Source organism: Bubalus kerabau, chromosome 3 (genome assembly GCF_029407905.1).
Source record: "Bubalus kerabau isolate K-KA32 ecotype Philippines breed swamp buffalo chromosome 3, PCC_UOA_SB_1v2, whole genome shotgun sequence".
Classification (NCBI taxonomy): domain Eukaryota; kingdom Metazoa; phylum Chordata; class Mammalia; order Artiodactyla; family Bovidae; genus Bubalus; species Bubalus kerabau.
The window spans coordinates 60,434,142-60,722,499 of NC_073626.1; the positions used below are offsets into that span (position 1 = coordinate 60,434,142).

The 288,358-nt window shown below is 38.7% G+C and overlaps 1 protein-coding gene, 2 long non-coding RNA genes, 1 other non-coding gene and 1 pseudogene across 6 annotated transcripts; 4 read left to right on the top strand and 1 right to left on the bottom strand.

Annotated features, from left to right (window-relative positions):
- Positions 1-16,960: 16,960 nt before the first annotated feature.
- Positions 16,961-40,512, top strand: LOC129647671 (uncharacterized). Of its 2 annotated transcripts, XR_008712421.1 has the most exons (5): positions 16,961-17,098; positions 35,240-35,306; positions 38,322-38,433; positions 39,553-39,593; positions 40,304-40,512. It is a non-coding gene; the product is annotated as an uncharacterized LOC129647671 (long non-coding RNA). The 2 variants fall into 2 exon arrangements; XR_008712422.1 differs by lacking the exon at positions 35,240-35,306.
- TRNAC-GCA (transfer RNA cysteine (anticodon GCA)) lies at positions 24,715-24,786 on the top strand. Its single transcript has one exon. It is a non-coding gene; the product is annotated as a tRNA-Cys (tRNA).
- Positions 40,513-50,989: 10,477 nt separating the features above from the next.
- On the top strand, positions 50,990-57,604 carry LOC129647267 (lysine-specific demethylase 3A-like; annotated as a pseudogene).
- A 30,469-nt stretch (positions 57,605-88,073) lies between these two features.
- Positions 88,074-123,838, bottom strand: WDR75 (WD repeat domain 75). Of its 2 annotated transcripts, none has more exons than XM_055571967.1 (21): positions 123,646-123,838; positions 116,943-117,072; positions 116,117-116,182; positions 115,170-115,260; positions 112,912-113,036; positions 109,453-109,523; positions 106,029-106,148; positions 105,472-105,560; positions 101,414-101,572; positions 100,481-100,540; positions 100,275-100,390; positions 98,502-98,677; positions 97,198-97,355; positions 96,543-96,723; positions 95,451-95,545; positions 94,196-94,291; positions 93,431-93,600; positions 92,870-92,929; positions 90,054-90,203; positions 89,617-89,708; positions 88,074-89,334 (listed from the first exon to the last, which is right to left on the bottom strand). In XM_055571967.1, the coding sequence occupies exons 1-21, from the start codon at positions 123,804-123,806 to the stop codon at positions 89,127-89,129; spliced, it is 2,574 nt and encodes an 857-aa protein (XP_055427942.1). In that variant the 5' UTR covers positions 123,807-123,838; the 3' UTR covers positions 88,074-89,126. The 2 variants fall into 2 exon arrangements, with proteins under 2 accessions (XP_055427942.1, XP_055427944.1); XM_055571969.1 differs by lacking the exon at positions 123,646-123,838 and adding an exon at positions 122,873-123,023.
- Positions 123,212-215,675, top strand: LOC129646166 (uncharacterized). The gene is made up of 7 exons (XR_008711733.1): positions 123,212-123,445; positions 160,172-160,291; positions 191,999-192,180; positions 206,281-206,392; positions 213,453-213,572; positions 214,191-214,244; positions 215,107-215,675. It is a non-coding gene; the product is annotated as an uncharacterized LOC129646166 (long non-coding RNA).
- Positions 215,676-288,358: the final 72,683 nt, after the last annotated feature.

A 288,358-nucleotide genomic window follows, 5' to 3' on the forward strand; every position in this document is an offset into this window, starting at 1 on the left:
TGGAAGTTAAGAGATAAAAATGTTTCAAGTAAAAAGTAGTGATCAACTGTGCCAAAGATAAGTAAAATGAGATGAGGACTATGACTCATCATTGGTTTGAGAATTTTGGCAGTTACTGGAGATCTTGAAAAGGACTATTACCATGGGACCGTGGAGGGAAAAACTTTGATTGGACTGGGTGCAGGGTAAAGAGTAGGGTGGGATGAAGATGTTGGAGGAAGTTTAAAGGTAACAACAACAACAAAAAAAGAGGCAGGTGAGCCAGAGGCTCTTTGGAAGAAGGTAATGGGCTGTATTAAAAGATGCTTACTCCTTGGAAGGAAAGTTATGACCAACCTAGATAGCATATTCAAAAGCAGAGACATTACTTTGCCAACAAATGTCCATCTAGTCGAGGCTATGGTTTTTCCAGTGGTCATGTACGGATGTGAGAGTTGGACTGTGAAGAAAGCTGAGCACTGAAGAATTGATGCTTTTGAACTGTGGTGTTGGAGAAGACTCTTGAGAGTCCCTTGGACTGCAAGGAGGTCCAACCAGTCCATCCTAAAGGAGATCAGTCCTGGGTGTTCATTGGAAAGACTGATGCTGGAGCTGAAACTCCAGTACTTTGGCCACCTCTTTCGAAGAATTGCCTCATTGGAAAAGACTGATGCTGGGAGGGATTGGGGGCAGGTGGAGAAGGGGACAACAGAGGATGAGATGGCTGGATGGCATCACCGACTCGATGTATATGAGTCTGGGTGAACTCCGGGAGTTGGTGATGGACAGGGAGGCCTCGTGTGCTATGATTCATGGGGTCGTAAAGAGTCGGACACGGCTGAGTGACTGAACTGAACTGAACTGAATGGGTTGTATAGTCTGATGACAAAGGATTTCAAAGGTGGAGCCTGGAAGTTTCGAGGCAGGAATCAGGAGTGAGAGAGAAAAAGACTTAGAAGAGAATCGAGGACACATTTCCTACCTCCATACCCAGAGAGATAGAAGAACCACCACCAGAGAGGGCTATGGGGAAAGCAGATTCCTCAAGGGAGTGGGAGATTTGGGGTAGAACACAAAGGCGATAGGAACATCATGGAAATTTTGAGGATATTGAGGATTTTTTAAGTATATATATTTATTCATTTCAAGCTGGATTTAGAAAAGGCAGAGGAACCAGAGATCAAATTGATTCATTGGTTCATCAAAAAAGCAAGAGAGTTCCAGAAAAACATCTACTTCTGCTTTACTGACTATGCCAAAGCCTTTGACTGTGTGGATCACAACAAAATGTAGAAATTTCCTCAAGAGATGGGAATACCAGACCACCTTACCTGCCTCCTGAGAAATCTGTATGCAAGTCAAGAAGCAACAGTTAGAACTGGACATGGAACAACAGATTGGTTCCAAATCGGGAAAGGAGTATATCAAGGCTGTATATTGTCGCCCTGCCTATTAAACTTATATGTAGAGCACATCATGAGAAATGCTGGACTGGATGAAGCAGAAGCTGGAATCAAGACTTCCGGGAGAAATATCAATAACCTCAGATATGCCGATGATACCACCCTTATGGCAGAAAGTGAAGAGGAACTAAAAAGCCTGTTGATGAAAGTGAAAGAGGAGAGTGAAAAAGTTGGCTTAAAGCTCAACATTCAGGAAACTAAGATGATGACATCTGGTCCCATCAATTCATGGCAGATAGATCGGGAAATAATGGAAACAGTGACAGAGTTTACTTTACAGGTCTCCAAAATCACTGCAGATGGTGACTGCAGCCATGAAAGTAAAAGACAGTTACTCCTTGGAAGAAAAGTTATAACCAACCTAGACAGCATATTAAAAAGCAGAGACATTACTTTGCCAACAAATGTCCATCTAGTCAAAGCTATGGTTTTTCCAGTGGTCATGTATGGATGTGAGAGTTGGACTATAAAGAAAGCTGAGCACTAAAGAATTTGCTTTTGAAATGTGGTGTTGGAGAAAACTCTTGAGAGTCCCTTGGACAACAATGAGATCCAACCAGTCCATTCTGAAGGAGATCAGCCCTGGGATTTCTTTGGAAGGACTGGTGCTAAAGCTGAAACTCCAGTACTTTGGCCACCTCATGCGAAGAGTTGACTCATTGGAAAAGACTGATACTGGGAGGGATTGGGGGCAGGAGGAGAAGGGGACGACAGAGGATGAGACGGCTGGATGGCATCACCGACTCAATGGACGTGAGTCTGAGTGAACTCCGGGAGTTGGTGATGGACAGGGAGGCCTGGCGTGCTGCGATTCATGGGGTCACAAAGAGTCGGACACGACTGAGCGACTGAACTGAACTGAACTGGGAAGAAGCTGTGGAGCGCCCTCTTTTCTCCTGCCACTAAGGACAAAGCACGAGGGAAGGCTGTCCGATGGGGAGGATAGGTGGTCCTGGGCCACCATTAGGTAAGTAATGAATGGTACTTTCATGAGTGTGAATATTGACTCAATGCCTGTCTCCCCCATTAGATGCTAAACTACATGAAGGCAGGCAGCTGTTTTTGTTTTTAGTCTTTTATATCCTCTGGTTCCTTTTATATGGAGTGCTTGGTATATAATAGAAGTTCTTGGTATATAATAAAAGAATTGAAGCTTTTAATTGACAGAAAAGTCATTATGAGCAATGTAATGAGGCTGCTAAAAGAACAAGATGATTTTCAAAGAGGATAGGGTGATCATTTCCCTCCTGGAGAGAGAGATCATTTATTGGACTATATGACATATTCCACTCATTTCTTGCTGCAACACTATAAGAAGGGTGTAGTAAGCTGCTTTGAAAAGTTGGAGCAGTGTCTTAGGCCATTTTTGCTGCCAGAAAAAGAGAAAACAGTGTGATCTCAAACTACCTCCAAGTACTGAGGGATTTATTGTAAATATATTTGTAGAAATAAGGTAATACAAATTTCATGGAAACATAGGAATGGCACTCTAACTGGTCCTCATGGAGGCGAAACACACTTGGGAATTGAGTTATTTTGTGGCTTCCTCAGTGTGAAAGACTGAGCCAACTCTCCATCATAACAGTGACTCAGCTTTTTGACTGCTTGTACTACTCTTATCAACACCAATCAACTGTTACCAATCAAGACAATAACCCTGTCTTTTTTTTTCTACTTCATACAAGCCCAGAGTTTCTGCTTATTCATTGTTTCTACTTCATTACCCAGAGATGACACCACCCTTATGACAGAAAGCGAAGAACTAAAGAGCCTCTTGATGAAAGTGAAAGAGGACAGTGAAAAGTTGGCTTAAAACTCAACATTCAGAAAATTAAGATCATGGCATCTGGTCCCATCACTTCATGGCAAATAGATGGGGAAACAATGGAAACGGTGACAGATTTTATTTTTTTGGGTTCCAAAATCCCTGCAGATGGTGACTGCAGCCATGAAATTCAAAGATGCTTGCTCCTTGGAAGAAAAGTTATGACCAACCTAGACAGCATATTAAAAAGCAGAAACATTACTTTACAAAAAAAGGTCTGTCTAGCCAAGGCTATGGTTTTTCCAGTGGTCATGTATGGATATGAGAGTTGGACTATAAAGAAAGCTGAGCACCGAAGAATTGATGCTTTTGAACTGTGGTGTTGGAGAAAACTCTTGAGAGTCCCTTGGACTGCAAGGAGATCCAACCAGTCCATCCTAAAGGAAATCAGTCCTGAATATTCACTGGAAGGACTGATGCTGAAGCTGAAACTCCAATACTTTGGCCACTTGATGCGAAGAACTGACTCGTTGGAAAAGACCCTGATGCTGGGAAAGATTAAAGGAGGGAGGAGAAGGGGACAACAGAGGATGCGATGGTTGGACATGAGTTTGAGTAAAATCCGGGAGTTGGTGATGGACAGGAAGCCTGGCGTGCGGCGGTCCATAGGGTCACAAAGAGGTGGACACGACTGAGCAACTGAACTGAACTGACCCTGAACCTCTTAGGCTGGTCTTCCTATCTTCCCCATCATATCTGTCGATACATTCAGTAACCGCTTTGTACCCTTCTCTCAATATTTCAAGTTCCCCACGTTATTTTCAGTGTCTGTGACTTTAAGAAGATGCTTCTCACCTGTTTTCTGTCTTCCCAGAGCAGTTACAGTTCACAGTTTCTGATTTGATAGCAGCTGACTCATCATTCCCCTCTCTAAAACCCTCGAAAAAAGCAGTTAGACATGGGAGCATCCTTTTTCATATCAGTCTCTCCTTTCAGACTTCATTTAAATCTCTCAAGGTGTCCACGAAGATCTCAATATTTCCTTTTAGGAAATTTTTCTCATTCTCCAGGATAATTAGCCTATTTTCTTTAAATTGTTTTCCTTCCAATTTTATTGAGATATTGACATACAGCACTGTATATTTAAGGTGTACAGCACAACGATTTGGCTTATATATATCATGAAATGATTAACACTGCAGGATAGTGAGGACTCATCATCTCAGATAGATTCAAAAGAAAAGAGAAATTTAAAAAATATTTTTTCCTTGTGATAAAAACTCAGGATTTACACTCATTTTGTTTCCAGTCTTCTTCTCTTCCTGTTTTGATAATAAGATGTAAACATGTTCCTATTTGATTTCCTAAACAAGTCTGACTTCTAGAGGCAGAGAATGTCATGCATGATTTTTTCATTGCCTTCTTAGCTTTAGGATTTGTCTTGATTTTGTTCTAGTATTTCTCTACTTCAACTCAAGATCTATATGTATATCTAAAGGACTTATTGGACAGCACCAGCTTAGTGCCCTATGGGAAGTTCACAGGAACTTATTTCACTTAGCATAATGTCCTCAAGATTCATTACTATTACCGCATATTTTAGAATTTCCTTCTTTTTAAAGGCTAGATAAAATTCTGTTGTATATTTATACCACATTTTCTTGTCCATTCCTCTGTGGACAGGCATTTAGGTTGTTTCCACGCCTTGGCTATTACGAGTAGAGCTGCAGCAAACACGGGAGTGCTAATGTGTCTTTGAGATTCTGATTTCACATACCGCATGATTCCACTTACATGACAGATTGAAATAGTAACATTCACAAACTGAAAGAGTGAATTTAGTGATTGCCAGGGACTAGAGAGAAGAGGAGATGGGAAATTACTATTCAACAAGCATAAAGTTTCCGCTGAGCAAGATGATATAAGTTCTAGGACAACACTGTACAAATAAGTCAACAATATTGTATGTCACATTAAAAAATTGTTATGAGCTGAATCATGTTCTAAGTATTCTTAACACAATAAAAATAAAAATCTAAATATAAATACAAACAAATCTTCCCCTTAATATCCTTCCATGTTTCTACTTCAGCTAAATTTACCACCACCTACCCAGGAGCTAAAGGTCCCTGGCCCTCAGTCTACATATTTTATTAGTTAGCTGATCTTAAATACTTCACAAATATGCCTCTTCTCCTCCATTCCCATTGCCAGTGCTCCAGTTCAGGTTCCCATCACCACTCACATGAACCAATATAGTGACTTCTCACTAGAAATCCTATATTCACTCTTCACTCCATCCAATCCTTTCCCAACCTCCACCCGAGTAAAGATGATCTTTCTAGAGTTTAAATCTATGTATTCACTCCCTGGATTAATAGCTTTCAATGGGTATCTATGACCCTCTGGGTAAAGTTAAAAAGCTTCTATCATGGCATATGAATCCCTTCATGAATTAGTCTCTGCTGCCTTCTCTGGTCTCATTTCCCCCATCCTGTTCCATTCCATTGTACCATCATTCCATTAAGAACAAACTATTAGCAGATACACAAATTTGCCAGGTTCTTTCATATCTCCCTATATCGGTAGTATTGTTACAACTGCCATTTTCCCCTTTTCTCTGGCAAAGTCCCGTTTTTCTACTTTGACAACTCATGGATGTTTCCTTCCTCTGCCTTAGATGTTGATGAGCCCCTTTTAATTCCTTGCTTAGCTCTTTCGTTACACTTGTTACACTGTAGTACAGTGACTAGTTTTCATGTCTATTTCTGTATGAAACCGAGAGTGCCTGAGGGCAAGTTCTGTGTCTTATTATCCTTGTGTCTCCTGTATCTAGCAGAGCATCTGACCCATTCGAGGTCCTCCGTGAATAGTTGAAAAGTAAATGAGACTCCTCTGTATTTCCTAATTTCTTCCTATCAGAATTTCTTAAACAGTAAAAGGAAGAGGGGGTTATAGACAAATTCATATAGATTGGGAAAGGTGAAAAGAGCTGACGTGATAGGGTATGACTTTAGCAAATAAAATACTTGTGAGGCTCAAGATTACCAGCATGAAAAGAGCTTAGTCTGCCTTTGTTTTCATCTGGCTGTTTCAACAGGAAGTGTGCATGTTACCAAATGCCCTGAAGAGAGAAGTTAGCAAATTTCAGGGAAGGAAAGAAGTGGCAATGAAACATGGTTCAAAATCCTCATGTACCCCCTGCCTGGGGCTCGTTGTCAGGACCCCTGCAGTCTTCATCAGGAGCCGGGGTGCACCCAGTCATGTGAAGGTGAAAGAACTAGTGCCATGGCTACTTTAAGCAAATCTTAAGCTTTCTTCCTTAAAGAAAAGTGCTTACTCCTCCTGTCTTACTATTTACATTGGAATGAATGCACAATAATTTTCAGGCAACAGCTGTTAATAATTACAGAGAAAGCATTTTATGGCTGCCTAGCTAGACCATTTTTATGTTTGAGACGATGATGTGTGGGTGGACAGCTTCTTTCTCTACTTCACCAGTTTTACTTTTCTCACCTTTGCTTACATTTATTTCTATCCCAGACACCACACCTGTCCTACTAACCCATGACATGACCCTTTCTTGTTAACTAAAAGCTCCACCAAGTCAATTCAGACTCTGATCTTTGGTCTCTGAGCTGTTGACTAGTCTGTCATCGGTTGTCCAGGACACAGCAAGTCAGTCTGAAATCTGGAAAATAAAGCACAGCCTATAGAATAGCATATTTTCTTCCTTTTTCAGATTCTCTGGAGAGTCATGAGAATAAATTGGGTGGGGACATGTCGTTAAATGGACTCAACTTGTATGTGTGCTGGTGTGCCCTGTATTATTTTCAGAAGGAATAAAGAAAATGTTTAGGTGCCACATTTGGTGAGGCAAAATATTAAGCATGTCCATATACTTTAACTTATTCAAGCTTCATAAGAAATCAGTAAGGCATTATTTTCATGTTTTGTAGCTATAGAAAAAAGTTAACTCAAGTCACATAGCAAGTAAATGGCAGAACAGGGATATGAACCTAGACTGGTTTCTGTCAAAACCCATGCCTCTTGCAATATATATAGCAAGCTGTGAGTTCATCGTTATTTACACCAGGAAGAAAGGTATCTGGAGATGTGGCTACCATATCCTCAGCCCTTGTGTCTGTCTTATTTCTCAACCTTTAGTTAATTGTTCATCATCAGAAAATGCCATCTCCCCTGACACCTTGGCATTTGACAGCCAGTCTTCTGCCCCTTTCATTTTCTGGTTACTTCAGACTTTAACTCCAAGAAGAAAGGAATGTTTAATAGTGTCATGCATGGGTGCATACTCAGTCTCTCAGTCATGTTGAACTCTTTGCAACCCCATGGATGGTAGCCTGCCAGGCTCCTCTCTCCATGGAATTTTGCAGGCAAGAATGATGGAGTGGGTAGCCATATCTTCCTCCAGGGGATCATCCCAACCCAGGGATCGAACCTGAATCTCTTGCATCTCTTGCATTGGCAGGCAGATTCTTTACCCCTGAGCCACTTGAGAACCCCTCAATAGTGTCATAGTGTCAGATAACAGAACTTAGATTCGCTGTAGGCTCTCCTCCTTCTTAAAGGCATGAATTTGGATAAATGATCAAGCTCCTCAGGACTCAGTTCCCTTATATGTATAATAAGTAGATTGGATGAGTCTAAGTTTGCTCCCTGCTTAGTTAATGTTTAACCCTAATTGTGAGTTCATGAAATTTTCACATTAGGATGTAAATATTATTTAAACTCTAATTCAAGGAAACTAAAAATAAAAGCTCTCATTGAGGAAATCGAGGCTCTGGGAGACTGAGTAAATTGTCCAAGGGCCCAGAACTAATAGGTGGTTGATCTTAAATCTGAATCAATCTTTTTCTTAATTTTTAAATGTAAATTTTATTTTTTTTATTTTTTAACTGGAGTATAATTACTTTTACAATGTTGTGTCGGTTTCTGCTGTACAATGAAGTGAACCAGCTATGCATGTGGGGGTGATCAGTCAGTAAGCCAAGTCCGGCTCTTTGGAACCACATAGGCTGTAGCCCGCCAGGCCCCTTTTTCCATGGGATTTTCCAGGCAAGAATACTGGAGTGGGTTGCAGATGCAACCTGCATCTGTTATGTCTCCTGCATTGGCAGGCAGGTTCTTCACCACTAACACCACCTGGGAGGCCCAAATCAGTTATATGTATACATATATCTGGGCTTCCCCGGTGGCTCAGATAGTAAAGAATCTGCCTGAAATGCAGGAGACCAGGATTCAATCCCTGGGTTGAAAAGATCCCCTGGAGAAGGCAAAGGCAACCCACTCCAGTATTATTGCCTGGGAAATCCCTTGGACAGAGGAGCCTGCTTGCTACACTCCATAGGGTCACCAAGAGTCAGACACCACTGAGCGACTAACACATATACATATATCCCCTCCCTTTGGAACCTCCCTCCCAAACCCCACCCCATCCCACCCAGCTAGGTCATCACACAGCACCAAGCTGAACTCCCTGTATTATACAGCAGGTTCCCACCAGCTACCTATTTTGTACATGGTAGTGTATATATGGGGCTTCCCTGGTGGTTCCACCGGTAAAGAACGTGCCTGCAATGCAGGAGACCCGAGCTTGATCCCTGGGTCAGGAAGATCCTCTGGAGGAGGGAATAGCTACCCACTCCACTATTCTTGCCTGGAGAATTCCACGGACAGAGGAGCCTGGCAGACTACAGTCCTTGGAGTCACAAAGAGTCAGACACAACTGGGCAACTGACTCTCAGTGCATGTATGTCAGCCTAATCTCCCAGTTTTTCCTGCCCTTCCCCTCCCCTCCACACATCTGTTTTCTGTGTCTGCATCTCTCAAATCAAATCTTAACAGAGCACACAAATTCTTCATGAGCTTGGCCTGTCTACCTCTCTAGACCTAACTCTCACACTCTGCTTTATATTCTAGTAGCTGATGCGCATGTAGATGCTCTGAGCAAATCATGGACAGGATGTACACAGAATTTAACTTGTCTTCCACCTCTCTGGGCCCTTGTTGATGTTCATATATTTCCTCTGCGATGCATCTTTACTTCCTCTCACCACTGGGCTAATTCCTATTTGTTCTTCTACAGTTTAGTTCATGGGTCTTCTCTCTTACAGAAATTTTTTCAAATATTCTGGTTAGGGTAAATGCCCTCCTTCCTTGCTCTCACAGCGCAGCATGCAAACTTTCATCTTCAAATTTACTGCATTTAAAAAAAAATGTATGAGTTATTCTGTGTCCTCCATAAGCTTTTGGCAAGAATGCACCTTGTCCTGTTCATCTTTGTGCTCAATAAATATTACTTGAGCTCAACTGAATGGAGTGATGCCAATCACCGGACTTTGCCCTTGCATTTCTGAGTTATTTTCGGAATATGATTATATTTACACTCTCACATTGTGGATGGGGAAGTGAAGGCTATGTAACTGAGAACAGAACCTCAAAATTCTGCTTATGATCAGGCTTCTAAGAAGAGTAATTATGTGCACATTTTCCTAATGCCTTCACTTCCCTTTCATAGCTCCATTCTCTCCAATCTACCATAACTCTAGCTGTCCTGGCTAAGATCTCAATGGTGACCCCATACAAAATCCTCCCCTTACTTGACTTCCTGTGTGATCACTTTCTCTATCTGAAATTCTCTTTTTCTTGGCTTCTGTAATACACAACTTAGTGTAACACACACACAGTCTACTGTTTTTTCTACCCCATCATGACAACCTTTTTCTTTCACCTTTGGTAGAGCTTCCTCCTCTGCTTAGCAACTGGAGCTTTTCAAAGATCAGTCTTGGAGCCTATTTATTTCTTACCTTACATTCTTTTCCCATGAGTGCTCATTCACTTCCACAGCTTATAAATAATACTGTGTATTCACCATGACTCGGAGGTTGCCTTCTCCAACACAGATCTCACTTGTAAGCTACAAAACTGTACGTACATTTATTTGCTATCTCCTCTTGGTTACGTGTCCTGCATTTTATCCCTTAAACCTATTCTTCATTTAATATTTTCAGTCTTCGCATCTCCCATGCTTCAAGTTGCTCATGACAGAAACACCGATATTACCTTTGACTATTATGTCCTTGGTAAGAATCTTGTGCCTTCCAGATGAGTCTTGAGTCTGGTTGCATCTCCATGTGCCCACAGCTACCCTGTCTCAGCTGTCACCATCTTTTACCTAGACCACAGCAGTAGCCTCCCCAACTGGACCTTTACTCTTATCCGCACCTGCCATAATCATGCTTTTCTCATCGCTTCTAATTCTTTTTACTTACAGACACCTAGAGTCATCTTTTAAAAATAAAATTTTAATTATAGCGTATTCCTACACTTTACAGTATTTACCATTTATCTTAGGATAAAATAGAAAATCCTTGAGACAGTTTATAAGGCGTTGTACAATCTGGCTCTCACCTTTCCATTTATCAAAAAAGCTCCATTTTGGCTTTAATCACAATCATAACTATCTTGTTATTCATGTGTTCCTGTGTTCATTTTTTTTTTTAAATTATGTCCTTCCACCTTAGAAAGTAAACTCTATGAGATCAGTGTCCACGTCTGTGCTGCTGTTTAGCAAATCACAGAAACCCAGAACAATTCTTGGTGTGTAGAAGACAGACAAAAAATATGTAGTGAATAAAGGAAGGAATAAAATAATTAATGAAACTTTATTGTGCATTGAGAATAGGTCATCCTTTAGGGTTGGAGAAGGAAATGGCAACCCACTCCAGTGTTCTTGCCTGGAGAATCCCAGGGATGGGGGTGCCTGGTGGGCTGTGGTCTATGGGGTCGCAAAGAGTTGGACACGACTGAAATGACTTAGCAGCAGCAGCAGCATCCTTTAGGGGCCCCCTTCTGGAAAATTCTTCCAGTTCAAGAATCCTTAAAAAGTCTTATTTTTAAGAATTAAATCCAGCCACATCATATCCCAAGATACTCACTTTTCTACCATTTGTATATTCATATGTAAAATTCAACTATGTGCCAAACACAGAGGTAATAGAGTAGAAGGACAGCAAGGTACAGTGAGAAGAAAAGAAGAAAAAGGTTATATGAAGCTAGTTGTTTTAATGCTCAGAACAAATATTTACTAATTTGAATATCAGTGCTCTGGGATATTTCTCTGACATTTGAAAGATGATTGCTGTGGCCACTGCTTGAAGAAGGTGTTCTGTCCAACTTTTTATGTATGTGGTCTATGATGTTTGGGTTCTGATGCTTTTTCAGTCTGCATATGCTGTTAGGAGCATTGATACTGCTGCTGAATGTTAGTCCATTTTTTTCTGTGATGATTCAACAAAGCTAATCCAATCCTTTTGGGAAACTGTGGTCATGTTTCTCTTTTTCTTCAGCTTTTTTTTTTTTAAATGATGGAAGCTTTAGTCTAATATTGTAAGGAATCTGATCGGTATTTTTGTTAGGCCAGTTGTTTCCTCATGCCCAAGGCAGTGTGGCCTTGTGGAATTTGGCTTAAAAATGGAGTGTTTGTGTTTCCTTACTTGCTCAGTTGTGTCCGACTCTTTGCGACCCATTGGAATGTAGCCCACCAGGCTCATCTCTACATGGAATTTTTCAGGCAAGAATACTGGAGTGATTGCCATTTCCTCCTCCAGGAGATCTTCCCAACCCAGGGACTGAACCCGCGTCTCCTGTGCCTCCTGCATTGTAGTCAGATTCTTTCCCCTGCTGAGCCATCAGGGAATCCCCCCTACAAACAGACAGCCAATATAAGTAGTGGACTAAATTCCATATTGGTCATTATTTATCCAATCATCACTGATTTTTCTTCATTATGGGTAATCCTAAGCAGGAGATTGCATGATTAGCTCATATCATCGTGAGTCAGCATTTTCAGTGAGTGTATACTGTTGAACTATTGAAAGAAAGAGAATGCCCAGAGTGGTGATAAGAGTTGGGATAAAATCAAGGCATACATATCTTACTAAAAATCTTTATGTCAAAAATGTTAGAACTGTCAGGAATTCACAGGACTCGGTTCTTATTTGTACACGGTTGTTTCTTCTCCCCAAAGAGATATCCCAGTACGTGGGTCTTCAAATTAGTAGATATGAAAATGATAGGTGTGAAAAACTGAGGCCTGGTGTGCTGCGATTCATGGGGTCGCAAAGAGTTGGACACGACTGAGCGACTGATTTGATCTGATCTGATAATTTCATTTATTTTTTATTACTAAATCTTTTGCTCCCAGGAAATCAGCACAGTTTTCTCCTGTATGTATGAAAATTTATGATTTTTGCACAGCACTGGTTTTTATTGTACTGAGAACATCAAGTGAGAAGTTGACTCCCTTGAACTTCCATAAATATTGTGGGTTTTTGTAGGTTGAACAAAATGTGTCGTATTAAAATATTGCAAATTCCTAGACTGAAATCTAAGGCAAAGGTCAAATCACTTCTTTTTTTTTTTTTTTTTTTTGCTGACTCTGTGAATTTCTATTTAAACACAATGCTGATCCTGCCCAGGATGCTCATTTACATGTTTCTTGATATTAACATCTTTACTTAAGTTTTATTTAACCCATTAGAAGGGTTTCTGGGTGGGGGGTGGGCGGGTATTAGGATACCATAGCAGTATAACATATTTTAAATGTTTTTCAGAATCCCTATTTAGTATTACTTAAATGAGAAAACAAACATGATAACTAAAATATTCACTGACAGAGATGGTCTACATTTAATTACATCTTCTAGATAAACTTCAAAGTGCTGCTGTTCTTTGAACTTAAGCCTGCATTATTGAAATCTCTGTAAAATAAAAATTTCCCTTTTCCTATATTGGGTGGGTAATTTCGAGCAGATCTTTATTTCACAGCTAAGCTCCTGCTGCTGCCGAGTCGCTTCAGTCGTGTCCCACTCTGTGCGACCCCATAGACGGCAGCCCACCAGGCTCCCCCGTCCCTGGGATTCTCCAGGCAAGAACACTGGAGTGGGCTGCCATTTCCTTCTCCAATGCATGAAAGTGAAAAAAAGCGAAGCCGCTCAGTCATGTCCAACTCGCAGCGACCCCAGGGACTGCAGCCTACGAGGCTGCTCTGTCCATGGGATTCTCCAGGCAGGAGCACTGGAGTGCGCGCCATCGCCTTCGTCATCCGAAAACCCCTGACCCGCGTTCTACGTCGTGGGCGTGTGTGTAAATGGATCCCTCGGTGATGCACAGCCCCACGCTACTCTTTCTGCCTCCCTCAGGCTGACCTGAGAACTCCGGTGTGCAAAACCACGTTCCATGGAAAGAAACCTATGTTTTTATTTTATTTTATTTCTTTACATTTCCCAGTGTCTGTCTTGACAGCTTACCCACAGTGGGTGGAGGGGGAAAGCACAGCTCCCAAGGTTGGCCCAGGGGCAGCTGCCACAAACCTTCTTTTTTCCTGCCCTTCTGTGGCACTTGTGCCAAAACGGCTCAAGATAAAAGGCATTTTCAGTTTCTAGTGTATTTTTCCCTGGTGGTTAAGGAATGAAAATTTAGAAAGGAGAAACCACTGCAGGAGACCGCCACTGCTGAAAAGGCTGAGCAGGGAAGGTTCTGAGGAGCAGCCCTTTAAGGCGCCTGAGACAAAAGGGCGCAGCTGGGAGGACCCCGTGGACAGAGTCCAAGTGGAAACAGTTCTCTCAGGCTGAGAAACTCCAAAGGTGAGGGAAAGGAGGAGAACCGGTCCAGGGGAGAGAAGGGGATTAACTGGAAAGCTTGACCTGATACTCTGCGTCTTCCTGGGGAAGACGCTTCCTGTGAAGAGATGGTCATCAGAAGTGAAGAACACGGCTGAGGAGACGGCAGGGAGCTGCTGAAGCTCAAAGGCTGAGTGTTGATGGAGAAAGAAAAGCAGAAGACAAGGAGGATGCTAAGGGCCTTGCAATGGGTAGCAGGACGCCATGACTTAGTAATAATAGCTCATAAGCAGGAGAGGCACCATAGTTCATATTTAAGAAAAAGAATATAAAATGCCCAATACAGAGTATGTACAAAAATAAGTAGAATGAAGAAAAAAGTCACAGCAAATGATAACTTACTTTTGCTATGTGACCAAAACACACAACCGTGAGAACCTACTGCCAGGGCTTCTTTTAAGGCTTGGAAAAACCCTTGCAAGAGAAGCAATTACAGCTTAAAACTTCACTAGATTTATGGAAAACCCACCTCTGGTCATAAAGGGTATAGATGCCACTAGAGCAAAGATCTGGCCAGCCCACTCTCAGCATCTCAAAGAAGCTTGCATCAAAGCAGATGTTGGATCCCTTTATAACACTGCCTCAAACTGTTCAAAATATACTCAGAGAAGCTCTAATTTCTGATTTTTTACAAGCCTCAAGTAAGAACATGTATATGAAAGCACTTTGAAAACTTGTAAATTACTCCCCAAATACTACTAAGTGCTTTTTTCTGAACAATCTCAATTATTTACCAAATTTATCTAAGACTTCAGAGAACCTTTTTATTTTTACCCTGTATAAACTCCTTATAAGTTTATTTTATAATTACTATGCAGTATTTAATTTTTTCTTAGAACATTGTTCTTTCAGCTTTTATGCTCCATATTTGAGAAAATAATATTGTTTTAATTACTCTTAAAAAATGATTCTCTATCAGCTTTCATTTTTTTAGACTGAAGTTCTAATCTTGGCTTTCACCTTCTATTGGTAACTCCTTAATTCTCTTGAAAATGTACAGTTCTCATCTTTGTAGTTTTCCAAGGTTGATTCTTGTGTTTCTTAAGTACTTGGCCAGAACTGAAGCCAGTGTAGAATGGAAAAAAGTGTTATAGTTTTAGAAATTGTGTGTGTGTGTTTCCAATTTCCTTGATATGTATGCCTAGGATTTGCTCAGCCATTGGCAAAATTAGGCAGATTTTTTTTCTCAGTTGGATATATCCTTTTGACTCCCATTTAATAGTAGTTAGTTGGGATCATAGGAGAAATTTGATCAGAATAATCCAAGATACAGAGGACATTTGGAAGAATAGGCAAGGGCATTCAAAGTACTAGGGAGAATTGATGCACAAGGCAAACAGAAGTTGATAGAAGTGGGACTACAATCTGAAAGAAGCACTTGAGAGCCCATAGCTGGGAAATTCAGGTCACAGAACACCAGGAGCACTGGTTAATTGACAAGATAAGAAGTTATGGTCCTAGAGAAAAAGCAGGAAGTTATGACACCAGGTTGATATAGTGGAGGTGGACCTGTACCTTGTAATTAGGTCCAAAGATTTTTCATGTGATGAGTGGCCGGTGTGCGACTGATGTCAGGATGATCAACTAGGATCATGTGAAGTAGAGATTAGAGGAGTAGTTCCCACCCCTGTTTGCGCATCACAGGAAACTGCAGAGTTTTAAAACACATCGATGCCCTCGGCCCGCGAGCCAGTTGAATCAGAATCTGGGGGTGGACCTAGGCACTGGCAGGCTTTGAAAAATTATCAGTTGATTCTTACATACATTCAGAATTGAAAGCTGGAGTGGAGCAGTGGTTCTAAACTGAAGTTTTTATGTTTTCTAAGTTTTCTAGGTTTTTATAATTCTACGGGTCGAGGTAATCTCACGCCTTTTGGAACATTTTGGGGTGAGATCTAGGCCTCACGAGTTTTTTTTTTTTTTAATTCCCTAAGTGTTTCCAAAGTTTAGGAACCTTTGGAATAGAAGCATTGTGTCCTGTGACCCACCATGCATCACCACTAGAGTGAAAGGATATTTTGTGGCAGCCCTTGTATGTTAATATCATACTTCCGGCCTTAATGTTTAAGACACAGAAAGGAATCCAGATACTGCTGTTTGTCTTGGTTCTGATGCTTTAGCCCATCCATCTAATTTAACAAAATTAGAATAAAATGATTTTTGAGAACTAGAGAAGTGACTTTCATGTATGGGAAATAAGAGGCCCAGAAAGGACAGAAGAATTGCTTGTTATCACTTGTGTAGTTAAAGACAGAGTGGGATCCTCTGACTCAATTCTTTTCCAATCTTCTTTCACAATGCTGGCTATATTAAAGCTCTTAGTTTTGAAATGACAAACATTAGAAGTGATATTATTTAATTTCTAAAATCTACAAAGTACTTGGACAGGGTCAATGTCAACTTGTACTCAGAATGCTAGAACACTACGAGGTATCCTTGAAGCTTGAAAAAACTCATTTAAAAACAAGTAAATTAAACCATTAAAAAAAAAACAACCCTAATACACAACATGGCATTTGTAAACTTGCTTTTTGGCATTTGTAAACTTGCTGGTGTGAGAATTCTTCACACCAAAGAGATAGCCTCTAGGCAGCTACTCTGTTTTATTTAGGAAAACTGTAGTTGGAGGGACTTTAGACCTGGGAAAATACTTGGGTTTCCTGAGGCCACATTCTAAGATGTAAAAGGAAGTTTTGCAATTGGTACCTAGACCCTCAATCATGTGGTTCTCATGTGTTTTCATATCCTCTGAGTTGGTTAGTCTAAGTCCTGAACTAACCCAACACTGAAGAAATGAAACAAAAGCAGGTTTCTTGAGGGATAAAGTTAATGGCATATGATTATATTCTGTTTGTTGAAACGTGCACACTTCCCTGTGTATTCACAGAATCAAGTCCCAGTATATGATCTTCGCAGAAAAATGTAGGGGGCACTTCCCACCTCACAGGGTGATTATCCTGTCACTGGGGTTTTATCTCCAGCTATTTCCTGTCTAAGATCTTTGCCAGCGCTGTGGTGATCAAGACTAGAGCTGACTTGAAGAAGGCATAGTGAATAGATTAGATCACAGAGCCAGGGTTCAGGAAGGTCTCCATGGGCTAAATGAATGACCACAATCTAAGCCGATGTAATTCAGTGGCAAGAGAAGAACACAAGCCCTTTCTTGAACATGGTTCACAGCATGGAGGGTTAAGAGTGCTCTCTCACTTACAGCATTTGAAGGGCTGTTATTGAAGAGGATTTCTAACCTTGAGGTTCACAGACCATTATATGCCTTCAGAGGGCTGCTTGTCAGCCTTTTTGTGTATGGCTATAGTCTGTATTTTTTTTTTTCTGGGGATAGGGTCTATATAGTTCATTAAATTCTCAAAATAAAAACAAATAAACAGACTTAATACTTATAATTGCAAAAAACAAAAAGAAGTCACAGGCAGATTTTTTTCTTTTTCAATATGAGAAAAGACATTTCTCAGTTAAAGCTGTCCAAGATGGAATGTGCTAGCATGGGAGGTTTCAAATTTCCAGACTGCTTGGCCAGAGTATCATAGAGGAGATTTAAGCAACAGATGAGTAGTCGAAATGTGCTTTTTACATTTCTGCAAAACAAACAATGTTGTACATGGAAAGAATGCTTGCTTCCAACTAATGTGAATGCTGGTGGAATTAGGGAGTCTCGGGGTCAAGGCCCTCAACCACAGAGGCTGTGCAGGAATTGTAAGGGGGTGCCTCTTCTTGGCAGATCCTGGGTCACAGATTGTTAGACCAAAAGTCGCCCTTGTGGTTTTGTTTTGCCTTTAGGTCTAGAGGGAGGACTCACTCTATGATGAGTTCCTTTATGCTATCTGATAGACAAATAACCCACAAATTTTTGTAGGGAAGTAGGTTGAGAAAGAGGTAGAAGTGGGTAGAGAAATAAAACCACTTTTGCACAGTGGTTAAGAGCAGGGCCTGTAAATGTCCCCCCTGCCTGCATATTTGCTGGCCAGCGTGGGACGCTGGAGCAGTCAGGGAGCTTCTCTGTGCTTTGGTTTTTCACGTGTGGAATGAAAATGTCAGTAGTACCTACGTTATAGGTTATAGAATCAAACAAACACAAAAAGTCACGTGAAGAATGAAAAACCCTGATAATAAAAAATGGGCTATATGATTGTTGTCATTTCTAGCTACTGGTGGAAGATGCTTGAATTCTATTACAAACTCATTTATCCACTGTGTGATGTAAGGAAAATTCCTTACCTCTCTGATTTTATGTTTGCCAACCATAAAATGGTGATTACACTTACATTAGACAAATTAAATACTGCCCTTAAAAACTAAGAGATTCAAAGGATTCTGACCGATCTTTGTTTTGAGGTTTTTAAATTTATTTTGCTGCACTGGGTCTTGGTTGAGGCATGCGGGATCTTCCCCCCTCGTCGTGGCATGTGTGAACTTTAGTTGTAGTGTGTGGGATCTAGTTCCCTAAACAGTCCAGAGTCTTAGCCACTGGACTGCCAGGGAAGTCCCTCTGAAAGATCTTTCTTAGGAAGCAGAATTCAACAATAATTTTAAAAGTTTAGGTTTGCATTAGTGTTTTAATTCTTAATTTTGAGGCAATGGTCTAGATTAGGTTTTTAAATCATCAGCAAGGTATACTGATCTGCCTTATCACCAAGCTTTGTTAGAGCCTCACCTATGTTTTGAATCTGCTGTCTGTAGAACTCCACCCAAAACTTTTAATATGAAACACCTGAGAGAGATTTTTTTTTGTGTATCTTTTTTGAGATTACTGTATCTTTTGAGGTTACTGCCTCAAGTAACCTAAGGGCTTCACAGTAATTCCTGATTTGGCCCCCAGCCAGCGCTAGGATTCCCAGAGCCAGAGAAGAACTCTGCCTTCCAAGCACTCAGATCCTTGGACGCCTCTTAATAGATGACAGACTCCTCTCCTGGGATGTTTTCACAACAGGGAGCATCCCAGCCAACTGGCTAGGGAGGTTGGTCATGCTTTGCAGTCTATTTATAAAGTTTTATTTTTGTCTTAAAATGAGGCCTTGTGTATATGTATTTAATGTGTAAGAATGCATAATCTTTAATTAGTAACTGATGGAGCTTCATATGAAAGGTAATGGGTTTTTGCTTTTAAATCGAGCTTCAAAAGCGGCAATCTAGCTTCAAATGATGCATGTGAGAAAGCATGCATCAGGACAGGCCATTGCTTTGGCCTCTACTACTTGAGGTTTGTGGTAACTGGCTAGACCAATTTGTGCATTTGCTAAGTCAGTCATTTTCTTTATAACGTAAATTAGTACCACACCTGAACATTTAAGAGGCGTAAAAGAACTGCTTTTAAATGCTTTTCATTATAGATAACCACTAACATGCTCATTATAATTTTTTTCTCAGCAGCTCATTTATTAGCCTAGCAAGAAATCCATTTACCAACATTGAATTAGCAATTGAAGAAATGTAATGAGAGAAAGCAAGTATCAGGGCTATCATGTTTTTTAGGTCGAACAGTTTCTCAAAGAGTTGAAAATACTAAGAGTGACATCAATCATCAACTTAAAGACAGGCAAATGATCTCGAGAGGTTTTTCTTGGCTCTTGATGTCAAAAGATGTTACCAGTACTAGTCAGCTGTTACCAGAGAAGCCAGTGATGAGTTTGAAGTGACTGAAGAATTACCTTCCATGACTTCTCTGTGTGGAACAAATATAGGTTAAAATGCTTTCAAGGATATGCTCATTATAATTCACTCTTAATTATTTATCACATCTTTTCTTGAGAGGAATCAGAGACTTAAAGTGTTGACAAGGCCAATCTTCAAATCTGAGTTCTTGGCATTCTTTGGAAAGAATGGTTTTTATTAGGTACTTATCTTCAGCCCAGGCTTCAGCTTTCCACCCAGTCTTCCATCTGCCATGTCCTGCTTGGCTGCTTTTTTAATATATTACTCATGTGAAATATTTAAGAGCTAGTCTATGCTGATTTGCAGATGTCAGATTTTCTTCAGGCTGTTTATCTCCTTCTGAAGTGTCTGGGAAATCTGCTTTCTAGCTGTTCTGTTGAGTTAAAAGTAAAACAATCAGGAAGGAGACAGTCTCTCACATGACTTTCCTTCATGACTAGAAAACATTTCTGGGACAACCAGCCACAGTCACTCCAGTCTGGAGCCATACAAGGAAGCATGCAGAGTCCTGACCCCCATCTCCTCTCTCACCCCGCAAGCTCACTGAGCCTTGGCTTCCTCTAGTATATATATATATATATATATATATATAGAACATTCCTTCTGAGAAGGGCTCCGTAGCTTAAAATTTTGCTCTTTGAACCTTTCCTTTCCCAAAGTGAAAGACCTGTTTAGAGAGCATTTATACAGCGTCTTACATTCAAGAGCAAAGGAACAAAGGATCACAAATTTTTTCAGTGTTGAAGTACTTTGAATTTAGGACTGAAGTCCAATCTTCTGATCACTATGAAGTCGGGGACAATGAGCCCCTCCCCTTTTCCTGTGCCCTTGAAAGTCTAGCCATACAGGTCCTCTAAGACATCACCACAGCTCTCAGAGGATTGTATCCCCAGGCCTTTGCCTGCCCTGGCTGGCCTCTGTCACACATGGGAAGGATCTTCAAGACCTTTTCTTTTAGGACCCAGCTCAGCACCACCTCCCCTATAAAACAGTCCTGTACCCTGATCTCACCAAGTTGTGGCTGCTGCTCCCCTCACTCTGCGTACTGTGTACTCTTCTTGCAAAGTCATCTTGCTTCATGCAGGTTCTTGACCCTGACTGGGTGCCTTTCAGGAGTATCACACCCAGTGTAGTGCCCTGATAGCTATATACATTCGCAGCACAAATAAGTCTGTAGCACTGAGAGAATTCTAAACATTGGACCATTTTATCAGAGATAAACAGAATTAATGCAGATTTCAGAAATTACAAATTTGGAGAGGTCAGTGCTAGCCAATTACTCTGAAACAGATGGAAGAGAAAGATTGTTTTAAATAAGATCAACCTATAGTAAAAATCTTAAACAATTATGTATATCAACAAATAACACATACCCAGTCAAAATTAATGCAAAATGTAAATAGGAAAGTTTTTTTTTGTTTGTTTAAGCAGATGTTGTTTCTTACTTTTAAGTAGAGAAAATATCTCATACTAGGTTTTAAAAATGCTGCCTGATGGTAAGTCTTCATTTTAACTCAGCTATGTGGCAGGAACTGTCAAGGCTTTTGAGAACTGCTCCTTTTGAAATACTACCTCTGATCTGATATTAAAGAAGCATTTTAGACTGACACTGGTGAAATAAATGTTTTTGTTTTCAGGAATTTCATAGGAATTAGAACAATATATACTTTAAATGGTAGAAGTAAGATAAACATAAGGTTATATTAATACACTAAGTAATTATGATCAAGGCTGATTAGAATTATTATACTACTTAAACCAATAAAACATTTAAATAGGAATGCAATTTTATTACACTTGGCCCTTGTACAACTTGCGGTTGGAAGCGCCAAGAGCCCCCAGGTTTTCTACTCTGCACAGTTGAAAACCCAAGTATAACTTGGCCCTTTATATAAGTGGTTCCTCCATAGCAATGGTTGGATATCTGCAGATACTACCAACCGTGAATTATGTAGTATTTACTGTGGTATTACTGTAGCATTTACTGTTGAAAAATATCCACATATAAGTGAACACTTACAATTCAAATTATTGTTCAAGGGTCAACTGTACTTTCAAATAGAGACAGGACCTGGATCTAGGTTAGCATGCATTCTAGTAGAGGTTGTTTTTAAGGAATATAGAAGAATGGTCAGCAAATCCATAGTTAGACAATGTGGCACTGATTCATCTCACCACAGAAATGTTTCCATTGGCATATATTCAATCCAAACTTCAACACAATTTGTCCATTCAAGTAAACGTAAGTTTTGAAATTGTGTTTACTCTTCTTGCTTCTTGAAAGATGTGCAAAACGAAAGTTTACAACTAGGTCACTTCTAAACTACACCAAATTTTCAGTAAAAGAAAAGATTGAATTAATGAGAAACTGAACATTTTAAAAGTTGAATGTGTATGGTGGGGGAGAGGTACTCAGAAACGTTATTTACCATTTCATTTACAAATGCAAGTCAATTTTAAATGATTTTTAATCCATATAGAGAGAGAGATGGGCGTGTTAGGATACAGAATTTTAATTCCAAAAGAAAATATTCAAAATTACAAGTTCTGATCAGTGACTCAGCAAATCACAAAGTCTTTCCACGTTGTCAGCATTTCTGTCACACGATTCTTTGTTTTGCAGTTCTCGGGAGTGATCTCTGAGACTTGTGACAGCCTTAAGAACCTGGCACATTGACCTGAGACAATGTGAAATAAAAATGAAATATTCTCCAATCATGTGATGCTTGGACTAAAAATAACACATGTGCATTTTCCAGTTCTGAATTCAGTAGATGGCACAACATGGGTCGAGTTTGAGAAAAATAGGTGAGGGGGAAGGAAAGGAAAGGAAAGTGAAGTATTCTCCCGGAGAAGGAAAAGTAACTGGAGGGTGGAGAGGGTAAAGGTACAAAGAAGCTTTTATTTTGTTTCACAGTTTGGTTTTGAAACCCTTGCTTTCTCTTGAGTGTAGTTTATTTTAGACAGTACAATCTCTCCGCACCTCAAATCTGGCTAGTCTGGTTTCCCATCTTCAATGTCATTTTACTAGAAAGAGGGGTTGATTTTAAGAGCCATGGTGGGCAGGAAGCTTGCTGACCTGGGTCCTGTTGGGAAAATTAAGGAATTTATGGTGAGTCCACCCTCCCTCTGAGCGCTTAGTGCTTCCAGATATTCTTTCTTTTCTTTCTTATTTAAAAAGTTTCATTTCTTTTTCTTCATTGGGATGGTCCCAGTTATTTTCAAACCTTCTGAAACTCTTTATCCTACTCATCTTCTCATTCTAGGTATATGACTTTATCTCTTAAGTCACAGATACAATAAAGCCCATTTATTTCCCTTTCCTACCTTACAGCATGAATAACTTCACCCACCACTCCCTCTGCTCTTTCTGTCTCCCTAAGGGAATCCTTTCTCTCTCTTTTATGACTTTGTTCCGTCGGTTATTGTTGGCTCTTTTAGAGCCATAAAGGACTTTACAGAATCGCCCCTTGTTTCTGCCTCTGCCTCAAACTAGAGTCATCCCTTGGTATCTGTGGGGGATTGGTTCCAAGATCCTCCGAAGACGCACAAATCCACAGATGCTCAAGTCCCTTATCTAACATATAACCTAACACACATACTCCTGTATGCTTTAAATCATCTCTTGAATACTTATAATACCTAATACAATGTAAATGCTGTGTAAATAGTTGCTGTGTGCAGCAAATTCAGTTTTGCTTTCTGTAACTTTCTGGAATTCTTTCCCAACATTTTCTATCCAAGCTTGATAGAATCCACACATGAGGAACTCCCAAATATGGAGGGCCAACTGTTCTGCTTTATCTTCTTCCTTTTGACACCAAAATGTGTATAAGATTTGGCTATATTTTCTCTCTTTGACTTCCTGATCTCTTTTTGCAAATTGACTTCTATCACCACAACCCCTGAAAAAATATGCTGGTTAGGATTGCTAATACCTTTATTACTGACAGGTCCAGAACCTGTTTCCAGGCCTTGCCTTCCTTGACTTCTTTGTAGCAGTTACACTATTGATCATTTTTTCTTGATTTCTACAATGTTACCTTTTCTTAATTCTCTTCTTACCTGTTCTATGGTTCTCTATGGCTCCTTCTCAATTTCTTTCATTCTTTCTGTTTATTCACCCAGGATTAATTTGGAATTGCTTATTCACATTCATGTTCTCTCTCTGAGATAGTCGTTTCATGCATTCCCACCCTGTCAACAATTACCACTGTGCCATCAACTGCCAATATCACATTATTTCTCCTACATTGCCTCTTCTTTTGAGCTCCATTTAGGCATTAGTGACAGTAGCATTGACCTCTATGTGACTATAGACAATTTATACAAGTTCCTGAACTTCTGTTTTTTTCCCAGCTTTAACATGTTGCTATAAGATTAAATAATACAACATTTATTGTCATGTTCTGGGATAACAAAGGTCAATGAATATTATTTTTTATTATTTACGCTTTGTTGAAAGAGTTAAAGGTGAGAAACAATTTATGTATTACCTACTTATGTAGCTATCTTCATAAGCTTCTTGAGATAAACATCTGTGTCTTATAATAATGTGTACAGCCAGGCATCTCTGCTTGGCACAGATGTGTCGTGGAGGAAGTTGGAATAGAAGATGTCAAAGAGGGGAAACACCATATCTGCTTACAGATGAACTAATATTGTGGAATAAATAGGGAGTATGACTGCCTGTGACAAACATGATGATTAGCAAAAATGAGGAAACAGAACTAGTCTCAAACTAAGCATTCAAAATGCTGAGTATTGTTCCATTTCAGTTCAGTCGCTCAGTCATATCCAACTCTTTGCAACCTATGGACAACAGCATGCCAGGCTTCCTGTCCATCACCAGCTCTCAGAGCTTATTGATCCATTTAAATACCAGCATATTCCAAATAAGAAGACATTGCCTTGCATCTTGTGCTGATGAATTAGTGTTTTCTTTAAATTTATGAATTTAGAAGTATTAATAGGTAGCAAATTATGTATTGTTCATCATATAAATAGTGCAGACTGAATTATGTTGAAGATATGATTTTCTCAGTGTTTTGTTACACTGAACCTCAAGCATTATAAAAGTTAATTTATTCATTGATTTAACAAATCTCTTTTGCATATTGCTCTGTGACAGGCTTCCCTGGTGGCTCAGATGGTAAAGTGTCTGCCTGCAATGCAGGAGACCCAGGTTCGATCCCTGGGTCGGGAAGATCCCCGGGAGAAGGAAATGGCAACCCTCTCCAGTATTCTTGCCTGGAAAATCCCATGGTCGAAGAGGCCTGGTAGGTTATAGTCCACGGGGTCGCAAAGAGTCGGACACAACTGAGCGGCTTCACTTCACTGTGCCAGGCATGGATGTATGATGGTATAGAATATTACAATACACAGATGCTGCCTCAAGAAGCTTAAAAATATAAATACGTAATGAGACAGAACATGTTATAGACATGTGCAACAGGTAAGAATGGAGATCATTTCACTCAAGACAATAAGCAGAACAACCCATGACTAGAGCTTGCCTTCCTTGGCCAAATGGCAGTAACAACTCAGGAAGGCTGATGAGTTACCTATCCCAGACATCTCTCTCTCTGGGTCAGTATCTCAAGAGAGCCTATGACTTCTGTGGAAACAATATAGAGACTCCTCAAAAAATAAAGAACAGTACTACCATATGGTCTGACTATTCCACTTCTGGATATTTATCCAAAGGATGTAAAAATGGTCACTTGAAAAAATACATACACCCCTATGTTCATCCCAGCATTCTTTATTATAACTCAGATATGGAAAAAACCTAAGTGCCCACCAATGGATGATAGAACAAAGAATTGTTGTTTAGTCACTGAGTCATGTCCAACTCTTTTGCGACCCCAAGGACTGTAACCTGCCAGGCTCTTCTGTCCATGGGATTCCCCAGGCAAGAATACTGGAGAGAGTTTCCATTTCCTTCTTCAGGGGATCTTCCCCACCCAAGGATGGAACCCTCATCTCCTGCATTGACAGGTAGATTCTTCACCACTGAGCCACCAGGAAAGCCCAGGATAGAGAATAGTGGAATATGTATACAATGGAATAACACTGGCCATAAAAAGAGAGAAATCTTGCCATTTTCAACAACATGGATGAAATTCAAAGTTTCATGATAAATGAAACAAGTAAGAGAAAGACAAATATCATATGATTTAACTTATATGTGGAATATAACAAACAAACAACAAAATAAATGAATAAACCAAACCAGATAAACATGTAGATAATGAGAACAGAGTAACGATTACTAGAGAAGAAGGGACAGGGAAGAGGGCAAAAGGAGTAAAGGGGGTCAACTGCTTGGTGTTGGATATAAGCTAGTTTTTTGCATGGTGAACACACTGCTTACAGAAGTAGAAACATAATGTTATACACGTGAAACTTACATAATGGCATAAGCCAATCTTATCTCAACTTAAAAAAATCTGTGGCTCAACTCAAGACTAGAATCTGCCATATTTTCTTCCTCCTTACCAGCAACACTTCTCTTTTCTGTATCTTGTTCCCACAGGACTGACCTCTCTACCAAACCATTCCCACCCCACACCTAATTGCACTGTACTGAGTCTTGATCTAGGCATGTCCCAGAATCTCAGAAGCCTGGAGAGTTTTCAGACCTGGTTTGATCTCAGGTCTCAAGTCAGTCTTCGAATAGTTGAAGACATTGACTAGGATTAAAGTATTTGCTTGGGCAGTTGTCTTGATTAATGATAAAACCATTTGAAAGATAATCTGGATTTTAGATATTAGAGGCTGAAATGGTTATTATTTCTTTCATTCTTAAAAGGTTTAAGAATAAAATGATATCTTCAAATGTTTGATTAAATGAATCTTATTAATTAGGTGCAATAAATTCAAGAAAAAAAATGGGGAAAAATTAGTATTTTACTCTTCAGGTATTGAACCTTCTGGAATAGTTGAAACTTATTCTTATATAGAAATCTGACTTAAAAATGAGTCAGCACTCCTTGTATTCTGGTCAGGACTTACTGTTGAACTGAACCTTGTCTTATGAGGAAAGAGCCAGTGTTTACTTCCTTCTCAAAGGAACTGACTACAGTGTTTCTATTTTGGTAAGACACATAAACAGGTTTCAATGAGAGCAAAAAAAGCAAAGCATAGCATGGTTGGTGATTTAACAAAAATGGGGATGGCCGTGGTCAGGGGAAAAACAATTCAGATCCACTTCCACTGACTCTCAAAGATCTTGCTTTTAAAGTTGTCTGAAGAAGGAAAATTAGGATGTTTTTGAAAATTCACTCGATTTGAAGCTTATGGTAGAATCGCAGCAAAAGTGACTGATAGGGAGTACTGAGGTAATGATCCAGTATTTGGTCAGACTTTACCTTCCAGATAACATTCTCTGCCGAATTTGAAGTTTCTGTACTTCGGACTACACACAGTCATAGTCAATATTTTCAAGAATAAAGGATGAGATGGCTTTTCAAGTACCTTTCTTTGAAGCCTGAATGCTTAGTCTGTGACCATGATACTGTATTTGCTGTCTGAGCTTTTTTTTCCCCCCTCATTTTAGGAAATTAATCTACCAAGGCAGCCCCATCTTACTTCTCACTGTCAAAACAGGTAAAGCTCAGCTGCGAGACTGTGAGATATAGGGATATGGGGAGAGGCAACATCAGCGTAGGCTTCCCCTGTTCACAAGAGTGTGAATATAACTAATATAACAATCTAAATGCACTGCATTTGAAGAGATTTATTGGAAAATTACAGTTCGATGGCTCATTCATTGAACCAATATGAATTGACCATTTACTATGTTGACACGGCCTCTGACCTCACAAAGTTTGTAGTCTAATGGTAGAGACCATCAAGTTAACAGACATAACCAGGAAACACCTTGGAAAAGTGAAACACATGTAATTTTAATTCCCATTATATCATAATACTGTGTAGCTCCCCACCATGCATGTACACAGATAGACCATATGATCCAAACTTGGGCTAAGGACGTAGTGTTATAAGGAGGAATAAAAGCTGGGGCTAAATAGTGTCAGACAAAAGCACAAATAAGTGCGAATCCCAGTAAGAGCATTCGAGGAACCGAAACAAGTTCAGCATGACTGAAGCGAGAAAGGAAGTGGTAAAAGATGAGGATGGAGAAGTTGGCAGAAGCTAGATTATGTAAGGCCAGATAAGCACTGTTACCACGCGTTTGGTGTATTTGATGAATTGAAAGGAGAGCACTATGATTGGAACCATCTAAGTGCTACAGTTAAAATTAGTTAATAGTTAAAATTATAGTATAAATTAGAATTATCAGTATAAGCAGTGACCGCTTTGAACATTAGAATTCAATAAATTGATCCAGCTTGGGGAACTATGAAATAGCCAAGGATGTTCTTATGATCTGATTTGGATTAGTGTCTTGGGTGAGTATAAAAAATGAAATGGAATTTAGGTGTTTGTTCAAATTGTCTTCATACTGAATTGGATATAGAGAAGTGATGGACTCTACACAGCAGCCCCTGGGTGGACATTCATGAATATTCGTGGGCTTATTTGCAACAAGAGTAGGCTTAGTCTCTGGTTCCAAAAAGAGCAGGAGAAAATCTGTGAAGCAGCTCTGAGTATTCTCCTCTCTCCCTAATTAGGGGCACCTCTCTGGAGGCAGAGGAATGAGCATTCATTTAAGAGGCTCTGAGTGTAACCCCTGAAAGAGCTGTAGGCCCCATAATGGGGTTGAAGGTAGAGTAAGACAGGCCTATGCAGCACTGCGCAAGGTAGTTATTATTTAACCCATGTGGGTCAGAGGCATCCAGAGAGCTAGTCTGTAGTATGTACCTAAGGAAGAGTGCTATGGGTCAAAAAAAAAAAGTCAGGATCCAAAAGTCAAGAAGGAATCTAAGAGTCCAGGAACAAGATGAAGAGGAGTTTAAAGTACAGTAGTGAAGGGTTCTTGTTCAGTCACTAAGCTGTGTCTGACTCTTTGTGACCCCATGGGCTGCTGCACAACAGGCTTCCCTGTCCTTCACCATCACCCGGAGTTTGCTCAAACTCATTAGATGGTTGGATGGCATCACCAACTCAATGGACATGAGTCTGAGCAAATTCCAGGAGACGGTGAAGGACAGGGAAGCCTGGCATGCTAGATCTAGCCCAGAGGGTCACAAAGAGTTGGACACGACTTAGTGACTGAACAACAACAATGACATGTCCACTGAGTTGGTGGTGCCATCCAACCTTCTCATCCTCTGCTGCCCTCTTCTCCTCCTGCCCTCAATCTTTCCCAGCATCAGGATCTTTTCTAATGAGTTGGCTTTTCGCATCAGTGGCCAGAGTATTGGAGCTGGGGTCCAGGCCTGGACTTTTTGCAATGAGCAGAGTAACGATGCTTGGCTTCTCCTTTATCGGGCATTGATTGTATCTGCAGAAATCAGTCAGTCTCAGTTCAGACACAGGGTCATGGTAGACATGTACACAAGTGAGAACACTGATAACACTGCTAATAGGATGGTCATCACTGATTGGAACTACAACCTGCAAAAGCAATCATCAAGAAAATTCGTAGTAAACCAGAGAAGTGCCTGTGATCACACATCTGGAACTGCTGACGTTGGGAACTAACAGAGAAACCAAGGAAAGCTACAGCTGAGAGCCCCAGGGGGAGATGGCCCCTGGAAGGGCCAGGTTGGGAGGCCACATGGCTTGGTGGTCTCTCTCCAGCTTTCTCTGAAATTCCAGAGGAAGTCACTTTTGATAGATAAGAGAGGGGTAGAGACGGAAATAAATTGGGACAAAGAGACCGCCAGCCTGGACCAGCTGGTACACGGTGATAGTGTGTTCTGGGCTTCCGGCAGAGGGTAAGAGAAAAGATGGTTACCTAGGCCTTTGCTTACACCTGAGCAGAAAATACATTTACATAAAAGTCATTCCTTCTATTCAGGACCAAAAACAATTTGAAGGAACTTCTGGCAGAGTAGGCTTTTTTCTTTTTAATGCCTACCATATGAGTTATACTTAGCGATTTGACTTTAGATACAGGAAACCTGTTTTTCTTAAATGAAGACAACTTATGAGTTGGTTAAAATAGGGAACTAAATATCCCTGAGTCTTAAGTTTTAAAATGAATGGAAACACAAATACATTAAGTAATCCTGCATGTGTCCTTTTGCTAGTTTTATTTCCATAGAGTACATTGTTTATCTTTTTGGAAAAAGAATTAAAATACATAATGCTTAAGTAGTATTATAGTGATGTTATTAACTGCAAGAATTAAATGAACTTCAGTTGGCTAAGATCTTTGATAAAATTTTAGTAAGTACAACCTTTAAGACAAATTATATTGAAAGTAAACAGGTATGAGGAAGAGAAAAATATCTCTAGTTAGGTAAAAGTAGTAAATGAGAACAAAGCTTAGATCTGAGTTTCTAGGTAGGACAGAAATAAATCATGTTAGATTCTATATTTCTTGTGATCTAATATAATTATACTTTTGTATTCAAAGGGACATTTCATTTTCTCCAATACTCTGAGAAAAATTTGTCACAGAAATTATTGCATTGGAGACATTTAATAATATGGTAGACAGTGCACTCAATTCATAGCTTGAGGAGATGCAGAAACAGTCTTCAGATGGTTATTTCTTATAATAAACCTTTCTAAAATAGAAAGGAAAATGTTAAGCTGTGCTGGGAAAGCATGTCTGTGTTGTGCTCAGTTGATGGGTTGTGTCCAACTCTTTGCGACCCTACGGTCTGTAGCCCACCAGGCTCCTCTCTGTCCGAGGAATTTTCCAGGCAAGAATACCGTGGTGGGTTACCATTCCCTACTTCAGGGGATCCTCCCAAGTCAGGGAGGAACGCGTGTCTCTTGTGTCTCCTGCACTGGCAGGCGGATTCTTTGCTACTACTGCCACCTGGGGAGCACCATATCTGTGTTGCTGCTGCTGCTGCTGCTAAGTCGCTTCAGTCGTGTCCGACTCTGTGCGACCCCATAGAGTAAGTTAAAAACGCATTTTTTAAAATGTGATCTGATTGCTGCAGTGATAAGCTGTTGAGAAGCTATGGTAAAGAGTTACCCCCTCAGGATTCAGATGAGCTTGTGAGAAAAAGAGCAGAGAAGAGGGTTCAAAACCAAACCTACTCCAAAATTGCAAGATTCTGAGTTATAAATGGAAAGGAGTTTCTTGTATAGTCACTGCATGGCTAAGAAGCAAGGTAAATTTTTTAGGCTATTACAGAGCTTTTGCAAACTCCCACCCACATGGAGGTTCCTACTTACATTTTCATAGAAATGGATTATGAAAAAAAAAAAAAAAGCTTTGGGAAAAATTAATAGTACTGGTTTTTGCACAGTAAATTGGCTCCTGATGTTATTTGAAAAGAATATAAAGTACTCATTGGCTATCTGAATAAAACCTACTTGAACTATCATTTTCCAGCCATCCTATTGACACAGCTGTCTTAACCTTCATGTGGCAAAGTGTGTGCTCACTAATATTCACTTCTCATCACCATTTTGCTTAGAGGAGTACCTCACAAAGAAAAGAAACTCATGTTGGTAAAAAACTGTGGTAAAGACTTTTTTGGACTTCCCTGCTGTCTCAGAAGTAAAGAATCCGTCTGCCAATGCAGAAGACACAAGAGATGAGAGTTCAATCCCTGGATCAGGAAGATCCTGTGGAGAATGAAATGGTAACCCACTTCAGTATTCTTGCCTGAGAAATCTCGTGAACAGAAGAGCCTGGCGGACTGCAGTCCACAGGGTCCTAAAGAGTCAGACACAACTTAGTGACTAAACAATACTTTTTTATTTAAAATTAATTGAGATATTAATAGCTATAGATTCACATGCAGTTGTAAGAGGTAAATATAGAGAGATCCTGTTTATACATTTCCCAGTTTCTCTTTGTGATAACATTTTGCACTCTAGTGTATCATCACAACCAGGACCAGGATAAAATCCACTAATTTTATTGAGCTGTCCCCAGTTTTACTTGTACTCACTTGTGTGTGTGCATGTGTGTTTAGTTGTATACAATTTTATCACATGTAGGTTTTCCTGTATCTGTCACCAGTCATGATACTGGATAAGTACCTTTCCCATTGCCCTTTAATAACCATATCTCCTCTTCTCCCCATCATACTTTTCACCCTATACCTCACCCCTGGCAACCACTAATCCATTCTGCATTTCCAAAATCTTGTCATTTAAAAAATATTATGTGAATGGAATCATATATGATGTAACCTTTAGGATTGATGTTTTTCAGTCAGCATGATTCTCTGAAGGTCCCTCTAAGTTGTTGCAAATATCAGTGAAAGTGAAAGTGTTAGTCACTCAGTCGTGTCTAACTCTGCGACCCCCTGGACTGTAGCTGGCCAGACTCCTCTGTCCTTGGAATTCTCCGGGCAAGAATACTGGAGTGGGTTGCCATTCCTTTCTCCAAGAGATCTTCCCAACCCAGGGATCGAACTTGGGTCTCGTGCATTGCAGGCACACAGACTCTTGACTGTTTGAGCCACCAGGGAAGCCCCTTGCAGATATCAATAGTTCATTTATTTTTATTGTTTAGTGGTGCCCATGGTGGGGATGTACCACAGTTTGTGTTGAAAGACATCTGTTTTAACTTTTTGGCTCTTACAAATAAAGCTGCAATGACGATTCATGTACAGCATTTGGTGTGGGCATATGTTTTAATTTCTCTAGGATAAATGCCCAAGAATGTATTTGCTGGGTTGAATAGTATTGTTTGTTTAGTTACATAAGAAACTGCCAGCTGTTTTCCAGGGCAGCTATACCTTTTCACTCCCTGCCAGCAATGTATGTGTGATCTACTTCCTGCACATCCTCACTAGCATTTGGTTGTTGCTAATTTTATTTTAGCGGTTCTGATAGGTGTAGTGCTATTTCATGGTCATTTTAGTCTGCATTTATCTGGTAGCTAATGATGTTCAATATCTTTTAATGTGCCTGAATACATGGGGTCGGGAAGAGTCGGACACGACTGAGCGACTGAACTGAACTGATACATCCATATAGCCTCATCAGTGAAACATCTGTTCACATCTTTTGTCCTGCTTTGTATTTTAAAGTGTACAGCTTTCTAACTTCAGTTGTTTTTAAATTGGAAAATACATTGATACCATATATGAGTTATTTGTCATTGTTTCATTTCAAACAGATGGCAACATATGTCCTACAGACATAATCCTTTTATTTGTACTCAAGAGTCACCTGAGTACACAGCAAAAGAAAAATAGCTTCCAGAACATTCTCAAAAAAATTTTTTTTAATTTTATCAATTATTGGTGATCCTTAGGGATTCTAACTGGGTTTCCCTGGTGGCTTGGATGGTGAAAAATATGCCTACAATGCAGGAGACCAAGATTTGATCCCTGGGTCAGGAAGATCCACTGGAGAAAGAAATGGCTACCCATTCCAGTATTCTTGCCTGGAGCATTCAATGTTCAGAGGAGCCTGGAGGGCTACAGTCCATGGGGTCACCAACAGCCAGACACATACACAGCGATTCTAATTATTTCAGTTAAATGGTTACTAAATTAGATCAGTAATGGAAAATAAATTTACTTTTTGACAAAAGTACATTTCGGTTGTAGAATATACTACACTGCCCATTGACATCTAGGTTTAGCTAGAAGAAAGCTTCCAAAAAGAAGTAGCAGAATCTAGAAGATGTTGAACCTGTGTTTGGGGGCCAGACTCAGCAGGCTTGCAAGACAAGTGCCGATTGCCAACCTGCGGTGTGTGGTTTATTATCAGTGAACGGCAGAGGAGAACTGCCAGTGGCAAGCGGCACTGGAATCTCATCTTGAGCAACCTCAGCACAGCACAGCATAACACCAGTGGCTGGGTGCTCAGTAGAAGTCTCTGTGCTGTGAGAGGATGAGGGGTGAGGAGTGATGACCGGGGTAGAGAAGATAATGACATGTGCCCTGAGCCCTGGGGCCATACCTGTCTAGGGCCCAACATACAGGAGACTTTCCAAGCCAGTGAAGACAGAGATGGATTAAATGGACTCACAAGAGGTGTTAGGAAGGAATAGGACATGGCTCTAAATAATTGTTTGGGAAAAGAAGTCTGAATGAGAGGAAAGCCCACACTTATATTGAGAAATATTACATCTTTCTTTCTTCCTTCTTCCAGTAACATATCATTGGAAGTTTCTTTTAGAAATCATAAATGTTGGTGTGGGACTTGTTGATAGTGGGTAGTGAGGAAATGAATAACCCATTTGTTTATTTATTTTGGAGACTATGTTTATCAGACTATCCACCCTCCTCTTCAAATACTCTCTAAGGACCAACAACATCCCAAATTTAGGGAAGAAAGAAATTCTAGACCAATAGAGTGAGTGACCAGCTGATGATTTGGGGGATGGACAAAAAGTCCCCCTATATTTCTCTATCTCCCCCCTCAGCTACCACACTCTTTACTTGTAGTTTTCATAACCAAATGTCTTAAACAACTTAGTTCCATTTCTTTATTTCCTCTCACTCTTTGGCTGACATTTGTTCCCATCTTGCCTCCAATATAGTTCTCGCTGACTTAATGCCCTCCATGTCACTAAACCAATGAGCATTTTTTCAGTCTTCACCTTACTAGACCACTCAGCAGCAACTTTCCCCCCTTCTGACTCTTAATGCCCCTCTTATCTTTCTACCTCTTGTTTTTAGACTTCTCCTCCTCTATTGAGACTTTAAAAGTTGGAGCCCCTCAAGGCTTACTCCTCAACCTTTTCTCTTAATCTACATCCACAGATATGGGATGGTACCCAGACCTCTTTAGAAACTAGCAAATTCTCTCCATTGAATCAAACTTGCCATGTTAATCAAACTTACTGTTTTTCACTTTTGCCTCTCAGCTCACCAATTCACTCCACAGTGTTATCTCAAGAAAGTAATATTGTCACGTCTCTGCTCTCAGATACAGACTGCTGCTGCTAAGTCACTTCAGTCATGTCCGACTCTGTGCGACCCCATAGACGGCAGCCCACCAGGCTCCCCCGTCCCTGGGATTCTTCAGGCAAGAACACTGAAGTGGGTTGCCATTTCCTTCTCCAATGCATGAAAGTGAAAAGTGAAAGTGAAGTCGCTCAGTCGTGTCAGACTCTTCGCAACTCCATGGACTGCAGCCTACCAGGCTCCTCTGTCCATGGGATTTTCCAGGCAAGAGTACTGGAGTGGGGTGCCATTACCTTCTCCAGGCTGGCTCCTGCTTATTTCTTTGACTTCCTCAGGTTCCAAGCTCCTTCAACACAGCCTCCTTCCAGCTGTTTCTGTCTCAAGAAAAGTCTTTGCTAAAACGTTTCTCTCTGCTACAATCCTCTCCATCCTGCCCCCAACTTCATCTCATTGTTGCTGTCATGTATTAGCCCAAATGTTATTTCCCCAGGAAAGCTTTCTGACAAGACCAAAATAAGTCTGCATTTCATATGCTTCAGAGCCACCTGAACTCTTAAAGACTTTTCACTATTTTAATGTATTTAGGTAATTAGTTGATTGATTTGTGTCTCTCTTACTGTTCTCTAAGTTCTAGAAGAACAGATGCCTTGGTTCTTAGCCCTCTCTGTATCTCCAGAGCCTAGTACAGAGTATGAATGAAGAAACCAACTCATCCTGGTCATTCAGGAATGTGTAAATTTCCCGCAGGTCCACAGACTGAGGCTTCCTTGCCCAGCCAAGGGCATGAGGATTCTGGGATTAATACACTGGCCTGGTAAGTCAGCATGAATTGTGACTATCTCATGCTCAATTGTGCCAAGTTCAGCTTCTAATGCTTTTCTTTTCTGATTATTTAAATAATTCCCAGAGGCCTTGCTCAGCTAGGAAGTTGTCTCAGATTTTATTTTTCAAATGTTTTAAAATGACATTTGTAGAGCATTTTATTATTTGTAAAATATATATATTTCCATTATGGCATTTGAATGTCCAGCCATCCTAAGAAGTAGCATATTATGTATTCTTAATGTCAGATGTCGAAAAATGAGGTTTAGAGGTTTTAAGGGACTAGCCCAAGGGACTGAGCAGGGACTTCATCCCAGATTTTGCAATGCCAAGTTTTGTCTTTTCCCAGCACTAGTAATTGCTCTTGGCTTCTCTTCACTTGGTCAAGTCTGAATTTGAACTTTTGTGGTTAACAAAACCACAAGAATGATGTAGCTTTCATCACAGTTACATATATGGCATATACAAAATATATCACAACAGACACACACACACACACATTCCTAATTTAGGAGAATACTTCCAGCTGTATCAGTCTTTCTTATACTTGAAGAGAGATATTTGATTTACAAAGACTTTAGATGTTCATTTCAGAATTCAACGTTTGTTAGTCTTAAATAGCCTATTAGCTACTACTGAAAAATGAAAAATATGGAAAAAAAAAAAGAATTGCAGAAAATTAAGTTCTTTGATTTTGGTTTACTAAGATTTTTTTTTTAACTCGACATTTTTATTTTTTTAATATAAATTTATTTATTTTAATTGGAGGCTAATTACTTTACAATATTGTATTTGTTTTGCCATACATCAACATGAATCCACCACGGGTGTACATGTGTTCCCCATCCTGAACTCCCTCCCACCTCCCTCCCTGTACCATCCCTCTGGGTCATCCCAGTGCACCTGCCCCAAGCATCCTGTATCTTGCATCAAACCTGGACTGGCGATTCGTTTTTTATATGATATTATACATGTTTCAATGCCATTCTCCCAAATCATCCCACCCTCTCCCTCTCCCACAGAGTCCAAAAGACTGTTCTATACATCTGTGTCTCTTTTGCTGTCTTGCATACAGGGTTATCATTACCATCTTTCTAAATTCCATATATATGCGTTAGTATACTGTATTGGTGTTTTTCTTTCTGGCTTACTTCACTCTGTATAATAGGCTCCAGTTTCATCCACCTCATTAGAACTGATTCAAATGTATTCTTTTTAATGGCTGAGTAATATTCTGTTGTGTATATGTACCACTGCTTTCTTATCCATTCATCTGCTGATGGGCATCTAGGTTGCTTCCATGTCCTGGCTATTATAAACAGTGCTGCGATGAACATTGGGGTACACGTGTCTCTTTCCCTTCTGGTTTCCTCAGTGTGTATGCCCAGCAGTGGGATTGCTGGGTCATAAGGCAGTTCTATTTCCAGTTTTTTAAGGAATCTCCACACTGTTCTCCATAGTGGCTGTACTAGTTTGCATTCCCATCAACAGTGTAAGAGGGTTCCCTTTTCTCCACACCCTCTCCAGCATTTATTGCTTGTAGACTTTTGGATAGCAGCCATTCTGACTGGCGTGAAATGGTACCTCATTGTGGTTTTGATTTGCATTTCTCTGATAATGAGTGATGTTGAGCATCTTTTCATGTGTTTGTTAGCCATCTGTATGTCTTCTTTGGAGAAATGTCTATTTAGGTCTTTGGCCCATGTTTTGATTGGGTCATTTGTTTTTCTGGAGTTGAGTTGCAGGAGTTGCTTGTATATTTTTGAGATTAGTTGTTTGTCAGTTGCTTCATTTGCTATTATTTTCTCTCATTCTGAAGGCTGTCTTTTCACCTTGCTTATAGTTTCCTTTGTTGTGCAGAAGCGGTTTACTAAGATTTTTATCAAGAGTGATTTCCCCTTAAAGCTAGCTTTCTGGTGACAGTTATTATCTAAATCTTGGCTATATAAATATTTCTTTAAAAGTCATATGTAAACTTAGGTCATCGTTCTAAAACCAATATGTTAATATGATTAACACATTCTCTGTGGGGTTTCAGAAAGAAAAAAAAAAAGATGTTAAAAGGATCATGCTCAATATACTTGTAAAGTACAGACACTTGTCCAGACAACATCCATCGTATTAATAAGATCCACCCCTAATTTGAAAATCATTTCCTTCCTTTTTCATGGCAAAGCACACATGGAAAGCTGGCAGGAGGTTATGGACCTGAGGGCTCCAGGAGCACCAGTCCACACCAAATCTCTCTGAAAGCAGAGAGGATTCATAAAAAAAAAGAAAAAGGCAGAACAAAAGAACAAACAAAAATCCTCCCAGCTCACTGGAAAAGAACATGACACTATTTTAAATATAATCACACTAACATAGAACCATTTGATTTTAGAAAAGTTAATCTGGGGAAATGTACGTCTTAGGATAGAGGAAGCCTGGTAGCTAATTCTGTGTGGCCAATTCTTTTCTAGTTTACAAAAATTACACCAAATCTTGGATGAAGGCATATCAAAGAGATTTTGCTTACCAGATATCTCAGATGAGGGAACGCCAGGCCCTGTGAGCTTCAACACTGCTTGCCAAACATTCTGTGCTATTGTGCAACTCAACATATTTTAAAAGATGGAATTTTAAATGATGTGTACTTACTGACAACAAGATATTTCTTCCTTAAAAAATCCTTGAACATTTTAGAATCTCATTTAGATTCTTTCTGAATGAATAGAGAAGAATCAAGCAAAAACCTTTGTATTTTTTGTATGGTTTTTTTCAGGCTTTGAAACATTGACTTCCATGCTCTAAAGTAAACAGTAATGCATTTCTGAAATGCATAATGTGATTTCAGATAGATGACGTAAAAATAGATTCACAAAATAAAGATTAATTCATTTACACTGAAATGGCATTTATAGACTCCCTAGCATTTATAATCACAGGAAAATGTACTATAACAAAATATATGGATTTGATTTGGTAAGCTGAAAAAAATGATTTCCTGTTTATATCCCGATGACAGTGGAATGCATTACCGAGAGGTGACCTGTTAATTCCACATTGAGGATGACTCTCCAGATATTGGTGACGCGCACAGTGCAAACAGTATCACTGACATTGCCTCAAATAAAAGTGTAAGTGCTTTTAAACTACTAATATTCTGCTGAAAGTTCTTCTCTAATCTAAGCATAAGATTAAGTTTTGTATTACTAAGAAAAGTCAGTAGTCTAAAATTTAGAAAGTTTTTGTGAATAGCAGCAGTTGGGAAAAAACTATAAAGAAGCAAGTGGGATGGTTTTAATTCAGAATCATATTAGAAAAGCCATTTGTCTCTGTTTTCTGTAAATTCCTTCTAGTCTAAAAAAAACTTGTCCTATAGTCAATGGTTTAGAGAAATCATGCTTTTAAATGAGATCTCTAAAAATATAGTCTGTTGTCTACATGGGAGAGTCTGTAAAGAGAATTTTCATTATAATGAGTCATTATTTTTAAAAGCCCCTATATATTCTTTGTGGTATCTGTATACCAAATGCGGAGAAGGCAATGGCACCCCACTCCAGTACCCTTGCCTGGAAAATCCCATGGACGGAGGAGCCTGGTAGGCTGCAGTCCATGGGGTCGCTAAGAGTCGGACACGACTGAGCGACTTCACTTTCACTTTTCACTTTCATGCATTGGAGAAGGAAATGGCAACCCACTCCAGTGTTCTTGCCTGGAGAATCCCAGGGATGGGGGAGCCTGGTGGGCTGCCATCTATGGGGTCGTAGAGAGTCGAACACTACTGAAGTGACTTAGCAGTAGCAGCAGCAGTATACCAAATGCTGAAAATAACTAGTTAAATTCCTTTGTTACTGATAAATTACCAAAAAGTTGAAAATGTTTAAACAAACGTTTTATTGTTTTTTTTAATTTTCCTCCTAGTTGAAAAATGGTCAAACATTAAGCAAATATGGGGTCAAATATAGTTTGACTTTGTTATTGTTTTTGTTCTTGTTGTTGTCATTTAACATCTCTTGTCACGATTGGCTCCATTGGAGATGCCCAGAAATGGATTCTTACTGAGTGAGATCACATGGTTGGATTGAAAAGTTTGTGTCCCATCTCCAGAGATGACAATGTGTGGCTTTATATGTGATACCAAATAGCAAGAATAGAATTGATTCTGTTTGATGGTAACCTGAAGTCTTCACTGGCAAAACATATTCAGAAATATGAAGTAGTATTTTAAAAGTTTATAATTCTTTTTGTTTCAGAATAAGCATGTGGGATTTAAGCCTGAAGCTTCTATGAGGAGGTAAGCTGCCTTCAAAGATCTTAGCCCTTTTTATATCTTTTATGTTTTTTCAGCAGAGAACTCATACTTGGTACTGCTACAAATTCATATTTGTTAGTTTGACACAATGTGTCTTCAATTCAACTAAGGAAAACTGTCCTTTAATGTTAATACTCTTTCCCTTTTTAGAGCATTCACCATCTATTGTAACATCTCAGTCTCAACAAGGTCGATTTATTTTCTAGGGAAATTTTCTCTTAGATGGCCACTGCTGATGGATTAATCCACTCACATGATCTGTGCTGGACTTCCCTGGTGGCTCAGGTGGTAAAGAATCTGCCTACAATGGGCGGAGCAGGGGGAGGACCTGGGTTTGATCCCTGGGTTGGGAAGATCTCTTAGAGAAAGGAGTGGCAATTCATTCCAGTATTCTTGCCTGGAGACTTCCACGGACAGAGGAGCCTGACGGGTTACACTCTGTGGGAACACAAAGAGTTGGGCATGACTGAACGACTAACACACATGATCTGTGCTAATGGATATTCTCGCAGGTAGGTAATTAGAAAGGTCTTTGACTTCCCTCAAATACCAGGTGCAGACCTTGCCTCTTGGACTGAGAAACCTTTCAGTGAGTCAGAGGAACAGGTTAATTGTGCTTAATCTTATGTAAACCAACTACTGGGAAATATTTGCTACTTATTCCATAATCATTCTCCCTGTTTCTCCATCAGCCTCCATATTCCACTCATGCAGCAAAGATCATCGAAGAGAGAAAACTCTACGACAGTGTTTACCTTCTGCTCAGCATGAGAATATTCGTCTTTGTGCAGTGAATGTGTCCACTTATAGGCAAACAAGCTAATATTCTGGAAAAAAAAAAAAAAAGAGTTGTATTAATGAGCCACTGTTCACACAATAAATTTTGTCTTTTCCTTACAAATAGGATGTGATTGACTTATTGACATTGGACTGGACACTAGAGCTTATTTGAGTTCATTGGTGATAGTGGATTTTCACAGAGCCATCCACCTTGCATGCCTCATTGCTGGTGACCTTATAGGCAATTTGAGACACACTTGGCAGAGGGTTAGGAATGTAAGTGCTACCTGGAATCTTTAGTCTTGTGCAAATGTGTTCTTGTTTTTGAGATGATGTAAACAGAGTCGGTGGAGAAGGCAATGGCATCCCACTCCAGTACTCTTGCCTGGAAAATCCCAGGGATGGAGGAGCCTGGTAGGCTGCAGTCCATGGCGTCGCTAAGAGTCGGGCATGACTGAGTGACTTCACTTTGACATTTCACTTTCATGCATTGGAGAAGGAAATGGCAACCCACTCCAGTGTTCTTGCCTGGAGAATCCCAGGGATGGGGGAGCCTGGTGGGCTGCCGTCTCTGGGGTCGCATAGAGTCGGACATGACTGAAGTGACTTAGCAGCAAACTGATAACACAGCAGCGACATCATTGTTGCTTTTAGAAAAATCTCATTTAACCACTTACAAATGAATCAGAACAAACCACACCTAACCAAATTGTGGGAACAGATGCTGCCTCTCATTGAAGGCACCCAGATAACTCTTTTATCGTCTCCATTTTTAATTTCTTTCCACATTCTTTTACTTCCATTTTGAGAAGTGGCAATGTTTAGAGAAGTCTTCTAAGTTTCTTTTTTGCTGTTGCCCTAATGCTCCCTACATATCTGCTGCTGACTTGAAATAAAAGCAAACGGTTTGTAGAATGACTTACCTTGGCTCACTTATTTAACTACTAGACAAAATCCTGTCTGAACTGTTCCCACTTGAATTTTGCCATGTTTTCATTAGTTTGATTACACACCATTTTTCAGAATAGTTGTTTATTGAAGACAAGAGTATCCCTGAGGACCAGAGATACTTCAAATACAGTGAGTGAACACTGAGATTGATGCCCAGCAATTCCTTCTGACTCTGCAGCCAGTGGTCATGCTTCCTATTGAAGTTAAGAGAAATTTTTGTTGCTAGTATCCCACATCAGGAACACAATAAAATCTTCCAGTACATGCCTTATCAGTGCTTACCCAATGGAATGGAAGTATAATTGAAAAGGGGGGCATCAGCATCACGGTTCAGGTAAATTATAGATTGAATCATTTTTTTGGCTTGGAAGCCCTACCACCATTTTCTAAACTGACACAAGAACATACTTTCCCATAGAAACAAACAGCCTAATGTACAAGCAAATGCTTTTAACAGGAAACTGAACGCACTACACAGAGACAAGGGAAGGTCAAATTAAACCCAATACACGAATAGACAATTTATACTGTGTATAGGGAAAATTTCACTTCAGAGATTGGGAGTGAGGAAATGCATTTTATAGGTTAGCAGAGTTGATCAGGATATAGTAATTCCAGATACACTTTGTGGAGAAAATGATAGGAATACTTTTTGAAGAGGTGACTGAGCTGTAATTCAGAAGAGTTTGGATTACTTTCCAAAGCTGCCCTGTCCAAAGATCCAGGTTCAAACTTGAAAAAAAAATCATTTTACTGACCTTGAACAATTAGCCAAAATGCCATGGCAAAACTGATATGACTCCTTGTTAAGAACCATGGAGTTTCCATGGTTTCTTCCAGTTCTTTAATCTGCATTTTTCTTAAAAAGATATTATTTTACTTATTTTTAATAATTTCCTCTTCTTTTTTTTTTAGTCAGGAAAGGTACTTCAGGAAGTGGCGCGGTAACAGACACACTATTCACCCATGGTCCTCTAATAGTATAGAAACTATTCTAGGCAATTTTATCCTCAAATCCTGGCAACAGAAACAAGCATGGAAGAACCACAGCACCCTCTAGCCTGCATGCCTTCATAGCCTGAGGCTGGGCTTTCTCCTACTGTAGGAAATCATTGAGCTTTGATAGTGGGAGATATTCTTCAAACAATATGTTTTCTTATCACTTGTTTATGTAACTTATAGACTTCAAAAGTGTTTCTCTCTCTTCAAGTTAAAGGAAACAATTTCTCATTTTAAGAAAATGAATTACACCACCCCCAAGACCTCTATTCCACTTATCTGATGTCCCTTGGCAGTTTTAATTTTTAAAACCTGATTTGTGGATATTTTGTCCCCACTGAGGGGCTTCCCTGGTGGCTCAAATGGTAAAGCATCTGCCTGCAATGCTGGAGACCTGGGTTCGATCCTTGGGTCAGGAAGATCCCCTGGAGAAGGAAACGGCAACCCACTCCATACTCTTACCTGGAAAATTCCATGGATAGAGGAGCCTGGTGGGCTACAGTCCATGAGGTCAAAAAGAGTAGGACACGACTGAGCAACTTCACTTTCTTTGTACACACTGAGGAGAGAATTTGACAGCAAAACTTCCTGATATATATGAAAACGTCACCGAGCATATTATGGTCATATATTTGGAAAAGTAAATGGACATGCATGCATATCATATTAGGTGAAACCATACTGCATTTCTGAAAACTTTAAACTGTGTTTGATCTACAAAAATGGTTTTTTTGTTTGGTTCACCTTGATACCTAAAAGGATAGAGAAACTAGGGAGAAAACCAGGAACTGGGAGACATATGAGAGGTAGGCTTACTTTTCTCCACACATTCTTTGAAATCCAAGGATATTTTTATCATACTCAAAAAATTAATATAGACATTTTAAAAAGAGAAATAAATGTGGTCATAAGTCTCAGATCAGTTCAGTTCAGTCACTCAGTCGTGTTCAACTCTTTGAAACCCCATGGACTGCAGCACACTGGGCTTCCCTGTCCATCACCAACTCCCACAGCTTACTCATACTCATGTCCATCGAGTCAGTGATGCCATCCAACCATCTCATCTTCTGTTGTCCCCTTCTCCTCCTGCCTTCAATCTTTCCCAGAATCAGGGTCTTTTCCAATGAGTCAGCTCTTCACATCAGGTGGTAAAAGTATTCGAGTTTCAGCTTCAACATCTGTCCTTCCAATGAACACCCAGGACTGATCTCCTTTAGGATGGACTGGTTGGATCTCCTTGCAATCCAAGGGACTCTTGAGTCTTCTCCAAAACCACAGTTCAAAAGCTTCAATTCGTGAGCGCTCAGCTTTTTTAATAGTCTAACTCTCACATCCATACATGACTACAGGAAAAACCATAGCTTTGACTACATGGACCTTTGTTGGCAAAGTAATGTCTCTACTTTTTAATATGCTGTCTAGGTTGGTCATATCTTTGTCTAGATTGACTTATTTTTTCCTCTTCCCCCACAGTGCCCATGCTCTTCTCTCCTATGCCAGAGGCTAAATTTTTTTTAAAAATTATTATATGTTATAGGTATACAATATAGTGATTCAAAAATTTTATAGTTACTATAAAATATTTGTTATATTCTTCTCTCTGTACAATATATCTTTGTAGCTTATTTTGTACCTAATAGTTAGTACCTCTTAATTCCGTACTCCTGTGTTGCCCCTGGGCTTCCCTGATAGCTCAGACAGTAAAGAATCTGACCGCAATGCAGGAGACCTGGGTTCGATCTCTGGGTTGGGAAGATTCCCTGGAGAAGGAAATGGCAACCCACTCCAGTGTTCTTGCGTGGAGAATTCCAGGGACAGAGGAGCCTGGCGGGCTCCAGTCCACAGGGTCGCAGTGAATGGGAAACAACTGAGTGACTAAGGACGCAGGCACATATTGCCCCTCCCTCCGTGCTCCTTACTGGTAACCACCCATTTGTTCTCTATGAGTCTATTTTTTTTAAATTACATTCACTAGTTATATTTTTTAGATACCGTGTATAAGTAATATTGTACAGTATCTGTTTACTAAGCTAGCTGATAATCTATTATTTTCAAACATTTGGCAAATCACTGTTAGCAATGCATCCTAAGGAAATTTACCATCTGATTACCAATATCAAATTATAAATATATACACACAAGAGTTTTTATCATTTTAGGATGGTGGAAAATTTAAACAACATAGATAGGAGCCTGTATAAGTAGAATACAATGCATTCTTCTATTGGAATACTATGTAGGCGTTGGTGGTGGTGTTTGCTTTCAGTATGTTTTGTAATTTTTTTCTTCTGATAACCAGACATGATGTACTGGTAAAAGGAAATGCTGTATTGGGCCTTTAGTAATACGGTGGTGAGGATGTGGTGTGGGGGGAAGGATTCTATAGCTCTGTGATTAGGGCTCAGTCTCTCAGTGAAGTTGTACCTCTGGACTGTGAACATCACAAGTGTTTCTCAGTTACGTGGGAGAGGATGGCTAGAGTGGGCTGGGGCTGGCTGGAGTATTTCCTTCCCCAGCCAGGTGAGTTAGGTTCTACTAACACTCCAAGGTCTCGGGGTCTGGTTAACTCTGTTTAACCTGAGGGCCGGCCTTGTTGCGAACGCGCTGACATATTTCAAAACAGGCCTCTTTCCTCGAGTCCTGCTGGAAACAGGAGAGGGTTTTTCTCCAAAGTTTACTATGCGAACCTGCTTGGGCGCCTGGAAACAAATCTCGCGATACTGCGGGGGCGCCCTCTGACTGGGCCCCTGAAGTTTTTCATTCTCAGCGCTGCCCACGGGAGCCTCCAGCAGTTCTTCGGTTACCGCCCCGCTTTCCTGCCCTGCAGCTGTTCCCCGAGGGGCTTTCTGGTCTGGTGAGTCGTGACTCTGTATTTGCCGTCTGCCTCTCCAGTCTTGGGGGCAGAAGTTTGCAGTGTGTCCTTCCCCTTTTTATGGATCCAAGAAGATTGTGGATTTTTCAGTATGTATAGCTTTTTACTTGTTGTTAGGTTGAAAGGGCTATGGCCAAGCTCTTTATTTAAATGCAAAGCAGCAAATGGCTTGAAATTTGTTTCTCTGTAAAGACACTGAGGTTCTTTCTAAAGAACATCAAAGGTTCAGTACAGCCATTTGCAACAACATGGATGGGCCTTGAGGGTATTTTACTAAGTGAAGTAAGTCAGAGAAATACTGTACTTATGTGGAATCTTTAAAAAAGATTTTTGTTGCTGATGATACATAGCACTGGGCCTTTATTTGGGTGCATTATTACTACCGAATCTAATTTTCCCAGGTCAGTTTGTGCATCTAGCTTTTTCAAGGAGATTGAATTTTTCCATTAATTTCACATTTTTATTGTGTACAGTTTTAGTGATTTTTCAGTTTTATTTGGACTGAGGCTTTCTTCTAAGAAAGTCTGCGTATTTCAGTTATCCTTTAATTGGTGTCCTATTATAATGAAGTGGGGTCCAGACCACACGGAGAGACAGAAGAAAGACGACGGGTGCACGAAAGCAGGTAGATGTGGCGGTGTGAAAATGAGAGGATGGCTACCTAACAGCTCCTATTTTAGTGGGGGAGGAAAAGAACATAAGCTTTTGGAGAAAGAAGAGTGTGTGATGTAGTTATTTTGGAGAGAGGTGAAGTCATCATATTAGCAAAGTGCGGAAGGACTGTTAAGTGTTCTTTTGAGATTTGTAGTCACGGATTTTAAGTGACACTAGCTTTGTATTTCCACCCCCACCCCCACCCCCCATTCCCCTACTAAGCTCAGGAGCATGGAAGACAGTTGACTTTCACCTGAGTTGGAGTTTCGCAAGGTGTTCCTGGCTGAGGGAGAAAGCATTACTCCCATAATTATGTCTTTTCTTCCTGGATTGTCAAACATTTATTCATTGATTTTTTCCCTTTGGTATAAAATATGTCCAGTACCTATCATCTTTAAATAATACCAACAAATATAAAACAATATACAAAGAAACAAAACCTTTCTTTTACCAATTCCTCTTAAAAAGGCCACGTTACCACCACATTTATCTGTTCCTTTCAACTTTTAACTTCTTAAAAGAATTTTCTATAGTCTGAGCTCCATTTTCTCACTTCACATTTTTCCTTAACCCAGTCTAATCAGGTCTCTCTCCCATCACTCCACCGAAATTGTGATTATCCCAGAGACAGTGACCACTACCATGCTGAATTAATAGTTCTCAGTCCTCATCTTACTTGACGTCTCAAGGCTTGACCACTTGAAACACTTTCTTCTCTCCAATGCCTGGATACCACACATCCCTCTTGCCAATTCCACCCTCATTTAACTGGCTGCTCCTTTGAGATCTCCTTTGCATATGTTTTAAATGTTGTAGATCACATTCTTGGGAATCACTTTATCTACTTTGCCTTTCTTAGGGAATCTCCTTTATTACTAAGGATTTAAATATTATTTATATTTCAGTCACCTCCGTAAATAGATTTTCCAGTCTTGGAAAATCCTTGCATTTCTAGATCTACTGTTGGCTATGATGTAGTGTTTTTTCTTGTACATTGATGAGTGTTGTAGGGTAAGGGAGTTAGAGAAGGCAAGGTTCAGAAAAAGGAGACCGGCACTTTACAAATGAGGCGAGATAACCACGATGGTGTGATCACTCACCTAGAGCCAGACATCCTGGAATGTGAAGTCAAGTGGGCCTTAGGAAGCATCACTACGAACAAAGCTAGTGGAGGTGATGGAATTGCCGTTGGGCTTTTTGAAATCCTGAAAGATGATTCTGTGAAAATGCTACACTCAATATGCCAGCAAATTTGGAAAACTCAGCAGTGGACACAGGACTGGAAAAGGTCAGTTTTCATTCCAATCCCAAAGAAAGCCAATGCCAAAGAATGCTCAAACTACCGCACAATTGCACTCATCTCACAGGCTAGAAAAGTAATGCTCAAAATTCTCCAAGCCAAGCTTCAGCAATACATGAACCATGAACTTCCTGATGTTCAAGTGGTTTTAGAAAAGGCAGAGGAACCAGAGATCAAATTGCCAACATCCGCTGGATCATAGAAAAAGCAAGAGAGTTCCAGAAAAACATCTATTTCTGCTTTATTGACTATGCCAAAGCTTTTGACTGTGTGGATCACAATAAACTGGAAAATTCTGAAAGAGATGGGAATAGCAGACCACCTGACCTGCCTCTAGAGAAACCTGTATGCAGGTCAGGAAGCAACAGTTAGAACTGGACATGGAACAACAGACTGGTTCCAAATAGGAAAAGGAGTATATCAAGGCTGTATATTGTCACCCTGCTGATTTAACTTATACGCAGAGTACATCATGAGAAAAGCTGGGCTGGAAGAAGCACAAGCTGAAATCAAGATTGCCGGGAGAAATATCAATCACCTCAGATATGCAGATGACACCACCCTTATGGCAAAAGGTGAAGAGGAACTAAAAAGCCTCTTGATGAAAGTGAAAGTAGAGAGTGAAAAAGTTGGCTTAAAGCTCAACATTCAGAAAACTGAGATCATGACATCTGGTCTCATCACTTCATGGGAAATAGATGGGGAAACAGTGGAAACAGTGTCAGACTTTATTTTTGGGGGCTCCAAAATCACTGCAGATGGTGATTGCAGCCATGAAATTAAAAGATGCTTACTCCTTGGAAGGAAAGTTATGACCAACCTAGACAGCATATTAAAAAGCAGAGACATTACTTTGCCAACAAAGGTCCATCTAGTCAAGGCTGTGGTTTTTCCAGTGGTCATGTATGGATGTGAGAGTTGGACTATAAAGAAAGCTGAGCGCCAAAGAGTTGATGCTTTTGAACTGTGGTGTTGGAGAAGACTCTTGAGAGTCCCTTGGACTGCAAGGAGGTCCAACCAGTCCATCCTAAAGGAGATCAGTCCTGGGTGTTCATTGGAAGGACTGATGCTGAAGCTGAAACTCCAATATTTTGGCCACCTCGTGCGAAGAGTTGACTTATTGGAAAAGACTCTGATGCTGGGAGGGATTGGGGGCAGGAGGAGAAGGGGACGACAGAGGATGAGATGGCTGGATGGCATCACTGACTCGATGGACATGAGATTGAGTGAACTCTGGGAGTTAGTGATGGACAGGGAGCCTGGTGTGTTGCAGTTCATGGGGTCGCAAATAGTTGGATACGACTGAGCGACTGAACTGAACTGAACTGAACCTTAAGTATATTAAGTGACAGTAACTCTTGAAATAAATAGTGTCTTTGGAAATAATGCTGAAAACATTTTGGTGTGCTGCAATTCATGGGGTCGCAAAGAGTCGGACATGACTGAGTGACTGAACTGAACTGAATGGAATGAGGTGAGAAGGGGCAGCAGTCAGATTAGTGAGCTGCTGCACTAATCCAAGAAAAGAGTAAGTATATATAGGCATATATGTGGAAATCTACTGTCTTAATGGGGCCTATTCTTCTCCAAGGTTTTTCAGGTTAGTTATCTCTTAAAAGGCTGGGGTAAGGAATTCTGGAGATTGGCCAGAGGCTGGGACCAGCTGGGAGCTGGGCGTAACCAACCTTAATGTCCATTTTTTTCTTCAGGTGAGAGACTCCTTTGTTTTGCATAGAATGGTGGGGAGGATCCAGAAGGGAGTTTTAACTCCAGGCTATTTTGAGCCTTGTATCTTTCCTTCAAGTGTAGTTTGTGAATATTTTATTTAGGAATTTTGCAACTGTATTTATCAATAAGGTTACCTTTAAAATTTTTTTCCCATGGGAATTAAACTCAATTTTTCAAAATATGCCCTATTTCATTTTATTGTCATTTTTAATAGTTGTGTGTATTTACTGATTTTGGGCTACACTGGGTCTTCACTGCTGTGTGCAGGCATTCTCTAGTTGTGGCAAGCAGGGATTACTCTCTAGTTGTGGTGTGCGGGCTTCTCACTGCGGTGGCTTCTCTTGTTGGTGAGCATGGGCTCTTGTGCACAGTCTCAAGAGTTGTGGCACAAGGGCTGAGTTGCTCCTTGGCCTATGGGATCTTCTGGGACCAGGGATCGAACCTATGACTCCTGCATTGTCAGGTGGATTCTTTACTACTGACCCACCAGAGAAGTCCCCAAATAAGCCCTATTAAAAAAATTATTCCATATTGAAACTATTAGTTTTAATAGAACTTTTCTTTCTCGAGACAATAATAAAAGAAACAAAGCATCTTATAAAATGTGGTCCTGAACAAGTCACTGTAAATGAATAAATGTATGTTTAACTTCCACTTCCTCCAGGCAGAGGCTGCTTTCTGTTTCTCTGCCTTGGAAACTATGTGAAAAACAATTCATAAGCAATTTTACAGAAGGGCTGCCAAAACCAAGCTCAAGCCAGTTGGACGTGGACACTTCTTAAAAGAATTTGGGGGAATCTGACCAAAGAATCCAAGTTCTATTTTTAGAACGAATACAAAGATCAAGTGGTTTCTGCCAAGCAGCAATGCCTCCTGAATCAGGCCCACCCTATGCTCACCTCTGCTAAGCTCCCAAATAAATCCTGATGCTTTCACTCCAGTGGAAGTGTTTTCTTTTCAGAGGTTCAGTGTCCAGGGAGCTCTTTATGTGACTGAGTGAACACAGGCGCCACGTGGGTGTTTAAGGATTGGAGTCAAAGTATTTTCCTAATACCAGCTAGAGAGAATCCAGCTGTCAGTGGCTCATTTCTGGTTTGTCCTACTTCCCTACCATGCATTTGCAGAACTAGGACCACAGACTTTGCTATATCATTATAAGACCATCTGATGCCCATACTAACTTATGATTCACATTCTGTGCCTGGAAACAACCCCTGTATTTAACCATAATTCCTACACAGAATCCACTGTTGCAATGTATTAAATACATGGTCACAAAACATTAATGGTCTGTAGAAGATCATAGTCTTTTAACCATAGTTATCACGTCTCACATTCACAGCCAGAATCCCCAAGGATTTTTTTTTTAATTGAACAAAACTAGCAATAATGTAAAAGATACATACACACACGTCTTACAGAATTGTGCATGGGGAAACTCCATTCGTTAAATGCCACTGAAGGTATATTTTGCTAAGTTGTTGCTCCAACTGTTTTGTTTGGAAAATCTATCCCAGTAGGGCATCACTGTTTATTGGGTGAACAGAAATGAGATCCTTGTTGCAACCAGAAAGTTTAAGTTCATCAAAAGGACCTATAGAAACACTTAAGTGTTCTCAGGATGTAGTAAAGTTGGAGTGAAATGTGAAACCAAACCAGCTGCAGAAAGTACATACCAGCCATCTCTTTGATGACTAGCCTGGTACCCAGATGTGCAAACAGCTTCAGGACACTTAATTTGTTGGCCTCCTCCCATCTCGTGGCCTAATCTCACAATGTGTGAATTTCACAAAAGATTCATACCATTCTGCTAATTAGCTGTAGAGGATTTGCTCATACCCTTCCCAAATATGATCTCTTTAGTCTTGTAAGAGATGCTTACACATTATTCCAACTTGTTGGACCATGGAGGAGGACTGATTGGTGTTCATCCAGGAGGAACCTGGAGAACCTAGATGCTGGGCATGCCGAAGAGGGAGATGACTTCCCAAAACTCAAGCTTTAAGAACAACTTCTGTATGACTCCAGTTCAGATAGTGACTGGTCTTGCTTGATGCTCTGAAAAATTTGCTCAGGCTGAAAGGTTCCCTGGATATGGCGCAGGGCCAGTCTGCTGCATTGTGGGTGGTGGGCTCTGGTCCTCAGCGCGGAGTCGGGGCCCTGGACCCAAAGTTCTGCAGCAGCAGGCGGGCGGCGGCGGGCAGCCCCACAGCTTTGGGGAATCAGGGCTTAGCAGCGCTGCCCGGGTGCCGACAAGTCGCCCCGCAGTTGTGTTGCCAGGTGGCTGGGGACCAGGAGCTGGAGTGACGGGCTGCCGCCCCACTTCTGACTCTTCAGTGGGACTGGCAGGCAAGAGGGCTCCAGAGGTGCCTCCAGCACCCGCATACGAGGTGATTTTAATAATTATGGCTAAAATGTAGTGTGATTAATTAGCAGTTGTAAAGTATTATGTGAACATCAAGCAGATAAAATAGTGGAATCAATGAAATCCAGTCTGTGAGATTTAAAGAAAAAGAAACGACAACTGTCATTTTATATTTTAATATCTTAGTTTATAATTTTGAAACACTTAAAAAATACCAGACCCACGACCCCAAGTGTTTTAAGTGTGCTCAGTTGTGTCCGACTCTTTGTGACCCCATGGACTGTAGCCCGCCAGGCTTCTGTGTCCATGGTATTCTCTGGGCAAGAATACTGAAGTGGTTTACCACTTCCTACTCCAGCAGATCTTTCCAACCCAGGGATCGAACCTGTGTCTCTTGCATCTCTTGCAATGGCAGGTGGATTCTTTACCAGTAGCGCCACCTGGCGCTTTTGAAGAGTTGATGCTTTTAAACTGTGGTGGAGAAGACTCTTGAGAGTCCCTTGGACTGCAAGGAGATCCAACCAGTCCATCCTAAAGGAGACCAGTCCTGGGTGTTCATTGGAAGGAATGATGCTGAAGCTGAAACTCCAATACTTTGGCCACCTGAGGCTAAGATCTGACTCATTAGAAAAGACCCTGATGCTGGGAAAGATTGAGGACAGGAGGAGAAGGGGACAACAGAGGATGAGATGGTTGGATGGCATCATGGACTCAATGGACATGAGTTTGGGTAAACTCGGGGAGTTGGTGATGGACAGGGAGGCCTGGCGTGCTGGGGTTCATGGGGTTGCAAAGAGTTGGACATGACTGAGCGACTGAACTAAACTGAGCACCACCTGGAAAGTCTGTGTTAAGTGTGAGGAACCCTTTTTAACATAAAGTAGTTAACAGGCCTTTATGCAATAAGTTTATAACTAGTATCTTTTAATGAGAAAATGCATCAGAAAAAGCTGTATTGATTTATTACTTTACTTGAAGAAATCAATATTCTGCTGGTCGTGGACTGTGCATGACAGGTGTGGTGAAAAGGTGAATTCTGGAGTCAAGTGGCTTGGTTTCTAATCCTGCTCCATCCGTTTCTCAGTTCAGTTCAGTCGCTCAGTCAGGTACCAACTCTTTAAGACACCATGGACTGCAGCACACCAGGCTTCCTTGTCCATCACCATCTCCCGGAGCTTACTCAAACTCATGTCCATCGAGTCGGTGATGCCATACAAGCATCTCATCCTCTGTTGTCCCCTTCTCCTGCCTTCAGTCCTTCCTAGCATCAGGGTCTTTTCCAATGAGTTAGTTCTTCACATCAGGTGAGTTTCAGCTTCAGGATCAGTCTTTCCAATGAATATTCAGGACTGATTTCCTTTAGGACTGACTGGTTGGATCTTCTTGCAGTCCAAGGGACTCTCAAGAGTTCTCCAACACCACAGTTCAAAAGCATCAATTCTTCAGTGCTCAGCTTTCTTTATAGTCCAACTCTCACATCCATACATGATGTGAGAACACTCCCTCTCACAAAGGTAACAAGGGTAACCTCTCAGGATCTCAGTTTATTCATACTTAAATTGTAGAATAATAGTACTTATCTCAAAGAGTAGGCATGATGGTTTATTGGAATATAACATGATAAGCTTTTAGAAGTATAACTGGCATAAAGTATATTGATTTAAAAAATAAAACACATTTGTCTTGGACTCAATTTTTTTTAGTTGACATGTAAAGTCCAGTGGGTTGGGAAACGTAGAGACTGAAATCTGAAGTCCTGGAGGTCAGGGACTGTGTTATTGGCCTGCATCCTCAGTCAACACCTGGTGAGTAATAGATGCCTGAGTGAATGAAATCAGAGGGATTTGGGCTTCGCTGGTAGTTTTGCCATGTGTGCACAGCTGCCTAAGTCCCCTGACCACTTAACTGTAAAGTGAAAAAGCTTCATAAATTTGTTGTGAAGATAAAGTGAGTTAATGCATTCGAAGTACTTAGTGTCATACCTGGCACCTCCTTCATCAGAGACACACAGGCTATTTGCAGGCAGTCAGACTGTGAAACTGAGAGTTTGAGTTGTGAAACAGTCTATGTCAGCCTATTCAACTATCCATCAGTGTTATAGCTGGAGACCCCTGCCCAGGAAAGCAGTCTGTAACTTTACTGTTTCCTTACTTTCCCCTCTTCCCTCTGCTAACTAAATCATAAAAAGAAGTTTCTAAAGCTTCTTTTGACTACTCTGGTGGGAAGACACTGTTGGATGCCTACCCAAGAGCCATTCCTTTCTTTCTCATTCCCCAGGTTGGTGGAATTAGGGGACAGATTGAATTTTTGTTCCCAATCCTTCATTCTGTCTCTCTAATAGAATTATACATCCGTTAATGCACCTTATGGCACATGACTTTCTAGCACTTTCCACTGGAATAGGCAGAGCATATGTTCTCGCCTAGTTTGTATTGGACTTGGCCAGGTGATTTGTCTGGCAAATGTAATGTTACTGGGCAGGACATGAGCAGATCCTCTAAATGTGTTTGTATAAATTTTACCTGGCTTCTTGCGCACCTATCATTTGCCATTAGAAGAATAAGCTATGTGGCCAGTAGTGCCAGAATAAGAAGATACATGGAGCAGACGTGAAAACACACAGCCTACATTCAAGTCCAGTTGATCCTAGTCAAACCCAGCAGAGTCACAAATGACCTGTGTGTGTTCGTCTCTGAGTCATGTGTGACTCTTTGTGACCTCATGGATTATAGCCCACCAGGCTCCTCTGTCCATAGGATTTCCCAGGCAAGAATACTGGAGTGGGTTGCCATTTCCTACTCCACACAAATGACCTACTTGCTCACAATTGAAACAAATTCTTGTTCTTGTAAACCACTAAGAATGTGGGATTGCTTGTTATCGAGCATTTTCACAGCAATAGCCAATTAATACAGGCAGCAGTCTGCCCAGCTCCAGGGGATGAATCATAATTGATCTAAGCTAATTCTGCTATCCTTTTCAATACAGTTGACTTCCAGATTCTCTTGGAGGTAGGAGTGTCCAAATGACCCAGACTGGCCAAAGAAATTTGCAAAGATGTTTACAGGGGACTTCTGGAAAAGCTTTTTCCTCCTTGATAAAAGGCATGGTAGGGACTGGAAGTGGTCTTTCCTCTTCTTCTTTGCTTGAAAATTCAGTGGGCATCTTGAGACCATAAATTGAAAGACACAAAGATGTAAAGCTAACAGCTAAGGATCAAAGTTGTGCATACATGTTCAGTTGTGTCCAACTCTTTGCGACCCCATGAACTGTAGCCTGCCAAGGTCCTCTGTCCATGGGATTCTCCAGGCAAGAATACTGGAGTGGGTTACCATGTCCTACTCCAGGGGATCTTTCTGACCCAGGGATCAAACCCACACCCTTGGTGTCTCCTGCATTAGCAGGTAGTTTCTTTACCTCTGCACCATCTGGGAAGCCACACAGCTAAGGATGATAGAGCAAATAAAGTCTAGGCTCTTGATGACATGGCTTAGTGGTTGACCAACATCCATGACCACCAATCTCTACATTCTTTATTTAGTTAGATTTTCTGCTTCCCAAGGCACTCCTGACCTAGTATACTTGAAATAATGTCAGTTTAGTCATCCTAGGCACTGTTTCTCTGAGGTGAGTGATGAAAGAGAAAAGGGAGCTGTATGATTACAAGTCTCCTCACACAGATTCTAGAAAACATTTTTTACTAGGTTATTAGAACCTTGCCTTTGTCAAAATGTTTCTAATAACAATGAAGTAGTTAGCTTATGGGTACCTGAAACCAAAAATGTTAGGGACTGATGTGGGTTTAGAAAAGTACATCTTGGCCACTGCTGCTGCTGCTAAGTTGCTTCAGTCATGTCCGACTCTGTGCAACCCCATAGACGGCAGCCCACCAGGCTTCCCCGTCCCTGGGATTCTCCAGGCAAGAACACTGGAGTGGGTTGCCAGTTCCTTCTCCAATGCATGAAAGTGAAAAGTCAAAGTGAAGTTGCTCAGTCGTGCCCGACTCTTAGCGACCCCATGGACTGCAGCCTACCAGGCTCCTCTGTCCATGGGATTTTCTAGGCAAAAGTACTGGAGTCGGATGCCATTGCCTTCTCCGGGCCACTGTTGGGGACATCTATATCAAATGGCAATTTCTGAAAAGGAAGCGAAGTCCACAGTGCAACCGTATAGTAAGAGCGTCTCGTGGAGGGTTGCTAGGAGTGAGCTGTCAAAGGTGTTCAGGAAATGTGTGATGTGTGTGATTCCACCATCTTCAGTTTGCACTGAGTGTATCCTCAGTGTGAATTTGGAGTTTGTGTGAATTGCTACTAGATGAAGGGGGAAGACTGCCAATGGGGTATTACCTGCAAGACTTTTTCTTGGTTGAGATGCATGAGGAGTTAAATACATGAACCAGGGAACTTGATGCCTACACAGATCATTCTTAGAAAAACCCTCTATGATGTTGAAGTCTGTTCATTTTGTAAGAGTAGTGGGGCAAATTGTCCTTGTTCATACAGGCAGTTTGAACTCTTTACAAAGCCAGTCTCAAAGGAAGACATAAAACAGAATGCCTTAGTCAGGGAAAAAAAAATTCTTGGTGCTATGCTCCTGCAGAATTTCTCAGTGTTGGAATGAGCATCTGTGAGGAGGGTTGCAGCCTCCAAGCCAGCTAGCCGCATGAAATCAGCCTGTCCAATTAGTGCTTCCCTTTTCAACTGGCTGTCAGATCTAACCAGCAGGCATGTCCACAGGGAGGGGAAAAAAGACATATAATGAACTTAAGAGCACTGTAAAAATCCTTGATGACATTTTTCCTTCTTTGGTAGAAAATGTCTTTCTCTGATTTATGTAAGAACTTCAAGGGCACAGGACATACCTGGCATTCTATGCTCTTTACTACTGGCCGTGGGAGTAATTGCTTTCAGTACTTGCAAGATCCCAATATTAAGAGCAATTGGAATGTGTTTAGAGAGTACTGGAAACAAGGGCAACCAGCCATCATAAACTGGACACTGAATTTTGGAAACCTGACTCCTTCAGCAAAGTGTTTGGTGACCAGGAAGTAGATCTACTAAATTGTAGGACTGTTCGAGTTGCTATAACAAAATACCATAGACTGGATAGAGCTTAAAAAAAAACCAAACATTTATTTCTCACAGTTCTGGAAGATGGGAAATTCAAGGTCAAGGTGCCAGTAGATTTGGTATCTGGTGAGGGTCCACCTCCTTGTTCATAGGTGGCTGTCTACATGTGTCCTCATGTGATGGAAGGGGGCGGTGGAGCTCTCTGGGGTCTCTTTTATAAAGACACTAATCCCATTCATGAGGGCTCTGCCTTCAAACCTAAGGCCCCACCTCCAAATACCGTCACACTTGGGGATTAGGTTTCAACATACACATTTTGGGAGGACACAAACATTCAGTCTATACCAAGGAACAATGAAATCGTCACAGAAGCCACAGTAGGATACTTCTGGAATGGATTTGAAGATTTTCCAAATCTCTTGGAAAATGAAAAAGAATTAATGATGTTGATACTTAACAACTGGCTATTGGGGAAGTTCAGAGATGCCATGTCATCCACGTTTGATGGTCAAACCACAGCCAGCATCCAGTTACTTGAGTGTGCAGGGTGAGCTGACGATTGAATTTTGTCTCTAGGCTGCCTAACTACTTTATTTGCTCAGACTGAGGTCCCATAATGGGGTCCATAATGCTTATGGATTAATTACTCTGGAAGATTAAAAATGTGGAGCAGTGCTTTACTGAGACATCAGATACGGCTAATGTTCTGGTCTATGTGGGAATTCTCAAAGGACAGTGTGACCAGGAAGTCCTTAAAGTTGTGCAAGATGGAAATTCTCAAGAACTCACAATAAAACAATTTATTGGAAGAGAAGCCAGGAACCTTCTGGCAAATATATGTTAATGAAGACATGAAGAAGACATGAAGATTCTTTAAAAAGGCATCAAAAGAGAATGTTCAAGAAAACCCTGCAACCATTATCCTATCAGTGATTAGAGCTGGTATTTAGATTGATCACTAAGAAAATATCTTCATAAAGAATATGGAATTCAAGGCTGGGCTATTATACAGTTTCTACAGTTCCTAGAGATGTGGCATTTATCCCAGGTGGAATTACATGCAAGGTTCATAACTTACATAGTCACATCAAAGTGTTTGAAGATTTTTTTCTCCAGAGCATGTTAATGCTTCTGGCTAACTCAGGAATTCTGGTATCTGTCACAAACTTATACTAATCATGAAGATAAATTAAGGTGAAGAATGTTATTTACCACAGAGTGAAAGATGCACTTGCTATACTGAAGACCAGAAAATCCAGTTTGGACAAACCCTAAGGGTCCCAGAGATGCCTTAACTCCTGCACAATGAAGATAAACCCTTCAGGCAGGATTCCCCTGGACCTTGAAAGTCATGTTACTTCATCCTTTTTAAAACCTACCCAACTCTTGAGGAATACATAGACCTACCCTGTCTAACATATTTCTAGTGTTTATAGACACTAAATGTATATATGTAACTTCTATTTAAAGAGCATGCATTCTTAAACTGTGACAAAGTTTTTACTAAGTACACTAAGTACTTAGTACAAAGCTTTTACTAAGCTGTAAAAACAAAACTTATCAGCCCGGGAGCACTATATTTGGATTGTGTTTTGCTTTGTGTCTGTCTGATTACTCCCTCCTCTGCCCTTGAGTGAAGAACAGTGAAGATGCAGTTCTCATTGTATCGCATAGGATTGGCATTATATAGCAGAAATCAAATAATTCTTGGAGTTAATCATCATTGTTTAACAAAGTTTTTTATTTAAATAAAGCTTTGATAATTTTAATGCTAAGCACTTGCATTAAAGTATTCATATAATTTAAAAAATTATACAGGATACCTTTGCTTAAAAAAAAGTGATGCAGCATTAGAACATGTAAGGCATAAGCTAAGGGAGTTACAAGGAGAAATAGATGAATCCATTATCATAATTGGAGATTTCAGTGTCCCTCTATCAGATTGGACAGACCCAGAAGGCAAAAAAGCAGTAAGGACATAGTTGACCTCAATCAGTTGAACCACAGTTGAACCATCAATCAACAGATATAATAACATCTACAGACTACTTCATCCAACAATAGTAAAATATACAAGGACTTCCCTGATGGTCCAGCGGTAAGACTGTGCTCCTAATGCAGGGATCCTGGGCCTGGTCAAGGAACTAGATCCCACATGCCACAACTAAAGATCCTGCATGTGGCAGTTAAGACCCAGCACAGCCAAAACAAACAAACAACAACAAAAAACCCCACAAAAAGCAAACAAACAAAAAAAAAACCCCATAAAATATGCATTCTTCTCAATCTCACAGGGAACATTCACCAAGACCACATTCTGGAATATACCTTAACAAATTTAAGAGAATAGAAATAATGAAATGTGTGCTCTTTGACTATGGTGGAATCGACTAGAAATCAAGAAAAAAAAAAAAGGTAATTGAAAATTTCCAAAATATGCTATGATTAGGCACCATTTCTAAATAACACGTTAGTCAAAGAAGATATCTCACAAGAATTTAAAAATACTTTCAACTGAATAAAAATTAAAATGCAACTTATTAAAATATGTGAGATACAGTGAAAGCAGTGCTTAGAGGAAAATTTATAGTATTGAATGTACATATTAGAAAAGAATAAATTTCTATAATCAATAATCTAAGTTTCTACCTGAGAAAACCAGAAAAAGAAGAGTGAATTAAATTAGTAAGCAGAAGAAAAGAAATAAAAATTAGAGCGGACATCAATGAAATTAAAAGAAGTTACTATGGAAAACTGGAGGTTTCTCAAAATATTAAAAATACAACTACCATATGATCTAGTAATTCCACTTCTGGATATTTATCTGAAGAAAACAAAAACACTAATTTGGAAAGACATATGCACACCTCTGTTCATTGCAGCATTATTTACAATAGCCAAGATATGGAAGCAACCTAAGTACCAGTTAATAGCATATATATATATAATTTATATAAATTATATATTTATATATTTTATATAATATAAATATATTTATATATTTTATAGAAATAATATATCAAAATATTATATATATATATATAAAATGTTGCTCAGCCATAAAAAAGAATAAAATCTTAACATTTGCAACAAAATGGATGGGCCCGAAGGCATATTATACTAAGTGAAATAAGTCAGACAGATAAAGACAAATACTGTATGATTTCACTTACATGTGGAATCTAAAAAACAAACATGGCAAAACAGAAAGAATCATACATACAGAGAACAAATAGGTGGTTGCTCGAGGAAAAAGGAGCGGGGAAATGGGAGAAATAGGTGAGGGAGATTAAGAGGCACAAACTTCCAGTTAGCAGATAAATGAGTCTTAGGTATGAAATGCACACTGTGGGGAATATAGTCAATAATAATGTCATATCTGTACAAGATGACGGATATTTACTAAACCTATTGTGATAATCATTTCATGATGTATGAAAGTAGAATCATTATGCAGTACACCTTAAATTTATACAGTGCTGGATGTCAATTATAGCTCCAAAAGATCCAAAAACAGAGCAAAAATAAATGAAATTAAAAACAGGAGATCAATAGAGAAAATCAGTAAAACCAAAAGCTGTTTCTTTGAAAATATGAATAAAATTGATAAGCGTCTAGCTAGGCTAAGAAAAAGAGCACACAAATTACTAACATCAGAAATGAAAGAAGAGACATCCCATGATCATTAAAGGGATAATCAAGGAATCCTATACAACTCTTTGCCCTTAAATTTGATAACCCAGGTGAAGTGGACCAATTTTTTGACAGACATATTCTGCTGAAACTCACACAAGAAATACAAAATCTGAATACACCTATATCTATTAAAGAAAGTGAATCAATAATTAATAAGCTTCCAAAATGGAAAGCACCAAGCTCAAATGAGTCAACTGGTGAATTCTACCAAACATTTAAGGAAGAAATTATACTAGTTGTTTATAATTTCTTTCAAAGGAGAAAAATAGTGGGAATATGAGGAAATACTTCCTAACTCATTCTATGAGGACAGCATTACCCCAATACCAAATCAGACAAGACATTATAGGAAAAGAAATTATGGACTGATGTCTGTCATGAACTGCTGCTGCTGCTGCTAAGTCGCTTCAGTCGTGTCCAACTCTGTGCAACCCCAGAGACGGCAGCCCACCAGACTCCCCTGTCCCTGGGATTCTCCAGGCAAGAACACTGGAGTGGGTTGCCATTTATGAACATGGATGTACAAATCCTAAAAAAAAAAAAAAAAAAGAAATGAGCAAATCAAATTCAATAACATACAGATGTGCCATAATATCCACAGGGATTTGTTCTGGGACCCACTGCAGATACCAAAATCTATGGATCTTCAAGTCCCTTGTATAAAATTCTGTAGCATCTGCAGATAACCTACATATATCTTTTTGTATATTTTAAATCATCTCTAGATTACTTATAATACCTAATACAATGTAAATGCCATGTAAATAGTTGTAAATATAGTGCAAATGCTAAGTAAAGAGTTGCTGATGCCCAGAAAATTCAAGTTTTGCTTTGGGGAACTTTATGTATTTTTTTCTAATATTTTTGATGCCAGGGTTGTTTGAATCTGTAGATATGAAACCCATGGATATGGAGGACCAACTATATAAATACTATATAAACTATATAAATATATATATACACCACCACCAAGTGGAATTTGTCCCACATATGCAAGACTGGTTCAACATTTAACTACTGACTAATATTACTCTGTCACTAAAAGAGAACAATCTAATGATCATATCAATAGATGGAAAAGCTTTTGACAAAATCCAATACTCATTCATGATAAAAACACTCAGTAAACTATGAGTAGGGGGACCTTCCCCAACTTGATAAAGAATATCTAAAAAAAACAACCAACCAAACCAATAAACAAAAAATACAGCTAACAGCATACTTAATGCTGAGAAAATTGATGCTTTCTCACTAAGATTAGATATAAGGTAAGGCTTATATCTGACCACTCCTTTTCAGCATCATAGAGCACTGTTATTCAACTTATAAGAGAATTCCTGAAACTCAACAGTAAGAAAATAGTTTGATTGAAAAATGAGTGAAAGACCTTAATAGACACCTCACAAAGAAGAAATACAGATGGCGAATATGCATGTGAAAAGAGGCTTCGCACCATAAGCCATCAGGGAAATGCAAATTAAAACAACAACAGCGTGTGATACCTCTGGACTCCTATTAGAATAGCCAAAATCCAGAACACTGACAACTTTAAGTGTTGCTTAGGATGTGGAACTTACTGGTGGGAATCCAAAACTACTTTGGAAGTCAGTTTGGTAGTTCCTTAGAAAACAAAACATTCTTTTACAATATAATCCAGCAAACACACTCCTTGGTATTTACCCACAAGAATTGAAAACTCACACAAAAACCTGCACGTAGATGTTTACAGTAGCCTTACTCATAAGTGCCAGATCGGAAGCAACAAAGATACCTTCAGAAGGTGGATGGTAAATAACCTGTGTGATAGCAAGACAATAGCATACTGTTCAGTGCTATAAAGGAATGAGCTATCAAGCTATTAAAAAACACAGGGGAAATGTAAATGCATATTACTAAGTGGAAGAAGATAATCGGCAAAGGCTGTATAATGTGATTCCATTTATGACACAAAACTATGTAGACAGTGAAAAGATAGGTGGTTGCCAGGAATTGTCGGGAGAGGAATTAAAAATAAAGTGATGTCATCTTAGATTATCGTGTACTCTACTATCCCACTTACTGCTGCCACTTTCCAGTTTTTAACTTATGCCATGTGATAATATTAGGACTTCAGTGAATTCTTCCACAGTTTCTTAAACTGGTCTAGTTTAAGAATTTTTAACATTTTCATGTCATCAGACCTTGGATGAGATATACTGTAACTATTGCATTAATTAACATTATGATATTATAAATATTATTGATTACTTACATAGAATTACATAGAATTCACTTTGTGAAAAGGATTCAGGTTTTATAATCAAAGATCTGAATCAGAATTTGATTTCTATTTTTCATTCATCACTTTGGGCAAGAAACTTCACTTCTTCTGGGCTATACTAATCACTCTTCTGACTGATTTTTATGGAGATGAATGAGCTGTTTTACGGGCATTGCATTTTGTGAACTGCAGAGGGGTGCGGATAGATAAGTTTCTATTAATAGTACAGGTCTTCAGGCACTCTGTGTGCAGTGACAGTGAGGTAGCAATTTTCATGTGGTTGATCTGAGGTAAAATATCTGGTTAGAATCTTTTCTTGCTATGTGACAGTTAGCCTGCCTGTATGTGATATTGATGTGTCTGCTCTGAAACTGTGTAAGCTGTAGTTTCTAGTCCCATTGGCCTGTAATAACTTGACCGCATGCACCATTGCAAATTAGGAACTGTATCTTACCTTTCCACAAAGTGTAAATTCAAAAGTTTATTGAACAAAATTAATTTTTTGAACATCAGAAATTTCTAGGCACTCCTTGGGTTAGAACATGGTGGGTGTTTACAGGAAGATAAAGGTTCCCTGGCTTTCATGGTGCCCTGCAAAAGAGTCCAAGCCTCTCAGCACTCTTCCTAGACCATGAGAATTAGATCTGGATCCACTTGTCTGGGTAATTGATTTGATCTGAAGTGATAATACAGTTTCTTTTATGTCCCTGAGAGAGCTGAATTGTTACAACACAGACTCGGTCCCTAGGTTGAGCCCCAGGGTGCTGGGATGACCAGTGGCCGTGCTAGCTCCTCTGGTTTGCAGTCCAGACCTTGGAGACGTCTCTAGTTCATAAATGGGGTTATGTGGCTCCTGGAGTTACTTTAGTCACATAAGAAGCAAGGACTCAGATGTACTTCTGAGACTATTTCAGGAAGGGAGGGGGACAGGTACTTCCCTTCCTTTTTATAAGCAAAAGAGAAAAACCACTGTTCGTCATCACTCCCTTACAGAGTGTCCAGCTACTTGTGTGAGACACTTGACCTGGCTCTTACTGCAATACCCTAGGTGGGGGGGGGGGGGTCAGTGTATTTCTTATATGAACACTGATCCAGAATACCTCATGTTAATATTCAGGATAAAATTGATAAAGATAAATATTGAAAACCTCAAATTTGCTGAGTTTCTAACCAAGCTCACTGATGGTAAAGATACCCCCTGGACTGTAGATGTCTCTTCATTCCTCCTTTTAAAACATGCTCCCCAGGTGGCGCTAGTGGTAAACAACCCACCTGCCAATGTAGGAGATATAAGAGACCTGGGTTTGATCCCTGGGTTGGGAAGATCCCCTGAAGGAGGGCGTGGCAACCCACTCCAGTATTCTTGCCTGGAGAATTCCATGGACAGAGGAGCCTGGAGGGCTACCCTCCATGGGGTTGCAAAGAGTTGGACAAGACTGAAGTGACTTAGCACACACAAACACACACATGCACGCATGGCTAGTAACTTTATTTAGGGAGAAACTTAAGGGTATGGGGCAGGGCGTAAGTAGAAGCTTACAGTGAGTGAGAAGTGAAAGGGTGGAGGACTAAAGGCCAGCCAGGACTTGGGGGAAGGGGTAGAAGACCCTACTTTCTCAGGGCACACTGTGACAGATTGAAGGAGACACAGGAACAGAGGTCAGAGGTCCTGGAGGTGAAGGCTCTTTGGTAACTTATCTGCTGAAGTTCTAGGAGTCTTCCCCCTGGATGGGAATGGGGTGTTCCAGAGATTGAGGGGAAGGTGGGTGTGTGTCCCTTCGGGTCCAGGGAGGCTCCTCCCCCAGTAGCAGCTGGTCCTCTCAGAGAGACTGTTTTGTCAGGACAGAAAGCTGCCTTTCGTGGTCCTCAGCTTCAGCTCTAGCACCAAGGGGAGGATGTGAGCAGGAGCTCCAACTTCCAGGGGGTGGAGGGGGGATGAAGATGTAGAAACCTCAGAGTATCACTTCTGGCTCCAACATCCAAAGATGGGAACACTGGCAGCAGAGCCCAGAGTGGGAGTCCGAGTCAACCTCAAAGCCGACAAGCATCACTATCTCTCTGATGACTTCAGTTGAATAAGAGAGGAAGTCTCCACTGTTCAGAGAGTCTTCAGTCTTCTATTCTCCTCAGAGATAATTCTTAGCGGGATGTTCAGAGGCTCCTGAAGAGTTAGAGGAAGGGGCAGAGCAAGGCACTATGTAAGGGCTGGAGCTCTTACACAGCAGCCTCTCACCTTCATTCAACAAAGGGTCAGAGGCTGGGATGGCCCAGCCCACAAGCTTGTCAATGTTGGGGATGATGTGGGCTCTCCAGCAGTTGGGGATTAGGGTCAGGACTGGGATGAAAAAGATAATCCCAGAGGCGAGGACCAGGAGGACTGTGGACTGCCTGTCTTCTACGAAGGTGTTATACCTGGCCCCGCTATACCTGGCAGATAAGCAGGCTCAGCAGAGCTACAAGGAAGATGGTGATGCAAAGGGGTGCGGGCAGCCTTGCACTGCCTCTGACTCCTGCTCTGTACATAGAGGACATCAATAGCCCCTCCCGTACCAGCTGGGTTGGCAATGATTCTGTTCCTGAGGCAGGTGGGCACCTTTCACAGGGGCAACATCCAAGCGTTCACCCAGCTGAGCAATGTCAGGACAATTGATGCTCTGGGTTTGGCAGTCCACCGAGGCTATGGTGAGGTTTGGAAGAGGTACAAAGGAGATCAAAGAGCCTCCAGTGGTACGGGCAGAAGTGGGGATTGCTAGACCATTGCACAACCATGGAGAAGGAATAGAGGCCCCAGCTGTGACCCAGCTTCACAAGAGGGAATACACCTCATACAGGAGGTGCTAAGTTTGCAGGAGACCCCAGAGTTGTGGTGAGGAAACCCACTTGCTGGCTTTGTAGTTCTTAAGAGAGCAGGTCCTGGAGCCAAATGGAGCTTAGTATCCACTCTTCCACTTACTAGTACTATGGACTTGGGCAAGTCAGCTCACTTTCCTGGATCTTCAGTTCAGTTTGGTTCAGTTCAGTCACTCAGTCATGCCCGACTCTTTGTGACCCCATGAATTGCAGCACACCAGGCCTCCCTATCCATCACCAACTCCCGGAGTTCACTCAGACTCACGTCCATCGAGTCAGTGATGCCATCCAGCCATCTCATCCTCTGTTGTCCCCTTCTCCTCCTGACCCCAATCCCTCCCAGCATCAGAGTCTTTTCCAATGAGTCAACTCTTTGCATGAGGTGGGCTAAGTACTGGAGTTTCAGCTTTAGCATCAGTCCTTCCAAAGAACACCCAGGACTGATCTCCTTTAGGATGGACTGGTTGGATCTCCTTGCAGTCCAAGGGACTCTCAAGAGTCTTCTCCAACACCACAGTTCAAAAGCATCAATTCTTCAGCGCTCAGCTTTCTTCACAGTCCAACTCTCACATCCATACATGACCACTGGAAAAACCATAGCCTTGACTAGATGGACCTTTTTTGGCAAAGTAATGTCTCTGCTTTGGAATATGCTATCTAGGTTGGTCATAACTTTCCTTCCAAGGAGTAAGCGTCTTTTAATTTCATGGCTGCAATCACCATCTGCAGTGATTTTGGAGCCCAAAAAAATAAAGTCTGTCACTGTTTCCCCATCTATTTCCCATGAAGTGATGGGACCAGATGCCATGATCTTAGTTTTCTGAATGTTGAGCTTTAAGCCAACTTTTTCACTCTCCTCTTTCACTTTCATCAAGAGGCTTTTTAGTTCCTCTTCACTTTCTGCCATAAGGGTGGTGTCATCTGCATATCTGAGGATATTGATATTTCTCCCGGCAATCTTGATTCCAGCTTGTGCTTCTTCCAGTCCAGCGTTTCTCATGATGTACTCTGCATATAAGTTAAATAAGCAGGGTGACAATATACAGCCTTGACATACTCCTTTTCCTATTTGGAACCAGCCTGTTGTTCCATGTCCAGTTCTAAGATCCTTAGTGTCCTACTCTGAAAGTCAGAGATAACAAGACTGCATTTTAACATGTAACTAACATGCCAAGGCATGGACTAAATGGCACGTGGTGAGCCCTAAGAAAATGCTAGGTATTCCCATGATTATACCTCTGAAGTCCCTAAGACAGAGAGGTGGAATTCTCGAGTGATTCGATGCTTTATGTTTGACCCTCCCTCTGCCATTCTGCACCCTGCACCCTCCCAACTCCATCAACATGCACATGCACACGTGTCTGGACTAGAGCACTGGGAGGGCAGGACCAGGAGTGTGTCTCTGTGGCTTGTACGGAGGTGTATTTGTTGAATTGTGACTCCTTTTAATTGTATAGAGAATTCTGCACACCATTTGTCTGTTAGTATATACAACAATGAATTATTGGTATCAACGCATGGGTGCTTAGGCCCTCAGTTGTGTCTGACTCTTTGTGATCGCACGGACTGCAGCCCTCCAGGCTCCTCTGTCCATGGGGATTCTCCAGGCAAGAATACTGGAGTGGGTTACCATGCCTCCTCCAGGGGATCTTCCCAACCCAGGGATCAAACCCAGATCTCCCACATTGTGGACAGATTCTTTACTGACTGAGCCACCAGGGAAGTCCAGGAACACTGGAGTGGGTAGCCTATCCCTTCTCTAGGGGATCATCCCAACCCAGGAATCGAACTGGGGTCTCCTGCATTGCAGGCAGATTCTTTACCAGTTGAGCTACCAGGAAAGCCCATCAGTGTATTACCATCTTAATTGCAGAAGATTTTATGTAGCATTCTTGTGATCAGGGACTCTCAGGGCTAGAAGGTATCTCAGTGATGACAGCCTTCTCCCGCCTCACTGATGAGTAAACAGATGCTTATGCAAGTTTAATATTTTGTCACTGCAAATCGTTTATTAAAACAAAGCAATGCACAGTGAAAAAATCCTATTAAACTTTTTAGTGGGAGTAGGATGTGACAAGGAAGGTATAGGGACGGATGGAGACAGCAGAGCCAGTTGTGACTGAGTTGAGGGTTGAGCTATGCTTTCTTTGCCCTCCAAGAGCTGCTCACAGGGGAGAGTCTATAGCATCCTGAATGGGAAGTACAGGTCTATAGTGATGGGCATATAGATTACTCCTGCTGGAGATCTTCCAAATGATGCAGAGATATTCAGGGGGGCTGAAGTTCCCATTAAAAGTTGGAAGTGTTAAAAGACTGAGGTAAAATGTAAAATAGTGATTTATTGTCCTTGGTTCAAGATATTCCCAATTATTGGGCATACCAATAAAGACGCACTTTCTGGTTAGTTTAGCTTCAATAGCCAATCATATCCCCATGATCCTTTATTTAAGTGACATGAACACATCAGTATACTTTGTGGTGTTTATTATTTCCTTTAAGTTGGCTTATATAGTCAATAGGATATTTTCTATCTAGGTTATGAACTGGAGGGATGGGAAGAGTTTTACACAGGTCGGATACACCAAAGGGAAAGAGTGGAATGGATTTAGGCATATTCAGTTAGCAGGAGTTCCAAAGATCTTCCAGGTTTCGGGACTAGAGATAAAACAGAAATGTAGACTGGATTATGTCACATAAGGGGAACCGTTTGACTTGGAGCGCTTAGTGCTCCTGCAAGAAAAATGGAAAAGGTTAAGTTCTCAGAAGTCAACTTGGAGGATGACATCTGGTCCTAATGCAGCAGAATAGGAGAGCAAGATAAATATCAAGGAGGCCAAAGGAGCAGAGAGTAAGGTGAATAAGCAAAGGGTGGTGTTATCAGAGCTGAAGCAAGATAAATTGTTTAAGAGGAAATGGTGGAAAGTCATGAGTTGTAAAACTCCAGGAGGACAGAATGAACTCGTTAATTAAGAGACTTACCAAGTGAAGAATCTCAGTGGTTCTGGAGACAAACTAAAGATAGCTGAACAGAGCTGCAAAGATTTGGTCCTGCAATAATAGAAACAGCAGAAGTAGAAAATTTATACAATTTTAAACTTTTTTTTTTGTATTTTCATCTTGAAAGCTTTCAACCTATGAAAAATTTGCAAGAAAAATACATCAAGTATCCACATTCTCTTTACTAGATTTATTATACAGTGGTTAACATTTTATTAGATTTGCCTCTATCACATACACACCTTTTTTTTTTTTTTTCCTGAACTGCTTACATTATCTGTGAATTTTTGTCTATATCACACTTCACGCCTGAATATTTCATCATCTTTTTCTCAAGAACAAGGGCATGGCTATGTGACAACAAATCACTTACCACTTTCAGGAACTGAAACATGGATGTAATTCCATGTCTAAACTTTGTATATATTCCAATTTCCCCAGGTGTTCCCAACATGTCCTTTGTATCTTTTTCTCCAGTTCAGGATCTGACCAAGGGGCAGACGTTGCATTTAGTTATGTCTGTTTTGAAAGTGAAAGTGTTAGTCGCTCAGTCGTGTCCAGCTCTTTGTTACCCCATGGTAGCCCACCAGGCTCTTCAGTCCATGGAATTCCCCAGGTGAGAATACTGGAGTGGGTAGCCATTCCCTTCTCCAGGGGATCTTACCCAGGTATCCCGCATTGCAGGCAGATTCTTTATCATTTGAGCTACGTCTGCTTCAGTCTCCTTTAATCTGCAGGAGCTCCCTGTCTTCTTTTCTTTCAAGACTGCTACTTTGGGGTCCTGAGTTCAGTTGTTCTGCAGAATCTCTGCCTGTTTTCTCATAATTGGATTTAGGTTAAACTGTTTTTGTAGGAGTACCACATAGGTGGCACGGTAGACTGGCAAGCTTTGCAGTAAGTCATGATGCATCACGAAGTCCTATAAGCCTGTTGTGATTCTGCGATTCTGCTTGCATCTGGAATATTTTGAAAAGAACAAGTGGGCCGATTCTTCGGTGAACCAGGGATGTGCTGACATTTGTGCTACACCTCCGTGACACAAGTTGGATTCATCTTAAAATCCTGCCTTACTCTGTGCTCCATATAGTATTTCAGGAATCAGAGGGCTGGCTGGCTTCTGTTACTGATTACCAGATCTTTTTATTCTAGAGCTTATACTTTGCACTTTTGTTTTCTTAAAGGAATGGATTTGAAAAACAGATACATTTGGCAATGTACATGTCAAGTGTTAACCTCAAGTTAGATGTATTCTTGATGTAATTTATCCTCCAAGTGAAACTGAAATCCTTTTGTTGTTCAAGGAAATACATTTTAAGTAGTGTGGCTAAATATACCAACTGGTTTGCTCAGGTTTTATACAAAAATTTGTATTTTCATGAAGAACTTATTCAGTTCAGTTCAGTCCAGTTCAGTCCCTCAGTCATGTCTGACTCTTTGCGACCCCATGGACTGCAGCACACCAGGCCTCCCTGTCCATCACCAACTCCCAGAGTTTACCCAAACTCATGTCCATTGAGTAGGTGATACCGTCCAACCATCTCATCCTCTGTCCTCTTCGCCTCCTGCCCTCAATCTTTCCCAGCATCAGGGTCTTTTCAAATGAGTCAGCTCTTCGCATCAGGTGGCCAAAGTATTGGAGTTTTATCTTCAGCATCAGTCCTTCCAATGAATATTAAGGACTGATTTCCTTTAGGATGGACTGGTTGGATTTCCTTGTAGGCCAAGGGACTCTCAAGAGTCTCCTCCAGCACCATAGTTCAAAAGCATCAATTCTTCGGCACTCAGCTTTCTTTTCAGTCCAGCTCTCACATTCATACATGACCACTGGAAAAACCATAGCCTTGACTAGATGGACCTTTGTTGGCAAAGTAATATCTCTGCTTTTTAATATGCTGTCTAGGTTGATCATAAATTTTCTTCCAAGGAGCAAGTGTCTTTTAATTTCATGGCTGCAGTCACCATCTGCAGTGATTTTGAAGCCCAAAAAATAAAGTCAGCCACTGTTTCCACTATTTCCCCATCTATTTGCCATGAAATGATGGGACCAGATGCCATGATCTTCATTTTCTGAATGTTGAGATTTAAGTCAACTTTTTCACTCTCCTCTTTCACTTTTATCAAGAGGCTCTTTAGTTCTTCTTCACTTTCTGCCATAAGGGTGGTGTCATCTGCATATCTGAGGTTATTGATATTTCTCCCGGCAATCTTGATTCCAGCTTGTACTTCATCCAGCCCAGCATTTCTCATGATGTACTCAGCATAGAAGTTAAATAAGCAGGGTGACAATATACAGCCTTGACGTACTCCTTTTCCTATTTGGAACCAGTCTGTTGTTCCAAGTCCATTGCTTCCTGGCCTGCATACAGGTTCTCAAGAGGCAGGTCAGGTGGTCTGGTATTCCCACATCTTTAAGAATTTTCCACAGTTTGTTGTGATCCATACAGTCAAAGGCTTTGGCATAGTCAACAAAGCAGAAATAGATGATGTTTTTCTGGAACTCTCTTGCTTTTTTAATGATCCAGCAGATGTTGGCAATTTGATCTCTGGTTTCTCTGCCTTTTCAAAACCAGCTTGAACATCTGGAAGTTCACAGTTCACATATTGCTGAATGTTAATAACAACATGACACTGTGAGATGACTGAAGCCTCAGAGAGGAGACTAGGGTAGTCCCAAACCTTAATCACACTCACTGTCCTTTGCTTGTTGAGAGTCATTTTCAACCACACATATTAATACACAACCTTCCTGTTTGCCTGAGAAAGGGGATTGTTTTCAGAATTGGTCACTAGAAAGATCGGGTTACCAGAGAGTTCAGATTAATTGAGATCTTGAAACCTACAACAATTTTTGTAGAATGAGGGACAGTCTTAAAACAAAAATGTCATCTTTATTTATTGTTTTAATTTTATGTTACCTAATACATTAAGATACTCATTTACTCATTGAGTTCTCAGACTTCCATTTGGAACTTACTTTGCTAGATGCAAGATGACAAATTGGCTATGATACCTGTTGGAACATATGAATATTTGCCTCTCCTTACATGCAAGTCTAAAGATTTAAAACAGCTTACAGAAAACATATGATTTAACAACAACAACAAAAATAAGAAAAAAGGAAGCAAGTGCAACTGGGATGAAAGAAAATGCCAACACTGACATTTGTAACATGGCACAGTGTAAGCTGTGTGATTATGTTTTAAAAGTTGACAATATCAAGTGTAAGCACGTTCTTATGCCAAGTGGAAAGGGGACAGTGAAAATTATAGAACAATTGGAGATGACGATTGCTGGGCAAGGTCCCATGCAGACCAGAAAAAGCAAGATAAAAGCCAGGAGGGTGAGAGTAAGAAACTCAAAGATGTGCTCCTACACAGGATGAAATAGCATCCTTGTTAAAGGTCAATGTGGAACAGAAATCAAGCTGACCTCCTTCCATCCCAGTGCTCGGGGCTCAGACATCCTGGGAAGTTCTGTATTCTAAGACTGGAACATTCCATGTTCTTCTGCTAACTCCACCGCTTGACTAAAATTCATGGACTGGGCTACTTGTGTTGCAAAATATATAGTTCCTCAGTGGTTTCTGGGAGCACTTGGAGCCTGGGAAATAGATTTGATGAAATAGGGCATCTCTGGCTCTTCATTTGCACCTTGACTTTGAATATAAGTAAAAACGATAAGTGTCAGCCTATCTTCTCTTACCTTCCTTATGGTTTCACTCAACAAATGTGAGCACCTCTTGTGTGTCACACAGCCCTATGTTCCTTCATGCCGTGTATCTTTTTTTTTTTTTTTGGCTTTTGTTTATAGTTTCTGGGAAAATTGCTGGGAGCTCTGATTCTAATCTGGTGTCTGGGGTGAGGTCTGCAGGCTTAGGCCAAGGGCATCTTGAAACTAAGCAGGTGCAGTCCTCTCTTATTCAGAAATGGAATCTGTTTGAGCTACTGTTTCCTCTTCTCCCCACCACCAGTGGACGCTGTAATGAAGCAGCTAAGCCCCACATATCTGTATGAGCAGGGCCAATAGAATTCGGGGCATTTTGGAAAATTACAACTTGAGGGACAAGAATGGGCCTCAGAGGACCATCTAGGGAAACACAGTTTTCTTATTTTAGAGATAAAAAAAAAAAAATTAAGGCCTCAAATAAACTTAATACAAGCAGGAACCTAGTAGGAGGCCAAGCTGGCATGGGGGTCTTCTGACTCCTAGGGCAGTGGTCTTTCTGGCATGAAACACTGCTCACCAAATGAAGCTGGGCTAAGGGGCTCAAATTTTACAACTGCAGACAGGCATTTTTGACCGAACAAGAAGTTTATATTTATCTTCCAATGTTAGCTAGAATATAAGATCAGTATTTGCATTTAAAGTGCTTATTTTCAGAGCACTTACATTCATCCTTCCGTTAAAGCAGGCGACCACTGAGTGAAAGGATTATCAAAACTCAGCCCAACAACGGGAGGAACTGGTGTGCCTTCATGTCTGGCTGTTTCATTTTGTGAACTAAGCGCTCTGATCTCCAAAGAAGTTTCCAAGCCAGAGGTATGTCGTGCTTACATGTTTACATAACAGGTACCACAAATTAGTATGTGTAAGACCAGATCCTTGGTGTTTTGGGGCGTGAGGTGGGAGTGGAGGCTATAATACACCAGTCTGACATCTTAGTTCTGTGGTCAGAGTATTGCAGCTAGAAGAGGTCATTTTGCCTAATTATGAACTTTAGATGAATGAACTGTAACTCAGAGGTTAAGTGGTTTTGCTCATGGTTTTAGAAAAGCAGAAGCAATTTACACAATCACTGACTGCATCTGCATCCCTCTGCGGGCTTGTGTTGTGTTCACATTCCCCTCTGCATGGTATACTATCAAATCCCAGCTCCATTTCCATTTCTCTTTAATCCCAGTGATAAGGAATCTTCCTGGGATCACATAGCCTTCCTGGGGCTTACCTTTTACCATTTCATTTAGGCCTGCGTGGTGACACAGAATCTTGACTTTGGTGTGTAGGATAATCTTGCCATTTTCATGGCTATCAAGCAGCACCCAAGCTGACAGAGAAAGTGCAGTTTCCTGTAGTTCAGATAAAGTAGCCTCACAGAAATATCAGTGCCATGTTACAAGACTTAAGTTAAACATAACCATTTGGTTAAAAGCAATTAATACGTTTCTTTTAAAGGCTCCATTATTGTCATACTGCAAGACCTGAAATTATTTAAGACACATTATACATATTACATTCTATAATTTTATACTGAGTGCTTGTCTGTGAAAAGGGAACAAAAATAAAGAGGAATTGCTTCAGCATAGGAACAGTGAGCCTTATCTAATTAATATGCAGCTATTTAATTAGCCTAGATTTTTCATTAAAATTTGGCATATAATCAAGTGCATAAGGGGGCTTCCTTGGTGGCTCAGACAGTAAAGAATCTGCCTACAATGCAGGAGACCCAGCTTTGATCCATGGGTCAGGAAGATCCCCTGGAGAAGGGAATGGCAACTCACTCCAGCCTTCTTGCCTGAAGAATTCCATGGACAGAGAAGCCTGGTTAACTACAGTCCATGGGGTCACATTTGGAGGAGGCAATGGCAACCCACTCCAGTACTCACGCCTGGAAAATCCCATGGGCGGAGGAGCCTGGTGGGCTGCAGTCCATGGGGTCGCACAGAGTCGAACACGACCGAGCGACTTCACTTTGACCTTTCCTTTCATGCATTGGAGAAGGAAATGGCAACCCACTCCAGTGTTTTTGCCTGGAGAATCCCAGGGACGGGGGAGCCTGGTGGGCTGCCGTCTATGGGGTCGCACAGAGTCGGACATGACTGAAGCGACTTAGCAGCAGCAGCAGCAGCAGCAATGACTAATACATGACCTCCCCATGACTCAATTGCATAATCTCCTACAATATCCAATTATACTTTTCCTATATTTAGAACATAATAGTACTAGCCAGAACATGAATAGGGAGGGCACACTTATCTTACAGATGGGGGGTGGGGGGTGTGGGGAGCTGAAACTCAGATTAAAGGACTACAGCCTGGTCTCAGAGCCAGAGAGTTCTTGTCTGCAGCTGGGACTGGCCCTCAGTTCAGTTCAGTTCAGTCGCTCAGTCGTGTCCGACTCTTTGCGACCCCATGAATCGCAGCACGCCAGGCTTCCCTGTCCATCACCAACTCCTGGAGTTCACCCAGACTAACGTCCATCGAGTCAGGACTGGCCCTAAATCTGAGCTATTCATCCAAAAATTTTTTTATCACAACTCCTTCCCCATTATAGATACCTTTATAATGCTAATTAGTTGCTTAAAGTGTCTGGGAGGCAATGTGCTTTTCTATACAGAGCATAGGATTTGGTATTTGACGGATGAGGGGCTCCTATCTTAGCCCCGCTTCCTGAGAACGCAGTGACCTAGATACCAGGTACTTGTTCTCTATGGAGCCAGTTTTCCTCATTTGTCAAATTGGAGTAAATATCTGACATGGAGTTGGTGGAGTTCCAATGTGATGTGTGTGTGGAATATGCAGACACGGTAGGTGGTTAACATGTGGTCCACCCACAGTAAGGCTGAAGTTGTCTACTTTCTGAAGTACGGGATGACAGCATCGAGTAATGGGTTCATGCATTGGCAGATGAACTAGACACATGAGGGAGGCTGGAAGGTGGATAATCCTTACGGGTTTGCTTACCATGATGGGACAGAAACTGAGGGATGGCACTACAGACTTGCTGGACAGAGACTCAGATTTTAAGGGACAGTGGCTATCACCCTTTTATCTGTATAGCTGTCTCTGGGAAAATTTTAATTTATTTCTGGTATTGGAGAATAACAAGGTTGTCATGTTTTAGTGTGAGAGATCAACTCCTTGGAAAACTCCACATTTATAAAGCAATTATTCAGATTATTTAATAATCATTTTAAAAAGCTTTTTAAATAATTTGATTTGAAAGTATGAAACCTTTCAAACACAACTGTAAAACATAAGCATTTCTTAAACCTGGAGGTGCCATGTCAGTGTTTGAATATGGTAAAATAATTAACTGGTAACTAGGTCAGCTCTACTCTCCAGGCTGAGAATACTGGTCACCTGGCTGGCCTTGCCCCAGACAGTTAGGGCAGAGGTTCCATATCAGGAGAGACAAAGACGAGAGGCTACTGTCTCTGCTGTTTGTAAACAGAGGTGTCATTCTGACATCCTGAGAGGGGTGGCTGAGAGATTTTGCTCAGGGGCAAGAGACAGCTCTTAAGGATAGAGTTCTGACATTATTTTAAACACAGTGAAGTTCAAGCCTAAGGTATTCTTGAAAATAATGGAGATTTTGGTGGTAAGCAACTAAGAGGCTAGTAGCTCTAGGAGAGCAGCAAGATAATCCATAAACCAGCTAGTTTACCAAAAGGAACCAGAAGAGACAGCTAAGGAGTCCTCCCGGGAATCTCAAACACTGGCCTCAGAGGCTAGCTAACCTTGCAAAGGTACCTAAATTTAATGGATCAGAGTGTGGAACAATTTATGTCCTACACAATGCAAAGAATGTTAAGTAATGGAAAATGGTGCAGCTGGCTTGTAAAAATAGCTTTGTGATTCTTTAGAAAGTTAGTTACCAATTGACTCAGTAATTTTGCTCCTAGATATATAACCAGGTGAAATGAAAATAAAAAGAAATGAAAGTACTGATATATGCTACAGGATGAATGCTAAGTGAAAGAAAGTACTAACAAAACCCACGTATTACACAAATATTTTTATGAAATACCCAGAGTAGGCAGATTTATAGACAGAAACCGCTGCCTATAGTGCCATAATGGCTGCCTATGGCATGGGGTGGCACAGGCTCGGAGTAATGGGGAGTGACTGGTAATGAGTTGAGTTTGGGGGTGATGAAAACATTCTAAAATTGACTGTAGTGATGGTAGATGACTTTGAATATACTAAAAATGGCTGAACTATACACTTTAAATGAGCAAACTGTACAGTTTGTGAGTCACTTATATCTCAGTCTAGCTGTTTAAATGAAATGCATAGGCCTTACTTGGATACTGATACAGACATAAAAAGCTACTTATAGAGAACAAGATGGCGGAAGAGTAGGTGGACGTGGAGCACATCTCTCTCCACGGATACATCAGGAATACACCTTCAGACACAGAAGTGCACACGGAACACCAGCGGAGAGCGGACAGGAGTACGTGACCAGAGGAAGAGACTATATAGACCCACGCAAAACTCGGGAGGATGAAGGAACTAGGGGGGAAACAGGAGTGTTAGTAGGCCTGGACCTGCCCTCGGCGGGTGGGGGAACTGAAGCAGGGGTCCGATCCCCACACTGGGGGCAATTGTCTGAGTCAGAGGAGAAACAATTAAGGCTGACAGGGAAACAGCTGCTCTGTGGCAGCCTAAATGGAATGAGACTCAGACAGTCGTTGCCGCAACCATACATACCCCAGACAGGGACACAGATCCCCTGGAAGGTGCAGCGGCTGGGAGCTGGAGTTTAGGGATTGTGGAGCAATCCCAGGGCGAGGGCTGCTGTTGACTGTGGAGAGACAGATGGAGGGGATGTGAGGGAGGAGATTGTGGGGGGAAATGCCTGTGGAGGAAAGCTGGGCCTCCGTGGAAGCAAGGCGATACTGCTGAGTCATGTGTAGGGGGTGGAGCCATCACCAGAGCCCTTCTCGCCCCGCAGGCCAGCATTTGCAGCTGAACAATAGAGAGGCTGGCCCATCAAACGTCTGAGGCACTGAGCTACAGATTAGGACCCCACCCAGGGTGCCCCTTTAAGTGCCTGACGTGCGGATCTACAGAGTAGGAGCCCAGCCAGGGGGGCCCCTCTATGTGCCTGATGCACTGAACAACAGAGAAGGACTCCAGGCGAGGGAGCCCTCTAAGTGCCTGAACAGGCAGAGCTACAAAGACTGGTCAAAGAGGCCTTCTGATCACCAGCTACAAGAGGCTCGAAAAAAGACTCTGATAGGGCCATAACTCCTGCGGCAGAGGCAGTCCGTGTCCCTGCACGGTGCCGCCAGGGTCCCCGCAAGCCAAGCAGCCGAGCCACCTTCACACTTAACTCTCACTGGGGCAGAGCTGCCACAAGGAAAAAATATCTTTCATCTATGCACGCAGAGTTGCTTCAGTCATGTCCAACTCTGCGACCCTGTAGACTGTGGCCTGCCGGGCCTCTCTGTCAGGATGGGGGGTTCTCCAGGCAAGAACACTGGAGCGTATTGGCCAACGCTGGTTGCCATACTCTTATAGAGCACTGTATTTCCTGCTGCCCTAGCTGGAAACCCCCTTGAGTACCTGGTGATGCCAGAACCCCTGCAACCCAAGCACCTGCACCACCTCCACACCTGGCCCTCACAGGGGCAAACCCAAGTCCTCCAGGGCAGCCCCAGGAGTAAACCCCAGTGGACGACCCACATGCAGAGGTGGAAATAAAACAATTGAAAACCAGGGGCAGTGTAGCTAAGGAAGAAGACTTAAAACCTTCCCACCAGCTGTACAAGCTACAGATTAAATTGACACAGTCAACTAGGCAGACTCTGTGTCTACGGAAAATATAAAAGGTCATTGAGAGCGCTCACAAAAGCAATCACACTAGTTCTGATAGCCATGGACATTGGAGCCAGAACACACAGGAGTAGGACCAGATTAGAGTCTGAGCTGCCCGCACAGCAGGTCCAGAGATCAGCAGTGTTGAGGGCATCCTAGGGAGGTGAGGACTGTGACTCCCAGCGAGGGAAAGGACTCTGGAAGCAGTGACTCAAGAAAAACATTTATTATTCTTATGTTTTGACTTGTCCTGTAGATTCTTTTGGATTTTTTTTTTTCTTTTCTCCCTGCCTCTGTTGTAGTTGTTGATTTTATTGGCGCTATGAAATCTAATTAAGCTTTTGAGCCTTTTTTTTTTTTTTGCTCACATTTTTTGTTATAAACCTCTGCCTCTATGCTGGGCTTTTGCAGTTCTGTGAAGTTTTCCTTTTTTTTCTTCTCCTAATAATATTGTTTTTTAAACCTATTATTTTACAGGTTTATATTTAAATCTATTATTTTCTACATTTATTCCTTTTTTAGCTTTTCTTACTGTTCTTTCCCCCTTGCAGTTAATCTTTAATGTTTATAAATCTTTATGTACCTCTTTAACTTGGCATATCTATTCTTTTTTTTCTTCTCAGCATACTTGATAGTTTTATTTTCATTACTTTATTCCCCAACTGGCACCTTGCTTTAGTTCTGTTTTCCAGTTTGTGCTTTAGTTTTGTTCTGGTAGATATAATTTTTGGTTTCCTTTGTTTGCTGGGTCAATCTATTGTACTTTTTCTTGGGCTGTTTTGATTTTGTTTATGAGTGTATATAGTGTATATGTATAGGTATATAGTCAGTCTCTCTTTATTGTTGTTATAAACTTCTGCCTCTACATTGGACTTTTGCAGTTCTGTGGCGTTTTCCTTGTTTCTTTAACTTTTTAAAAAACCTATTATATTTTTTCTACAATTATCCCTTTGTTTGCTTTTCTTACTGTTCTTTCCCCCTTGCAGTTAAACTTATATAATTTTTGATTTCCTTTGTTTGCTGGGTCAATCTACTGTACTTTTTGTTGGACTGTTTTGACTTTGCTCATGGGTGTATATGAATATGCCATTATTTTAATTATTGTTTGCCTGCCTGATTTTGTAATTGCCATTTGTCTGGGGATCATCTTTAGTTTTTCATTTTTGGGTATTTGTTTTAATCTCACTTAATGCCATAACAAACCACTTGTGGAATCTTCATTCCTGACCAGGGATCAAGCCCTCAGCCTTTGGAGTTGGAATACTGACTCCAAGACCCTAGACTACCAGAGAACTAATCCTAGGGAGTGTCAAATAGTGAAAACTCACACAAAGGAAACCACTTGAATACAAGACCTGGCATCATTCAACCACCATTAGCACCCTGTGCAGGAGCCTCATCTAAACAAACAAAACAAAAATACAAACCCAATCATCAACAGATAGGATTATCGACTCACTCAGCCTTGCCCATCAGAGAAAAAGCAAACAAACAAAAACTCAGCACACATCTCACCCTATTCGAAGCTTACACACACCACTGGACCAACCTTAGGAGGGCAGAAACCAAAAGGAAGAAAGAATTCAACCCTGAAGCCTGGGAAAAGGAGACCTCAAAATAATGAAAAGGCAGAGAAATACTACACAAATGAAGGAACAAAGTAGAAACATGGAAGTCCAAATAAATGAAGAGGAAATAGGCAAACTGCCTGAAAAAGAATTCAGGATAATGATAGTAAAGATGATCAAAAACCTTGAAAACAAAATGGAGAAAATGCAAGAATCAATTAACAAACACTTGGAGAAGGCAATGGCACCCTACTCCAGTACTCTTGCCTGGAAAATCCCATGGACGGAGAAGCCTGGTGGGCTGCAGTCCATGGGGTCGCTAGGAGTCGGACACGACTGAGCGACTTCACTTTGACATTTCACTTTCATGCATTGGAGGAGGAAATGGCAACCCACTCCAGTGTTCTTGCCTGGAGAATCCCATGGACAGAGGAGCCTGGTGGGCTGCTGTCTATGGGGTCGCACAGAGTCGGACACGACTAAAGTGACTTAGCAGCAGCAGGAGAATTAAAGAACAAACATACAAACACATTACTGAAATTAAAAATACTCTAGAAAGAATCAACAGCAGAATATCTGAAGCAGAAGAACGAATCAGTGAGCTGGAAGATAAGAATGGTGGAAATAACTTCTGAAGAGCAGAATAAAGTGAAAAGAATGAAAAGAACTGAGGCTAGTCTCAGAGACCTCTGGGACAATATCAAACGTACCAACATTCGAATTACAGGGGTCCCAGAAGAAGCAGCCCCACTCCAGTACTCTTGCCTGGAAAAATCCCATGGACAGAGGAGCCTGGTAGGCTACAGTCCATGGGGTCGCTAAGAGTTGGACACGACTGAGTGACTTCACTTTCACTTTCATGCATTGGAGAAGGAAATGGCAACCCACTCCAGTGTTCTTGCCTGGAGAATCCCAGGGACAGGGGAGCCTGGTGGGCTGCCGTCTATGCGGTTGCACAGAGTCGGACACGACTGAAGCGACTTAGCAGCAGCAGCAGAAGAGAATAAGAAAGGGTATGAGAAAATTTTTGAAGAGATTATAGTTAAAAATTTCCCCAACATAGAAAAGGAAATAGTCAATCAAGTCCAAGAGGCACAGAGAATCCCATACAGGATAAACCCAAGGAGAAACACGCCAAGACACATACTAATCAAACTAACAAAGACTAAAAACAAAGAAAGAATATTATAAGCAGCAAGAGAGAAGCAACAAGTAACATACAAGGGAAACCCCATATGCTAAACAGTTGTTCTTTCAGCAGAAACTGCAGACCACAAGGGAATGGCAGGATATATTTAAAGTACCAAAAGGGAAAAATCTACAATCAAGATTACTCTACCTGGCAAGGATCTTATTCAAAATTGATGGAGAAATAAAAAGCTTTCAGACAAGCAAAAGTAAAGAGAATTCAGTACCACCAAACAAGCTTTACAACAAATGTTAAAGGGACTTATATAGTCAAGAAATACAAGGGAAGGAAAAAGATCTACAAAATGAATGCCAAACAATTAAGAAAATGGCAATAGGAACATATATATCAATAATTACTTTAAATGTAAATGGATTCAATGGTGCAACCAAAAGACACAGACTAGCTGAATGGATACAAAAAACAAGACCCATATAAATGCTATCTTACAAGAAACCCACTTTGGACCTAAAGACACATATAGACTGAAAGTGAGAGGATGGAAAAATATATTCCATGCAAATGGAAAGTAAAACTAAGCTGGAATAGCAATCCTCAATTCAGTTCAGTTGCTCAGTCATATCTGACTTTGTTACCCCATGGACTGCAGAACACCAGGCATCCCTGTCCATCACCAACTACCAGAGCTTATTCAAACTCATGTCCAGTGAGTCAATGACACCATCCAACCATCTCATCCTCTGTCGCCCCTTCTCCTCCTGCCTTCAATCTTTCCCAGCATCAGGATCTTTTCAAATGAGTCAGCTCTTTGCATCAGGTGGACAAAGTATTGGAATTTCAGCTTCAGCATCAGTCCTTCCAATGGACACCCAGGACTGATCTCCTTTAGGATGGACTGGTTGGATCTCCTTGCAGTCCAGGGGACTCTCAAAAATCTTCTCCAACACCACAGTTCAAAAGCATCAATTCTTTGGTGCTCAGCTTTCTTTATAGTCTGACTCACATCCATACATGAATACTGGAAAAACCATAGCTTTGACTAGACGGATCTTTGTTGACAAAGTAATGTCTCTGCTTTATAATATGCTGTCTAGATTGGTCAAAACTTTTCTTCCACGGAGTGAGCGTCTTTTTATTTCATGGCTGCAATCACCATCTGCAGTGATTTTGAAGCCCAAGAAAATAAAGTCTGTCCCTGTTTCCCCATCTATTTGCCATGAAGTGATGGGACTGGATGCCATGATCTTGGTTTTCTGAATGTTGAGCTTTAAGCCAACTTTTTCACTCTCCTCTTTCATCAAGAGGCTCTTTAGTTCTTCACTTTCTGAATAAGGGTGGTGTCATCTGCATATCTGAAGTTATTAATATTTCTCCCAGTAATCTTGATTCCAGCTTGTGCTTCATCCAGCCCAGTGTTTCTCATGATGTACTCTGCATATAAGTTAAATAAGCAGGGTGACAATATATAGCCTTGACATACTCCTTTTCCTTTTTGGAACCAGTCTGTTGTTCCATGTCCAGTTCTAACTGTTGCTTCTGGACCTACATAAGGATTTCTCAAGAGGTAGGAAGGTGGTCTGGTATTCCCATCTCTTGAAGAATTTTCCAGAGTTTGTTTTGGTCCACATAATCAAAGGCTTTGGCATAGTCAATAAAGCAGAAATAGACATTTTTCTAGAACTCTCTTGCTTTTTTGATATCCAGCGGATGTTGGTAATTTGATCTCTGGTTCTTCTGCCTTTTCTAAATCTAGCTTGAACATCTGGCAAGTTCACGGTTCACATACTGTTGAAGCCTGGCTTGGAGAATTTTGAGCTTTACTTTACTAGCATATGAGTGCAGCTGTGTGGTAGTTTGAGCATTGTTTGGCATTGCCATTCTTTGGGATTGGAATGAGAACTGACCTTTCCCAGTCCTGTGGCCACTGTTGAGTTTTCCAAATTTGCTGGCATATTGAGTGCAGCACTTTCACAGCATCATCTTTTAGGACTTGAAATAGCTCTGCTGGAATTCCATCATCTATACTAGCTTTGTTCATAGTGATGCTTCCTAAGGCCCACTTGACTTTGTATTCCAGAATGTCTGGCTCTAGGTTGATGATCACACCATCATGATTATCTGGGTCTTAAAAGATATTTTTTGTATAGTTCTTCTGTGTACTCTTGCCACCTCTTCTTAATATCTTCTGCTTCTGTTAGGTCCATACCATTTCTGTCCTTTATTGAGCCCATCTTTGCATGAAATGTTCCCTTGGTATCTCTAATTTCTTGAAGAGATCTCTAGTCTTTCCCATTCTATTGTTTTCCTCTATGTCTTTGCACTGATCACTGAGGAAGCCTTTCTTATGTCTCCTTGCTATTCTTTGGAAGTCTGCATTCAAATGGGTATATCTTTCCTTTTCTCCTTTGCCTTTTGCTTCTCTTCTATTCACAGGTAGTTGTAAGGCCTCAGACAACCATTTTGCCTTTTTGATTTCTTTTTCTTGGGGATGGTCTTGATCTCTGCCTCCTGTACAATGTCACGATCCTCTGTCCATAGTTCTTCAGGCACTCTATCAGATCTAATCCCTTGAATCTATTTGTCACCTCCATTGTATAATCATAAGGGGTTTGATTTAGGTCATACCCGAATGGTCTAGTGGTTTTCCCTATTTTCTTCAATATAAGTCTGAATGTGGCAATAACAGAATGATCTCTGTTTGCTTCCAAGGCAAACCATTCAGTATCACAGTAATCCAAGTCTATGGCCTGACCAGTAATGCTGAAGAAGTTGAAGTTGAATGGTTCTATGAAGACCTACAAGGGCTTCTAGAACTAACAGCCAAAAATGATGTCCTTTTCAGTATAGGGGACTGGAATGGAAAAGTAAACAGTCAAGAAATACCTGGAGTAACAGGCAAATTTGCCCTTGGGAGTACAGAATGAAGCAGGGCAAAGGCTAATAGAGTTTTGCCAAGAGAACGCAATGGTCATAGCAAACACCCTCTTCCAGAGCAAACACCCTCTTCCAACAACACAAGACTCTACATATAGACATCACCAGATGGTCAATACGGAAATTAGACTGATTATATTCTTTGCAGCCAAAGATGGAGAAGCTCTATACAGTAAGCAAAAACAAGACCAGGAGCTGACTGTGGTTCAGATCATGAACTTCTTATTGCCAAATTCAGCAATCCCTATATCAGACAAACTAGACCTTAAAATAAAGATTATAAGAGATAATGAAGGACACTACATAATGATCAGGGATCATTCCAAGGGGGAAGACATAACAATTGTAAATATCTATGGACCCAACATACTAGCACCTCAATACATAAGACAAAGGCTAACAGACATAAAAGGAGAAATTGACAGTAGCACAGTAATAGTAGGAGACTTTAACACCCCACTCACACCAATGGACAGTTCATCAAAACAGAAAATTAATTAAAAACCACAAGTCTTAAGTGATACATTAGATGAGATGGATCTCACTGATATCTTCAGGACATTCCATCCAAATTCAGAATACACCTTCTCAAGTGCACATGGAACATTCTCCATGACAGACCACATCTTAGGTCACAAATCAAACCTCAGTAAATTCAAGAAAATTGAAATTGTGTCAAGCATCTTCTCTGACCACAATGCTATGAGACTAGGTATCAGTTATAAGAAAAAACTGTAAGAAACAAACACATGGAGATTAAACAATACGTTTCTAAGTAACCAACAGGTTACTGAAGAAATCAAAAGGGAAATAAAAATCTAGAAAAAATGACAATGAAAACATGACAACTCAAAACCTATGGAGTGCAGCAAAAGCAAGTCTAAGAGGGAAGTTTATAGCAATATAATCCCACCTAAGAAACAAGGAAAAACATTAAATAGACAAACTAATTTCATACCTAAAACAACTGGAAAAAGAACCAAAAAAATACCAAAATTAGTAGAAGGAAAGAAATCTTAAAGATCTGAGCAGAAGTATCTGAAAAAGAAATAGAAACAATAGTAAAGATAAATAAAATTAAAAGCTGATTCTTTGAGAAGATAAACAATTGACAAACCTTTAGCCAGACTCATGGAGAAAAAAAGAGAGAAGAATCAAATCAACAAAATCAGAAATGAAAAAGGAGAGGTTACAACAAACAATGCAGAAATACAAAGGATTATAAGAGAATATTATGAACTATAAGGCAATAAAATGGATAACCTGGAAAAAATGGACAGATTCTTAGAAAAGTTCAATCTTCCACGACTGAACCAAGAAGAAACAGAAATCATGAACAACCCAATTACAAGCACTGAAAGTGAAGCTGTGATAAAAAATCTCCCAAAAACAAAAGCCCAGGACCAGATGGCTTCACAGACTTCTATCAAACATTTAGAGAAGAGCTAATGCCTATCCTTCTAAAACTCTTTCAAAAAATTACAAGGCCACCCTGATACCTAAACCAGACAAAGACAACACGAAAAAAGAAAATTATAGGCCACTATCACTGATGAATATAGATGCAAAAATCCTCAACAAAATTTTAGCAAACAGAATTCAGCAACATATCAAAAAACTCATACACTATGATCAAGTTGGGTTTACTCCAGGAATGCAAGGATTCTTCAATATACAGAAATCAGTCAATGTGATACAACATATTAACAGATTGAAAGATAAAAACCATATGATCATCTCTATAGATGCAGAAAGCCTTTGACAAGATTCAGCACCCATTAATCATTAAAACTCTTAAAAAAACGGGCATAGAAGGAACCTACCTCAACATAGTAAAGGCCATATAAGATAAGCCTACAGCAAACATTATTCTCAATGGTGAGAAACTGAAAGCATTCCCCCTAAGATCAGGAACAAAGCAAGGGTGTTCACTTTCACCACTATTATTCAACATAGTTCTGGAAGTCCTAGCTACAGCAATCAGAGAAGAAAAAAAAATAAAAGGAATCCAGATCAGAAAAGAAGTAAAGCTCTCACTGTTTGCAGATGACATGATACTGTACATAAAAAAACCCTACAGACAGTATCAGAAAATTACTAGAGCTAATCAGTGAACTTAGCAAAGTTGCAGGATACAAAATCAATACACAGAAATCATTTGCATTTCTATATACTAACTATGAAAAATCAGAAAGAGAAATTAAGGAATCAATCCCATTCACCATGGCAACAAAAAAAAATTAAGTATCTAGGAATAAACTTAAATAAGGAGACAATAGAACTGTACACAGAAAAGTATAAGACACTAATGAAAGAAATCAAAGACTATATAAACAGATGGAGAGATATTCCATGTTCCAGGGTAGGAATAATCAATATTATGAAAATGACTATACTATCAAATACAATTTACAGATTTAATGAGACTCCTATCAAATTACTAATGGCATTTTTCATAGAACTAGAACAAAAAATTTCACAATTCATATGGAAACACAAAAGCCCAAGCCAAAGCAGCCCTGAGAAAGAAGAATGAGGAATCAACCTTCCTGACTTCTCATTATACTACAAAGCTACAGTCATCAAGACAGTATGGTACTGGCACAAAACAAAAATACAGACCAATGGAACAAGAGAGAAATCCCAGAAATAAACCCATGCACCTATGGGTACTTTATTTTTGACAAAGGAGGCAAGAATATAACAATGGGGCAAAGACAGCCTCTTCAATAAATGGTGCTGGGAAAACTGGACAGCTACATGTAAAAGACTGGAGAAGGGCATGGCAACCCACTCCAGTATTTTTGCCTGGAGAATCCCATGGACAGATGAGCCTGGTGGGCTACAGTCCATGGGGTTGCAAAGAATCAGACACGACTGAAGTGACTTAGCATGCATACACGCACTTGTAAAAGAATGAAATCAGAACACTTCCTAACACCATACACAAAGATAAACTCAAAATAGATTAAAGACCTAAATATAAGACCAGAAACTATAAAACACAGGCAAACACAGGCAGAACACTCGATGACATAAATCAAAGCAAGATCCTCTTTGGCCCACCTCCTAGAGTAACAGAAATAAAAACAAAAGTAAACAAGTAGGCCTTGATTAAACTTAAAAGCTTTTGCACAGCAAAGGAAACCATAAGCAAGGTGAAAAGACAACCCTCAGAATGGGAGAAAATAATAGCAAACAAAGCCACCGACAAAGGATTAATTTTAAAAATATACAAGCAGCTCATACAACTCAATGCCAGAAAAACAACCCGATCAAAAAGTGGGAAAAAGATCTAAACAGACATTTCTCCAAAGAAGACATAGAGATGGCTAGCAAACACATGAAAGATGCTCAACACTGCTCATTATGAGAGAAATGCAAATGAAAACTACAATGAGGGATCACGTCACACTGGTCAGAATGGCCATTATCAAAAAGTCTACAAACGATAAATGCTGGAGAGGGTGTGGAGAAAGGGAACGCTCTTGCACTGTTGGTGGGAATGTAAATTGATAGAGCTACTATGGAAGATGGTATGGAGATTCCCTAAAAAACCAGGAATAAAAGTGCCAAATGACCCAGCAATCCCACTCCTAGACATATACCCTGAGGAAACCAAAACTGAAAAAGACACAAGTATCACATTGTTCACTGCAGCACTATTTACAATAGCTGGACAATGGAAGCAACCTAGATGTCCACTGACAGATGAATGGATAAAGAAGTCGTGGTACATATACACAATGGAATATTACTCAGCCATAAAAAGGAACGCATTTGAGTCAGTTCTGATGAGGTGGATGAACCTAGAACCTATTATACAGAGTGAAGTGAGTCAGAAAGAGAAAGATATAGTATTGTAATGCATATACATGCAATCTAGAAAAATGGTACTAAAGAATTTATTTTCAGGTCAGCAATGGAGAAACAGACATAGAGAATAGACTTATGGACATGGGGAGAGGGGAGGAGAGGGTGAGATGTATGGAAAGACTAACATGGAAATTTACATCACCATATACAAAATAGATAGCCAACAGGAATTTGCTGTATGGCTCAGGAAACGTAAACAGGGGCTCTGTATCAACCTAGAGGGGTAGGATGGGAGGGAGATGGGAGGGAGGTTCAAAAGGGAGGGAATATATGTATACCTATGGCTGACTCATGTTGAGGGCTGACAGAAAACAGCACAATTCTGTAAAGCAATTATCCTTCAATAAAAAAAAAAATTAAAAAGGAAAAAAGAATGTAATAAGTTAAAGCACAATAATAAAAAAAGACTTACAATACTATTTTTTTAAATAAAATAAACATTTGCGTGAATATTGAAAGCCACATTCAGTTGGAACAGAGATGAGAAGAGAAAATAGAGCAGAGGCTCTAAGGGAGTGAATGGCTAAGAGCAAAATGTTCAAGGATACTTCATTTCCTATGTTCTTTCCTAGTAGCTCCTTGGCCAGAGACCTCAGTTCTGCCATCTTCTGCATCTTCTGACTAGACGAAGTGATGTATTCAATGAAGCTAATGAATTAAGTGAGAGAAAAAATTAAGAAAATATAAAGGCAATTTTAAGATCACAAGCTATACCCTCAAGAAGTTGAACTGAACCTCAAAATAGAGCTTTCAACAAAATTACAAGAGGACAAGTGTAGGGATCAAGTCTGTAATCATCATTTTTCCACAACCCTGTCTGAAAAGAACCGAGCAAGGGACACTGTGTGACAAGAGAAAAAAAGATCCATAATTGTTCTGCTTTGTACCAATTTATTCAGCAGTGTTTAGCATCCATGAAAACCAACAAAATGACCAAATAACTGGAGTGGCCATAAAGAGACATGAAGGGACGTCTAACCACCGTAGTAGACAGTCAGTAGAAGACACTCTCTAAGTCTATAAATCATATAGATGTTTAAGCGTATTATAGAAATTTATAAGGTTACTTTCAATGAGTACCAATATAAAAGTGTAAACTCCCAAAATAGTAGAAATAGAATCTAAAAATATTAAAAAAAGCCACTTATAGCAAATTTGTGAACATTCCCTGAGATGTGCACTTATGATGTGTCCACTTGTTTTTGCATTAACTTTTTAATATAGATTTTATAGAAGAGTATCATTGAATTGGAAAACTCCTAAGTGATTGTTACGTGACTCAGTAGACACAGTAACACGACAGAGTAACACAAGCTCTTCTTATTGGCTCTAAGGCTGTCATGAAAACCGTATTTACAAGTATAGTACAAGTATAGTAGACACCTTCTCAGAAAGGTATGGGGTCAGATGATGTGAATTTAGAATTTTTAAGATTTTAGGCAGCTTGTATTATATAACATTGTCAATGAAGTCTGTGAAATACCACCATAATCAAATCATTTCCCTAAATTTCTCTATGAGAAATATACAAGAGGGATGAAATCAAGACTGTAGAGAACCTCACATCAGTTCAAGTCATACTTGGCCACCAAATGAATTCTGAAATTAAAACACTATCTACAAAACTTTAAAAAACTTTTTATATCTCCAAATTGCAGATAAGGGGACTTATGCTATTTAAGTTCAACTTCCAGCTCTCCTTCAAGGCTGATATGTGATATGGCAACTGTAAAACATGATGTAAACCCAACTTCATGTTATTTAAAAGTTATTTAAAAGTAAAGCCTGTAAATATTTAACATCTCAAGAACAGAAAAAACATTTAAAGAAAAAACATTTAAATAGATTTGTGGAGTATCAACATACAATGAAAACAAATCAAAATGCAAAAACAAAGTGCAAAACCCTCCCCATCCTTCAAGGCTCAAAGGGCAGCTATCCAGCTGTAGTCTACTTTCCTAAATTTTTTCAGTTCTTTCTCTTCCGATTTTGACAACTGATGTATAATGTCTTCTTCCAAATCTGTGTTATTTGTATCCTCCTGGATCTTTTCAGTGAAATTATTTTCTTCATCTGAATCATCACTTTCTTTTTCTTCTTCCATATCAACATCATCAGGATGTTCTTCAGCACTTTAACAATAACAGAATAAAATGCAATTACTATTGAAAAATATTTCTAAACAATAACTTTCTAATTTAAGATACTTATGAAAAAAATCATATGAACAAAATTAATGAAAATTCTTGTTACTGAATACACTTTTATTTATTTGACTTAGTAATTCTATACCCTGTAAATACAGATTAAAGCTGAAGGAGAAACACAGGGAAAGAATATTCTGATCAATGATATCACAAACCATCCTGTTTCTCAAAACAGAGTATCTGAACACATCTGATGAACTGCCTTACCTCTTGGTCTCCTTAGACAGCATCAGTGAGCTCACAAACATGGAGCAGAGGAAAGCAGCAGATGGCAGGACATGGGCTGGAGTGCGAAGAAGCTAGAGTAGAACGGAAAAACAGGGTTTCATTTAAAGAGCAAATGCCAAGGCTTTTATCAACACCAGGTTCTGTTGATGAAAAACCAGAGAACTCCTACTTTTATGCAAACAACCCCTCCTCCAACCCCATCAGAAATCCTAAATTTTATGCCATTTAGTTTGAGAATTAAAGTTGCACAATATACAAATGATTATCCAAAAATTATTTGTTACAGATTGATTATCCAAAAATTCCAACTTTAGTTACAGTGCTTTACTGCATTTAACCCATGTCACATAGGTATAAGCAATTAATTTATACTGTTTCAGTATTATAATAAACTTATGTAATTAATAATTACTTACCTCACTAATTGCAGGTATGTTTTCTGTTAAGGGCAGCTGTACCAGCTCATTCTCCAAAGCTTCATTTAACTTGTCATTCTGTTGTTCCTTCCTGTGCTTTCCCAATAAGAAATAAAATGGGGTTGTTGGAAGACTTTCTTCTGCTAAGAGCTGTAAGGGTTAAAGAACAGGGAAATAGTTTCAATAAAAAAGGAGGAACTGCCTCTGATTCAAGTACTACAGTAATAAAATAACAGGGATGAAAGGAATTGTAGGTTATCTTGTATGATTCTTTCACTTCACAAGCAACTGAAACTAGTCCCTTTAACTCTGAGAAAAGCCAACGTGGACTCTTAGATGACAGAACAATATGTACACCTATCACTACTTTTCCCCCAGTCCTACAAAAACAGCAGCAAAGGGGTTTTCAAAAGGGCACAGATCTACACTAATAAAGAAACTGGGTGATGTGGAAAGTGGAGAGCAGGCTGAAGGGTGGTAGCTGACCTAGTAGACCCAAGAGAACAGGATTCTAAGCTGGTGGTGGCCAATGCTAAGAGGCACCCCAATTTATGCTGTGGTGGTGGTTTAGTCACTAAGTTGTGTCCAACTCTTGTGACCCCATGGACTGTAGCCTGCCAGGCTCCTCTGTCCATGGGATTCTCCAGGCAAGAACACTGGAGTGGGTTGCCATTTCCTTCTCCAAATGTATGCTGTAGAATCTCACAATGCTCAAGAATTGGTACTAATAGTACCTCTGAAAAAGGCTAAAAGAAAAAAAAGAAGAAAACCTGTTAGCCTGGTTACAGTCTATCTATCTCTAGAGCTCTCAGATTTCCAGATCTCCTCCTCAGCCTCAGCAGAAGGCTGGCAGTATGCTCCTTGAAGAGCAAAACCAAGTGTGTCTTTCGACTGGACAGCTTGGTGTGTGGAGGGTGAGGGTGGCCGCGCAGCTGAAGGCAGCTGTGGTCCACAGAGGGTGCTGCCCGCAGTGCCGGCAGTCAGGTGACGCCTTTCAGGCAGGAACTTGGAAGAAGTTTATCTGCGTGATAATGACCAGTCTAAGAGAAAAAGTTCTAAAAGTAATGACTTCAGAGATTTTCTCCTAATAGCTCAGTCAGCTAGTGGAGACCAGAGGTCAAGTTCCATCCAGGTGAACTTTCAAAGGTGACCTTGCTCACTTTTAATTAAAAGCAGACAGCCAAGAATCATCAGACTCTGATGAAAATCTCCAAAACAAATTGAAAAGAAAAAACCTAATGAAAATAAACCATACGAGAGAGACCAAAAAAACCCCAAACATACATACATATATATATATATATATATATATATAAAAGATCAGATGAAAAACAAGAAATCTCTCATACTATAAAAAACAGGGGAAAAAAAGAATTACTTTCTAAAAGACTATATATTTTACTTAATGTTTATTATCTGTACCTTCCTATTAGACTGTAACACTACAAATTTAGAGACTTGACCCTTCCATTCACTGATACCCTAAATGTCTAGAGCATACAGTAATGATCAACAAAAAAATGCTGAATGAATTCAATGAATTTTCAGAGAAAACTAAGTCAGGTTACAGATAAAGTATAACAGTATCTTCAAAGTTCTAAGACAGAATGATTTTCAACCTAGAATTCTACATAACCAACCAATCAAATGGGAGAGAATAAAAACAAGTCCAAACCTGCAACGTCTTAATTTACTGCCCATGCACCAACAGGGAGATATTTACCAAAGCAAAGGAGTAACCAAAGCAAGCAATAAACCACAGGCTCTATTACAGGAGAGGTGACTGAACCCCCAGAATGGCTGCGAATGCAGATCCTAAGATGACTGCTGTGCAGCAGATGTTAGGTTTGTAACAGGGCAATGAGTTCAGAGTAAAGCAGGTCAGAGGCTCTTGAAAATACTTCTTCAAGACCCAGAATACCTAATATGAAAACCATGAGAGAGGACTTACACACTAGAGAGAGTTTGGTGGTGAACTAGGTGCCCCCAGTGCAGGAGACCCAGGTTCGATCCCTGGGTCGGAAAGACCCCTGGAGAAGGGAATGGCTGCCCACTCCAGTATTCTTGCCTGGAAAATTCCATGGATGGAGGAGCCTGGCGGGCTACGGTACATGGGGTCACAAAGAATTGGACATGACTGAGCGACTAACACTCTCACTTTCACTAGATGAGAATAGGAATCTGAGCAAATGAAGATAAGCAATCATTAACTCCAGATAAAAGAAGCTGGTCATAAAAGGAAAAACCACCTGTTTGTTATTGCATGGCTCAGTTATGAATTGTGTTAACATTTTTAAGGATGAACAGCAATCTAAGATAAATTTATCTACACTGCAAAGATTAGGGACAGAATGTATGTGGGTGTATGTTGTGTATTTGGGGGGAGGGATGTGAAAGAAATTTCAACTTCAATAGATCAGAATTAGAAAATACCGAATCTAATGCCTAGATCTGAAAAATCCAGAATTAGCAATATAAACATGTTTCTTAGAGACAGAGAGGTAACTAAAAAGTTGAGAGTGGGTATCTGTGTGGGTAATCGCACTTGGTGGTGAAGTTCAAGTTTTCTCACAAACGTCTCATAAAACTATTTGATTCTTTGGATCATAAGCATACATTACTGATATTACAGATTAAAACTACATTTTCAAAGACCATTATGACATCAAATGAAGCAAGCAGTTTCTAAGTATATAATTTAAAACTCCACTTCAGGGCAGGTAAAACATTTTTGTCATAGCTGAGTTTTGAAAGATAAACTTATCTTTGCAGGGAGGCAATGTGCATGATCTGAGCTACAAGTGACCAGAACGTACCTGTTTGCTTGTGGGTGTGAGTTTCTCTTCTGGAGACTGCGTACTGAATGTCAATAAACTCTGAAAAGAGAGGTCAATTAATGATGCAAAATATAAACTGTAGATATTACAGTTAGAAAATGATGTCAACTTTTCATGCTTATATATATATATATACTCATAGAATATGTATGTAGTAACTGCTGTGATAGTTGTAAGATCGTTCTGAAAAAAAAAAAATATATATATATATATATAAAAAGTCAACTGATAAATCTAATTTAAGCCACTGATTTCTTTATGGTAAATCAAATAAAAAAGTTAAAAAAAGGCCATTCTAACAGTACAATTCAAAATACTCTAATTATCTTTTAGATCATATCTTTTTTATTGTCACGGAATGAATGAATACAAGAAATAGCCTTAAAGGTGGGGGCTAACATACTCCCACCAATAATATGACTGTACTGAGCATATTAGATGATTTGAGTGGGTTGAGGTGGGTAGGAAGAGAAGGGGTAATCCTTAATAATACTATTTCACACATACTAAATGACCACCTTTTCTGAGGTGGATGGTTACCTGTGATTTTGTTAGGAAGTAAAACTGGGATCTGTTCAGCCACTGGTAAGCTTCTGAGGTGAATGATTCAGGGACATCTCGGGGAACAAACACTCCCCACAAGACTTCCTCTCTGCAGATATTCTTTTGAATATACAATGGCCTTGGCTCGCTAGGTTTAAATACAAACACTAGAGGAAAAAAAACCAGACAATAACATTTTGCTGGCAAAGGTTAGTTCTAGCCTCAGATTGGAGGCCCACACTCACCCTGGGACTTACCCCATTGAGTAAATGGCCCAGGTCATGATTATTTTAGGCTTTGATTCAATAAGTATCTGTGATGCCTACTATGTGTCAAGCAGGTTAGGAACGAGGGCTTTGAAGATGGAAAAGAGAAAGCAAAATTCCTATTTCTGAGAGCAGGGCCAACTGCAGAAAACAGACACCAAAACACTACGGAAGTACTTTCTGTCTTAAGCTCTAGAACAGACATCTGTGGAGCTTTAAGATCACAGAGAAGGAATGATTAAAGCTCCTTGGGGGTTGGGGGGTGGTTTCAAAATCCTTTAAGGAGGTGAAATCTCTTTTGGATTTTGAAGACTGAGTAGGAGATGGATGACATGCTGAAAAATGAGGGACGTCCTCAAGCTGGAACTCAAGGAAGAGCAGTGGTCAGGCAAGTGGCTTCTGATCCAAAGTTAAGTTTAACTCAAATTACATTAAAGATGTTAAAAAGAAAATTTAGGTGACAGATTTCTTTTGTCAAAGAAATGTGTGTACTTACAGTCTGAACCAACAGAAGACTGAGCGATTGCAGCAATATTCTCTGAATTGGGATCAGGTTCCATAACTCTCACATTTAATTTCGTACTCCATTCCACTGGGGGAAAAAGGGATTCACTTCTAAGAAGAGATTTACCAAAAGCTTCTTAAAGTAGGTACTCAATATTTATTGGGACAATCAATTTTATTATTCTTAGGAAGAGGGATTTTATGCTTCCAGATAACACACAGTCAACATACTGAAATTATCTGTGGAAATCTGCATTAAGATGAGGGGCAGGAAGCAAAAAAATAGAGTATTTCTTCCACATGCAATGAAATCGTTATTATTTCAGTGCAACTATGGTCTCATGTTTTTCCATTATTGCTAAATGTGGGCAAAATGTTAACCAGAATCGTCATAGAGAATATAAAAAAAGTTATAAACATTCATTACTAAGCAACCACCATGTGTTCCAAACATACTTGAATAAGTAAAATGCCACAGAGTCCATGTTTGTTAGGAGGACTGTTAATAGGCTCCATTTAAATTTAATGCTGACAGGGCACTGCAGGTTAATATGCATTATGGATTAGAGAAACTTTCCACAAACTGTTATGAGGATGGAGAATACGGAGGGCGGCAGACTTGTACACACTGAAGACAGTGGGGAAAAAAGCAAGGACAATGGAAGTTGATTTGTTGAAAATTGGGCAATTTATAAACACCGCTGACCTTGAATAACACGGATCTGAACTGAGCCAGTCTACACGCGTGCGCGCTCAGTTGTGTCCACTCTTTGTGGCCCCATGGACTGTAAACCTGCCAGGGTCCTCTGTCCATGGACCTTTCCAGGCAGGAATACCACAGTAGGGCACCATTTCCTACTTCAGGGAATAAACCTTCTTCCAGAGAACACGGCTGAGTCTCTTGCATCTCCTGCGTTGGCAGGTGGATTCTTTACCACTAGTGCTACCCGGGAAACCCTTTATAAATACAGCTGACCCTTGAATAACACCAATTTGAACTGAGCGGGTATGCATATATAGAGACTTTTAAAACAGCAAATGCTACAGCACTGTTCAACCCAAGGCTGGTTAAATCCACAGAGGGTTGTCTCTAAGTTATACACGAATTTTTGATTGTGCAGAGGGTCAATGACCCTAACTCCTGCATCACTCAAGAGTCAACTGTAATCAAAGTCTATTATTACAGGCAAAGCACTCCAAATTTTCCTATGTGCTCTGATACTACTTTATAGCAAAAAATATCTTACATGCACAACTGAGCAGATTCCAACAGCACAGAATGCCATTTTCAGTGACACCAAGAAGATACTTGGAACAAGTCAATCTCCCAAAGCAAAGGTGCCTAGATTAAAACAAGGAAGTTAACAATTTAGTTCTACCACACTCAGGTACAAAGGACTGCAGCCTTTCCGCCCTAAATTAAAACAAGGAGGGTAACAAGTTAGTTCTGCCATACCCAGTTACAAAGGCCTGCTGACTTCTTGCTTTATATTAAAACAGGGAAGGTAACAAGTTAGTTCTATCACACTCAGTTACAGAAGTCTGCAGACTTCCTGCCCTAGATTAAAACAGGGAAGTCAACAACAGTTAGTTCTACCAGGCTCAGTTACAAAGGTCTGCAGACTTCTCACACAGTACTAGTTTTGTGCAATGCAGACTTTCAGATAAACACGTGTTTTTATTCATAATTATCCTGCAGAAAAAGGGGGTAAGGAGCACAAAAGGAAAGGTTTATTCAGTTACTTTGTGTCTTTAGGAAAACAGATTTGACGACCAATTCTTTTCTAATATGCTGTACAGTATAGTAATTGGCACATATAGAGGACATGTATGTGAAACATACCAAGTTACTTAAAATGTTTTATGCTTTTTTTTTGCCTCAAGAGGCAGATTTGCAATATGAATTGTGAAGTTTTATAAAGTAAATTCAGAATTAGATATGTTAGAAATTAGAAACAATTAGCCATTCTGTCCTCAAATGCTCAAGTGACCTGAAGTAAAATGGAAGATATTATTGTTAATTCCCTTGCCATTATTAAAAATACTGAAGTTTGAGCATAACATTGCTTTTTTGAAGATGCAGAGAAAGTAAACGTTGTCTGGATCTACTGAGCTTATGCATGGCATCTACTGTTGTGTGGTACAACCGAGAAAACTAATGCACACAGTTCATAAACACAGCATTTCTTAGCTTCCCAGTATTTTGCTGAGCTGCTGGCACCACTGACACACCGGATACCTTTGGAGAAAGCATAAATTATTATTAAAGTTTATGTAGAAAGACTTGTTGAATTAAAAAAAAAATCCAGCAGTTTACACTTGCCCAATTATTTACCTACCTTATTTTCCCAGCTCGTTGACAAAATGTACATTTAAGTTCCCAAGTCTCTGAATCCCATATTGTAACTATTTCTTCAAAACTAACTGCTAGTAACGAGCCATCTTCAGAGAAACAACAGTTAGTTGCTTGGTATTTATGATAACTACCCACAAAGTCACAGGTCCAGCCAACAGCCTTTTCTGTGGAAATGTAGAGCATAGAAATAGTAAAATGCTAGATAATATTTTAGGGAATTTATTAGACACACAGATTAAAAAATAAGGAAGCAACAAAAAACTTTCATCCCCCAAATTTAGTTACAAATCATTGACTGATATGAAATTTGTATCCCTTCTAAGAGACCTTGTTCTTCCCTCTAGTGGAACAGTAAAGGGAGTAATTGCAAAAGGGAGTAACTTTTTTTTTTTTAAACTCTTTCCTCATAAAATGGAGTAATTAGCACACAGTTAATCAAGAATGTCATAAAATAAGTAAAGATTTGGGAAAGAAGGAATGTAAAAATGTTATTTCCCAAATAATTTGAAAGTAGGCAGTGGTCTACAGAATTATAGTTGAAAAAATCCTCCCAGAATGGATATAATTTTCATGAGTTAAACATACCAATTCTTAACCTTGTACACTGCATATGCATATACTCTATTTATGCAACTTACTGTATATATCAGAATCATCTGTTAATATCCACACTTTGAAGTGGCCATCTTTACTTGCTGTAACCAACGTGGAGCTTTCAGATTTTTCTGCATTACAGAAACAGAGAGCTGTGATGTGGTCCTCATGTGGCATGTTAACCTTTGTATTAAGAACAAACCTAGTAGGAAGGAAACCAATTTATTTTTATACCAGGACAATATGAGACACTATCACTGAATATTAAGAATTCCTTACATGTTGTACATTTTCCAATAGAATCATTAAGATTAGGCAACTTATGTATTACTACCCATAAGGAGCAACAATTGAGTGCTCTGTCACCAACAGACAAAAGACGCAAAGAGTTCCGGCACATTACCTCTGGCCTCGCGTAACTTACATTAACACAGATGATTACGTAGTGTCAGCTTACTGGTACACATTGAGTATAAAATAGGGGTCTGTCAAAACATGACACTTGAAAGGCTACTACACTAAAGTACAGGAAAACTGCAGAACATATACCTATTTTGAAAAAAAAAAAAAGCAAAAAAGGAAATGGCTATAAAGCCCCTCCTTGTGGCAAGAAGGTACAGAAACACTACCTACTTCAAACTGCCCTGGTCAGTATTTAATAAGTCACCCAAACTACCTCCCAAAGTTTGTTTCTGCCTCGACAGAACACTGGTGTGAATGAAAGGAACTCATGCTGGCCCTGTTTTCTAGAATATCTGGGCAGTGGTCCCGTCTGGCTGACAGATTTTTTAAAAGTCCAGGTTATGAGAGTGGTATGGAGAGACTGTTTCCTCACCTGTAAAATGCAACAACAGGCTTATCTTGTGAAGATTCACAAGATAACTGGCACAGAGAACTAAGCCCAGGTCTTGACAAGCAAGGGCTTGATAAATAGCTATTACAGCCATACTATGAGAAACTAGTGGGCTCCTTATCTAGTCGAAACTGCACCACACCACACTTCCACCACCTGTTACTGTCATTTTTCCCAAGGAAGGTAGTATAACATCAATGAAAGAGCCAAGGAACAAAGACAGCTGCATTCTAATCCTGGATCTGCCTGGAATTAGGTGTGTCCTTGGGGGTGCCACTTCTCCACGTTTCCTCATTTATGCAATGAAGTGACTCATAACTTGGAGGACGCCACTGCTTTCTCAGAGCAGAAAGCTTAAAGGCTTTATTAAAGGAGTAACACTTCCTTCATTTCTCTTAATATAAATGTATCAAAAAGACCAATAATTGAAACCACAAGCTCGAAAGTCAAATAATTTTCTGCTCTGAAATTAAACAGCTATATAGGTAATCTTACCCTTGTGTTTTCTTATTATACATCCATAGTTTCATTTGCAATTCAAGCTCAGTTTCCTTTTCTTGACGTTGTTCCACCGTTGCAAGCCAATTACCATAGCAGCCAAATGCAGCCTTTGTTAGCTCAATTTGGATCAGACCAGAATCATTGATATATTCTTGCTGTATAATATCTAACTGATGGGTTAAAAAAAAAATCCAAAATTTTTATTAATATAAATACGTAAATGTTAAGCATTCAAGGAATAATAATTAACCATATCCTAAATACCTTCTGGAATCTAGAATAACAGGCTTTTAGACAAAAATGAACTAACCATTATTTATGGTGATCAAAACTGCCATTTGCCTATTATACACAGTGAAGTAAGCCAGAAAGAAAAACACCAATACAGTATACTAACGCATATATATGGAATTTCTAAAGATGGTAACAATAACCCTATGTACGAGACAGCAAAAGAGACACTGATGTATAGAACAGTCTTATGGACTCTGAGGGAGAGGGAGAGGGTGGGAAGATTTGGGAGAATGGCATTGAAACATGTAAAATATCATGTATGAAACAAGTTGCCAGTCCAGGTTCGATGCACGATACTGGATGCTTGGGGCTGGTGCACTGGGACGACCCAGAGGGATGGTATGGGGAGGGAGGAGGGAGGAGGGTTCAGGATGGGGAACACATGTATACCTGTGGAGGATTCATTTTGATATTTGGCAAAACTAATACAATTATGTAAAGTTTAAAAAAAAAAAAAATGAAGCACATTATATAACATAAATTCAGTGGTGATAATTTTTCAATGATCTTGAATTTTAGTAATGATTATGCTCCATTTATAGATCTTAGAACAAAATCTTAGATTACAGTAATGTTTTTCTTTTGTTTCAAATAGTTTTATATAAAATCTCAAGACTAGATTTCACATCACTAGAAACAAAGAGAGCAAAAATAAAACCTACAATTTTTAAGGAGTGAAAAAAGAACAATATAAATGCTGTAAACAGATGAGCATTTATAATTGTGTCCTTTATTCTATTTCCTCATCTACATCTAAAAATGTATTCAGTGTCTACTATTTCCAGGCATTGTACTAGAAATGTACAAAGATCAGTAAGCTTTCTTTCTTTGAGAGGTTAAAAGGTGTTGGAGGGAAAGAGACAAAGTGTTAGAGAGGCTGTAATAGAAATCTATAAAGGGTACTGCTAGGTCACTTCAGTCGTGTCCGACTCTGTGCGACCCCATAGACGGCAGCCCACCAGGCTCCGCCGTCCCTGGGCTTCTCCAGGCAAGAACACTGGAGTGGGCTGCCGTTTCCTTCTCCAATAAAGGGTACTGTGGGGCACAAAAGAAAAAGTGCAAAGTCTAGACTGCATTTATTAGGATTACAGAAAGTGTTCCTCTTTAATCTACACTGAAAATTTTATCTTCAGTATGCACATATGACACTGTTTTGCCACGAACACAGACATGTCTGTGTTGTCAATCCACATAGTCTCATACCCCATCCTTGTGACTCAAAGGTAGAGATGTGTGTAACAGTTAATTAGTGTTGTCAGTAAAATAAGAGCTTACACAACAGCGCTGACTGGCTTTTACAGGCAGACTTCATCTGCAACTGTGGCCTCATTAGGATCATGCTGTAAACAACTGATAATACAATGTTTGAATAACACAGGCACATCTTAAGAAGTCACAAAAGTTACCTGACCCCAGTGGGTGCTATAAAAACTTTCACTAGTTTTAAGATTAGTTAATGCATCAAAATCTTACATTGTATAACTGTTTATCGCTTTGGAGAGAATAAAACTGCAGGTGGCCAGGTTTCCCATTCAAAACCAAAGCTTTAGTTCTTGGGTCAATCATCAAACCAGTAAAGATACTTCTGTCTGCAAAAGAAGTGATGAATAGTAGCTGAAGTCAGAAAAATATTCACTCTAAAAAATGGACACCATTCCACAGCCAAAGGTCTGCGGTACCTTTCACTAGGCCTTGAATTACTGCAGACGCCTCAAGGTTTCGGTGAATGACTGTTATCTCTGTGGGTAAAAAAAACAGTTAAACATAAATGAGTCAAATTTCAAGGCAAAAAAAAAAAAGGTGAGTTTATATTCTTCCGATATATACCAGAATACAGAAGACAAGTGAGTTATGTTCTTGGGGTGTGATTGGAGAGTTAGGACTACTTAGTTATTTAACAGAAAAACCAGGGGTGGGATGAGGGCTTTTCATCCCACCTTTCAGTCCCTGTTGGAACCTCTAAGTTTTCTGCTGTGACTAGGACTACACTGAAAATGTTAATTCAGAAACTTATTTGCCCCAAAAGAGATGGTTACAGTTTACTCTGAAATGAATCACTGCACTAATGGGTTGGTCGGCCATGCTCTCTGTTGAGGGGAAAGAAGGCAGTGGGCTATGGGATTCACATCTCAGCTGACTTATAACAGGATGACTAAATGCGTTGGAGGAATCACAAGACTGCCTCCATTTCTGTCAAAATCCCACACTGAGATAATAGCTCTCACACTGAGATAATGGGTATACTAAAGGAAAATCTCATAGCATTCTTAGAAAAATGCCATTATATTGTAAAAACACAAATGCCCATTCAAAACCCTTCTTTTTTTCCCCCAATCATCCCACATGAAAAAGATCTTTAAATGTAAGTGGCATAACAACAACTAAATACACTTAGCCATATACTCTCATAAAAACAACTCTGGAAATATAGGATTCTGGTGGCATCTAAGGGCAAAAAAAGGATGGAGAACAGATGAGAAATGGAAGAGAAAAAAAGGCTGGTTAAATCCTATGCTACTCTTAGTTTGCTATTGGCCATTCCCTACAGATGCTAGCTAATTTATGACATTACACAAAATCATATTTCCTCACGACAACAAATTCAGACTTACTGTTATCGGAATGTGAAGTACAGAACAAATCCCCGGCTGGTGACACTGAGATATGTTCAATGGTAGCTCCTAAGCGGGGGAGGAACTCCTTATTCTTCTCTGCCGCCTCACGCCACTCTACGAGGACAGACTCACGGCCACCGCTCAGCAGACTGCTGCCTTCTCATCCACCCAAAGAAATGAGAAAGACAGAGAAAAAATAGGAAGATAGAATCAATGTTGTGATTTTTCCTATGTTAGAGAAAAACTATTTAAAAAAATGTGCAAAGCAGTGTCTTTACATCTTTTAATAAATTTGCAAGACAAAAGATTTAAAGATCACTGATTAATGGATTTTTTTTCTTTCCGGTAATGTGATTACTTTGTTGCTGACCAATTCTGGCAATAACTAGAAAATCTGGGTAACACAAACATCCTCCAGGCCCAAATGGCTTCACTAGTGAACTTTCCCAAACATTTAAGGAAGAAATAAACCAGTTTTACTCTCTTCCAGGTAACAAAAAAGAAAGAACACTTCCTAATTTGTTTTGAAGACCAGCATACTTCAGCACCAAAACTAGTACACTGTAAGAAAAGTGCAAGCCAATTTCTTAACAGGCAAAAACCACCACATGAAAATAGCAAGCTGAATCCAACAATACACTAAAAAGACAGGACATCACTGCAGGGTAAAGTGCACTGCAGCATGTGAGGTTATTTTAACATTTGAAAAATAAGCCAATGTCATGAACTCTACTAAGAGAATAAAGGAAAAATAAATCATCAGTATTTTATTATAGATGCAGAGAACGTGAATGATATTATTCTAGACCCATAATAAAAACTCAGTAACCAAGTAGTGAGACCTTTAAAATTTCACCAAAACACCTATAGAAAATCTACAGGTAATTTAGTGGTAAAACACTGAAAACCTTCCCCCTGTGTTGGGAACACCATACCACTTTTATTCAACATTAACCTGAGGTCCTAGAGCACTGAAATAAGAAAGGCTTAAAGTTCAGAACAAAGTAACAGATGCTAACAAGGTGGATGAACCCAGAATCTGTTATAGTTTAGTCAGTCAGAAAGAGAAAAACAAATATAGTATATTAACACATAAATATGGAATCTAGAAAAAGTGATACTGATGAACTTACTTACAGGGAAGGAAAGGAGATGCAGATGTAGACACAGAATGGGCTTGTGGACACAGTGGGGGAGGGAGAGAGTGGGATGAATGGAGAAAGTAGCATCAACACATGTGCACTCTTGGGTGTGAGGTGGACAGCTGGTGAGAAGCTGCCGTGCAGCACAGGGAGCCCAGTGTGGTGCTCTGTGATGGGCTGGAGGGATCGGATGGGAGCAGGGGAGGGGGCTAAAGAAGGCAGGGAGGTATGGGTAATTACACCTGATTTGCATTGTTGTATGGCAGAAACCAACACAACATTGTAAAAATTTAAAAAAAAAAAAAAAAGAAAAGAAATTAACATGATTCAGTATTATTAACCGAAGTACAGATTTTGTTCACATCTCACAGAATTTTACGTTAGTGTCCATTATTTGTTTTCATACCTTATTCAAGACTCTACATTGTATTTAACTGCACTGAGCAGTATCAGCTGCATGCAAAAAATTCTGCTGAATTCTCTTTTCACTTTTATTCTATTAAAAACATTTTGTAATTTTCCTTGTTATGGCATCTTGGATATACCCCTCATTCAAAAGTGGACATTTAATTTCCAAATATATGGGATTTTTAAAGTAGCTTTGCTATTCATTTCTCATTTAAAAGATTCTCTGCAATCACCCTCTGTGTTTTTTTAGTCCTCTAACTTTATTGAGGCTTTCAATGGCTAAGTCAAAGATCTCTTGGTAAAGGTCACACTGCACTTGAAGAAAACATGTAGGTTATTTTCAATATCTTTTGATACGGATGTCTAAAATAATTCCACAGTAAAAAGAGAACAGACTGTATAATATCAATACTTTATGACTACAAAATTTCTGCACCTGGTCTTATGTCTGGATATATCTCCTAGTTTATAGTCTACGGGAACTTAAAATTTGTATCCTACTGTTATGTGAAAACTGTATTAATCTTAATTACGTCAAATTGGTTCATAGTGCTTTTCAGGCCTACTATATTCTTGTACTCCTCTGTACATTCATTCTAATAATTTCTGAGAGTTTGATATTGAAACTGTAACTAAAAGTCTTAATTTATCAACTTAAAACACAATTGTAATATATACGGTGAAACTACATGTAACTTTGTTTTGTATTTTCCAGGTCTCCTGTACATGTGTTATCTTATTTTCATAATTTAAAAAATAACAAAAATTAGATGCTCACAGCATGACTGGGTTCAAAGCGGAGCCAGAACAGTTTATACAGTTAATATTGAACCTAACTTATACACAGTTCTAAAAACTGTTTGCACAGACAACTAATTTCTTTCTTCAATTAACTCTTTTACATATTCAGGGTCAATTCTAACATTTCACTGACAACCATGTACTATATTACTTCTTGTTTACAAACATTCAACTCTCTATTAGCCAAGATGATGTGCAGTACCTCCTGTATGAAAGCCCTGGTTCACAGTAGAAGCACTTGGTATTCGTTTTTTCTTTCGAGTGCCAACTAATCTAACTATGCCTTCTTCCGTAAACCCCACCTGAAAAGGCCAATTCTGAATGTTCCAGGGCTTAAGGATAAGTAAGGCCATCAAGAAAGCTATGACTAATAACTAGCTTGACAGGCAGTGGGCAAGATGGGTAAGGACAACAAAAGAGAAAAGTCACAGTTGGTTCTGATTTGAGCAGGGGCCACAGCAAAGAAAAAAAAACTGAGTAGGAAGGGCACAAGAAACCGCCTTGGGTCAGGAAAGAATAAAGACACTGCCTGGAACATTACAGACACATATACACGAAACGCCACCAACACCCTCACTTGTACTCTGGGGGCTGGGGTGGGGGTGGGGTTAAAGATAAGGCAGCCTCTGTCTCCATCCACAGGGTTAACACCCTCTTCCTTCTCCTTTTGTTCTCAGTTCCCGTGTGTCTTGTGTGGACTCCTGCTATACTACTCTAAGTGTTTCAGGCTGGGTCCCACCCTTCCACATACCACTCCCCAACCCCCCAAACCAAAAGCACAAGTGGGCTGAGGATACCTTCGGCTTCCCAAGGCTCCAGTGAGTTAAACCCAAGAAACCCTGTAGGCATCCAGAGCACACAGTACTAAGACTTGTCCTGGCCATCTCTAGGAAGACCTGCAGGAAGAAAATCCACTTTCTCCAGGGACATCAACCCCTGGAGCATGCAGCACCCCCTCCCCTGCATTGTTCGGAACCAGCCAGAATATAATGACATGATTTTCAGCACACAGGTGTAGGGATGCTAAAGTAACCAAAGACAAAATGTACCCCAAATTTCTGTTGTAGGTCATCCTATTTCCAAGGGGGTATTTTTACTCATTACAGCCACTCTCATGCAGCTTAAATGGAACGAAGGACTGAATTAACTTCAAACAGTGAATGTGGCGATCTTATAGGTAAAAAAAGAAACTTTTGAACTAGATCTAGGTCCAAATCAAACTTACTAGCCATGTGACCTTTTAAGCAACTTAGTTCTCAACTATAAAGCTCATTTATGACATCTGTACAACGAGAATAAAGGTGCCTGTAATTTTTGGAGTCAACGATGAATTGAGATAATGGATGTGACGCATCAGCAGTCACTTGCTCTTGATAAACTGTAGTTAGACTCATGGACAACAAGCACTTGACAATGTGCACATACATTAAAACAAAAAAGTAATAAGTTTAAACAGGTGTGTATTAACAAGAGGCTTTATGACAGGTGTTCACTTTGATACTGTGAAGGGCTCTGAAACCTTAAGCAAATGGTATTGTGCAATAAGCGTCGTGCTAACTATGCCTAAAACACGGGTAATATATAAGCGCTTAAAATTCACTTTGCCCAGGCAATTCTAAGTCTTTCAGACTATAAATACAGTGAATTAAAATACTTGGTTCACACATTTCAAAAGTTCATTTTAATTATTAAATCTGCACTTACCTGTCACTGAAAAAGCCAAATCCATAACCAAATCATGATGCCAATGTAAACATGTATATGTATATTTCTTTTCATCATCAAAATTCCTCCTGTTGGAGAAAACCAAAATTCTTAATTTGGTCAAAGGGGTATGTTTATCAAGCTCACTGGTTTTAATGTGCAAAGAGAACACTTTCTATTTCTAAACCAGTCACTTCTGCAAACAACAGGCCATCACAGTATCCTACCAGTTCCTACCAGTTCACTATTCACTGTTGTTACTCTTTCCATTTTACTTAAAGGCTGACAGAAAGCTCTTATAGATAAAATGCACCTTTTTCACTCCTAGGGCCAAGGGTGGAAATCTTAAAATAGTAAGTCTGTGCAATGAAGAGTATAGCAATATAAAAAAGGGAGGAAAAAAATAAAAAGAAAGGGAGGACGCCAGCAAAGCCTCATCTACTATTAGCAGCTGCTTTTCGGTTCTATCCTTCTCCCTGTACCCAGGTATACCCCTGTTCTGCAGGACTAATCCAGAAGAAATAAATGATCATCAAGCTCTTCAAGAGTAAACCAACCAAAGACGAATTTTGCCATCCTTGTGACCAGTTGCTATGCAATCTTCCTTTGGGTGACATGTTACACATGTAAAGTTGTTCCTAGCATGTTTCTTATTTCTTGATGATGATAAGGTAAACCTAGAAGAAAAAAATTTTACCTTGATTATTAAAGACTTGGTGGGTGTGATATAGTTAAGTAAAAGGGAGGTCCATCCTTATCAAGGCAAACTGGTGAGCTCTCAGAATGCACTGGATATAAATGTATGATTTTTAAGAAAAACTGTGACCAGGAATCATGAATTACGTTTTGTAAACATGTATTATTAAACAATATAAACTTTATGTGAATAACATTCTACCATAATAACTTATCCATGGAAGCCACTGAGAGTGAAGTAAAGAATAGACAGTCCTTTCCATGGTTTGCTACCTGGCCAAAGTTTGTTAAAATTTCTTGTTTAAGCTAAGTTTTTAGTATTAAGTATGGATAAGCCTCAGAAATTATATCTGAGACAACTGGATAATCTGTTCAAAGATGTCAGGATCCTTATTATACTGCAAAGGAAAACAGATGTTAATCTTAAGGCAGGGTTCAAGAGGACAGCGTCATTTGAAGAGTGACTTCTCATGCTTAGCACTGTGTTGCTGTGTGCTGGGCTTAGTCCTGTCTGACTCTTCGCAATCCCACAGACTGTAGCCCACCAGGCTCCTCTGTCCATGGGACTTTCCAGACAAGAATACTGGAGTTGGTTGCCATTTCCTTCTCCAGGGAAACTTCCCAATCCAAGGATCAAACCCATGTCACTAGTATCTCTTGTATTGGCAGACAGATTCTTTACCAATGTGCCACCTGGGAAGTCCCATGCTTAGCACTAGCCTCTTTAAATATATAATCTCATTCATCCTTACAACTCTATTCAGTTCAGTTCAGTTGCTCAGTCGTGTCCGACTCTGCAACCCCATGGACTGCAACACGCCAGGATTCTTTGTCCATCACCAATTCCTGGAGCTTACTCAACTCATGTCCATCGAGTTGGTGATGACATACAACTAGTTCATCCTTTGTCATCCCCTTCTCCTCCTGCATTCAATCTATCCCAGCATCAGTCTTTTCCAGTGAGTCAGTTCTTTGCATCAGGTAGCCAAAGTATTGGAGTTTCAGCTTCAGCATCAGTCCTTCCAATGAATATTCAGGACGGACTTCCTTTAGGATTGACTGGTTTGATCTCCTTGCAGTCCAAGGGTCTCTCGAGAGTCTTCTCCAACACGACAGTTCAAAAGCATCAATTCTTCCATGCTCAGCTTTCTTTATAGTCCAACTCTCACATTGATACACGACTACTAGAAAAATCATAGCTTTGACTAGACGGACCTTTGTTGGCAAACTATGTCTCTGCTTTTTAATATGCCGTCTAGACTGGTCACAGCTTTTCATCCAAGGAGCAAGTGTGTTTAAATTTCATGGCTGCAGCCAACATCTGCAGTGATTCTGGAGCCCCAAAAAATAAAGTCTGTCACTGTTTCCCCATTTATTTGCCATGAAGTAATGGGACCGGATGCCATGATCTTTGTTTTCTGAATGTTGAGCTTTAAGCCAACTTTTTCACTCTCCTCTTTCACTTTCATCAAGAGGCTCTTTAGTTCTTCTTCACTTTCTGCCATAAGGGTGGTGTCATCTGTATATCTGAGGTTATTGATTTTTCTCCCGGCAATCTTGATTCCAGCTTGTGCTTCATCTAGCCTGGCGTTTCACATGATGTACTCTGCATATAAGTTAAATAAGCAGGGTGACAATATAGCCTTGACGTACTCCTTTCCCTATTTGGAACCAGTCTGTTGTTCCATGTCCAGTTCTAACTGTTGCTTCTTGACCTGCATACAGATTTCTCAGGAGGCAGGTAAGGTGGTCTGGTATTTCTATCTTTTGAAGAATTTTCCACAGTTTATTGTCATCCACACAGTCAAAGGCTTTGGCATAGTCAATAAAGCAGAAGCAAATGTTTTTCTGGAACTCTCGTGCTTTTCTGATGATCCAGTGGATGTTGGCAATTTGATCTTTGGTTCCTCTAAATCCAGTTGAAAATCTGGATATTTGTGATTCACGTTCTGTTGAAGTCTGGCCTGGAGAATTTTGAGCATCACTTTGCTAGCGTGTGAGATGAGTGCAACTGTATGGTAGTTTGAACATTCTTTGGCATTGCCTTTCTTTGGGACTGGAATGAAAACTGACCTTTCCCAGTCCTGGGGCCACTGCTGAGTTTTCCAAATTTGCTGGCATATTGAGTGTGGCACTTTCAAATCTTTTAGGATTTGAAATAGCTCAACTGGAATTCCATCACCTCCACTAGCTTTGTTCGTAGTGATGCCCACTTGACTTTGCATTCCAGGATGTCTGGCTCTAGGTGAGTGATCACACCATCATGGTTATCTGGGTCATGAAGATCTTTTTTGTGTAGTTTTGTGTATTCTTGCCACCTCTTCTTAGTATCTTCTGCTTCTGTTAGGTCCATACCATTTCTGTCCTTTATTGTGCCCACCTTTGCATGAAATGTTCCCTTGATATCTCTACTTTTCTTGAAGAGATGTCTAGTCTTTCCCATTCTATTGTTTTCCTCTATTTCTTTGCATTGATCACTGAGGAATGCTTTCTTATCTCTCCTTGCCATTCCTTGGAACTCTGCACTCAAATGAGTGTATCTTTCCTTTTCTCCTTTGCCTCTGGTTTCTCTTCTTTTCTCAGCTATTTGTAAGGCCTCCTCAGACAACCACTTTGCCGTTTTGCATTTCTTTTTCTTAGGGATGGTCTTGATCCCTGCCTCCTGTACAACGTCACGAACCTCCGTCCACAGTTCTTCAGGCGCTCTGTCTGTCAGGTCTAAATCCTCGCATCTGTTTGTCACTTCCACTGTATAATTGTAAGGTGTTTGATTTAGGTCATGTCTAAAGAGTCTAGTGGTTTTGCCTACTTCCTTCAACTTAAGTCTGAATTTTGCAATAAGGAGTTCATGATCCCCATTTAATGGTATCATCCTCATTTAATGATATTATCCCCATTTAAAATGTATGTTAATCTGAAGTGCAAGGAGGTTGAATAAACTAATTTGAATCATGCTAAGCCCAGATATCCAAAAGCCTATATTCATTCCTATAGCCATAAAATGAATGAGGATCATCTAGAAAAGACTTTGGAAACCACATCCCAATTCTGACAGCAGAAATCTATGTGTGGATGGGGTTTTAGGGAGACAAGCTCCCTAGGATTTTGTGGGTAATAATTTTAACTTACTGTGGATTAAAAATTCTACCTTTATATCTTATGGTTTCATAATTTTAATATGGTATAGAAATAGCTTTGGGTCACAGGATGAATAAAATTAAGATAAATACAATTACAATGAACTCTTGAGTAAATAAAATAAAACTATCAAAACAGAATTCTTACCTTGTTGTTGTTTTCTTTTTGAAAAAATAAACAGACAAGTAGAAGTCCCGTACTGCAGCAACATACTCCCCCTGGTATTGCAAAGAGAAGATAACATTCATAAAAACAGTTAACACCCTTTAAAAAAATATTCTTGTCATAATAGTTAACAAAGCAATAAAACTGTTTTGCTGATCGAGTATATTAATATGAAACAATATATTACAGTTTAACAATGGAAAGGATGTGCAGTTGCTTAGCTGACTCTCTGTGACCCCCATGGACTGTAGCCCACCAGGCTCCTCTGTCCATGTGGATTCTCGAGGCAAGAATACTGGAGTGGGTTGCCATGCCTGCCTCCAGGGGATCTTTCCAACCCAGGTCTCCCACACTGTAGGCAGATTCTTTACCATCTAAGCCACCAGGGAAGCCCAAGAATATTGGAGTGGGTAGCCTATCCCTTCTCCAGGGGAACTTCCTGTCCAGGAATTGAACTGGGGTCTTCTGCGTTGCAGGCAGATTCTTTACCAGCATGATTATTGTATGGAAAGGATGCTCCTACTTTTACAATAATCAGAAAGTTAAAGATAAATGTAGATCCTATATCCTAAAACTAGACTCTCGAACTTTAAGTATAATGATTAAAACTTTTTTCTATTATGGCATAATTTATAAACAGTCAAGTGTAATGTCTGACATGTATATAACCATGTAACCATCACCACAATCAAGATTTAGGACATTTTCTTTGCCTCAGGAGCGCTCATTTGTTCTTCATTCCAGTCAATCCCTAATGCCCTTAGCCCTGCCAGCTATCACCATAGCTTACCTCTCGGCCTGTTCTATAACAGAATGGTAAATATTAGGTTGGTGCAAAAGTAACTGTGGTTTTGTATTGTTGAACTTTGCCATTTGATATTGGAATACATTCTTAAATACATGTGGTTATGTTATACATCATTTTAATGCATATTTCTCACTTTATGTTTTTTGCTAACGACTTATTGCTTGCTTTTTATACTTATTTTTAGACTATAGAAATGGTATTAGACGTAAAGCAAATTTATGTGATTCTCTTATTTGAGTTCAAAATGGATCATAAAGCAGCAGAGACAACTCACAACATCAACAACACATCTGGCCAGGAACGACTACTGAATGTACAGTGCAGTGGCTGTTAAAGAAGTTTTGCAAAGAAGACGAGAGCCTGGAAGATGAGGAGGGTAGTAGCTGGCCACTGGAAGTTGACTTGACCAACTGACAGCCGTCATCAAAGCTGATCCTCTTACAACTACATGGGACGTTGCCAAAGAACTCAATGTCAACCATTCTATGGTCGTTTGGCATTTGAAGCACATTGGAAAGGTGAAAAAGGTCAATGAGTAGGTGTCTCAAGAGCTGACCAAAAAGGACAAAAAAAAATCTATGTATCTTTATATACTTTATATTCTATGCAACAACAACGAACCATTTCTCGATCTGTGACATACGAGGAAAAGTGGATCGTATACGACAACCAGCAATGACCAGCTCTGTGGGTGGACTGAGAAGAAGATCCAAAGCCCTTCCCAAAGCCAAACTTGCATTAAAAAAAGGTGGTGGCCACTGTTTGGTGGTGTGCTGCCCGTCTGATCCACTACAGCTTTCTGAGTCCCAGTGGAACCATTACATCTGAGGAGTATGCTCAGCAAGCTGACGAGATGCAGTGAAAACTGCAATGCCTGCAGTCGGCACTGGTCAACAGAAAGGGCACAATCCTTCCCCAAGACAACGCCTGACTGCACATCACACCAACAACACTTCAAAAAATGAATGACTTAGGCTATCAGGGTTTGCCTCATCCACTATATTCACCTGACCTCCTGCCAACCGACTACCACTTCTTCTGGCATCTCAACAACTTTTTGCAGGGAAAATGCTCCACAACCAGCAGGAGGCAGAAAATGCTTTCCAAGAGTCTGACGAATCCTGAGGCATGGATTTTTATCATACAGGAATAGGCAAACTTATTTCTCGTTGGCAAAAATGTGTTGATTGCAATGGTCCCTATTTTGATTACTAAAGATGTGTTTCAGCCTAATTATAATGATTTAAAATTCATGGTCTGAAACTGCAATTACTTTTGCACCAATCTAATGCATCCCAATGGTAGCTCTATATCACCGTTCTGAGATTCACCCATGCTCTTAAATGTATCATTAGTTTCTTTTTATTGTGAAGCAGCACCCAGTGAATGCATATGTATTACAAATCATTTATTCTCTTATTGACACACACTTTCTCGTACATGTCATTTTGTGGCCAAGCTTTCATATTGCTACCTATAAGCAGAAGTGCTGGGTCACAGTAAGGCACATGTTTAACTTTACCCCATATTTAGCCACCACTCAGTACTGTCACTCAGAGAAAGCAATGGCACCCCACTCCAGTACTCTTGCCTGGAAAACCCCATGGACAGAGGAGCCTGGTGGGCTGCACTCCATGGGGTCGCTAAGAGTCAGACACGACTGGGCAACTTCACTTTCACTTTTCACTTTCATGCACTGGAGGAGGAAATGGCACCCCACTCCAGTGTTCTTGCCTGGAGAATCCCAGGGACGGGGAGCCTGGTGGGCTGCCGTCATGGGGTCGCACAGAGTCGGACACGACTGACGCGCCTCAGCAGCACAGCACTGTCACTACCTGTTCTAGTCGTGAAGCAGTATCTCATTGTGCTTTTAATTTGTATTTAACTGACGACTACGATGCTGAAGAGTAATGACGTTTATAATGTTAAAAGTGTTTTCTCTAAGAAATTAACCCTTTTTAGAACAAAGCCAGAATAATGTTACAAAACTTAAGACTAAAGAAACATGCCATCACAATGGTATCTAGGGGCTTTCTATGGTACTTGATTTGATAGCTAAATAAACTATTGTATGAACATCATACAGTTACTGTTTCAGATAAAAAATTAAGTATACACATGCTGCAGTGCTAAGTGAAGAAAAAAAAAAGATAAAGCCCTCAGATAATTATTCAGTTTGGGAAGTTATTTTATACATATTTAAGAAAAAGTCTAGAAAAAGATTCTTCAAATATTATCACTTGTGAGATTTCATTTCTTTAGTTTTCTGTAAAGGCATATTATTTATAGGCAGGGAGGTCACATTTTCAAAAGACATATATCTATAATCAAAGGATGTAAGTGGCTTTTACATGGTACAGGCTAAGAAGTACAGAAAAAATGTCAAACCATTGATTTTTCTAACAATTACAGAGTTTATAAGAGCAGTAAGCCAACATACAAAATAAGAATGGCCCTAAAAAAAATCTATACTGCAAACATATGCTAAAACTGCAAGACAGTTTTTTTATTTACTAACAAAGGCACTGCAACTCAAGGCAATATTAAATGACTGTAACATAAAATACTCAGAGGAAAGACTGCAGGCAAGAGATTTCATGTACACAAAAGAAAACCAATGAAGACAGTTTTACCTCATTTCCAAAGGCAATGCATTTGGGTGGCTGGCTCACGTAATCCAAAACCAAGGAGAGCTCCTTAGCATCTGTTTCCTGACTTGATGATTTCGGTAGTTTCACTGAAGCCAGCTGAAAGACATCTAGCCAAAGGCAGCTATATTAATAGAAAGCTTCTCCAGAGAAAAATATGTGTGTTTGTTCATATAAAACAAGTTTACCAGAACTCCAGAGTTCACTTGATGCCAAGATCATAATTCTAGGCTACCTGAACAAGCTGTACTCTTCATTTGAATATACAAGTTTTAACAGAAGTCTAATCTCAGAACTCATTTATGTATACACACAAGCACCATATACGCAGAAATAGGAAACAATTTCTTTTACTGCTGCATTTTGCTCTCCAAAGTGCTGAGATGACTTTAAAATGGAGAAGGAATATGACATACTGGTGAAATGAGCACCAAGAGCAACAAATCATCTGAGACCTTTCACAAATGCTATGGACTTGCCACACATACATAGGATACACCTTTTCTGTAAACTGGCACGCTTTTCTCTTTGCATTCTGTTAAAGTAGCTTCTCCTTAACAGGAAACAGTTATATTTCACTGCACTATTTCTTCCTTATCCTCTACCAGGGAAGCCCCCTAGACTTTATAATGAATACAAAATTCTGTAACATATTGATCTACTATTTCTTCTGTTTTCCAGTCTTTCTTACAACCTTTTCAGTCATCTCAAACTTTATAGGCCTAAATCCTAAACACGTATTCTCTTTTCTAAAGTTAAGTCTTCCCCAACACTGCCTGCTTCAACTGAGGAATCAGGCGGTGAGTATGGGGAGTGGCTACCAAACTACAGTGATGAGCAAAGCCACCTAGGAAGATACAAAAAATGCTCATTCCTAGACCAAATCTCAGACCCAGTGAATCGGAGTTTAGAAACATTAATTTTTTAATAAGAATACAGATTAAGAATTAAGACAGACATTAAGATGCAGAAGGAAATGGCACCCCACTCCAGTATTCTTGCCTGGAGAATCTCATGGACAGAGGAACCTGGCGGGCTTACAGTCCACGGGGTCACAAGAGTCAGACATGACTGAGTGACTAAACAACAACAGACATTAAGAATTCACATATTTATGTACAGGCAGAACCTAAATACTGAAAAGTGCTATTTTAAACAGTCATCTGATAAGACAACAATCATATTAAGAAATATATTGCCATTTCCAGAACATTTTTTGAAATGTCCCTTAAAGATGATTTATGGGCCACATAAGAAAACTCATAGCTTTTTATTCTTTCATGTCACATTTTTGATAGATAAAAACATTACTCCTTAATACGGTTGGTACCAAATGACTTCTAGCTAAAAGCAATTTCGCTTTCACAGTTGTGACTATTCTCAAGTTACTTAAAAGTCCATGACATTAGCAATCTGCAAACTGTTTCAACAAAAGAAATAACAACCCCCCCTCCCAAATCCCAAAAATCTGACTACCAACACCCCGCAAAAAACCACCCAAAAATCCCCCCAAAACTTCCAAACCACCCCCACCATGGAAAGGAGTTAATGAGTTATGAGCCAATCTCGCTGACCACCCAGTTACAAATTTAAAGCTGGTCTGTACTTTGAATTCTGAATACAACTCTATTTTAAGGAGGACACACACAGGCTGCACTGGGATTCTTAAAGTCTGAGATTAGAAAAATGCTTTGGATATATTCTTCATATCAATGTTGAGGTATTAAACTTACAGCTAAAGGATAATTACTTATAACTACTGAAGATATTCTAGATTTCTTAAAATGCTCTGAAACATAGCAATTTCAGTGAATAATGTTCCAATGATAACAAAAATATAAAAATAATTAGCCAATTAGTTGCTAATAATTTGTTTTCTATACCATTTCTTCCAGATTCAAGGTCAACAAATGGGTGGTGTTCAAGGATGGGTAAAATGACAGTGATGTTTAAAAATGACATTTGTTCAGTAGCAAGACACATGGTAGCTCAAAATAGCTTTAAAATTAGAGTTAGGTTGTCCATTATCACAACCATATTTTAAATAATCATTCCCTCATCAATACTTCAGAAAGTAATACAAACCCTCCCCCAAATGACTGCAATAATGATGAAACCAATTTAAATACCAGCTCCAAAAACTGTTGACTTCAGACTAAAATGAAAATGTTAAATTTGAGACACTGTAAAAAGAAAAAAGCCACTCAAAGCTATATAAATCAAAATAAATTAATTTACTGTACCTGGTTTTTCTTTATTTATTGTAACAAAGACAGAATCCTCAGCGCGGGAAAGAGTAAAGAGGGCGTGAAGTTCACACCCAACTCTGAAGGTCTGAAAGATAAAGAGCACCATGTTATTTATTCCGTCCACCCCCTGCAGAAGTTTCATTAACAGGAGGGATTTTTTAATCCATTTTGCTCACTGTTATATTGCCAACATCAGAAGAAAACTTGGCCTAGGGAGACACTCAGTATGTATTTACTGAATAACCTTTTAAGTGAATATCTCTAGATCTACCTGGTTCTTTTCAATGGGTGCACAGTATTCTATTGAATGAATATCCAATTTTAACTCAAGTAAATTCAACTTTTTTCTACCATGAACAATGTTTAATGTTTTAAGAACCATATGTACCTGCCATTATTTCAACAAGAGATTCCTAAAGGTGAGATTGCTGGAGCAAAGGTATTCGTTCTCAGTTTCATATACTGACTATATACAAAAATGTCTATTTCTCTATATTTTATCACTATATATTTTCAATTTGTAATTTGTCTAAACTGACAGGGAAAAATGCTGTTGTTATCTCTTAATTTACATTTAACTATTAACAAGGTTAAGAATCTTTTCATGTTTATTGGCTATTTCTTTTTAGTGTATTACATATTCCTACTCTATACCAACTTTTTTTTCCCTGTGGGGTCTAGTTTTTCCTTATTGGTTCTTGCTAATTTTGTGTATCACCGATAATATCTCTTGTAAATATGTTCTTTCACTGCTCATTTTTTGGTTAAAAAAGTTTAAAATTTTATATAGTCAAATTTATCTTTTATGATGAGTGAATTTCATGACATTTTAGGAAGGCTATCTAAAAGCTGAGACCTTAGAGAAGTAACAAAACAAAATACATCTGTCTTATGTTGCCATTCCTCTTCACATAATGAAAATGGAAACTCAATCCACGTACCTTTATCAAAATGCCATCTATATAGTCCCACAGTTTAATCGTGCCATCAACGGAACAAGAATACAGCTAAAAGGGTAAAAACAGTACAAAACTGATTAAGAAAAAGAACTACAATAAGATTATCAAGTAACTTAAATGCTGATACAGAAGGCATTGCCTATTCATTAATCTATTATTAGCTTTAAAGACGTGAAGTCATTTATACTGTTTTTGCAAAATAAAAAAACTTATCACAGCTCTCTGTAGAAATAAGACCTATCAAATTTTAATTAAAAGAAGGAAAAAAGTCAACCCTCTACTTTCAAGAGGGAGATGATAAGGTACTGAGTAATAAAAAACTCTTGAGAGTTTGTGACTATTATCCCAGAGCCCAGTTCTTTACCAGCAGAACTACTTTTATCCTGCAGGGGTATCAAAGGAATGTAGGGTGTAACAGTCAATTTCTACACTTATCTCACTGTAACCAACAGTCTGTGGGCCAAACTTTGGTAACACCAGAATGCCTTAGTAACATGTTTTTATTTCCGTTTCAGTGGACTGAGTTTTACTAAGGTTACACTGAACTTCTGTGTGTGCTATTATTGGGAAAACAATTCACAAGAAAGATGGTGGAGTAGGACATGGAACTCATCTCATAAACAATGTAGTTCTAGGCTGTGACCCTATTTTAATAATTAAAAATAAGTGAAAAATATCCTGAATCAGAAAATCAAAATAGATATTTCCTTGATCATCACTTAGAAAGCTTCTCAGCCAAATTCAATTTAAATTATTCTAGCAACAGTAACGCCAATATTAAAAGATTCAATTGTGAATTGTTTAACACCTGTAGATGGTTGTTGGGATTGAGCTGGATTCCGGTCACCAGATTTCTGTGTCCTTCCAATATATGCACACATTCTTCTGTAGCTGTGCTATAAACTTTAATAAAGTCTCCAGAGACACAGAAGATATACCTGGAAATAAGAGAGAAAAATAAGATTCACTTCTCCATACAGTATAATCTGTCTATTGTTCATGAAAAATTAAAACATGCAATGGAGAATTCATTCAAAATAAAAGTTCAAGAACTATATACTCAAATTGTGCTGCTCACACCTATGGGGACATCTAAGACCATTTAGTTCATTAACTCTCAAAAGTAGATTAATGATGCCAAAATCACATCTCTGACCTGTGCTGAGGCAGAGGCTATATGGAATCATCCTGCAAAAACGGCTGATCTAACCAAGCTGCCTGCTCGCTAATGGATGCAGAGACTGTGCTATGCACTACCAGTTACTATTCTGTGGGGGTGTGGCTAACAGCAGTCTTTCCTTGTCCTCCAATACTCCATCATTCATTGCGGACACCAGTTTACAAGTACGAAGTCAAAGATTCTCTCTACTCAGTGAGGTCTCTCCTATAGCGAGGTATAAAGATTTTATGGCAGTTCTTTTTCTTACTGCCAAAATGCTGATTTTGCCTTTGTTTTTCTAGATTTGTGGCTTTCTCCTATATAGCAGAGGCTACTAAATCATTAATTGTGGTTAATCTAGGGTAATATCTGACTTTTTTCATAGCAGATATAACCATAAGACAAAGCTCAGAACTGCAAATATTCTAGTATCAAATAAAAGATGTTTGTTCTGTGCCTATTAGATCTGACACTATACATGCCTAACATGGCACTTCCTCATATACTATAGAAGGTAAACCACAGAACCCTTAGACTGGACCTCTCTCTACTCTGTGATCCCAAATCATTTGATCTATTTTTGAACTGTGTTGAAATTCCTCATTTATCTAAATATCCATCTCCCTTATGTAGCCATAAGCTCCTGTAGGGCAGAGGCCTTACTTATATATTGATTGTAATATATGCACACATTTGTCAAACAGAACTTGCCCAATCTTCAAAGGTTTTATAAACTATTTAGATAAAATGAACCAGTGAAAGAATTACTACCAAATAATCAAAGGGGAAATCTATGCTGACTAGGGCTGCTACTACCCTATTTTATCATTTCTAAGACACTTGAGTTTTCACACATACATCTTGGAAATCAAGATGCCTCTTCCAATTGCTGTGACCAGAGGACACAGTTGTGTTCAACTGTTTAATAAGGTCAACAAAGAACAAGCAATGAAGCAACCGAGGCCCATGGACGCCCCTGCTGGCTGGCTCCTCCTCTCCATGCCCAAGAGTTCTCAGGTTCTCACCATCTTCAGCCCAGACCACTCTTTTAAGGGCTCCCTTCAGTCTCCAGGTGTGGCTCTTCAATTCACTTTTCTTATTCATTTTTACAAACTTGACCATATTACTTCCTTAAATAAAGACTACATTAAAATCCTTCAAGGTTTTTTCACTGCTTTCAGGATATGATCCAATTCCTAAGTTTGACTCCAATCTGACTAGAACTTTTTCACTCGAACAGCAGGCCAAGTGGTTCAAATTTCTAATAACCTGCCCAACCCCTCTCCCCCTGCATCAGCAGGTCCTTTAGGCAGTATTTCCTTGAGACGGTGGTGGGTGAGGGGGGACTGAAAACTCACCTGAGCTGATTTTGATACTCTTCTCTACAGGAAAGTCATTTCCTCTCTCCTTGCTCCTCAGCAGAGAATAATGGGTTTAACTACCAATATTTGAATACAAACCCCTAGAGAAACACTCCATGCTTTTGCACATTCTGCTATCCATGGAGAATGAGAACATTTTCTACATCTTTGACATTCAGTTCGGGTGTCTTTCCCTTGCTGTTGCTGCTAAGTTGTTTCAGTCGTGTCCGACTCTGTGCGACCCCACAGACAGCAGCCCACCAGGCTCCCCCGTCCCTGGGATTCTCCAGGCAAGAACACTGGAGTGGGTTGCCATTTCCTTCTCCAATGCATGAAAGTGAAAAGTCAAAGTGAAGTCGCTCAGTCGTGTCTGACTCTTCGCGAGCCCATGGACTGCAGCTACCAGGCTCCTCTGTCCATGGGATTTTCCAGGCAAGAGTACTGGAGTGGGGTGCCATCGCCTTCTCCAAACCTTCCCTTATTTTGTTCCAAATCGGTGCCTGTCTTAACCTGCTTCCACAGGGTGCAGGGCTCAGCTCTACTCCGGCATTTTCCACAGTGTTATGAGAGACCTTCCCGACCAGACTATGAGCTCTATGAGGGGAGAAACTGTGTTTACTTATTACAAATAATAATGGAAATACAGTGTGGTAGAAAAGAATGCATTTTAAAGAAGTTAAACCCAGATGGGTTCGAATGTCAGCTTTTATCCATGTATGGGCTGAATGATGGTGGAGAACTTACTTAATCTCTCTAAACCTCACTGTTCTCTACTCACAGGGTTATTACAAGGATTATTGTAAGATTATTATAAGGGTACATTGAGACAATGTGTGCAAGTGCAAGCTTTGCACAGACAGCTAACACTCAATAAATACTTCTGTAAAATGAGGATAACAATACCTAAACCATGCAGACAGGAGTGCACATAAAGCACCACCACAGTGCCTGTCAGAGGACTCACGTCATCTTTGTTGATAAAGTGCTGACTAAATTAATGATGTTTTCAAGCAGGAAACAGGATTTATATGAGGTTTTGAAGAATGTATGATTTAAGGGCTGGGAAAGAAAAATGATGCTGCTAAAATTCCACGAATTCTGTCATTTCATTTACTATTTCAGCTTTTTCGATAAACTCTTTGAAGTAAAATACAACATTTCCTTATTCCTCTTTGTGTAAGTTAGCCAACTCCTTGTAGTAGCTTTTAGATACTAATCAAGTCCTCAGTGATTTCATTATAACCCTGTTAATTTGCTAGAAAACTGGCTTTAATTATTAGCTTACATATATATATACATGAAAAAAAGTATCTCTAAATCTTGACCAAGTTCCTATCTTGAATTTCTACCTAAACACCTGCTACTTCCACATTTATTTTCAAGGTACTTTAAACTCAAGAGTCCCAGTATGAACCCAACATCTTTTCCTTGTTAATCCTATTTGCTAAAGCACTCCAAAGCTCTGTCTTTTCTCTTCACCTTCAATAGTATCTTAATTTTGGCCAAAGTCATCTCTTGCTTGGATGCCTGCATTAGCCTTTGGTGCCCTGGTCATAACCTTCTAGACTCTTCCACCACTTCCCTTCACCCTAAGCTGCAGATATACTGACCCCACAGCCATGATAACCCTCCGCCTATTCCAATTTGAGTTGTTTGCTTTGCTTGATCTCCCCGCCCCCCAATATATCACAGAAGGAGCAAATTCCTATTGGTTTTGCAAGATCCTACTGCTGAAGGGAAACTTTCTCATTGTGTAACTCCCTCTTCTATGCCAGCATTGACCCTTGAGTATGCTTTCCTACCCTCTCTCATCTCTCCACCATGTATTATACAACCTTATGCTTTTGAACTGTGGTGTTGGAAAAGACTCTTGAGAGTCCCTTGGACTGCAAGGAGATCCAACCAGCCCATCCTAAAGGAGATCAGTCCTGGGTGTTCACTAGAAGGACTGATGTTGAAGCTGAAACTCCAATACTTTGGCCACCTGATGGGAAGAGCTGACTCATTGGAAAAGACCCTGATGCTGGGAAAGACTGAGGGCAGGAGGAGAAGGGGACGACAGAGGATGAGATGGTTGAATGGCATCACCGACTCAATAGACATGAGTTTGCGTGGACTCCGGGAGTTGGTGATGGACAGGGAGGCCTGGCGTGCTGTGGTTCATGGGGTCACAAAGAGCTGGACATGACTGAGCAACTGAACTGAACTGATACAGTTTTCAGATTCATATTCTGAAACACAATCTTATGTTACCACTCCCTGCCTGAGTATACCTTATCTAGAGAACTAAAAAAATACACTCTCTTTGGACCAAACAACAACCAAGAACTGATTCTACGTTTCCTTTTGAAACTAACATCCCCAGCTCTCTCCATACACCATTCCTACTAGCTAACTGTACTACAGTTCTCATGCTTATACTGTGCCCCCTATCCCAAATGCCTTCCATCTATATCCTCTAGTCAAAATACCATCCATTTGTTGTAGTTCAGTCGCTCAAGTCGTGTCCAGCTCTTTGCGACCCCTTCGCCTGCAGCAAGCCAGGCTTCCCCGTGGTTCACCATTTCCCCGAGTTTGTCCATCCCTGTCTAGCCTAAACATCACTTCCTCATCAACCTTCTCCATCCTTTCAGTCTGAAACACTGTTTCTTATGGGCTTCCAAAGTGCCACTGTATGAAACATCTGTTACTGGTTATCTTCTTTTCCTCATTAGGTTTGAAATTCTTGAAGGTAGGATCAATCCTGGAATTATTTTCGTTTTTGAAATCTCAGTTGGTTATAAACACATAGCTGGTAAACACTTAAAAATTAACTGTACGACTAAGGAAGTGAAAAATATTAGATCCCAATATAATGAATAACTTCTAGAAATTGTACACTGGAGGAAGAAACTGAATATAGATCCAAAGTGGCAGAACTTTGGCAATCTCTTAAAGCCTCAGTTTCCTCCTGACTCACAAGTTGAGAATCAACAAAGCCCTTTGTATTGTAAAGACCAAAAGATCTTTTTTTTTTTTTTTTGCCTCTAAGGCAATTTACAGAAGTTTCTTTAAGTCATGCATGCGTTCAATAACTATTGCCATATACCCATAAGATATTGTGACAAGACAAACTTTAGTAAGATACTACCTCTGCTTTTCCAAGACAGAAAGGTGTTTGGTAAGTGTCTATCTCTGAGTGACTTGGAAACCTTCTTTTTATACTGTATCATTTCTAGATGATGTTCACAAAATGATGGTAAGAGCTGACATATATTGAGCCATTCAACGACATTGTTTGACATGCTCTATATATACTTTGGCCACCTCGTGTGAAGAGCCATTGGAAAAGACCCTAATGCTGGGCAAGACTGAGGGCAGGAGGAGAGGCGGGGTGACAACGGAGGAGACGGCTGGATGGTATCATCGACTCAAACGACAAGAGTTTGAGCAAATTCTGGGAGACAGTGAAAGACAGGGAAGCCTTGGTGTGCTGCAGTCCATGGGGCTGCAAAGAGTCGGACACGACTGAAGGACTGAACAATATGTATTAAGGCATTTAATCCTCTTATAACAACCCTATGAAATGAATTACTAAATATTATTCCCGTTTATAGATGAGGCAACTGAAGCAAAGATTAAGAACCTCACGAAAAGCAAACAACAGATGAACCGGGCTTAGTTACGCCTCCAGCTACACTGAACTTCGGAGCAAGGGCATCAGGGCTTACGCATATATTTATCTCACACAGAATCTAATATCAGTTTTTACGGAGAGCTCCAGAAAGGCTATCAAAACGCATTTTTTAGGCGATAGGGAAGTGCAAAGAAATCGGAACCTGCAGTCGTTCAGTAACCCAAGTCACGATTCGGTCCGAAAGAAGGCTGTTTACTCCTGGTTTTCCAAGAGTAGCGGCGTACACATCTGTGCCTGAACCATTTTCCAGCCTCCCCAATGCCGAGCCGATTCTAGACAGAAGGGTCAGCCTGGGGGCCCCTCAACCTATCTGCAGGTCCTCGGAGCCGGGAAGCGAGCGCGCCCCAGCCTGCGGTGCCTCTGGACTAAGGGGCTTCCGACTCCTCTTGCAGCACACAGACCCCGGCTCCCTCCCGCGCGCACCGCTTCCCCGAGCCTGAAGCGCCGGCTGGCCCGTCCAGACGCGCCCGGCAGTTCTCGCCCCCCACCACCCGTGGACTCACGCCCCTCAGCCGGGCCGGCAATTACCCATGGCCTCATACTTAGAATCTGCAGAGAACACCGCTCTCCTGAAGTTCAACTCGCTGCCGCCACAACGAACCACGCGGATACCCTCTTCCTCCACCATCTTCGCGCACGCGCAAGGACTCTCTACCGCCGGCCCGGCCACGGGCTTCCTCAACGGAAGCCGGTGGGTAGGGAGTCCGTCCCGGCCCACAGGCCGCCAAGCGGAGGCATTCTAGGATTCAGTCTCTATGGTAGGTTTCTATGGTAAGACCCAGCGCCTGTGCGGCCATCTTTGGCTTGGGCAAGTCACATTGAAAAGTGAAACGTGAAAGTGAAGTCCCTCAGTCGTGTCCGACTCTTTGCGACCCCATGGACTGAGGAGCCTACCAGGCTCCTCAGTCCATGGGATTTTCTAGGCAAGAGTACTGGAGTGGGTTGCCATTTTCTTCTCCAGGGGATCTTCCCGACCCACATTAGGACATGTGTAAAAGGTAAATGAGTTTGAGTAAACTCCGGGAGTTGGTGATGGACAGGTATGCCTGGCGTGCTGCGATTCATGGGGTCGCAAAGAGTCGGACACGACTGAGCGACAGAACTGAACTGAAAAGGTAAAAGCGAAACAGAGACATAGACACAATGTATTTATATTAGATTCCTCTAAACTGTTGTTTATTATAGATACATTTCTCTCCTGCTTTGTTAACCCTACTCTATAGTTTCTTCCGCCGGAAGAGAAAGTTGGCCCAAAGTGTCAAGTGACTTCCAGTCTTTCCCCAAACCCTTCCAGTCTTTTTTGCCTTTCTCTTACCTCTGATTTGGGCGCTGCAAAATGACGCCAGCGTTTCGAGCCAACGGCTTGCTTGGTCGCGCAAATTGAGTTCTTGGGTGGAAAGGTAGCGTTCTATATTTTGCACAGCTGTTAGGACCTCTCGTTAGTCGTCCCGTAGTCGTCGTCTTCTGAGCATACATTCCTACAGAACCCTTATAGCTCCATGAGCCTGGCTTGTTCCTTTGGACACCTGGCTCCTACCCCATCTCTCCCACGTTCATTAGATCTTCTCGGCTTTACCCTGGCTAAGGGCTTTAGCCTGCCCCCTGGTTGCTGCTGTTTCTCGTGTGTTTCTGTGGTTTTAGCTTCCCCAGTTACTCAACCGAATCCCTGAGCCCTGAGAATGTTTATGCCTCCATCTCCATTCCCTTTTGTAAGCTTATATGTTACATATTCGTGGTCCCTGTATATTAGGGGGTGCTTCTCTTCATTGTTTCATTCACTCAATAAACATTTACCAATCTCCTCTATAACTCTCTTAAGTGTAAAGAGCCACAGACAGCATAACTATAACAGGAACAGGAACTGCCTTGATTCTGTAGAAAATTACCACATCCCTCCAGTCTTTCTGGAGGCAAATAATTATTGAGAGCCTTCTATATGTGGGACACAATTCAAGACAGTTGTGATCCCTGTCCTGTTACCTTCGATGGGAGAAAGGCAAAAATCTTTAACAAACAAAATGATCACAGATTGTATACTGAAGAAAATACAATAGGAACATAAGAGAATAGTTTTCTCTGAGGAGGTTTAGGCGTGACCTGATGAATATGTGTTAAGGTTGTATAGTTTAAAAGGTAATATTTTAACAATTTAATGGTAATACAAATTTGGTATAAAATCAGTGCAGAAATAGAATGGTCCCTGTTGATCCTATACTCTGTTGTAGAAAGGGGGACCCCTTCCAGGGTTTGAATGGGGGCTCTTGTCTAACACTCGGAAATGAATTGTCTGAGGAGACACATACGCTGATAAAGTGGAGGCTTTATTGGGAGGAGGCACCCAGGTGGAGAGCAGTTTCCCAGGGAAACTGGGAGAACTGTTCCGTCACATGGCTGATGGTTTTCTCTGTCCAATCATTCTGACATAGGGTCCTCCCTGTTGGCGCGTGTATTGCTCAGCCAAGATGGATGCAAGTGAGAAGGATTCTGGGAGGTTAGAGGACACGTGGCATCTCCTTTTTTCCTTTCCTTAACTCTTCCAGTTGGTGGCTTATCAGTTCCATGTCCTCAACAGGACCTTCTGTTATAAAATAAGGCATGGAAGTAGTTACTATGGTGCTTGGCTGGAGTGGGCAATTTCAGTCAGTTTGTTTCCCCTAATATCTCCACCATGAAAAGTTTGGTGTATGTGCTTCTTGATATTTTTATAAGCATACATAGATCAGATCTGATCAGATCAGTCGCTCAGTCGTGTCCGACTCTTTGCTACCCCATGAATCGAAGCACACCAGGCCTCCCTGTCCATAACCAACTCCCGGAGTTAATCCAGACTCACGTCCATCGAGTCAGTGATGCCATCCAGCCATCTCATCCTCTGTCGTCCCCTTCTCCTCTTGCCCCCAATCCCTCCCAGCATCAGAGTCTTTTCCAATGAGTCAACTCTTCGTGTGAGGTGGCCAAAGTACTGGAGTTTCAGCTTTAGCATCATTCCTTCCAAAGAAACCCCAGGGCTGATCTCCTTCAGAATAGACTGGTTGGATCTCCTTGCAGTCCAAGGGACTCTCAAGAGTCTTCTCCAACACCACAGTTCAAAAGCATCAATTCTTTGGCGCTCAGCCTTCTTCACAGTCCAACTCTCACATCCATACATGACCACAGGAAAAACCATAGCCCTGATAGACGAACCTTTGTTGGCAAAGTAATGTCTCTGCTTTTGAATATGCTATCTAGGTTGGTCATAACTTTCGTTCCAAGGAGTAAGCGTCTTTTAATTTCATGGCTGCAGTCACCATTTGCAGTGATTTTGGAGCCCAGAAAAAAAAAGTCTGACACTGTTTCCGCTGTTTCCCCATCTATTTCCCATGAAGTGATGGGACCGGATGCCATGACCTTTGTTTTCTGAATGTTGAGCTTTAAGCCAACTTTTTCACTCTCCACTTTCACTTTCATCAAGAGGCTTTTGAGTTCCTCTTCACTTTCTGCCATATGGGTGGTGTCATCTGCATATCTGAGGTTATTGATATTTCTCCCGGCAATCTTGATTCCAGCTTGTGTTTCTTCCAGTCCGGCGTTTCTCATGATGTACTCTGCATATAAGTTAAATAAGCAGGGTGACAGTATACAGCCATGACGTACTCCTTTTCCTATTTGGAACCAGTCTGTTGTTCCATGTCCAGTTCTAACTGTTGCTTCCTGACCTGCATACAAATTTCTCAAGAGGCAGATCAGGTGGTCTGGTATTCCCATTTCTTTCAGAATTTTCCACAGTTTATTGTGATCCACACAGTCAAAGGCTTTGGCATAGTCAATAAAGCAGAAATAGATGTTTTTCTGGAACTCTCTTGCTTCTTCCATGATCCAGCGGATGTTGGCAATTTGATCTCTGGTTCCTCTGCCTTTTCTAAAACCAGCTTGAACAACTGGAAGTTCACGGTTCACATATTGCTGAAGCCTGGCTTGGAGAATTTTGAGCATTACTTTACTAGTGTGTGAGATGAGTGCAATTGTGCGGTAGTTTGAGCATTCTTTGGCATTGCCTTTCTTTGGGATTGGAATGAAAACTGACCTTTTCCAGTCCTGTGGCCACTGCTGAGTTTTCCAAATTTGCTGGCATATTGAGTGCAGCACTTTCACAGCATCATCTTTCAGGATTTGGAATAGCTCAACTGGAATTCCATCACCTCCACTAGCTTTGTTCGTAGTGATGCTTTCTAAGGCCCATTTGACTACACATTCCAGGATGTCTGGCTCTAGGTCAGTGATCACATCATCATGATTATCTGGGTCGTGAAGATCTTTTTTGTACAGCTCTTCTGTGTATTCTTGCCATCTCTTCTTAATATCTTCTGCTTCTGTTAGGTCCATACCATTTCTTTCCTTTATCGAGCTCATCTTTGCATGAAATGTTCCTTTGGTATCTCTGATTTTCTTGAAGAGATCCCTAGTGTTTCTCATTCTGTTGTTTTCCTCTATTTCTTTGCATTGATCGCTGAAGAAGGCTTTCTTATCTCTTCTTAGTATTCTTTGGAACTCTGCATTCAGATGTTTATATCTTTCCTTTTCTCCTTTGCTTTTCACTTCTCTTCTTTTCACAGCTATTTGTAAGGCCTCCCCAGACAGCCATTTTGCTTTTTTGCATTTCTTTTCCATGGGGATGGTCTTGATCCCTGTCTCCTGTACAATGTCATGAACCTCAGTCCATAGTTCATCAGGCACTCTATCTATCAGATCTAGGCCCTTAAATCTATTTCTCACTTCCACTGTATAATCATAAGGGATTTGGTTTAGGTCATACCTGAATGGTCTAGTGGTTTTCCCTACTTTCTTCAATTTAAGTCTGAATTTGGCAATAAGGAGTTCATGGTCTGAGCCAGAGTCATCTCCTGGTCTTGTTTTTGCTGACTGTATAGAGCTTCTCCATCTTTGGCTGCAAAGAATATAATCAATCTGATTTCGGTGTTGACCATCTGGTGATGTCCATGTATAGAGTCTACTCTTGTGTTGTTGGAAGAGGGTGTTTGTTATGACCATTGCATTTTCTTGGCAAAACTCTATTAGTCTTTGCCGTGCTTCATTCCATATTTCAAGGCCAAATTTGCCTGTTACTCCAGGTGTTTCTTGACTCCCTACTTTTGCATTCCAGTCCCCTATAATGAAAAGGACATCTTTTTTGGGTGTTAATTCTAAAAGGTCTTGTAGGTCTTCATAGAACCATTCAACTTCAGCTTCTTCAGCGTTACTGGTTGGGGCATAGACTTGGATTACTGTGATATTGAATGGTTTGCCTTGGAAACGAACAGAGATCATTCTGTCGTTTTTGAGATTGCATCCAAGTACTGCATTTCGAACTCTTTTGTTGACCATGATGGCTACTCCATTTCTTCTGAGGGATTCCTGCCCGCAGTAGTAGATATAATGGTCATCTGAGTTAAATTCACCCATTCCAGTCCATTTCAGTTTGCTGATTCCTAGAATGTCGACATTCATTCCTGCCATCTCCTGTTTGACCACTTCCAGTTTGCCTTGATTCATGGACCTGACATTCCAGGTTCCTATGCAATATTGCTCTTTACAGCATCGGACCTCGCTTCTATCACCAGTCACATCCACAGCTGGGTATTGTTTTTGCTTTGGCTCCATCCCTTCATTCTTTCTGGAGTTATTTCTCCACTGATTTCCAGTAGCATATTGGGCACCTACTGACCTGGGGAGTTTCTCTTTCAGTATCCTATCATTTTGTCTTTTCATACTGTTCATGGGGTTCTCAAGGCAAGAATACTGAAGTGGTTTGCCATTCCCTTCTCTAGTGGACCACATTCTGTCAGATCTCTCCACCATGACCCGCCCATCTTGGGTTGCCCCATGGGCATGGCTTAGTTTCACTGAGTTAGACAAGGCTGTGGTCCTAGTGTGATTAGATTGACTAGTTTTCTGTGAGTATGGTTTCAGTGTGTCTGCCCTCTGATGCCCTCTTGCAACACCTACCGTCTTACTTGGGTTTCTCTTACCTTGGGCGTGGGGTATCTCTTCATGGCTGCTCCAGCAAAGTGCAGCCATTGCTCCTTACCTTGGACGAGGGGTATCTCCTCACCGCTGCCCTTCCTGACCTTCAACGTGGGATAGCTCCTCTAGGCCCTCCTGCGCCCACGCAGCCACGGCTCCTTGGACGTGGGATTGGTCCTACATATATATATATATACCTTATGTTATTCTTCAATGCTTTGCAATGCACCAAGTTTTTTTTTCCCCTGTCTATATGCTTTCATTGCAGTGTCTTAAAATTTTATCTCCTTTTTAATAATTGCACAGTATTTCACAGAGTAAAAGTAGCATACTTGATTAAATCATTCCCTCAAAAGTGGACATTTAGTCATTTACTTTTTTTTTTTTTAAATGGCACATGGTGCTATAGGACACATAAATTTGACATAAATTTGTGACAGTATTGCTTTAGGAGATATTCATAGGATAGGTATTATGGTGTTGAAGTGTTTTTTTATTTAGTGTTTTTTTATTTTGAAGGAGTGTTTTGTGGAATAGAGATGCGTGTTACTAGGAAAACCAAGAGGAATAACTAATAACAGCCAAAAAAGGGAACTATTTAAAGTTTTGGGAAAGTCCATAAGAGTCTTAAAGAGAAAGTCTTAAAAAGAAATCAGAAAGGAAGAGGACTGATGAAATAGTGCAAGGCAAACACAGTTGCCTATATATACTGCCTATAAATACTGCATGAATGAGCACCAATTGAAGGGTAGCAAGTGTGGGCAGTACATTATTTAAAACTGAGTGTATTGTTGAGTCACTTTTTCAAGATTTGCTAAGTGTAGGAACTTCCCTGGTGGTCCAGTGGCTAGGACTCTTTTCTCCCAATTCAGGGGGCCCAGGCTTGACCCCCAGCTGGGGAACTAGATCCCACATGCCACAACCAGGACCTGGTGCAGCCAAGTAAGTATTTTAAAAAAAGGAAAAGAGAAAAAAAAGGAATTTATAAGTATAATGGAAACTCAGATTTGGAAAACTCATCAGTGGCCACAGGACTGGAAAAGGTCAGTTTTCTTTCCAAAGAAAGGCAAACTACCACACAATTGCACTGATCTCACATGCTATCAAAGTAATGCTCAAAATTCTCCAAGCCAGGCTTCAACAGTACATGAATGGAGAGCTTTCAGATGTTCAAGCTGGGTTTAGAAAAGGCAAAGGAACCAGAGATGAAATTGCCAACATCCATTGAGTCATAAAAGTTCCAGAAAAACATCTGCTTCATTGACTACGCCAAAGCCTTTGACTGTGTGAATCACAACAAACTGGAAAATTCTGAAAGAGATGGGAATACCAATACCTTACCTGTCTCCTGAGAAATCTGTAAGAAGCAACAGTTAGAACCGGACATGAAACAACAAACATTCCAAATTGGGAAAGGAGTACAAGATTGTATATTGTCATCCTGCTTATTTAACTTATATGTAGAGTACATCATGCAAAATGCCAGGCTGGATGAAGCACAAGCTGGAATCAAGATTGCTGGGAGAAATATCAATAACCTCACATATGCAGATGACACCACCCTGATGGCAGAGAACGAAGAGGAACTAAAGAGCCTTGTGATGAAAGTGAAAGCGGAGAGTGAAAAAGCTGGCTTAAAACACTCAGAAAATTAAGATCATGGCATCCGGTCCCATCACTTCATGGCAAATAGATGGAAAAGCAATGGAAACAGAGATTTTATTTTGGGGGGGCTCTAAAAGTACTTCAGATGGTGACCTCAGCCATGAAATTGAAAGATGCTTGCTGCTTGGAAGAAAAGCTATGACCAACCTAGAAAGCATATTAAAAAGCAGAGACATTACTTTGCTGACAAAGGTCCATTTGGTCAAAGCTATGGTTTTTCCAGTAGTCATATATGGATGTGAGAGTTTGGACTATAAAGAAATCTGAGTGCCAAAGAATGGATGCTTTTGAATTGTGGTGTTGGAGAAGACTATTGTGAGTCCCTTGGACAGCAAGGAGATCCAACCAGTCCATCCTAAATGAAATCGGTCCCGAATATTCATTGGAAGGACTGATGCTGAAGCTGAAACTCCAATACTTTGGCCACCTGATGCGAAGAGCTGACTCATTTGAAAAGACCCTGATGCTGGGAAAGATTGAGGGCAGGAGGAGAAGGGGACGACAAAGGGTGAGATGGTTGGATGGCATCACTGACTCAATGGACATTATTTTGAGGAAACTTTGGGAGTTGGTGATGGACAGGGAAGCCTGGCATGCCACACAGTCCACGGGGTCACAGAATCGGACATGACTGAGTGACTGAACTGAACTGAAGTATAATGAATTCTGCTCCTTAATATTTTTTTAGTATACTGACATTCATATATCACACCACAGTCTTTGTTGATTGGTTTACAAACACTAAAATAAAAGCAAAATTTTCTTAAGTGTTTGGAGGACTTGAAAGAACTAATAGAATATTAAGGGTGATAGAAGGGGGTGTGCACACTCTGCACACAGTATCAGATACTTCCCTAGCCATTTCATAGAAAAGAACAAGGGAAGTTTGGCTCATTTGTTGAGAACTGAGTGTCTTTGACAAGTCATTGGTTCTCTTCAGGGCTCCTCTTTTCTTTCTAGTCCTCTCCAGAATCTTATTTAAGAGTCGCATACTGGAGTGGGTTACCATTCATTTTACTAGGATATCATCCCAGCCTGGAATTGAACCTGGGTCTCCTGCATTGCAGGCAGATTCTTTACTGTCTGAGCCACCAGGGTAGCCCCAATGCCTCTGCCCATGGGGATTGTCCAGGCAAGAATACTGGATGGGTTGCCATTTCTTTCTCCAGGGGATCTTCCCAACCCAGGGATCAAACCCAGGTCGCCTGCACTGCAGGCAGACTCCTTACCATCTGAGCCACCAGGGAGGTCTTATTTCTCTAGAATAAATACCAAGAAGTGGGGCTGCTGAGTCAAATAATGTTTAAGTTTTTAAGAAATTGCCAGACTGACTTTCCAGTTTCAGTACCATTTTGCATGCTAATCAGCTAGTTATGAAAGTTTTAGTTGCTTTACATCCTTGTCAGCGTTGTGTTGTCAGTATTTTTAATTTAAGCCACTATAATAAGTTTATAGTGGGATTTCATTGTTATTATTTTCATTTCATTAATGACTAATGCTGTTGGGCATCTTTTCATGTGTTCATTTCCTGTCGATATATTAATATCTTCTTTGGTGCAGTGTCTTCAAATATTTTATCCATTGTTTTATTGGTTATTTTCTTATTTTGGAGTTTTTAAATTTTTAAAAATATATTTTAGACACAATTCTTTTCTCAGATATGTGAATTGTAAATACTTTCTCCCAGATTGTGGCTTGGCTTTTCATTCTGTTAATAGTGTCTTTCATAGAACTGAAATTTAAAATTTTGACGAAGTACAGTTATCAGTTATCTTCTTTCATGGATCATGTTTTGTTGTATTTAAAAACTCTTTTTATCTATTCCACAATTATGAACATATTCTCCTATGTTTAATGTGAAGAGTTTTATGCAATTGACAGTTGAACAACATGGGTTTGTTATTGAACTGTGGGGCCACTTATATGCAGGTGTTTTTCAACAAATATGTTGGTTGTTTTTTTTTTTTTTGAGGTTTATGACAATTTGAAAAGACTCACAGATTCTCTGCATTGTCTAGAACTATCAAAAAATTAAGAAGAAGTTAGGTGTGTCAGGAATGTATAAAATGTATACAGATAATACACTTAACATAAAAATATATATTCACTGACTGTGTCATTGGTAAGGTTTTAGTCGGGGGCGTCCCTTGTAGCTCAGTTGGTAAAGAATCTGCCTGCAATACAGGAGACCTGGCTTTGATTCCTGGGTTGGGACTATCCCCTGGAGAAGGGAATGGCAACTCACTCTGGTATTCTTGTGTGGAGAATCCCATGAACAGAGGAGCCTGGCAGGCTACAGTCCGTGGGGTCACAAGAGTTGGACTCAACTTAGTGAGTAGACCACCAACACCACGGTTTCTACTCAACAGTAAGCTAGAAAGGGAGAATGAAGGGTGTCCATGAAGATTGGAAACATGGAGAGTATTATTTTATTTTGTATTGACTGAAGATATAATTCAATTGGGAAATAACACTGCAAAAGAGAACTTTTGTTGTTATATTTTGTTGTAATTTTTCTCAGATTATTAAAATGAAATCTCAAAAATTAAAAATTCTTATTGAACTCTCAGATTTCAATTTGAGAGGCTAGGCCATAGGGAATAGCTTCATAAAGCTGTGAAATGGAATATTTCCTGCCTTAGCGGTATACAAGGATGGCACAGCCAATGGGGATTCCAACCTTCCAAATGTAAATTTCCGAGCCTGGGAAGAACAATGCCAGCTATCCAGCAGCCATCAGCCAATCCCCATGGTTAGCACTGAGGAGCTCAAGGGGGTGGGAGAAAGCACAAGTGCCAGCCGTCCCCCACACCCACCACTCTTTATGGTGAACAAATGAATAATAAAGGATGTGAATAATTGAGAAGCAGGATGCTGGCCTCAGATAGCTGAGATGCATATGAAAAGGATGCAAGCCCAGAGCTTGCATTTTCCCATACAGAGAAGAGCGCTAAATTCCTTAACTTGAGATATCTCAGTTCAGTTCAGTTCAGTCCCTCAGTCGTGTCCGACTCTTTGCGACCCCGTGAATCGCAGCACGCCAGGCCTCCCTGTCCATCACCAACTCCCGGAGTTCACTCAGACTCACGTCCATCGAGTCAGTGATGCCATCCAGCCATCTCATCCTCTGTCATCCCCTTCTCCTCCTGCCCCCAATCCATCCCAGCATCAGAGTCTTTTCCAATGAGTCAACTCTTCGCATGAGGTAGCCAAAGTACTGGAGTTTCAGCTTTAGCATCATTGCCTCCAAAGATATCCCAGGGCTGATCTCCTTCAGAATGGACTGGTTGGATCTCCTTGCAGTCCAAGGGACTCTCAAGAGTCTTCTCCAACACCACAGTTCAAAGGCATCAATTCTTCGGCGCTCAGCCTTCTTCACAGTCCAACTCTCACATCCATACATGACCACTGGTAAAACCATAGCCTCGACTAGACAGACCTTTGTTGGCAAAGTAATGTCTCTGCTTTTGAATATGCTATCTAGGTTGGTCATAACTTTTCTTATTTCATGGCTGCAATCAGCATCTGCAGTGATTTTGGAGCCCCCCAAAATAAAGTCTGACACTGTTTCCACTGTTTCCCCATTTATTTCCCATGAAGTGATGGGACCAGATGCCATGATCTTCGTTTTCTGAATGTTGCGTTTTAAGCCAACTTTTTCACTCCTCTTTCACCTTCATCAAGAGGCTTTTTAGTTCCTCTTCACTTTTCTGCCATAAGGGTAGTGTCATCTGCATATCTGAAGTTATTGATATGTCTCCTGGCAATCTTGATTCCAGCTTGTGCTTCTTCCAGCCCAGCATTTCTCATGATGTACTCTGCATATAAGTTAAATAAGCAGGGTGACAGTATACAGCCATGACGTACTCCTTTTCCTATTTGGAACCAGTCTGTTGTTCCATGTCCAGTTCTAACTGTTGCTTCCTGACCTGCATACAGATTTCTCAAGAGGCAGGTCAGATGGTCTGGTATTCCCATTTCTTTCAGAATTTTCCACAGTTTATTGTGATCCACACAGTCAAAGGCTTTGGCATAGTCGATAAAGCAGAAATAGATGTTTTTCTGGAACTCTCTTGCTTCTTCCATGATCCAGCGGATGTTGGCAATTTGATCTCTGGTTCCTCTGCCTTTTCTAAAACCACCTTGAACAACTGGAAGTTCACAGTTCACATATTGGTAAAGCCTGGCTTGGAGAATTTTGAGCATTACTTTACTAGAGTGTGAGATGAGTGCAATTGTGCGGTAGTTTGAGCATTCTTTGGCATTGCCTTTCTTTGGGATTGGAATGAAAACTGACCTTTTCCAGTCCTGTGGCCACTGCTGAGTTTTCCAAAATTGCTGGCATATTGAGTGCAGCACTTTCACAGCATCATCTTTCAGGATTTGGAATAGCTCAACTGGAATTCCATCACCTCCACTAGCTTTGTTTGTAGTGATGCTTCCTAAGGCCCACTTGACTTCACATTCCAGGATGTCTGGCTCTAGGTCAGTGATCATACCATCGTGATTATCTGGGTCGTGAAGATCTTTTTTTGTACAATTCTTCTGTATGTTCTTGCCATCTCTTCTTAATCTTCTGCTTCTGTTAGGTCCATACCATTTCTGTCCTTTATCGAGCCCATCTTTGCATGAAATGTTCCCTTGGTATCTCTGATTTCCTTGAAGAGATCCCTAGTCTTTCCCATTCTGTTGTTTTCCTCTTTGCATTGATCGCTGAAGAAGGCTTTCTTATCTCTTCTTGCTATTCTTTGGAACTCTACATTCAGATGCTTATATCTTTCCTTTTCTCCTTTGCTTTTGGCTTCTCTTCCTTTCACAGCTATTTGTAAGGCCTCCTCAGACAGCCATTTTGCTTTTTTGCATTTCTTTTCCATGGGGATGGTCTTGATCCCTGTCTCCTGTACAATGTCACGAACCTCAGTCCATAGTTCATCAGGCACTCTATCTAATTTCCTTAATTAAAAATAATCTGATCTGACTATCTGCCCCCTTTGTTGCAAACTTCTATATAAGCTGACTCCTTCCTCTGCCTCCTCAGAGCAGTTTCTTAGGCTACTTGAGATGCTGTCTCTCAGGCTTGAAGTCCTAACGATTTCCACAAAATAAACATACAGCTCTCAACTTTTAGGTTGTGTGTGTGTTTTTTCAGTCAAGAAAGCTAAAAGAATTCCATAATTTTATGACGACTGTGCACATATTTGCAGATACCACTCTAATGGCAGAAAGTGAAGAGGAACTAAGGAGACCCCTGATGAGGGTGATAGGAGAGTGAAAAACCTGGTTTAAATCTTCAAAAAAATGAATATCACCCCACCCGGTCCCATCACTTCATGGTAAATAAATGGGGAAACAGTGGAAACAGAGGCAGGTTTTATTATCTTGGGCTCCAAAATCACTTCAGTTTGTGACTTCAGCCATGAGATTCAAAGATGCTTGCTCCTTGGAAGAAAAACTGTGGCAAAACTAGACACCATATTAAAAAGCAGAAACATCACTTTGCCAACAAAGGTCTATATAGTCAAAGCAATGGCTTTTCCAGTAGTTATGTATGGATGTGAGAGTTGGACCATAAAAAAGGCTGAATGCCAAAGAATTGATGTTTTTGAATTGTGGTGTTGGAAAAGACTCTCGAGAGTCCCTTGGACTGCAAGGAAATCAAACCAGTAAATCCTAAAGAAAATCAGTCCTGAATATTCATTGGAAGGACTGATGCTGGAGCTGAAAATCTTAATACTTTGTCCACCTGATGTGAAGAGCCATGTCGTTGGAAAAGACCCTGATGCTGGGAAAGATTGAAAGCAGGAGGAGAAGCGGGTGACAGAGGATGAGATGATTGGATGCCATCACTGACTCAGTGGACATGAGCTTGAGCAAAATCCAGGAGATAGTGAAGGACAGGGAAGCCTGGTATGCTGCAATCCATGGGGTTACAAAGAGTCAGACATGACTTAGTGACTAAACAAGTGCAAAATAAGCCATTAAGTAGAGTCTCAAGTCCTACCCACATAAAAATCAACTTATACAAAACACTATACTTTTAAGTATTTGGCCTTAATAAATATTTTATGCTAGTTATATCCCCAAAGGTATTCTAGCTATTCATTACAAGCTTTTACTAAATTTTCCTTACTATATATAAAGGTGTAATTAGCTACACATGGGCTTCCATCGTGGCTCAGCAGTAAAGAACCCACTTTGCCAATGCAGGAGATGTGAGTTTGATCCCTGGGTCGGGAAGATCTCCTGGAGAAGGAAATGGCAGCCTACTCCAGTATTCTTGCCTGGAAAATCCCATGAACAGAGGAACCGGGCAGGTTACAGTCTATGGGGTCACAAAAGAATAACTTTGGGGCTAAACAACAGCAACTACAGCAGCAGAATGACCAGTAACTGACTCTGCTGAGGGCCTGATTTCATTAATCTCTTTTTGGAGCTTCTCTGATCTTATCCCTTTTCATGTTTATTTGGTTTGTGTTTATAAGAATTTAGTACACTACTATGGACACATAAACACACACGCACATGTCCCTAGCCTGTGTGTATACATATATTTGGGGATGCATACTAAAATTGTTTCTTCAAATATTAGGGTGCACAATTTAATAAGATTAGAACCTGGTTGCTAAGAAACAAATGTGAATATAGAGGACACTTTTGACATCTTTAATACAGTATTTATTATTTTTGAACCTGCATTCTAAATTGGTTTCCCAGATACTGCAGAACTTTAAAAAGTTCTTGTTTACATACAACTGATGTCTACTCTGTTTTGTTTCCTCATTTTTGAATTAAATTATGTTGATTAATGTATAATTCATAAAATCGGATATAATCAGATTAAATAATTATCCACTGATACATGCAATCATGAAATTTAATTCAACATGTAAGATGAATTGTCTGAAAATAAACTGTGTTTCTGCATTATTCAAAGTGATGAATTTCTAAGGCCTTTCCCCCCCCAAGATACAGTGTTTTTCTACACCTTAGAGTAGACACACAGCCTTTATGAATTAATTTAGTTTAGAAATTTGACAATTAATTTTTTAAAAACAAGTGAAAATATAAAAACATTAAACAATTAAGATGTTGTAGCCACGCGTTCCAGGAAACAGACTCACTCAGAAGGACAATGCAGATAGTGGAGTGCAGTTTATTACACTGGCGGGCCCAAGGCAGAGTCTCCTCTTAGCCAAGGACCCCGACCAGCATTTGTGAAAATCTTTTATACCCCATGTGTATGTGTCTGAACCCACCACTCCAAATTCCTTGAGACTTACATAAACCGAGGAAAATACAATCCCAATAACCCTATCATTCACGTGCTATGTGCTCATGGGCTCAAACAGTCAAACAGTTAGCCAATAATCAATAAACCTGAGGTTACACTCTGATTGATAAGGAAAAATTTATGACCTGTCTGGAGGAAGGGGTGATTAGTGTATGTTTTCTCTTAGCCGATAAGTAACCTAGATACGGTCTTCAAGGTTCCCCTATCTGGAGGGGGTCTTATTCTTCAGTTGTTGTTTTCATAGGCACGAAACACAGAGTTCAGAGTCTGTTGGAAAGGTGGCCGAGCATGATCAGCATGAACAGGCCTAAGATGGAGTCCAGGCCCTATGAATTGCTTCTTTAATGAAATTGTGATGGTCTATTATATAAAGTAGTTTATCCATTTAATCTTTTAAAAATCATTTTATTAGGTGTATTCAGTTCAGTTCAGTCACTCAGTCATGTCCAACTCTTTGCGATCCCATGAACCGCAGCACGCCAGGCCTCCCTGTCCATCACCAACTCCTGGAGTCCACCCAAACCCATGTCCATTGAGTCGGTGATCCCATCCAACCATCTCATCCTCTGTCGTCCCCTTCTCCTCCTGCCTTCAATCTTTCCCAGCATCAGGGTCTTTTCAAATGAGTCAACCCTTCGCATCAGGTGGCCAAAGTATTGGAGTTTCAGCTTCAACATCAGTCCTTCCAATGAATATTCAGGACTGATTTCCTTTAGGATGGACTGGTTGGATCTCCTTGCAGTCCAAGGGACTCTCAAGAGTCTTCTCCAACACCACAGTTCAAAAGCATCAACTCTTTGGCACTCAGCTTTCTTTATAGTCCAACTCTCACATCCATACATGACCACTGGAAAAACCATGGCCTTGACTAGATGAACCTTTGTTGACAAAGTAATGTCTCTGCTTTTTAATATGCTGTCTAGGCTGGTCATAATTTCCCTTCCAAGAAGTAAGCGTCTTTTAATTTCATGACTGCAATAACCATCTGCAGTGATTTTGGAGCCAAAAAAATAAAGTCAGCCACTGTGTCCACTGTTTTCCTATCCATTTGCCATGAAGTGATGGGACCGGATGCCATGATCTTAGTTTTCTGAATGTTGAGTTTTAAGGCAACTTTTTCACTCTCCTCTTTCACTTTCATCAAGAGGCTCTTTAGTTCCTCTTCACTTTCTGCCATAAGGGTGGTGTCATCTGCATATCTGAGGTTACTGATATTTTTCCTGGCAATCTTGATTCCAGCTTGTGCTTCTTCCAGCCCAGCGTTTCTCATGATGTACTCTTAATATAAGTTAAATAAGGAGGGTGACAATATATAGCTTTGATGTACTCCTTTCCCTATTTGGAACTAATCTGTTGTTCCATGTCCAGTTCTAACTGTTGCTTCCTACCTACATACAGATTTCTCAAGAGGCAGGTCAGGTCGTCTAGTGCCGGGAGCCGGCATATTGCATATTGAGTGCATATTGCATATTGAGTGCAGCACTTTCCACAGCATCATCTTTCAGGATCTGGAATAGCTCAACTGGAATTCTATCACTGCTGGGAGCCAGCGTGAGGCACTCCGCCCATGACAAAGGTCACGAGGAAGAAGGCTCGGCATACGCAAAGGCGGGATCGAGCCTCAGGAGTCCCCCTGGAAATTCTCGAGCATCTACCCCGAAAACCAGAGTCTGCCTACTTTCTGCTTTGTGCTTTCACCTACACCTCTGACTTTACGGGGGGCTGTCTCCCACTACCTCTCTCTGAAAAAAGAGTTAGCTTACAGCTCCAGTTAATAATTCTTGGATGTGACAGTGTTTCAACCTACAAACTCCTTTGGAAATCCTCTAGCCTGCCTGAATAGGTTTTTCCGGCCACATGTGATTGTTCAGAGCCTCCCAACTGTGAGAGGCAGGAGATGTTCTAAACTGCCTAAACACAGATTCCTTTGAGTAGTTAAAAGATTGATTAGAAATTGTATTGGTGAAGGGTTTTTCACTTGTTGGGCCAATGTTTGCTGCTAAGTCTCCATACTCCTTACCTACTGTGTCCTTGGCAGTGTATTGATTGATATAATGGGTGTATAGAAATGTAAAATGCAGCTTTGTCCAATGCTTTTTGGAAGGCTGGCGCCTGACTTTGGAATAATCACCTTTAGAGAAAGATAAGTTTCTTAAAATGTTAACAGGCCTCCTGGCCAGAAGATGATGTCTATCACCTGAACTTTTGCATATGATAAGTTTACAGGAAAAAAGCCTGGCTTGCTGCATGACTCTACCCCTTCCCCCATTATCCTCTATGCATAACTTAAGGTATAAAAACTACTTTGGAAAATAAAGTGCGGGCCTTGTTCACTGAAACTTGGTCTCCCCATGTCACTCTCTCTCCCAAATTCCAGCTGAGTGTCCATCTGGAGCGCGGATGTCCTCTGCGACCATTTATTTGCCTGGGCTTCTAAGACCCACTCGAGAAGGTGTCTAAGGTGGGGCACCTTCCGCTATTCGAGAGGGCGCCTGCGGCCTCCGTGGTCAGAGCTAACCTGGTGTCACGGGTTATATTGATTTTCCGCGTAAACCAAGCCACTCAGCTTCTTTTCTCCACTGAATTTTCCTACTGAGCTATCCTTATTTCAGCCGCTTTTCTCCACTGAATTTCCTCACTGAGCTATCCTTATTCTATTACTCTTTATATCTTTGATGAATAAATAATTAAATAAGTCGCCGACGCCGTCCCCGCTTCGAATACCCTGGATCAGCCGGGGCTGGACCCCGGCAGTCTAGTATTCCCATCGTTTCAGAATTTTCCACACTTTGTGGTGATCCACACAGTAGTGATCCACAAAAGGCTTTGGCATAGTCAATAAAGCAGAAGTAGATGTTTTTCTGGAACTCTCTTGCTTTTTCTATGATCCAAGGGATGTTGGCAATTTGATCTCTGGTTCCTTTGCCTTTTCTAAATCCAGCTTGAACATCTGGAAATTCACGGTTCACGTGTTGTTGAAGCCTGGCTTGGAGAATTTTGAGCATTACTTTACTAGCGTGTGAGATGAGTGCATTGTGCAGCAGTTTGAGCATTCTTTGGCATTACCTTTTTTTGGGATTGGGATGAAAACTGACCTTTTCCAGTCCTGTGGCCACTGCTGAGTTTTCCAAATTTGCTGGCATATTGAGTGCAGCACTTTCACAGCATCATCTTTTAGGATTTGAAATAGCTCAACTGGAATTCCATCGCCTCCACTAGCTTTGTTCATAGTGATGCTTCCTAAGACCCACTTGACTTCACATTCCAGGATGTTGGCTGTAGGTGAGTGATAACACCATCGTGATTATCTGGGTCGTGAAGATCTTTTTTGTACAGTTCTATGTATTCTTGCCACCTCTTAACATCTTCTGCTTCTGTTGGGTCCATACCATTTCTGTCCTTTATTGAGCCCATCTTTGTCTGAAATGTTCCCTTGATATCTCTAATAATTTTCTTGAAGAGATCTACAAGAGAAAACTCTACACATGGACATCACCAGATGGCCAACACCGAAATCAGATTGTTTATATTCTTTGCTGCCAAAGATGGAGAACTGTAAACAGTTAGCAAAAACAAGACCGGGAGCTGACTGTGGCTCAGATCATGAACTCCTTGTTGACAGATTCAGACTTAAGTTAAAAAAAGTGGGGAAAACCACTAGACCATGGTTTGCTAGTGAAAACCACTAGACCATTCAGGTATGACCTAAATCAAATTCCTTATGATTATACAGGGCCATGCTCAGTACCAGTGACTGGATTTCCCTGCTGGCTCAGATGGTAAAGCGTCTGCCTACAATGCGGGAGACCTGGGTTCAATCCCTGGTTCGGGAAGATCCCCTGGAGAAGGAAATGGCAGCCCACTCCAGTACTCTTGCCTGGAGAATCCCATGGATGGAGGAGCCTGGTGGGCTACAGTCCATGGGGTCGCAAAGAGTTGGACACGACTGAGCGACTTCACTTTCACTATGCTCTTGCTGCTGCTAAGTCGCTTCAGTCGTGTCCGACTCTGTGCGACCCCACAGACTGCAGCCTACCAGGCTCCCCCGTCTCTGGGATTCTCCAGGCAAGAACACTGGAGTGGGTTGCCATTTCCTTCTCCAATGCGTGAAAGTGAAAAGTGAAAGTGAGGTCGTTCAGTCGTGTCCAACTCTTAGCGACCCCATGGACTTCAGCCCACCAGACGCCTCCGTCCATGGGATTTTCCAGGCAAAAGCACTGGAGTGGGGTGCCATTGCCTTCTCCGAAGGCAGTATGCTCAGTAAATCTTGCATCCAGTTTTCTGTTGATGGGTGGAGCTGTGTTCCCTCCCAGCTATTTACCTGGGGTAAACTATGGTGGAGGTAATGAAGATAAAGAAGGGCTCAGATGGTAAGGCGTCTGTCCACAATGCGGGAGACCCGGGTTCGAGCCCTGGGTTGGGAAGATCCCCTGGAGAAGGAAATGGCAATCCACTCCAGTACTATTGCCTGGAAAATCCCATGGACAGAGGAGCCTGGTAGGCTAGTCTAAGGGGTCGCAAAGAGTCAGACACGACTGAGTGACTTCATTTTCAATGAAGATAATAGAGACCTCCTTCAAAAGATCCCATGCATGTACTGCTAGACTCAGTGCCCCCAACCCTGCAGCAGGCCACCACCCACACACACCTCCACTGGAGACTCCTGGACACCCACAGGCAAGTCTGGTTCAGTCTGTTTTGGGGACACCGATCCTTTCTCCTGTGTCCTGGTGCACACAAGGTTCTGTTTGTGCCTTCCAAGAGTCTTTTTCCCAGTCCTGTGTAAGTTCTGGCAGCTCTATGGCGGGGTTAATGGTGACCTCCTCCAAGAGGGCTTATGCCATACTCAAGTCTGCTGTACCCAGAGCCCCTCTTCCTGTGGCAGTCCACTGCTGACCCGTACCTCCACAGGAGATGCTCAAGCACAGTTCTGTCTCAGTCTCTGTGGGGTCCCTGGGTCCTGGTGCACACGAGGTTTGTTTGAGCCTGCTGCTTGCTCTGGCACTGTGCAGCCGGCAATGAAGGACTGACACAAATTGTCCTAACTTTTTGTAATCTATCTTATTTTTCTTGCTTTTATGAACCTCACTGTGGGTATGGTCCTAGCATTCCATGATGATTTTAGATCTGTACCTTTTCTTATGTTGCTTCTACCTGAAATACCGTATTCAGTTCAGTTCAGTTCAGTCGCTCAGTCGTGTCCGACTCTTTGCAACCCCATGAATCGCAGCACACCAGGCCTCCCTGTCCATCACCAACTCCCGGAGTTCACTCAGACTCACGTCCATCGATTCAGTGATGCCATCCAGCCATCTCATCCTCTGTCGTCCCCTTCTCGTCCTGCCCCCAATACCTTCTTATTTTCATTCTAAAAACCGAAATCCTTTCTAAGAGTTTTAAATCTTCTCAGTTCTCTTCCATGAATATTCTCATTTATCTTCCTACTTTTTAATCTGAGCAGGTAAACTTTTCTATATGGTAGCTTGAGTTGTCTCAAGTTAATACTTGATTTGTCTGTGTTTTGGTGTTAACAGATGTATGATCTTAGAGGTCAAGACAGTATATTGTCCTTTTGGATATCATAATGCAGTATTTCCTGCATTGTGGGTTCCTAATTACCATTTATTGGTTGATGATTTATTAGTATGTAAATTATCTTGGAACCAACCTTATATTCCTGAAGTATTTAATATTATTTGCATGCCAGAGATCTGAGCTGATGATGACTTCAGAACTAGGTATGAAAATTGATTTTTTTAAAATGACTGCAAAAATACAAATATACCACGTGGTGGCACCAAAGACACATCATTATTTTTGCAGACTTTGTATTTTACTTCTACCAGAAATTATAATTACCCTATTAGCACATAGGAAAGTATTTTTAATATCTAGCTGATATTTAAGCTCAGTAGAGTGTTATGGGATGAGCATTTCTTAGTATAGAAACATTCAAAAAGATCTTTGCAAATCTTTACTTGAATTTATTTACAAAAGATGTCTTTAAGTTCTAGAATTCTTCTATATTGTTTTGAAATCAGATTCCTTTTCCTTCACCATCTTATCCCTTTCTACCCTAAAATTTCGTGAGCATTAGAAGCTGCTCTTGGCATTTGGGTTTTGGGATGGAGGTCATTGGTGGCTCACAGGACATTATATTCTGTAGAATGTGGACCTATACAAATTCCAGCTGTTGATGGTACATGCAGTTCTTTGGCAGACAGGCTTCTTAGGCATGTTGCCTAAGTTTAATTTCCATGTGTAACGTCATACTTAAAATATGTAAACTGAAACAGCTGTTAGTCCTCTGAGAATGCATTTGATGCACAGAAGAACAGTTCCCTAGCCTCTCATCCCACCCCCACTTTACTTTGAAACCCTTTTGAATAGAAAAGGGAATTTTGGAGAGCCATCTAGTGTCTTTGACCCCATTAGTGAGTAGCAGTTTATTTCTGGGAAACCATTGCACCAAATAAATGTTGGATTTTGCTTTAAACTCCTTCCTTGATAACCATAGGATTTCCTCTCCTTCTCTATAAGCTTTGCTTATTCTTTACTTAGAAAAATATTTACTACTAATACAAGTTTTCTTAAACCCAAACTAAATCTCACTGTATTATCATTTAGTAATAGCTCTGAACTTTTATTTTCCTAAAGGTTGGCAGTATTAAAGGCAGATTTTTGTGTAACACCTATGTACCTTTTCATTGCTGTGGTATTTAAGTACTGTATTTAAAAGTATTCTAATATCTGGTTTATGTTGATGATTGCTTATAGAGTTCTAGCCACACAGAATTTGTGCTTCTAATTGTTTTTCCCCCAAGGGTAGTTATTAGTTATTAACTACTTTTGTTTTGTTTTTAATTTATTTCTTCTTCCCCCGCTCCCATTTCTCTTTTCAAAGATAATTGTTAAGGGCCTAGCTCAGGTTGGTGTGTGTGTGTGTGTGTGTGTGTGTGTGTGTGTTAGTCACTTAGTCATGTCCGACTGTTTGCAGCCCCATGAACTGTAACCCACCAGGCTCCTCTGTTTATGGAATTCTCTAGGTAAGATTACTGGAGTGGATGGGGAGAGAGATGGGAGGGAGATTCAAAAGGGAGAGGATATATGTATACCTATGGCTGATTCATGTTGAGGTTTGATAGAAAACAACAAAATTCGGTAAAGCAATTATACTTCAATAAAAAAATAAACTAAAAAAAAAAAAATACTGGAGTGGTTTGCCATTTCCTTCTCCATGGGACCTTTCCAACCCAGGGATCGAACCTGGGTCTTCTGCATTGCAGGTGGATTATTTACCAACTGAGGTACCAGGGAAGCAAGATGGGAGGCTTAAACAGGGTTAAGACAGATCCTTTTCTTAAGGAACATTCAATATAACAGGAAAGAAGCACAGATTAGTGGTGCTGGGAAAAGTGGTCATCTACGTGTAAAAGAATGAAACTAGAATACTTTCTAACACCGTACACAAAAATAAACTGAAAATGGATTAAAGACCTAAATGTAAGACCAGAAACTGTAAAACTCTTAGAGGAAAACACAGGCAGAACACTCTCTGACATAAATCACAACAAGATCCTCTATGACCCCCCTCCCAGAGTAATGGAAAGAAAGACAAAAATAAATAAGTGGGGCCTAATTAAACTTAAAAGGTTTTGCACAACAAAGGAAACTATAAGTAAGGTGAGAAGACAGCTCTCAGAATGGAAGAAAATAATAGCAACAAAACAACTGACAATTAATCTCCAAAATATACAAGCAGCTTATGTAGCTCAATACCAGAAAAATGAACACCCCAATCAAAATGTGGGCAAAAGAACTAAACACACATTTCTCCAAAGAAGACATACAGATCGCTAATAAACACATGAAAAGATGCTTACACATCACTTATTATTAGAGAAATGCAAATCAAAACCACAACGAGATGTCATTTCACACCAGTCAGAATGGCCATTCATCCAAAAGTCTACAAACAATAAATGCTGGAGATGGTGTGGAGGAAAGGGAACCCTCTTACACTGTTGGTGGGAATGCAAACTCGTACAGCCACTATGGAGAACAGTGTGGAGATTCCTTAGAAAACTGGGAATAGAACTGCCATACGACCCAGGAATCCCACTGCTGAGCATACACCCCAAGGAAACCAGAACTGAGACACATGTACCCCTGTGTTCATTGCAGCACTGTTTATAATAGCCAGGACATGGAAGCAAACTAGATGTCCATCGGCAGATGAATGGATAAGAAAGCTGTGGTACATATACACAATGGAATATTACCCAGCTATAAAAAAAAGTGCATTTGAGTCAGTTCTAATGAGGTGGATGAAACTGGAGCCTGTTATACAAAGTGAAATAAGTCAGAAAGAGAAAGACAAATACTGTATATTAGCATATATATGGCATTTAGAAAGATGATGCCAGCGATTCTACATGCAGGATATCAAAGGAGACACAGATGTAAAGAACAGACTTTGGACTCTGTGGGAGAAGGCGAGGATGGGATGGTTTGGAGAATAGCATTGAAACATGTATGTAAACTAGATGAGCACAAGTTCAATGCATGAAGCAGGGCACCCAAAGCCAGTGCTCTGGGACAACCCAGAGGCATATGGTTTGAAGGGAGATGGGGGTGGTTCAGGATGAGGGGGACACATGTATACCTGTGGCCAATTCATGTTGATGTATGGCAAAAACCATTGCAATATTGTAAAGTAATTATCCTCTAATTAAAATAAATTAATTAATTAAAAATTTTTCTGACCACACAGAAGAGCCAAAAACATAAGCTAGGGTAAATAAAGAAGACTTTATTAAGGAGATGTTATTGGAGGTAAGTGTTGAATGATAGAAGGGAATTTCTCTAGGCAGTGAAGGGTAAAGCAGATTTTTGAGGCAGCAAAATGGAATGAGCACTCGTGTGATGGGTTTGTGGACATAAGGACTCATTTGGTTTTCTTTCAGATACATGGAAGGATAGGTGGTGAGAAAGAACAGAAAGGAAAGGAGATTCCCTGGGGTCCAGTGGTTAGGACTGTCCTTCCACTTGCTGGCAGATGCCTGGATTCACTCCCTAGTCGGGGTACTCTATAAGCCCCATGGTATGGCCAAACAAACAAAAGAGAACCAAAAATCCAAAAAGAAAATGCCCCCAAATGCCTGCACTACTTGGTGCTACCCCTTCCCCTCACAAAAAAAGAGAATTGAAAGGAAGCGTGAGACTAGATTTATCTATACTTAAAGGTTTGGAAATATAAATGCAAAATTTTTTAAAATAAAAAATTCGAGATTATAATTGTAAAGTTTTGATATATGTTTTGACTTATGAAAAGTTTTGATTTATGTTATTTTAAGGTGATAATAATATATGACTTTTGCATAGTAAATATTTAATAGGTTTCATAACAGCTGATGTTCTTAAAGTTAGTGGTTCTATGTGGACCAGTAAAATACATCATTGACTAAAAATTTATGCAATTCCAGGTATATTCATATATTTTTGCTTTGTTAAGTAAACATAAAAAAGCATCGTTGAATTTGTCATTGTATTTAATCAAGTCCATAGATATTTAGCCTCTAGATTAAAAAATGAAGCTTTAGTGAAAAGTGTGTATAATGCATTTGTATACTTATAATGTAGAAAAGTTAGTTGCACAAGTGAGTTAGTCGCTCACTTGTGTCTGACCCTTTGTGACCCCATGGACTGTAGCCCGCCAAGCTCCTCTGTCCATGGGATTCTCCAGGCAAGAAAACTGGCATGGTTGCCATACCCTTCTCCAGAGAATCTTCCCAACCCAAGGATCAAACCCCAGTATCCTGTGTTACAGGCAGATTCTTTAGTATCTGAGCCACCAGGGAAATCCATTCTTATGAAATATATGTATAATTATATTTTTGTGTTGGTAATTGATAATTTAGCCTTTATTAATGGCCGCAAAGAGTCAGACACAACTGAGCGAATGAACTGAACTGAACTGAATGGCCAACTTAGATGGCTAAATGATAGCTCTCATGTATATTAAATGTAACAGAAATAACAATTCTCTGGATAGTGTTTTCCTCACAAAAACAAATTCAAAATGAATGTGGAGAAACATATTAAAAAAATAAATTCTATGCTATTTTTGTCGAGCTAGCTTTTAGAATCATTGAGAGATGTTTCAGGAGCTCTGTGTTTCTTTGATACATAATGCTATTTTATTATTTCTATAAAAATAAGTTAAATTTTCCTAATTCTGGTTTTAGTATTTGTTTTATTCTCAAATATACATCTTTTGGTCTTGCCATTATAGTCTATAGTTGCATGGAAATAGATGATGTTATTTATTGAGATGTAAGTGGATATTGGAATCTGTTCTGAAAGTATTTTATGTATATTATTTTTCTACTTGAACAGCATAAAACATACTTCTAATTTAAGAGGGAATCATTCATATTGCTCTCTTACATTTAATGCCTGATATTGAACTTGCTCTTTTTTTCAGCCTGAATTATAGTTCTAAAACAAATAGATTCTTAGTACTTTATTTTCCATTTTAAAGTTTCCCTCAAACTGTGGTTAGGGAGTGGACAGAAAACTATTATGACATTCTTTATGTTTTCTAGTCTGTTTGAGAGACCATAAATGGTAAAACTTCAGTAGTTTCATTTATGGAAGTCAATTGAAAAAATAATGGCCTAGTAATTTAGTCACAAATTCAGTCTTATAAAAGGGTGTTACAGAGATGGTATTTTTATTTTAATATTAAAACAATTCTATTTTCAGAGTAAAGTTAATAGTTTTTAAGGAATTAAGTCATAGTTTTGATCTGAATTTTTCCAGTGACTTAAGGTTTCCCACTTCACCTCCCAATTAGTAGAATGTAGATCTCATTTCCAGATCTTCTTGAGAAAGTATTAAGAAGAAACTAAAGCTAATTTCCTTGTTCCGTTAACCCTTGCACAATATTGTAAGATGAACAGTGCTAACTGCAGTTAAACTTGCATTTCTGATTGTAGGGCATATGTCCTGGCATTGAGGGAGTATAAAAATCAATAAAATGTAAGGGTATTTCTATAATTCTGTGAGCACAATCTATCTTGTGTCATTTTGTGAGTGTTCATTTCTGTTGAAACAAAGAAATACTGGTGAATTTCAGAAAGAAGTTTTACTAAACAAGAGTAAATGCCATGAAGTGAAAATTTTATAAACACAGCATCAAATAAGAGTGGATGCATGCTATTTTTCAAGTGAAAGACTGTAGTCACAAAAAATTAAGCTTCTGAAGTACTCAGACCCTCAGTTATTTTATTTTCCTTTGATTGCTTCCAACCTGGGCTTCTACAATCAAAGTAAAGAGCACCAGTTGAATAAATGATCCAGTTCATTACATCAAAACATCTGAAAGATTTACAAATATTTCTGGATAAGGATAATATGATTAAATGATTAAGTCTGGATTTACATGGAGTACCTTTCATCCCTATATTCCACTGTGGTTCAGATCTACGTGAGGTCAAAGGAATAGCAGAGATGGTGATTGTTTCTTGTATGGCTTCTATCTAGTGTTTAGAAAGATGATTCAAAGTAAGACCAGTGATAACAAGATAAATTAGTGTATCTGAATAATTTTTATTATATTCCAATGCCTATTGATATAAAAGTTCCTATTTACTTTTTGAGATAAAATTGACTTGTAACATTGGGTACATTTAAAATGCGCAGTGTGATTGGATACATTTATATTATATTCCAATTTAAAGAATGACTATTAAGAGTCACTGTGGTCACTGAATTATGTACTCTGGGTTGCTTTCCTTCTTAGGCTTTATATCCTTTATATCAGACCAGTATTTAGAATTAATAGCCACAGAATTTTTTTTTTTTTTTAATTTTATTTTATTTTTAAACTTTACATAACTGTATTAGATTTGCCAAATATCAAAATGAATCCGCCACAGGTTTACATGTGTTCCCCATCCTGAACCCTCCTCCCTCCTCCATTAAGGTAAATAGACAAATAAAGTATATATGTTTAAGGTATACAACTTGATGTTTTTGATAGTCACACATGTTTTTTTGAGTCAAATTTGAATAAAATATGTCAAGTCTATTTACATAATAATGCTATGTACTTTGTTTTGACATCACACCATTGAGAGGCAAAAGCAAAACTGTGCACATGTCCGCACACTCTGGTTTGTAATACAATGGGCAGCATATGAATGTCTGTGAGACTGAGTTAATTTTCTTTGAGTTTCAGCTTTAGCTGTTGCCTCTTATTTCAAATAAGTATTAGTATTACTTTTACTCAGATTTGTGTTCACTCACCTTTATCCTTCACTCAGAAAGAACGTTGGGTTCCTCACTTGAAATCAATCCCTTGTGCTAAGTAATTGACTAGATAATAAGCACATTTTTTACAATCCCAGGCATTAGAGTGGATTTCATCTTGATCAGCAAATTGAGCACACAGTGGCCAGGTAAACAGAACCAGTCTTGAACAGTCTTAACGTACTCTACTTTCTCCATCCAAAATACTGTGTCCATCCTCAGTGAAAGATCTTTAATCTGCCATAACAGGATTTGGAGTTTATGTTGCTATTACTAGAAAGGCAACTCTAATATTTTTTTTCCTCCAGAAAATGAAAAACAGAACTCATTTCCTGACTATATGTCTTAAAGCAAAGAAAATGGAGCCTGTCTCTGTTCAGCGCAATAGGGCTAGTAAAGAAGTGTTGCCTTGCTGCAGTATTCCTGGGAGATAATTTATTTGTTGCTTTAGAAAGAAATTCTGTTTCCATTAAACTTATGTCTCTGGGTAGGTGATTCATAAGCAGGGGACCTGGAAGTGGATTCAGTCTCTTGAGCCTATTTGCATTCTTAATCATACACAGCTGCTGAGTTGATGGAGGATTTTAGACTTTTCAAAGCAGAAAAAATCTTACCTTCTTCAATTAAAATGTTAGATCATGGTCCATTAAACCAATACCAAGCAACGTAATACCTTAGAAAACTAAGTTTTGGAGAAGGTGACTATCCCATTCAATATATGGTGAACCTCTTTTTAGGTATTTGAATTGGCTTTTAGTACATAATGATACAAAACAGCTGTAGCTATGTTTTGAGTGGTATAAATATTCCACTTCACCTCCTTATTCTTACACTTTTCAGGCTCAAGGCAAAGGATTTAAAAACTTTTCAGTTTCTTCTCATCATGCATTTCCTACAATTATTTGCCTTTTTAACTAAATAAACCTTTATAAAGAACCTTTCACAGAGATGGAGTTTGAATGCTGCCTGCTCAGTTGTGTCCAACTTTTCGACCCCATGCACTGTAAGCCCACCAGGCTCAGTTGAAAGCTTACTTGAAGCAAAATAACCTAAAAATGATTGAAAAATATAATCATTTGCTTGACAATTTAGTGTAATCTTAAAGCATCTTCCTATGGGATAGCTATTAATAAACTTTCAAGTGCATTTTCTTCTGGGGAAGAACTTGGCCAGCACAGACAATACAAGTTAAGACATGTTCAACAGACATTTGGGTTGAGGGAGGCAAACTAATTATACTTCTTTTCTCTTTGGGTTTACAGGAAGTTATCCAGTTTCTCTAACCCCTATAAATTATAGCTCCATCTTTCTTGCTTTTGTGATGATTTGTCTATGAGCTCTTTGTCTGAATAATATTGAAATCTTACATCATCATTGATGAATTTCCCACACCTTAGAAACTGTGTTAACAAATTAATAGCTTTTTCTTGGCAACTTGTATTTGAGTAACATCATGCACAAGTGCTTTTTAATATATAAGCAATCCAGTATAAACCAATTTTCAAGCACTTTTCCTAGTCACATGGCTAAAGGTTAGAGTTAGGTCAACCATGTTTAATTATGGAGCTTTTTCTGTACTGAAATTTTCTTCCAATATCTCAAGGAGTACATTTTCTTGTGATGCTTAAGAAGGGGAATGAACTTGATTTTAGACTAAGGAAAAATGCAAGGATAATATTGTAATTTGTGGCAGGAAATAGGCACTAAAACTAATTTTTAAGGTTTTAGCAATATGTGCTTTTTTGATGGCCTTGGATATTTCTGAACATAGCTATTAGTAGTGTGAGATAAAATTATTTCAACAGTGCAGTCTACCATGTCTTCATTTTATTTGTGAAATATATTGTTACCAAAAAGTACAGGAGAAATATATCTTAAAAAGCACTAATTCTGTGTTTTTAGAAGTATAGCTTAAAAATTACAATGAGATTGAAGTTAAAATTGGCCATTTCCAACACATTATTGTTAACAGGTTTTATTTGTTACATTGCACTTTTTTCTTTAATTAGTAATTCATTTTTTAAAAGATATAACAGCACTTAGAAATATGAAAATTAATTACTGTTTGTGAATATACTTTGATCTTAGCTGAAATAAGTTATCTGCATATTTCCCCTTAATCATTGTATGATGTGGTTGCAAATGCTCTAGAAAGAACTAAGCTATTCATATTCATTGCTTTGAAAATAAATTAAGAATTTCAAATGATGCAACAAATTATTAGTCCAAAAAATAGTTCCTAAAGGGCCATAAGTGTTGACTAAGTTTTGGTAGTAGTTTTAGAAGTTATCAAAAAAACCTTGGGACAGCAGAGATTTTTGACTCAAATGCACTATAGTTCTACATTAGGTTCATGCTTATAGATACCCAGCTGGTTTTATATGCACTGTGAGCATGAAATCATGTGCAAGCATTTGTCTGTTTTAATTTAGCACAATAGTATGTTACATGTCTCTGCTTTATACTTTAACCAGGTTCTTTTGGGTTTCTATTTCCTGCCTATTGCCTCCCCACTGGCCAATATGAAGAATGTTCTATAGAGTGCAATAATCTTAAGTTCTGTGACACTAAACTTTGTTAAAGGGTAATTTAATTGCAAATGAATATGCTATGTCTTTTTTTTTTTTTGGTGTGTGTTTATTTTTATTCATTTCTATTCAATTAATTTGAATATTTTCTAGTTAGTAATAAATATATTGATAAAAATGGCTAATACTTATAGAGAAACGTCCTGTATGCCAGCAGATTTATTTTGCTGGATTATCTGATTTATTTCTCACAGTTAACCTATAAAGTAGATACAGTTATTATCATTTTGTAGGCAAGAAAACTGAGACACACAGATATTAAATAATTCATCCAAAATTGTATACTTAGCAAATGGCAGAACCAATATTTGTATCCAGACGGTCTGACTCCAGAGCCTTTGCTTAGGCTCTGTTAATAGGAAAAAATTGAAAGGAAGTACATATTTGATAATGAAATTAGTGTGAATCTTAGACACATCTTAGTGTGTTCTTAGACACAAAACATAAACAAGAAAAGCAAGTAATTTGGCTTAAAATAGTCTGTAAAAAGCAGAACATTCAAGTTCTACATTTCTTTATAGAATTTCTTTTGGATAAAAAAGGCAATACATACATGTAAATGAAAAATCAGACATTTAACAAAAATTGCAAATAACTATAATCCATCTGAAAAACACTGTTAGTACAAATATTATATCTCTGTAGGGCTTCTCAGGTGGCTCAGTGGTAAAGAATCTGCCTGCCAATACAGGAGACATGGGTTCGATCTCTGGGTTGGGAAGAAACTCTGGAGAGAAAACGGCAACCCTCTCTGGTATTCTTGCCTGGAAAATCCCATGGACAGAGGAGCCTGGTGGGCTACAGTCCATAGTGTTGCCAAGAATCAGACATAACTGATCACACATGTACGTATCTCTTTAGATACTCTATATGTATATATTTTATATATTATTGACATTTACAAATACAGAACCTTGCCGTGTATGTTTTATAATTTACAGTATTTTCTCAAACATTTCATTATGTCAAAACAGCTCAAAATGATATGTAAACTTGGACAACTTAGGATAATGTGGTTAATTGATTGTGTTAATCTTTAACTGGAGTGCCTTTCATTGCTGCACACCACTGTGGTTTTATTCTACATGAGATCAAGATGGTGACTGTATCCTATATGGAAGATAATTAGATGAAATTTTAAATCTACTAATACCTCTATTAACTAATTAGATTGTTTCAATTTTATTATAGCAAAAAGTGTGATTAATTACTAAAATGATATATATCTGAAAACATCTAAAAATGCAAAACATTTTAATATACTTAAAGTGTTATAAAACTTTATGCAGATGACACCACCCTTATGGCAGAAAGCAAAGAGGAACTAAAGAGCCTTTTGATGAAAGTGAAAGAGGAGAGTGAAAAAGTTGGCTTAAAATTGAGCATTCAGAAAACTAAGATCATGGAATCTGGTCCCATCACTTCATGGCAAATAGATGGAGAAACATTGGAAACAGTGACAGACTTTATTGTTTTAGGCTCCAAAATCACTGCAGATGGTTACTGCAGCCATGAAATTAAAAGATACTTGCTCCTTGGAAGAAAAGCTATGACCAGCCTAGACAGCATATTAAAAGGAGAGACATTACCTTGCTGACAAATGTCCATCTAGTCAAAGCTGTGGTTTTTCCAGTAGTCATGTATGGATGTGAGAGTTGGACCATAAAAACACTGATGCTTTTGAACTGTGTTGTTGGAGAAGACTCTTGAGAGTCCCTTGGACTGCAAGGAGATCAAGCCAGTCCATCCTAAAGGAAATCAGTCCTGAATATTCATTGGAAGGACTGATGCTGTGGCTGAAGCTCCATTACTTTGGCCACCTGATGCAAGGAGGTGACTCATTGGAAAAGACCCTGATGCTGGGAAAGATTGAAGGCAGGAGGAGAAGGGGACAACAGAGGATGAGATCGTTGGATGGCATCACCAAGTCAATGGACAGGAATTTGAGCAAGCTCTGGGAGATAGTGAAGGACAGGAGGCCTGGTGTGCTGCAGTCCATGGGGTCACAAAGAGTTGGACATGACTGAGCGACTGAACAACAACAAAAAGTATTATAAAAGTTTTAGAACAAGCACGTACACAATTTGGGGATATTTATTTTATTCCAAAGAGTTCTCTCACCCAAATTATTGTATCTCTAAGCTTGTTTTCCAACTTGCTTTTGAAATTATATGCTAATTATGGATCTTGTATCTATGAGACATAGTTGTGGAGAAGAGGGGAAGGGGAAGCCCATTTCTTTCTACTATACTAGTGGTTTCCAAATTTACCACATGTACCCAGGTGGGGTACTCAACCAAAGAAAGAAAATTTTAGAAAGGCACAAACTGAGAATGAGAGAGGTTTAAATAATCTGAGATCACACACTAGCTTTTTCATCTAGTATACTTACTATCTAGTATACTTACTATTGAGCTTTCCTCGTGGTTCAGTGGTAAAGAATCCTCCTGCCAATGCAGAAGACACAGGCTCAATCACTGGGTCAGGAAGATCCCCTGGAGAAGGAAATGGCAACACACTCCAATTTTATTGCCTGGGAAATCCCATGGACAGAGCAGCCTGGTGGCCTATAGTTTATGGGTTGCAAAAGAGTCAGACATGATTTAGTGACTAAACAACAGAAATATTTACCATTAAGAACACATCTATAAATTTCTTAAATTTTAAAGAGTTTAATAAAGCTTCCCTGATGGTTCAGATGGTGAAGAATCTGCCTGCAATGCCAGAGACCCAGGTTCTATCCCTGGGTTGGGTAAGAGCCTCTGGAGAAGGGAATGGCAACCCACTTTAGTATTCTTGCCTGAAGAATTCCATGGACAGAAGAGCCTGGCAAGCTACAGTCTATTGGGTAGAAAAGAGTCGGACATGCCTGAGCTACTAACACACACAAAGCTGATACCAGTAAGAAATTGGGACCACATGGTAATAAAGTATCCTATAGCAGGACAAAATATCAAAAAGAGATATTAGAGTGTATTTCTCACTCAAATATCCTAATTCCTATCTAGTAGATGTTTTATATATATTCTTTGTTACTAGTATACTCTAAATGCCAACAAAACAACAACGAAAACATGTAGCTACCACTTTTCATGCAAAATTATGAAATTAACCAATAACCTCTTAAGAATGGGATTCTATACTACCTTTGCTCAACTTTTACTTAGAGATGTGTACTATCAGCTATTATTTTCCTAAAACTGTTAATTAAAACAAATAATTTAGTAGTGACAAGAAATTCCAAGTTGCACCTGGCATCTCTAAGATAAAAACCAAAGGAGAACTTTCGGAGCTTTTGATACTTTTATTGTGTGTGTGATGAAGAACAAGTATTCACCTAGAAGTGGTTTGGGCAAATAGAAGAGAAGAGACTAAAGTTTGGTCTACAAATTGTAACGTAAAATTGGAACTATTAATTGAAAATTCTTTCATTGCTTTCCAGCTTATATCTACATTATGCTTTTCTTTATAAATTCATTTCACTCTAATTCATTATGTAAAAATTATCATTGTTCATAGAGTCATGAAAAGTGTGGAAAAATCTTAAGTGATGTTAAAAAGTGTTCAAAAAAGTATGACATAGAACTTGTCTTAGGCATTTTGGGATAGTTTCTCATCATTTATTTAAATTAAATTGTTTTTGTAGTGTTAAAATGGAAGTAATTTTATTGACTTTGAAATTCTTTTTAGATGATCATGCTTATAGTGACTCAAATTTTCCTGGTATCTTATTAATTTAAAGAACTCTGTGCACTGGGACGACCCAGAGGGATGGTGTGGGGAGGGAGGAGGGAGGAGGGTTCAGGATGGGGAACACAGGTACACCTGTGGCGGATTCATTTTGATATTTGGCAAAACTAATACAATTATGTAAAGTTTAAAAATAAAATAAAATTAATAAAAAAAAAGAACTTTGTGGAACCTTCAATAACAAGCATTGTACTCTAAGAGAATAACAAATTCTGGAGCTGCTGTAAACCATCTCATGAAAAGACAAACCTAAAATGAGTGACTAAAATAAAGTGTGTAAATCAAGACTAATTACTGTTTGGTGTAGTTTAGGGTAGGTTCAGTGTCATGAACAAAATGTGACTATCTGGGATGGGAACCATTTTTAATTAGGTATTCTGTGTGGAGAAAGAAATGGCAACCCACTCCAGTGTTCTTGCCTGGAGAATCCCAGGGACAGGGGAGCCTGGTGGGCTGCCATCCATGGGGTCGCACAGAGTCAGACACGACTGAAGCGACTTAGCAGCAGCAGCAGCTTTCTGTGAGCGTCATCTCATTTTTTTGAACACCTTCCCCCTACCACCTTGACTCTCAATCTTTGTGCCTTTATAAGCCTGTAAAAGAGGAAAATATTTTATGAGTCTCTGACTTTGTCATGTGATTAGTTTGCTGAGTTTGCTTTGTTATAACAGAATACCTTAGACTAGGTGGCCTAAACAGCAAACCTGTATATCTCACAGTTTCGGAGGCTGAAATTTGAGATAAGTGTGCCAGCATGGTTGGATTCTTGGGTGAAGGTCCTCTTCCTGGTTTGCGGACAACCGTCTTCTCATTGTATTTTCATATGGCAGAGACCAGAGAGGGGAACCAAGTTCTCTTGTCTCTCTTTATGAGGGCACCAATCCCATCATGTGGATTTCACACTCATGACCTAATTACTTCCTAATGGTTCCATCTCCAAATAATATCACATTGGGGATTAGGAGTTTCAACATAAATTAATAAAGTTTTGTTGGGGGTGGGGGCATGATCATCTCATCCATTGCATAACCCTTCCATGCTTATTTGTATTTTAAAGAACATTTGTATGAAGAACCTTAAAGGAATTTTTTTTTTTTAGAAGCTTCTAGATATTCCTTAGTCTTATCACATAAATATCTCTCTTAGAGAATCACCTTCTGCAGCTGCTTTAAGCTTGACATTGTCCAGGAACAACTTAACTTTTCCACAAGAGGGATAAACCTTTGAAAAAAAAAAAAGGCACAGCAATGACTAGTAGCAATTATAAGGATTGGTTGCTTTTCAATTTTTGCTTTATTAAGGCTTGCTTATTGGTTGCTTGTGATTGGGAGGTGTGCCCAAGAGGAGGCCTAACATAGTTTCTGATTAATATAGTTCAGCAGAGGGAACTTGCCTACTCAGCATGGGGAAATGTAAAAAATATGGCTGAGAAGGAGCTAAAATTAAGTGGACAGAATGTCTTTTCATGCATGAACAGCAGGCAGGCAGTGTGGAGCTAGTGTGTGGTGAAGGCCCTGCATGTCTTGAAGAGTCAAATAATATTTCTTGCCCCTGTAACTGAGAAATATTGAGGGAATTTTGCATAAAGGTTCATTTCTTTTGGCATTCTAGGAATTGCAGACCAAAGAGAAGCTATAAGAATGGAGGGGTAAGAACTGGTTATTAAAAGAACCACTTATCACTTTATGACTAGTGTTTTTTGGTAGATTAGGAGTTTGTTTGTATCACTGTTGTCCAGGGGAATCCAACTTCAAATCTCTCTGCTATAAACAACATTCCTTAAGCCATGAACCCATCCCATCAACCATCAGACATTATACAGATGCTGCTTTGACAATGACTCGCATTCCCTTTCTGGGTGGAAATGAACGTCTTGTAAAATTTAAGCAGATAGTTAGACTAGAAAGATAGGTCTCTGTAGTTATAGCCAGTGTTTAAGCTGATAAAAATAGTTTAAAAATGAATTAATGGGACTGTGTAAAACCTTTAAAATATGAAAATTTTCATTTACTATAAAATAGCATGCTGTCTAATCCTATTTTGTTATTAGTTTTATTTCAATTTGCAATTAATGTTATGAATAAACATCAATGTTGCCAGACCCAAGGCTGGAAAATCGTAGTACCTTTACACACAGGGAGTGAAGTTCCAGCTGGAACCAACTTCTTTTTGTATTTTTCTGTAAAAAAATTTGGAAGATTTAAAAAATGTGTCCCAAATGTGGGAGACTATGAGTTTCAGGGTCACACATTTGGTGCTAAATTGGCCTTGCTAATTGGGAGCAAATTGGACTTATTTTAGTCTATTTATTCTTACAATTATATTTCTCATTTGTGGTCGAGTTCTGTGTAGCAAACAGGAGTAATAAGACTACAAGGGCAACCCAGATGTAACTAGTATACAGTACCCCACTTCCTTTTTTTTTTGATAGATAGATGTGGCATGTCTTTAATTAATTCCCCTTGCTTGATGACAGTATTCTCAAGGTAGGTGCTTAAGCTGTTCAGGTGAGCAAATAATTTATGACCAGACCAAATACAAAGAGAGGAAGCTAAACAAAGCTTCTGAGCAGGGCTAGAAAATAGTTGCTGCTTCAAATGATTCCCAGCAGATTGGGCCACATGAAAAGTGAGATTTATTGTTGCTGATGACTCCTACTAACACTGCAGTGAGTTCTCACTCTGTCTTACCCCTTCCTTCCCCCCACTCTGCTGCACGGCTTGGTCCAAGAGGTTTATAGTCTGGAAGAGATGGGAGGGAGGGGGACTACTCTCCTGGTGGTAAACTCAGATGGTTTGCTTCTTTAGATCAGGAGATGTGGAAGCACATTGGTCCTGTAAAGTTGAAGGACCAAGGAAGACACAGTCTTTACTATTAGAGGTAGGAAAATGCAAACCCTGATTTTGTCTTTTAAGACTTAAAGAAGAGGGAGAGGTAATCATTTGATATGAATGTTGAAGTTTGAGACAACCAAGAGCACAGCAGGACAGTACCTGGACTGTTGAGGGTATGGTCAAAGTCAGTATGACATTTTTGAGGAAGTATTTTCTGACTTTTTTACATGACTTTCTAGTTCTCTTGGAATCCCAAGATCTATCAACAGAGTTGAAAACAAACTCTGTCTTGGTACTGCATTGGCTTTTCACATTTGCAAATTTTTCTTTCCAGGTTTATGTGGAATTTTGACTGGTTGAATCAAGCTCAGTGCCTAACTTTTAAGACATAACCTGATACATAAAAGTAAAAGTGGTTCTGTACTTTCCAATATTACATTTTCTCAAATTATTTTGTTTTTAAAATGGGAATAAATGAATATTATAATGTATTGACATGACAAGGAAATTTTTAATAAAGATTAAGCTAATATCTCAGCTGAGCATCAATAACTTACATAGACTAGTTACATAATGGGGACACCATTTCAACATGATGAAAACTTAGTAACATTGAGATGTATAATTAATGTAAGGAAAACATATCTGTTTAAATGGAAAAATTAGTGACCTATTAGCAATAGCATCAACAACAAGTTATATCACCCCAGTCACCCTAGTTCTGCTTTTTGTGACCCTGAACCATCAGCCTTTGTCTAAGGAGCCACCAAATTCGTTACTTTTGTGAAATGAGAGAAACAGGTTCTCATTTTAAGTCTGTCATCATCAGTGGGATGACACCCACAAGTCAGGGGTGTTCTCCATAATTCTCACTGTCATGCAGCCTGGGAACTTTTCAGCTCTAATCTGAACGTCCTGTAGAGCATGTCTGTCAGATGTTGTATATAGAACACAGGAAGTGTCCTACCATCCTAGCTCCATTTCAGATCTAAACCTCAATCCATCTTAAAAGATCCAACCAAATTTGAGTCTTAGAGCGTTTGTTACTTTCAGAGTAGTTTAAAAAAAAAAAATCTTTGAAAATAGCAACCACCAATTTTGCTAATGACTTACCTTTTAAGCCAACTTTAATAAACTCACATTTAAACTAAACAGACTTGACCAAAAGGAAAACTTTATTACTTTAAGAAATTAGCTTCTATGAATACAGTGAGTATCTTACCCCCAGGTGATGGTTTCAGAGCATGGCATTAGTTCAGTTTTAATGAATTCCAAAAATCAATTATCAGTGCTTTATTAATTTGTTATAAATGGCTCAATTTGTTAAATAAATCCAGGAAATGGCTTCCAAGTACTGAATACCTAATCTTTTTTTTTTTTTTTCTTGTATTCATTTAGACTGTAAAGAAAAGACTGCAGTTGGAAACTGGTTTTTTAGATCATTAAACAATCTTGGATATAGGTGAGCATGGTCCATACCACATGCTCTTGTGACCTTTGAGAGCAAGGCAGCCAACAGTAAGTATTTGGATAGCTTATTATCCCAATATTTTATGCCTGATTTTTCTGTCTGTAGCCCTTAGCTCTTAACCTTATTTCCCCCCTTCCTCTATTCCAACCCCATGGCCCTGCTTTGCTAGGCAGCAGCAGCAAGATTTGACTTTATTCACATTAATTCTAACTTGTCTTCTGTTCCCTTCTTTTGGGGTTTTTTTCTCCATTAGGACTCGTGGACCGCCAAATTTACCTTTGCTCTTTGATCCGGCAGAAGTTTTGCTCAAATTTGGTAGTTTCAATCATCTTGACATTTTAACTAAAAATAAATATTTTATTTACTAGATCTGTTTTTATCCTTCTGCAAACCATTTTGGTGACTCTTGAGTCATACCACATACTTACATTCTGCTCTGACTATGCATATTTTAGCTTGAAGGACCAAGCCATCTGGGTATGTGCTATTGTGGTCTGTGCCGGTAAGTTTCTAGGCCTGGGGTTGCTAAGCTGGTGAACCTGTAGTTAAGCGCAGAATGATCCTCTGGGGACACATTTTACAACATTATGCTTTATTTAGGCAACGTTTTGGGCTGGAATTTACAGATTTGGGGCATGGCCTGGAGAACCAGGAGGTCCATAAGAGCTCACATCTGTTCCGTGGCTCTGTCATCTTGTTCATTAGAATAGATAGACCAGTTTGTCTCCACTGATGAAGGTGTTTTCACAGTTCAAAATACTTCACAGTATTTCCAGGTTTCATGAAATTTAATGAGAGGCAAAATGTGTTGATGAAATCTACCTTCTTAATGCAATAATATCTTCTTTTCAGTTTTCAGATATATTTAGAATTACTGAAAACTTATTAATGTCGGCAGGTCATTAGAGGTTAAAATTTCCCAGTTGCAGTCATCTTCAGTTCAGATTGGAATAGCAGTTGTTTTCATTAATGATCCAGTTAATGATCACAGTATGTATGTGTTTGAGGTGTGAGGATTAGGAGTTCTAGCTGATTATATTTTCTTCTCCTGAGGATTAAGCAATAATGTCACAGACCCTTTACAAATTTTGAGCAGATTGTACTTGGTTGTAAAGCCAAATTGTGTTTTTGCAACCTAAAATTTATAGAGTTTTATAAATATTGGACTGACAGTAAGGATTTGGCCATTCTAAAGACACCAGATCAGATAAATTCTCTGAGGGAGAAGGTAAGAAATCTTGGAAAAAATTCCTAGAATCTTTTCCAATTTGTCCGTAATGATTTCATTTAAAAGTTTATTTTTAAAGTATGATGAATAAAATGTTTCCATATTTGAGTTTCCATATTTCTCTCGGCATGTTACTTCCCAAAAGTAATTTATTAAAAACTCTTTTGAAATACCATAAAGCTATAATAGATTTAAGGGACTACATCTGATAGACAGTGCCTGATGAACTATGGATGGAGGTTCATGACATTGTACAGGAGACAGGGAGCAAGACCATCCCCAACAAAAAGAAATGCAAAAAATCAAAATTGCTGTCTGAGGAGGCCTTACAAATAGCTGTGAAAAGAAGAGAAGCCAAAAGCAAAGGAGAAAAGGAAAGATACCCATTTGAATGCAGAGTTCCAAAGAATAGCAAGGAGAGATAAGAAAGCCTTCCTCAGTGATCAGCACAAAGAAATAGAGGAAAACAATAGAATGGGAAAGACTAGGGATCTCTTCAAGAAAATTAGACATACCAAGGGAACATTTCACGCAAAGATGAGCTCAGTAAAGAACAGAAATGGTATGGACCTGACAGAAGCAGAAGATATTAAGAAGAGGTAGCAAGAATACACAGAAGAACTATATAAAAAAGATCTTTACAACCCAGATAATCACGATGGTATGATCATTCACCTAGAGCCAGACATCCTGGAATGTGAAGTCAAGTGAGCCTTAGAAAGCATCACTACAAACAAAGCTAGTGGGGGTGATGGAATTCCAGTTGAGCTATTTCAAATCCTAAAAGATGATGCTGTGAAAGTGCTACACTTAATATGCCAGCAAATTTGGAACATGCAGCAGTGGCCACAGGGCTGAAAAGATCAGTTTTCATTCCAATCCCTAAGAAGGCAATCCCAAAGAATGCTCAAACTACCACACAATTGCACTCATCTCACACGCTAGTAAAATAATGCTCAAAATTCTCCAACCCAGGCTTCAATAATACATGAACCGTGAACTTCCAGATGTGCACGCTGGTTTTAGAAAAGGCAGAGGAACCAGAGATCAAATTGCCAACCTCTGTTGGATCATCAAAAAAAGCAAGAGAGTTTCAGAAAACCATCTATTTCTGCTTTATTGACTATGCCAAAGCCTTTGACTGTGTGGATCACAGTAAACTGTGGAAAATTCTCAAGAGTTGGGAACACCAGACCACCACCTGACCTGCCTCTTAAGAAATCTGTATGCAGGTCAGGAAGCAATGATTAGAATTGGACATAGAACAACAGACTGGTTCCAAATAGGAAAAGGAGTACGTCAAGGCTGTATATTGTCACCCTGCTTATTTAACTTATATGCAGAGTACATCATGAGAAACACTGGGCTGGGTGAAGCATAAGCTGGAATCAAGATTGCTGGGAGAAATATCAATAACCTCATATATGCAGATGACACCACCCTTATGGCAGAAAGTGAAGAACTAAAGAGCCTCTTGATGAAAGTGAAAGTGGAGAGTGAAAAAGTTGGCTTAAAGCTCAACATTCAGAAAACAAAGATCATGGCATCCTGTCCCTTCACTTCCTGGCAAATAGATGGGGAAACAGTGGAAACAGTGACAGACTTTATTTGGGGGGCTCCAAAATCACTGCAGATGGTGACTTCAGCCATGAAATTAAAAGATGCTTGCTCCTTGGAAGAAAACTTATGACCAACCTAGACAGCATATTCAAAAGCAGAGACATTACTTTGCCAAGAAAGGTCCATCTAGCCAAGGCTATGGTTTTTCCAGTAGTCATGAATGGATGTGAGAGTTGGACTATAAAGCTGAGCACCAAAGAGTTGATGCTTTTGAACTGTGGTGTTGGAGAAGACTCTTGAGAATCCCTTGGACTGCAAGGAGATCTAACCAGTCCATCCTAAAGGAAATCAGTCCTGAATATTCATTTGAAGGACTGATGCTGAAGCTGAAACTCCAATACTTTGGCCACTGATAGGAAGAGCTGACTCATTTGAAAAGACCCTGATGCTGGGAAAGATTGAAGGCAAGAGGAGAAGTGGACAACAGAGGATGAGATGGTTGGATGGCATCATGGACTCAATGGACCTGAGTTTGAGTAAGCTCCTGGAGTTGGTGATGGACAGGGAGGCCCGGCGTGCTGCAGTCTATGGGGTCAAAAAGAATTGGACAGGACTGAACAATTGAGCTGAACTGATCATAGAGTCATAGAATATTGGAGCCAGATGATATCTGATTGACAATATTTGATCATAGCTATTCCATATAGCTTAAGATAGGATATTAGGTATTTTTTGGTAGTTCTTTCATTCATATTTCCTGGGATCAGATTGCCTAAGGCACTGGGGATAATCTTATACTCTGTTGATTAGTACCAGTGCCTAGAACATAAAATGTCCTGTAAAATGTCTGTAGAATGGATGAATGAGAGAATAAATGGAATGTAGGATGTATATGCCAGATAGATTGAAGTGCTACTCTCTGTTTAGCATTACTCTTACTTAATGATATGAAAACAAAGGGAGCATAATTGCCTTTCAGTTTGTGAATGTACTAGGTTCCTAGTTCTTGATTTAATTTTCTTCCTCCTTTAGCCTCCTATACCTATAATCTATTGTTTAATGAACAGTGACTTTTATTTTTGTATTATTATTCTTAATTGGAGTATAGTTGCTTTACAGTGTTCTTATAGTTTCTGCTGTACAGCAAAGTAAATCTGTCATATACATATATCCCCTCTTCCTTGGATTTCCTTCTCATATAGGTCACCACACAGCATTGAGTAGAGTTTCCATGCTATACAGTCAGTTCTCATTAGTTAGCTATTTTATATAAAATAGTATTAGTTATGGAGAAGGGAATGGCAACCCACTCCAGTACTCTTGCCTGGAAAATCACGTGGATGGAGGAGACTGGGAGGCTGAAGTCCATGGGGTCGCACAGAGTCGGACACGACTGAAGCGACTTAGCAGCAGCAATATTAGTTATCTTTTTTATACATAGTACTGTATATATGCCAGTCCCAGTCCCCCAATCAATCCCCCAAACTCTTTGCCCCCTGATATTCAGACATTTATTCTGTAGAAAACAGTGACTTTTAAAAAACATAAATGATATAATGTCACACTTATGTTTTGAATTCTTCTAATTTTAATTGTAGCTAGTACAAAATTCAACCATTTATCATGACCTATGAATACATGTTTAGTTTGATACTTAACCAAGCATATCCAATCTCATCTTCTGTGGCTCTTTTCCACTTTGGTCACATTGTCTCTCCTCTTTGTAGCTGGTTTCCATCTTAGGACTGCTACCCCTGCCTGAAAGGCAGACCTTTGCATACCTGGCTTCTCTCCAGTATATAGTTTTCACCAAAAGTCATCATTGCAAAGAGGTCTGTCTTGACTAGTCACCCATTTCTGAACCTCCTCTAGCACTTCCTGCCAGGTCACTCTATTTTCATAGAGCAGTAATTACTTTATGATATTATCTCCTAGGAGAGCCATCTTTATGCTGTGTCCTCACTGTCTAAAACAGGAGCTGGCACAGGCTGAATGATGTTTTTTAAGTTGTTTAAATGCTGTTTTTTGTTTTTTTGTTTTTTAAGTTGAAGTGTAATCAACATGTATGGATGTGAGAGTTGGACTATAAAGAAAGCTGAGTGCCAAAGAGTTGATGCTTTTGAACAGTAGTGTTGGAGAAGACTCTTGAGAGTCCCTTGGACTGCAAGGGGATCCAACCAGTCCATTCTAAAGGAGATCAGTCCTGAATATTCATTTGAAGGACTGATGCTGAAGCTGAATCTCCAATACTTTGGCCACCTGATGTGAGGAACTGGCTCATTGGAGAAGTCCCTGATACTGGGAAAGATTGAAGGCAAGAGGAGAAGGGGATGACAGAGAATGAGATGGTTGGATGGCATCACCGCCTCAATGGACATGAGTTTGAGTAAACTCCGGGATTTGGTGATGGACAGGGAGGCCTGGTGTACTGCAGTCCATGGGGTCACAAGGAGTCAGACATGACTGAGCGACTGACCTGAACTGAATAATCAACATATAACATTATTTTAGTTTCATGTGAATGTCCCACATGCTGCAGTGAAGATCCTATGTGCTGCAACTAAGACTTGATGCAGCCAAATAAATAAATAAAGAAGCAAATATTTTAAGAATGAAGTATTTTTTATTACATTAAAAAACATGTCTACCAGTTGAAGATTGAGTTTGCTCCTTGTCTGAGCTCTCAGTGCTATCTGTGTACGTGTGTAGTTACCACATTACTGTACATCTTACCACTTGTTCACCATCTTGTTCATCAATTGAATCTCCTATTTGGGATGATCTCTAGCATCTCATGTCAGTAGATTTCAGATTCTGGTCATACCAGATTTCAGTAAGTTATTTTGAAAAAAGATAGGCTTAAATTTATTAGACACATGTTACGCCACATCCAGGGCTTCCCCAGTGGCTCAGCAGTGCAGGAGACGCACGAGATGTGGGTTCGATCCCTGGGTTGGGAAGATCAGCTGAAGGAGGACATGGCAACTCACTCCAGTATTCTTGCCTGGAGAATTCTGTGGACAGAGGACCCTGAAGGGTTATAGTCCATAAGAGTTGGACATGACTGAAGTGATGATGACACGAGCACGATGCCACAACATACAATGAAAGCAGATGTTACTTTTGGGTCATATTTATTTAAGGGTTAAGGACACAGACTCAGAAAGCCACACATAAATTGGGAAATGATCAATGTGACAGAGAATGCTGATTGCTTACCTCTCCAATCCCTTTTCCCTTTCTACTTTTCTGTCAACATCCTGGTTTTATTTTGGATAATCATGGGCCCAATAGAAAGGTTTCATTTCCTTGCCTCCCTTGTAGCTAGGTATAGACAACGACATGCAAATAGATGATGTTGAGTGGGACTTTGGGAAAAGTGTTTAATGGATTAATTCAGCTCTTATTGTACCATAGTAGCTTGAAAAATTTGGCCACAATATTTTGTAGTTTCTCTCACTACTGGGTGGGGTCTGTTTCCCTATCCTTTGAATATGGCTGGTCTGGTGACTTTCATTGTTTCTTTTTTGAGTAGTATCTTTTTTTTTCATTTTTTAAATTGAAGTGTAGTTGATGTACAATATCACATAAATTACAGGTGTACATCATAGTGATCACAATTTAAAAGATTGTATTCAAGACTCAGACATGACTTGGCAACTGAACATACACAGACAGCACATTCCATTTATAAAGTGAAAGTGTTAGTCGCTCAGTTGTGTCCAACTCTTTGTGCTCCATGAACTGTAGCCTGCCAGGCTTTGTCCATTGAATTGTCCAGGCAAGAATACTAGAGTGGTTTGCCATTCCCTTCTGCAGGGATCTTTCTGACCCAGGGATGGAACCCAGATCTCCCACACTGCGGGCAGATTCTTTACTGTCAAAGCCACCAGGGAAGTCCATTCCATTTATAGTTATAGCAGCAGCAACTGACTAAATCCCCGTGTTGTACAATACATCCTTGAAGCTTACTTACTTACCCATAATAGTTGTACCTCCTAATCCCCTACGCCTATCCTATGTATTTCCCCCCTTCTCTCCCCACTGATAACTTCTAGTTTGCTCTTTATATCTGTGAACCTGTTTCTTTTTCATTATATTCACTAGTTAATGTTTTTAGATTCCACATAAGTGACTTCATATAGTATTTGTCTTTCTCTGCCTGACTTACTTCACTCAGACTTATACATTCCAAGTCCATCCATTTTGTTGCAAAGTGCAAAATTTCATTCTTTCAATGGCTGAGTAGTATGCCATTACAGAGAAGGCGATGGCACGCCACTCCAGTACTCTTGCCTGGAAAATCCCATGGACAGAGGAGCCTGGTAGGCTGCAGTCCATGGGATCGCGAAGAGTCAGACACGACTGAGCGACTTCCCTTTCACTTTTCACTTTCATGCATTGGAGAAGGAAATGGCAACCCACTCCAGTGTTCTTGCCTGGAGAATCCCAGGGACGGGGGATCCTGGTGGGCTGCCGTCTATGGGGTCGCACAGAGCCAGACACGACCGAAGCGACTTAGAAGTATGTCATACGATACCTTCTCTATCATTCGTCTGTTGATGGACTCTTAAGTTGCTTCCGTATCTTGGCAATTGTAAATGCTGCTGTGAACATTGGGGTGCATGTATCCTTTCGAATCAGTGTTTGCATTTAAAAAATTTTTTTTGGATATATACACAGGTGTGGAATTGCTGGGTGATGTGATAGTTCTATTTTTAGCTTATGAGAAACTGCCATTCTGTTCTCCATGCGGCTGCACCAATTTACATTCCCACCAACAGTGTATGAGGATTCCGTCTGCTCCACATCCTTACCAACATTTGTTATGTGTGTTCTTTTAGGTGATAGCCATTCCTGTAGGTGTGAGGTGATAGCTCATTGTGGTTTTAATTTTCATTTCTCTGATGGTTAACACTTTACCAATAGCAGGCAGACACTTGATGAATTTTGAAGATAATAGATTTAAAGTCAGGCTTTTGAAGAGTTAGGAATCCCTAACCCTTCAAGTCCATTTATTATTTTAAGATTAGCCTGGAGTCCCTAGGTGTGTGTGTTTCTTGTCATAGTGTTTAGTGACGGTTCCCCTAATCTCCTCTAAACGTTAACAGAGATACTCAAGTCAGAAAGAAGAGAGGAATGAAGTTAGGAGAATAGAATAAGAACTAACCCCCCTTTTGGCCTTGAGCTTTGGTAGACAGAAGGGATAACAAGAGGGAGAATATGGAGCCAGATAAATATGTGGCCTGGTTTTCCCTCGCATGGCTTTAGCCTGGGTTGAGAGAGTTTGGGCAGCTAGGATATCAGTGGCATGTGACTCTTCCTTGCTCTCCTGACCGGCACTGAAGGAGGAGGCTGAGCAGAGAAGTCCTGATCAACACGGAGAAGCGAGTAGGTTGGACACTCACATGAGAGACAGTGAGGTGAGGTGATTGACCCCGCGGCAGGGGCTGAGAAAAGGCCATCAGGCCAGGGGACTGTATGGAGGCAGTAGGGAAAACCCCAAGTGTGAAGTCAATAAAGATTGCGGGAAAGCTGAATTGGAAAAAGGAAGAAGCTAGTTTCTTCTGGGAACAAAATCCAAGCCAAAGGAATAGACCATAAATTTTCTGGCTGTAATTTTTAGCAACAGAGGCCAGGGCAGCAAACCATCACCCAGAGGACGGGAGACCTCAGTTCAGACACCAGTAGCACCAGTGAAGGACTGGCATGAGGCTGGTGGCCACCTCATCCCAACACCAGGAGACTGTAATACCCAGAATGATGTGACATACTGGGGGTTGAATAAGATAAGAGGCTCTTGTGAGAAAGAATTTTTATCCATGTGGAAGATTGAGCATTACTTGAAGGGAATGTTAAATGACCTGATTGGATCAGAAATCTCTCAGAGACCCACTAGGTATTAACGTGCAGAAAAAGGAAGCAGGACAGATTGCTTTTAGGCAAAATAAGGAACTTAAGTTTTTGCTGCACATCTGAGTTTTAATGTCTGTTACATTTTATAAACCTGTTTTCCTTGCTTGACTTCAAAAGGAAAATATTGGCCAAAAAACTCTCTGGGGTTCCTTCTAGCTTTAAACACTATGGTTTCAGCACATTTGCAGCATTTGTCAAACTCTTCTAGCAGCCTCCTTAGAGGCTTTCCTCTCACCAATAATTTTTCCTTCCATACTCTGTCTCCTGGGTTGGAACGGGAACACACTTTCCTAAATGCCTCTTTATTTATGTTATTTCCCTGCTCTGAAGCACAGTGTCTTGGAACAGATTAAAACTCCTTTTAGGGATCTTAACATTGCCTATTGTCTGTTTTGTTTGAGGCCCTTTGCAGGATCAAATGTATTTACCATGTGTCGAAAACAGTTGATTCTCCTGGTCTTGTTTTTCTTTTCTAAAAGGCAGCTCTGTCCTCCTTCAAGTTTTTCAGGTTTATGCTCAGAACTTTCCTTTTTCACACTGATGGAGCAGCTTTTGATTAGGCCCTCATTATAGTTTCAATTTCCTGGAAACAATTCCTCAGTGATGCTGGACACACATTTTTATTTGCTGCAAAAAATACTATAGTGGGTGATGTAGGTAGTTCATTTTTCTTTAAATCCCTTCACACGTGTAATTGCAAAGGGACTTAATTTTCATAATTTATTTTCCCTTTAAATATGTTCTATACAGTTCTGCCTTTGGGGAAAAACTCAAGCAGGCCCTGTAACATTTCTTGAAACTGTTCTCTGGTTCTTTGAAGTCAAATATCAGAGTTGTAGTTTAGTTGTTAAAATGCCCAGTCTCTTGTACTAGTTAGGTTCAAAAGGGAGAGGATATATATATACCTATGGCTGATTCATGTTGACGTTTGACAGAAAACAAAAAATTCTGTAAAGCAATTATCCTTCAATTAACAAATGAATAAATTGCTGGATGGCATCACCGACTTGATGGACGTGAGTCTGAGTAAACTCCAGGAGTTGATGATGGACAGGGAGGCCTGGCGTGCTACAATTCATGGGGTCGCAAAGAGTCAGACATGACTGAGCAAATGAACTGAACTGAAATTAAAAAAACAACATTAAAAAAAAGAAAAATTCAGTCTTATTTTGTATTTGTGTGTCTTTACCACTTCAAGCACTAGCAATACTCAGACAGGTATTTGAGGAGAAGATGGGGGTTATGGTCTGCTCCTTGCTTTTTCCTTGTTTTATTCCTTCTTTCTATCTCACCAACCACATTTTCAGACCCTTTCAGCATGAGAGTTTTGGAAGGGAGAAGATGCAAGAATGTTGACAGGGCATTTAGCATATATTCTTGCTTTTGAAGGATGTCATATTATATGCTTGTTCTAAAATAATATTTAAATGATTTTAAATTAAAAAAAAAATGAAGGCTTTCTAGAGTATGTTATGTATTGCATACAACTAAATATAAGTAATACACATAGTGGGTTCTACCATTTTTCTTTAATTTCTTTTCCTGAAGAAACTGGAAATAGCTTTAATAATTGTATATGAAGAACTATGATTTCCAGTATGGTGGCTACCAACCACATGTAACTATTGAAATAGAAATTAATTAAAATTAAAAATTAAGGTTTTCAGGTTTACTAATAACAGTTAGGTGCCAATAGTCCAAAGTGCTGCTGCTGCTAAGTCGCTTCAGTCGTGTCCGACTCTGTGCAACCCCACAGACGGCAGCCCACCAGGCTCCGCCGTCCCTGGGATTCTCCAGGCAAGAACACTGGAGTGGGTTTCCATTTCCTTCTCCAATGCATGAAAGTGAAAAGTGAAAGTGAAGTCCCTCAGTCGTGTCCGACTCTTAGTACCCCATGGATTGCAGCCCACCAGGGTCCTCCATCCATGGGATTTTCCAGGCAAGAGTACTGGAGTGGGGTGCCATTGCCTTCTCCGAGTCAAAAGTAGCTTATGGCTATTATGTCAGATAGTCCAGATAGAGGACATTTACATCATCACAGACAATTCTGTTGGACGATGTAATCATAGATTCCATATGTCCCACAAAGGGCTTATTTCACCCACTTTGAGCTTGGATGCTTCAGCAACTTGATTACTGAATTCTTATCTTTTTTGTTTTGCATTTTCCCAATAGTTTGCTTATACGGCTTTTAAAAAACAATATATTTCTTGCCTTTTATTAAATCAACCATGTTGAGAAATAATTTACATATAATAAATACAGCCATTTAAAGCATATGGGCCCTGAGCGAGTTGAGGGCAGTGGTCTGGCCCGGCCTCCACCGCGCTGTGGGTGAGCCCTCAGGAGGCCCAGCGGCGGCGCCAGGCCTGCGTTCATGCACCGGCAGATGAGGCGAGGGGTGTGAGGGCTTTCGAGTTGATTGGCCATGGATTGTATGTTAAGGAGTTTTTAATAGAAGTAGGGTTTTCATGTGTGTGAAAGGGGAAGGCCTCACTGTGTAACTGCATGTATGCCTACCTTGTCATGGTGTGAAAGCCAGCCAACGGCAGAAACAAAGTGTCACTTAAGGTTTAGATCTTGGTTACTGTGTCGTGGTGAAGAACTTTGCAGAGATCAAGTAAGCATACCGGCTTTACAGGTGAAAGAATGATGCCTGAAGCATAGACTGCTGCCTGTTGATTACTTTCTTTCTGGAAGCACAAAGATGACCTAAGGATGTCCTTGGTGAGGAATCTGCCAATTTGAATCTTCAGGAGTAACTTAGAGTATTTAAAATTTCCAAGATTGCAAAAAGAATACTGCTTTTGGGAAGTTCATAAATGTACATATTAGACAATGGGGATATAAATAAAATAATGTGCAAAAAATAAATGTATACTTTCAAGTATTTTGGTCCCTGCAATTAAAAGATAAAACACTTTCTTCACATAAGAAAGTTTCTTTAGGTCTGTTTAAAATTAACTACTATCTCCAGTTCTGGCCCCAACGAGTAACTATTCTACTGTCTGTGGCTATACGTTAGTTTAGTCTGTTCTAAATTTCACACAAATGGGCTGATGAAATTTATGCTCTTTTGTGTCTGGCTTTCTTTCCTCAGTCTAATGTTAAGTTCTTCCATGCTACTTGATTAATTTTTAAGTTTCTGAGTAATATTACATTTTCTGAATATATCAGTTTGTTTTTTCATTTTTTCATTCATTGTTTTCCCCATACATTCTTTTGGAAATTTTTAGATTTAACTTTTATGTTCAGGACTATGTGCATGGTAAATTACGTTTGTGTACAGCCTTATATAAGGAAAGAGGTTCATTTTTTTCATATATGTATTCAATTATTTCAGCACTATTAGTAGAAAAGACTTTATTTTCTTTTTTGTTACCTTTATTGAGATCTGCATCAAAAATCAATATACCATGAATGTGGCTCTATATTCTATTTCACTGGCCATGAATTTATCCTTCCACCAGTACTTCACTGTTTTGATTACTGTAAGTCTTTAAATCAGATTAAGTTCCCAAACTTTGCTTTTCAATTTTTATGAGTATTCTGTGTAATTTCAATTTTCATGTGAATTTTAGAATCAGCTTATCAAGTTCTACAAAAGTGGGCCACTGGGATTTTAATCTGTAAACATTTAAATAAACCCTTTCCTGGCTTCCCTGGTAGCCCAGTGGTGACGAATTCACCTACCAATGAAGAAGACACAGGTTCGATCCCTGATCAGGAAGATCCCACCTGCTTCTTAGTAACTCAGCCCGCGCCACAACTATTGAACTTGTGCTCTAGAGCCCAGGAGCCACAGCTACTGAGCTCACGTGCTGCAGCGGCTGCATCTCGAGCATCCTAGAGCCGTGCTCCGCAACAAGAGAAGCCGGCAAGATGAAAAGGCCACACACTGCGACCAGAGAGTAGCCCTAGGAGCAACGAAGACCCAGCACAGCAAAATGAAACAAATAAACAAAAAAAATCCCTTTATTTCTGTATCAGTTACAATCCAACCTTGCTGTAAAATTACTGGTGTTATGCTGAAAACATCATCTATCTAGTCAGTAGATGAAAATTTTTAAATGGACTTCTTTATAGGATAACTTTTAAAAACTTTTACTCATTGCAAACTGTGCTACTTAACATTTGCTAATTAACATCTTTAAGCATAAAAGTCTTAACCTGTTGGTGATTTCTTTCTGTGAGCTAGAGGCCTAGAAGTGACATTGTTGAATCAAAGTTTATGTAAATTTTTAATTTTACTGTATACAAAAATTCTAAATAACATATTAGCAAACAGAATAACACAGTACTTCCAGAGTAACATATCATGACTGAGAAACACTCTTTCCAGGAATGCAAGCCTACTTTAATACCAGAAATTATTGTATTTACCAATTAAAAGGGAAAGCTATATAATTATATACTAGATATTGGAAAACCTTGAGTGAAAGATAGAGGATATTCATGAAACATCTACGTATAATAAGAATAGAAGGATATGCTTAAATCAGTAAAGGCTTATTAGAAATAAATAGCAAGTGTGGAGCATCACTATGAACAAACCTAGTGGAGGTGATGGAATTCTAGCTGAGATATTTCAAATCCTAAAAGATGATGCTGTTAAAGTGCTGCGCTCACTATGCCAGCAAATTTAGTAAACTCAGAGTGGCCACAGGACTGGACAAGGTCAGTTTTCATTTCAATACCAAAGAAAGGCAATGCCAAAGAATGTTCAAACTATCGTACAATTGCACTCATCTCAAATGCTAGCAAAGCAATGCTCAAAATTCTCCAAGTGAGGCTTCAATAGTACGTGAACTGAGAACTTCCAGATATTTAAGCTGGATTTACAAAAGGCAGAGGAACCAGAGACCAAATTGCCAAAAATCTGTTGGATCATAGAAAAAGCAAGAGAATTATCAGAAAAACATCTGCTTTATTGATTATGCCAAAGCCTTTGACTGTGTGGATCACAACAAACTGGAAAATTCTGTAAGAGATGGGAATACCAGACCACCTGTCCTGCCTCCTGAGAAATCTGTATGCAGGTCAAGAAGCAACAGTTAGAACTGGACATGGAACAACAGACTGGTCCCAAATTGGGAAAGGAGTATGTCAAGGCTGTATATTGTCACCCTGCTTATTTAACTTATATGTAGAGTACATCATGAGAAACGCTGGGCTGGATGATTGCCGGGAAAAATATAAATAACCTCAGATATGCAGATGACACCACCCTTGTGGCAGAAAGTGAAGAAGAACTAAAGAGCCTCTTGATGAAAGTGAAAGAGGAGAGTGAAAAGGTGGGCTTAAAACTCAACATTCAAAATACTATGATCATGGCATCCAGTCCCATCACTTTATGGCAAACAGATGAGGAAACAATGGAAACAGTGACAGATTATTTTCTTGGGCTCCAAAATCACTGCAGATGGTGACTGCAGCCATGAAATGAAAAGACACTTGCTCCTTGGAAGAAAAGTTATGACCAACCTAGGAAGCATATTAAAAAGCAGAGACATTACTTTGCCAACAAAGGTCTATCTAGTGAAAGCTATGGTTTTTCCAGTGGTCATGTATGGATGTGATAGTTGAACTATAAAGAAAGCTGAGCATAGAAGAATTGATGCTTTTGACCTGTGCTATTGGGGAAGACTCTTGAGAGTCCCTTGGACTTCAAGGAGATCCAACCAGTCCATCCTAAAGGAGATAAGTCCTGAGTGTTCATTGGAAGGACTGATGTTGAAGCTGAAACTCCAATACTTTGGCCACCTGATGTGAAGAACTGACTCATTTGAAAAGACCCTGATGGTGGGAAAGATTGAAGGCAGGAGGATAAGGGGACAACAGAAGATGAGATGGTTGGGTGGCATCACCAACTCAGTGGACATGGATTTGAGCAAGGTCCAGTAGTTGGTGATGGACAGGGAACCCTGGTGTCCTGCTGTCCAAGTCACAAAGAGTTGGACACGACTGAGTGACTGAACTGAATTGAACTGAGTAAGTGTCAAGTGAAAGTGCTAGTCGCTCAGTCTTGTCTGACTCTTTGTGACCCCATGGACTGTAGCCTGCCAGGCTCGTCTGTCCATGAGATTCTTCAGGCAAGAATACTGGAGTGGGTTGCCATACCCTTCTCCAGGGGATAGTCCCAACCCAGGGATTGAACCCAGGTCTCCTGCATTGCAGGTGGATTCTTTACCATCTGAGCCATGAGGGAAGCCAAAAAAGTCTTACTTCAGGGACCACTCTACTGTCCAGTCAGCACGCCAAGCATCCCGTCTGACCTGGCATTAGCAGGTTCTACCTAGTAGGTTCCAGAATGAGAATAATGAGTTTGATTTTTTGTTTTCTTTCTTACAACTCTATCGTGAACTATATAAGAATATAGAGGGACTTCTACATCTTTCAAGATGTGTTTAATAGTCTGTTTATTATAACTTTTGAGGCACATATACTAGTGAATAGTAATTTATGCAGTGTCCCTTGTCATTAGCAATTCATAAATATGAAGTGTTTTTCAGGTGACTGATAATTGGATGCGATAGTGACAGTTTGGGCCACATGTTGATGTCCTGGAGAACATATCAATCCAAACTGGTGCTGCCATTTGTGACAGAAAATGTTTATTTCCTCAGCCCCAGTGACAAAAATTATTTGCTGGGAGGGGGACACAGGACAGCTATTAACATAGTGAAGAAACTTCACAGGCCTAAAGCAACAATTAAAAGGAAGAAGGAGATAGATTTCTATCATGACACAGAATCCCACTCCCGAGAAAACACAAATAAGCCTGAATTTTTGAATCTCAGTAGGATTCAAGGATCGTGTTTTCAATGGCATTCTCATTGTTCTTGGGGAACATCTTGGGGAAACCAGGGCACTGTGTGGCCTATCGTTTCAGGACCTTTCTTCCCAGCATCATGCCACCAGGCCTGGGAGGGTAATTACAGGATTTGTTATAGCAGATCCCCAGCTCCCAAGTCAAGTTATTTCCCTCCTCTCTGATGCTGTCTCCATCCTACTTGATCCAATAAATCTTTCTGACATCCCAGAACACTTCAAAAGAAACCAGAGGAAGAAAGCTTGCTTACTTCCCTACTAGGTTCAAAGCTACTTTTTTTTTAGTTTGAAAAATAGTAACATACTGTTAGACAGTGTTGGGTTGACAGGACCTACCATGAGATCCGTAGGAAAGAGAATGTGAGAAAGTGGATAAATACAAAAAACTACAGAAGATTTTGTTTCTCAAACCCAGAGACTGTTCTGAAAATAAAGGTTTTTGAAAACTGATAAAACTTAAGGATCTTCTGGTCCCATCACTTAATGGGAAATAGATGGGGAAACAGTGGAAGCAGTTTAGACTTTATTAATAATTTTGGGCTTCAAAATCACTGCAGATGATGATTGCAGCCATGAAATGAAAAGACACTTGCTCCTTGGAAGGAAAGTTAGGACCAATGTAGATAGCATATTCAAAAGCAGAGACATTACTTTGCCAACAAAGGTCTGTCTAGTCAAGGCTATGGTTTTTCCAGTGGTCATGTATGGATGTGAGAGTTGGACTGTGAAGAAAGCTGAGCGCTGAAGAATTGATGCTTTTTGAACTGTGGTGTTGGAGAAGACTCTTGAGAGTCCCTTGGACTGCAAGGAGATCCAACCAGTCCATTCTGAAGGAGATCAGTCCTGGGTGTTCATTGGAAGGACTGATGCTGAAGCTGAAACTCCAGTACTTTGGCCACATCATGCGAAGAGTTGACTCATTGGAAAAGACTCTGATGCTGGGAGGGACTGGGGCAGGAGGAGAAGGGGACAACAGAGGAAGGATGAGATGGCTGGATGGCATCACCGACTCGATGGACATGAGTTTGAGTGAACTCCGGGAGTTGGTGATGGACAGGGAGGCCTGGTGTGCTGCGATTCATGGCGTCACAAAGAGTCAGACACGACTGAGCGACTGAACTGAACTATATGTGCAAAACCAGAGAATTCTTGAGTTGTAGTCCCTGGTTATGTTCCTTTTATACACAATCTATAAATTTTCCTGTAAATATAAAAAAAAGGGTGGAGAAATCATTAAAGCCTGTACTTAATACAAAACACACTGAAAGGGAGGACTTGCCCATTGGAGTCCTGTCTTAACCTATTTCTGAATTTTTTAAATAAATAGCAAATGTTATTCTAAATGATGAAACATAGATATTCCTGTCACAACTAGGAAAAGAGCAGAGATGACCAGTATTCTATTAGTGTTAAACATTATTTTTGAGGTTCACTAAAATGCAATAGGAAAAGAAAGAAATAACAACTGAAATATTGGAAGCAAAAATATAAATTTTTTTTTCTTTCTTTTTTGTCTATGATATTTCAATATCCTTAGAAATTTCCGATGACTGAATTATGCCCCCTCTAAATTTATATGTTGAAGTCCTAACCCCAAATGTGACCTCTTTGGAGATAGAGCCTTTAAAGAGGTAAATAAGGTGAAAATAAGATCATAAGAGTGAGACCCTAATCGAATATGATTGGCATCTTTATAAGAAGAGTATTTTAGGACACAGACAGCACAGATGACTATGCTAAGACACAGCAAGAAAGCTTGGCTGTCTTCTCCAAGCCAAGAAGAAAGGTCTTAGGAGAAACCAACCCTTCTGACACCTTGGTCTTGGACTCTAGGCTCCGGAACTGTGAGAAAACTAATTTCTGGAGTTTAAGCCACAGGGTCTGTCATATTTTGTTATGGCAGTTTTAGAAAACTAATACAGAAAACCATGACATACTCATCCTATTAATAATAAAAATCTACAAATTAAGTGAATTTGATTAGATGGCTGGATAGAAGATAATTATACATGAATCAAAATTTTTCTTGATGTTATATATAGCCACCTATAAGTGGAAATTAGAAAAAATTCATAAATGTAATTAACTATATGATGAAGACAAGATTTTAATATCTTGATCTTTAACTACTTAGGTAAACACTGGCTATCATTTCACTTATTTATGACTATTAAAAGGAAATTCTTTGACTTCAACACAAAGACACTCAGTTTTATACCGCCTTCTATTTGTTGCTGGCTGAAATCATTAGGCATGTAAATAATTGTCTCCTGAATTATTGAAAGGAAAAGTTTAAATTACTCAGAATGTTAATTAATTGTTGAATGGTTATTTATTCAGATTATGTATAATCAATGTGAAAAAAATATTGAACATTAGCAGAAAATAATTGCATAATATCATTTTCATGTCAGTAAATTTCATCAAATAGTTTCTGAAAATCAATCTGAAAGTAAATTATTTTTGTTATAGTCTAATTTAATTATCCAGTAACACATATAATAAGAGCATATTTTTCAAGTCAGTTTTACTAAAAATGAAAATCATAATACTTTTCTAGTTTTAATCTCAACTTTGAAATTTATTTAAAGACTCTTCAAGGTAGTAAAGATATGTCATTTTAAAATTTATTCAAGTGGTGGAAAGAATGCAAATTTATTTCAAATTTTCTCATTCAATCTTCTCTTCTGAAATTACTGTACAATGTTTTCTATATATAGAAGAATGTGTGAGATACCTCAACTATTTATTATTTTAACATTACTGTTCCATCTTCTTTTATAATGTTTTTGTGATTTTAAGTAAAATGTCATAGAATTATTATTATCACAGAATTGATAATACTATTTATAAACATTTAAGCAGTCCAAAAATATGCAAGAGGTAACTCCTTTTATTTTCTGCCTGGAAGGCTGGATTCATTCAGAAATGAATTCCCATATTTAATATGGAAAAGTCATCAGATGTCATAAATATACATATATATATAATTATAGCAAGATCTATATTAATTATTTACTTGTGGTTTTATTATTTTAGAAATTAACTTTAGCTTTTAAAATGGAATATCAGTTCAGTTCATTTCAGTCACTCAGTCATGTCCAACTCTTTGCTACCCCATGAATTGCAGCACGCCAGGCTTCCCTGTCCATCACCAACTCCTGGAGTTTACTCAAACCCATGTCCATTGAGTCGGTGATGCCATCCAACCATCTCATCCTCTGTCGTCCCCTTCTCCTCCTGCCCTCAATCTTTCCCAGCATCAGAGTCTTTTCAAATGAGTCAGCTCTTCGCATCAGGTGGCCAAAGTATTGGAGTTTCAGCTTCAGCATCAGTCCTTCCAATGAACACCCAGGACTGATCTCCTTTAGGATGGACTGGTTGGATCTCCTTGCAGTCCAAGGGACTCTCAAGAGTCTTCTCCAACACCACAGTTCAAAAGCATCAAGTCTTTTGTGCTCAGCTTTCTTTATAGTCCAACTCTCACATCCATGCCTGACTACTGGAAAAACCAGAGCTTTGACTAGATGGACCTTTGCTGGCAATGTAATGTCTCTGCTTTTTAATATGGAATATACCATTATAATTTTCATTTAAAAAGTAAAGTGGATTCATTTTGATATTTGGCAAAACTAATACAATTATGTAAAGTTTAAAAATAAAATAAAATTAAAAAAATAAATAACAAAAATAAAAAATAAAGCCAAAATGGGGGCAAATTTCTTTTATTTTCTGCATGGTTTTTACCTGGTGTGCTGATTATTTCATACTGTTAGGTTTCAGTTCTGATTTGCTTTAAATCTTTTTTTTTTGTGGCATTCTAACAACAATCTTTTTTTTTAAATTGAAGTATAGTTGTTTAACAATCTTGTATGAGTTTCTGGTTATAGCAAAGTGATTCAGATATATATATATATATATATATGCATATATATATGTGTGTGTGTGTATATTCTTTTTCATATCCTTTTCCATTGTTTATTACAGGATATTGAATATAGTTCTCTGTGCTATACAGTAGGGCTTTGTTGTTTATCTATTTTATATCTAGTAGTTTATATCTGCTAATCCTAAACTCCTAATTTATCCCTTCTCCACCCCTTTCCCCTTTGGTAACCATAACTTTCTAACAGTTTTCTTGATTCCCTGAACCAGGAAGCATATGAAAGAACTGCTAAACATATGCCTAGATTTTAATGCACTATATGATCAAGGTACTTTGCAAAACTCTGTTGCCAGGATTATTCTCACCCCACTGGTTATAACACTGAATGATTTGCCTTAAATCTTCATAGTTTTTAATGTTATTTTTACTGAATTTATTTTTAAAAATTGTAGCTTGAAATAGTTTAGTATTTTTATTTTTTAGCTCATGTAAAGATAAGGAAGAAAAGTTTTGTGTGACAATTTTTAACTTAAGCACAGTCTACATTCCAAACAAGGGAGACTCAATGCTCTTTTTTACCCTAGTAGGTTCTGGAACAGCTCATTTACCTCCCCTAGATCCCATATCTTATTCCATTTATCATTGACATTCCTAGAATATTTCATGTGAGCAATTCTGAAAACCCACAGTCCAAATTCCTTGCAATAATGATAATCACTACTTTTAAATACTGAGACTATTTCTTTCACCATTTGTTATGGTTCCTTTTAAGAGGAGTCCCATATTCTAAAATCCAAGAAGAACTAGTGCATATTGAACAAATCAAGTTAAATAAAAAACTACATAACTACTGAGGAAGGAGATGAGAGATTCCATTAAGGAAAGACTTCTAGCATAATGCCAGAGATGTAATTTTAACCAAAAACTTGATCTTATTTACCTTTCTGGGAAGAGTTAGAATGTAGGGTTTCCCAACTCCTTCTAGTCTTAGTGTGCAAAGCAGAGTAAGGAGGATTGTCAATATGGTATGCTTTTTAGCATACCATACATAAACTCAGAATTAACAACCTTAGATTGAATATTGATTTTGTCAATATTTTGAAACTCCAATACTTTGGCCACCTCATGCAAAGAGTTGACTCATTGGAAAAGACCCTGATGCTGGGAGGGATTGTGGGCAGGAGGAGAAGGTGACGATGGAGGATGAGATGGCTGGATGGCATCACCGACTCTATGGACATGAGTTTGGGTAAACTCCAGAAGTTGATGATGGACAGGGAGGCCTGGCGTGTTGCAGTCCATGGGGTCTCAAAGAGTTGGACACGACTGAGCAACTGAACTGAACTGAACTGACCTGCGTATAGGTTTCTTAAGAGGCAGGTCAGGTGGACTGGTATTCCCATCTCTTTCAGAATATTCCACAGTTTATTGTGATCCACACAGTCAAAGCCTAGCATAGTCAATAAAACAGAAATAGATGTTTTTCTGGAACTCTCTTGCTTTTTCAACGATCCAGTGGATGTGGCAATTTGATTGCTGGTTCCTCTGCCTTTTCTAAAACCAGCTTGAACATCTGAAGTTCACAGTTCACGTATTGCTGAAGCCTGGCTTGGAGAATTTTGAGTATTACTTTACTAGCGTATATGATACTGCCTGATTTGTTTTATTAATTATATGAAATAATGTCTGTAAAGTATCAAGGACATAAAAAGCATTCAGTATCAGCTACCATTTCTTCAGCTGCAGTAAATCTCAAATATCTCTTTAAAGACATACTGGTTTTGCCTTAGGTACCTCTGTACCCTGCCTCTCTATTCAGTTCAGTTCAGTTCAGTTGCTCAGTTGTGTCCGACTCTTTGTGACCCAATGGACTGCAGCACACCAGGCTTCCCTGTCCATCACCAACTCCCGGAGCTTACTCAAACTCATGTCCATCGAGTTGATGATGCCATCCAACCATCTCATCCTCTGTCGTCCCGTTTAGCCTTTAATAATAAAAGTCAACTTTACAATCAGTTCAGTTACCAGAGGCTAAAGATCCCCTTTCATCCAGCTATAAAAAATACCTGCAGAAACAAAAAGTGATGTTGCCTCAGCAGAGAAAAACACAGTTATTATAAGGAAAGTTATTATCATCAGATGAAGGAATCTTGCCCTGAGGGTTTTCAGAGTCATTCAGATTAAATATTTTAGGAATTTTAGTGAAGCTGCAGCCTTGAATCATTTACTTCTCATCTTTAATCAAAATTCATTTCTGGAATATATAGAGAAATTGTTTAAAGGCTGTCTAATTCATCTTTACACTTGTCCTTGGGATCTATGGGTGGGTTTCAAGGAGTCAATGAGCTCCTTGAAATTGTATACAAAGGAAGGTGGGTGTGCATGTGCATTTCTGTGCTGAGAATAATGTAGTATTCAGCAGAGTCATGAAAGTATTCAAAGCTCCAATGGAATTAAGAACCAATTTCCTAGATACTCTGACAAATGTCTTTGGAGAAATTGAGTCACAGGAAGATTATATTTTGTATCATAATAGCTTAGCCTGTTGTACAATCATCTTCACTGAGTTTTGTTTTAATAATATATCTGTAAAATATAATATGCTACTGGAGAGAGCTGATTAAATGAAAAGACCCTGATGCTGGGAAAGACTGAGGGCAGGAGGAGAAGGGGATGACAGAGGATGAGATGGTTGGATGGCGTCACTGACTCGGTGGACATGGGTTTGGGTGGACTCTGGGAGTTGGTGATGGACAGGGAGGCCTGGCGTGCTACAGTTCATGGGATCGTAAAGAGTCAGACGCTACTGAGTGACTGAACTGAAAATATAATAAAATAAATAACAGTGATACATTTTTTATAGCAAATATTATATACATAATTGTTGAGGGTAAAGTTCACTTTCTTTTTAAATTAAATTAAATTTTTTAACATCAAAATCATTTTGTATTGGGGTATAGCAGATTAACAATGGTGTGATAGTTTCAAGTGAACAGTAAAGGGATTCACATACATATACATGTATCAGTTCTCCCCCAACCCCCACACCCATCCTGGCTGGCACATAACATTGAGCATGGTTCCATTTGCTATACAATAGGTTTTTTTGCTTATCCATTTTAAATCTAGCAATCAATATTTCATATTGCATATTCACTTCAATTCAGTCGCTCAGTCATGTCCAACTCTTTGCAACCCCATGAACCACAGCACGCCAGGCCTCCCTGTCCATCACCAACTCCCAGAGTTCACTCAAACTCATGTCTATTGAGTCAGTGATGCCATCCAACCATCTCATCCTATGTCGTCCCCTTCTCCTCCTGCCCCAATCCCTCCCAGCATCCGAGTTTTTTCCAATGAGTCAACTCTTCACATGAGGTGGCCAAAGTATTGGAGTTTCAGCTTCAGCATCAGTCCTTTCAATGAACACCCAGGACTGATCTCCTTAAGGATGAACTGGTTGGATCTCCTTGCAGTCCAAGGGACTCTCAAGAGTCTTCTCCAACACCGCAGTTCAAAAGCATCAATTCTTCTATGCTCAGCTTTCTTTATGGTCCAACTCTCACATCTATACACGACTACTGGAAAAACCACAGCTTTGACTAGATGGACCTTTGTTGGCAAAGTGATGTCTCTGCTTTTGAATATGCTATCTAGGTTGGTCATAACTTTCCTTCCAAGGAGTAAGCATCTTTTAATTTCATGGCTGCAATCACCATCTGCAGTGATTTAGGATTTTGGAGCCCGAAAAATAAAGTCAGCCACTGTTTCCCCATCTATTTGCCATGAAGTGATGGGACAAGATGCCATGACCTTAATTTTCTTAATATTGAGTTTTAAGCCAACTTTTTCACTCTCCACTTTCACTTTTATCAAGAGGCTCTTTAGTTCCTCTTCACTTTCTGCCATAAGGGTGGTGTCATCTGCATATCTGAGGTTATTGATATTTCTCCCGGCAATCTTGATTCCAGCTTGTGCTTCTTCCAGCCCAGCATTTCTCATAATGTACTCTGCCATATAAGTTAAATAAGCAGGGTGACAATATACAGCCTTGACGTACTCCTTTTCCTATTTGGAACCAGTCTGTTGTTCCATGTCCAGTTCTAACTGTTGCTTCCTGACCGGCATATAGGTTTCTCAAGAAGCAGATCAGGTGGTCTCCTTCAGAATTTTCCACAGTTTATTGTGATCCACACAGTCAAAGGCTTTGGCATAATCAATAAAGCAGAAATAGATTTTTTTTCTGGAACGCTCTTGCTTTTTCGAAGATCCAGCGGATGTTGGCAATTTGATTGCTGGTTCCTCTGCCTTTTCTAAAACCAGCTTGAACATCTGGAAGTTCATGGTTCACGTATTGCTGAAGCCTGGCTTGGAGAATTTTGAGCATATGAAATTTCATATATATATATATATATATATATATATATATTGCATATATCAAATTTCAAATGAGAACTTTGAGAGTTCAGTGCCAGAAAAACCGTTGCTTATGCTTCGTATCTATCACATTAGTTTCTTTTCCTTTGTAAATAATGAAAATAGATTACTCATTTTATCTTTCCTTTGTTCCTTAGCTTTCAGGCAACCCAAAATTAGAATTTAATTGAAATGACAGCATCTACATTGTTCTTATTAATATCATATTTATCTATTCCATGGCAGCTCTTTTCTAATTTTATTTTATGTGTTTTGTTATAAACTGTTTCAAATATTTTATGTAAACAGTAGGATATAAATAGATGTACATTAAAAAGAAATTACTTCTGAAACTGGTCATGTAGAAGTCAAGGAGGGGAAGATTTCCCTTTTCACAATGATCAGGAAGTATATTCTTCAGGAAAAAGAGAGAAAAATAGCAAAAATGATAACATTTTAAAATATAAATCATTTCTCTCCAGATTTAACTCAGATAACTCTCAAAAGGGATTTGATTAGTTGGTGGGTGCCTCTTATATCCTTAAACAGTGAGTCAGTTGTGATTTATAAACATATTTCAAGCCTCAGAATAATCTAGCTCATTTACGCAATAAAAATTATTGAATAAATGATTCACAAAAGGAAAAAAATCATGTAACTGTTGTGTTTATTCTGTAATGATGTATGAGTCCTTGAAATAATAAAAAAAAAAATTCTCCCTAAGGTATTTGCCACTTGTAGGGATGAGGAGATGGAGAAGGAAATGGCAACCCACTCCAGTGTTCTTGCCTGGAGAATCCCAGGGACGGGGGAGCCTGGTGGGCTGCCGTCTCTGGGGTCGCACAGAGTTGGACACGACTGAAGCGACTTAGCAGCAGCAGCAGCAGGGATGAGGAGAGGGTGGAGAGATTATGACAGAGAAATACAGAAGCTGCAGGATTGTCACTTTTGAGTGAGCCTTGTTAAAAAAAACAAACACACACAAGAATTGGGTAATGGAGCAATGAGAATAGTGTGAACCTAAAAAAGACTCTTGATTGTATCCTGAATTCATTTTAGACAGTCAATGATTTGTTCAAATGTGCATTTATTCATTCAGAATATATTTTTTGGAGTCTCTACTTTGTATAGGTACTATTCAAGAAATGGGACACAAACAGGAAAATATCAGTGTTTCCTGTCTTTGAGGATCATCTATGTAGTTTATGGCAGATTAATAATAGTGTTATGAAGTAGTGAGTGCAACATAACTGTGTACAAAGTGCTCTAAGAACAGAGGAGAATAATTGACAACTCAAGTTCAGAGAAGGGTTTAGAGGAGCTAATTTTCCCCTGGGTCTTGTTAAGACCTACTTGTCAAGGTAGGAACTGTAAAGGAACGGAGTAAGGGCATTGAAGGACTTTCAGTTACTAGGGATGACTTTCAAATATCTGGAGATGTAAGAAAAATCTCAAGTAAACAATCTAACCCTATACCTAAAGGGACTATAAAACAACAAACAAACCTGAAAGTTAGTAGAAAGAAGGAAATACTAAGGTTGAGAGTAGAGATGAATGAATTAGAGGCTAAAGAATAATAGAAAAGATCAATGTAACTAAGAGCTGATTCTTTGAAAAGATAAAATTGATAAGCCTTTAGCCAGACTCAGTAAGCAAGTAGCGAAAGTTCCCCCCAAATTAATTCAGAAATGAAAAAGAAGTTATAATGAATGCCACAGAAATACAAAGGATCATAAGAGAGTACTATGAACAAGTTTATGCCAAAAAACTGGATAACTTAGAAGAAATGGATAAATTCCTAGAGATGTACAATCTCTCAAAATTGAATCAAGAAAAAGTAGAAAATATGAACAGACTGATTATCAGTAGTGAAATTGTGTAAGCAATAAAAAAACTCCAAACAAGCATGATTCCAGGACTAGATGGTTTCATAGGTGGGTCATACAAAACCTTTAAATAAAAGTTAATACCTATTCTTCTTAAACTATTCCAAAAAACTGAAGAAGAAGGAATGCTTCTGATCTCATTATATAAGGCCAGCATCACCATGATACCAAAACTAGACAAGGACACCACACAAAAAATTACAGACCAATATCCCTAATGAACATAGATACAAAAGTCTTCAACAAAATATTAGTAAATTCAATCATATTATATGTTAAAATGATCATACACCATAATCCAATGGGATTTATTCCAGGGATGCAATATGGTTCAAGATCCACAAATCAATATCATACACTTCATTAACAACTTGAAGATAAAAATCATGATTATCTCAATAGAAGAATGACAAAAACTCAACATAGTTGGTATAGAGAGAACATACCTCAATTTAATCAGGCCATATGACAAATCTATAGCTGACATCATACTCGATGAAAAGCTGAGAGCCTTTCCTCTAAGATCAGGAATAAGAAAAGGATGCTCACTCTAACCACTTTTAATCAACATATTATTTGAAGTCCTAACCACAGCAATCAGAAAAGAAGAAAAAAATTAAGAGGAATCTAAATTGGAAAGGAAGAAGTAAAACTGTCATTGTTTGCTGATGACATGACACTATATATAGAATATCCTAACAATGCTAACAACAAACTACTAAAATGCACCAGTGAATTTGGTAAAGTTGTTGTTGTTCAGTCACTAGGTCATGTCAGACTCTTTGTGACCCCACAGACTGCAGCATGTTGGACTCCTCTGTCCTTCACTCTCTCCCAGAGTTTGCTTAAATTCATGTCTGTTGAGTTGGTGATGCTATCTAGCCATCTCATCCTCTGCTGCCCCCTTCTTCTCCTGCCTTCAATCTTTCGCAGCATCAGGATCTTTTCCAGTGAGTTGACTCTTCGCCTCAGGTGGCCAAAGTACTGGGGCTTCAGGTTCAGCATTAGTCCTTCCAATGAATATTCAGGGTTGATTTCCTTTAGAATTGACTTGTTTGATCTCTTTGCAGTCCAAGGAACTCTCAAGAATCTTCTACAGCCCACAATCGAAAGCATCGATTCTTTGGCATTCAGCCTTCTTTATGGTCCAGCTCTCACATCTGTTCATGACTACTGGAAAAATCATAGCTTTGACTATTCAGACCTTTTTCAGCAAGATGATGTCTATGTTTTTTAATATGCTATTTAAGTTTGTCATAACTTTCCTTCTAAGGAGCAAGCATCTTTTAATTTCATGGCTGCAGTCATCGTTTGAAGTGATTTTGGAGCCCAAGAAAATAAAATCTGTCATTGCTTCCAACTTTTCCCCTTCTCTTTGCCATGAAGTAATGGGACTGAGTGCCAAAAATCTTAGTTTTTTGAATGCTGAGTTTCAATCCAGCTTTTTCACTCTCCTTTTTCACTCTTATCAAGAGGTTCTTTAGTTCCTTTTCACTTTCTGTCATTAGAGTGGTTTCACCTGCGTATTTGAGGTTGTTGCTATTTCTCCCAGCAATCTTGATGCCAGCTTGTGATTCATCCAGCCCAGCAGTTCATATAATGTTCTCTGCATATAAGTTAAATAAGCAAGGTGAAAATATCCAGCCTTATCATATTCCTTTCCCATTTTTGAACCAGGCTCTTGTTCCACATCTGGTTCTAACTGTTCCTTCTTGACCTACATACAGGTTGCTCAGGAGGCAGGGTAAAGTTACAGGGTACAAAATTAATATACAGAAATATGTTGCAAATCTATACACTAACAACAAACTAACAGAAAGAGAAATTAAGGGAACAATTCCATTTATAATTGCATCAAAGGAATAAGATACTATTCTTGTTCTTGTTTCTGAATAAATCAGGAATAAATTTAACCTATGAGGTAAAAAATTCAGAAAACTATGAGACACTGATGAAAGAAACTGAAGAGTATAAAAAACACATGGAAAAACAATTTATACTATACTCATAAATGGGGAGAATTAATATTGCTAAAATGACCCACTACCTATACACAATCTATAGATTCAATGTAAATCCTATCAAAATAAAATGGCATTTTTCACAGAACTAGAACAAATAATTTTTAAATCTGTATGGAAATACCTGTTGTTGTTGTTGTTTAGTCAGTAAGTCTTCTCTGATTCTTTGTGACCCCCATAGAGTATATGAAGAACACAAATAGCTAAAGCAATCTTGAGAAAAAAGAACAAAGCTAGAGGTATTACACTTCCTGATTTCAAACCATACATTAAACTATGATAATGAAAGCAGTATGGCACTGAAACCAAAATTGACCAATAAATCAGTGGAACAGAATAGAGAGCCGAGAAATAAGGCCACACTAGTATGGTTAATTAATCTAAAAGAAAGAAGGCAAAAATATATAGTAGGTAAAAGACAGCCTTTTAAATAAATGGTACTGGGAAAACTGCACAGCTACATGTAAAAGAATCTATCTGAAGTACTTTCTATACCACAACAAAGATAAACTCAAACTGGATTAAAGAATTAAATGCAAGACCTGAAACCATAAAGCTCTTAGAAGAAAACCAAACAAGATAATATAGGTGGCCAACAGACACATAAAAATATCCTCTATATCATTAATCATCAGGGAAATGCAGATCAAAACCACAGTGAGATCTCACCTCTTTGTGAATTGCTATCATCATAAAGTCAACACATATGTTTTGGGAAGGATACAGAGAAAAGTGAACACTCATGCACTGTTAGTGAGACTGTAAGTTGGTGCAATCTCTGTGTGAAACGGTGTGGTGTTTCCTCTAGAGAGTTAAAGTAGAACTGCCATATGATCCAGCAATTTTACTTCCAGGTATTCATCTAAAGAAAATAAAAACTCTGAGTCAAAAAGTTGTGTGTGTACCCATAGGCTTCCCTTGTGGCTCAGCTGGTAAAGAATCCACCTGAAATATGGGAGACCTGGGTTTGATCCTGGGTTGGGAAGATCCCCTGGAGATGGGAAAGGCTACCCACTCCAGTATTCTGGCCTAGAGAATTCCATGGACTGTAAGAATGTTCAAACTACCGCACAATTGCACTCATCTCACATGCTAGTAAAGTAATGCTCAAAATTCTCCAAGCCAGGCTTCAACAATACATGAACTGTGAACTTCCAGATGTTCAAGCTGGTTTTAGAAAAGGCAGAGGAACCAGAGATCAAATTGCCAACATCTGCTGGATCACTGAAAAAGCAAGAGAGTTCTAGAAAAACATCTATTTCTGCTTTATTGACTATGCCAAAGCCTTTGGATCACCACAAACTGTGGAAAATTCTTAAAGAGATGGCAGTTCTAGACCACTGGACCTGCCTCTTGAGAAACCTATATGCAGGTCAGGAAGCAACCGTTAGAACTGGACATGGAACAACAGACTGGTTCCAAATAGGAAAAGGAGTACGTCAAGGCTGTATATTGTCACCTTGCTTATTTAACTTATATGCAGAGTACATCATGAGAAATGCTTGGCTGGATGAAGCACAAGCTGGAATCAAGATTGCCAGGAGAAATATCAATAACCTGAGATATGCAGATGACACCACCCATATGGCAGAAAGTGAAGGAGAACTAAAGAGCCTCTTGATGAAAGTAAAAGAGAGTGGAAAAGTTGCCTTAAAACTCAACATTCATAAAACTAAGATCATGGCATCCGGTCCCATCACTTCATGGGAAATAGATGGGGAAACAGTGGAAACAGTGTCAGACTTTATTTTTCTGGGCTCCAAAATCACAGCAGATGGTGATTACAGCCATGAAATTAAAAGATGCTTACTCCTTGTCAGGAAAGTTATGACCAACCTAGACAGCATATTACAAAGCAGAGACATTACTTTACAAAAAAGGTCCATCTAGTCAAAGCTATGTTTTTCCAGTAGTCAAGTATGGATGTGAGAGTTGGACTATAAAGAAAGCTGAGCATGGAAGAACTGATGCTTTTGAACTGTGGTATTGGAGAAGACTCTTGAGAGTTCCTTGGACTGCAAGGAGATCCAACCAGTCCATCCTAAAGGAAATCAGTTCTAAATATTCATTGGAAGGACTGATGTTGAAGCTGAAACTCCAATACTTTGGCCACCTGATGCGAAGAACTGATTCATTAGAAAAGACCCTGGTGGTGGGAAAGATTGAAGGTGGGAGGAGAAGGGGACCACAGAGGATGAGGTGGTTAGATCGCATCACTGACTCAATGGACATGAGTTTGAGTAAACTGTAGGAGTTGGTGATGGACAGGGAGGCCTGGTGTGCTACAGTCCATGGGGTAGCAAAAAGTTGGACATGACTGAGCAACTGAACTGAACTGAACTGCTCCTTGGAAGAAAAGTTATGACCAACCTAGACAGAATATTAAAAAGCAGAGACATTACTTTGCTGACAAAGGTCCATCTAGTTAAAGCTATGGTTTTCCAGTAGTCATGTATGGATGTGAGAGTTGGACTATAAAGAAAGCTGAGCATGGAAGAATTGATGCTTTTGAAGTGTGGTGTTTAAGAAGACTCTTGAGAGTCCCTTGGAGTGCAAGGAGATCCAACCAGTCCATCCTAAGGGAAATCAGTCCTGTATATTCATTGGAAGGATTGATGCTGAAGCTGAAATTTCCATACTTTGGCCACATGATGGGAAGAACTGAGTCATTAGAAAAGACCCTGATGCTAGGAATGATTGAAGGCAGGAGGAGAGGGGGATGACAGGGGATGAGATGGTTGGATGGCATCACCGACTCAATGGATGTGTTTGAACAAGTTCTGGGAGATGGTGAAGGATGGGGAAGCCTGGTATGCTGTATTCCATGGGGTCACAAAGAGTTGGACACAACTGAGTGACTGAGCAATAATAACATAAGCATAAAAAATTAAAGTATTTACTAAAGGGAAAGTCAAAGAAAAATAAAGCATAATATTTTATTGATGCCATAAGGGTAGACTTTGCTTACCCACATTGTGGAAAAGTCTCAGTGTATGGACAGGGAGGCCTGGCGTGCTGCGATTCATGGGGTCGCAAAGAGTCGGACATGACTGAGCGACTGATCTGATCTGATGCCAGGAAATTAGAAAAGCACAAAGAGATCTTACTCTCCTTTTGTAGGATGAGAAAAATTAGAGCAAATTTGAAGTTTGGGTTTAGTTGAAAGCTTCGTCAGGAAGACTTGGAAATTTTCTTACATTATTCTGACCTCTGCTAATCTTAGACCTTTATTAACATGCTAGTAGAAAGGGTCATGAAGTATAAACTAGTCTTTCCTTTTTATTTACTGTCTTCTGAATTCAGGAGGTCTATGTAATAAGTTTCAAATATGACAGTTTTATTAAGTTGTGTTCTTTATTCACCATTTGAACTTACCTTGAGGCAAGAACTTGGACCAGTTAGGTATGAGATCCCTTCTAGACCTCCTGTAATAAGAAGTAGTACTGGATGCTTGGGGCTGGTGCACTGGGACGACCCAGAGGGATGGAATGGGGAGGGAGGAGGGAGGAGGGTTCAGGATGGGGAACACATGTAAACCTGTGGCGGATTCATTTTGATATTTGGCAAATCTAATACAGTTATGTAAAGTTTAAAAATAAAATAAAATTTAAAAAAAAAAAAAAAGAAGTAGTACTGTACTGGGCAAAATGTAATTTGGGAAAGTAATAGTCCCTATATAAGAATTTAAACATTGATAAATAATGTATAACATATGCTACAAACAAAACATAGACATCATATTAGTTGACAAAAGAAGCCATTGCCTCCATTTTGTGTTAAACAAACAAGAAATCAATAGATTATTTATAATCCATGCACAGTATTGATCAATAAATTAAAATAGGACCTTCAAGTTATCCAGCAAAATATAGTTATGAAGTAATGCTATTTGATAAAGGAGATTTGTATAGAAATAAAAAAAAGAAATAAAAAAATAGTTTATTCAGTAAATTATCTTCATTTTCGGCTTCCCTAGTGTCTCAGTGGTAATGAATCTTCCTGCAATGCAGGAGCCACAGGAGACGTGGATTCAATCCCAGGGTGGAGAAGATCCCCTGGAGGAGGGTATGGCAACCCATTCCAGTATTCTTGCCTGGAGAATCCCATGGACAGAGGAGCCTGGTTGGCTATAGTCCATAGGCTTGCAAAGAGCTGGACATGACTGAAGTGACTTAGCACAGCACAGCACAAGGTAGGTCTTTACATTTTACACATCAATTTACTTTTGTGGGGCCGTTTTGGAATACAGACCTTTTGAATGCCTGTTTCTTATTTTTGTTAGTTTTAGGTATGAATTTTCTCCATGTACTTCATATATGTGAATACACATGTATACTCTATATTTGGATACACTTATGTTCTGGCATATAATATTTTGCTTACATTTTGTTCTGTGCATATGGGACAATTCAATCTACGAGGCAGTCAAATTTCCTATTAACTTTAAGGTGCTTTCATTTTCATTTGTTTAGAAACTATTTTTAAAGAGATCTATAGTGTGAAAGAACAGTTTATAAACTATTATGCCCTGAAGATTTATGCATTTATATTAACCTATTCATTCATGTCTTCCTTAGTTCACATTTCCCTTGACCTGAATGCACACTTTCAATGGAGAATAATATATCATATAATACCAAGGAAAAAGTGGACCTGTGATAATTATTTTGAAGCAATACATCTTTTAACAATTATGTTTTATATAAATATAGCTCTTGAGTTATTCCATTAAATTGATTCTCTAGCAGTCATTTATTTAAACATGATATGTAAAATTTATTAAAGATTATTTTGAGGTCATGATCAATTTCTTCCTAAGTGATTTTAAAACTAAAAAACAGTAAAACTGGACTTCAACAACCATAGGAATCTGAATCTTTCTTCCTCAATAAAGCTATGTAAACTTTGAGATTTCCCTAGGTAAGAAAAAATATATGAAAATGATAATTTAATAATTCAGTATTTAGTGAATTTTGTGCCCAACCCATACCTTATCACTCATGCACTATGCAATTGTCATTTCACTTTTCATATTATGTTTTCTTTACAGTATTCTCTTCTAATTTGTAATTGTCTTTTGACCTGATACTTCTTTTATGGCTTTTTTCTTAGACAGGGTTTGTGCAGGTTACTTTCTATTTCTTCATGGGACATTTTCTTGAAAAAAAAAGAAGAAATCAATTTCAAGGATAAGTTCTTTTCACTTGTGTGTTCTCACAGCAAAAATCAATGACATATTGTCCCATTGCTTAAAAAAAGTTCAAAATAGGATCTGAAAGCCATGTCATGACCTTAGTCATGTGGGAGATAAAAGGCATTTCCTGAGTTGGAGATACTTCCATGTGCAGTGTACAGGAGTTACAGAACTGATTTAGTTTTCATATTCTTTACCTCACTTCTTTCCTTTTCTCTCTCTCTCTCTTTTTTTTTTCTGTATCAGCTATGTCCTTTCTTGTTCTCTTAGAATTTAAGCTTCTCATATCAAATTTTGTTTCACATGAAGCTGAAACTCTTATGTCTCTACCATATTTCTTCCCAGGCCTTTCTCATTGCTGTCATTCACAAGGAATATTATTTTGAGTCGGATTATTCATAACTATTTGGAAAGTCTAGCACAAAGAGAGGTCTAAAGGGATTTTTACCAAGTAGGAATGTATAATTGAATTAGAATTAAATTTAAATTGATAAATTTAAACTAAAGAGTATATATTTATTTTGAAAAGTAGAAATGAGAGAAGTTTCTGTCTGTTGTGGGTCCTTAGTCTTCAATGATCGTATTGAAATTCTCTTTAGATATCTCTTTTAGCTGATGAATATTTCAAACAGCAGAGAACATAGCTTTCTTTGTTAGTCTTGAGCTGTATCCAGTTTGTGGTATATAAAATGATCAATACATGTTTGTTGAACTGAACTGAAAAGAACATTTTCTGATTAGTAAATAGTAACTGTAACCAATAATGTAATGTTCGGGACCAAAAAAGCTATTATTTAAAAAGTCATATTCTCCCTGCCGAGATATTAATGTCTACTTAACTGGAATAGAAAAAAAATGGCATCCTTTGGAGGAAAAAGTGAAGTAATACAGAAATTAATTTTGCCACGAAATGATCCAGAACAATATAGGGCCTTCTGAAGTTATGCCAAATGTAGTATGTGAAAAACTTTTAAAACATATGTCAGCTTTCCCAAAATATGAAGTCATTGCCTTTGATATTAACTGACTGGCTTGCAAAATTCACCCTCTGGAACAGTCCTAACATCAAATTTGAGAGATGTAATATCATGAAAAGCATTCAAAAATAAAGCTTATTTGTATGCATATTATAAAAATCTACAAACCAAAGATGAAGTAATGGCTAAACAAGTCAACAAATCTTATCTTTTGAAATGTAATTTTAAAATATACAAGCTTATGCAAAAATGCTTCATCAGAAGAAAAAAGGGGAAAATTCCACTTTATAATGAGTGTATTTTTTTAGAAAAATCTGTATGTGCTTATTGATGATTTTGTGAGTAATTCATGGTCTTTGTAAACCCTCAGACTTTTCATAAGGACTTAAAATTAAAAGGAAAATTCTCCTGCTAATTTACTTGCATAAATATTGTCATTTATATTTTCTTATATATAATTGCATGTATTAGCATGTAATAGGAGAAGGCAATGGCACCCCACTCCAGTACTCTTGCTTGGAAAATCCCATGGACGGAGGAGCCTGGTGGGCTGCAGTCCATGGGGTCGTGAAGAGTCTGACATGACTGGGTGACTTCGCTTTCATTTTTCACTTTCGTGCATTGGAGAAGGAAATGGCAACCCACTCCAGTGTTCTTGCCTGGAGAATCCCAGGGACGGGGGAGCCTGGTGGACTGCCATCTATGGGGTCGCACAGAGTTGGACACGACTGAAGCGACTTAGCAGCAGCAGCAGCATGTAATAATTGCATGTATAATTCATGTATTAGCAAATAGTGAAAGATAGACTTTTATTCATACTCAATGGAATTTGAGCAAACTCCAGGAGATAGTGGAGGACAGAGGAGCCTGGCATGGTATAGTCCATAGGGTCACAAAAAGTTGGACACTGCATAGTGACAGAACAACAAGAAAAAGGCTTTTATTCATTTTCAATGTTTTATATATAAAGTATGCAAATTTGAATAATATTAAATAGTTAAAAAACTGGACATACATAAGCTTGAAGTAGAACCATGAAATAATTCATTTTAAAATATCAATTCTTTAACAACATTGATATATAGAAGTTTGTTGCATTTCTATGTACTAACAATGAAATAGCAGAAAGAGAAATTAAGGCAACAATCCCATTTACAATCATATCAAAACAAATACAATACCTAGGAGTAAGCCTACCTAAGGAGGCCAAAGACCTGTGCTCCAGAAACAATATGACACTTATTAAAAAATTATAGATATTGCAAACAGATAGAAAAATATACCATATTCTTTGATAGGAAGAATCAGTATTGCCAAAATGACTATACTACCCAAAGCAACCTACGAATTCAGTGCAATCACCATCGTATTACCATAGGGATTTTTCACAGAACTGGAACAAAGGGTTTTAAAATTTGTTTGGAGACACAAAAGACCCTCAATAGCCAAAGAAATCTTGAGAAAGAAAAACAAAACTGGAGGAATCAGGCCTTCTGACTTCAGACTATACTACAAAGCTATAGTAATCAAAAATGTGGTACTGGCAACAAAAAGCAGACATATAGATCAATGGAACAGGAGAGAAAGCCCAGAAATAAACCCATGCACTTATGGCCAATCAATCTATGATAAATGAGGCACAAGAATTTACAATGGAGAAAAGACAGTCACTTCAGTAAGTGGTGCTGGGCAGCTACATTTAAAAAATGAAATTAGAACATTTTCTAACACCATACATAAAAATAAAATGAGTTGAACACCTAAATGTGAGACTGGATACTATACAACTCTTAGAGGAAAACATTGACAAAACACTCCTTGACACAAATTGCAGCTGCATCTTTTTGGATCTACTTCTAAGAGTGATAGAAATAAAAACAAGAACAAACAAATGGGACTCAATTAAACTTAAAAGCTTTTGCACAGAAAAGGAAACCATAAACAAAAGAAGCCAGCCTACGAAATGGGAGAAAATATTTGCAAATGATGTGACCCACAGGGATTAATTTCCAAATTATATAAACAGCTCATATGGCTCAATATCAGAAAACAAACAACCCTATCAAAAAATGGACAGAAGATTTAAACAGACATTCTCCCAAGAAGACATAAAGATGGACAACAGAAACATGAAAAAGTGCTCACCACTGCTAATTATTAGAGAAATGCAGATCAGAGCTACAGTGAGGTATCACTTCGTACTGTCAGAATGGCCATTATCAAAAAGTCTACAAATAATCAATGCTGGAAAGGGTGTGAAGAAAAAGGAACCCTCCTAAACAGTTGGTGGTAATGTAAATTGGTTAGTCGCTATGGGGAACTGTATGGAGGTTCCTTAAAAAACTAAAAATAGAGTTACCAATGATTCTGCATTCCATTCTTGGGCATATATCTGGAAAACCATAATTTGAAAAAGATACTTGCATCCCAATGTTCATTGCAGCACTAATAAATAGCCAAGACATAGATGCAACCTTAATTATGTTCATCGATAGATGAATGGATAATGAGCATATGATGTGTGTGTGTGTGTGTGTGTGTGTGTGTGTGTGTGTGTGTGTGTACACATGGGACCCCATGGTATTGAGCCTATGTATAGGTTCATCTCTTCCACCACCACTACTTCATTCTTGGGCCCATCGAAGAAGTACTTATGTGCCAAAGTGCAGAGGCTGGCAGACAGCCACTGGATAAGTAATCCTGTGTACCTGTTATTTAGGATGTCTTTTGCAGTTGATGCTCTATAAAGGGCATTTAGTGTGTTTCAAGAATGCTCAACCTTTGTGCCCACTGCTACAGGCTCATCTAAACACTTCTTTCTAAGACTTTTTTTCTTATCTTTGATCTTCCAGTCTTGCTCTTTTCTGGCCTCTGACCAACCAGTCAAACCACCTTTTCATTGTCCATGTGTCCATATATGTCCTTATCTTTGACCAGTTGTTGTCTTCAGATGAACTGGATGACCAGATACACTGACCCAAGTTTTGCTCATTGAGAGAATTTCTCATTACTGTCTTTCAGGGCCACCCTTGAGTTGGGCTCCACCCTTGAGTTGGTACAGCCACAGTCTATTTCTAATCTTGCCTCAACATATCTAGTAATCTGTGAACCAGTTCTGTTTTTTTTTTTTAATTTCCTTTGTTAGCTGTAAGAAACTATTCCATGAGCCCATAGGTGTAAGAAAAGGATGAGTTATTGGTACATAATAAACCTAATCATGAAGCTTACTGAGTCTTCTAAATTTTCTTCGTTCTGTCCTAGGTATACCTGTATGAAGCTTATCTTGAAAGACATATCGTTGCTAGGCCAGTTGAGGGCTTCCCTGGTGGCTCAGATGTTAAAGAATCCTCCTGCAATGTGGGAGACCTGTGTTTGATCCCTAGGTTGGGAAGATCCCCTGGAGAAAGGCATGGCAACCCACTCCAGTATTTTTGCCTGGAGAATCCCTATGGACAGAGAAGCCTAGCAGGCTACAGTCCATGGGGTCACAAAGAGTTGGACATGACTGAGTGACTAGCACACATACACAGGCCCATTGAACCTTATGACATATTTAGGTCTAACAGAATCTAGTTCATTATGGGAAGCTATGGTCAATGGTCACTTGCTATTCTGTGGTCTTACGCTTAGTTTTCACCATGACTCAATAGCATGCTAGGAACCAATTTCTAAACAGAATACAGTTCTATACTATAGATGGCATGACTTTGATCCAGAACCTTGGAGTTCTTTGCTGCAACTCTCCCATTGGGTGTTCCCAGAGACTCTACATAATGTTGATTATGTAGATTAACATAAATTCCTTTAGAATTATGGGTCTGATGGGCTGTGTGGCCCAAGTGGCAGGACTATTTGTATGTCAGCCTCGATTTACTGTAAAGCCCTCTTTTGAGTCACATGATAAGTGAGTTGAAACACTATTCATAAAGCCCTCCAGGTGCTATGCTTCTAAGCAGTAGGAAGTGCAAAGCATAATAATCTGTTCTTTATCTTGAAAAGGATATTTTAGCATACTGCTGGTAAAAAAAAAAGCAATTGACTGGTAAAAAATTGGGACTTTGTAGGACTTAATGCCCATTTTTAGGAGCTCATGTATGTTACTTACCATTTTCTTTGCCATCAGAGTACTTGCCATTTTCTGCTTATCAGTTCTATTTGCCATGTTGTTATCAATAAACTAGACCAATGAGCAAGTCATTAAAGGACCTATGGAAAGCCCAGGTAATTAAGATACATTAAGACTATACAGTGACAGAAGAGAGGTGATTCAACATAGCCCTGGGCGATGCCATAAATGTATCATGTTGTTGGTCTCTGGTAAGTGAGATCTGCTTTTTAGCCTCTTTCCTGACCAGTTATCTACCAGACCAGTAGCTCCGTATCACATACTAGATGGAATCCCATCTTCCTTGCTGATACTGGGGCCAGGTTCCAGAGCAGCGTGTCCTGCCTTCAGCCTCTGCCTGCAGAGGACAGCCATCCATGTTGATCTGCCGAATACATTTAGCAAAAAATGATCTGCCACTACATTTAGCAAAAAAAGCTAAAGTTGGGATTCATATGTAATTAAATTTTAGAATCTACTGTCATCTGCCATGCTCCATTTAATTTTTTATGGCCAAATTGGTGAATTAAATGGGTTATTAATAGTAAACACCTTCACTGCATTTTTTTAGGCCTTTGAGATTGGCTCTAAACTGTCCTATCTGAAATGCAGTATTGTTCAGTATTGTTCTTGATTTTCTATTTTTCTTGGGTCAGGTATCTATTGTAGTTCTGTTATCAGAGTCAGTTTAGATCCTGAATTTGGTAGGCCTCAAAAGATCCTGGTCCCCTCCAACCCTGCCACATACACTGTTGGTGGGAATATAAATTGGTACAGACACTATGGAAAACAATATGGTGGTTTCATAAAAAGCTAAAAATAGAGCTACCACAGGATCTAGTTACCCTACTCCTGGGTATATATCCAGAAAAGATGAACAGATCAGATCAGATCAGATCAGTCACTCAGTCGTGTCCGACTCTTCATGACCCCATGAATCGCAGCACGCCAGGTCTCCCTGTCCATCACCAACTCCCAGAGTTCACTCAGACTCACGCCAATCGAGTCAGTGATGCCATCCAGCCATCTCATCCTCTGTCGTCCCCTTCTCCTCTTGCCCCCAATCCTTCCCAGCATCAGAGTCTTTTCCAGTGACTCAAATCTTCGCATGAGGTGGCCAAAGTACTGGAGTTTCAGCTTTAGTATCATTCCTTCCAAAGAAATCCCAGGGCTGATCTCCTTCAGAATGGACTGGTTGGATCTCCTTGCAGTCCAAGGGACTCTCAAGAGTCTTCTCCAACACCACAGTTCAAAAGCATCAATTGTTTGGCACTCAGCCTTCTTCACAGTCCAACTCTCACATCCATACATGACCACAGGAAAAACCATAGCCTTGACTAGACGAACCTTTGTTGGCAAAGTAATGTCTCTGCTTTTGAATATGCTATCTAGGTTGGTCATAACTTTCCTTCCAAGGAGTAAGCGTCTTTTAATTTCATGGCTGCAGTTACCATTTGCAGTGATTTTGGAGCCCAGAAAAATAAAGTCTGACACTGTTTCCACTGTTTCCGCATCTATTTCCCATGAAGTGATGGGACCGGATGCCATGATCTTTGTTTTCTGAATGTTGAGCTTTAAGCCAACTATTTCACTCTCCACTTTCACCTTCATCAAGAGGCTTTTTAGTTCCTCTTCACTTTCTGCCATAAGGGTGGTGTCATCTGCATATCTGAGGTTATTGATATTTCTCCCGGCAATCTTGATTCCAGCTTGTGCTTCTTCCAGTCCGGCGTTTCTCATGATGTACTCTGCATATAAGTTAAATAAGCAGGGTGACAATATACAGCCTTGACGGACTCCTTTTCCTATTTGGAACCAGTCTGTTGTTCCATGTCCAGTTCTAACTGTTGCTTCCTGACCTGCATACAAATTTATCAAGAGGCAGATCAGGTGGTCTGGTATTCCCATCTCTTTCAGAATTTTCCACAGTTTATTGTGATCCACACAGTCAAAGGCTTTGGCATAGTCAATAAAGCAGAAATAGATGTTTTTCTGGAACTCTCTTGCTTTTTCTATGATCCAGTGGATGTTGGCAATTTGATCTCTGATTCCTCTGCCTTTTCTAAAACCAGCTTGAACATCAGGAAGTTGACGGTTCACATATTGCTGAAGCCTGGCTTGGAGAATTTTGAGCATTACTTTACTAGCGTGTGAGATGAGTGCAATTGTGCGGTAGTTTGAGCATTCTTTGGCATTGCCTTTCTTTGGGATTGGAATGAAAACTGACCTTTTCCAGTCCTGTGGCCACTGCTGAGTTTTCCAAATTTGCTGGCATATTGAGTGCAGCACTTTCACAGCATCATCTTCCAGGATTTGGAATAGCTCAACTGGAATTCTATCACCTCCACTAGCTTTGTTCATAGTGATGCTTTCTAAGGCCCACTTGACTTCACATTCCAGGATGTCTGGCTCTAGGTCAGTGATCATACCATTGTGATTATCTGGGTTGTGAAGATCTTTTTTGTACAGTTCTTCTGTGTATTCTTGCCTCCTCTTCTTAATATCTTCTGCTTCTGTTAGGTCCATACCATTTCTGTCCTTTATCAAGCCCATCTTTGCATGAAATGTTCCCTTGGTATCTCTAATTTTCTTGAAGAGATCTCTAGTCTTTCCCATTCTGTTGTTTTCCTCTATTTCTTTGCATTGATCGCTGAAGAAGGCTTTCTTATCTCTTCTTGCTATTCTTTGGAACTCTGTATTCAGATGTTTATTTTTTTATTTTTTAATTTTATTTTATTTTTAAACTTTACATTATTGTATTGGTTTTGCCAAACATTGAAATGAATCCACCACAGGTATACACATGTTCCCCATCCTGAACCCCCCTCCCTCCTCCCTCCCCATACCATCCCTCTGGGTCGTCCCAGTGCACCAGCCCCAAGCATCCAGTATCGTGCATCAAACCTGGACTGGCGACTTGTTTCATACATGATAGTATACATGTTTCAATGCATTCTCCCAGATCATTCAGATGTTTATATCTTTCCTTTTCTCCTTTGCTTTTAGCTTCTCTTCTTTTCACAGCTATTTGTAAGGCCTCCCCAGACAGCCATTTTGCGTTTTTGCATTTCACTCAAAAGCAGCAGTATTCATAGTAGCGCTATTTACAAAACCAAGACATGAAAACAACCCAAGTACCCGTCAATAGGTGGCTGGTTTAAGGTGTTTTATATATGGTGGCGGTTTATTCGCTAAGTTGTGTCTGACTCTTGTGACCCCAGGGACTGTAGTCTGCCAGGCTCCTCTGTCCATGGGATTTTCCAGACACGAATACTGGAGGGGTTGCCATTTTACTTGATAAAATATATATTTATATTATATACAAATATACATAATATATAAATATATGTTATATATGTTTTATACATATATAAAATACATATTATATATTTGTATATAGTATATATTATATTAAATATATTTTATATAATATATATACATTTATACAACATATATTTTATAAAATATATACATATATTTATGTAAAATATTTACATTATTTAATACTATATGTATTATATATGTATATATATTATATACATATATTTAATAAAATGGAATATTACTCAAACATAGAAAAGAATGAAATATTGACACTTCAGCAACATGAATGGACCTAGAGAATTTCATATTAAGTGAAGTAAATCAGGCAAAGAAATGCAAATATTATGTGATATTGCATAGGTGGAATATAAAAGTAAGAATATAAAAAATACAAATGAATCTATGTATGAAGCAGAAGTAGATTCACAGACAGAGAAAACAAACTTGTGATTACCAAAGGGGAAAGGGAGGGAGGGATAAATTAGGAGTTTGGAACTAGCAGATACAAACTACTGTGCATAAAATAGATAGGCAGCAAGGATTTATTACATAGCACAGGGAGCTATATTCAATATCTTATAATAACCTATAATGGAAAATAATCTGAAAAATATATATGTAAACAGTGAATGATCCTAGGTCACTGTGGGAAAAAACTGAGGGAACTGCTACCTTCACTTACTATGGTATTTGAGAATTTTTTCTTACAGACATCTGATCTCTCTTTTAATCAATGACTTGTCTAAGAACTGGCTCAGGTATAGAAGGTTGGTGAGACATTGCAGCATTTGATTAGTTCCACTGGGGCAGCTGATATCATCTTTCTGTTCATCCATTTTTGATCTCTCTTGAATCTGTTTATATTATGTGTATATGTATATGTGCATGTATCAATCATGTGAAGAAACGCCCTGTTTACTGTTTATTCATCTTGCTCTTTAGAACCATGGACTATATTCATCATTATGATAGTTCACTGTGGGTCAGGATGCCCTGGATGCCACCATTTCAACTATGCTGTCAGTTACAGTTATTACATGCATCTTTTCTCCGACAATTAAGTGCTACCAGCTGTCTCTACTACTCTGGAACCCCATCTTCTTTGCTGATACTGGGGAGCCAGGTTCCGTAGCAGCATGTCCTGCCATCAGCCTCAGCCTGCAGAGGCCAGCCACCACTAAGCTTCTCCTTAAGGGTGGCATCTCTGTTTCCACTGCATTCCTTATCACCACAGTTAATGAAATCTTCTCTGGCCCCTTCCAGGAAAAGTCACCTGGTGGGTTCTCACATCTTATGTAATGGACTCGTTTTGCCACGTTCATTTCACTGGGTCATTTTTTTCTTTCCTTCAGCAGCCTATCAGTTCTGGCATCTTAGAGTTAATAGAAAGCCATCATTATTATTTTTTTTTCAAGCTTCCAAGATTCATCCCAGCAGCATATTAGAACATGCCAGGGCATTAAATCCTGAGTCACAGAGCATGCCCCCATATCAACAAATTCTTCCTGGGATTTCCCTGGTGGTCCAATGGTTCAGACTCTGTGCTTCCATTGCAGGGGGTGTGGGTTCAATCCCTAGCTGGGAAACTAAAATCCTGCATGCCTCACAGGCTCAGCCAAAAACAAACAAATCCAGCTCTAAGTTCAGATCCCCTCCTGGTTCAGGACTTTCAAGGCATGCTGTCCTGCTTCTTACCAGTTCATATTAGCAAAGCCTTACAGCATCTTTGGTGGAAAAATCCCTTTTCCCCTTAGTAGAGACAGCAATTCCCAAGTCAGGTATGGTAACACAGTCTTCAACATTGATCTAGTGGCTAGGAGAATAAAGAAAGGCACATCAGAGGTGGTCAGTGTTTTCCAGCAAGGCATCTGCCTCAGTTGAGGCTTCTACATGGTTTTTTGACTACCATTTAGAAATCAGTGTTAAAAGAAATGAATTTGTTTCCATCTGTTTCAGAATATTCTCTTAAAGACCTATTTCTCAAAGATTATACATGGTATAAGAAATTAATTTTTGTTTTCCTTTCTTAATGACTTAAAATTGATATTTAAAAACGTGATCTAAACATTATTCAGTGAGATTGAAAACAAGTTCAAAAATGTTTGAAGTGAAAATGCACTTTAACCAGGCTTATATTAATAACATTCAATTATTGATCTGTGAGTTTGGATTCCTAATTTCAAAATATGGAGTATTTTCCTACCATAATTAGTAGTTTCTGCTGAATATTTTCTTACCAAGTAGAACCTGGGCTTATTCAGAATAGGGAGGCTAATATGTTGAATAACTTATTGTTCACATTTGGCAGTTAACTACAGAGATGTAAAGTTAATAATATGCTTGCCAGGAAAGTTATAAATCAAAATGAAAAAATTCTGACAGTGAGGACACAACTGGAATATTTTGCACTAAGACAAATAGTTAATCATCATCCAGCTGTGCTTTGGGTTAGTAACTCATCAAATATAAGAAGGAGACAAATGACCAATGTTTTCCATCATCGTGGTTCTAGTGTACTGGGTTGACAGAATGCTGTTGGTAAAATTAGGAGACAAACTGTGAGGAAAGGGAAAAATGGTCTATTTATTTAAGACCTAAGTTGAATACTTTTTTTTCTATTGGTTTGAAACATTATAACACTCTACACTCTTCTTTAATAATAGCCTGGTGGCCTTATAAACTCATTATATAATTACCTAAAGACTCCATAGACAAAATTCTTGCTTTTAGACATTGTGAATGGTGGCAGTTGATAGATTTGTAAAAGACTTGAGCATAAATTATTTTGTAGTATTAAAAATCATGGACTCTCATTCTACATATCCTAGCCCATGTAAAAGTGAAAACAGACAAATGCCTTAAAAGTATAGTCCAGTATATTCTTATTCTGTCATATTTATATAATACTATGTGATGACTTGTATTTTCATTTTCTCATTCAAATGTTACATTTATTGGTATAAACATGTGCTTAGTTGCTCAGTCGTGTATGACTCTTGTGACCCTATAGACTGTAGCCTGCCAGGCTCCTCTGTCCATGGGGGTTCTCCAGGCAAGAATACTGGAGTAGGTTGCAATGCCCTACTCCAGGAGATCTTCCCAACCCAGGGATCGAACCCAAGTCTCCCACATTGCAGGTGTATTCTTTACTGTCTGAACCACCAGGGAAGCCATTTGTACTTTTCTGAGGGTGTTTTTCTTATTCATGAGATTATATCATTATTTAAATTTTATGAATATTTTAATAGATTTCTTAAAATGGACTTAGGACCTTTCAGAAATTGTGTTTTCGACTTCAGAGTCTAGCTCAACCTTTTATTTCATCATGAATTGATCAATGAGTTAATCACTTAATCATAAATACAGTACTGGGTATAATATTTCTCAGGTAGTAACTTTGAATGTGCAAAGTAGCTCTCTTTATTTTTTTGTAACTCAACCTAAGCTTCATTTTCAACTTCTGCTCTATCTAGGGGCAGAAAATTTAATCTAGTCGTTTTGCAGTACACTTGGTGGACTTACTTTCTCTTTGCTTGGCCTCTTTCAAAAAGTGAAAAAGTTTTATTCATCCATTTAGTTCAAGGCTCTCCATACTTCTTGAACCCCTTAAGTCATCCAAGTATGCATGAAGTCATTTCTATAACCTTCTGCCAGTGAATATTTGGAGCCTGTTAGCTTGCTTCTTCTCAAGGATGCAGATGGGAAACAAAGAATAAGCTTTCAGTACTTAAATTTACTAGAGATTCTATTTACACCTTCTTGCAATGGGAAGAAGTGAGGGCAGAGTCTCTTCTAAGAGACTCACATATGCATCTCACGCTATTATTATTTTTAAAAGTTTCTTCCTAGATTGGAGAGCTAATTTCTTTCTTCATCATCCTTCAGTTGTTTAAAGCATGCATTTTGTGCTTTATATTATAGACTTTCTGACTTTTTGCTGTCTCTGTGTGGGCTATAAAACTTTTGAAAGTCAAGAGCTAAAAATTGCTTCCATCATTTATTATTATTTTTTTCTGCATTTCTGCTGGAACAACTCTACTTTGAGAGTTATAGAATTCCTTTGCCACCTCCTAATTTGAGGAAGGAGATCAGTTAGAAGTGTTGTTTGTGTGCATGTTGGAGGAAGGAGGCATAGGCAGAGGTTGGGAGGAGCGACACTGGTAAGTAATTAAAATGACCTTTCCGCCACACAAGTATTGATTTAGAATTTATTGCATGTCAGACTCTGCTTTGGGTATAATGAAGGAAATGAGAATATATGCTCCCTGTTGACATGGAGCATGTAATTAGTGGAGTGTGCAAAAAACGAAAAATGTGGAATAATTAAAGTGCAGTGCAAAAATATATAATATATAATTAAATTTTAAATTAGACAATTCATGCCCTATGGGTAAAATTAAAGTGCATAAGAGAGACTGGGTTGTGATAGTGAATTTAGAGTTGGTCCTAAATGTTGGTTGAAATATATGTGAGAGGAGAAAACAGGGCATTTAAGATGAGACAAATGATGTGAGTTAAAGCACAGAAGCAGGAACAAGTACTGTAAACATGGAGAGAGCAATGAAAAGATTGGTCTTTTCAGAAAAGAGGTTGAATGCTCCCAATTGGGTGAAAATAAGTTAGGTTGAAATATTAATAACTTAACATGCAAATATTTCAAGTTGGCAGGAGAATTTATGCTTTCTGTCACAGAGAGTAGAAGATTATACAGAGGCGTGATAATTGGTTTTGTAGAGGAAAGAAATGGTGGACGCTAGGATGAACTGGAGACTCAAGAAGAATATTGATGTAGTCCAAGTGTGAGGTAAGTGCCCAGAAAAGGGTGATATGAAGTGGGAATGCAGTGAGAATGAAAAAGGGAAAGAGAAGATAAATAAATGATGGAAAGATCTGGGAAAAACAGAACGGGATAATATACTGACACAGTAACCTAGTTTTAAACTTTGCATTGTGTTTTTCCCTTTTTCTTTTCCTAGTCAAGTAAGTATTTGGTTCTGGGATCACTGTCTAAGGGAAGGGATATGGCTGATTGGAACCACAAAACGTGTCTTTTGTTTTAGAAATCTAAACCCCATAATGGAGGAAGGCTTTGTGAAATTGGTACAACAAAGGGAATGTGAATACAAAGGAAAGTGTCTTGGCTGGATTTCTGAAGGGAGAATTGCTTCGAGACTAGAAGAAAATAGATTAGGCTAGGAAGAGAAAGCCTGGGAGATTGAGGGCATCCTACAGATCTGACTGTTCAATTCTGCTTTCTGGCAGTGTCTTTGAGAGGATAGGATCTTGTAAGATGCTATCAAGGAAACAGCAACGTGAGGCTTTTAGCAGATGGAGACTGGGAAACTTTGTGGACACATTCCTGTGCTCTAAGAATGGGCAGGAAGGTGCCTCAGAAAGACCATAATCCCACGGCCTGAGGGACTTCTCTGCTGTAACCTTTATATGAGAAGTGACGTTAGGGCTGTGCGTTAGTTCCCCATCTTCCCCAATTCTTAACCTTACAAAATCCTTTACTCTTCTTTAAACCTCAACAAAATGCTGCAGAATTGGGGGAACCTTCAAAAAGACTCAAGGGGAAGCTTCAGCCTGACATTCAGACTCATAATAACAATTCACTGGAGTAATGGGAAATACATTTGCATTAATTGCATATCTGAATTTGTGGCCTCCATTTATCCCTGCTCTGATCCACTTTATTCCTTGTGAATATAAATCACGACTTTGTTAGAAAAGGATTAATCCACTAAATATTAAAATCCTTTTTGGAAAATATTTCTTGTATTTTCTTTTTAAAAAATATTTATTCTTTTGACAAATAATTATGATAAGCTCCTAGTGGGAGTCAGTCTCTAGCAATATGGAAACACATAACACACAGGTACTAGCCTCAAAAAACTAAATGAGGAGGAAAATGTAAACAATGATTCTAACATAGGCTGTTTCAGATCCACTGTGTAATAATAATCCACTGTGGAGTAGATTAGAAAAAATATATTAATAATTAATAAATAGAATTCCTATATCCTATTATACATACCATATGTATAATTATGAATTAAATCTGGTGGTTGTATGAGAAGGGAGTAGTTTATTCACAAAAATATAATATTACATAAGAATTTATTGGCTAACAGCCTGGTTAGAACACTGTTCTTGGCTGAAGGAAGAACAGAAGGATGGGGTATATACTAAGGTAATTGTAAAAATCTTTCTAACTTTGAGGAATTTGGCATTTCATTTTGAGGGCAATGCATGCACATACATAAAACATGAGAGCAAGAGAGACTGGGGAAGATCAAGTTCAGTGTTTAAATAGCATCTGTTGGGAGTTTTCTGTAGGCAGTCAGAAAATGTGGTTGGAAGGCATTGAGAATGAAAAGGGAAAGGGAAGACAAGAGGTAAATGACAAAAAGTAGGCAAATGCCAGAGATACAGTTTTATGACTCATCTACAAATAAAATGCCATCAAGGAAGTATCTGAACTACTGAGGTCTAGTCACTAAGCTCTGGGAAATGCCCACAACCAAAGCTTTGAAGGGTAGAGGGGAGGATGAAGAGCCACCTGAGAGCAGAGAGGAGTGACCAATGACCATGTCAAGAATCAGGGTGAGAGGGCCTAATCAAACTTATAAGCTTTTGCACAGCAAAGGAAATCATGACAAGACAAAAAAACAACTCACAGAATAGGAGAATGGGAGAAAATATCTGCAAACAATATGATCAACACAGCTTAATTTCCAGTATATACAAACAGCTCATACAACTCAACAACAAAAAAAACAAACAACCTAAATAGACATTTCTCCAAAGAAGACATACAGATGCCAACAGATACGTGAAAAAATGCTCACCACTGCTAATTATTAGAGAAATGAAAATCAGGACTACAATGAGGTATCAATTCACTCCAGTCAGAATGGCCATGATTCAAAAGTCTACAAATAACAAATGCTGGAGAGGGTGTGGAGAAAAAGGAACCCTCCTATACTATTGGTGGGAATGTAAGTTGGTGCAGCCAGTGTGGAAAGCAGTATGGAGGTTCCTCAGAAAACTAAAAATAGAATTACCATATGATCCAGTAATCTGCTGGGCATATATCCAGACAAAACTGTGATTCAGAAAGATTAGCACTGCTACATTCACACCAGTGCTAGTCAAGACATGGAAACAATGTTTGGCTATTGTCTATTAACAGATGTCTATTAACAGATGAATGGATAAAAAGATGTAGTACATATATACAATGGAATACTACTCAGCCATAAAAAAGAACAAAGCAATGCCATTTGTAACACCACTGATATAACTAGAGATTATCATACTAACTGAAGTAAGTTAAAAAAGGAAAGACAAATACAATATGATATCCCTTCTGTGGAATCTAAAATATGACACAAAGGAACCTAAATATGAAACAGAATCAGACTCACAGGCATAGAAAACAGCCTGTGGTTGCCAAGAGGGAGGGGGTTGGGGGGGATGGAGTGAGAAGTTGGGGTCAGCAGATGTAAGCTATTATATAGAGAGTAGATAAACAACAATGTCCTACCATATGGCACAGGGAATTATATCCAGTGGTGGTGGTGGGTTCAATTGTTAAGCCATGTCTGACTCTTGCCACTCCATGTACTGTAGCCCACCAGGCTCCTCTGTCCACCAGATTTCCCAGGCAGAAATACTGGAGTGGGTTGCCATTTCCTTCTCCAGGGGATCTTCCTGATGCAGGGATCTAGCTGTGTCTTCTGCATTGCAGGTGGTCTCCTGCATTGAAGGTGGATTCTTAATCACTGAGCTACCAGGGAAGCCTGAACTATATTCGATATCTTACAATAAACCATAATGGAAAAGAATATATTATAAAAAAGGATGTATATCTCTTTGCTGTACAGCAGAAATTAAACAAGTTTGTAAATCAACTACACTTCAATTTAAAAAAAGGAAAAAAGAAAGAAAGAAAAAAAAGAGAATCAGGGTGAGGCAGTTCATGCAAGAGGAGAGTCTCCAATCATGAGTCAAATGCACTCCGGAGCGCTTGTAAAGAATAAGAACTGAGTCAGGCCAACCTGTGACACAAGTTGGAAATTTTGCTGAGAATATGAGACAGACCCTTTCATAGTTTTAGAAGCTTGAAGTCTCACAATTTTCTTTTCCTTCTTCCTTCCCTTCTTTTACCATGTTCCTTTTCTATTAGTTTTATTTCCTCAAGACATCGTTTTATCTTGATTTTACTTTATTTTCACCAAACTTAATTTTTTTGAATAAACAGTGCTTGCACATGGCAAAAATTACAATCCAAAAGCGACAAAAAGTTACACAGTATGTATTGTATTTTTACACATACATATTAGCCCAGTTCTTTCCCTAACAATTATTATGAGGATTTCCCTTCTTATCATATGTGGAGAACTGCCATGGTCTTTTTGGGCTGCACATTATTTCTCGTGTGGATATAGCATAAAATATTCTACCAGTCCTCTGCTGCTAGATGCTTTGGTTATTTCCAAGTTCAATTTCTGACAAACCATGCTGCAATTAATATCTTTATATATGATTCCTTGTGAACATGTGTGAAAATCTTTGTATAACTTTCTAGATATGCAGTTGCTGGTTTGACAGCTTGATCATTTTTATTAACATTAAGGCCTTAATTTGAAGTAGCATTTATTTTAGGTAATATGGCAACAGGGGACATGTAGTTGCCTCCAGAATTCAGTGTTTTTCAATTTGTTAGCTGGGTGGAAATCTCTAGAGTGAATGAGACTCCTGCAGCTCAAAAGTTGTTTGAGAGAAACTGAGGTAGTGAATCGCAAGGTGGAAATCTCATCAATGTGGCAGTGGCAGGAGTTCCAGAACTCTTATTCTGATATTAACCCCAGGATTTTAATTTCGTAAGTTTCCCGAGACATTACAGAAAGTCCTTTGTTTAAAATATTTCAAAGTCAGGAAAAGAAAACCAAGTCGTAGTTCAGAAGGTAGAGAAATTAGAAACATCTGGGAAGGTCGGTTGCAGACGCCGCTTGTGCTGACATGGAGATGTAATACCCAGGCGGTTGACTCCTCCAGTCTAATTCGGGTGAATAATATTTTCTCAGCAGTCTCCTGGCCACAGAGTATCAAAAAGCAATGGGAACATGCTGTAAAGTGCCTTGATGCCCAGAACAATTACACTCTGGAAACATTCTCTTGGCTGGCTGAATGTGACCCATGACCACAGCGCAGTTCATTCCATAAACAGAATTAGTCACAGAGTATATGTGGAACAAGACTCTTTGCAGGACTTTCTTGTGTTGACTTTCTTTGTGCATGACAAGATGTTAGGCCCTAATACTTTGGAATGATATTACCTTAAAATAGTAGGATGAAAAATACACAACACTTTGCTTTACTTAAGTATACAAGTACCATTTTCTCCATATGGTTATTGACTGTGTTCTTTTCAGAGCTATCTTATGAGTGAGGCCAGTCTAAGGGGGTCTATGCCTTTGGTTTTAATGTTTTGTTTTTTTTACTGTCTTAATATCATTAAAAACTTGCAAATTATGGGTATCTTAAGAAATATATTGATCTTCAGTTCAGCCTTGTACTTATGTGTCTTTCCGGTCCTTCTCTGACACCATGAGAGAAAATTAGTAATTTCACTTTCGTGCGATACATATGTACCTCAAATATTACCCAGTTGATTTACATGTCATTTTGTATTTTAATTTATTTATGTAGCTGTTTCCAATTAGACCTCTACTCCTCAGGTCTATTTTATTTTGTATTCCAGAGTGCCTAGGTTCATAGTAAGTAAAGAATAAATATTTATAACATGAATGAATCAGCCAGCTAATCATAGGCCATGAGGTACCTTGACATGAAACTCAACTTGACTACTAATAATAATTTTTCTCCTATGGGTGCAGTACTGCATTTGGTTTCCTTAAAACTTTTTTTTCACTAATCGATATTTCTAGGTTATTTTCTAAAGGCAAGTGTAAGTTTCTGAGTATTACTCTGAGAGCATCAGTATGTAATTCTGCAGTCAGGGTAGACCGATTTTGTGATGTCATTCTCAAAGTTTCTGCTGTATGATGGAGTCTGTTTGTTCCAACCGCAAGTTAGAATGTCTTTGTTTTCTACTGTACCTGGAGATTGTAACCCAAAGAATGTCCAAAATGGTGTATCAAATTAAGGAAGCTTCAAAAATGTTTCTTACCAGGAATCTCTTCTTTGAATTATTTGTGAACCATCATCATCAAAAAGTGTGTATCAAGCACTGACATCTGAGTACTATACCTGAGTACATCCCCAAGTACTATACCAGTTAAGCTGCAATGCCTACGCAGACCCAATCGATGTAATACACAATGTCCTATTTTTACAGGAGTCTTTTGAATTCTGTTCATTTGTCTGTAATTCTATTTGGTTTAAAATTGAATATGACTTTTAGTTATTGCCCACTCCTTTGTCACTTTTAATTTTTACCATACAATCCTGGAAAAAGCATTTTCTTGGATACTTTTTCCCTGCCTTGCCCTTTCATGTTTACATGAACTAGCCAAGTTTCATGTCTAAACCATCCTTTCTTTCTGTGAAAATATAGATGTATTAAGGTATCCCCAGATAAGACATAATGGTATTATAGCTTTTACGTTGCAAGAGGGCTAGGGGATGTGATCTAAAACATAAGTGAAGGTTTTATTCACAATAGAGAATGTTGGGTTATTTTGTTAGTAACTGAGTCCAGCTATGTTGTGTGGTCTTGAGAAAATTATTTCATGTTTCTGAGTTTCCATGTCCTTAAAATATGGTGAGGATTAGAAATAATATCTGTTGAGCATCTTGCAAAGCTGAAAGAGACTAGGCACTAAAAATGGCAGCTAATAGTAGAATCTACAGCTGCAAGAAAATGAGAGAAATAATTTTGTCTAAGCTTGGTATATATGTGACATGCACGCTGCCCTTCCACATTTGTATTGCTTACTGCAGACCCTGCTGGTCGGTCAGCAGCTTTTTCATTGAGTCTGGATGCCGCTTTGGGATTAGTTAAAAGCAGCCATTGCCAGTTAACCAAAACAGGAAAATGAGTTGAAATCCACTTTCCATCTCTCAGGTAGCCCAGGCCTTTAGTATTATGGAAGAGAAAACTGAGGCTCAGATAGACTATGGGATTTCCTCACGGTGACACGTTTAGTGAGTGGTCAGAATCCACATTAGAAGTCAGAACTCTTAATTCAGTTCTTCCTCGCTGCAAGGCCTTTTCATCCATCTTCTTTTATAATAACCAGGGATTCGGTATCAGTTGCCACCTTTTTTCTTGAGCAAATAAATTGACCCATGATTTTCATATTTATTAGTTTATGCAAATGAGCCCCACTGACCACTTTACACGGGAGATTATATGTAATTTTTAAAAGCCATGCTGTTTGATTCAAACCTTCTGTTCTATGGGCTTTCAGAAAAGAAAAAGCCTGAGGGTCAGCAGATGTTGAAGGAAGTATAATTAATGTAAACAATTAGATAATTAAGAAGAGATTTCCAAAGCAAGAGTAACTTCAGACATTTTCCACATACTCTCCTTTGATCATTTAACCTTTTTTTTTTTTTTTTTCCTGGTATGGATATTATGCTGTAAACTTTGTGTTGGAGTCCACTGAAGCCGGCAACAGTTAATCCGTCCTTGTACTGCGGACGTGCTCATGCTTGCTGACAGCTACAGAATTAATTTGGATTTACTTAGCTAAAGGAAAACCAGGACGAGAAAAGCCAATATGAAGTCTCTTCTTCTCATCACTTATGTCTCCACCCCCACTGTTTTTTGTTTGTTTTAGTTACTTTTCCAAATATTCTCTCATTTTTCCCATGTTCTGTGTTCACTTAAGAAAGCTTCTAATAGCACAGATGACAAACAGGAGTTCCAGAAGCGCTGACGCATCACAGCAGAAGTCCAGTGGTTTGGCAGGAGACTTCACTTCAAAATGTTGAGACTGGCCATTTTCAAAGTAAGTCCACAGCAGCAGATGTCACTGTTGGTCTATTTTAACTTTGGGGTGCTTGACAAATAGTGTTTGCACATGAGCACATGAGCCCAGTAATCCCAAATTTTAGTTACCATGGTCTTGTGGGACACTTCATGCTTGTTTTTAGCTCCAATATAAGGGCCAATTTCTTACCCTTGGAACCTAATATAATTACACAGAACTTTTTTTTTTGAGATATAGTGTCGATTAAACTTTTATTTATTTTTTCGATTAAACTTTTAATGTTATGATTATGTATTTATACCACTGCCACTTTCCTTTTTTAATAGAGATCTTTTCCACAATGTCCAAATTTTCTTTGTTTCTTCCCTCTTTCTGCATGTCATTCCTTAAGCATGGGAGAGCGTTTACTTTTCTGCTCATACATGCTTGTCTGTTCATGTATAAATCTCCACAGTCTTATATTCTCTAAGATACTTTCTTTAACATTAATATTCATGCTGTTAACTACAGTGCAATTGACATTCACTTTTCTGAGTAAAGAAGTTGTGTCAGTTATTTACCCACTGTCTCTGTGTCCTCCTTTTTGACTCTGTTCTGTGATGCTAGGGCTATGACTCTGCAAACTTCATTCCTCAGATTTCTTGGCTGGATTCTTGATGGCATTAGGCTGGGGCTTTGAAGGTATTGGAGGTGAGTAGCAGGAAAGGAGGTAAGACTTTCTGTTTTTGAATTTGACCATTCTTCTTGGCCTCAGTTCCAAAATGGCACTTTTCCTGAGCATCAGCTAGTGGCCACAGCTGTGGAAGTGACTCCAGCCTCCAGTTCCTTGTGGCTCTTCCAGAGCTAGTCTCACTGTATTCTCTCAGAGGAATTAGCAGCAGCTAGACCAAGCCCCTTCCTTAAAGCATCAAATCTGGGGACTTGTTCTAGTTCTTAGGTTCTGGTTTTCCCCTCCTTTCCCCTTTTGGTCCCCTAATCTCAGGCATTGTAGCTGCCTCCTGGGTTACCTCAGTGTTACCTTTTTGCTTAGTCTGTCCTGTAACACATGTGAAGACAATTCTTTCCATTAAATCCCTTCTGTTGAAATCCCTTCTATGTGGTTTTTTGACAAATATTTGATGCTTTTTAACTGTGGTGTTGGAGAAGACTCTTGAGAGTCCCTTGGACTGCAAGGAGATCCAACCAGTCCATCCTAAAGAAAACCAGTCCTGGATGCTCATAGGAAGGACTGATTTTGAAGCTGAAACTCCAATACTTTGGCCACCTGATGTGAAGAGCTGACTCATTTGAAAAGACCCTGATGCTGGGAAAGATTGAAGGCGGGAGGAGAAGGGGATGACAGAGGATGAGATGGTTCGATGGCATCACCGACTCAATGGACATGGGTTTGGGTAAACTCTGGGAGTTGGTGATGGACAGGGAGGCCTGGCGTGCTGCAGTTCATGGGGTTGCAAAGGGTTGGACACAAGTGAATGATTGAACTGAACTGAACTGATATCTATATATACATATATATGTAATATATATGTCATATATATCCTTTGCCCCCCAGGTGGCTCAGACAATAAAGAATCTGCCTGCAATGCTGAAGACCTGGCTTCGATCCCTGGATTGGGAAGATCGCCTGGAGAAGGGAATGGCTACCCACTCCAGTATTCTGGCCTGGAGAAGTCCATGGACAGAGGAGCCTGGAAGGCTATAGTCCATGGGGTTGCAGAGTCACATGTATATCACATGCATCATCACATACATATCACGCATATCATATATATAACATACATACCACATGTATCACATGTACCACCACAAACATATCACATGTTAAAGGATATATATCACATGTATTTTCACTATGTGGTATGAAACATGCCATGTAAAACGTATGACACCTCCACAATCGAAAGCAAGAGTGGGTGTTAACACTGAGAGTAATATCTCCTTGAAAAAATATTTAATCATTGCCAGTGGAGTTCTAATTAGGTTTTATCCTAGTTCATACTCCATTTTACAGAAGGCACACCAAGACCAGGAGCGATGAAGAGACTTGCTCCAGGTCATACAAGCGAGTGGTTAGAAACCTGGAGCAGAACTGCATCTAATTTTCTTTCTTTTTCCTCAAGCTGACTTAGTTGCTCGTGACTTTACATGTATTCAGTGCAAAGGTTTGTTCCCTTTTGGCCAGAAATGAGCATAAATAAAGTAATTAATCTAGGATTTCTTTAATAATTATATTAACATATTATACTGAGAACTTTCATTTGGAAGGGACGTGTTGGAGAACTTGTTGCCTTTTGATGAAAGTCAATTACTTCTTTATACTGCACATGTATTCATTCATTTGTATTCTGTCAATTAGCTTATGATATATGTATTAACTTTTAATCTATAACAATGTGAGGTAATGACATGTGTCATTGCTCTAGTATCACTTTTGACTGTCTTAGATCTATTCCCGGAGAGAGAGAAAAGAACCATAGACTGTTGAAGACATCCAGATTACCTAATTCAGTGGTTCGCAAACCATTGTATGTACATTAGAACCATTTGGGAACTTGAAAATGCCTATGTCAGTGCCCACTCAGATCAGTGGCGTTGGAATCTCTGGGCATTGACACCAATGCCCACTGCAGACTAATCATATTATAATCTCTGTGGGTGAGGCATCCAGGATTGAGGGCATTTGAGCAGAAGTTGGCAAATATTTTATGTAAAGGACTGGATTGTAAATATTTTTGGCTTTGGTAGTATCTATAATATATTTTGGAGAAGGAAATGGCAACCCACTCCAGTGTTCTTGCCTAGAGAATCCCAGGGACAGAGGAGCCTGGTGGGCTTCCGTCTATGGGGTCGCACAGAGTTGGACACGACTAACGTGACTTAGCAGCAGCAGCATAATATATTTGGCCTTATGAACTCTGTCACAGCTACTTGACTGTGCCATTTTAGCACGCAAGTAGCCACAGATAAACAAATGAACATGACTGTGTTCAAATAAAACTTTATTTATGGACACAAATTTAAAGTCATACCTTCCTGACCCCTGATCTCAAATAATTTCCCAGTTTTTGAAAAAAGAATTCAGCTCTATTGAGGTGTAAGTGACGTTTAAAATGGTAAGATATTTAAAGTGTACATTGTGGTGATGTGGCACACATGTACGCTGTGAAAGGATTCCCCCATCTATGTAGTTAATTAGCATAACTGTCACCTCACTTATTTACCTTTTTATGAGGACATTTAGGTTCTACTCTGTCAGCAAATTTTAATTATACAATACCGTGTAATCAACCCTAGTCACTGTGTTGCATGTTATGTCCTCAGAGCTTATTCATTTTTTAGCTGAAAGTTTATACTGTTTGACCAATCTCTCTCTATATCCTCCACCCGCTAGCTCCTGGTGACTGTTTTTGAATTCTCTGTTTCTATGAGTTTGACTTTTTTTGTTTCAAGATTCCACATATAAGTGTACCATGCAGTATTTGTCTTTCTAGTGCCCTTAAGTTACCTACAGTTACATAGTTGCAAATGGCAGGATTTCCTTTTTTTCATGGCAGAATAATATTCCACTCCATGTGTGTGTATCTGTCTGTCTGTTTCATATCTACTTCTTTATTCGCTCCTCCATTGATGCACACTCAAGTTGTTCCATCTTGGCTGTTGTGGATATTGCTTCAGTGGACATGGGAGTGCAGATATATCTTTGATATCTGTTCATTTCCTTTGGAAATCTCTACTTTTTGACTTACTCTTCCAATTTTTAAATGTTAGAAACTAACTGCAAAAAGTCTAAAATACTGTGTAAGTCAAACTGAACATGTGTTTGGTCTGGACCCAGTTTACCATATCTCTGTAGAATCTGACCCGCAGAAGAATCAGGGGAGAGATGTGTGTGGAACCTGGGAAAGGAACCACATTTTCAAAGAGACTGTGTGTGAGGGAGATGCCATCTGTAAACGAGGGATGGAGAGTTGAGCTTGGGAGTAGAGTGGTGATGAGTCGCTTAAGGAGTCAAGGGAGATCAGGCCTTCCTCTATTAACATACCTATTACATGAAGGAATAGCTTTTATTTGGATAATGCTAAAGTGTTTTATAATATTATGGCTTTTCTCATGTCCATATCTTTATAGTTATTGTCAGGAAACAAACCTACAAGAACCATATATAGATGATGAAAATTATTAAAGACCAGGTGGCTTATTGTTTGGGACATGGGAGGGAGGGAAAGACAAGAATGTGGGAGCTGGTTGGGAGTAGAGAATAGGCCTTGGAGGTGAAGATACTGATCTGTAAATGGAGTGAAGTAGACTTAGATGAGTATGGGGAGAAAATACCTCATGAGTGATATTCAATACTTAGAACAGAAAGGGAGAACTGGGGCTAGACAAAAGTGGAGAATAGCCAGGAATCAAGTCCTGGTGGGCCGGGAGGTGACTTGGCAGTTTTGGTCAAAGTGAGATACTTGAACTGGGTGGCCAAGATCAGAGCCAGAACTATTGAATACAGAGCCAGGGATCTGGAGGCAGTTTGGAAGGATCTGCAAGGGGGACTATGCCAGGAATATATACCCCCTGGTATGGGCGTTTTCAAATGGGAAAACTGTTGAGTTCATAATACATATTATGTAACATAGTAATTCTTAATTGAATATCCGTTAAGTTAATGTTGAATTAGGAGTTAAACAAATTTAAAATCTGGAATTTTGTTTTAAAAAATGAAAACATCCAAACATACCATCTTTCCAACAAATGTTTTTTAAACAGATCTTTCAGCCAAGTTGCCTAAGAACAACAGTTGACTAGAACTGCACGTCTTCAAACTGTCTACTGCAGAATGGAAACAGGAACCTCTGGGAATATCTATGAGTCATAAAATGTTATAAGGAACTTTCCAAAGACCTTTTTTTCTTTTTTTGCTAAAATGGAGAGTTCTAATCTCAAATTGGCAGGCTTTCCTGGCGGCAATGTACATTGTTTACTTTGATTGCTTCTCAGCTGTGCTGCATGACCTTAGTTCATCAACTTTTTGATATATTGTAGCAGAAGAGTTGCATAATATGACAAGATTGTAATTCCTTCTTTTTTTCTACTCTCTTAAAACAGATAAAAATCAGGATCCATATCTATGCTTCCTCTGTGAGGAAGTTTAATTCAACTGTCTTTGAAGAAAGTAGTTCACATTACTCCCATAATTTTGAAAGCTTATAGTACTGGTAATTGGAGACATATGCTTTCATTTCATTATAAAAAGGATGTAAAAAGCACTTCATAATGTTTCCAGAAAGGAGTATTTCTGTGCGCGTGTGTGCATGTGTGTACTGAGGTTATTTGCTGCTAAGTCACTTCAGTTGTGTCCGACTCTGTGCGACCCCATAGATGGCAGCCCACCAGGCTCCCCTGTCCCTGGGATTCTCCAGGCAAGAACACTGGAGTGGGTTGCCATGTCCTTCTCCAATGCTTGAAAGTGAAGAATGAAAGTGAAGTAGCTCAGTTGTGTCCGACTCTTAGCTACCCCATGGACTGCAGCCTACCAGGCTCCTCTGCCCATGGGATTTTCCAGGCAAGAGCACTGGAGTGGGGCGCCATTGCCTTATTTAATCTAGTTTAAATATTGCAGTTTGAATTTGGCAAAATGCAAGTACAAATACATATCATATAAACATAGTTATCAAAGTTAAGAATGAACCAAAAAATAGGCCATGGAAGAAGAGTACCTAATCCTTAGTCCATAAATTCAAAATTCTTCTGAATCTAAATTCTTTGATATTTTATGGAGTCTGAGTAATTTGTAAAATTGATATATTGCTTAGATATGTTCTCTGTTTTAGTTCTTAAAATAGAGTTATACTTTATTTAATGTGAACATTTTAAGTTTATAGTTCAAAAGGTTTTCAACTCTGTGTAGTCACCACCCAAATCAATATAAAATATTTCCATCATCCACAAAGCTTCCTTGTGCCCCTTTCTAGGCTTTTTTCCTACCCTCCTCCATATACCAGAAAGAACAATTAGTTTTGCATGTTCCTGGACTTCATATAAGTTAAATCTTATAGTATATACTCTTTTGGGTTTGGTTTCTTTGACCCAATGTGTTTTAAAGATTTATCCATATTGTTCCATGTATCAATATCCTTTTTTGATTAGAGTTATTGAGATCAGGGCTGGGATTTCTTTGGAAGGAATGATGCTAAAGCTGAAACTCCAGTACTTTGGCCACCTCATGCGAAGAGTTGACTCATTAGAAAAGACTCTGATGCTGGGAGGGATTGGGGGCAGGAGGAAAAGGGGACGGCAGAGGATGAGGTGGCTGGATGGCATCACTGACTCGATGGACATGAGTTTGAGTGAACTCTGGGAGTTGGTGATGGACAGGGAGGCCTGGTGTGCTGTGATTCATGGGGTTGCAAAGAGTTGGACACGACTAAGTGACTGAACTGAACTGAACTGAACTGATCCTTATAATCTATAAGTCTTTTGTTAGATAAATATTTTCTGAACATTTTCTTCTAGTTTCTGTATTGTCTCTTTCCTTATTGGTTTCTTTTATTGACTGATAAATTATTCACATAGCATCAAATTTAGAATAAATCCCATATCCATTATCATTTACTCCCCATTTCCTCCTTCTCCTCCAGGCCCTGGCAATTGCTGATATATTTTTTGTCTCTATGGATTTGCCTGTTCTGGACAGAGGATACATATGAAATCATACAATCTGTGGCCTCTTGTGTGTGGCTTCTATTTATCAGTCGATGGATAGTGTGTTGTCTCTACTTTTTTTGGCTGTTAAGAATAATATTGCCATGAATATCCATGTATAAGTTTTTATGTAAAGATATATTTTCAGTTCTCCTGAGTATATTCCTACTATAGACTGATTCGTGTTCTCCCAACATTCGTATGTTGAAATCCTAATCTCTAATATGATGGCATTTAGAAATGGGGCCTCTGGGAAGTGATTGGCTCTTGAGGGTGGAGCCTTTCTTATGAGGGATTAATGCCCTTAAAAAGAGACAAGAGCATTTGCTTCCTACCTCTCCTTCAGGTCACAAGAGTATACAGAACAAAAGTGGCCGTCTCCCAGCCAGAAAGCAGGTTCTCATCAGACACCGGATCTGCTGGTGCCTTGATCCTGGACTTCCCGGCTTGCAGAGCTGTAAAAAATAATGTTTATTGTTTAAGCCAACCAATCTATGGTGTTTTTGTTATATTAGCCTGAACTAAGATAATTACTTAGAATTGAATTATGAGCAATTCCGTATGGTAACTGTCTGTTGAACTTTTTGAGGAAGTGACAAACCTTCCTACACCAACTATACTATTTTACGTTTTCACCAACAATGTGTGAGGGTTCTAATTTCTCCATAGCCTTGCAAACCATTGCTATTGACCGTTTTTTAAAATTAGAGTTACCACTATGGTTTTGATTTGCATTTTTCTAATGACTAATAAGCACCTATTCATGTGCTTATTGACCACTTCTGTATCCTCTTTGGAGGAATATCCATCCAGATCTTTTGCTTATTTAAAAGTTTCTTTTTTTTTTTTTTAGAAATCAAAGAGGACACTAACAGATGGAGAAATATACCATGTTCATGGATTGGAAGAATCAATATAGTGAAAATGAGTGTACCACCCAAAGCAATCTATAGATTCAATGCAATCCCTATCAAGCTACCAACAGCATTCTTCACAGAGCTAGAACAAATAATTTCACAATTTGTATGGAAATACAAAAAACCTCGAATAGCCAAAGCGATCTTGAGAAAGAAGAATGGAACTGGAGGAATCAACCTACCTGACTTCAGGCTCTACTACAAAGCCACAGTTATCAAGACAGTATGGTACTGGCACAAAGACAGAAATATAGATCGATGGAACAAAATAGAAAGCCCAGAGATTAATCCACGCACATATGGACACCTTATCTTTGACAAAGGAGGCAAGAATATACAATGGATTAAAGACAATCTCTTTAACAAGTGGTGCTGGGGAAACTGGTCAACCACTTGTAAAAGAATGAAACTAGAACACTTTCTAACACCATACACAAAAATAAACTCAAAATGGATTAAAGATCTAAACGTAAGACCAGAAACTATAAAACTCCTAGAGGAGAAGATAGGCAAAACACTCTCTGACATACATCACAGCAGGATCCTCTATGACCCACCTCCCAGAATATTGGAAATAAAAGCAAAAATAAACAAATGGGACCTAATTAACCTTAAAAGCTTCTGCACATCAAAGGAAACTATTAGCAAGGTGAAAAGACAGCCTTCAGAATGGGAGAAGATAATAGCAAATGAAGCAACTGACAAACAACTAATTTCGAGAATATACAAGCAACTCCTACAGCTCAACTCCAGAAAAATAAATGACCCAATCAAAAAATGGGCCAAAGAACTAAATAGACATTTCTCCAAAGAAGACATACAGATGGCTAACAAACACATGAAAAGATGCTCAACATCACTCATTATCAGAGAAATGCAAATCAAAACCACAATGAGGTACCATTTCAGGCCAGTCAGAATGGCTGCTATCCAAAAGTCTACAAGCAATAAATGCTGGAGAGGGTGTGGAGAAAAGGGAACCCTCTTACACTGTTGGTGGGAATGCAAACTAGTACAGCCACTATGGAGAACAGTGTGGAGATGCCTTAAAAAACTGGAAATAGAACTGCCTTATGATCCAGCAATCCCACTGCTGGGCATACACACTGAGGAAACCAGAAGGGAAAGAGACACGTGTACCCCAATGTTCATCGCAGCACTGTTTATAATAGCCAGGACATGGAAGCAACCTAGATGTCCATCAGCAGATGAATGGATAAGAAAGCAGTGGTACATATACACAATGGAGTATTACTCAGCCATTAAAAAGAATACATTTGAATCAGTTCTAATGAGGTGGATGAAACTGGAGCCTATTATACAGAGTGAAGTAAGCCAGAAAGAAAAACACCAATACAGTATACTAACGCATATATATGGAATTTAGAAAGATGGTAACAATAACCCTGTGTACAAGACAGCAAAAGAGACACTGATGTATAGAACAGTCTTATGGACTCTGTGGGAGAGGGAGAGGGTGGGAAGATTTGGGAGAATGGCATTGAAACATGTAAAATATCATGTATGAAACGAGTTGCCAGTCCAGGTTTGATGCACGATACTGGATGCTTGGGGCTGGTGCACTGGGATGACCCAGAGGGATGGAATGGGGATGGAGGAGGGAGGAGGGTTCAGGATGGGGAACACATGTGTACCTGTGGTGGATTCATTTTGATATTTGGCAAAACTAATACAATTATGTAAAGTTTAAAAAATAAAATAAAATTAAAATAAATAAATAAATAAAAGTTTTTTTTTTAAATTGTTGTGCTATGAGAATTTTCTTTATATATTCTGGATACCAGACCCTTGTTAGATACATGGTTTGCAAATATTTTCTCCCATTTTTTGGATTGTAGTTTTACTTTCTTTATAGTGCTCTTTGAGGCACAAAAGTTTTAGTTTTGATAAAGCCTTTATTGTTGTTCAGTCACTAGCTCATATGTGACTCTTTGTGACCCCATGGACTCAACATGCCAGACTTGCCTGTCTTTCACTCTCTCCCGGAGCTTGCTCAAATTCATGTCCATCCAACCGTCTCATCCTCTGTTGCCCACTTTTCATTCTGCCCTCAATCTTTCCCAGCATCAGGGTCTTTTCTAATGAGTCAGCTTTCGCATCAGGTGGTCAAAAGATTAGAGCTTCAGCTTCAGCATCAGTCCTTCCAATGAATAGTCAGAACTGATTTCCTTTAGGTGACTGGTTTGATCTCCCTACAGTCCAAAGGACTCTCAAGAGTCTTCTCCAACACCACAGTTTGAAAGCATCAATTCTTTGGTGCCTAGGCTTCTTTATGGTACAACTCTCACATCTGTACATGACTACTGGAAAAACCATAGCTTTGACTATATGGATATTCTTGGCAAAGAGATGTCTCTGCTTTTTAATATGCTGCCCAGGTTGGTCATAGCTTTTCTTCCAAGGAGCAAGCATCTTTTAATTTCATGGCTGCAGTAACTGTCTGCAGTAATTTTGGAGCCCAAGAAATTAAAATCTGCCACCGTGGCCATTTTTTCCCCATCTATTTGCCATGAAGTGATGGGATTGGATGCCATTATCTTGGTTTTTTGAATGTTGAGTTTTAAGCCAGCTTTTCCACTCTCCTTTTTCACCTTCATCAAGAGACTCTTTAGTTGCTCTTCACTTTATACCATAAGAGTAGAATCATCTGCATATGTGAGGTTGTTGATATTTCTGTCACAATCTTGAGTCTAACGTGTGCGTCACCCAGCCTGGCATTTCCCATGATGTACTCTGCATATAAGTTACATAAGCAGGGTGACAATATACAGTTTTGATGTACTCCTTTCCCAGTTTTGAACCAGTCCATTGTTCCATGTCCGGTTCTAGCTGTTGCTTCTTGACCCACATATAGGCTTCTCAGGAGGCAGGGAAGGTGGTTTGGTATTCCCATCTCTTTCAGAACTTTTCACAGTTTTTTGTGATCCACACAATCAAAGGCTTTAGTGTAGTCAATGAAGCAGAAGTAGGTGTTTTTCTGGAATTCCCTTGCTTTTTCTATGATCCAACAGATATTGGCAATTTGATCTCTGGTTCCTATGCTTTTGTCAACACAACTTGTAGATCTGGAAGTTCTTGGTTCATGTACTGTTGAAGCCTAGCTTGAAGGATTTGAGCATTACCTTGCTAGCATGTGAAATGAGCATAATTGTGTGGTAGTTTGAATGTTCTTTGGCTTTGTCCTTATTTGGGATTGGAATGAAAACTGGCCTTTTCCAGTCTGTGGGCACTGCTGAGTTTTCCAAATTTGCTGGCATATTGAGTACAGCACTTTAACAGCATCATCTTTTAGGATTTGAAATAGCTCAGCTGAAATTCCATCACCTCCACTAGCTTTATTCATAGAGATGCTTCCTAAGGCCCATTTGACTTCATACTCCAAGATATCTGGCTCTGGATGAGAGGCCATACCAGTGTGGTTATCCTGGTCATTAAGACCTTTTTTGTACAGTTCTTTGGTGTATTCTTGTCACCTCTTCTTAATCTCTTCTGCTTCTGTTAGGTAGGTCCTTGCCATTTTCTGTCCTTTATTGTGCCCATCTTTGCAAGAAATGTTCTCTTGGTTTCTCTAATTTTCTTGAAGAGATTTCTAGTCTTTCCCATTCTATTGTTTTCCTCTATTTCTTTGCATTGTTCACTTAAGAAGGCTTTTTATCTCTCCTCGCTATTCTTTGGAAGTCTGAATTCAGTTGGGTATATATTTTTCTTTCTCCTTACCTTTTGCTTCTCTTTTTTTCTTAGCTATTTGTAAGTCCTCCTTAGACAATCAGTTTGCATTCCTGCATTTCTTTACCTTTGGAATGGTTTTGATCACAGTCTCCTGTACAATGTTATGAATCTCTGTCCGTAGTTCTTCAGGCACTCTATCAGATCCAATCCCTTGAATCTATTTGTTAAAGCTTAGTTTTCTTTTGGTTGCTTGTATTTTAGATTTTATGTCTAATTAACCATTGCCTAATCCAAAGTCACAAAGGTTTACATCTACAGTTTCATAGTTTTATCTTATCTCTTAAATCTAGGTCATTGATCAGTTTTGAATTATTTTTTATACATGGTATGAGGCACAATTGCAGTTTGATTCTTTTGCATGTAGTTATCCAGTTGTCCCAGTACCATTTATTGAATAGATTCTTTTCTTTCCTCATTGAATTGTCTTGGTCCCCTTGTTGGAAATCAATTGCTTATGAGCGATTACAATAATTTGAGCAATAAATACAATAAATATGAGTTTATTTCTGGACTCTGAATTTCATTCCAGTGATATGTATGTCCATCTGTATGCCAGTGCCATGCAGTTTTGATTACTTTGAAAGTGAAAGTGAAAGTTGCTCAGTCGTGTCTGACTCTTTGTGACCCCATGGACTATACCCCATGGAATTCTCCAGGCCAGAATACTGGAGTCGAGTAGCCTTTCCCTTCTCCAGGGGATCTTCCCAACCCAGGGATCGAACCCAGGTCTCCAGCATTGTGGGCGGATTCTTTACCAGCTGAGCCACAAGGGAAGACCAAGTATACTGGAGTGGGTAGCCTATCCCTTCTCCAGCAGATCTTCCTGACCCAGGAATTGAACGGGGGTCTCCTGCATTGCAGGCAGATTCTTTACCAACTGAGCTATGAGGGAAACCCCTTTGATTACTTTAGCTTTGTGTTATTGGTTTCTTTTGCTAGACATTTTCAATTTAATGAATCTTTAACTTTGGATGATTATGATGAAACTGAGATAAAATTTTAATTTTTCCTTTTCTTTTATGGTTAATATGTTTTGGGTAACTAATATTTGTCTCCCTAAGGTCATGAATATGTTTGCTTACTTTTTCTTCTAGAAGTTTTGTGCTCTACATTTTATAGCTAGATCAATGATCAGTAATGAGTTGATTTTTTACATATAGTGTGAAGTAAATGTAAAGACTTATTTATTTTTCCATGTGCATGTAACATTGTTGTAGTACAATTAATTGAATAGACTATAATTTCCTCCATTATATTATCTTGAGACCTTTTTTGTAAACCAGTTGACCATATGTGTGTGTTCTATTTATGAACTCTATTCTGTTCCATTGATAGATACATCTGTCTTCTTGTGAATACTACATGATATTTGTAGCCTTGAAATCAGATAATGCAAGATGTTAATTTTGTTTTCTTCTCTTTTAACATTTTTTTGTTTCTTCTAGGTCCTTTGTCTTTGCATACACATTTTAAAAATTCCTTGTCATTTTCTACAAAATCATCTACTGAATAATTAACTGAAATTTCACTAAATCTATCCATCAATTTGATGATAAAGAGAATCTATTAATACAAATTTCTCTCCTTGTTTTATGAACATAGTATGTTTTCACATTTTTTTAGATCTTTAATTTTAGGAATAGTTTTTATTTTTTAGTGTAAAGATCTTGTGTGTTTTTTTTTAGATTTAGTCTCAGGTATGTGATAGTTTTGATGCTATTGTGAATGGTATTGTTTTTAAATATTATTTTCTAATTATTTGCTTATAGTATTTAAATATTATTAATTTTTGTATACCAATCTTATATTCTGAGACTTTGCTAATTCATCTGTTAGTCCTAGTACATTTTTGGAGGATCTCTAGGCTTTTATTCATATACCACCATGTTATCTGTAAATGCTGGTCGGTTTTACTTTCTTTCTATTCTGGCTATTTTGTCTTTTTGCACTAAAGACTTCCAGTTTTGTACTGTAAAGAAATGGTGAGGCTAGTTATCTTTACTATAATCCCAGTTGTAGGGTGACACCTTTCAGTGTTTCACTGTTATGAAAAATGTTAATTCTTTTCATAACTCTTTTTATCAAATTTGAATTACTATCTATTCCTAATTCACTGAGAATTTTAAGTTTCAAATTAGTGTTAAAATTTTTTGATTATTTTGAATCTATTGAGATGAGTGCCATTCTTTTTGAATTTATCCAAATCAGGTAGGGTTCTCCAAAAATAGAATGTATATATCTATCTATCTATATAGATATATAGACAGATATACAGACAGACAGGTAGATAGGTATAGAGAGATTACAAAGAACTGACTCACATGATTATGGAGGCTGAGAATCTTATAATATGCCATCTGAAATTTGGATATCCAAGAAAACTAATGGTGTACTTCTAGTCCTAGTTCAAAGGCCTGAGAATCAGGAGAGGCTATGGTGTAAATTTCAGTCTGAGGGCAGGAGAAGATGAATGTTCCAGCTCAAGCAGTCAGGCAGAGAAAGAATGAATTCTGCCTTCCTTTTTCTGTTCTATTCAAGCTCTCAAGGATGAGAAAGTAGAAAGAGAAATTAAGGAAGCAATTCCATTCACCATTGCAACGAAAAAAATAAAATACTTAGGAATATATCTACCTAAAGAAACTAAAGACCTATATATAGAAAACTATAAAACACTGATGAAAGAAATCAAAGAGGACACTAATAGATGGAGAAATATACCATGTTCATGGATCGGAAGAATCAATATAGTGAAAATGAGTATACTACCCAAAGCAATCTATAGATTCAATGCAATCCCTATCAAGCTACCAACGGTATTTTTCACAGAGCTAGAACAAATAATTTCACAATTTGTATGGAAATACAAAAAACCTCAAATAGCCAAAGCAATCTTGAGAAAGAAGAATGGAACTGGAGGAATCAACCTGCCTGACTTAAGGCTCTACTACAAAGCCGCAGTCATCAAGACAGTATGGTACTGGCACAAAGACAGAAATACAGATCAATGGAACAAAATAGAAAGCCCAGATATAAACCCACGCACCTATGGACACCTTATTTTTGACAAAGTAGGCAAGAATATACAGTGGAGAAAAGACAATCTCTTTAACAAGTGGTGCTGGGGAAACTGGTCAACCACTTGTAAAAGAATGAAACTAGAACACTTTCTAACACCATACACAAAAATAAACTCAAAATGGATTAAAGATCTAAACGTAAGACCAGAAACTATAAAACTCTTACAGGAGAACATAGGCAAAACACTCTCTAACATACATCACAGCAGGATCCTCTATGACCCACCTCCCAGAATATTGGAAATAAAAGCAAAAATAAACAAATGGGACCTAATTAAAATTAAAAGCTTCTGCACAACAAAAGAAACTATTAGCAAGGTGAAAAGACAGCCTTCAGAATGGGAGAAAATAATAGCAAATGAAGCAACTGACAAACAACTAATCTCAAAAATATACAAGCAACTCCTACAGCTCAATTCCAGAAAAATAAACGACCCAATCAAAAAATGGGCCAAAGAACTAAATAGACATTTCTCCAAAGAAGACATACAGATGGCTAACAAACACATGAAAAGATGCTCAACATCACTCATTATCAGAGAAATGCAAATCAAAACCACAATGAGGTACCATTTCAGGCCAGTCAGAATGGCTGCTATTCAAAAGTCTACAAGCAATAAATGCTGGAGAGGATGTGGAGAAAAGGGAACCCTCTTACACTGTTGGTGGGAATGCAAACTAGTACAGCCACTATGGAGAACAGTGTGGAGATTACTTAAAAAACTGGAAATAGAACTGCTTTATGACCCAGCAATCCCACTGCTGGGCATACATACCAAAGAAACCAGAATTGAAAGATACATGTGTGCCCCAATGTTCATTCCAGCACTTTTTATAATAGCCAGAACATGGAAGCAACCTAGATGTCCATCAGCAGATGAATGGATAAGAAAGCTGCGGTTTATATACACAATGGAGTATTACTCAGCCCTTAAAAAGAATACATTTGAATCAGTTCTGATGAGATGGATGAAACTGGAGCCTATTATACAGAGTGAAGTAAGCGATAAAGAAAAACACCAGTATAGTATACTAACGCATATATATGGAATTTAGAAAGATGGTAATGACAACCCTGTATGTGAGACAGCAAAAGAGACACAGATGTATGGAACAGTCTTTTGAATTCTGTGGGAGAGGGACGTGGGGATGATTTGGGAGAATGGCATTAAAACATGTGTAATATCACATAAGAAATGAATCGCCAGTCCAGGTTCAATGCAGGATACAGGAAGCTTGGGGCTGGTGCACTGGGATGGCCCAGAGGGATGGTATGGGGAGGGAGGTGGGACGGGGGTTCAGGATGGAGAACACATGTACATCCGTGGTGGATGCATGTTGATGTATGGCAAAACAAATACAATATTATAAAGTCAAAAAAAAATTAACCATTACAATGTCTTTCATTTATTTCAGAAAATTCTTAACCATTATTATTTAAAATAAATATTTCCTATTTTTTTCTCCCCTCTTCTACTGGGACTTCAAGTGAGTGAGTGTACATCTCTGTCATGTCTGACTCTTTGCGACCCCATGGATTATATAGTCCATGGAATTCTCTAGGCCAGAATACTGGAGTGAATAGTTGTTCCCTTCTCCAGGGGATTTTCCCAACCCAAGGATCGAACCCAGGTCTCCTGCATTGAAGGTGGATTCTTTACCAGCTGAGCTACCAGGGAATCCCTCTGGGACTTCAAACTACACATATTGTATAATGTGTGCACATAATGTATAATGAGTCCATATTTTGCTTGCTCTCTTTAGGCTTTAAACATTCTTTTTTCTCTTTTTGCTCAGTTGATTCATTTTTCCTGTACTTAAGTTCACTGATCCTTTCTCTGTTCTATAAATCCTGCTGTTATGGTCATCACATGACTTCTTCATTTCTGATTTTGTATTTTTCAATTCTGCAATTTTCATTTGATTCTTTTATACTTTCCATATTTTTGTGCTAATTACCTACATTTTCTCACAAATTGGCCCTAAATCCCTTAATATATTTATTATATTATTTAAAAATTCTTGTATGGTTCTGACATCTGTGTCTTCTGAAAGCTGATTTCTACTGACCGTTTTTCTTTAATTCTGGTTCATATATTCCTGTTTTATACATGTCTCGAAGTATGTATGCCAGTATTGTTGAACTCTTAGTTTCTGCTTGTGTGAGTTCTTTATTTCTCTTTTAATTATAAATGATAATCTTGCTAAGTAGAATATCCTAGGTTTCAGATTTTTCTCTTTTAGCACCCTAAGTATATCATGCCACTTCCTTTTGCAGTTTCTGCAAAAAATTCAGCTGATAGCCTTATGGGGGTTCCCTTGTCTATGACTCTGTTTTTCTCTTGATGATTTTATAATTCTCTCTTTAACTTTTGCCTTATTAGTTAGGATATTTCTTAGTGTGGGTCTGTTTGGGTTCATCTTTTTTGGGATCCTCTGTGCTTCCTGTATCTTGATTTCTGTTTCTTTCTTTGGGTTTGGGTCATTTTCAGCCATAATTTAATTAAGTATATTTTTGGCCCCTTTCTCTCTCTCTTCTCCTTCTGAGACTCCTAAAATGTGAATTTTGGTATGCTTGATGGTATCCCAAAGGTCCCTTTCATTTTTTAAAATTTGTTTTTATTTTTGCTGTTCTGATTGTGTGATATCCACTCTTCTATTTTCCAGATCACTTATACGTTCTTCTGTGTCACCTAGTCTGCTGTTCATTCCTTCTAGTGTGTGTTTCATTGTTATTTTTCTTCAGTTCTGATGATTCTTTTAAAGTATTTTCTAGTTCTTTTTTAAGCTTTTCACTGTGTTTTTTAGGCTTTATTTAGCTCTCTCCTGAAGCAAAGATTCAGCAAAATAAGTATGTATGGAGAATGTTTTATTTTGTGGTTCTTTACAGATTTTAGGAATTTTCTATTTTAACTTGATGAATTAATTAATATCTGGTGAAATTTCTGTGCTCTGAGTTACTCAAACAGTGAAGCCAAACTTAGGAGCTGTTTAACTATGGTATTAGCTATTTCTTTTGTCATATACTTTAATAAGGTCATAGTGCATAAAATTTTGGCAATGATCTTGTATAGATATATAAATCAAATGTAATTCACATCAAGAAATAGTGAAGATGATTAACCATTTTTTCCTTGAAAATGTAAACAAATATATAGAAGCTTAATAACTTCAAATATAAAATTATACAGATTCTTACTTCTTAAATATTTAATGATTTTGATTCTAGGAGATAATACATTATTTTACTGGGTTTAAACTGGTTCAATGAGCTTGGTAGGGCATCATAAAGGTATATTTTGAGCATGTTATTGTTCCATGTAATTTGCAGTATTGCATTTATATTTTTCTTTATTCCATAAGCATTTTATGTTCCAGACATTGACATAGATGTGCTCACAGATCATCTTTTTAAATCCTTACAAAAAGTTCTTCGAGGTGGTATACACATGCCTGTTTTGCTGGAGAGGAAACAGAGTCAGAAGCTATGACTTCTTCAAAGTAATATTTCTAGTCTTTGGAACAGCATTAGACTGAAAACCCCATGTCTGACACCATAATCCATGCCTATTTCAATAATGAATACCACTTTGCATGTTCTGGAACCATCTAGGCCTTCTACTACTAACCCTGTTAGCACTTAGTTCTCAAATGCACCCAGTCTGCAGGCTGTACCCTATGGCTCTTGAGGACATGTCTACATTTCTTTCCTGAGGAGGGTTATCACTTTATTCTTTGGGATTCTTCTCCTCCCAAGACTGGCTGAAGAGTGGGATGTAGTTTCACTCTTCTTCCTTTCTTGCTGCCTCAAGCATGGAGTTATTTTTATTTCTCCGTTAGCTGACAAATGTGGAATCTTTTTATTTATTTATTTTTGCCTCTAGATATGTAGAGAAAATATAGAAAATCTGGGAACATTCAAGGTTTCTTAATTTTAAGAAGTCTCTGTGTAGTCTCAGGTTTGTGTAGTTCTGACTTTCTTCTGAGAATGTAGATAGTAGATAAAAAAAATGCAGCTACAAAAGGAAAGACAGAAACACACAGAAAGATATTTCCACACAACTCTGCATGCAGGGATAAAAGACACAGTATAAAGAAGTATAATATATAACATACCAAGGGATATGTATTTTCAGTCAGGAGACAGTGTTATTATTAAAGCATCAGAATCTTGACCTTCCTTGGCTGTAGTATCTATATATACTGAAAGGGGTTGCGTCACTTGGAGGTTTATGCACACTATGGGAAGATTTGATGAGCAAGGTTGATACTATAGTTTATCATGAGAAATGTTGTCAACATATCCTTATTTACAATGAACTATAAAGGCCATAGGGGACATCCTTGTCTGAGTCTCTGGTTCCATCTTCCTTCTGAAATGAGTCCTTAAAAATTATGGGTGTTGCTTTTTTTCTTTTTCCCAGGTTTTATGTGGTCTCATCCACATTAAGAAAGACCTTTATTTAGGGCCACCTTTTATTAAGTTTGTGCTTAAGCAGGCACTTCAACATAATATGGAAACACCACGACTTACTTTGGAATTGAAACAAACTGATTATACCAGAAGGCATTTGCTATTTTTCAAAACACATGTTGTTTGTCAGTGGCAATGATGCCTTCCCTGTAACATGTAGGTATTGTCGAACATTTATCAAAGACCCATCATATTTAATGGCTTAAAAGACTATATTGTGAAATTTGTGGAATATACTCTTAAAATATTGAAATATGTGTGTTCCCCAAGTTATTGGCAGGATGTTGATATCAAGTTTTGGTAGGTCTTCCATGGAAGTTACATAGAATTGAGCCATGTAGCAACATGGGTTCATGGGTTTAGGCTGTAGAGATTTCCTAAACTATCATCTAGTCTCCAGTGGACAAAAGTGCAGAATGATTTTAAGTGATTACCTCCAAATACTCTAGACCTCAGTGAATTAATGCGGTTTCTGAATTATTCTCTTTGGAAGCCAATAGAATTACAGTCTGAAAATGAATATTAAAAAATAATTATTTAGGGATTTTAGCTTAAAGCTTTACTTTAAACCTTACCTTAGTTTAAAGATATATCTTCCTGGTCAGTAAGGTGCAAAATTCTAATATTAATTGTGTGTCGTAACCGTGGGCTCAGTACTCTGACTACTTTTGGAAAAAATTTAAGAAAATAGTGGCTGAAAGCTCTGGAGTAGGATTAAAAACATGAAAATTTACTTCTGCCCAGGATATTTAGTGGGATTCAATGTTTATTGTTTAGGATCAGAGCTTAAAAACTCTGAGGTGTTAAGCATTCCAATTTAAATAGAACTGCCCCAAAGATGGAATCATTAGCACTTCTCTCAGAGTTAATAATAAGTGACAGAACCAATCCTTCTGCATCAGCCACCCCCCATCCACCCTCCTTTTTATAGAAGATGACTAGACTGGGGAGACAGGAATCACCATGAATGGAGCTATTGTGTTAGAAGCTTCACTCTCCCTTCCCTTGGGGAAGAAGAGAGATGCTTTCCTTTTTAAGGCCAAATTGGGAATAGGAGGGGCTCCACGAGAATTTCTCATAAAGAATGGGGGCTCTTACCAAGAGAGACTGACTGGCACTGTGTTTCTCGATGGAATGTTTGCTTAGCCAGCAGACTTGCTGGTCTACCTCTTGGCCTATTTCAGCAGAAGAGAACACAATGAGAGATTGTTGGCAGAGTGGAGAGAGCCTGTGTTTTCACCATCTGGTGTGCTAAAGATGAGCTCAGGCATATATCAAGGAATGTAAGCTGGCTTAGGCCTGCCTGCCTACTGATGTGGCGTGAATGTTGTTGCCCCTCCAAGATTCATATGTTGGTGATGGTATTTGTGTTTTGGGATGAAATTAGGTTTAGACAAAGTCATGAGGGTTCAGTTCAGCTCAGTTCAGTAGCTCAGTTGTGTCTAACTCTTTGTGACCCCATGAATTACAGCACGCCAGGCCTCTCGGTCCATCACCAACTCCCAGAGTTTACTCAAACTCATGTCCATCGAGTTGGTGATGCCATCCAGCCATCTCATCCTCTGTCAGTCCCATAATTGGATTTATGTCCTTTTGTAAAAAGAGGAAGAGACACAAAGTCTCTCTTTCTCTCTGTGTACATGCGTTTAAAAAAAGGTCATGAGAGGACATAAACAGAAAAAAGGACCTCACCTAGAACCCAACAATGCCTCTACCCCGATCTCGTACTTCCAACCTCCAGTACTGTGAGAAGTAAATGTTTGTTAAGCCACATGGTCTGCAGTATTGGTTACAGTGGTCTGAGCTGATTAAAAGGCTTTTTGCTGGACAGGGAGGCCCCAACAGGAAGAGGCAGTTAATGTATTACCGTGGGAGGGAGTTGGGAGTGGAGAATTAGGTTGATCTGGAGCTTAATCTCCCTTAATACAGAACTGTGTTATGAGGGGACCCCTTAAGGCTTTCCCAAGAACTTTCACAGCTCTCTCAAGACAGTCAGCATTTGGATGGCTGCCTCACACAGGGTGTCAATATCCAGCCAAAGAAGCAGAGAAAACCAATAGAAAGAAGTTTTTAACAGCCATAGTTATACAAAGAGGCACTTGTTCCTCTCTGTTTCTGTGCTCCCTGCCCCCAACAACCAAAGGAGGTAGGTCTTGAAGAAAAAGGGTGGCCCAGGGACAAGAAGAATATATTGATAATGTATTCATTTTGATACAAACTTCCCTTCTGCCCCCACCTCATCCCTACCCCTAGAAGTCTGTGTCTGCCCTCATGCTTGAAGTTGATGACATTTAGATTGAGTTTGAAGTTTTATATTAGACTGAGTTTTAATAATAAAAAAGGACTGGAAGTTTATGGAATCTACCCAATGTGATGCTGAGGCATGAGAAAAGATTGGACAAAGCACAGTCAAAAGCAGTGATTGAAAAAATAAGTGATTTCACATTTCTGTCTCAGCTGTTTGAGATTGCACTGGTATTCATTTTGATAAAATGTCTTTCACTGGTTTGGCAAACAGAGTGGAGAAATAATGGGAGAAATGTGCAATGAGGGGCCACCCTTTTTTACTTCAGCTTCTGGAAAATATATGACTTTAGAGACTTTTGGTATTAAGATACAATCAGCAACACGAATGGCATTTTTGTGCTTATGGTTTTATACGGGATTAAGCTTCTGAGTAAGAACATTCAAAGGAAAAACTTACACAATATAAAAAGCATCTTAATTTTTCTTCACCAAATAACAAATAAGTTGTCAGTTATGTGAGCACGAAGGTGAATCACTGTGAATCAGTTTTTGAAATGGACACATCTGGGAGATGCCACTTTGCATTAATGATTCTAAAGGAGTACACACAGATGGTAAAGCATGCAGCCTCCGCAAGAAACTGGAGCTGCCCAGAAAGCCCCCGGCAGACCTGTGTTTTTAAGCACTGACATTTTACATTATCATTTAAGGTGTCCCCATTTTATGCTAAAAGTTAGATGTTTCTCATGTGCTTCTAAGATACTTTTGATCCCATAGGGTCACCTTACACTATTAAAACACATTGAATTCTGCCCCTTTTGGTATTACTATCATCTTGAAAGAATTAAAAGGGAATACAGATCTTATTCACACCTATGAATACAAACAATGAAGCTTGAAAAACTTTCAGGTGAAAAAAACAACCTCTTCCCTCCTCTTCTCCCCAAGTGAAGTGAAGTGGCTCAGTCATGTCTGACTCTTTGGACCCCATGGACTGTAGCCTACCAGGCTCCTCCGTCCATGGGGTTTTCCAGGCAAGGGTACTGGAGTGGGTTGCCATTTCCTTCTCTAGGGGATCTTCCCTACCCAGGTATTGAACCCGGGTTTCCTGTATTGTAGGCAGACGCTTTACCCTCTGAGCCACAAGGGAAATTACCCTATTCCCCAAATACTCCCCCAAATATAGATCAGGAGCAGAATCTACAGATGGACTCCTCACTCTCTGCCATTGTAACACAGTCCTGTGGTCAGAGAAACCTCTAGAATGGGGACAAAGAAGATTTGTAGAGGTAAGGAAGAGTGTACAGGAGAGGCACTGAGCCTGGCCTACACTCCCCATCAGCATCAGAGGTATGAGAACCAAACGGCCCTGTCCCACACGCGTCCATCTGGTCAGTAATGGTTGCAGCCTCACAGGAATGGAAGGGAGGCACCAGGGGAAGAGCAGGCACTTCACTCATCCCTAAATTTCCCACAGTCCTCAGCAGGGAACCAGAGAACAGTCAGATCTCTACAGTGCTCATGAGAAGGGTGGAATGGGTACAGCAATTCAGAAAATTCAAGTAATGGGAGGAAGTAGAGGGGCCTGTGAGAAGCTGCTGCCTAAGGCCATGCCAGACCCTTAGAAATTGGTGATGGAGGTCAAAGATATTTCGGATCAATTATGGGAGGAATTTTATATGCACTCCTAGAGATTATCATCAGCCCCAGGAAAAGAGGAATGGGGACAAAGAAACTATGGTTGGTTTTAAACTGAAGTCTTTGAAAATCACTTAGTCAGACTGAGTTTACTACGTTTGGCAGCGTGGGGCCTGAGAGTCCAAAAAAAAAAAAAAAGGAAACTAAAATAAGCTATATTTTTGCATAAATGCATTTTGGCAGATATCATAACTTTTTGTAGAATCTGAAATATATACCTGCTCCACACCTCTTTTACAAATTCAGTGTCCTGAAGACATTTCTCTTGTCTGTGATGTTGTTATCTTTACTGCGAAGTTAATTATCCAAATGCCATTTATCTCTCTCTTGTGTTCTCATCTTTCCTAGTGTTCCTGCCTTGTTTTGTTCTTATATCAGTAAGTTTTATGACCCTATAACTCTTTTTTTTTGTCTTATGGTACCATGTACTGTCATAATTCATTCTTTGATTAGACCTTTTTAACTTTCCATGTCATACAAACCTATTTAGTGTGATTTGAAGACCAAGAGTATATTATACCCTAGTATAATTTATTTATGATTAACTTTCATTCTTCTAATCACTGAATCAATTATTTCTTTTGGAAGCGCTATTTGACGTAAGTGTTTAAGTCAAAATCACTTAAGCCTTGATATTTGCTTGGAATTATATCTGTATCCTTATGTTTATATTTTGAGACTTGCAGAATATGAAGGATTAAACTAATGCAGATCATTTTTAAAAAGCAGCTAGATAAAATATTTTAAATAATTTAAAATGCAATAATACTTTCAATGAAAGGAAAGATAATCTATAAGTGCCAGGAATTGGAAAAAAATAAAAGTCAGCATTTTAAATGGAAGCTGAGTCCATCCAAGCTCACATAGGTTTCAGTTTTTACACAGGCTCTACGGATGTAATTTTGCACACACAAAAGGATGACAGCCATGCCATTTGATCCACAAGAGGCAGGGAGCTTGTACCGAGTACCTGTCTTAAAAAGACAGTACTCTAAAGTAGTGCTCTCCTGGCAAAAACGGACTAGAAACATCCTGCACACAAGGCTTGGGAAGCAGCCTGGAAGTCTGCTCTTTGCTTGGAGCTCTAAGTGGAAAAAAATACTAGTGAGAAACTGAAAGCCCGGGTTTGTGCCAAATGGGGTCACAATTGATATTTCCTGAATGGTATGGGAAATATAAGCTAAGAAATTAGAATAACATTTGGTCAAAGGCCTTTCAAATCTACTGTATTCTGTCAGAAAAAAGAGTGCAAAATTGACCTGTCAGGATAATTTAACAACTCAGGGAACATAAAACTCTTACGAAAAACACAGACCCATTGAAGATGAATTTGCTTTGTAATCAAAATTTCAATCTCATTAGCAAATGAGCCATTATGAGGGAGAGTAAGAAGGAATAGCAAGCAGGAAGAGTAACACTCCCAAGAATAAAGAATAATAAACAATCTGAAAGAGATTATAAAATAAGTTTACTTAAACTGTTTAAAAAAAGATAGAGATGGAGCAGAAACCACAATGAAGCAAGAAAATATGAAATAAAGTAGAAGAAGATAAGTATAATACATAAGGAGACGAAGTTCAAGAGAGAAATTGTGGTTAATTTGGGGAAATCATCTCCATGAAATTATCTCAGAGAGATAAAGATATGAAGAATAATAAAAAGTAGCCAACAGATATAAAAGTTAGAACATGGAGGTTAAATGTGTATGTAATGGGTATCGCAGTGCTAAAAATAGAGAAAATGGAAAAATAGCAATAGAACAATAATTTATTGTTTGAGGATTTACCAGATGTAAAGAAGACAAGTTACCCAATCAAAATAGCATAGAATAAAATAAAATTCTTACCTAGAAGTATCAGAGTGAAATTACAGAATACAAAAGGCAAAGAAATCTTAAAAGCAACCAGAGAGGACTATATATAAGGTGTGAGAAAGCAAACTATCTTTCTAGTGTGAGGAAAAAACTTTAAAGACATTTTCAGATAAGTGAGGACTGAGAGTAGACTACTCACCATTTCCTGAGAAAAGAATTATTAGAAGACAATTAAACTTAGAAAAACAAAAGGGAATGTGAGAAGCAAATGGAAACAAGTTGGTGAAGATGTGGCTTAACCTAAAGAATGAATTGCCTAGTAGTCCTTGGTAGCTCAGCTGGTAAAGAATCCGCCTGCAATGTGGAAGACCTGGGTTCGATCCCTGGGTCGGGAAGATCCCCTGGAGGAGGGCATGGCAACCCACTCCAGTATTCTTACATGGAGCATCCCCATGGACAGAGGGGCCTTATGGGCTATGGTCCATGGGGTTGCAAAGAGTCAGACATGACTGAGCGACTAAGCACACACATGGAAAAATGCTAGATTTTGAAGAGTTTGAAAATAAGGTAGAATTAAAATACCATATGAAATAATGTAGAACATGTGATAAGAATTCAGAGTTAAGTGCTTTTATGGTTCTTGTATATAATGGTGGTGGATAAAGATATTTTATTTTATAGTCATTCATGACTAGCTATTTTATTTTGGCCACACCATGCAGCTTATGAGGTCTTAGTTCCTTGACCAGGGATTATAAAGGGCCCATGGCAGTGAAAGTGCTGAGTCCTAACCACTGGACTGCCAGGGAGCTCGTCAAGATATTTTTTTTCTTATGTTAAATTTGTATGCTAAGGTTTTTCAGTGTAACTACTAAAAGGATAGAAATAGATGTGTAACAGAAAGTAGTAGAGGTGAAAAAAAATTACCTGATTAATCTGAATAAGCCAAGGATCAATATAAGACAGAAAGGATGAAAACAAAGAAAAAAAATCAGAGACACTTAAAAATACAAAATATAGTAGAAATTAAAATAGTTTATAAAAAGTCAAAACTTTTAGAGGGAAAAGTGATCCAATTAAAGAAAAACTCCCTATTAATGTATTGAATACCTCACACCTGGAGTCAGAGCATACAAAATTGTCTTCACTGTAAACTACAAAGAAAGTTCCCACTAATCAACATAATATTCTTTGAATGTAGTGTAGTAAAATTAGGACTCAGTAGCGGAAAATCCCATGGATGGAGGAGCCTGGTGGGCTGCAGTCCATGGGGTTGCTAAGAGACACGACTGAGCGACTTCACTTTCACTTTTCACTTTCATGCATTGGAGAAGGAAATGGCAACGCACTCCAGTGAGCTTGCCTGGAGAATCCCAGGGACGGGGGAGCCTGGTGGGCCGCCCGTCTATGGGGTTGCACAGAGTCGGACACGACTGAAGCGACTTAGCAGCAGCAGCAGCAGCAGCAGAAAAAGAAGAATAGTTTCGAACTTGAGAGATCCTTCAGATGACATTAATAGCAGATTGGAAACAATAGAAATGATCTGAAGCATAGAGAGAGAGAGAAAGAACTGAGCCTCAGTGACTTATGGGATAATGTCAACCAGTCTTACATACACATAATCAGAGCCCCAGAAAGAAAGTAGAATGAGAATGAGGCAGAGAAATGTTTATTTTTCTATTTTTATCAAATCTGACTTAAATTATTCTGGGAGATGGATTGATATTGCTGCAACTTATGTCAGAGTGTTCTGTCTAAGTTTTCCTCTATAAGTTTTATAGTATCCAGTCTTACATTTAGCTCTTTAGTCCTTTTGAGTTTATTTTTGTGTATGGTGTTAAATAATGTTCTAGTTTCATTTTTTCATGTAGTTGTCCAGTTTTCCCAGCACCACTTATTGAAGAGACTGTCTTATCTCCACTGTATAGTCTTGCCTTCTTTGTCATAGATTAATTGACCACAGGTGCATGGGTTTATTTCAGGGCTTTCTATCCTGTTCATTGATCTACATTTATGTTTTTGTGCCAGTACCATACTGTTTTGATGATTGTATGGAAATAAAAACAAAAGTAAACAAGTAGGATCTAATTAAATTCAAAAGATTTTGCTTAGAAAGGAAACCACAAACAAAAATGAAAAACCAACCCACAGAGTAGGAGAAAAGATTTGCAAATTATGCGACCAACAAGGCATCCAAAATTTACAAACAGCCTATGTGTCTCAATATCAACAAACAGCCCAATCCCAAAATGGGCAGAAGACCTAAATAGACATTTTTCCAAAGAAGAGATACAGACGGCCAAGAGGCACATAAAAAGATGTTCAGCATCGCTAATTATTAGAGAAATGCAAATCAAAGCTACAATGAGATATCATCTCACACCAGTCAGAATGGCTGTCATCAGAAAATCCACAAACATGAATGTTGGAGAGCATGTGGAGGAGGGGGAACCCTCCTACACTGTTGTGGAGGAGTAACTTGATATAGCCACTATGAAGAACATTATGGAGGCTCCCTACAAAAGTAAAAATAGAGCTCCTGTGGATCCATTTCCATTATTCCATTTCCAGGCATACATCTGGAGAGAAACATGTTTTGAAAGAATTAATGCACTACAGTGTTCATCTGTGTGTGATGTGCGTGTGTGTGTGTGTGTGTGAAGTCGCTCAGTCATGTCCGACTCTTTGCGACCGCGTGGACTGTAGCCCGCCAGGCTCCTCTGTCCATGGGATTCTCCAGGCAAGAATACTAGAGTGGGTTGCCATTTCCTTCTCTAGGGGATCTTCCCAACCCAGATCTCGAACCCGGCCTCCTGCATTGCAGGCAGATGCTTTATCCTTTGAGCCACCAGAGAAGCCAGGACTATTTGCAATAGCCAAGACATGGAAGCTACCTAAATGTCCATCAACAGAAGAATCGATAAGGAAGTTGTAGTTATCTATGGAATGGAATATTACTCAGATATTAAAAAAAAGAAATAATGCCATTTGTAGCAATGTGGAAGGACCTGGAGATTATCATACTAAGTGAAGTATGTCAGGCAGAGAAGACAAACATCATATGATATCAGTTATATGCAGAATCTAAGAAAAATGATGCAGATGAACCTAGTTACAAAACAGAAACACACTTACAGACTTAGAGAATGAATCTATGGTTACCAGGTTGGGCAGACGGGTAGACTGGGAGTTTAGGATTGACATGTACACACTGCTATGTTTAAAATAGATAACCAACAAGGACCTACTGTTTAAAAAGAAAAAAAAGATTTCTAGTACCAGTAAATCCAGAGGACTCAGAAAATCCCAATAAGGATAAATACAAATAAAATTGTATCTATGGACATCACAGTAAAACTTCTGAAAATAAAGTGATGATGAAAATATTCTGCCTTTGATTAAGATGGGGTTGTCAAAACTCATGAAACTGTACACTTTATTTTTTTTCTTTTTTTTTAAATTTTATTTTATTTTTAAACTTTACAATATTGTATTGGTTTTGCCAAATATTGAAATGAATCTGCCACAGGTATACACGTGTTCTCCATCCTGAACCCTCCTCCCTCCTCCCTCCCCATACCCTCCCTCTGGGTCGTCCCAGTGCACCAGCCCCAAGCATCCAGTATTGTGCATCGAACCTGGACTGGCGACTCGTTTCATACATGATATTATACATGTTTCAATGCCCTTCTTCCAAATCTTCCCACCCCCTCCCTCTCCCACAGAGTCCTTAAGACTGTTCTATACATCAAGTGTCTCTTTTGCTGTCTCGCATACAGGGTTATTGTTACCATCTTTCTAAATTCCATATATATGTGTTAGTATACTGTATTGGTGTTTTTCTTTCTGGCTTACTTCACTCTGTATAATAGGCTCCAGTTTCATCCACCTCATTAGAACTGATTCAAATGTATTCTTTTTAATGGCTGAGTAATACTCCATTGTGTATATGTACCACTGCTTTCTTATCCATTCATCTGCTGATGGACATCTAGGTTGCTTCCATGTCCTGGCTATTATAAAAAGTGCTGCGATACACATTGGGGTACACGTGTCTCTTTCCCTTCTGGTTTCCTCAGTGTGTATGCCCAGCAATGGGATTGCTGTATCATAAGGCAGTTCTATTTCCAGTTTTTAAAGGAATCTCCACACTGTTCTCCATAGTGGCTGTACTAGTTTGCATTCCCACCAACAGTGTAAGAGGGTTCCCTTTTCTCCACACCCTCTCCAGCATTTATTGCTTGTAGACTTTTGGATCTCAGCCATTCTGACTGGTGTGAAATGGTACCTCATTGTGGTTTTGATTTGCATTTCTCTGATAATGAGTGATGTTGAGCATCTTTTCATGTGTTTGTTAGCCATCTGTATGTCTTCTTTGGAGAAATGTCTATTTAGTTCTTTGGCCCATTTTTTGATTGGGTCGTTTATTTTTCTGGAATTGAGCTGTAGGAGTTGCTTGTATATTTTTGAGATTAGTTGTTTGTCAGTTGCTTCATTTGCTATTATTTTCTCCCATTCTGAAGGCTGTCTTTTCACCTTGCTAATAGTTTCCTTTGTTGTGCAGAAGCTTTTAAGTTTAATTAGGTCCCATTTGTTTATTTTTGCTTTTATTTCCAATATTCTGTGGGGTGGGTCATAGAGGATCCTGCTGTGATGTATGTCGGAGAGTGTTTTGCCTATGTTCTCCTCTAGGAGTTTTATAGTTTCTGGTCTTACATTTAGATCTTTAAGTTTTGAGTTTATTTTTGTGTATGGTGTTAGAAAGTGTTCTAGTTTCATTCTTTTACAAGTGGTTGACCAGTTTTCGAAATTGTACACTTTAAACCTGTTTTACTTATGTATATTTCAGTTAGATGGAAAGAGTAACATGGAAATTTACAACAACATATGTAAAATAGATAGCCAATGGGAATTTGCTATATGACTCAGAAGCTCAAACAGGGGCTTTGTGACAATCTAGAGGGATGGGGTGGGGAGGGAGATGGAAGGGAGGTTTGGGAGGGAGGGGACATGGGTGTACCTATGGCTGATTCTTGTTGATGTATGACAGAAAACCACAAAATTCTGTAAAGAAATTATCCTTCAATTAAAAAAAATAAAGTGGCAAAAAAAAAAGAAAAAGAGAATACACGTGTCAACTACTTTTATTAGAGTTCTACCTAGTAAAATGTCTTATAGGTTTATTTCCATGATATGGCTTAAAGAGAAGAAAATTTTATGGTGGTATGACTAGATTTTCTTACTAGCATCATATTATTGTAAAGTTGAAAACAAGTGTTTAAGTCAAGTCTTTTCATTGTATTGCTGAGGAAATTAAACTCAGAGATTAAATGACTTGTTCAAAGTCATTTATCTATTTCATCACAGATTAGATCTCAGAGCAGTCAAAATAAAATTTAGCTGGAAACCAGAAAGCATAGGACTAATGCTGTCATGTGTTTAGGAGCTTTCTTTAGGCATTTTAAGGCTCTTTTATAAAAATATAATAATAAAAATAAGCATTATATTGTATATTTTTGTGTTATGAATTTATCTGAGAAAGAATTGAAATTGAAATGAAAATTAAATTCATTATTCTTTAATTTGCTTCTAGTAACTTATTTTCTTTTATTGACCAGTATATTTTCAAGTAAACTTCTGTCAACATATCATCATTTAAAATAATTATATCGGACTTCCCTGGTGGTCCAGTGGTTAAGACTCCACGCTTCCAATACAAGGGTCATGGGTTTGATCCCTGGTCAGGGAACTATGGCAAGCCACTCCAGTAGTCTTGCCTAGAAAATCCCATGGATGGAGGAGCCTGGTGGGCTGCATTCCATGGGGTTGCTACGAGTGGGTCGCAACTGAGCAACTTCACTTTCACTTTCACGCAATGGAGAAGGAAATGGCAACACACTCCAGTGTTCTTGCCTGGAGAATCCCAGGGACGGCAGAGCCTGGTGGGCTGCCATCTATGGGGTCGCACAGAGTCGGACACGACTGAAGCAACTTAGCAGCAGCAGCAGCAGCAGGGAACTATGATCCCACGTGCCATGCAGCCAAAAAATTAAATAAAAATAAAATAATTAATATATATATCATCAATAGCATATCAAGAGATTTTATTAGCTTACATAAAATTAATTTTGACTATAAGAACTGTGCAAATTAAAACTAGTCAAATTTGAGAAAGAAATATGTGTTTTATACATTTTCTTCTTATTCTTTCTAGTAACCTGTTTATTGTTGCCAAAATAATTTTCATAATAAATTTTAAAAATAGTTACTCAGTTTTGCTCCTTTAGGGATTTCCTAAAGTAGGTTCCTCTGAATATTAAACACTGTTCTCTCAGGATGCAAGGAAATGGCAACCCACTCCAGTGTTCTTGTCTGGAGAATCCCAGGGACCGGGAGCCTGGTGGGCTGCCATCTATTGGGTCACACAGAGTCGGACACGACTGAAGTGACTTAGCAGCAGCAGCAGCAGCAGCAGGATGTGCTACGCCAAAAGGTACATGGTCAAATAAACTTGAGAAACTATTTATCCCTTTGTAGATTCTGAATTCAGTTCACTATGTTGAAAATTCTGAGAGGTCGTGAAGTGGAGAAAACTTAGTTTGACTGAATCATTTCAGCTATAGGGCTCTATAGAGCACATTATATTCAAAACACTCGGGTTTAAACACTGGTTCCACCCTTTCTATCAGTATGACCTTGGGTAAGTTAAATTTCTTGAGCTTCAGTTTCTTTACTTTTTCTGAAAAATGAGGACATTAATTTTAACTGCCCCATGAGTTTGTTGAAAGGATTAGTCTACTCATGTGTAGACTTCTACCTCAGTGAATGTCATATGGGAAACATTATTTTTTTAGCTATTTTTATTCCTGAAATTATTTTCATTTTAAGTATTTCTCATGACTTTGGAAAAATATGGTGCAATATCCCACGGTAGATGAACTACTGTATTTTCTGGCATGATTGTTCTTACTCTTCTTGTTTTCCTCTTTATTAGCATTCCACTGTAAAAGTTGCCAAGAATTGAACTAAAAAATATTAAAAATTCAGAGATGTGGAAAACCCCCTAAATATTTAGCATAGATATGTCTCAAGGGCAATTTTAATTTTTAGCTAAAGAGTAATATATGAAAAATCTGTGATACTTTTTTCCTAGCAGCAAAGGAATATTGATTGGAATTAGTGTGCTACTTTAAGGAGTAAAGTTTCACTCAAAGTGTAAATTAGAACACGGAGAATGTGGTAGACATGTCTCCATTCACTTAGGGGTATCTGTGTAGAAATAAAAATGTAATTACAATGTATTTTTAGCTTTTCTCTTGGAAGACATTTGATTTTCCAGTACATATTGAAGGTATATTTGACTGTTGCTTTGAAACTGTCTAATGAGTTTTTATGAGTTTAGTTTGCTTTAAAAAAGAATTGTGTTAAAAGATACTGAATATATTGAATATTTTATTACACTGCCAAGTGTGATGTATTCCAAGAATCACAGGTTATTAGGAATATAATAAAATCTCTGATCACTAAAAAGTAGCATCAGCTTTTTCCTCTAATAGAGTTGACTAAGTTAAATATGAAATAGCTCTTTCTGCTTCATTTTATATAGGTGTATATATATATTCATAGAGCCAGCTGATATGAAGTTAAATACAGTTTTCAAAATTTGAGAAAGAAAAATATTAAATAACCTCCAACTTATTGTATGTTCCCCTAGTAGCAGACCTGAGTACAAAGTTTTGGGTGCAATTTCCAAATTTGATTTGAAAGCTGTTTCCAGGAAACAGTGACAGAGGAGTTCAAAAGGAGGAAGGAAGGAAGAAAGGCAGATAGTAGGGTCTATTATTATGCAAGTTACCACTTGCTCTATCCTGTTGTGCAAAGATGGGCACAATAAAAAGGACAGAAATGGTATGGACCAAACAGAAGCAGAAGATATTAAGAAGAGATGGCAAGAATAAACAGAAGAATTATACAAAAAAATCTTCACGATCCAGATAACCATGATGGTGTGATCACCCACCTAGAGCCAGACATCCTGGAATGGGAAGTCAAGTGGGCCTTAGGAAGCATCACTACGAACAAAGCTAGTGGAGGCAATGGAATGCCAGTTGAGCTATTTCAAATCCTAAAAGATAATGCTGTGAAAGTGCTGCACTCAATATGCCAGCAAATTTGGAAAACTCAGCAGTGGCCACGGGACTGGAAAAGGTCCGCTTTCATTCCAGTCCCAAAGAAAGACAATGCCAAAGAATACTCAAACTACTGCACAATTGCAGTCATCTCAGGCTAGCAAAGTAATGCTCAAAATTCTCCAAGCCAGGCTTCAACAGTACGTGAACCATGAATTTCCAGATGTTCAAGCTGGATTTAGGAAAGGCAGAGGAACCAGAAATCAAATTGCTGAAATCCCCAGGATCATTGAAAAAGCAAGAGAGTTCCAGAGAAACATCTACTTCTTATTTATTAACTATGTCAAAGCCTTTGACTGTGTGAATCACAACGAACTGTCAAAAACTCTTCAAGAGGTGGGAATACCAGACAACCTTAGCTGCCTCCTGAGAAATCTGTATGCAGTTCAAGAAGCAATAGTTAGAACTTGACATGGAACAACAAACCAGTTCCAAATAGGGAAAGGAGTACATCAAGGCTGTATATTGTTACCCTGTTTATTTAACTTAAATGCAGAGTACATCATGAGAAATGCTGGGCTGGCTGAGCACAAGCTGGAATCAAGATTGCCAGAAGAAATATCAATAACCTCAGATACACAGATGACACCACCCTTATGGCAGAAAGCAAAGAAGAACTAAAGAGCCTCTTGATGAAAGTGAAATAGGAGAGTGGAAAATTTGGCTTAAAACTCAACATTCAGAAAACTAAGATCATGTCATCCGGTCCCATCACTTCATGGGAAATAGATGGGGAAACAGTGGAAACGGTGAGAGACTTTATTTTCTTGGGCTCCAAAATCACTGCAGATGGTGACTGCAGCCATGAAATTAAAAGACACTTGCTCCTTGGAAGAAAAGCTATGACCAACCTAGACAGCATATTAAAAAGCAGAGACATTACTTTGCCAACAAAGGTCCATCTGGTGAAAGCTATGGTTTTTCCAGTAGTCATGTATGGATGTGAGAGTTGGACTATAAAGAAAGCTGAGCGCTGAAGAATTGATGCTTTTCAACTGTGGTGTTAGAGAAGATCTTGAGAGTCCCTTGGACTGCAAGGAGATCCAACCAGTCCATCCTAAAGGATATTCATTGGAATATCCTGAATATTCAGTCCTGAATATTCATTGGAAGGACTGATGTTGAAGCTGAAACTCCAATACTTTGGCCACCTGATGCGAAGAGCTGACTCATTGGAAAAGACCCTGATGCTGGAAAAGATTGAAGGCAGAAGGAGAAGGGGATGACAGAGGATGAGATGGTTGGATGACATCATTGACTTGATGGATATGAGTTTGAGCAAGCTCAGGGAGTTGGTGATGGACAGGGAGGCCTGGTGTGCTGCAGTCCACAGGGTCACAAAGAGTTGGGCACAACTGAGCAACTGAACGGAACTGAACTGTTGGCTCATTTGAAAAGACAGACTAGGCTGAATTCCTAACTGGGGAAGGATGCCTATGCATCAACTTCCACCCATCAGTCATTGGTTGAGAATTGGTCCCAGAGGTCATTTACTCCCAAGCATTTCTCTTCTGACTCTTTTGCGGTGCAGATAGGCTCTGACCAGGCAAAGCCCTCAGACCTTCTTTAGCATGCAGCAGAATGGTCAGTGTCAGTAGATAAGAGATTGAGACACTGACAGTATCTCCCCATTTCAGTATAGTTCCTAAACAATTTTTTACTTAAAATAAATGTTAATTATGGATCAGTTTACCTAAGTAGATCTTTTTCTCACCCTAAAAGTAAATTACCAACTAATATTAGTAATTTTAAAATATGATCTTCCATACAATGGAATATAAAGCTGATCACATTAAACTGGATTACCAAGTTCCCATGAACCAGACTGCTTAGTGGAGTTTCTTGGGTTGAGTATACTACGGTCTTTCTTTCTAAAGAAATGCAAAAATTCTATTTCATAGGTTGTGAAGCTATTTATTAAACTGATTTATTTCTAGGCTATTAGTTATGATTATATAATAAAAATGGTACATGAATTCCTTGAAAGTGAGCTCTTCATTTTTATCATATAAAGAAACTCTAAAAATGTCTAGGTAGATTTGCACAGAAGATATATAAAAGTTAATTATTAAAAATTAATATTTTTTTAGTATAATCCAAGATTTGGAATAAAATATTACAGAATATAGCAAGCTCTCTTTTTAAATTAAGAAGCTTAATTGCCCATAGGAAAAACACTAGAAAAATTTTCAGTAATACAGAATGAGAAAACATTTTATCAAGATGTAAAAATTCAAGGCATCATGAAGAGAAATGATCTTGTTCATTACAGTGAGTCATAATTTCCAACTGAGTTTCTTTGAATGTGGCTTACGAGTACGTTATATGGTCTGTGTAAGGTTCTTCTGGAATGAGAATCACACCCACTCTGAAAGAATTTATCCATTACATTTAAATGAAAATATAGTCAAATGTCCTCATAATAAAGTTATGGGGAAAGAGGTGCCACAAATGAAATAATCAATTTCAAATATAAAGGACTAAAACTGAGAAAATGAAAATGTCTCAAAAATTTATGAATTTTGTCTTTTTGTTCTTAAGCACTTGCAGGGATTAATGAATGTTTAAAATACCATGTGTGGCAAAATGAGGAAACCTGGTCTTCTGTTTCCTGCCAGATGTGGTTAAGAATTATAGAGCTAAACCTTTGATCCAGAAACAGCAGCAAAGCAAAACTTTCAGTCTTCTGTCATGAGTGAATATAAAGATAACTGCTAGGACATGAAACCAAAATGTTTATTGAGATTTACAGAGTTAATCCATGGAATTTAGATAAGAGTCAGTATGATTTTTGTTAAGTGGGAATTCTTAAATGCCTTAATTAAACATTGCAAAAATTTAATTGAATGTTTCTTTGACATGTGTTATAACTTATCAATATAAAAGAACAGTATGTAACATTTTAAAACCTTTTGTTTACTAAAACATTCATATCTTCAAGAATAAGGCAGTGTTTTAAAATCTACAACAAAACTGTTATCTCTGCATTTGTACACATCTAGGGGAAACCCTAATTTAACCAAAGGGCCCTTTTGTACATGCAAATATATTTTTCCTGGTTTTGAGGTTTAATACCATTCATGTATTTGTTATGTCTAACACTCCTCCTTAAAAAGGAATTTGAAGTGCTATCTCTATTTGTGTTTATATATATATATATATAAAATCTATATAATAATGTGTGTATATGTATGGTTTCAATTACTATATATATGATGGAATCTCAAATTTATCCAGTCCAAATTTTTCCTTTGGGTATTAGACCCTAGACTCCCAAGTATTCAAACAGGATATTGGGAAATCCTCAGAGATAAAGTGGTACAGTTCAACCCATCCAAATCTAAAGACTATGCATCTATCTGTATTATTATATCAATATTGTGTAGTTATTTTAAAATAAAAAGTTGATGCACGTTCTTACTATAATGCAAAGAGGCCAATGGGAATTATCTTTTAAGCTATCTACAGTTCTTCAATTACAGAATTCATTTCTTAGCAATTTTTATTTTTTTAGTATTATAAATGTGATTAAAAAGTAATGTTCAGATCAGATCAGTCACTCAGTCATGTCCGACTCTTTGTGACCTCATGAATCGCAGCACGCCAGGCCTCCCTGTCCATCACCAGCTCCCGGAGTTCACTCAGACTCATGTCCATTGAGTCAATGATGCCATCCAACCATCTCATCCTCTGTCGGCCCCTTCTTCTCCTGCCCCCAATCCCTCCCAGCATCAGAGTCTTTTCCAATGAGTCAGCTCTTCACATGAGGTGGCCAAAGTACTGGAGTTTTAGCTTCAGCGTCATTCCTTCCAAAGAAATCCCAGGGCTGATCTCCTTCAGAATGGACTGGTTGGATCTCCTTGCAGTCCAAGGGACTCTCAAGAGTCTTCTCCAACACCACAGTTCAAAAGCATCAATTCTTCGGTGCTCAGCTTTCTTCACAGTCCAACTCTCACATCCATACAGGACCATAGGAAAAACCATAGCCTTGACTAGACGAACTTTTGCTGGCAAAGTAATGTCTCTGCTTTTGAATTTGCTATCTACGTTGGTCATAACTTTCCTTCCAAGGAGTAAGCGTATTTTAATTTCATGGCTGCAGTCACCATCAGCAGTGATTTTGGAGCCCAGAAAAATAGTCTGACACTGTTTCCACTGTTTCCCCATCTATTTCCCATGAAGTGGTGGGACTGGATGCCATGATCTTCGTTTTCTGAATGTTGAGCTTTAAGCCAACTTTTTCACTCTCCACTTTCACTTTCATCAAGAGGCTTTTGAGTTCCTCTTCACTTTCTGCCATAAGGGTGGTGTCATCTGCATATCTGAGGTGATTGATATTTCTCCCAGCAATCTTGATTTCAGCTTGTGTTTCTTCCAGTCCAGAGTTTCTCATGATGTACTCTGCATATAAGTTAAATAAACAGGATGACAATATACAGCCTTGATGAACTCCTTTTCCTATTTGGAACCAGTCTGTTGTTCCATGTCCAGTTCTAACTGTTGCTTCCTGACCTGCATACAAATTTCTCAAGAGGCAGATCAGGTGGTCTGGTATTCCCATCTCTTTCAGAATTGTCCACAGTTTATTGTGATCCTCACAGTCAAAGGCTTTGGCATAGTCAATAAAAAGCTAGTAAAAGAATATGAATTATAGAAGTATTTGAGCTCCTTATTTTGATGGTGTATTTTTTTTCTGGGTTAATAATGACAAAACATACTTCTTTATTGTATTTTGCAAATGTGCATCATTGTAAATAAAGCTGATGCATGAAATAAGAATTTATACATAATATACTTTAATATTTACATATTTTCTTTACAAAAAGATTGTTTATTTTTCAAATAACTCATAATAATCTAATTGCATATGAAAGTCTTCTAATATGTTAAGAATGCTTTAGATTTGATAAATGTAAGGTAGGCAGTATATAAAATTCTTATAAATGAGAAAATAAAAATCATCTGTGTTCCACCCAGGGACTCTGTTAAAAGTTTTTTGTTTATATTTTTACAATTGTCCTCAATGAGATCACACACACACACATTTTGTATATTGTTTTTTTCTCTCAACTTTTAGAATTTTCTCAGACTTCTACATATTCTTTATATATGTATTTAGCATTTGCAAATTATTGCATAATATAGAAATACTTATTTGATAGTTCCTTAATTTTGGAACATTTTTATGGTTTTTAGTTTTTATTTGATAATGATGCAGTGAATGTGTTTGTGTATAAATCTTTGTGTTTTAAAATGATATCTTCCAAATAGATTCTTAAAATTGAAGTTATTGTGTCAAAGAACTTAAATATTTGAGGTTATTTATGGATATTGTTAATCATTTTTCTGCAGGAAATTTAATCAATATATAATCCTGCTGTATATGCATGATAGTGCATCCTTCTTGTTTACCACTTATATAGACTGTATGTTGGTCCTTTCTCCTAGCGCCAACTCAGGTATTGACATCTGATTCCCAAATGTCCTGGTATTGGAGGTGAAGCCTTAGGGAGGAAATTCGATCATGAGGATGGAGCCATCATGAAAGGGTTTAGTGTCCTTGGACGAGACCAGAGAGGTAGCTCACTCTATTTGCACTCTGTGAGGATATAATATGTTGAAGTGTGCAGTCCAGAAGAGGGTTCTCACCAGAACTTGACCATCCTGGCATCCTGGTATCAGATTTCCAGCATCCAGAACTGTAAGAAAGAAAATACTGTTGTTTATAAGCTACCCAGTCTATGGCACTTATTTAGAGCAAAACACAGCTGGGATTTCCAGATGGTTCAGTGATAAAGAGTCCGCTTGCCAATGCATGAGATATAGGCTTGATCTCTGTGTCAGGACGATCCCTTGGAGAAGGAAATGGCAACCCACTCCAGTATTCTTGCCTGGAGAATCCTATGGACAGAGGAGCCTGGTAGGCTACAGTCCATGGGGTCATAAAGAGTTGGACACAACTGAGCGACTTCACTTCACTCACTTGTCAAATTTAAAACAAATATTTTTCTTGAAATGTTGTTTGCCTTTTGATTTTGTTATAAAATTTGATTTAGGTAAAAGTATATTTTAATTTAGTTCTTTTAAGTCGTCACATCTAACAATCTTCTGATTTTAAAATGTTAAGAAAGCCTTCCCAATTTGGGAGATCATATTCACTCATATTAATAGATATTTACTTTTAACAGCTTAATGTCTTAGACTTAAATTCTTTATCCATTAATTATTCTGATATGCAGTCTGAATAGAAGATCTAAAATTTAATGTTTCTAAGTCATTATTCAATTATGTTATTATTTATTGAATGGTTGTCCTGCCTGATTTTATATTTGTACTATACTTTTAATTATCTTAGCTTTACATATTTTTGTATATGGTATATCAAGTTGCCATCCTTGAAATTATTTTTTTCTTCCTTAAAGTTAACTCACTTTTTTTTTCTCATGTGTATTTTTCTAAAGATTTTAATGATAAAATTCTTAAATGACTGTTCAGAAAACACCTTGGAATTTTGATTAGAGTCCATTTACCTACAAATTAATTTCAGGTTGATCAATATTTGTTGTAATTTTTTTTAAGCTGTGTTTCTTCCCTATTCCATTCCCACCAGAGCTTTCTCTTCACTTGGGAGCCATACAATTTCAGGAAAGCTATTCCAGCGAAAGCCAATCAGTACATTCCTTCTTTCTTGTGACAGAGATGGAGGGTTAGAGACTTAAATCAATCCAATTACAGGGGATCTCAGTGTTCACTGGGGATGCTAGGTGAAAAGGATTTAGGCAGATAATTGAGATAGAAAGAATTCAGATATTTTGTGTCATTGTTGGACTCCTGGATCAGACTTCATTTGAAGTATCTGCATTGTTTAGTTATGATATCCAACAAATTCTTTTCAGGTTTTAAAGGTAGCTTGAATTAGGTTTATTGTTACTGTCAGGGAGGAAGAAATTTTCCTCTACCTTTCTAGGTTTTTCTGGCTGGTCTAAGAATGAAATGTTATGAGACAGATTAACAAGAGAAAGTCAAACTAAGGTTTAATTCCCTGTATACATGGGAGAGACCCATGAAAACTGAGTAACTCTCCAAAATGACTGAAGCCCTCACCTTAAATACCATCTTCAACAGACAAAGGAGGATGCTGGAGTAGGAGTTTGGGACCTCAAAGGAGAGGAAGGCAATTCACATGAAGAGGGAAAAGCAAATGTTTGGTACACAAATGTTTGCTGAGTCATGCAGAGACGATGAGCTGTAGAATAAATTCTGATTTCCAGGCCCTGCCAAGTTCCCCCAACTAAACCTAGCCCATACCATATTCTTTGTAGATATTTCTAGCAAAAGCTTAGAAACAGGCCCTCTTTGTAAATTCTTTTAGGCAGTTAGGGGAAGAGTCACAGTTTCTTCCCGAGTCTTTTTGGCAAGTTTTCTCCCTTACATTATTTTCAAATAAAACCATCTATACTATTATTATATCATTATATCTGTTTTCATCTCTGTAAACATGGTGTGATAATTTCCTTAAGACATTTTTTGTATGTCATTAAAGTTGTATCATTTTCTTCCCATAGATAATAGTTCTTGATTATTTCTGTGTGCTCTAGTACATTTTAAATTGCAGTCTAAAAGCTTGGGTTTGCATAAAGCATTGGAGAAATACATGGTAGACTAAAGTGAAGAAATAAATAGTAGTAATAAATAATATTGATGCTCATAAATTTTTATGGAATAATTATTATGTTCCAGATGCAATTCTTTCTGTATGTTGTCATGTATTATCTCATGAGGTAGCTATAAATATGATCCCAGTTTTACGGATGAGATAAAGGAGGCAGAGATATTGAGAAACTACCCCAAACAGTCAGTAGTGCATCTGGGATTTGAAATCAGGCAGGCAGGGTCCAGGGTCTGTGCTTATAACCTTATACTGGTCCTTAATTATAACTATATCCAGAATAAATAAAAGTATAGCAAAATAGCTGTGAATTATTAATATAAAAATATTTGTTAGTTTTTAGAATTATATGAAATAAGTAGGCCAGTTGGCAGTTTCTAAGTGCTAGAGTTCCTGTCAGCTCACTAAGGTTCTCAGGTGTAATTTACCTTGGTTTCCAGTTGGACTCAAGGCAAAAGAAATGATGATGATACACATGATTCCTTTTATTTTACCACCGAACAGTCACATTTTGGACTGTCTGATACTGCATGTAGAGCTTTTTAAAAACTACACAGTTATACCTAGGAAATCACATAGACACTTATCTGCATGTACTAAAAATTTTACATAGAAGATCAGCACAAGTAGAGAGTTAAACAACCTACCACCTCTATATTGTTCAAAGGAGAGAGATAAGGAGGAGACTTGTTCACAATAACTTTAGGTATACACGCATGGTCATAGGCTTGTTACAGCGTGCTGGAGTCAAGATCTGGGAAATCAGAGCTGTAACTCAAAACTTTTTCAGCTAAAATCGTGTTCAGAAACCATCATTCTGTAAACAGCAGGGGGCATACTTTCTTTTCTGATCTCTTTTTCAACAGAGCTATCGACATCTGTTGAGCTTTCCAGGGCTGTTGCTCTTTGCTTCTTGCACATATATAACCTACAGTTTGGGGAATTCAAGAATAGTTTATGCTCATCTGGATGAAATAACTCATAATTTTGTATCTCTGAAATGTTTGAGAAATTATTAGACATTTAAAATTCAGACATGTGAAACCCAAGTCAGAGGATTTCTGGTTTAACTTGGAAAGCATAAGTAAACTGCTGCTGCTGCTGCTGCTGTTAAGTCGCTTCAGTCGTGTCCGACTCTGTGCGATCCCATAGACAGTGGCCCACCAGGCTCCCCCGTCCCTGGGATTCTCCAGGCAAGAACACTGGAGTGGGTTGCCATTTCCTTCTCCAATAAGTAAACTAGATAACTAAATAAAGCAAAGTGATGGAAAGCAGTTGGCATTTTACATTTTTTTAGAGACTGGTAGAATATGACATTTTGAGATGTATTGAGAAGAGTAATCGTAGTGATTTCCCTTTCCAACAGGTTTTGCATGCATATGGCTTTGAATCTTATAATAGAAAGATTTGTTAGTAAGAACCTATTGTGATGCTACTTATTTTAGTATCTAATCATAAATCTCTTTGTTCCATGTGTGAAAGTTTTGTCTTATCATCATGATGAGTAGCTCTTGAATTCAGGACAGGGCATCTTTTAGAGGACTAGAGCCCTGGTTGGAGCCCATTCATTAATTCTTATTAGCTGAATGTAAGAATTGTCTGAAAGCGGGGTTTTCCACACATATCATTACATCTCCCTTGCTCTCTCTTTATCCTTCCCCAAGTTATCTGTCCTGGGTTCAGTGTGCATGTGCCACATCTATGCCAAATCTTAGCGGTCAGTGACAAAACTGGAAAGACAAGTGACATTATTTATTCAGCTGTTCTTTAGCTTTTTGTGGAAAATTTTTTTGAAACCCTAACTATCGTTTATTATGTGCTAAGTACTTTGCAGATGTTACTTGCTTAAATTTACAATAACTCTGCAGTCATATACTCTACCTTTGAGCTATACTCTTTCACAATAACTCTATGAATTAGGTACTATTATTTTCTCATTTTATAGAGGACATGGAAACTTTAAACTGATAAGTGATAGAATCAGTACTGTATTCCTAGTGTCTGCTGGCCATAGCCTCTCAGGGGTGCAATTAACACTGTGTCATATTAGGAAGATTGTCTCCAAAGCACCAATCATCTTTTCCCCAGGAAGCAGGTAATGGGTATTAAGATATTAACTCTAAATTAATATCCACAAGGTAAATATTTATTTTTTAGTTCATTCTTCATTTTGTTTCTGTAGTTTGAAAAATAACAGATGATAATTTCTTTCTAAAAATGTGAATCTAAAATTAATCAATATCTTAGGATAGTTTTCTCCTTAGAAAGATATTCAAAGATTTAGAATCTTAGACAAAACTAATTCTGTTGTATTTATGAAACCAGAAGTAAGCTAAAAATGATTTTAGAAGGTACATTTGTTAATTTAGAACATTTTTTTCAAGGATTTGGTTCACTTTTGAAATAGTGCCATAAAGCCTCTTAAAATCATTTAAGACTGGAAATCTCATCCACGTTGTGGAGTGTCTTCAAGTTGTGCCAGAATCTCACCACTCTCAAGATATGCCTTTTCTGTCTGAAGTGCAGTGTGACCACCTCCTGTTTTCCCCTCCAAGTGCCTCCCATGGAATTTCTTGAAAAATAAAGCAACGTTTCAACCCACACTTTAATGAGTGGACTGGAATCCCTATCCCTTTAGATATCTCAGTAGTGACTCATAGAATTGTCTAGCCCTCGCTTTCCTAACATTTTCCATTCACTGTAAGTTATTTCTTCGTCTTCTTTGGCTGCTCAAAAGTGCTTTTCATGTCTGCCAGCTGAAGAACTAGAAATAAATGAGACCTATAGTTTCAAATTTGAATGTGCTATTTGAGCTTTTCTAACACAGCCCTAGTAATCTGGTGTTTGGCAGAAGTACCATCTGAAAATGGACAGTTAGGATGCAATTCAGAGCTGCTTGACTATAATTTACTAAATGCAACGCCAAACTGTGCAATCTGACCTGCCTGTGCCATTTAATGCTCTCTTCCATCTTCAGTCATTTGTTTCATCACATGTGAGCTTCTGTGGAGTCACCCTTAGGCCCCTGAAGGAAGCCAGGCACTGAATTTCAAATTGTCCAGTTAAACAAATGGCTGCCCGGTGAAATAAAATAGTGTCATAAACATATACCAAAAGGGATGTTAGGATACAAAATGGGTTCCTTTGGAAAACTTGAGGAATAGGCAACTTTCTAATTAACTGATAGGTTCAACCAGAAATGTCATACCTCAGCCAGTCACTCACTTGCTTCATGGAAAGATTCTCTCAGTTCAGTTCAGTCACTCAGTCGTGTTCGACTCTTTGTGACCCCATGGACTGCAGCATGCCAGGCTTCCCTGTCCATCACCAACTCCCAGAGCTTGCTCAAACTCACATCCATCGAGTCAGTGATGCCATCTAATCATCTCATCCTCTGTAGTCTAGTTATAGTTTAAAAAGATAAAAATAAGGAAAAGTATTATTAGTAGTGAAAGAAATTAATCTCTAAAGGATATTATATTTTATCAAAGGAATTTTCCCAGGATACACATCTTTAAAAACCATTTCACTTTCACTTCAAAGGGCCACTTTGCCAATTAGTCTGAAATTATGTCTTTGACATCGTGCCTGGTTGGACTTGATGTTGCTGGTGGAAAGATGTCAAGTTAGGTGACCTAGCATCATTCTAGTCCTGCCTTGGTAGTTGTAATACATGACCTTCTGGAAATTAGTTATATCATGTCAATTGTATAATATGTATAAAATGAAAATAATAGTTCTTGTTTTGCATATCCTATAGGATTTTTGTGAGCACCAGATGAAATGATACTAATGAGAAACTGCACTACAAATGTAGGTTAGAAGTTGAGGGGCCTTTTCAAATTGTCTTACCTTTGTCTAGAGGTGCAAGACCTGAAATTATAAGCAGTGTTTTGATGTTGATGAGTCCAGGACTTTATATGTAGAGGTGTGATTTTTCAGGCCTTTGGAGAAGTTTTAACGTATGATTTGGCGTTTGGGGGACAGTACGAATGTTTGTCATGGTGGCCCATCTCAGAAAACAGATGCTTACATTCAAGGCCAGCAGAGAGGTTCACCCTGTTTTGCTCCATCTTTAATTTTTCTCCCTTGAAAGATATAGCATCAAGGGAATGCTTTCCCAGTCTTTCTCGTACACTCATTCATACATTCATGAATGCTTACCCAATAGCACACTGGAGGCTAACTCCGAGGTGTCCTTAGGCATATCACACAGGAAGCGTTTCATAAAATAAACAAGTAAGTGAAATCAACCAGAACAACTCCATCTTAAACAATAAAACACATCAGCAAAATGTTTGTTACCCAAGCATGCCTTATATTTTGGTCAGTCCTTGGGTTTTTCAAGGACTCTGTCTATATAGCTGTGGCATTTCAAGGACTGTCTGTATATAGTTGAGGAGCACTCAACAATTTAAAATGGAATCAAAAGACTTTGGTATTCCAATGCAAGCTATTACATTTAGAATGCATAAACAACATGGTCCTGCCAAACTGTGGTGTTGGAGAAGACTTGAGAGTCCCTTGGACTGCAAGGAGATCCAACCAGTCCATCCTAAAGGAAATCGGTCCCGAATGTTCATTGGAGGAACTGATGCTGAAGCTGAAAGTCCAATACTTGGGCCACCTAATGCGAAGAACTGACTCAGAAAAGACCCTGATGCTGGGTAAGATTGAAGGCGGGAGGAGAAGGGGACAACAGAGGATAAGATGGTTGGATGACATCACCTACTTAATGGACATGAATTTGAATAAACTCTGGGAGTTGGTGATGGACAGGGAGGCCTGGTGTGCTGCAGTCCACAGGGTCGCAAAGAATTGGACACGACTGAGCAACTGAACTGAACTGATGAACATCAAATGAGGTTCGATAAGAGAAAACCTTTGGCAGAGCAAAATTCAGTAAGCTCCTCCTTTTACAGAGCTTCAGAAATTCTGCTATTTCTATTTTACAGCTAATACTTCATTATCTCTTATATTTGAATGAGTCATTCTTAGCATTTTTAGCTCTATTTACAGAATTATACCTGTATAAAAGTCTATTTCCAGATGGCATATTAATCTGAACTATAGCCTGCAAGAGCCTTGTTATTAATCTTGAGAACTGAAGTATGTTAGTCAGGACAGGCTAGGTTATACTTAGCAAATCTCAGTGGACTTGAATCCAACAAGTTTACTTCATACTGTGTGTTCACTGTGAGTCAACATTACAGCCTTGCTCATTGATGTCACTCAGGGGTCTAGAGTTACAGACAGCTGCCTGAACATGAATGGTCCCCTTGCCAGAAGGAAGGACTTATGCAGAATCTCATATTGGCTTGTAAGTGACATGTATCATTTTTGTTAACAGTCTTTTCACCAGGATGTCACATGCTCTACCCAAGCAAAAGAGAACTAGAAAGTGTAATTTGCTATGTGCCTAGAATGGAAGTAGGTAGAACCAGAAATATTTGGTAAATAACTCTAATGACTACCCACAGTGAGAACAACTTTTAAAGAAATTAAAAACAATATTTTTTGAGAACTGTGTGTCAAGTCCTGTGCTAAATTATTTCCCTGCTTTCTTTCAGGTTGATTACACAATGAGCCTGTGGGATGAGTTGTTTTATGTCCGTTTTTAAAACTGGGAAAATATACGAGCCAGTTTAAGTTGCTTGTCCAAGACATCAGAGTCAGTGAGTGGTCAAGTCAGATCTTCCTGACCCCAGACAGCAACTGTTATCGTGCTTCACTCTTCAAAAGTATCCACGGCTGTCTGTGATCACATTTACCGTGATAGGTATCATGATGGAGATCTGTACATTTCCTGTGTTATCCACGACAGCATTTCACCCTTTCATTTCTAAAAAGAGGAGCCTGGGGAAGAAAGGCCAACCCATTGGCTGAAGATGTATATCCCAAAGCAACTGAAAGGGTGTCATCTATTCTTAAAATTCTGGTTCCAACTAGTTAGGCTAAGCAGCATTATTCTCTGTAAGGTAATTTTAGTACATTTTTCCAGATTAATGGTGAATGCGGATCAGAATGGAGAACAACTTTGGATTCATGTGGTAGTTTTTGAAATTGCAAGGGTGATTTTTAGGCTCATATTTTAAAAAATAAACTTTTAACTTTAGGTTAATTCTATTTATTTATAGAAAAGTTGTGAAGGTAGTACAGAGTTTCCATATGCCTCACATCTAATTTCCTGTATTGTTAATATCTTACTTTATTATAGCATATTTGTCACAATTAATGAATCAATATTGATAGATTATTATTAAATAAAGTTGCTTTCCAGGTAGCACTAGTGGTAAAGAACCCACCTGCCAGTGAAGGAGGCATAAGAGACACAGTTTCCATCCCTGGGTTGGGACGATCCCCTCGAGGAGGTAATGACAACCCACTCCAGTATACTTGCCTGGAGAATCCCGTGCACAGAGGAGCCTGGCAGGCTACAGTCAGTAGGGTTGCAAAGAGATGGACACGACTGAAGCAATTTGGCACAAATGCATACTTTATTCAGATTTCCTTAGTTTTTTAAATTTATTTATATTTTTATCGAAGGATGATTGCTTTACAGAATTTTGTTGTTTTCTGCAAACCTCAACTGGATATGGAACATGCTTTGCTGGATGAAGCACAAGCTGGAATCAAGATTTCTGGGAGAAATATCAATAACCTCAGATACACAGATGACACCACTCTTATGGCAGAAAATGAAGAAGAACTAATGAGCTTCTTGATGCAAGGCGAGTGAAAAAGCTGGCTTAAAACTCAACATTCAGAAAACTAAGATTATGGTATCTGGTCCTATCACTTCATGGCAAATAGATGGGGAAACAGTGGAAACAGTGAGAGACTTTTTTGGGGGGCTCCAAAATCACTGCAGATGGTGACTGCAGCCATGAAATCAAAAGACACTTGCTTATTGGAAGAAAAGCTATGACCAACCTAGACAGCATATAAAAAAGCAGAGATATTACTTTGCCAACAAAGATCTGTCTAGCCAAAGCTATGGTTTTTCCAGTAGTCATGTATGGATGTGAGAGTTGGACTATAGAAAGCTGAGCACCAAAGAATTGGTGCATTTGAACGGTGGTGTTGGAGAAGACTTTTGAGAGTCCCTCGGACTGCAAGGAGATCCAACCAGTCCATCCTAAAGGAAATCAGTCCTGAATGTTCATTGGAAGGTATGATGTTGAAGCTGAAACTCCAATACTTTGGCCACCTGATGCAAAGAGCTGACTCATTGGAAGAAACCCTGATGCTGGAAAAGATTGAAGGCAGGAGGAAAAGGAGATGACAGAGGATGAAATTGTTGGATGGCATCACCAACTTGATGGAGATGAGTTTGAGCAAGCTCTGGGAATTGGTGATGGACAGAGAAGCCTGGTGTGCTGTAGTCCATGGGCTGCAAAGAGTCAGACATGACTGAGTGACTGAACTGACTGGTCAGGTATTTTGTAGAATACTTCAATTGGTATTTGTATAATGTTTGTCTTATGATTAATCTGGAGTTATGGGTGCTTTGGAAAAAGACCACAGAGATTAAGTTCAGCCCATATTCTGCTCTTTCAGAAATTTCATAGGCCTTTTATTTTTCTTTTCTTTAAATTTTCTCTGCTTTGCTTCCCTTTATATTTCTTTCCTTTTCTGGTCCCCTTTCAATTTTCTTTTCTCTCTTTTCCCTATTTTTTTTCTCCCTCTTACCTTTCTCTTTCCTTCCTCTTCATTTCCAAACAAGTCAACAACATTTACTAGTAGTAATGTATATTCCTTGTACGTGAAGAGTCCATGTTTCTTTATTCATCACCTTTAACTAGAAATCATTAACTATGTGTTTTTGTTGACACAGGAGGCAAATTTATACATTAATTGAGTTGAATAGGCAGCCCTTGAGTGCTGTTTCTGATTTTGTATTTTAGGATTAAGCAACTAAGGTGCCTAATTTGTACAATAAATATCATAGACTTTGTAGTTGTTGTTGCTCTTGATATTGATTTTAACAGAAAAAATGATGCACATCATTTAAAGAATCTATAATTAGGATTTTGCATTTGTTCTAGATTTTAGATCTTTTTGGAGTATTCAGAGATCATCAGGTACAAAAACTCTACTGAGTAGAACAATTTACTTTGATCCCACCCACATATAGTAATCTCTTTTTGTTTTTAATATCTTGCTCTGAGAGCAAAGTCACGGACATAGAAAAGATGAATCCAAGCATTCATATAGTTAGAATGGAAGGTAGCATGTGTACAAATGGTGTGCTAAAAATTAATCCATCTTATTTCCATGTCTTATAGACAAAAACAAGCTCATCATCTTACATCCTGTTACACAAACATTCTTAGGGTTAATACATGGTTTCCATTAGCCTCTCTGCTTAATAATCTTCTTTACTCTGATCATAGTTTTATTATTTCCATATTATAAGTGCAAAAGCTGATAGCAAGTGACTCCATCAGAAAGAAACTGGAAGCAGGGTATAAGAGTGAAATTAACCATTCCAATTCCCAACATTTATATTTGTTTTATAATATCATGCTTCATTTGAAATGTTTTCTACCATTTTATCTTAACAATGTTAATATGATTCATAGTGTGAGGTCCCACTTCCTGCCTCTGATATATAAAGGATTCTTAGGTCAGAGGACACCTGACCTACTACTGGGTCTACTTGCTGATTAGCTAGTATCTGTCTGGGTCATTGCTTACTGAATGACAGTACTTTGTATCATAATTCCTCAAAGCTTCAGACTAGTTTTGTTGGAAGTAGCATCAGGTCTTTCCACAAAACTAACTTCCACACTCCCTTGAAGCTAACACAGGTCCAGCCAATGAGAGAGAAATGAAAGTTTAATGGGTATTTTGTGCGGTTGTTTAACTGGGTGTTTGGGGGAAGTTTCGCTTCCTGGGGATGGGGCTGGATGTGGCATAACCATCTCTTAACCCTGAAATTATGGAATATGCTGATAATGCTGTGTTGTTGCTTCACTGGCATAAGACTGCTAACTTCTAAATTTAAAATTAGAGAAAAAAAGCTTAAAAGGTTTTTTTTGATGACACTGTAATTGGATTTGTGATGCACATATATGAACGTAATTCTGAACATATATATTTCTTGGTTACTGTGGCAGTGGCAGGGCCTGTTCATGCCCTGGAGCTTCCAGACGTACAGCAGGTGATGTGTGGAGGAGATGAGCCTATCTAAAGGGCCAAGGATGCAGTGGAAACCTCCCCTTATGACCTTTAATATTTTGTGCCTTGACTTCACATGACTAGGGACTCTGGTCTTTGTATTTTAGACCTTGATCCACTTTGATCCCTTGGCAACTTGTGAAATTTAACACCCAGATTTCTTCTAAAGATTCTGGTAAATTATCTCTCATTTCTGCCTTCCACTCAGTCATCCCTAGTTTCCCTATTGTTTAATCATTTCAGAGGAATATAATTCCCCCCAACTCACAGTCTTTGCTTTGTACATTGCTACATCTCCTTACCCCTTCATGGATCATAGCCTTGTCATGGCAAAGGACCTTGTGTAACTCAGTGAAGCTATGAGCCATGCCGTGCAGGGCCACCCAAGATGGATGGGTCCTAGTGAAGAGTTCTGACAAAATGTGGTCCACTGGAGGAGGGAATAGCAAACTACTTCAGTATTCTTGCCACCAGAATCCCATGAACATTATGAAAAGGCAAAGATATATGACACTAGAAGATGGGCCCCCCGGGTCAGAAGGTGTCCAATATACTACTGGGGAAGAACAGAGGGTAATTACTAATATTAATAGCTTCAGAAAGAATGAAGCAGCTGGGCCAAATCAGAAATGATGCTCAGTTGCGGTGTGTTTGGTAGTGAAAGTAAAGTCCAATGCTGTAAAGAACAATATTGCATAGGAACCTGTAATGTTAGGTCCATGTATCAAGGTAAATTGGACATGGTGCAGTCTCAAAAATGACAGAATGATCTCAGTTTGTTTCCAAGCCAAACCATTCACCATCATAGTAATCCAAGTCTGTGCCCCAACCACTGATGCTGAGGAAGCTGAAGACTGGAATGCAAAAGTAGGGAGTCAAGAGATACCTGGAGTAATATGCAAGTTTGGCCTTGGAGTACAAATGAAGCAGGGAAAAGGCTAACAGAGTTTTGCCAAGAGAAAACACTGGTCACAGCAAACACCCTCTTCCAAGAACACAAGAGAAGACTCTACACATGGACATCACCAGATGGTCAACACCGAAATCAGATTGATTATATTCTTTGCAGGCAAAGATGGAGAAGCTCTATACAGTCAGCAAAAACAAGACTGGGAGCTGACTGTGGCTCAGATCATGAACTCCTTTTTTGGAAATTCAAGCTTAAATTGAAGAAAGTAGGGAAAACCACTAGGCCATTCAGGTATGACCTAAATCAAATCTCTTATGATTATACAGTGGACATGATGAGTAAATTCAAGGGATTAGATCTGGTAGACAGACTGCCTGAAGAAATGTGGACAGAGGTTCATGACATTGTATAGGAAGCAGTGACCAAAATCATCCCAAAGGAAAAGAAATGCAAGAAGGCAAAGTGGTTGTCTGAGGAGGCTTAATGAATAGCTGAGGAAAGAAGTGAAGAGAAAAGCAAGGGAGAAAGGGAAAGATATACCCAACTGAATACAGAGTTTCAGAGAATTGCAAGGAGACATGAGGCCTTCTTAAATGAACAATGTGAAGAAATAGAAGAAAACAATAGAATGGGAAAGACCAGAGATCTTTTCAAGAAAATTAGAGATATCAAGGGAACATTTCATGCAAGGATGGGCATGATAAAGGACAGAAAGGGTAAGGACCTAACAGAAGAAGATATTAAGGATCTAATAGAAGAAAAGATTAAAAACAGATGGCAAGAATACACAGAAAAAACTATACAAAAAATATCTCAATTACTTGGATAACCACAATGGTGTTGTCACTCACCTAGAGCTGGACATCATGGAATATGAAGTCAAGTGGGCCTTAGGAAGCATTACTATGAACAAAGCTAGTGGAGGTGATGGAATTCCAGCTGAGCTATTTCAAATCCTGAAAGATGATGCTGTTAAAGTGCTGTACTCAATATGTCAGCAGATTTGGAACACTCAGCAGTGTCCAGATGCATGGAAAAGGTCAGTTTTCATTCCAATCCCAAAGAAGGACAATGACAAAGAATGTTAAAGCTATTGTACAATTTCACTCATTTTATATGCTAGCAAGGTTATGCTCAAAATCCTTCAAGCAAGGATTTAAAAGTATGTGAACTGAGAACTTTCAGATTGCAAGCTGGGTTGAGAAAAAGTAGAGGATCCAGAAATCAAATAGCCAACATTAGTTGGATCATAGAGAAACAAAGGAATTCTAGAAAAGCATCTACTTCTGCCTCATTGATTATGCTAAAGCCTTTGACTGTGTGGATCACAACACACTGTGGAAAATTCTTAAAGAGATGGGAATACTAGACCACCTTACCTGTCTCCTGAAAAACCTCAGTCAAGAAGCAGCAGTTAGAACTGAACATGGAAAAATGGACTGGTTCAAAATTGGGAAAGGAGTATACAAGGGTGTATATTGTTACTCTGCTTATTTAACTTCTATGCAGAGTTTTTTGTTTGTTTGTTTGTTTGTTTAGTCACTAAGTCCTGCTGAGTCTTTTGAGATCCCATGAACTATAGCACACCAGGCTCCTCTGTCCATGGGATTTCCTAGCAAGAATACTGGAGTGGGTTGCCATTTCCTTCTCTAGGAGATCTTTCCAACCCATGGATCAGTTCTGAGTCTCTAGCATTGGCTAGATTCTTCACCACTGAGCCACAGGGATGTCCCAGTGCAGAGTATATCATACAAAATGCTGGGCTGGATAAATCACAAGCTGGAATCAAGATTCCGAGGAGAAACATCAACAACCTCAGATATGCAGGTGATATCACCCTAATGGCAGAAAGTGAAGAACTACTAAGGAGCCTCTTGAAGAGGGTGAAATAGGGGAACGTGAAAAAGCTGACTTGAAACTCAACATTAATAAAACTAAGATCATGGCTTTTGGTTCCACCACCTCATGGCAAATAGAAGGGGAAAAAGTGGAAACAGTGACAGATTTTATTTGCTTGGGCTCCAAAATCAGTGCAGATGGTGACTGCACCATGAAATTAAAAGATGCTTGCTCCTTGGAAGGAAAGCTATGACAAACCTAGAAAGCATATTAAAAAGCAGAGAAATCACTTTGCTGATAAAAGCCCATATAGTCAAAACTATGGTTTTTTCCAGTAGTTATGTACAGATTTGAGAGTTGGACCATAAAGAAGACTGAGCACTGAAGTATTGATACTTTTGAATTGTGTGGTGCTGGAGAAGAGAGAGTCTCTTAGACTGCAAGGAGATTAAACCAGTCAATACTCAAGGAAACCAGCCCTGAATATTCATTAGAAATACTGATGCTGAAACTGAAGCTCTAATACTTTGGCCACTTGATGCAAAGTGATGACTCCCTGGAAAAAGACTCTGATGTTTGGAGAGATTGAAGGCAAAATGAGAAGTGGGTGGCAGAGGATGAGATGGTTGGGTAGCATCACCAACTCACTGGACATGAATCTGAGCAAACTCTGGGAGATAATGAAAGAGAGGGGAGCTGGGCATGCTGAGGTCATGGGATTGCAAACACGACTTTGTGACTGAACAGCATCAACAATAAAAAAGAACCCATTAGATATAGTACATACTCAGTAAATATTTGTTGAATGAGCAAGTTTTTTTTTGCATATAGCTGACCTTACTGTTCTTAGAGATGATATTACTGCCAGGCAATCTAATTATGGGCTTCCCAGTTGGCATTAGTGGCAAAGAAACTGCCTGCCAATGCAGGAGACATAAGAGATGCAAGTTGGATCCTAGGGTCAGGCAGATCTTTGGCAGAAGGGCGTATCAACCCATTCCAGTATTCTTGCCCTAGATAGAGAAGCCTGGCTGGCTCTGGTCCATAGGGTTGCGAAGAGTCGAACATGACTGAAGCGGCTTAGCATGCATACAATCTAATTATAGGGTATAGTTAATCAAAGATTAATATGGGACAGAGATTCTTTGCCTCACCAAGCAAACGTAAAGATGCATTTATAATAACTGCTTTTTTATCCTTCTTTTATCATTATTTGGAGAGTCTGACTTTTTGAGACACTTTCTTTTAAATATCCAGTACTTTGGCCACCTCATGCGAAGAGTTGACTCATTGGAAAAAACTCTGATGCTGGGAGGGATTGGGGGCAGGAGGAGAAGGGGACAACAGAGGATGAGATGGCTGGATGGCATCACTGACTCGATGGACGTGAGTCTGAGTGAACTCCGGGAGTTGGTGATGGACAGGGAGGCCTGGCATGCTGTGATTCATGGGGTCGCAAAGAGTCGGACATGACTGAGCGACTGAACTGAACTGAACTGAAACTCAGTCTTCTACTCATAAGAGTAAATCTATTCATTGTGATTTTACACTAAGCAGGTCACTTTAATGTAGTCTTTCATAGTTATTCATAAACATGTGGCATTTTTGAGTCATTGATTTGATCCATAAAGTTCCAAGTTCCTCGTACTCTTCCTCCTTATGAAGAACACTTTTATCTTTCAGTCCAGTATCCGGTTAGAAATCTTATCGAGCTTCACCATATATTATATGACAGTGGGCATGTCATTTAATTTAGTTGCATTCAGGTTTTGATTTATAAAGAGGAAAACATAATAATAAAAGGAGAGGGTGAGATGTATGGAAAGAGTAACATGGAAACTTACAACACCATGTGTAAAATAGATAGCCAATGAAGATTTGTTGTATGACTCGGGGAACTCAAACAGGGGCTCTATCAATCTAGAGGGGTGGGATGGGGAGATGAGACAGTGGCTCCAGAGGGAGGGGACATGGGAGGATCTATGGCTGATTCATGTTGATGTTTGACAGAAAACAATGCAATTCTGTAAAGCAATTATCCTTCAACAAAAAATTAATTAACTGAAAAAATACCCATACTGCAATCTTATAGGGTTTCTTTAAGGTTAAATGATATTAAATATTCAAATTTATTATACAATATGGAACTTTATTATAAAATGCAAACATAATTTAAAACTCACTGTTATCCATGCTAATAAAACAGAATGTTTATTAAATAGTATTATACTTACTGGTTAATCATAAATTTTAAGTGGGAGGCTGCAAATTGAGTCAAAATAAATTATTTTCATCTTCTTAATTGAGAATTGGATTTTTGCCAGGAAATTATTTTCTTGGGTTTTCTCAACTGACCTAATTGATTTCCTCAGTATAAGAAATATTCATCTTATTTGACCAGATATACAGTGTATATACTCTGTGCAGGAAAATATAAAAATTATTGAAACAATGTTGTGTGGAGACATTTACTTTGGAGCTATGATGAATTAGCTCTGAAGCCGTATTCCATGTCTCTTGTTTTGGTTTTTTGGTTTATTGTTAAATAGCCGTGTTATGTTATTATACAGATATTTACAATATATGTATATATAATATCTGTATATTATATAATTTATATAACCATTATAACAGATTGTATAATATCTGTATATTATATAATATTATAAGATATTATAATTATTATGTTTATTATAAATTATAATTTACAAATTATTTGTTATAAATAAAATATTTATTATGAATTATTATAACATATTTACATGATTATTATACAATTCTTATTGTATACTCCTTGATGTTGTGCAAAATGTGTAAGAAATTGTTAAATACAGAAATAAAGAATGTATTTGAGAATTCCCTGAGCAGACAAAACCATATAAGCCATGTAAGAAAGATTAAATCTAGTTTATTTCATGAATATAAGTGAAACTTCTTAGGTTATTTCTTGTAAATGTCTCTGATAATTATAAAAGAAATCTAAGCCATCTTCCTAAAAATTATATAAGATAATCACATTTTAACCAATCTCCTGCTCTCTGGAAACCTCCATTGTAATAACCAATCATTGTAAAGATTAAACAACTTCCCCATTTTCATTTTGCAAACCATTAATGACTCTTGAACTTCATATTAATTTTAAATTTGAAAGCTTCCAGTTGAGAAGTGTTTTTACACCCTGCAATAAACTCTTACTATCTAATCAGTTCAGTTCAGTCTCTCAGTCATGTCCAACTCTTTGCAACCCATGGACTGCAGCATGCCAGGCTTCTCTATTCATCAACTCCCAGAGCTTGCTCAAACTCATGTCCATTGAGTTGGTGATGCCATCCAACCATCTCATCCTCTGTAATCCCCTTCTCCTCTGACCTTCTATCTTTCCCAGCATCAGCGTCTTTTCCAATGAGTCAGTTCTTTACATCAGGTGGGCAAAGTATTGGAGTTTCAGCCTCAGCACCAGTCCATCCAATGAATATTCAGGACTGATTTCCTTTAGAATTGACTGGTTTGATCACCTTGCAGTCCAAGGAACTCTCAAGAGTCTTCTCCAACACCACAGTTCAAAAGCATCAGTTCTTCCGCATCCAGCCTTCTTTGTGGTCCCAACTCTTACATCCATACATGACCACTGGAAAAACCATGGCTTTGACTCTATGGCCCTTTGTCGGTAAAGTAATGTCTCTGCTTTTTAATATGCTGTCTAGGTTTGTCAGGGGCTTCTACTAACAGAAGGCCCATCATATCCATGGATGTGGAATTTTTAGATATGGAATTAAAGAAAAATGGAGCCTTTGCTTTTGAAAAAGCACGGAGTGTGCCAAATAGAATACAGGAAAAATCCAACATCAAACCCTCTCTAATGAATATTAAGAGTGAAGGCAAAGAAAAAATTCTAAATGCTATTTGAAGGTAGGGCTTGTGTCTTCTAATATTTTATTTTCTAATTCTTCCCAGAAGTATGCTTTGCAGATTGTTGATATGCAATATTTTTTGGATTGACTGAATGTTCTTAATTATTAACCAAACAAGAGGGCAACACCATCCACTATTCCCAGCAAGATTTCCTGAATAAAACCAAGAAGATGGAAAACTCCACTGTCCCTGAGAAATGACTTCATTAATTAATTTTCCAGAAAGTATTTTTAAAAAGATTCTTTGCGGGAAGTTAAATAATTTTTTTTTTCTAAATCTAGCTATTCCTGTCCCAATGTCTGGCCAGTAACAGTATATCTAGTTCAGCTCACAAAGAAGACTATAATAAAGACACTATCAAATTGTGATTTGAAAGAAATGTGGCAGAAAATATTTTCTAAAATTGTAAAAGTTGTAAAATGTTTTATTTAGTCAGCAAAATTTTAACTGAAATACAATGATTTGTGCATACATGCACATATATTTAAAAGATTAATTTTTCTGGTAAAATGAAAAGTCAGGTACGTCTTCCATTGGGTCACACTTCTGGAACTAACCTTAAGGAAGTCATTTGCACAATGCTGCTGCTACTGCTGCTAAGTCACTTCAGTCGTGTCCGACTCTGTGCAACCCCACAGACGGCAGCCCACCAGGCTCCGCCGTCCCTGGGATTCTCCAGGCAAGAACACTGGAGTGGGTTGCCATTTCCTTCTCCAATGCATGAAAGTGAAAAGTGAAGTCGCTCAGTAGTGTCCGACTCTTAGCGACCCCATGGACTGCAGCCCCACCAGGCTCCTCCATCCATGGGATTTTCCAGGCAAGAGTACTGGAGTGGGGTGCCACTGCCTTCTCCACATTTGCACAATAGTTCCTGTTTAAATATGTTTTAAATGACCTCTGGATTGTTAGGTTATAATATCTGAGAGGCAACTTGAAATCAAACCAAAGAATTGGTTGAGAAGACATTTAAGGTAAATTATATCCAACAATTAACTTAGATATAAATATAACTCTTTACATTTATCTTAAAATGAGTTTCCTTCCTAGGAATTTATATTTATCTAAGCATGTTTGTCTGTGGTCAAGGTCCTAATTCACCTTCTGGTCATCTCTTACTCTCCTGGATAATTTACACTGGTCAAAAATTTCAAATCAAAACTAATCATTTGACTGTAGGATCTCTCAGAGGCTTCCACTTTGCTTCAGGTAAGCAGTCTACTTTTATTCAAATATAATTTTAGACCCAGATTTTGTTTGCTGCACTACATTTTTGATGCTGATGCACTGGCCATGGAGTATTTAAATTCCCTTGTGTCGCCAGGGCAGCTCCGACTAATAGAGCTTCATCCCTTCATCTCCAGAATGGACCACGCCCTGTCTACTCTGACTATACGGTCGGTGTTGATCACACCACAGGGCATTTCTATGATTTTCTGGTCTTATCTGAACATTTCTCAGGTGTCTGCAGTTAGCATTTTGGAAGTGGAGAGTGTTTATTTTCCTGGAGGAAATTTCCTATTTTTAGCTGTAAAATTAAGGTTTCTAGAGAAACCTTAGATTTCCAAACCCAGTTTGGAAATCTAAACAGATTCCCATTTTTCCGAAAAGAGAAAGAAAGTTCCTAACAGCCAAACTCACATTCAAATACTGTCAGTTGGGGCTGGCAGGCTGCTACTGTTTGGTCCATTGTGCTTGCTTAAAGAATAAATTGGTGGAAACACTGACAAGGGGCTAATCCTTTAGAATATCGTAAATGGGACTGTGACAAAAAAGATACTGAATTTATGACTAAGTATGCAATGGCAATACGGAGCAATCTATGTTAGTTTTAATTTAAAATATATGTTTCCGTAGATTTTTATGGATACCTTGTCACTAGTAAGGCTCGTCTTGTTTCTGAAGCCTAGTATCTTCCCAAACTGTGGCTTGCAAAGGACCTCCCCCTTGTGATTCTTAAGTCTAAGGAAAATGGCTAACGTGGGCCTTTGTAATGGCATCATGTTTTGCTCTTAGGGGGAATAGAGAAGGGTAAGAATTTATAGTGTTTGACTTAAACTCACAGGTAATACTTAACCCAGCCCTTGTGTTTTCAGTCTGTTATTTAGCTAAATAAGCCAGACTTACTGTTGCTTACTTGATTTGTCTTAATTCTGGAATATACTTCAGTGAATCATGGGCTATGTTAACATTTTGATAGACTCATTCACATATATAAATAGCTCTTATATAATGAAAAATTCTATGGTTAGAAGGCTTCTTGTTTTTGTTTATTGGGTAAATGATACTAATAATATTAACAATTAGTACCTTTATTCACTTAATGTAGGCAAGTCATTAAATTATGTGGTTTATTTTTTTACCCAATTTAATTTCTACATATAATTTTTAGTATCTTTATTTCATACATGAGAAAACAGAGTTAGGAAAGTAAAATAATGTCCCCAAAGTTTCATAGCTGGTACACAGCAGAGATTTGAATGCAGATCTATTTTATTTCAAAGATCAAAATAAGCTATAATAACTAAGCTGTAATAAATTAAGCATTCATGAAATATAGCTTCAAAATTTGCCTTTTTACATTAGAAAATTAAGAAAATTAAAATACTGAGTCAAGGATTTAATTTTTAGATTTTAGATTAATTTTTAGATTTATGACAACTGAAAGGAAGTTCAAGGTAACAGATGTGATGGAAATGAGATAAGAACTGAAAAATATAGAAAACTACAAGAGAGTATGAAATAAGCCAATACATTTAGCATAGGAGAAAAGAAATCTTACTTTTTAATATATTAAATTTAAATTATGATGCTTCTCTTTAAGTATATTTTTGAAGTAATTTTCTAAAATGACATGGCCTTAAGTGAGTCAAACCCATATAATATGAATCATAACTGAGCAATTCCTAAAGGGAATTTGTGTGGCAATAAGACAATAATTGTATGCAATATGGTACTCTGGTACATATTTAGCAGTCTCTGGAAATCTGATGTCATTGGTAAAACCAGAAAAAAAATCCCCAGACTGTATCATGTCTTTAACCTCAAGGGAGACAATTTACCATAAATGAGCAGTGGCGAGTAAGACGTCTCACCAGACATGTAACCCAGAGAATATATGACATGAAATAGCATGTGGCGGTCATGACGCACAGTGAACAAAGGTCATAATGCTCAGGCAACTCCAGCTCTGCCCTCGGAGCAAGACTACCTAATTTGGAGAAAAGACATATAAACGTTGGTTTGGGGCTGAGATAAAAATTTGAAATCATAAACAGTCTGTGTAGTGCATGTGACAGATTCCCACAATTTCCTATTGGCTCTCTGTGTAACTGATAGGAGTATGTGTCAACATTTTTCCTTCAGAATGGAAATATGGTTAGTAGTTTGAACCATATAAAGTGCTGATAGTCAGCCATATTTTTCCTAAAAAGTGGCAATTTCATAAGGTACAAATACTAAATCAATTAAATTGTTGGCTTCTAACAAATCAAAAAGATTATTTTTATTTAGAAATAAAAAAGCTTTCTGTATAGGGGATGGGGGACGGGGATAGGGGGAGCCTGGTGAGCTGCCGTCTATGGGGTCGCACAGAGTCAGACACGACTGAAGCGACTTAGCAGCAGCAGCAGCACAGTTAAAGAATTAGGTGGTAGTATTTAAGGAAAAGGCTTAAAATATAAAACAAATTAAATTAATGATAATCTGTAAGATTTGATTCCAAATTATAAACAGCAACATTAATTTGCAGAGATTGGAATTTTATAAGGATTCTTTTATTTGAAAAATAATATGTTTAAAGGGATGTTCTGTATTTCAGCTATTGTATATCCATTAATTTAATAATAATAATAATATTTTGAAAAATATATTTAAATGGCAAATTAGAAAAATGTGCTACAGATATTTAGAGAAAATGCTTTTTCTTTAAGGAAACTAATTTAATGCTAATAAAAATGTTTTGTTAATGGAATTACTATATGATCCAGCAATTCAAATTCTGGGACTAATTCCAAAAGAAATCCAACTTGAAAAGATACCTAGAGCCTCATGTTCAAAACAACATTATTTACAATAGCCGAGACATGGAAACAACCTAAGTGTCCACTGATGGATGAATAGATAAAAACGTTTTAATACATACACACACACACGCATGTTATTCAGCTGTAAAAAAGGAGGAAATCTTATATTTGTGACAATATGGGTAGACCTTGGAGGCATTATGCTAAATAAAGTAAATCAGACAGATAAAGACAAATACCGCAATCTCCCTTAAATGTGAAATCTAATGGAAACACACACACATACAAACCACTAAATCAATAGAAAAAGGGACCAGATTTGTGTTTACCAGAGTTGGAAAGTGAGAGGAAGGAAAATAGGATGATGGTGGTCAAAACATATAAACTTTCAGTTATAACATAAATAAGTGCCAGAGATGCAATGTACAACTTGATGATTCTAGTTAACACTGCTGTATGATACATAGGAAAGTTAAAAGAGTAGATCTCAGGAGTTCTCATTACAAGGAGAAATTTTTTCAATATATCTATATGAGATGATGTATATTAACTAAACCTATTGTGATAATTATTACATAGTATATACTCTGTAATAGATATCATTAATATACAATGATGATATATATAATATGTAATACATATCATGTTGTACTCTTTAAACTTGAAAAAATGTTTTGCTGACTTTATGAGATTTGGGAACCAAATGTCACACAATTTGATTAATAATTTCTTGGCAAGATTATAAATAAATACATAATTGGAAAGATTACTTTCTTGTTAACTATCTTAGAGCTTCAGTAAAATTCATTGTTGTGTGGTCAATGTTTGATTTACTATAGCCAAAATAATTAAAATCATTGAAGTGTTTCCCCCGTCAAGAGCCATTATACAATTAATTAATTCACTTAGCAGAATAAAAATAGGAATACCATAAGTAGAAAAATAACATGGGTTCAGTTCAGTTCAGTTCACTCTCTCAGTCGTGTCTGACTCTTTGCGACCCCATGAATCGCAGCACGCCAGGCCTCCCTGTCCATCACCAAGTCCCGGAGTTTACCCAAACTCATGTCCATTGAGTTGGTGATGCCATCTCATCCTCTGTCGTACCCTTCTCCTCCTGCCCCCAATCCCTCCCAGCATCAGGGTCTTTTCCAATGAGTCAGCTCTTCACATGAGGTGACCAAAGTATTGGAGTTTCAGCTTCAGCATCAGTCCTTCCAATGAACACCCAGGACTGATCTCCTTTAGTATGGACTGGTTGGATCTCCTTGCAGTCCAAGGGACTCTCAAGAGTCTTCTCCAACACACAGTTCAAAAGCATCAATTCTTCAGTGCTCAGCTTTCTTCACAGTCCATCTCTCACATCCATACATGACTACTGGAAAAACCATAGCCTTGACTAGATGGACCTTGGTTGGCAAAGTAGTGGGTTAGGTAATGATAAAAATAATTATACACAAGCTTAAATAGTGTATATTCAAACACTTCCCAAGGGTTTTACTTTGAAGAGTAACAATGTATTTGGTTTTGATTTTTATTACTGGAATGATTGACCATGGACACTAGAAATATTTAATACTATGAATTGTAAAGCACAAAACAGAAGTACTTTTAAGATTAAAACAATTACCAAGATTCAGTATTTACTATTTTTTGCTTCTGACATAACCCCCTTTCATGAAATTTCCCACAGAGGTGGATGGAGGCAGTTAATGTTCATCAAGTACCTTGTCAAGAAAACGCTTTGCTCTTGTCATAGAAAAAACAGGTACCTATGATTCTCCAGTGACTTCTGTAATTTACTGAGCACTTGTTGGGAAAAGATCTATGTTTTCAGTGCAGAACCTGAGGCTGAATCAAATTTTTCATGTAACAGAGAGTAGGCAGTGAAGGTTGTGAGGATGATGCAAGATGGAGACCACTACCTGCAAGGTGAACTCAAGGTTAAAGAGAGTACAGACCTTGTGGTCAAAATCTGGGGAATGATCACAGAGAACTGTGAGTGAAATTGCGTTCAACCCCCTGAGACTTTGCAAATATTTAGGAAAAAATGCCCAAATCATGATATTCTTGCTGTTAATACAAATGGATTTCCTGTTGATGTTTATGAAGGATTGTGTATTGGCATTATGCCAGGTTAGCCTGAGCAGATGAGAGGGTACTGTACATCTGGGTTACACCTAATTATCTTATTAAAGCCTCAGAAAATCCTTCAGTTCAGTTCATTCGCTCAGTCGTGTCCGACTCTTTGTGACCCCATGAATCGCAGCACACCAGGCCTCCCTGTCCATCACCAACTCCTGGAGTTCACTCAGACTCACGTCCATTGAGTCAGTGATGCCATCCAGCCATCTAGCCCAGAACAATCCTAGGAGGTACATATTATTAGTGTCAATTGCATATTCAAAATTGAGGAAACTTAAGGCCCAGAGAAACTAAATAGTAACCCGTGGAAGGACATAGGCCATCAAGTGGCAATAATACAATTTTGAATCAGACCTCACATTCAAACTTTCTATACTTTCTGTCATCATAATTGCCTTCTTCCATCAAAGTGATTTAATTTTATCTGAGATTCATGAACAAAAGCACAACATATATCCACATTGCTATTGTAAGAGATCAGAAAACAGCCAGTGTTTTGATCCATCTAATTTGAAATCTATCTTCTGTTAGAATACTATAAAGAAAAGCTATTTGTACCTTCTAGTTTGTGGATGATAGAGGAGAACCACGCAGTCATTTACATTGGCATTCTTGGCAAAGAGAAAGTTATAATCATTTCACAAAATTAGTGGTCATAATGTACAAGGAGCAAAGGTTTTCTCAGTTTCTGAAATATCCATGCTACTTTCTCATGTCCATAAACTGGTAGAGAATTACACTCAGCTCTCTTAAGATCCTCCATGAATTTCATTGTCTGGGTTTGAGACCCACATTTCTAAAATCTAGAAAACTTGGAGTAGAGTCATGGGAAAGCCAGTACATGATTAAACAGTTAGAAATTGAGATTTTTTTAAAGGAAAGTTTGAGACTATCCAGTCCGGAGAAGAAAAATCTAAGTTGTGATTTATTAGGTCTACTCAAGTATGAAATTAATTTTTTCCATACAAGGGAAAGCGATCATCTGTTTTCTAACCACATTATAGAATTATTGGAAGGGCTTGAGATTTAGGCTAGCCCAGAAGAATTTCCTGATTGTGAAAATGGTGAAGTATTGAAGTTGGTAGCCAACCAAATGTTTGGAATCTCTCATTTCATTCCATTAAGACAAGGCTAGACTCTGGTTTCAGTGGATAACAGAGTTTTGGGGACACAAGTGATCATCTTATTTAATATCCTTCCTTTACAAAGGCTATGAGAGTTTAAGCAACTGCTAAGTAGTTGATAACGTTCAAATTTGATTTATGTAAAATGATCTTCTTTACCAAAAGCTATGCAATTTTTCTGTCTATTCTAATGTTTAGCTCTATGTAAAAGGGATATTGTTCTAATGAAGAATTATATGTATGCAAAATAGCCACTAAACAGTGACATTTTTTCCTCTAAATTTTGTTTAAAATTAATAATTCATCTTAAGGTCAAATGATAAAATGCTTATGAGTTCTTCAAAGTTTATTCCCAGAAAAGGCATATTATTTTCTACATGTTCATTCATAGTTGAGAACTTCTTTTATTTTGAATAATTTATTATTTGTAAATGTGCACCTGTTAAACAAGGATTTTCTTTGAACCTCAGTTGCATTAATTCTCATTGCTTCTTACTTCTTGGAGGGAGAATGTTTGCCTGAAATTTGTTTCTAAAAGAAGTGTATGCTGAATAGAATTTGCTCAGATGACTCATATAAAAATAGCGTGAGGTCTGGAAACAATTTAAACTTCTGCCACATATTCAGTAAGCCAGAGAAATGGTGCTGGAACTACTAACAATTTTCGGCAACCAAATGAAGTTTTTAAAAGAAGAGAATGTTATACCTTAGAAATGAAATGATATCTTTGTTTCTTATGGAAACAGTGACAATTTTCCTAGAATTTTTAGTTTGGTGCTAAGAGTGACTAAAGGAATAGGCCATAGTGGTGAAGAGCTTCTTTTTAGAATTATAAAAAAAGGCTCTATGACCCAAAAGGTATGGGAAAAAAATCAACCAGAACTCTAATTACTGCATGAAAAAATAGTGGATAATATGACATCTTAATTCCAGTTTTTGAGTAGGGAGATATATGAAGCCTAATTATGTATAGCTATATCTTTGTACTAAATAGTGGCAGACAATATAGAAAGAAACACGAAGTGAAGTGAATTGAAAGTCGCTCAGTCATATCCTACTCTTTGTGACCCCGTGGACTATACAGTCCATGGAATTCTCTAGGCCAGACAAAATACAGGAGTGGGTAGCCTTTCCCTTCTCCAGGGAATCTTCCCAACCCAGGAATCAACCTGGGGTCTGCTGCATTACAGGTGGATTCTTTATCAACTGATCTATCAGGGAAGCAGAAAGTTACATAATCCATAAATATATAAAAAAGGAACAAATGAGTGGATAAACACTGAACTAGGGATAAACTAAAATGTATAATATAATGGCCAGACTTGTGATGAGTTTGGTTGTACTATTTGGTTTGCTAGAGTCATTTTCAGTTGGCCAAATAACTTTTAGTAAACTACTTATTCTTGACCCAAAAGCATTTCTGTAAAAATAAATACAAAGTAAGACACATCATCTGTATCTACCAGTAATCTGTTAAATGGAGGGAGTCAGCCTTCTCTGTGAATCATGTGGAGCAAATAGAAGCCCAGACTTTGATATCAACCCCTATTCTCTGCATTTGATATCCTGGCTTCTCAGTTCGCTGGTATCTTTATTTTATTGTTATTTTAATGAAATGCACATGGAATTAATTTCCTTTTATTACTATTTCAGTTCAGTTCAGTCGTTCAGTCATGTCCGACTCTTTGCAACCCCATGAATCACAGCACACCAGGCCTCCCTGTCCATCACCAACTCCTGGAGTTCAATCAGACTCACGTCCATTGAGTCAGTGATGCCATCCAGCCATCTCATCCTCTGTCGTCCCCTTCTCCTCCTGCCCCCAATCCCTCCCAACATCAGAGTCTTTTCCAATGAGTCAACTCTTCGCATGAGGTGGCCAAAGTACTGGAGTTTCAGCTTTAGCATCATTCCTTCCAAAGAACACCCAGGGCTGATCTCCTTTGTTCCTGTTTTCTTCCTGTCCTCTTGGGCAATCAATTAAATGTATTTAATATGTATCTTTTCATCTGCATGTGTTTTTGCAAAGATGAATATGTTTGTACATGGACTTTTAATAAATGAATATATATGTATTTTTTTTGCCAAGCATCGTATTGTTGATGTTCATCCACATACTTTGAAATAAGTGTATTTTATCTGTTTTTTGAATGATTGCCTAATACTACAGAGTATGCATGTACCCCCATTTTATCTATATACTTTTTTAGTGATGGACGTGTAGGTTGTCTCCAGCTTCCTAGCACTATGTATTACACTATAATAGACATTTCCAGATATGTTATTATATAACTTCCCAAGAATTTTAGGGTGTATATATATATGCATGCATATATGTGTATACATACATACATACATTAGTTCAGTTCAGTTCAGTCGCTCAGTTGTGTCCGACTCTTCGCGACCCCATGAATCGCAGCACGCCAGGCCTCCCTGTCCATCACCAACTCCCAGAGTTCACGCAGACTCACATCCATCGAGTCAGTGATGCCATGCACCATCTCATCCTCTGTCATCCCCTTCTCCCCTTGCCCCCAATCCCTCCCAGCATCAGAGTCTTTTCCAATGAGTCAACTCTTCGCATGAGGTGGCCAAAGTACTGGAGTTTCAGCTTTAGCATCATTCCTTCCAAAGAAATCCCAGGGCTGATCTCCTTCAGAATGCACTGGTTGGATCTCCTTGCAGTCCAAGGGACTCTCAAGAGACTCTCTTCTCCAACACCACAGTTCAAAAGCATCAATTCTTTGGCGCTCAGCCTTCTTCACAGTCCAATTCTCACATCCATACATGACCACAGGAAAAACCATAGCCTTGACTAGATGAAACTTTGTTGGCAAAGTAATGTCTCTGCTTTTGAATATGCTATCTAGGTTGGTCATAACTTTCCTTCCAAGGAGTAAGCCTTAATTTCATGGCTGCAGTCACCATCTGCAGTGATTTTGGAGCCCTAAAAAATAAAGTCTGACACTGTTTCCACTGTTTCCCCATCTATTTCCCATGAAGTGATGGGACCGGATGCCATAATCTTCGTTTTCTGAATGTTGAGCTTTAAGCCAACTTTTTCACTCTCCAAATATATATATATGTATATATATATATATATATGTATGTATATATACACACACACATCTAGGAGTAGAATGGCTGGGCCATAGATTATCTGCTAAGTCTGCTAAGTTGCTTCAGTCATGTCCAACTCTGTGCAACCCCATGGACGGCAGCCCACCAGGCTCCCCCATCCCTGGGATTCTCCAGGCAAGAACACTGGAGTGGCCTGCCATTTCCTTCTCCAGTGCATGAAAGTGAAAAGTGAAAGTGAAGTCGCTCAGTCGTGTCCGACTCTAGTGACCCCATGGACTGCAGCCTACCAGGCTCCTCCATCCATGGGATTTTCCAGGCAAGAGTACTGGATTGGGGTGCCATTGCCTTCTCCCATAAATTATCTATGTACATCATTTGACTAGTGACAGAAAGCTGTTTTAAAATAATATTTTGAAGAATCTTTTTTTAATAGTGTTTTTATTGAGGTATAAGTTGTATCCCATAAATCTGCACTTTTGGTGTGTGTAATTCAGTGTTCTATAGTATATTCATACAGTATGTGCCCCACCACTATTTTAGAACAGTTTCATCACCCAAGAGGAGATCCTGTACCCATCTCCTCCTCCCCACTGGCAACTATGACCCTGCTTTCTGTCTCTATGTACTTACTTATTCTGAACATTTCACTGTATGGAATCATCCAGCATACGGCCTTTGTGTCTGGTTTCTTTCACTTAGCATTAAGAATTCAGGTTCATCCATGTGGTAATATACGTAAGCACTTCATTTCTTTTTATGGCTGAATAATATTTCATTGTATGATTAACCAGGTGAATGTTTACCCATCCATCAATTGATGGGCATGAGTTGTGCCCCCGTTTTGACTATTATTAATAGTGGAGGTGTGAATATAGGTGTACAAATTTTTACATGGACATACATTTTTAATTCTCCTGGGTATATACCTAGGAGTGGATATATGAATAAAAATGTTCCAGAGAAGCAAAACTTTAATAACCTCAATTCAGACATAACTCACATGGTCATTAATGGTTAAAAAAAAAGGATAAATACATATATCTTGGTGAATGCATTATAGAGAATACAAACCTTTTGTCAGTTACATACTTTTCAAATATGTTCTCCTAGTCTGGCTTGTATTTTAAATGTTTTTGGTAATTTTAATTATGATTAATTTTATGATTTATATATTTGTGCTTGATTTTTAAAAAAGTCAGAAAAATGTTCTATATTTTTTCTAGAATTAAAAAATATTTTCTTATTTATATTCTCACTCATAGGACATAAATCATCTTTTCCTCACTGCTTTACAATGCTCTCTATTTTATATATAAAATTTTTCTATATGCATACATTTGTTCTTGGGCTTTCCATTCTATTCCATTGCATCATTGGTGTTCCCTGAATTAATAACACAATATCTTATTAATTTATACAGAAAATACTCAATACTCTCATGAGAGTTTTTCTTGTGAAGATTTTATTTTTATTTCATATATATATATATATCCTTTCTAATATATGTGTGGTTTTATCTCATTTACTCATTTATCAGATATGTGTTTTACAAATATTTTCTCGCATTCTGTGGATTGTATTTTCATTCTCTTGATGGTGTATATCACAGAGCAAAACCCTCCAACTTAATGAAATCCTGTTTTCAGTTATCCCTTCATAGATCATACCTTTTGTGTTGTATCTAAAAAATCTTTGCCAAACCCATGGTCATCTAGACTTTTGAATTTAAGCTTGTGATCCATATTGTGTTGATTATTGTGGAGGATGTCTCAAATTTTTTTTTTTTTTTGCACGTGGAAGACCAGTTGTTCTAGCACCACTTGTTGAAAAGTTTACCTTTTCTTCATTGTATTGCGTTTGTTCAATAGTCAGAGATCAGTTGTGTTGGCTAGGATTAGTCTTTTTCCTCTCCATATAAACATTAAAAACAGTTTATTGATAGCCACAACGTAACTTGCTGGGATTTTGATTGGGATTTAGTCAAACCTTTAGATCAAGTTGGGAAGAATTTATATCGTAACAATATTGAGTCTTCCTATCCATGACCATGGAATATATATCCATTTATTTAGTTCTTTGATTTGATTATAAGACTTGTCAGTTTTTCTCTTATAAATATTATACATATTTTGTTACATTTCTGCCTAAGGATCTTAATTTTGAAGTTGCTAACCTAAATTTTCGGAGAAGGCAATGGCACCCCACTCCAGTACTCTTGCCTGGCAAATCCCATGGACCGAGGAGCCTGGTAGGCTGCAGTCCATTGGGTCGCTAAGAGTCGGACACGACTGAGTGACTTCACTTTCACTTTTCACTTTCATGCACTGGAGAAGGAAATGGAAACCCACTCCAGTGTTCTTGCCTGGATAATCCCAGGGACAGCGGAGCCTGGTGGGCTGCCATCTATGGGGTTGCAGAGAGTTGGACACGACTGAAGCGACTTAGCAGCAACCTAAATTTTACTGTGTTTGTAATTTTATCCACTTGATCATGGCTGGTCCATGGGAAAGCAATTGAGTTTTATACATTAACTTTGTATCTGGAAAACTTGATATCATCACTTACTAAGTCCAGGAATTTTTTGTTGATTATTTTTGAATTTTCTACAAAGATGGTCATGTCATCTGTAAACAAAGATGTTTCATTTCTTCCTTCCCAATCTGTATAAGTTTCATTTCCTTTTCTTGTCTTATGTGCAGTATAATGTTGAAACCAGAATTGAAAGAGATACATGTACCCCAATGTTCATCACAGCACTGTTTACAATAGCTAGACATGGAAGCAGCCTAGATGTCCATCAGCAGACGAATAGATAAGAAAGCTGTAGTACATATACACAATGGAATATTACTCAGCTATTAAAAAGAATACATTTGAATCAGTTCTAATTATGTGGTTGAAACTGGAGCCTACCGTACAGAGTGAAGTAAGTCAGAAAGAAAACACCAATACAGTGTATTAACACATATATATGAAATTTAGAAAGATGGTAACGATACCCCGGATGCGAGACAGCAAAAGAGACACTGATGTAAAGAACAGACTTTTGGACTCTGTGGGAGAAGGCAAGGGTGGGATGATTTGAGAGAATAGCATTGAAACATGTATATTACAATATGTGAAATAGATCGCCAGCCCAGGTTCGATGCATGAGACAGGGTGCTCAGGGCTGGTGCACTGGGATGACCCTGAGGGATGGAGTGGGGAGGGAGGTGGGAGGGGGGTTCAGGATGGAGGACATATGTACACCCATGGCGGATTCATGTCACTGTATGGCAAAAACCACTACAATATTGTAAAGTAATTAGCCTCCAATTAAAATAAATAAATAAATTAAAACAAAAAAAGAAAAGTGGTGAGAGACGACATACTTGCCTTGTTCCTGGTCTTAGTGGAAAAGCTTAAAGCTTCTCACCACTAAGCATGATGTTAACTGTTAATTTTTTGTAGATGTTCTTCAGTAAGTTGAGAAAGATTTCTCTCCATTTCATGAATGGATGTGAGATTTTGTGGAGTGCTTTCTCTGCACCTATTGGTCTGATTATATTTTTCTTCTTCAGCCTATTGATATGTCAGATTACATTAGTTGAGTAAGCCTTGCTTACCTGAGGTAAATTCCACTTGATCGTGGTGTATAATTTTCTTATACATGGTAGGACTCAATTTAATAATATTTTGTTGAGGATTTTTTAACATCTGTATTCATGACAGATTGGTCTTAGTTTTCTCATAATGTCTTTATCTCGTTTTGGTATTAGGGTAATGCTAGCTTCATAATCGGAGAAGGCAATGGCAACCCACTCCAGTACTCTTGCCTGGAAAATCCCGTGGACAGAGGAGCCTGGTAGGCTGCAGTCCATGGGGTTGCTGAGAGTTGGATATGATTGAGCGACTTCAGTTTCACTTTTCACTTTCATGCATTGGAGAAGGCAATGGAACCCACTCCAGTGTTCTTGCCTGGAGAATCCCAGGGATCGGGGAGCCTTATGGGCTGCCGTCTATGGGGTCGCACAGAGTTGGACACAACTGAAGCGACTTAGCAGCAGCAGCAGCATCTTCATTATAGAGATTGTAGAAAATTGGTATAATTCCTTCTTTAAATGTTTGGTAGAATCCAAACATTAGTGAACCCATGTGGACCTGGTACATTCTGTTATGAAAAATAATCATTGATTCAATTTCTTTAATAGATATCAGCTTTTTTGGGTTACCTGTTTCTTGTTTTGTGAGTTTTAGCAAGTTGCATCTTTCAAGGAATTTTTCCATTTCATCTAGGTTATAAATTTGTGGGCATAACATTGTTTATAGTATTCCTTCATGATTATTCATGAGTTCATGAGATCTGTAGTGACATCCACTCTTCATTTGTGATATTAACATTTTATGTTTTATAGACGCTTACTGATTTTATGAATCTTTTCAAAGGACCAGCTTTTGGTTTCAATGATTTTCCCTATTAATTTCTTGTTTTCAGTTTTATTGATTTATGCTATAATTTTTTTCTTCTGCATAATTAGGATATAATTTTCTCTTCTTAGTCTAGTTTCTGAAGTGGAAGCTTAAACAATTAACTCTAGATCTTCTTTTCTAATATGTGCATTTAATGCTGCATCCCACATATCTTGACAAAATGTGTTTTAATTTTCATTTAGTTCAACACATATTTAAATTTCTCTTAAAATTTCTTCCTTAGCCCAAGTGTTATTTAGAGGTTTATTGCTTATTTTATAGTATTTTGATATTTCCATCTGTCTTTCTGTTATTGATTTTTAATCTAATAATTTAATTCCACTGTGTGAAAGCAGACATTATATGATTTCTACTTTTAAAAAATTTATTAAAGTGTGTTTTATAGTTCCAAATGTGGTCTATCTTAGTGAACATTCATATGAACTTGAGAAGAATATGTCTTATGTTGTCATAGGATGAAATAATCTATAGATGTTCATTATATGTGATTGATTGATGGGTGTTGTTGTATTTAACTATATCCTTACTTATTTTTTCTCCCCTGGATTTGTCCATTTTGAAAGAGAGTATTGAAGTCTCCAGCTCTAACAGTGGGTTCATCTATTTCTCCTCACAGTTCTACCAGTTTTTGCCTCATGCACTTTGATGCTCTATTTTTACTCTCATATGTTAAGGACTGTTATGTCTTCTTGGAAAACTGACCCTTTTATCATTATATCATGTCTCTCTTTATCCCTGATAACTTCCTTGACTCTGAAGTCTGCTCTTTCGAAAATTAATGCAGCTATTCCTGCTTTCTTTTGATTAGTGGTAGCATGGTACATCTTTCTTCATCTGTTCACTTTTAATTTATATCAGTCTTCATATTTTAAATGGATTCCTGTAGACAACATATAGTTGGGCCTTGATTTTTTATCCACTTTGACAATATCTGTCTTAATTGATGTGTTTATACCATGACATTATAAGTGATTATTGATACGGTTGGATGAGTATATATCATTATTTTTTATTTTTTACCATTTATCTATTTGTTGCCCTTGTTCTTTCTTTTTTTCTCACTCTTTTTGCCCTTTGAGGTTTTAATTGAGCATTTTATATGATACACTTTTTCTCCTCTCTTAGCATATCAGTTTTACTTAAAAAAAAAACTTTAAAAAATCATTGCCCTAGAATTTGCAATATACATTTACAGCTAATCCAAGTTGATTTTCAAATAACATATACTGCTTCAAGGGTAGCGCAAGTACCTTATTAGCACAGCATAATCCTAATTCCTCATCCCATGCCTCATATCAGTGGTGTCATTCATTTTGCTTTTAGTGGCATACATTGTTCCATTTTGATTATTCACTTTACTGTACTTCACAGATACTTTGTTTTTTACAAACCAAGAGATTTGTGGCAATACTGCATCAAACAAGTCCATTGGTGCCATTTTTCAAACGGCATTTGCTCCCTTTGTGTGTCTGTGTCACGTTTTGTTAATTCTTGCAATATTCCTAGCTTTTTCATTATTATAACATTTGTTATGGTGATCTGCCATCAATGATCTTTGATGTTACTACTTGCAAACAGATGATAATTTCCTGAAGGCTCAGATAATAGCATTTTTAGCAATAAAGTAAGGCGATGGAACCCCACTCCAGTACTCTTGCCTGGAAAATCCCATGGACAGAGGAGCCTGGTGGGCTGCAGTCCAGGGGGTCGCTAAGAGTTGGGCACGACTGAGCGACTTCCCTTTCACTTTTCACTTTCATGCATTGGAGAAGGAAATGGCAACCCACTCCAGTGTTCCTGCCTGGAGAATCCCAGGGACGGGGGAGCCCAGTGAGCTGCTGTCTATGGGGTCGCACAGAGTCGGACATGACTGACGCGACTTAGCAGCAGCATTTTTAGTTAAGGTGTATACATTGTCTTTTAAGACATAATGCTATTGCACACTTAATAGACTACAGAAGAGTGTAAACATAACTTTTATATGCACCAAGAAACCAAAAAATTGTGTAGTTTGCCTCATTGCGAGATTTGCTTTATTGTGATTGTTTATAACTGTGCAGTATCTCCAAGGTATTCCTGTAGAGAAGTACACATGACTGCTGTTATTTTTGACAAGCCGTTACCTATTACGTCAATTAAGAATAAGCAAAATCAAAATTTTTCTTTTGCCTTCACTTCCTCCTTCTCTGATGCTCTTCCTGTCTTTACGTGGACCAAAGTTTCTAAACTAGATACCTTGCCTTCTCACTAAAGCACTTCTTTTCACATTTCTTGCAAGTCAGGTCCACTAACAACCAGTTTTCTCAATTTCTGTTTGTCTGAAAAAATATTTTTTTCTTTACATTTTGAAGGAGCCAAGGGATCTCGATGTCTTCATTTAGCCCTATGGTTCTTGAGGTGGAGATGGAGGTGATGTGCTTCCTAGCATGTAGCGAAAACCTGTCTTGTGTCTTGCCTGATCTGAAGGACTTGCCACTCGTTGATTGCAAATGAAAAATTCATTTGTAATTATTTGAGCCTAGAAACCGCCTTCATTATATATGCAAACACAATATTATCTGTACGGTTTTATTATATAATGTATTTTCCTGGAATGCAGCTGTTAAGTATATGACTATAAATTATTTAGCCTTTATGTCTACGTATTGAGCATAAATAGTACTGTAATAATCAGATGAATGTTGTCTTAATTGTATTATATGCATATCGGTTGTTTATGAGAAGGTGTAAAAAGAAAGTAGTGAAAGTATAAGTCACTCAGTCATGTCTGACTCTTTGTGACCCCATGGGCTGTAGACCACCAGGCTTCTCTGTCCATGGTAAGAATACTGGCGTGGGTAAGATCCTTCTCCAGAGGATCTTTCTGACCCAGGGATCAAACTTGGGTGTCCCACATTGCAGGCAGATTCTTTACCATCTGAGCCAACTGAGAAGCCTATAGGATTTTATTTCTTATGTCATCTAGCCTAGTAATGGCTGTACACTTATTAATATGTACTAAAATACATATGATTTTATTTTAAATCCTTTTTAATTTCTTGTTGCATTGCAATTAGGATATTGATTTTTTAAAGTTAGATATGTTTATAAGTTATATATTCTAAGAGCTTCATGATACTACAAAAGTGTTAAAAATATTTGTTATTAGAGAAGACTCTGAGTCAGTGTTTAGAATCACTGGTCTAAATAGAGAATCAGTTGGTTAACCATAAATGGTAATTCTTTTTGTAAACAGTTTTAAAGTTTCACCCAACTCCACAAATATAGCCATGTAAGAGCGGCAATAATCTTATGCTTTTATGCAAAAGGATTTAAAAAAATTGATTTTTGTCTTGATAAGATGAGAAAGGTTTGTTTGTGTGTATGTGTGAGAGAGTTTATAATGGAAGGATTTAGGAAACTAAAAGCTTTCAGAGAACTAACTAAACTGAAGGAAGTAGAGTTTAGACAGGTGGTATCGTTTTTTCCTCTGTGGCTTACATCTGGTGCTGCTAACATTTTCCTTTTCAGCTGGAAGGCTAGCAGGGGACAGCTCTAAAGGAATGGAATAATTTCAAATTATTTGTATAGATTATTTTAAGGGTTAGT

What these genes read in the sequence shown, in the direction of transcription:
- WDR75 (XM_055571967.1), bottom strand. Translation starts at nt 123,806, where the DNA reads ATGTATGCTCAGAAGACGACGACTACGGGACGACTAACGAGAGGTCCT. An exon ending in TACTTCACATTCCGATAACA is followed by an intron (nt 100,541 to 101,413) that starts GTAAGTCTGAAT and finishes TTTTACCCACAG; the next exon opens with AGATAACAGTCATTCACCGA. An exon ending in GTCTTCTGTTGGTTCAGACT is followed by an intron (nt 93,601 to 94,195) that starts GTAAGTACACAC and finishes TTTTTCCTCTAG; the next exon opens with TGTTTGTATTTAAACCTAGC.